Raw genomic sequence first — 288,358 nt, forward strand, 5'->3', positions numbered from 1 at the left:
CCGCCCGGCCCTCACATATATAATTCTTGTGGTGTTTGCCTACAGCATTGGAGTGTTTCAGCTCTATTTGAAAAAGTTTCTTAAATTATTATTTTTTTTTTTAAAACTTTTTCTTGCAAACTCTAAGCTTTTTACATTTGGGCGATTTCCCTTTAAATATTTGGAGGGACACATTCTGTTATTGCGTAGAGACTTCATTCATTTAGGGATTGTCTCCCTAAATTCTTCTTGATTCTTATTACTCTAAATGTTTTCTGCTGAACAAAATGTCTATAGACACGTGAGAAAGGTCTATCAAACTGACTTACCTTCACTTGTAAGGAACCATGGAATATTATATTCCACTCAGGTCATCTTTGAGTTCCTAGGATTTTGAGAATTTATGTCACACTTAGAGGAACTCAGCTGGTGACTGGGGATGTCGCTCAGTGATGGGACACTTGCTTAGCAGACTCAAGACCCTGGGCTTGGTCTCCAGCTCTGCAAAGAAGGAGAAATCGGTGGGAAGAAGAATCGACAGTGCCTCCAAATGACAGAAGTTGTTGTATTTGGGTGTGTGATGCCAGGAGCTAGTAGCATGCTTGGCTATAAAGAAATGAGAACTCTTGCAGAGTTGTGCATTTCACTGGGTTAGTTGGCCGAGTACTGATGCCCCAGGGTGGAGTCTGCTGCCCCCTGGTAGTCTTGGTGTTTTAGCATGGGGCTGTAGGATTGGTGTTCTTTCAGTGCCAGGAGACATACAAACCTGCTTTTCTCTTTCCCTCACCCCTCCTTCTTCATGAATCTGAAAGAGTTGGAGGGTATGGGAGGAGTCGGAGGGCATTGGAGGAGTCGGAGGGCATGGGAGGAGTCGGAGGGCATGGGAGGAGTTGGAGGTGGAATGATGCAAATGCGGTATTCAGGTGCGTTCAGTTGCCCTCTCCTCTGCATTGACCTTGAAGACTAATGTTAGAGGGCCTGAAAGAAAGCACCCACACTCTCTCTGAACGCTATCACCCTCATTTCCTCTTTTACTTTTCCCATTTACATTTAGTAGTATTTTGACTTGCTCTTATTTTTTTTAAAGATTTAACATTTTTAATTTTCCTCTATTCAAACTTGTTTATGCTTTTCCTATTATTTGACAGTCTTTCCCCTTTCTGTTTAGATCCCTTCTCCTTTCCTTTTCACTTCATGACCTTTTCCTCCATTCTTTTTTCTCTGTCTTTTATGTAGCCTGGCTTCTTCCCTTACTGTTTTTATTTCTTTGTCTCCTTCCTTTATCTCATTTATATACTATTCTACCTTGCCACAAGTGACTTTAACTTCATAGTACAGTTTATATCACTTTTTCTTTTTTGCTATTTTATGCTCTGTGGTCATTTCTAATATTTAGTTATATTGAGATTTTGATTAAAAATAAAAATGTTAAAAGTGAAAAAAAATCAAATAAAAAGCTCAGTGGAAAACACCAGCAATAGACTTGCTGTGGAATAGAACAGAATAGAACAGAATATCAGGGTTGGAAGGCAAGGTTGAGAAATATTACAATAGTAATATTACAATATTCAGTTATCAATAAAGAACACAGGAACAAAAAAGTGAGCAAGACTACAATGTTCAAGCGACGAAACCTAAGAATCAGGAATCAGAAAGAACTGAGATTAAAAACTAAATGAATATAGAAATCTACTCAATGAAACAGTAGGAGAAAAATTCAAAATCATGAGAAAGAAATAGATGTTCAAGTAAAAAAAGATCCAGAATATCAAATATCATGAGCTGAGAAGAACCTCTTCAGAACACATCACAATCAAGATGACAAAAGGACAAATCAAAGAAGAAATATTAAAAACATCATAGAAAAGGCTGGAAATGTGGCCCAGGGATGAAGAGCACTTGCTGCTCCTGCAGAGGTCCTGAGTTCGGTTCCCAGCACCCTCATGGCAACCTATAGTCATTTATAACTCCAATTTCAGGAAATCTGATGCCCTTTTTCGGACTCCAAAGGCTCCTGTACTCACACGCACACACACATACATATAGGCATAGCAATCCAATATATTAAATAAAAACAAATACATTGTCAAAATAATCAGAGGAAAATGCGAACTCAGTTGTAGAGGCAAATACATAAGAATGCATCTGCTCTCTCACCAGAAACTCCACAATACATACAACTATGGACTAATATATTTCAGGTCTTGAAAGTAAATAATTTTCAATTAAAATTGTTATGTCCAGCAGGGTTATCTTTTAAAATTTACAGAGACATAAGGATATTTCAAGGCAAGCAGAAACCAAAGCAATTTATGCCCTTGAAGCCAACACTGCAGAAGATAATTCAAAGAATCTTAACTGGAGAGGAGGAAGAAAGTCTCAACCAAGAGAACCTAGGAAAGAATATCATTCATGAGACAAATAAATGAACAAAGGAGAACTAAGAAATAATTCATCAAGTCTGACAGAGTAAACCCAGAAAGTCACTGATGTGAATAAGGGAGAATCCAAAGAGTAAAAAACAATTCATCAAACCTGTGGGAGTTTGAATGTAATTGGCCCCCATGTGCTTATAGGGAGCAGTGCTCTCAGGAGGTGTGGCTTTGTTGGAGTAGAAGTGGCCTTGTTAGAGGAAGTGTGTCACTATGGGAGTGGGCTTTGAGGTTTCCTATGGTCAGAATACTGCCCAATGTCTCAGTTGATCCTGTTGTCTGCAAGATGTAGGATTCTCAGCTACTTCTCTGCCTGCAAACCACCATGCTCCCCATCATGATGATAATGGACTAAACCTCTAAACTGTAGGCAAGCCAGCCCAATTAAACGTTTTCCTTTATAAGAGTTGTCATGCTCATGCTGTCTCTTCACAGCAATAGAAACGCTAACTGAGACAGAAATTTCCACCCCAAACCTACTACCAACAGCTGCAAAGTTACGAGGAATAGCAGAACTTTCTCAGCAAAATCATAAAGGCCTTTACTTTTCAAAATGAATGATACAAATTTACTAGTTGGTAAATCTAAGTATTTTTTTTTGTCCCTAAGAAACATGCTCCACTGGCAAAGACATTCATAAACCGAGGGTGGCAGAATTATTCAATTTAATACCTCACTCTTATCAAAGATAGGTCATTCAGACTAAAAGATCAATAAAGTTCTAAACAACATCTTCTCCACAGATTAAGTAAACTTTCCATATAAACCTATAGAATTTTATGTTATTTTGTTTAATAGATGCAGACTATATGTTTTTCTCAATAGTCTATGGAACCTTTTTGTTGAAATGAGTCCCATTTTGGGCATGAAATAAATCTTAACAAAAACAAAAGACGTGAAATACTTTTTGTATCTTATAAGCTTACAGTAGAATAAAACCAGAATAGCATAGAACTCAAACCACAGAAATGATACAAGTACTTGGAGAGTGGACAGTGCACTCTTGAATGATTTTCCACCATTGAATAAATCAGGAAGGAACTTTGAAAACTTACAGATGCAAATGAAAATGAACACACACCTTTTCAGATCTTTTGGGATACACTAGAGTCTATGACATTGAAATAGCAATTGAGCCTTTTTAAAAAAGCCAAGATTTACTGCTGAATTCTACCAAATCTTTAAAGATGAGTTGGTATCAATAGTCTTCCAGTGCTTCCATAAACAAGGAAGAAAAAGGCCGTTACCAAACTCATTCTAAGAAACCAGTATCATACTGATAGCAATCCCTGATAAGAACACAACGAAAGCAAGCTGTACAATATTTTCCTTGAATGAGCATATGCACAAAAATTTTCAGTAAAATACTTGCAAATAGGATACCAGCACATCAAGATCATACACCATGATCAAATTGGCTTTATGCCTGGGATGTAAGGCTGGTTTAACATACACATCAACAAATGCAATACAGCAAACTGAAGATCAGAGTGCAGAGCTAAGCCATTAGAGGCCAGGGAATGGCAGCACACACCTTTAATCCCAGGACTCAAGGCAACTCTGGGCTACACGAGATTGAATCTGTCTAAAAGAGAAATAGATCTCACACAAAGGTGTTCCCAGCACTCGGGAGTCACATGCCTTTAATCCCAGCACGAGGGAGATGGAAGCAGGAGTGATACGGCTGGATGGAGAGGAGTATACAAGGCAGGAGGAGACAAGAGCAGGGTAGTCAGGTCAGTCTGAGGCTTGGTGGTAGAGGTAAGAACTCTCTAGTGACTAGCTGTTTTGATTTTCTGTTCTTCAGCTTGAACCCCAATATCTGTCTCTGGATTTTATTAGTCATGTTACACTCGAAGACAGAAATTACACGACAAAGTTCAACATCACTTCACGATAAAAGCTCTGAAGAAACTAGGAGCAGAAAGAATACATCCCAATATAATGGCAATATACATCATGCATGCAGTCAATATTATACCACGAAAACACTTTCTCTAAATTAGTAATAAGACAGAGGTACCTGTTCAATAGATGCAGACTGTACTTTCTGTTCAATATAGTGGCTTGAAATCAAAACTGCAACAACAAAAAAACCAAGAGAAAGAAAAAAGAGATACAATCAGGAACTCAAATTATCCATATTTATAGACATCATGGTCTTATATTAAAGATCACAGGGATTATGACAGAAAACTCTTAGTCCTCATAAACACTTCCAACACAGTATCATGATACAAGATCAATATCAAGTGTCAATGTATTCCCTATATACCAATAGCAAATTTGTTGACAAACGTTTTAGGAAATGAGCCATTCACAATAGCTTCAGAAAATACCTAGAAATAAACCTGACTAAGAAGGTGAAAGTTTCTACAATTAAGCCTTTAAAATTCTGGAGAGAAATTGAATACAAAATGGAAACATGGAAAAGCCTTCCATGGTCAAGATTGACAATATTAACATTATTAAAATTACTATACTATTCAACACCATCTGAAGAGTCAATACAATTCCCACAAAAATCTCAATGACATTCTTCACCTAATATAATAAAAGATTCTAAAATTCCCATTGAAGCCCAAAATATTCAAAATAGTCAAAGCCATTCTAAGCAGAAAGCACAATGGTGGAGATTTTACCATGACTGATCTCAAATTGTACTACAGAGTCATAGTGACACAGCCCGCATGCTGTAGACACAAAGCAGATGTGTTTCCAGGCAAACCAAAGGCTACTTAGACTCTGACTCAAAAATTACAACAGCAACAACGGATATATAAACCAATAGAACAGTCTACGCTGGACAAAAGGTACACCCTTCAATCAAGTGTACTGGAGTATCTACATGTGGAAGAGAAAGACTAGATTCCTATATCTCACCCTGTACAAAAGTCAATTCAGAATGGTTAAAAGACTTTAATAAAAAACTCTGAAACTGCTACATTTATTTACTGTGGGTTTCATTTACAGATAGACACAGGGAAGGACTTTCTGAAAAAGGACTCCAGTGACCCTGGAAATAAACCCAATACTTGACAAATGGGAGTGCATGAGACTCAAAAGTGCAAAGCAAAGGAAGCAATTAACAAAATGAAGGGAGGGCTGGAGAGATGGCTCAGTGGTTAAGAGCACTGTCTGCTCTTCCAGAGGTCCTGAGTTCAATTCCCAGCAACCACATGGTGGCTCCAAACCATCTGTAATGAGATCTGGCGCCCCCTTCTGGCGTGTGGGTATACATGGAGGCAGAAAGTTGTATACATAATAAATAAATAAAATCTTAAAAAAAAAAAAACAAAAAAAAAACAAAATGAAGGGAGCCTAGGGAATGTCAGAAAACCTTTGTGATTTCTACATCTGGTAGGGACTTAATATTTTGAACTAATGTCTATATAAAACTAAAATAATTGCCACCTCATGTTGAGATTCTGTCTCACCCCAGTCAGAATGGCCATCATCAATAAAACCAACACCCAATACTGCCCAAAGTCTGGAAAAAGAGGAAGCTTAAGCTTACACACTGCTGGTGAAAATAAAATGGGTGCAGCCATGGTGGAAATCGGGGTGGAGGCTTGTCAAATGACTGCAGAGAGATCTGCCATATGATCCAGCTCTGTCTCTTCCGGTGTGATTTGGAGGAAATCTGAGTGCATAGCACAGAGATGTGTGTTCAGCTACACAGTACAGTTACCTAATACCGTTCGCAGCAGCCGCCAAGACATGGACCCAGCATAGATGCCCATTAACACATGGACTGGCAAAGAAAACAGGGCACATGTTCACGTGTTCACAATGGGATTTTATTCTGAGAAGGATGAGATTTTTGTCATTTACAGGAAAATGGATGGAACTGGAGTTTTTCATGTGAGGTGAAATACTTGCAACTCTAAAGGCTAATACTGTATGTTTCCTCGTGTATGTGTGTGTGTGTGTGTGGTGTGTGATAAAAGCAGAACCTAGTGTAAGGAAGGCTGAGAGAGAGGAAGGGGTCCAAAGGGAGGAGCAAGAGAAGGTGGTAAGGCAAACAAGACAAAATTCCATGTTTTATTTTATGTGGACTGCAGTTTGAAGCACCCACATACACATTCACATGTTATCTATGATATTTATGTCAAATATATGATATGAAAGATAAAGAGGACTGTTTGGAGGAGAAAGGGGATCAGGGAGCTATGGGAAGGAGGGTGGGGGTAAGGAACAAGGTAGAGAACAAAGAACAATACTCTCTCTCTTTATCCATTCGTTTATTTACACACATATGAAAATGTTCTAATGAAGCCCTTGTTTTGCAAGCCAACTAACATCAATTAAAAAGACACCTCTCTTCTTACAGATAAAAATGGTTAGTATAGTCATCCTTAATGTCTGTGTAGCATTTAATATAACTTTATAAACTTTTAACTTAAATGGATATTAGTTTTTGCTGGCATTTCCCTAGGGTCTTCACCTGTTTATCCTATAATAGTAAGGAGAAGGTCCAGAATGCAGATTTTTCTAAGCAACTTTTAAAATCTTTTGATATTTCGTCCAACTTGTTTATTCGTTTTAGAGCTTTGGTGATCTCACACATATATGCAATGTGTTCGGATTACATTAATCTCACATTTAAACATGACATAGGCCTAAGGATGGTAGCATTTGTGATGATCCTAGTCCACAGGAATCAGAGGCAAGGGTGCTGCAAGTTCAGGGCCAGCCTGAGCTAATCAACAAACCAAGCCACCTCCCTGCAACAAAGATAGGCACTCTTGATGCAGTTGCTTTGAAAACTTGTACTGAGTCTCCAAAGGGAGCTCTGCTGAGATGTGTGTTCTGAATACACCACACCCACCTGCTAAATCAGAGGAGAACTGACTCGTCCTCATCCCTGAACATGGTATGTCATGCCGCTTGTCCAGGAATACTTAATTTTCCATTTAGGTTTTTAAATTCTGGAAAGTGGTTTGTAATTTGTTGTTTCAGGGACTATAATTTTTTTGGTACTTTTGTGTAACTATTTCTTCCTATGACACATATACATTTAAATTATTGTTATTACTACCATGTGTGCACATTGTGTGTGTGTGTATGTATGTGCATTCAAACATGTCACAGACTTGTGGAGCTCAGAGGGCTACTTTGAAGAATAGATTCTCTTCTTCAGCTTTTATGTGGGGTTTGGGGATTGAGTTCAGGTCTTGAGGCTTGCGTTGCAAGCACCTCTACTTACTGAGACTTCTCATTGATCCTCTTAAGATATTTTATAAGTGATTCTGTCTGGTGAGTGGGAAAGCTGCTATCTGGCTGTGTGTCATTTGCTGGCTATTTTTCTGAGCTAGCTTGCCTGTTTTAAGTTTAGTAGTTTCTCCTTTGTTGAGGAAACCAGGGAGTTACACAAGCCACTCAACTTTTCTTTTACCTATTTTCCCAATGTATTGTACGGACCACAAATCCCAAAACAAAACTGAAAAATAGTGGTGAGTTTATGGCCATTTTCTCCTTAGTTTAGAAGAAGAGAGGTCCTCACTGGTGCCCATGAACTTCCTTCTAAGTACAGTAGGGTTGTTTAAACAGGAATGCTTTTGAGTCTCCTGTCCATCCTTCACAAGAGTTCCCGCCCACTAATCTATCACTTAGATCATATGAATGACTTTATAGTGTTAGACTGTCTTTTCCCATCTGAAAGTAGCTCAGGTTGCTCAGGGCGATATTCTTGTGCCAGTGACTCTTAACATCCATATTTAGTTGGATTTTGTATTCAAGTATCAATCAATCAATTCTAGAAATACCCTTGTCAATTTTTGGTATATATGTGTAGTATATATGTGTGCATATGTTGGTGTGTGCACACATGTGTGTGTGGAGCGCAAAGGTCAGTGTGAGAGTCTTTCTCTATTCATTTCCACATTATTATTATTATTATTATTATTATTATTATTATTATTATTATTATTATTTAGTTTTTGTTTCTTCCAGACAGTATTTCTCTGTGTAGCCTTGGCTGTCTTGGCACTTGTTCTGTAGATTAGGCTGGGCTCAAAAACAGAGATCTGCCCACCTCTGCCTCCTGAGTGCTGGGATTAAAGGCCTTCATTGCCAGACCTTGCTTTCACCTTGTTGTTTTGAAATAGTGTCTCTCACTGAACCAGTTTGACAGGACTAGCTGGCTAGGGAACTCCAGGTCTCTGCCTCCCCAGCTGTGGGATTTCTGGTAAGCACCATTGTACCCTTTTCTTGTAGGGTCCGGGAGTACAAACTCAGGTCCTCAGTGTGTGTGTGACTATCACCTTTTCCCCTGGGTCCTCTTCCCAGCCCATGCTAGGTTGCAAATGTTATCATTTATGCAAATTTTATGAAATTAATTTTGAGATGCTCTTTTGAGATACCTTCTGGAGAAGTATCAAGATCTGTGTGAAAAATTTGACTCAGAAGCCTGTCCTACCCTAAAAGACATTTTGAGCAACCTAAAAAACAAAAACAATTCACCCCCATTCCAGAAAACCTACTTCTTGTCATCCCCTTGTGTTTCTGACATTTCTACCTCTTCTTGAGTCAGTTCTATTTTAAACTTACAGCATAATTTAAAAAATTTTCAAAGCTGTAAAATTTAAAACGACCACAAAGATTCGGTTTATAAATGTTTAATCTGAATAAAACCAGAACAAAGATGTCAACTCAGCCTGCTACCAATAGGTGGCGATAGCACTCACCTTATGCTTCTTTACTGTTTTTTTTTTTTCTGTGTTCAACTGTTTTCCTTTTCCCCTTTATGGAAAATCTATGTTTTCCTCACATAAAACATCCTGATTATGGTTTTTTCTTCCCTCTACTGCTCCCAACCCCTCCCCACCTGCCCCCCCATGCAGATCCACCCCTTTTTTCTCTCTTATTAGAAAACCAGCAAGCTTCTATGGGATAGTAGTAAAATAAAATAAGATAAAACTAAAACTATCACATAGGAATTGGACAAAACAAAGAAACAGAAGGAAAAGAGCCTAAGAGAAGGCACAGGAAACAGAGACCCATTCGTTCGAAAGTAAATGGCCATGGGTTGGGGATGCTGCTCAGGGCTACAGTGCTTGAGGGAGCTTGAATACGGTTCCCAGGGCTTCACATAAGTGAGTGACTGAGTAAGTGAACAAATGGACAAGACCCAGACCTTTTCAGAACAAAACCTTTCATCTTTCCTAATGTTATCCTTTCTTCCTCCTCCCTTCTCTATGGATCTCCTTTTCTTGTTTTCCCTCTTCCTCCTTTTCTCCTCTCCTCCCTCCCTCCCTCTCTCCCTTCTTTTCCTTCCTTCCTTCCTTCCTTCCTTCCTTCCTTCCTTCCTTCCTTCCTTCCTTTCTTTTTTTCTTTCCTTCTCTCTTTCCCTTCCCTGACTTAGAATGTGTTGGGACTTTTCAAATAATCAGAGCTTGAGTTTATTTTCTTGACTGATATTTATATGTTTATTTACTAATTCTTACCTTAAAATTTTCATGCCCTTTTCTAGCTTTCTGATGAACGTGAAGTGACTCTTTCAACACCAAGGCTGAGACCATTTAACCCCCTAAACTCATCATTCATGAACATCTTGTCTGTTCTCCATCATCTGTGATACTCTGAATGCTCACTGTGATTAACTTCCAGATGATCTGTCATCGCTGTTTTTACGTCTCTTCACGTGAGGTCTCATAGGACAGATTTGTTTTTCATCTCACAAAGGATTGCTCTTCAGTGTCTGATTCTCAAGAGTGGTGAAGTTTTGGAACGCAGCGAAGTTCTTATAATATAGTGTTCCCTGACATAACCATTTATGAAGTCCCTCTTTTAAAATGCCATATCTTTAGTAAGTCTTTGAGAGTTCCGCATGGTATATTTTGATCGTATTCATTCCCAGTCATCTCCCAAACTCCTCCAGAATGTGCTCCCACCTCCCTCCTCCCACCCCAACTTCATGTCTCCCCCCAACTGCTCCCTCTCTTTTAAAATAACCCATTGGGTCTGCTTAGTGCTGCTCATAAGCTCCTGGGTGTGTGGCCATCCACCGGAGTGTGCTTGACCAACCAGGGACTACACCCTTAAAGAAAACCCGGCTCTCTTTTCCCCAGAGCCATAAACTGTCAATAGCTCCTCAACTGGTGGTGTGGGGAAGCTCAGGAGCCACACAACCCCCCATGCTAGACTGCTGACTGGATTGATCTTGCGCATGTCTTTTGTGGGTAACCACAGTCTCTGTGAGTTCATGACAGTAGTGATTTTGCCACATTTAGAAGACATATTCTGTGGCGGTCCTCCCCAGTTGCTGACTCTTATAATCTTTCTGACCTCTTTTCCTTGATGTCCTACAAGTCCCCTGACCCCCCGTGTTTGTTATCGATGTCCCACGTGTGGCTGTGTGCTCGTCAGTCTCTTATTTTCTGCATTTTGACTATTTCTGAGTTTCTATGTTAGCTACCATCCACTGCATGAAGAAACTTCTCTGATGAGGTCTGAGAGCTGAATTAATCTGCAGATAGAGAGATGGGAATTTAGAACACAGTTTGATAGTTTGTGCATTGAGCACAATAATAATAGTAGGTTATGGGGCTGGGTAGATAGCTCGGTGGTTAAGAACACTTGTTCTTGCAGAGGATCTAGGTTCAACACCCACATGATGGCTCACAAATATTCATAGCTCCAGTTCTGGATGCCCCACTTTTGATTTCTTGGGTCACCAAGCCTATATGTGATGCATAGACACATATGTAGGCAAAACCACTCATATATATTTAATGAGTATATATATATAAAATTTAAATAGTAGTAGATGATGAAATGAGTTTTATCTTAAAGTTGTCTCCCTAAGATCTCTTGATGTAGTCTTGGCTGTCCTGAAATTTGCTGTTTAGACCAAGATGTCCTGGAACTCAGAGAGATCCTTCACTTGTCTCTGCCTCCTGAGTGCTGGGATTAAAGGAATGAGTCACAACACTCACTGAACAAGATCTTTTTATTGACAAAACCAGGGTCCATTTCTGTCTCTCAGGTCAAAGTCTTTCCCTAGTAACTTCTAGCTGATTATCATGTGTTTCTCTGGAGCCACATTAGGCTTGGTTAAAAAGAAAACCTGTGGACTCTATGAAGTTGATGAGTCAGAATTACTTGGAATTGTTTGGATTACTTTGACAATGAGGACCTGAAGGATTGCACCTAGCCTGTAGAAATCTACAAGAAGATACAGGAGAGCCATAGAAACCTGTATCAAGAGAAAAACACTGAGAGGGACCTCTGGGATACGACAAAGGCTTAGATTAAAAATTAAAAGGTGGTTTTATTCAAACATGAAGGAGACTGTATTATGTAACCCTTAATTTTTTCAAAACAAGGTTGCCAGAAATTAATATTTTGTCTTTTAATTTCATTAAATATGCAATAAAACAGACTTCCTTTGATAATTTTTCATTTCACTCATTGAGATGAAGTTGTATTCCAAGAAGGGGACTCAGCTTAAGAGGCTGAATCTCAGGACCCCTCCTCCTCAGGAGAAGGCTCTTCCTAATTTACACCGTTGCATTTGCCAATGTGTTTTGTGCTCACAGGTTTCCCATAATCACCAGGAAAAATGTTGAGTCTACTTCTCCATTTCAAACACTAAAATTTAAAAGGTTTATGATCTATATCCCTTATAGCTTTATTTTTTGTCTAAATGATTTGTTCTGAACAATAATTGTTTGCTTACCTGTCTCAAAAATTATAGTAGTTTTGACAATTGTTTGTATCACTAGCAATGGAAACTTTTAGATCTTTGTGTGTATAATGTATGTTTGGGTATGCATCCACTCATGCCATTGTGGGCATGCATTTGCCATGATGTGTGCGGAGGTCAGAGGACTACCTTGGGCGCCAATCCACACTTCCAACTTGCTTGAAACAGGGTCTCCTCTTGTTCACAGCTGCATTTGCAGGTTGTCTGGCCATGGGCTTTCTGTATTTATATCTCATCTCTCCAAGGAGCACCAGGGTTACAGATACATGTCGTTGCTCTTCTAACTTAAAGTATGTTCTGGGGATTCAAACTCAGGCCCTCACATCTGCACAGGTTCAGCAGATACCCTACCTACTGAACCCCCCCCCCCAAGTCCAAGCATTTAAACAATGTATTTAACTATTATAATTAACAGAACAGCTCAAAGTATATACTCCCTACTTTAATCCCAGCACTCGGGAGGCAGAGGCAGGCGGATCTCTGTGAGTTCGAGGCCAGCCTGGTCCACAGAGCTAGTTCCAGGAGAGGCTCCATAGCTACAGAGAAACCCTTTCTTGAAAAGCCAAAAAAAATTCTTTTCATAATAGTTATGATTAAAATATTCCAATGATTTCCTCCTAAACTATAAGCATTAATAAACATTTGCTGGATATTGTGGCACACCATTTTGTTCTATGGCCCCTATTTCTCTCATTCTTGTTTCTGTTAAGATTTCCTCTTCATTTGATACTCATTTGTCCCAGGTCTCTTACATCCTTTAGTTGTTTCATTTGGTTTTGGTTTTCCAGAATCTCATGTAGACTGGGTTGGCTTCAGCCTTACTCTGCGGCAGAGGGTGACCTTGCGCTTCCAAGCCTTCTGCCGCCATATCTTCCAACGGCCCGATTACAGGTGTACACCATTTTACCTAGCTTTTCTCACTTTTTTTTTTAAAATGTGCTTATGTCAGTTTTATATATTTTAGTGAAAACCAGTGCTTTTGGACCTGGCATATTTAGGGGGCCATTTAAGAGGCTTTGCCTTTCTGTGGTCACTTAGTCCTTGTGATAGGTATTCCTGTCATCGCCGCCCAGGCTTCTCTTTGCCCTCCGTTTCCTGGCTAAGGCCCTATGTGTTCAGGTGTGGTTGGAGGCTAATAGAGCATTAATATAGATTCTGTAAGGGTTGCCATTGGTGTTTCACGTTCGTTCTCTCATTTTCTTCTTTCTCTAACTGGGGAGCCAGGAGAAAAGCAGTTTTGGGGAGTGCCCAATCCGTCCTTTGTCTGAGGAGCAGTCTTAGTGTTATTTGCTTCCCTCCTGCTGCAGGTTTTGGTACCAGCTTGTTTCTATGGTGACTGTTACTTTTACTGTCACTTTCCATAAAACTGGATTTCAAACAGTATTTTAGACAAAGTATTTTGACCAGTCTTAGGGTTTATTGTTGTCTTGTTCCTGATTTAAATTTTGATTGGAGTATATAATTGAGGTTTTCTTTCTCCCCCAGGAAGGCACAGGCATCTCTGTGTTGTTGTTAATGTGAGAATTCGCTTGAACCAGTGTCTTTGGCTCATCACTGTTTTCTTCCACTATATCTTTCTGTTTTACTTCTGTTCCAATTGATGCTTCTTCCCTTGAACGGCTTAATCAGGTCTTCCCTGCTCATTCTCTCTCTTCCGTGATTACCATATTTTCTTTCCTCATGCCCATGTCTTTGTCTTTTCATTCTTAATTGTAGAGGATATTTTTGTTTTCTGTCCATATCGCACACCGCAATTTCTGTCTACCATGTGCATTTTAATTCTGTCACATCATTTTCTGATTAAAAAAATAATCTTGTGTTACTCATCAGTCTTTCCTTATTTTTCTCTCTCTTTTTTTAAATAGTTTGTGAATCTTTGTTGTTTTTTTTTGAACCCTAACTTGGTTTTCTTTTAAGCTTTTGTAATATCACACATACTTATTTGTGTGTGTGTGTGTTTGCACATACATACATGTACCTATGCACTTGCCATGATGTACATGGAGGACGGAGGACAGTTGTGTAAGTCAGTTATGTCCTTTTACCGTGTGGGGTGGGGTTCAGGAATCGAACACATGTCCTTTGGCTTGAAGCCATCTTGCTAGTCCCCACAAGTAGGTTTTGAAATGTTTCTTCTAGATTCTGGATTGGCTTATCTTAATTCAAGCTCTTTATTTTTCTTCTTTCTGGGTTTCTTGTCCTTTAGTCTCTGTGTCTTTTCTTCGATAAATTCATATCTTCCCACTTGTGAAAAACAATACTGAAACCAAAGCCTTGTAAATAGCTATATAATCAAAAAAAGTTTTAGTTGACTCATAAAGAAGAAAAAGTACTCTTTCTCTGTGTGTATTCTTCCTATAGCAATCACTCTGCATTTAATGGCCTCTTGCCCATTTTGGAGTGAAAAAAAATCATGAAAATGCTTTTGCCGCATTTTGGTATACACTCTTGCTTTCAAAGGAAATGAACTATATTTCTGAGAGTGCTTTAAAAATTTGCTGATAGACTGAGCAGGGCTTGCTGGTGCATAGCTTTAATCCTAGTGGGAGGCAAAGGTAGGTGGATCTCTGTGTGTGTCTGAGGCCAGTGTGGTCCATACAGCGAATTCCAGTACAGACAGGGCTACACAGTGAGGTCTGTCTCAAAACGTACCAACAAACTGCAAAAACAACAGAGAGGCATCCCACACGCTCCCCTCTCCTTAGAGCTAGATTACACTAGTGTGGCACACTTGGCACAATTAGTGATCAGTTTGATGCTCTAGTATTAGCTAACGCCCAGGCTTCATTCATGCCACCTTAACTATGCCCCTGTCCCTTCCCCTCCTCCAGAATCCCATCCAGGACTCCAGATGCCATCCAATCACCAAGTCTCACAATGTTCCCTTAGTGGAGACTGTTTCTCAGACCTGCTTTATTTTATTCAGATGGTCTCGATGGTTTGAAGAGTGCTGGTTGGGTTTTCAGTTCCGTTGTTGGGACTCTGAAGACAGGGTCTCATGTAAGCCCAGGTGGGTCTCCAACTGTCAAGTGTTATCTTTGAAATTCTGGTTCTCAGAACCCCTCCTTTCAAGTTCCGGGATTGCAGGTATGTACCACACCTCGGTTCCTGATTGGATGCTTCACAGAATATAGAACGCTGCTTCCTTGGGTTGTGGGTTTTGTGGAGGAAGACCACAGTTTTAATTCTGTCATGCCAAGGGCACCTACTAGCAACAAGGCTTGTCACTGTCGCCAGTGTTGACTACCCAGCTCTGGTTATGAGGGTTGGTTTGTCTTGTGTGAAGTTCCTCTTCACCTGCCTTTCCCCACTGTACCCTTGGAGGGAAGTGGCCATGAGAAGAATTACGCTGTATCCTTGAGGTTTGAGTATTTATTTGAATTATTTGGATGTCTTTTCACTCATTTATTCACTCAGCCATTCGTTGATAGATCATTAGTAACTCATGAATATTTATTTTCTACTTTGAATATAGTCCAGTACCACTTGATTTGTTTTGTTCTTGGCCAATGAGAGCTTTTTAAGTTGGCTGTGCTGACGCACTCCATCCCTGTGGGCTGATATTTGAGTACATTCCTATTTTCTGGCACCATGAGATATTCTAGGATCATCTTGCCCATTTCCTACCCCAGGCCTAGAATTAGCCATTTCCCTATTTATACTTGGTTCTGCCTATTGGAAAATGGTATGAGGAGTCAAGATCTCGGTACTAGGTGTGCTCTGCGCTACTACAGTGTTGTTGTTGTTGTTATTATTATTTTAAACTCTCACCTGACAGAGCAAGGAAACACATGAGCATGGGTTCGTATGTGAGTTAACATATCTGTGACAATTACTGACACATAATCATCTGTATCCATGTTAAACTAGACATGATCATTCTAATGTTTCCAGCCCTAATGCATGACCACACAAGTCATGGTAGCCTCTCTTTGATTCAGAACTTTGTTTCAAAAAAAAAAAAACCATTTTCTTCTAAATCAGAATGGTGGTACAATTTGTAATTTCAGCACTTTGGAGAAAAAGGCAGGAGGATCAGAACTTCAAGGTCATCTTTGGTTACATAGAAAGTTTGAGGCTAGACTGGGGTATATGAGACCCAATCTCAAATAAATAGAAAAAGGAACAAACACTCTCTAGTATTTCCTAATTCTGAAGATGTGTCCATGATTATTCATTATATATTTGTAGCAAAGTATCTAGAATATTCAACAATGTCTATGGAATAAGCCAACGTATTCTAGATTCAATAACATCTATCTATCTATCTATCTATCTATCTATCTATCTATCTATCTATCTATCTATCTATCTATCTATCTCAGGTTGACCTTGAACTTGCTGTTTTATGTAGGTAACCTTAAACTGTCAGTGTTCTTGTCTTAGCCTTTTTTGGTGCTGGGATTATAGACATGTGCCTGATTTTTAATAACTTACACCCCCATTTTACACTTTTACAAATAAAACTATGACCCCACTAGACAAACTGTTTGTAATCTCCGTTTCCTTCTCAGTTATCTATAACAAGCTGTCTCCACATTATTAACTATTCTTTTTAAAGGTCATGATTTTAATTTCTTGCAGAATATCAATCTCTAATTACAGAAATTTAAATATTAGTAATTTTTGGTATTATAAATAACTACAGCACATGCTTCTAAGCATAAGACATTATGGACACACGTGATCCTTTTATTTAGACTATTTTGAGGAAGCTAAATTGCCAGACCCTAAGTTACAAACATTTTGAGTCATATGACAAGGAATGTCAAACTTCCAAAAACCGCAGGAATAATTAAGTTTCTACCAAAATCATCTGTGAGCGAATTTCTATATATTATCAGAAATACTGAGTATTAGAATAAAAGTTTTATATAATCCTGTAGTGATATCTTGTTTATGTTTTAACAAATAAAGTTTGCCTGAAGATCAGAGTGCAGAGCTAAGCAACTAGAGGCCAGGGAATGGTGGCACACACTTTTAATCTCAGGGCTTGGAAGATAGAGGCAGACATGCATCTGTTAGTTCAAGGCCACTCTGGGCTAAGCAAGATTGAATCTGTCTAAAAGAGAAAAGCAGCTCACACAAAGGTGATCCCAGCACTTGGGATCACAGGCCGTTCATCCCAGCATTGGGGAGGTGGAGACAGGAGTGACATGGCTGGGTAGAGAGAGGAATAGAAAGCAGAAGGAGACAGGAGCTCAGTGCAGTTTGAGGTATGGTGGAGAGAGATGGAGTCTGGAGATGCAGTCTGAGGACAGGATTGCCCTTTGGTCTGAGCATTGGTAGAGGTGAAAGAATGTTAGTGGCTGTTTTCTCTGCTTCTCTAATCTTCAGCATTAACCCCTATATCTGACTCTGGGTTTTTATTATTAAGACCAACTAAAATTCGTGCTACATAATCCATTGATTAATTAAAATGACACCTTCCGGTTGTCTCATTGTATTTTTTTTTTTATTACAAGAACATTTGTGTATCCTATTTTCTAAGTTAATTGTTTCTATTTCATTATTTCCATATTGACTGGTAGTACCATTCCTAATTTTTTTCTAAGTTGAGTAGTTTTTATTTTTCCAAATAATATTCTAAGTTCAAAATAAATACATGTTTTACATAGAAAGCTAAGAAATACAGAAAATGCAAATAAATAACTGCTCATGGTCTTATCACCTATTCTTAGCTTGCTGGTCTCATTTTTGTCATGATAGAATGCTTACTCCTCCTAAAATGAATGCACTGAAATAGGAAAATGATTTCCTCACAAGGGTGAGACCCCTGTGAATGGGGTTAGTGGCCTTCTGCCACGTGGGGATGCAGTGACAGGGCACCACGCGTGGACCAGGAAGTGAACGGTTGCCTCCCACTGCCTCTGCATCTCCCAGTACTATGAAACATAAGTGTTTCTTGTGTATAACTGACCTAGACTATGGTATTCTGTCATATGAGTCCACAGGGAGAAGCATAGTGAGTCTTTTTGCACATTAGATATTATTTTAAATGTTGTCAATTAGAAAAATGGCCCATCGTATTGCTTGTTTTATAGCTCGCTCACTACTCATTCAGTGCTACACCGGCACTGTCTGCTAGGAGTCTGTGTAATGGACTCATCCGGGTTTAAAGGAAAGGCATCTTGGGAATGTGTATCCGGGCATCTTTGGGGAGGTTTTCACTCATCAGAAAGTCTGCTTCCACCCTACCAGACCCCAGGCTGGTGATCTCTAGCACCACAACGCCGTTCTCCACGCCACAGCATCCCCACCTCCTGGAAGTGTATTTGGCTATGGTCACTCTCTTAGCAAGGGGTCATGAATAGAAGGCATGGATGCTCAGCTTTCTTTCCACATCCTGTCTGCACACACAGCCTGTCTTTAAATTTTCAACAACATAACAGAGACTATGCCAGAGCCTGTATAAAGATCTTGAGCTAGAACCAGAGAAACTGGATGCAGAGAAAATACATTCACTTGCCCAGTGAATGGGTTAACCTCCAGGTCCACTGTATCCAGGCCTCTCTAGCTGGAACTGGAGGCTGGTGCTCCTTCGTAGACAGGGTGGTTCCTGTAGAGTTCACTCCAGTGGCTTTTGTACTTTTTTTTCCCTCTGATAAAACACTCCCAGCACCTGGGAAATGGAGGCTGGAGTATTAGGAGTTCAGGGTCATCCTCTGCTACACTGTGTGTTTGGGGCTAGCCTGTATTACATGACACCCTTTTAAAACAACCTAGAGAAATTAGTGTTAGTTAGATGTGGTACAGGAGTTATTGCTACATTTAAGAAAATAATTCTGGCATACTTTCATGAGATGACGTGATGTCGTGAGTTCATTTCAAATGAGCCTAGGGATGGTATGGGACATTAGAGATGAAGCCAGCGTTGTTGACCTGGGGTTTCTCTCCTGTGTAGTGGTTGCAAATGGAGTTGCTGTAGTGTTCTATTAACTTCTACATGGTTTCAAAAAAGGCAAAAAAGGAAGGAAAAAAGAAAGAGGATGAAAAAGAAGAGACTGGGAACAAGAAAGAAAAAGCCCTTTCAGGGTTTCACCAACTCTTGCTGCTCAGGGTTCAGTCAACAGCTCACGGTGAGTGCTGCTCCCGAGTCCCTCCTGAGTGGAGGCTCCCTGGGCCAAGAGTAGGAATTCTCACCGTTGGTGACTTAGAACAAAGCAGACTGAGTCATCTAAGAAAAGAAGCATTTTAATATCTTCTCCAAAGACGCAACCACACCCTCCACAAAGACAGCTTTCTTTGTCATTCTGTTGAGTGCAGTTCATGGAGAGTGGTCCAGGCATCCTTGGGGCTCTGGAATTCTTCCAAGAATCCCAGTATCTTCCCAACAGTTCTACTGTGTTCTGGAATTTCACTCCGGGGTCCCCAACAATGAACAGAGAGAGAGGTGTTCTAGAGGCATGTGGCTATAAATAATGTTAGATATAAATAATAATGGTGTGTCTCCCCCCCCCCATTCAGATCCCAATACATTAAATATCAACCTGTATATCCCATAGGAGCAACAGCTCTTTGGAGTTCTCAGTTGTCAGTGGAACTTTTGAGAAACTCAGATGCAGGTGGCGTTTGTTGTAGCCACTTCTGGGCACAGTTCAGTCTCACAATGATGCAGCCAATGCAGTGTGTACCCACAGAAATTACACTTTGATCGTTCTGGACACAGGGACATTGAGTTTGCACACTTAAACCCAGATTCCTCCTAACGACACACACACAGACACCTAAGAAGTTGATATGTTTTGCTTCAGCATCCATTCACCTCCCATCCTAAGGTTTCAAGGACACAGGACCAATTCTTAGTCAAGGCACAGGCCAAACCTTGGGTTTTCTTTCTTTCCAGCTGCCTTTACCAGGGGAAGTTTCCCCTAAGAATAGAGAGTCTGGACCTTTGTGTGTGTGTGTGTGTGTGTGTGTGTGTGTGTGTGTGTATGATGTTGATCTCTCTGTGTGTGGTGATGGTGGTATGGGTGTCTGTGTAATGTGTAGTGTGGTGCACATGGATGAGAAAAGATGCTCTCATCTGTGCAGATGTGTGTGCACACCAGATGTTCACATAGTGCATCTTCCTTTAGAGATTTCAACCTTATTTTTTAAGATGGTCCATCATCAGATCCAGAGTTTACCGTTTGATTCAGACTAATTGGTCTCCAAGCACTGAGATCGGTTGTCTTTTCCTGCTTCGGCCCTGGAGCGTTAGGAATATGCTACCCCACTAGGCCTTTATATGGGGTCAGAGAGCCAAACTCTGGTTGCCAGGATTGTGCAGCAAGTGCTTTACCTAACGAGCTGCCTCCCCGTCCTACTTGGACCTTCATAAGGCAGCAGCCGTCGCCCCACCTATCTCTCCCACAGCACGCCCTAGCTTCTGCCTTGCATTTCTAACACAGGACCCACATGAAGAGGTACAGCAATGCTGCATGCCTAAACCCTTGAGTCCTGCCTGCAATGCCTGTAAGAGGTGACCGGTTCACCTTGTTACCAGAAATCTCAGGAGTCCAGAATTAAGGTGGAAATCTTGATTGATTTTCTGGCAGGCCCTGACTTTTTATTCTTCCTCACTTCATTCTCAGCCCATCTGCTCCCCACAATAGCTATAGTGTTTTCTATCTCCACCTTTGCCCCACCCCATCTTCTTTCTTCAAGGTCTTTAAGGCCCTAAATGTTAACCCGGTGTGGGGCAGCAGAGGTTCTTCCAGAGAGAGCATGAGGGAGGGAGAGAAGCAGGAAAGGCGTGTGAAGCAGAAGAGATGACACGCAGCTGCTGATGAGTGGCAGGCATTGTGACCAATTGAAGGGGAGGACCGTTTCATCTCATTCTAATCTTTTTTTTTCTTCTTCTACCTCTAGCAAGCCTCCCCCATTACATTCCTCATTATCTAACTTAGCTTCTCTCATTTATCCTCATTTCATACCCACAGTGAATTCTGCCATGGTCCTCTCCTTGTATTAAACCCCTGCTGCAAATCCTAGCCTTGGCTGAACCCACTACCAGCAACTTGTCCAGTCTAATGTCTGTTCATCTCTATTGTCCTGCATTCAGTGGGCCCTCGGCTCCTCCCAACCATGCCCTTATGTTATCCTAGCCAACCTCTTACAGCTGACTTCCCACGTCCTTTAATTTGTCTTCGGATAGACAGCACTAGAAAAGCCATTTATTCCTAAGTTGTCTAAATCTGGATGCCTTCAGGAGCGAACAACATCGCTATTGAGGTTTTATGGGAGCCCAGCGGACCAAGTCAGTGTCGTTCCAGGCAAATTGCATCTCCTGTCGCGTTCCTCTTCTTCTTTCTCGCTTCCATCAAATGATTTTATGGCGTATTTCACGGAGAATATCGAAATAATAAAAGACAGTGCTAACCTGCCAACTGACTTCCTCTGCAGCCTGCTGTAGACCTTCATGGTCCTCCCAGGTGGTGGTGTGTTATTGCCTGTGCCGGCCATAACAAATGACAACAAATGTGATGGCCGAAGCCAATAAAAGTTTCTTCTTTGAGTTCTGGGGGTAGGAAGGCTGAGATCAAGGTGGTGGATCATACTCCATTCCAAAGCTTCAGGGGAAGAACTCCTCTTGGTCTCTTCCTAGCATCTGGTGGCTACTGGCATTCTTCGGTTGCAGGTTGTATCCCTTCAATCTCTGCCTCTGTTGCCACATGTCTCCTGTCTATGAATCTCTATATAAGATATACGATATCTGTGTTATTTTATTAGAAGGCCACTACTAAGGGTAGCAAGACGGCTCAGTGGATAAAGGCATTTGTTGCCAAATCTGACAACCTGAGTTCAATATTCAGGATTCATATGATGTAAGAAAAAAAAAACCCAACCTCTAGAAACTGTCCTTGGACATCCACACATACACTATTGTATAGGTACACCCTATCCCCAACAAATAACTCTAATCATAATAAAAACACTAGTTATTGGGTTACCATCCTAATCCTCATGGCCCGTCTGTCTTAGTTACTGTTCTGTTGTTGTGAAAAGACACTATGACCAAGTCAGCTCTTATGAAAGAAAGCATTTAATTGCGGCCTGCTTGAGTTCCAGAGGTTTAGTCCATTGTCATTATGGCAAGGAGCATGGTGGCATGCAGGTAGGTACTATAGTAGTAGCTGAGAGCTACATCCTGAGCCACACCTCCTAATCCTTCTAATCCTTTCAAAGAGTTTTACTCCCTGGCGATTAAGAATTCAAATATAAGAGCCTGCTTCTTTTCCTTATAGATCTGTATAAGACTGGCCACTAATACCACATTCCAAAAAAGGAGGAACGGGACATAGTAAGCAAATACTGGACTGAAGCAAGACTGCAAACCATCAGTGTAAACTCCAAATCCTGCATCTCCTTGTCTGATGTTGAAGTATTCTTCAGATCTCCAACTCCTTTCAGCTTTGTTGACTGCAATACACTTCTCTCTTTTGGACTGGTTCTGCTCCCTGTTAACAGCTGTCCCTGGCTGTTATCCCATGACTCTGTCCTCAACATCTTGGGGTCTCCAACACAATCCAGGCTTCACCTTCACAGCTCCACATAATGGCATCTCCAGGCCTCCACGCAGGGACACTCTTGACTTATGCCTGATCTCAATGACTTTTCTTAGGTGTGGAGGGAGATTCCACACCCCCTTTCTTATATTATTGATTCTAAATCCAGAACCAAATGACCGAAGCTGCCAAGCTCTGCTGTTTGCTAAGACTGGAACATGGACCCCTTATTCAGTTACATTAACCTCAGCTTTGTGTTGTTTTTGGTCTCCTTCAATGCTTAAGCGGCTCTTTAACTCAGTGTCACAAGTTGGAAGTTTAACTGGGTGGAGTATTTCCTTAAGGTCACCACTCCCTTTATTCCATTTAGCATCAGGCTTTTCTTTTTTTTTAAACTAATTTTTTAAAATCTCCTCGAGCATACTGACTTTTTGGGAACCTATTCTCTTTGGATGTATACCTTGCTCAGCCTAGATACAGTAGGGAGGGCCTTGGACCTTCCACAAAGCAATGTGTCTTACCCTTTTTGAGGGTTGGAGGGAAATGGGATAGGAGGGTATGGTAAGAGAAAGGGGAGGAGGGGGGAGTGGGAACTTGGATTGGTATTTTTAAAAAATCTAATAAATTAAAAGACATCTCCTCGAGAACTAGATTTAGCTCCATTCCTCTTCCTAGTGCTCCTTTTCTCCTCAAACTGTACATTTTGTATTTTTCCTTGCTCAGCCTGCTCCTTTTCCTTACAGATCTGTATAAGACTGGCCGCTAATACCACACAACACAGTTAATACTATGCTATCTTAAAATCTCATCTGCTAACATTGTTAGTCTAAAACTTTTTAATTTAGCCTCAGGTAGATTTCCAGGACAAAGGCAAAAAGCAGTCACATTCTTTGCCAAAATATCACAAGAATGGTTTCTAGGCTGCTTACTAATATTCTTGAGCCAGGTCATCATAATTTATATTACTCTCAGAACAACTGTCTTCTGTGTTCCTACTAGTATGTTCCAGTAAGCCTAATTTAAAGTCATCAACTGCTTTCCTAATTCAGAGTCCCAAAGTCCATATTCTACCAACAAGCAGCATGGGCAGGCATGTCCCAGCAATATCCTGCTCCCTGGTGCCAACCTCTGTCTTAGTTACTCTTCTATTTCTGTGAAGAGACACTATCTCCAAGGCAAATATTATGAAAGGAAACATTTAATTGGGGCTGGTTTACTGTTTTAGAGGGTTAATCCAATTATCATCATGACAGGGAGCATGGTACCATACAGGCAGCTGGGTTCTCAAGCAACAGCTGAGAGTTACATTCTGCTTCATAAGTGGAGAGAAGTAGAGGGAGGGAGAGAGAAAGAGGTGGGAGGGGGGGAGGGAGAGCCTAGGCCTGGCATGAACTTTCAAAATCGCAAAGCCCATGCCCAGTGATACACTCTCTTCAACAAGGCCCTCCTTCCTCATCCTTATAATCCTTTTTAAAGAGTTTCACTTCCTGGTGACTACACGTTCAAATACATGAGCCTGTGGGAGCCATTCTTTTTCAAACAGCCACACTATCTCAACTAATTTAATCTGACCAGGAGGTTGTGTTCTGGGGTTCTAGGTGGATGTGAATTCTTGTAGGACATAGTTCAACACCGTGCAGAGGGATGGTGGGGTTCCTCACTCTGCCCACACCAGTCTTCTGAGCCTGATCTTGATTGAAAAACTAAAAAGCCGTGTCCCTGTAATTTCCTTCTCTCATGTGCTCATTTTCTCACACTCACTACTTCATGTTCACTACTGTACGAACAGCCTGCAATGACTTCTGCATTAAAACCCTTCCCCACATCCCATGCACCCACTGCCTGCTGACCCACTTCCCTGCTTGTTGACACTCAAGGACTTGAATGAATCACTGTGCTTGCCACCCGCCTGTCCTTATTGCCAAGGCTTGCTTTCTCAACCCGTTCCATTCTGGCTTCCAGCTTACCTGGGCTGTGTTGTCAGGTCCCACAGACTTCTTACACAACCTCCTACCAACTTGTAACCATTAGCACCCCCTCTCTCAGAGATCGTCAGAGATAGCAGTCTGTTGTCAAGCTCCTACCTCTGTCATTCCTTCTTAGGTTCTATTATTGCCTCCTTCTCTCTTCCTGACATCCAATGCTTGAGAGATTTAGGATTGAGCCCAAGCTCCCTTCTCCTCCAGACCCATGCCCAGTCTCTCAGTGACTGAGCTCTCTGCTCTCCTTGCATCCTTACGACTCCCGTAGAAGTTTCCACACACACAGAGTGCTTCCTCCTCCCTGCTCTGAAGTCTGCTGCTCATCTCTGCACTGCTGAGTCAGAGGCATTGCTTTCTCCTCACCTGGTTCTACCGCCACCTACCAATGATGTCCCAGTTTCCCTCCTTAGTAAACACCCCTTCTGTTTACTCAGAGGCTCGGGTCAAAGTTTTAGGACTTCCCTCCTGTCTTCATATGCCATGTCAACCATATTTCTTCATTGCTAACAGCCCTAGGACCTCATATATGCCCAGCCCTAGGACCTCATATATGTCCAGCATCACTCCTGTTATTTGGAGCGAGCAGACCAGGTCTTGTCACTTCGCCTGTTCACCTCGCATCATTGCTATCCCTCCCCCCCGACAGTCTTTGTCTTTTATTTGACCCGTTTCTTCTCTCCACACGGTTTGGTCTTCTGCTCACAGGCCACCATCTTAGTGCGGTCTTACCCATGCACCGTATCAAGACTGGTGACATCTTGTCCCTGCATACCCATCTTGGCTCCTCTCTTCTTCTTTTACCCAATCTCACTGGTCTCCTAGTTCTCATCCCTACTTAAAATAAGAGCACCTTAGCTACACTTTTTGGCTTCTTGTATTTTGATTAGCTAAGCATCACAACAGCAGGGAGTTTTGTTTAGCATTAATAATGCCTAGCACAGCGTAGGTACGGAATAAGACTGAATTCACTTCAGTTGTTATTACCTTCGTGGTGGTAAAACCTTTTAAACTTAATACTGAAAATCAAGTTTAAGTAGTAGTAAGGTTTCTTTATGTCTCGAAAACAATATTCATCTTGAAGGTCTTATTGGATTTACTACCCCCTTTTTTAAGGAATCTTGAACCTTTAGGAACATCACTGAGACATATCTCAAGCTTGAAATTAGTTAATAGTGGCTGTCACAGTAAAATAGCAGGCACTGCTAGCCAGCCCTTCTCCGTGGCAGGTGCTTTGTGAATACTAGCACCTTTAATTCACAAACCGCATCAATAGGCTGCCAGCTTCAAGTGGGTGTGGTGATTTTATAATCTGCAAGTTTTTGGATACTTCCCCTTCAAAAGGTAGAGCCCACTCTACTTCTCTTGTGTTTGGGTTGACTTGGAGACCAAGTTCTAAAGAGCGACATACAATGGAAGTGGCAGTGTGGTGACCACGGTGAGAACTTCAAAGCTTTGGGTCTTCCTCCCTGGACTCCTGCATTGGCCAGCCTGACTCTTACTTTCTGCATTCTTGAGATAACAGCTGGCCATATCTCTGATAGTATGGACAGTTGCTCAGTTGGCCCATGCCAGTCATTTCAGTAGCTTCAAATCAGGTAGGCTTCCTAACGTTGTCAGGGACGTCAGGTGCGTTACTCTCCCATGCTCTGAATGTTGTCCTGGATTTGGGACTGTCTTTGTTACTTCTCTGGTTGCTGTGATAAAATAGTTCAACAACATCAGGTTAAGGGGAAGGAGGTTTACTTTATCTCCCAGTTCAAGCAACAGTCCATCATGGACGGGACGCTAAGGCAACAGGCGCTCGAAACAGGTGGTTATTGTGTTCCTAACAGGAGAGACAAATGGATGTGTGAATGTTAGTTCTTAGCTCTCTCAACACTTTATACATTCCGGAATACCTTGCCTAGGGAATGGGTCCACCCATGATTAAAATGGGTCTTTCCACATCAATGAACACAATCAAGCTTATTCCCCATTGACACATCTAGAGGCCCATCTTCCAGGTGACTCCAGATTCTATCAAGTTGACAATTAACACAAATGATCACAGGGACAAAGATGAGAATGATGTCAAGCAGCCACGGGGAGGAACCTGTGGTTCGAAAGTTTCAGCTTCCTGCCAGCAGCCATGTGGGAGAGCATCTTAGAGGCAGGTGCTCCAGCCCCATTCAAGCCTTCGTGATGGCAGAACTACTAAACTTTTTGACTGGCATCTCCTAGATCTGAGCCAGAACCACGAATCAGGCTGCCACAGTTTATGCCACAAAACTGAGTTCACAGATGCATCTCGTGTTGCACCATTAGAGTTGGGGATTATTTAGTACACTGGAATACACTTACCTACAGAGGACATCTAGATATGGACACAGGGATATGAGCTCGCTTCAGAACCCTAGTAAACAGTGATGATCTAAGAGTCAGAAAGCCAGTGCGCAGAAGAGTTCCCAGGCTCAACCACTGTATAGTAACAGAAGGCAACACGACATCTCCCATTAGAAAGACAGTGTTGCCTCTGTCAGGGCAGTGGGGCTAATCTCTCCTCGGCTAGTAAACTGACTGATTTAGCTTTATTGTAAGGTCATGCTGGGTAGCTACCTCTTTCTCTTTCAACTTCCCATTTAGTCCCAGATTTGTTCCAGCACACAGTGAGTATCAGTCTCTCCATCCATCTTCCCATTGTATCTCTGCCATTTCTTTGCACTCATCCTCATTTTCAATCATGTTATTTTGATTGAACTGCCAATCATCCTATCCCGCTACCTCCCAGGCGGTCTTGTGACTTATGTCTGGCCAATCATAGTGTACTGTCTCTAACAACTGTGAATTGGGTTAAGAGCCAACCAGAGACATCCCTTGGGGTTTATAAATACCCTGTGAGGCGAGGGGAGTTGCCAGGTAGCAAGCAGAAAGCTTATTTTCAACAAGTGAAAAGCAGCCCGCAGAAAGTAGCGGAGAGAGGTAGAAGCCACCTCCTATCCCTTGTGGCCTTGATGCCAGCCAGTCTTGAAAGTGACTCCATCCTCTCTGAATCTGCATGAGTCAAGTCAGGAGGCTCTTCCTGTAAGTGGGGTTCGCTCGAGTTTTCTGCCTCTCGACCTTGAGCAGTATACGGCTAGCTGGAAGGATCTACCCTAGTTTGTGTGAGCGGGTGGCACTCCACCACTTTCCACGTGTCGTCTGAAGAATTAGGAACAGCGCCGTCCAAAGGGTGAGGACCCTTCCACTTTCAAGCCCAGGAAGCATCTGTCTTTCCTGGAAGCCAGCGTGGTCTGGGGAAATAAACTCGAAATAAAATCGTGTAGCGATGGGTGGGTGGCTCAGCCACAGTTCCAAACCTTAGTCATCTGTGTATCCTTTCTTTCCTTAGCTGCTCACCCCTCCCCCAGTTCTTGATTCTCACACATCCTGTTAGTCACCAGGTTCTGTTGATCTGGATCAAATGCTTGGTGGAAAGTAGGTGGAGCAGCCCTAATGTAAGTTAGGTGACTTCTTCTTGGGGGCATCTGGCAAGTCCAGTTTTACATCTTTATTTTATTGCTGTCAGGGAGGACCACCATAACTGTCTCTCACCTCCATCACCTGGTGGGTCTCTCATAGTTCTTGTCTATGAGTTTTTTCTCATTGTCACATACTTATGACTGATGCAACTTGGTTTTGGTCCCTTGTCCTGTTACATGGCAGACTCCTTGGCTTAGTGTTTAAGACCTTCCCTGAGCTAACTGGCATTCACCATCAAGGTCACCGTTGAGTCTTCTATTTCTCCTAGTGTAGAACTGCCTGCCATCTGCCATACCTCCTTCCCCGAATGGAAGCCCAGCTCCCTCCTTTGTGAGTTCTCAAGCTTCTTGTCCTTATCTCCATAAAATACTCCGAGCATGCTGCTGCTCTGTGGGTGTCTACTTCCTTAAACCCCGAATGCCACTCTAAACGAGGGATTCCCATACCTCATTCCCAAGGAGAATCTGAGCATAACACTCCGGTTGTGGGTATGTGCTCCTGATTATGTTCATGAGTCTGACTTAGCATAGCATGTCAAATACAGTTTCTTTCTTGCTGGCCCTTTCCAAATGACATTCTCAGATGATGGTGGCAATACCTATTTTTACCCGACAGTGGAGGCTCATTCAGGTTTGTTTTGCTACCTACCAACTGAGAGGTGGTTATTATTAATTGCGTTATTTAAAACAGTGGCCATTGGGGTAGTACCAGTTATGGAGAGCGAATGAACCTAAGGGCTACGTCAATTCCCGCAGTTTCTAACCAGCTGCATGTTTGTATTTATTCCCCTGCCTTCACCATTTTCTTCTCACTACTTTAATACTGAATTTTCACTTGCAATCGGAGACAATTTGCTTTTTTGACAGACTCCGACAAGCAACGGTTCTGGGTCACTCTCCACCAGCGACTGTGATAGAAGTTTGCGATCTCAGACAAGCCCTTGTCATGCCCCTCTCCAGGAGAGACCAGGGTTCAGATGAAGACATAACTCAGCTTTCTCGAGTTCCCTGGAGATGGACGGGCCACAACGCCACAGGTACATGATCTTTCATGGTGCTGGTACATGGGTACTCATTTAGAAAGGGCAGCAGATAATCTTCCCACCGTGCTGTATACAGCAAATGACCCAAGGAGGATATAGCTTCTTAGAGCCATCAGGTATCTGGATCAGAAAAAGACAAGGTGGACGTTGGAGTTTGTGTGAAGACCTTGTGTTCCCCCTCTAATTTCAGAACACTCTCTCCAGGTTCTGAGATAGTTGTGTTAGTACATAAGGAGAAGCCTTTCAACTCAAGGGTGGCCATATATATATATATATATATATATATATATATATATATATATATATATATATATATATAAAGGATGTTTTCAAAAACAGAGATAACTTCCCGTGTCCCTCTGTACCCCAGCACTAGTGGCAGCTCTTCTTCCCTGCGTCACCTCTTCTCTTTCCTCTGGGATTCAAAGTCCATTGCGGGCAGGGTATCACTGGTAGCCATAGACACTTGCAGTTGGATGGAATTTGGGAAATGTTTGTTGATTAACTGATGAGCGACTGGATAGTGGGGCCTGAGGGCTGAAGAGGAAAGGCCACGCTTGGTGGGAAAGGCCACTGTGTACCTGGCTGGCTCTCCATGGAGCCTGTGAATGGGGCACTTCACCTCTCCTTTTCTAGAAAAACCCATCCTGGAAACAAGGGCCCCTTTAGTTCCGAGGGGCCAGGTCTCCTAAGACCGTGTCCAGTCTCCTCCCCGGGAAAGAGAAGAGTCGGGTACTTCTGGAGCAAGGAGTGCGACCGAAGAGGGGCTCCCTCCCCTGCGACGTGCAGGTAGAGACCTGCCTCCAAGCCTCCTCTTCGCAGCCCGGCCAGGTCATGCGGGTTGGGCACCTGGCCGGGTACTTTGGGGGCCCTCGCGGCCGCGCGCGCTCGCGGTCCGGCTCGGGAACGGTCCCCGGGCTCGGCCGGCGGTGGCCGCCGCCCCCTCCGCCCCGGGGGCCGGGCCGGGCTCCGGGGAGGCGGGGACTCGCTCTGTGGCAGCAGCGTCCGGGCGGGCGGCGGGCGCGGGGCGTCTTCCTGCAGGCGGCGCCGGGGCGAGCCGAGCGCTGCAGTCACCGGCCTTGGGACGCGGGGGGCCCGGGCGCTCGGGGGACCGCGTCCGAGGCTTGGGGCGCGCTGCGCAGCCGTCGGTCGCCGCTGCCCGCGCTCGTGTGTCGCTGCAATCGCCGCGGCCGCGGCCGGTTACGCCAGCCCCGTCGCCGCCCGCTCCGATTCTGCGCACAGGCGGCCCCCAAGCCTGTCATTCTGCAAAAACACAGTTTACTCAACACGCCGCACACACTCGCGCGCACACATACACACACACACAGACACGCGCGCGCGCGCACACACACACATACACGCACGCACACACGCGCTCACGCGCGCGCGTAGCCCGGGCCCCCCGCGCGCACACGCACGGGAGCGCGCGAGCGAGCAAGACGCGCACACCCGGCGAGCCAAGTTCCGCAGCCTGGCATGGCTTCTGGGGACCTTTACGAGGTACGGGGACGCCGGGGCGCGGGCGGCGCCGGGGAACGGGGCCGGGCCGAGCCGGGTGCGAGCGGAGTCCTGAGCCCTCGGGTGGCGGCGCCGGGGAACGGAGGGCGGCGGGGGGACCCGAGGGTGTCGGCGGACCCGAGGGTGGCGACGAGGACCGGAGGGTGGCGGGGGCCCGGCGCGCCTCCCGCCGCCGCCTCCCGCGGCGCCCGCTCCCTCTTTCTCTTTCTCTCGCGCACACACTCTCTTACTCCATCTACTTTGCGGCCTTGGAGAGGGGAAGGAGGAAGCCGGGCGGAGCCGGGGCGGAGGGAGGGAAGGTAGCGGTCCCGGGGAGGTGCTTGCTCAGCCTCGACGAGCCGCCCCAAGTGTGCAGAAAAGTACAGGTAAAAAAAGAAAGAAAAAAAAAAAAAAAGGAAAAAAAAGTCGCCGCCGGACGTGCGAGGGAATGCGGGGGGCCTCGTTGCGGACGGCCCAATTTAGGGGTGCCGAGCCCCTGGGGGTGCGCGGGTCTGAACTGGGTGGGGAGGAGAAGGTGGGTGATTTCAGGGAAGCCAGGCTCCAGGGGAGGGGAATGCAAAGGAGACGAGTGCTGGGGCGTAGTGGGGGCGTGCTCAAGGGACACTACTCTTGCCTCCACAGGGGCCACTGAGTGCCTGCCCCCTCCCCCCACCTGCTGCCTAGTGCCCCCCTTCTCCGGGCTCTGGAGCTCTCCTTGCAGGGTCTTGGGGGCGGCCTCTGCTGTTGTCATGCTTCTCAGGATGAAAGGGGAGCTGCAGAGGGACCCCCCAGGTGGAACGTGGAAGTTGTATGTGGGTGGTCAGACTTGTCAGGGGACATGGGTGTGAATCCTGTTCCCAGCACTCGCTAGCACACTCAGGGGCTAATACTTGTCTCCAAGGCCACACAGGTAGTAGTGGGCACTGGAGATTTTGAAATCGGTTCAAAATGTTGAAAGAAGACATCCATCTGTCATCTTCTGAACAATAGAGAAATACCCATGGTCTCTGGGGAGAGAGGGCTTAGCTAGCTTTGGGACCACAACTGTTCTTGCGTGGGATTTGGACCATTGGACAAACAAGAATCCACCACCAATCCCAAGGGAGGATGCCCTGAGAAGGTGTTCCTTCTCAAGAGACGGTTCTGAATAAAGATACCAAAGGGACTGGCCACCCTCTACCAGGAGGCCTGTAGATACTGAAAGGAATCAGTGTTAAGGGTCACTTTGGGCCTTCCACCCCACCCTCCGGTTGAATCCTTCACAGTGGTTGTCTTTCTTCAGGCTGTCGTCTAAATTTCCATACAGTCCTAGAACAGGTTGGGTTAACCTTTTGGGTAAGAGACTGCAGTGGTGATCCACTGTTAGCTTGGTCCCTGGGCTCTCCAAGAAGCCCAAGCTTCCCAGATGGTAGTTTTGCTGACTGGTGTGAGAGTGGAAGACAGGCCATTAGGCATCTTGGCTTCCTGTAAATCCAGAGCCTTTGGGATGATTCTGGGCTTGGTGAGGCCCAGTGATGGATTACTGGCCATCAGGGTCAGGTGGGACCCATGTTAAAAAATAAGTTGGTCTCTCTTTTACTCCATGGCTTTCCTTATACTTGATGATAGAGAAGCCAAGGTTGACTAGAAACCTGGTGAGACACTGACAGATGGGGCCAGCGAGCCATCCAAAGAGCCGTTGACCTTTTTCAAGATGGTGGGGGCAGTTTCGGAAACCAAAAGTCAAAACCCAGCGGAATGCAAGCGTTTGACCAAACTCCCCGAACTATAACCAGCACTACCAGAACACCGGCAGAAAGTGGATGCCCTTTAGGGAAAAAAAAAAAAACCCCAAAACTGACCTTGTTGGGGTCATGAAATTTTCTCATCCGATGGTGAGTTGTCTTAGAGCCGCTGACTTTGCCTGGGTCACAAGTGGCCTTGTGAAGACAGGAAGTGGACGTCACAGGAGACATAAGTGCTTCCCATTTGAAGTCTGAAACTTACGAACCTTCTGGGGGATAATTTCTTGTTTAATGTCCATCTGAAAGTGCCGTTCTTAACCTTGCTAATTATAGTCACCAGATGAGTCTGTGAGGATGGGAGTTTCCACAGTGGCCTTGAACCATCTCAGCAACTCAGGAGTGCTTATTGTAGTTCAATAAGCAGGACAATAATAACAATTACTTCTGTGGTGGTGGGTAATTGTATACGATATAAAATGGTTTTCCCGTGGCTGATTATTTGCGCAGCCATTACTAGAAGGGCTAAATTGCATTATGAGACTATAACCAATGTCAAGGCTTTTATTGCCTGTGCCTCCATTGCATAACATAGACTGAGGGATTTAATTGGTTGTTCAAATTTAACTTAAAAGCAAGAAGTGCCAAATGTGCCCCAGTAATATATTTCTAGCTGTAAAGTTGTATACATTAGAAGTAGCCTGTTGATTAAGAAAAATAATCTGGGAATATTCAGTGTAGGTCCTGACCTTAAAGGAAATAAAAACAACATCTTATTCTGTATGCTGGTATTTTCTTATTTAAATATTATACTTGAGAGTATGTAAAATGTCTTATCATAACTTTTAACCAATAAACCATATTTTAAGTGGGCTAGGAGTGATGATCTTTGAAATACATAGTTCATCTGGGTGCCTGCTGACATTACCTTTGACTTTTTATGGTGAGGATGATGCTTGAATGGCAGAGATTGACCTTCTCTTGGGTGATTTTAGAGACCTCAGTTTTGAAGAGCAAGCCTTCCCCAGAGGGCTCTGTTAAGGGGTTGTGTGCTGGATTTAAAGACAGCAGAAATTGAGTTCTGTTTATGTGATGATGCTCTTCAGTCTTGGTGAGGAAATCTGGAGCAAGAGAAGATGGTTTGCTCTGTTTTATTTCTCTGATACCAGAGCCCTCACCCTCTTTCAATGCATTCTAGCTATCATGTATATGAAGGTTGTTTCCAGTATTGATTGATGTCTTAGAGCACTGGTTCTCAACCTTCCTAACTCTGCAACCCTTGAATATAATCCCTCATGTTGTGGTGACCTCCAACCATAAAATTATTTTCATTGGTACTTTGTAACTATGGATTTATCTCAGCAACAGAGACAAAACCAGGATATGATGTTATCACCAAGAGATCAGGGGAAGAAAAGGGACATAAGAAGGCCAGTGATCTCTGTGTGCTCTCTGTTTACTGCGCCCAGTTTTCTGTTCCCTGACAAGAGTCATGAGTATGAGGAAATGAATTTGTGAGGAGTTAGGGAGCAAGAAAAAGACAAGATAATTGGCTTCCTTGCGTCACAGATGATGTGTTCTTGATACCCAATCACCTTGGCAAATGATTGACTCTGCCAGGGATGGAAAATTCTAATATCGTCTAGATCCAGATTTATAGTGTAAAGATGGGGGAGGGGACATGAGTGCTTCTGTATAGGGAGCATTGTGGGAAAAGACAAACTAAAAATCTTCTGCTCCATCTGAAGGTATTCAATGACACTTTTCATACCTAGCAACGAGACAACACACACACACACACACAAACACACACATGTGTGAGTGAGGAAAGATACACTTCCACATTACACAATCCATCTTTGTGAGAAAAGCCAGTGCAGGATTTCAAAGCAGGAACCGCAGGGCAGGAACTGAAGCAGAGACACAGAGGAATGCTACTTACTGACTTGCTCCCTATGGCTTGATCAGCATTAGCCTTCTTTCTTATTTAGTGCAGTTACTGACCATAAAAGTTACCAGTTATGAAAAAGATATCTCTTTCTACATGATAGTGTTTTCTTAAATATTATAATAGACTGTATATAAAATAACATAATCTTTAACCAATAAACCACATTTTGCATGGGCTAGGAGTAATGACCTGCTTCTTATACAACCCAAGACTATTATTATCTGTCCATGAGTGGAACAACCCACATTGGGCGTGGCCCTCCCACATCAAGAAAATACCTCACAGGCATGCGCACAAGCCAGTCTGATGTAGGCAGTCCATCAGTTGAAGTTCCCTTTTCCCAGGTGTCTTTAGTTTCTGCTGAGACTGATGAAATCGACACAGCACACACCATGAATAGGTGGCTCAGTTCTTTCTCTAGAAGTGTGTCTGGGTGCCTTTAAGAGAGGCCAGCTATCTTCCCCTGAAAGGGTAAGCTGTATTTAAACCTCCACCATGTGGTTTTCCTTGCTGTTGAGTGATGTTTTACACTTCTTACCCTTGACTAGTTAAATGAAGGACATGAAGGACAAAATGTTCAAAGAGGATGCTTTTGTGTGTGTGTGCATTGGCTGAGATGATGCTTATTGTGCCAGACTCTGTTGATGCTTTTTCCTAAAGCTCTATCTCCAAAAAAATGACTGTATCTTTTTTGGGTGAAGGGTGGTGTGACATATATTTCTCCTTCCTTATGTTCAGAGCTATATGTGTACAATTTTATGTGTGTTTGTACAGTGTATGTAATGGTTTTTTTTATTCCAAATAAAAACTACTGAATATTTCCCCTTTGCATTGACTTTAGTTGCGTATGAACTCTACAGTAGTCTTGAGCACAGGTCTCTGCCTTGTGGTAGGGTGTGTGCAACCTGTGTTATACAAAGTCACACATTAGAAGTATCAGAACTTGGCCGGGTGGTGGTGGCGCACGCCTTTAATCCCAGCACTTGGGAGGCAGAGGCAGGCGGATCTCTGTGAGTTGGAGACCAGCCTGGTCTACAGAGTTAGTTCCAGGACAGGCTCCAAAACCACAGAGAAACCCTGTCTCGAAAAACCAAAAAAAAAAAAAAAAAAAAAAAATAGAAGTATCAGAACTTGCAGACGAGACAACACTGGAGCAGACATGGAAAATGTATGCAACTTTGCACTCATAACATTGACTAAGCTCCAAATAAATCTAGTAGGAATATATTGGCTGGTGGGTCCCTCATTAAGTCCAGCAGTCCTTTACAGTGTTCTGGTAGAGCAAACAATTCCTTGGTTCTCTGTAGATTGCCCAGAGCATTCACTTCTTGTTGAAGGAGCTATGGGCTGTGTTCCACCGTCTGGCTCCTAGCCACCTGGCTAGCTTATGCCCCAAAATAACGACACACAAACTGTATTCTTTTAAACACTGCTTGGCCCATTATATTTAGCCTCTTCTTGGCTAATTCTCACATCTTAATCCTGCCACCCAGCTCCCGGCCGCCTGGCTAGCTCATGCCCCAAAATAACACACAAACTGTATTTTTTTAAACACTGCTTGGCCCATTATATCTAGCCTCTTCTTGGCTAATTCTCACATATTAATTTAGCCCATTTCTAATAATCTGTGCAGCACCCCATGGTGCGCTTACCAGGAAGATTCTAGCCTATGTCCATCTTAGGTCAAAGCTTCATCACGTCTGCTCTGGAGAAGAGCGGCATCGCGTCTGAGTTCACTTCCTCTTCCTCCCAGCATTCTGTTCTGTTTACTCCACCTATCTAAATTCTAACCTATGAGGGCCAAGCAGTTTCTTTATTAATTAACCAATGACCTTCCTCCATCAACTTCTAATAAACACGATTTCTGATAAAGTTAAGTCTGGTCCATTGCTTTATTCATTCACTCAAGTGGAGACCAGTGTTTTCAGATCCTCTTCATGGGTTCCTCCAGCTTCACTATACAACACAGCATGGTGGTGGTGCCACTGTATGAGCTAGCACTCATGTGTGACTGAGCATATTTCCCACTTTATGCTAGTGTTTCCATCCATTGTTGAGTTTCTTTTCTTGTGAGAGAGCTTACCCATGAGTACTACAAGTATTAATATTAACAAGTGGAAGAAATGGCATCTCAACCTACACAACTTTCTTGTGATGCTGATGTCATTCACCTAATTAATTAATCCCATCTAAGGACCTTCTTGTCAAAGATAGGAATTCTTAAATCTCTACACACATGTCTTTCAAGGATGATAGACCAGTTGAGTTGGAATCTTGGGATCATAGTACAATAGTACATAGTCCAGTGAACGTGGACTAGGTATTTGATTCTCCAGTGGAGATTCATTGGCTTATTTTTAAGCAGAGTTTTATGTTATTCTTTGCTGCATAAGGTGATTTCTTCAAGACCTTAAGCTGTCCTTGAAGGGAGATAAAAAGGACTCTTGTAGCCTGACCAAATTTTAAAAACAGCTCAGGTTGGGTGATTATAGAAAGGCTTAATATTAGAGACATGTGATTAGATTCAAAACCTCTCTTGGACAGTGAAAGGAAGTCTAGGCTGGCTGAATTTGTAGCACTATCATTCATTTATTTTTTCATATTTATAAACCAATAAATATATGCCTGGAACAAGGGAAATGATGGTGGTGTCCTCTAAAAGCCTATGGTCTAGTAGGGGAAAGTCAGTGGTGAAAGTATTCTGTGGGGAAGATGAGCCATTCAGGATGATGTTGAGGGATATATGTGATTCAGGCTGGGGAAATGAGAGAAAGTTTCCCAGAGGAGACTCAGCTAGGAAATGGATGTGGACAGATCTTCGGGACCTAAACTGAAAGGTCAGTTTTCTCCTGAATATATTACATTTTTGGTAACCAATCTCTATTATGGGGCATCTACATTGTTTCTATTTGTAAGACATTATGTACTTCTGTTATGAATGTCCAAAACCATCATTCTTTATATGTATAGAACTGTTTTACCTATTATTGTGAGATTATGAGAAATGATATGAAGGACAGAGTGATGCCTGCAAGACATGGGAGGAAGGATCAGCCATCTCCATTCCTCTAGTTCTACATCTGCTTGGAATGTTTTGCATAGCCAGTGATCATGGTGTTAACTTCTATTGATCCCTTACATTCTTACTTGTGACTTTCCATAAGTCTTATGAACCCCCTGATGTTGTACATGATGTCTTCTGTAATTAAAAAAATATGTTATTTATGTATGTGTATGTGTGAGTGTGCGTGTAATCACACATATGAGTACATGTGCCCACAGAGGCCAGAAGGGTGTGCTAGAGTCCCTGGAGATGGAGATAGAGGCTGTTGTGAGCTTCCTGATGTAGGTGCTGGGAACCAAACTCAGGTCCCCTGAAGGAAAAGTGAGTGCTCCTAACACTGAGAAACCTCTCCAGTTTCAGCTTCAGTAATTTTAACAGCAGAAAGGTAGAACACACATTATATAGTCACCCAGAGCCTTTCTCATAAGTAAAATTGGCTCAAGGAAAAGGCCAAAGTCAAGGACTTGGAAATGAAGCTCTTCACTGCCTGCTTTACCTCAACAACATTTGTCTGAGAGAAGGGACTGAGCGGCTAGTCCTGTTGACAAATGTATGTGATGCTATGTTATGGAATAATCTTCTTGTACACTCTGAAGATGTGTCTTTGCCAGGGCACCTTCTGATTGTTTTAATAAAGGGCTGAATTGTAATGCAAATTGTAATTGATCTTAATAATAAAAATCCCAGAGCCAGATAATCAGGGTAGATGCTGGAAGATCAGAGAAGTAAAGGAGCAGCCACTAGAGAGACTTTCTCTCTCTCTCTGTCTCTCTGTCTCTCTCTGTCTCTCTGTCTCTCTGTCTGTCTCTGTCTCTCTCTCTGTCTCTCTCTGTCTGTCTCTGTCTCTGTCTCTCTCTCTCTCTCTTTCTTTTCTCAAACTAGAAAAGAGCAAGATCCTGTCTCCAGAATTCAGGCAAGATCCTGAATCCTTAGACTGAATGGTCTGAGCTCTGGTCTCCTCCCACCTTGTATTCTCCTCTCCCTCAGCCATATCCCTTCCTGTCTCCACCTCCCTAGTGCTGGGATTAAAGACATGTGACTCCCAAGTACTGAGATTAAAGGTGTGAGCTACCATTGCCTGGCTCTGTTTCTCTTTTAGACTGGATTAATTTCACGTACCCTAGGGTGGCCTTGAACTCAAAGAGATCTGTCTGCCTCTGCCTCCAGAGTGCTGGGATTAAAGGTGTGTGCCATCACTGCCTGTTCTCTTTGGCTAACTAGTGTCTGGCTCCACACTCTGATCTTCAGGAAAGCTTTACTTTTAGATCACAAACAAAATATTGCCACACCAAATGGCTAATAGCTAGGTAGGAAGGTGGGACTTCCAGGGAGGGAGGGGGAGAGAGAGAGAGAGAGAGAGAGAGAGAGAGAGAGAGAGAGAGAGAGAGAGAGAGAGAGAGAGAGTTGAGATGAATCTAGGCATGGGAGAGATACCAGAGGACAGAGAGAAGAAACAGGAGGTACAAGATGGAAGAGAAGTAAAAAGCCACAAGGCAAAATGTAAGTTAATATAAAGGGGGTAATTTAAGTTATAGTGTCACACACCTAAGCTATAGGCCAAGCTTTCATAATTAATAATAAGTCTCTGTGTCTTTTTTTTTTAACTGCAGCCCAAAGAAAAATCCATCTACAATGCTCAGTTTAAGATGATAGCTTGCTTGTCTAGCTTAAGTTCTCAGTTTTTGGGTAGGTTTTGCATTTGAGGTCTTTCATGCATATGGTTAAAAGTTCCTAACCAGCTGACTTTAAGAGAAGTTACTGCGGCCAAAGCTTATGGACTTGAATCAGTCAGTGGACATGCCTTAACACTATGACAGGCTTCTAGAAGAACTGGAAATCCTACCTTTGACCATCAGTTTAAACTGTGTCCTAGGGTTCTAGTTTCCTTTCCTGATGACCTTATGTCCCATGAATTGTTTTATATTTTGTCTCACTAGCTCTACATTGGGCAAGCCAGGTTCTTCCAGTAACCTCCTTGGTGTGTGCCCAAGTGGCTCTGCTTCTCCTCACTCTGCCACCTGATAATGGTGGGCAGCTAGATGCGCCTGTTCACCTCTGATCCTTGGTGACCACCATTATAAATGGAGACAGGCCACTTAGAATTTTGATAATGTTCCTTCTGTTTGAGTAGATTGCTTTGAGACAGAAGTTCCTGTTCTGCCTGGTCTGGCAGCCATTCAGTACAAAAGAAGCACGCAGAGGCTTGTGTTAATGATAGACTGTTTGGCCTCTTAGCTCAGTCTTATTATTAACTAGCTTTTACAACTTAAATTAACCCATAATTCTTATCTATGTTTAGTCACGTGGCTTGGTACCTTCTCTCAGTAAGGCATTTCATCTTGCTTTCTCTGTGTCTAGGTGGTGACTGTGTTTCTCTGCCCTTCCTCTTCCCAGAATTCTCTTAGTCTGATTGCCCCACCTATACTTCCTGCCTGGCTACTGTCCAATAAGCATTTTATTAAACCAGTGCAAGTCACAAATCTTTACAGTGTACAAAAGCATTATACCACAGCAAAATGCCTTGTTCAGTGTGTGTGTGTGTGTGTGTGTGTGTGTGTGTGTGTATGTATGTGTGTGTTCCACAACAGCCATGAGGTATTGCACTTCAGCACAGGTAGGTCTTGGGTCTGAGAATCAGAGATGTTGAGTCAGTTGTTGAAGGTGGAGATTGTCCATAGTTCTTTTCACCCTTGTCCACATGGTCTTATTTCTTGAGCTTATTGTCAGCCCCCTACATTGTCCCATTTTCCTTAACTAGTGAGTGGATGCCTGATCTCCAGTGGTTACCACTCCAGTGAAAGGCCCACCTATTAACCACTCCTGTGTTGAGCAACAGGCTCCTGACAAGCCTTGTCATTTTATGACCAGTGTCTCTTTTAAATGGGCCCATTTAGACTTCACTTTCCACACCTATCCTAGAATCTCTGTGTCAATTCATCCTCAGTTGCTTAACGAACAACTCAGGGAACTATCAGCTTGGGCACTGGACCGAGGCTCTGGACCACTCACGGCCCTATCAGGATTTCCCCTACTGAGGAGCCACCACCCCTTTCTTAGATTCTTCATCAGGAAATTCTCCTCTTTGATTTCGGTTTCCTTGTCATTTAGCCCAGTGCTTTAAAAACTGCCTAAGGGGTTTTAATAACAAGCTATAGAAATTATCCAAATTGTAGAGTTGGATTTAATTTAAAAATAGTCATCGAGGGCTGGAGAGATGGCTCAGTGGTTAAGAGTTCTGGATAAGAACTCAGGTAGGATTTCCAGCACCTTCATTGTGCCTCACAACCAAAATGTAGCTTCAGTTTTAGGGGATCTGATGCCCTCTTCTGACCTTCATGGTACCAAATATGCCTGTGGCACACAGACATAAATGCAGGCAAAATACCAATACACATAAAAAAATTGTTATTGTTGAATAATCCACCAGCTAAATAGTATGTTAGCTATGTGCCTATAACTATGCAGGGTACAGATTCTGTAGCCATTAGTATCTTTTAAATTCTTTTTTTTGGAATGAGTAATTAAAATTTCAACGGCCAATTTAATCATTATTAGCATTTTTGAGAGCTTGTATTTTTAGGTGGAGTTTTCCTGTGCTGGCAGCCACTCTCAAATAACCACTCAGAATCTTAATATTAATTGTAAGTGCTTGGTCAATAGTTCAAGCTTATTACTAGCTAACTGTTAGATTTTAAATGAACCCATTTCTATTAATTTTTGTATTGCCACATGACTCATAATTTTACCTATCCTCCAGCATGTTTTCTTCCCTCTGAGTCTCTTGGAAAGTCCTCTGACTCTTTCTTTCTTCACCCCAGCATTCTGTCTGTCTCAATCTGTCTCACCCAATCTCTCCCTGCATAGCTATCAGCCAATCAGCTTTTTATTGCAATGAGAGCAATACATATTTACAGTATACAAAATGATTATTCCATAGCATTTCCCTCTTTTTATCTAATTAAAAAGGAAGGTTTAACCTTAACATGGTAAAATTATATACAACAAAAACAGCAAGAAAGAATCATAGTCACAATATCCAGTCTATTTGCACTTGGCAAGTATGAGAAAATACTCCATTATCTTTCCTATTTTTGTGAGTCCAAAGTTTTATACATAATTTGTTTCCTATCATAATTAAGGAAAGCTATAAGTTTAACTATTTAGTCTTTAACTTCATCAAAGACCCCAGAAGGATGAAATGTTACCTAATGACAGGGACATCTTGCTTTCTGAACAGTTATCCAAAGTTCCTCTGTAATGTTGGAGCATCCAACTCTGCCTGCAGGCCTAGCATATCTCACAGACTTCCTTGTGAAGCAGGGGATTTTGAAGTACTGTCTTACTTTGACTTGGCAGAGTTTTGCAGTTGCCTCTCTTGTATCCTGCTGATCTGGTTTGGACAGTATCTGTCAGCAATTGAGGCAAGGGCAGTTTCTTTGCCTACATGGCTAACTTTTACCATAAAGAAAAAAAAACTCCATATAGAGTTTTTTTTATACCCATCATCTATATAACTTTACTACTTACTATATAACAATCTACTTTTGAAGTAGATTGGTGCTGCCAGGAGCAGATATAGTTCATGAAAAGTCTTAGGTTATTAAGCATATTAAATGCCATAAGAGATTATAGAATTATGGGGGCCAATTACATTCAAACTACCACATTTCACTAACTGACCCCTATAAACTTGTAAAAGTATAATAATGAAAAATGCATTTTGCCCAACTTCAAGTCTCTGTCATCTATCACAGTCTCAACAATGTTTACAAGTCCAAAGTCTCTTCTGACACACATGAAAATCTCTTAACTGTCATCATTTGTAAAAAAAAAAAAAAATCAAACTTGAAAAGCAGATCATATACTTTCAACATATAATGGCACAGGATATTCCTTACCATTCCAAAATGCAGGGATGGGAGCATAATGAGCAAGTGCTGGACCAAAGCAAGAGTGAATACCAAATGGGCAAACTCCAAACTCTGCAGCTCCATGTCTTATGTCAAAATGCTCTCTGCATATCCAATTCTATTCAGCTTTGTTGACTGCAACATACTTCTTTCTTTTGGACTGATTTTACTCCTTGTTAGCAACTCTTTTTAGCAAGCATCCCATGACCTTGCTATCTTGGGTAATTACAAAATTTCAACTGTCCAATTTCTGGGATCCACTCATGATCTTCTACCCTCTGCGATACACACAGCTAGAAGACGTTCTAGGCTCTGGCTGGCACCATTCCACCACTCCTGCCATTCTTCGTGGTCATCCCATGGTATTGGCATCTCCAAAACATTGGAGTCTTCTCCTGCAACAGAGCTGCACTTTCACCAATAGCCTCCTATAGGCTCTCCTCATGGTGCCAAGCCTCAACATTTTGCATTACCACTTTAGTTCTGGGCCTTCAACTGCCACTGAGGCTGTACCTTTACCAATGAATGACCTTTTCTGGCTTCTTCCAGTGCCAGGCCTCAGCTGCTCTCCATGACCCCTTCATGCCCTCAAAACCAGTACCACCTGGGAGACATGTACACATTACCAAGTCTGGCTGCCAGTATGAGGTACAACCTTGGCTGCCTCTGAAGTACAGCTTCTCTGTGCTCTCAGGTAACATTTCCCAGAAGATTTCATCTCAGTGATGCTGGTCTCTTCTTCATCACGGCTAATTTCTTAACTCCAGCCAATCAGCATTAAGTATTTCAGCAAGAAAAAAAAATTTTTAGTGGTTATGGTAACTTGTTAATCACAGCCAGTTCTTCAGCCCTGTCTAGTCAGAACCACAGGATCTTAAGTCCTTCCTTCCATCCTTAACTCTAAATCCAGAACCATGTGACCAAAATTGCCAAGTTCTGCTGCTTGCTGGGGCTGGAACATGGCTCCCTTGTTTAATCACATCTCCACCAGCTTTCTGTCTTTCACTACCCAAGCTTGGCTGTCCTGACACTTGCTCTGTAGACCAGGCTGGCCCCAAACTCAGAGTTCTACCAGCCTCTGCCTACGGAATGCTAGAATTAAAGATGTGTGCCACTGTCACTGGAGGTCACCACTTCCTTAATTACATTTCTTAATCCATTCAGTTCCTCGGACAAAGGATTTAGCTCCATTTCATTTTCTGGTGCCCCCTTTCTCCTCAAATATTTTTCTTTTCTCAACTTGCTCCTTTCATTATATATCTTAATTAGAGTTACCACTAATACCCACATGACAGAGTCTATACTAGGCTGTTTTGAGAGTTCTGCTATCAGAATTAATCCAAAATTCTTCACTTTAGCCTTAGGCAGACTCTTTAGACAAGGGTAAAAGGCAACTACTACCTTCACCAAAATATCACAAGAATGATTTTCAGTCAGCATACTAAAATTCTTCTCTGAAACCTCTTGAACCGGCTCCCAACATTTCAAATTATTATCAACACCATTGCCTTCCATGCTTCTACTAGTATACCCCATTAAGCAGTACTTAAAGCATTATACTGCTTTCATAACCTAAAGTACCAAAGTACAAAATACTCCAAACAGAAAACATGGTCAGGCCTATTATAACAAAACCCCACTCCTAGTACCAACTTCTGTTTTAGTTTGGGTTTTTATTGCTGTGAAGACACACCATGATCATAGAAGCACTTATAAAGAAAACATTTGAGGGGCTTTCTTAAGGTATCAGAGGTTTTTGGAGGCTGCTTGTTTGCTTTTGGACCCAAAATGACCACACAGAAACTGTATTAATTAAAACACTGCCTGGCCTACTAGCTTATACATATTTCTAGCTAGCCCTTACATCTTAAATTAGCCCATTTCTATTAAATCTGTGTATCACCACATGGTTGTGGCTGGCCGGTAAGTTTCCATCTGATGTCTGTCTCCTGTGGTGGCTACATGGCATCTCCCTGACTCTGCCTACTCTCTCCTCCTCTATCTGATTGGAATTCTCACCTTGTCCTATTTTGTGCTACAATAGACCTCAAGAAGATTCCTTATTAACCAATGGTATTCACAGCATACAGAGGGGAATCCTATATCACCTCCTCTTTTCTTTCTAAATAAAAAGGGAGGTTTTAACTTTAGCATAGTAAATTTACATACAAGAAAACAGTTATCAAACAAGAATTACGGTTACAATATTTATATCTACTTTATCTTTTATCATAACTAAGTAAAACTATAATTATAATTATCTATTTTTCATCTCCATCAGAGACTCCAGAAGGATATGATATTGCCTAAGTAAACAGAAGTGCATTGTAAACAACTTCAAAATTTCTAGAATTGACAGAGACAGCTCACTGCCTGGACAGTCATCCAGAGTTTTTCTGTAACATTGGGGCATCCATATTCAGCCTATAGGCCCATAGTATCTGGCAGACTTTTCCATGAAGCAGGAAATTTTAAGACCACCTATATTGACAGTTTGTCAGTAACTTTCTTCTGTATCCTGCAGAATGTCTGGCAGACTCTTTCATGAAGCAGGAACCCCAAAAGACCATCTCACCTTTAGGAAAGTTCAGCAGTCATTTTTCTGTGGATCCTGCATGTCCATTTCATACAGCATAACATAAAGCAGTCCATGCAAGAGTATTTTCTTGCCTAAATGGCTAGCAAACTCCATAATGAACATCTTCAATGCCCATCTTACTCTTGAAGTAAATTGATGCTGCCAGGAGCAGATGTGTCTCATTATCATGAAAAGTCCTAAGCTTTTAAAACATTTTAAATGCCCTATTCTTTTAGTCTTTGAAAGGTTTGAAGAATGCCTGTCTAACTGAAATATATCTCTATTTATCTAGAAAACCTAACTACATCATGTCTATAAGCTTGACTATTATAAATGATTATCTATTAACCTATATTTCTTATTATGAATTACATTTTTAAATGAGCTGCACAATACCTTAATCAAGAGCAGAAATATACATAAAACAAAGTTGATCTTAAATTTGTATCAATAAACCAAGATTCATACCAATGCAAAGTGTTCATTTCTATATCATATCTTCCTTTAAATGCAAACAAATATTTGTTAACAATATTTGGGAATTTGGACATAGTTCTCTCCAAACTGCTTCCTGCTTTTTGTTGCATGAAGTAATTTTGGGGCATTCATGGAGACCTTTCAGGGAGTCTTAGTCCATCAAACCATATAAGTCTGAAAGGAATCCACAGGTTGTAATCCTCTGTGGAAACAAATGCAGAACCTTTTTTCCAAAGCAACATATCCTTAGACTCATATTTTGAAGTTAAGATACCTTTAAAATATATATGTTGGTTTAGCTTAGTGACCTGTACAATGAAATGTTTCACTGTACTTAGCTCATTCACAGTCAAAAAATTTAAAGAAAATGCAATAATATACATAATCTAGACTCTGTGTATATTCCATCTTTACGTGGTTTATTTTTCTTTCTCTTTTTCTAAAAGTTTAATATTTTATTATCTTTACTCTTTTAATTTATGATTGTCTATCCTCTTTTATATTATAACTGTCTATACTCCCTCTCTCTCAAGTCTATGTATATTTGTTCAACACTGTGACCAATTTAGAGGTCTTTTCCATCTGGATTTGTCTTTATTGCATGTGTATCTGTATTTATTTTTTGACCAGGAGCACTTATTTTTTTTTTTAAAATGCTAACCGGGCATGGCTAGGACCAACTCCATGGTCCTGCCTGTTGGCTACACCCAGTCCAACATGGCCTCTGAGAGCCATGAACACTGCTGTAGTTCCTAGTATGCAGGGGGTCTATGTCAAGCCATTAAGCAGTTTGTAACATGCCCATTTTACTGCTCGGCCTCCCGAAAGAGCCAGAGCTTTCTTGCAACTAGTGTTAACTAGGAAGCCTTCCCCTAAAGAAGCTATGCGGTTTTGCTGCTACCGCTGAGTCAGGAAGACTATCTTAAAGGAGCCGCAGTGCCCATACTCACCGCCAGTAAACAGAGTCCCCCCCCAAAATGCCAGCTAACAAAAAGCCATTCTTAACTCTGTTCTTTTGTGTCTAGAATTCTTTTTCAAGCGTTCTCAGGTTTTATGTGGATGTAGTCAGCCCCACGTTGGCACGCCAAGAGGTTCAGTCATTTATCATTGTGGCAGGGAACATGGCAGCATACAGGCAGAAGTGGTGCTGGAGTTGATTCTGCTGTATCTTGCAGGCAACAGGAAATCAACTAACACTGGGCACCATCCTCAGTCTATGAAACTTTAAAGTCCACTCTCACAGTGACACACTTCCTCCAACAAGGCCATAGCCACTCCAACAAAGCCACATCTTCTAATAGTGCCACTCCCTATGAGATTATGGGATTATGGGGGCAAGTTACATTCAAACTACCACAATGTGCTTTTTGATTTTTTTTTAAAGCAACATTTTAGGTATGCACCGGTCTCAAAACAGTTCCTACCCGTGTCTTCTCATGTAAAGTAGAACAGGGAAATACTCTTTGTAGCACACATCTGCCACTCAGATGGCACTCAAGGATGAGGTGGTAGTGGTTGACGTATGTTCTAATGTGCAATAAGTGTGTGATGACAGTGGGGCCTATTAAACTTTTGTATTGTTGGGCTTATTGATACATCTAAGTCCTCTGCCTTGATTATTTGAGAGAAGGAAGGGCTGAGATCTGTGGTTAGGTGTTAGAAATCTATCTTTGAAACAGACACGTACAAATCAATTTCCATTCTCAAAGACTTGGGGTTCAGTGAACATAACCATACCTTGAGATTGCAAGACCACACTGTCAAAGCAACTTAAAGTAAACCTAGCCTGATACGGCTCACAGGTACTTTTAATAGAAAATTCAAGGTCATTTTTTTTTTCATGAACCAGCAAATCAAACACAGGAAGAAATTGATGGATCACCGACTGCTGCAGAAGGCAGGTAATATTATGAGGTTTCATAGAAAGCTTTTTCTATTAAACTAGATTTTACTCAGTTAACCTAGTCAGTGGTAAGAAAACTAACTAGTCAGTTAAACTAAGAAAAGACATCTACACCAAAGTTGGCCACATGTTCATTCTGTCTGGCAAAGTGCTCCATGGTTGAGTTCCACTGTTTCCTGCTGGGTACCAGGCTCATTGGCAGAAAGACTGTGGCTAAACCGTTTGTGCTTGTAGTCTCAGGTTGTGGGACCTTGCTGGTTACACAGCGGCCTTAAGTCACCACTCAGTGAATGGAATGAATGAAAATATTGAAAGCCTGTGCTTCCAGCCTACCTTATGCTTGTCATCCTTTACCTGTGTGTGGCATAGCCATCCCTCTCCTGAGAAGAGTGCTTTAGATGGTCTTGGAAATTGAAGTTATCATTTTTCCTGCCACTGCATCCTGAATAGACTTAGGTAGCAGAAGTTCCTCCATTCAAATCAAAATCTTCAAACCATCATTCATCGGTGTGGACAACAACTGCATAGAGAGTAGCCAGTCTTCATCGACTGCGTGTGGCAGAGCTGCTTCATACTGAGCACACACAAAGGGCACACAAAGGGCACCCAGTGCTCTGCTGCCTCTGCCCTTAGCATCTCTGCTGCTACACTCTAGCCTTAGTGGATTGGTCCCATTTGATATACACTATGCATTCTAGATTGGTTTGCCTGAAGACAATCTAATATAAAAACTTATATCTAGAGGGAATCTAGGAGACTGTCAGGAAATAGGCCTGGAAAGATATTGGGGAGGCAGGATTAGACAGGTGGTGATGTACAGCAAGATGACAGCTAAATCTCTGCTGATCTTAGAAAAGTGGGCCTTCAGAAGCATCCCCAGTTGAGGCAAGGGGATGAAGCTCTTAGACCCCTGTATTGTGTCGATTATTCAGTGCTGAAGGTTGCTCTGTGGGGTGGGGCAGGGTAGCTCCCTTGAGACGTCTGTGAGGTTTTTGTCAGCAGAGAGTCTCCTTGCAGCTGTTGGATGGGTTTATTCATCCCCAAAGAAGCCCTGCACTGAGTGCCACATCCTTGTATTGACATCATCTCTTGCTATTTACTGATGGGCAAGTCTTTCTTCTCTGGGTCCCTTTGGACTCACATCTGCCACACTGATGCCTCTCTTGAAGATATCATTTGTCAGTTGCTACCTTTTGGGGACTCATAGCTGGCTCTGAGTACTGACATGTTAGCCACATATCAAGCTTGTGATAGGATTCCAACTGCTCATGTGACATGAACCACACACAGGGTATCACTCCTCTTGAGCACCCCACCTCATTCTTGGAGCATCTTCCACTGCTTGGTCGTCTCTGTGTCCTCTCTTTTTGCTATTTGTATCCTAAACCTGGTGGCTTACAAAATGATGAATAGTCTATCCCAGACTTTCTCTGACTTCACGTACCATACCAGATCACTGATTTTGAAGTCTCTGACACTTGCCTGGATCCTTCTTCTGAGCTCTAGAACTATCTAAAAACTAAAGTTGGGCCCTTTAAGCTCAATATACAAAAGGCATCTTCCTTCTAGCCCCCATCTGTCCATTCCTAAGCTAGAAATATGGAGTCTTTTGTTCTGTTCAGACATGGTGTGTGCTCTGTTGAATCACACCTGTATATTTCTGGAATCCATCTTTAGTATTTTTCATTCTCATCACTGTAGTTCATGGAATACCTTCCATCGTTTGAGTCATTCTGGTACCTCTCAGGTGTTCATGCCAGCTTTCCTCTGGGATGTCCTCATCATGATCTGGAAAAAATTTAGGTGTGCTATCTTCTGGCAGTTTATCTTTAGGAGGCACGTCAGCTCTGTGTGGTTTGTCCCCCTTTCTTCCTGCTGTTACTCTGTGCAGTGTGCTCTACCCAGAGAGCTGCTTTTCACTCTTTAGTATCCCATTATTCATGATCCATCTCCTACAACATTCTTCTATACAGTGGACCAGCTTCAATTGTCAACCGTGCTCCATCCCTGGGAGCTTAGTTTCAACTCCTCCTCCCGGTTTTGCTTAGGTGCCACACTTGGCAAAGCCTTGTTGCCTAAAGGCTCAGCAAAGGATGCTAGAGGAGCTAAGCATTGCCTTGGTCTTGGTGAAGTCTCTGGGTGATGGTGAATAAGGTTACACCTGTACTTTCAGTGCCATCACAGCCCTGAACATTATGTAGAATCCTGACACCCAAGTTCTTCCTGGAATTTAAACACCTGTTGAAAGTCAAGCTATATAATGGAACTTAAAGCTTTATTCATTTTCTTTGGGTTCCTACAGAACCCCATTCTTTTGGCATTCTAAAACTTGCCTGCATGTACTCTAAATGTTTCAACTTATTTTCAAAATTTCTCATTAGATTGTGAGCTTTGGATCTGTCTCATGTCTTCCGTCTTTAGCACTTGGCACAGGACGAGACTAAAAGTCCATTCAATGGAAGAATTAATATGCTCTTGTCCTTTGTGTGCACGAGAGCTGTGGTTGTCTCAGATGTCTCTATAGATTCGTTGGCACAAGGCTGAAAGGAATACCCAACCTTTTTGTTCTGCTTACCTCTAGAGCATCTTTGTTGGTCACTTGGTGGACAATCATTTTCCTGTTAAGTCAGTCTTAATGGGAGCATTGCATTGTCAATAAGACAACACAGTCCGGTTTTCAGAGGATCACTAAGTCTTGGAGCTGGACGAGAGTTCCAATGTCATGCTTACTCTTTCCTGGGCATCTTTAGCTGGTGATAAAAAGTGAGAGCCTCTTTGTTGAAGGAGACAAGTGTCTAAGATACAGTTGGCTGCTTGCATTGTTGACTTCTGTGTGTGTTATACATGGGGTAGAAGCAGTGTCTTCCTGTGTTCCTCGGGGGAGTTGCCTTGAAAATCTTGACGACGTTATTGTGTTCTTGTGCAAGATTTAATGAAGGAGTCCAGGGCAGCTTAGTGTGGGCTTGGGTCCTGAGAAAGTCTCTTACTGATGATGAGTCTGACCTTTCCCCCTGACTGACATCCAGGTTGTGATGTTATGAGGAACCCTGAGAGCTGAATTTTCCTAGAAATACCAATTCACATGTCAACTGTTGGAAGTCAAACCAAGTAGTAGAGTCCCAAATCCATGCTTTTATAAAGAGGAAAGGGAGAATTTGGTTGTCTTGATATCTACATCACTTTATCTATTTGTGTGTGTTGAAACTTAAAGTCTACTTGGAAGAACAAGATATATGTGGAGACCGTGAGGCAGACTGTGGCTAATAGACAGAGGAAGGGAGCCATAGAGCTACTGCCTGTAGAATGTGCAGAGCTTTCCTTAAACAGTAGACCCAGCTTTCTGAGTGGATGTGTGTTCTGCTGCTGTGGGGGCTCCTTGGGACATTTTCTCATCTTCTGTACCGTGCATGGCAGAGATAGGAAGATAAGAATGTTGAGAACCATGCAGATGATGGAGGTCTGGTTTGAGAAGTTTCAGAGGGATGTTTGAGAGTCCTTTAGTGATTTTATTCATGGCCATTCGCTATTTGGGGGTAAGAATATGTGGTTTTGGTTAGCTGAGGCTAAAGAATCAGCTGTGATCAGCAAGACGCCAGAACTACTGAAGTCATCTTTTTGATTTACTGGGACAATGGATGCTGGTTAATGAGAAATCAGCATCATCGAGGTGAAATCTTCTGGGAAGTCTTTCCTTAGATTCAATACATGAAAGCTGTGTTCAGAGGTGACCAAGGTTGCACCTTGTGCTGGTAGCCAAACTTGGCAGTGTAAGAGTCACCCAGGTAGTACTTGTTTTGAAGGCATGAAGGAGTCATGGAGAGCAGCTGAGACTTGGTATTGTGTGACAGGACTTGAGTCCCCAAAGAGAGTTGAAGAGTCTAGGAGAGGCTGTTGGTGAAAGTAAAAACTGGTTTCAGCAAGAGGCCCCAGCATTTTGGAGATGCCAGTACCATAGGATGGCCACCAAAATCATCAGCAGGTGTGTAGTAGAGCCAGGGTGACCTGGAAGACAAGCAGTGTGTGCTGCAGAGGGCAGAGCTGGCAAAGTGACTCAAGCCCCTTCGAGGAGCCCAGGAGATCATGAGCGGATCCCAGATATTGGACACTGAGTTATATTTTATACTATTGGAGTTTTTTTGACTTCGTTGAGATTTTGACTGTGCCCTGGTTCTTCCCTCTTGAAGTAAGACAGTATCTATTTTTGGTTTTACAGTAGCCCACAGTTGAGAGACTGAATTTTAAAAGAGATTTTTAGATTTAAAAAGAGATTTTGGATTTTTAAATACACTGAATTTTCAACTGTTTGAATTTATAAAGACTGTGGGACCTTTTAAATTTGTGAAGTGTTTTGTATTGTAATATGTATATTGATGTGTGATATTGGGGATGAACAAGAAAGGGGAGGATGTGGTTTAACAGTGACATATTTGTGTATCATGTTGACAAGGGGTCAGTTGTGCTTCCTAGTTCTATGTCAACTTAACACAAATTGGAATCATCAGAAAAAAACAAGCCTCAATTGAGAATGCTTCTATAAGACTGGGCTGCAGACAGGCCTGTAAGACATCTTCTTAATTAGAGATTTATGGAGGAGAACCTGGTCCTGTGGGTGGTGATATCTCTGGGATGGTGGCCCCGGGGTTTTTTATAAGAAAATAGGTTGAGCAAGTCAGGAAGTAACACCTCTCCATGGATTCTGCGGCAGCTCCTGCTTCCAGGTTCCTGCCCTGTTTGAGTTCCTGTCCTGACTTCCTTCAGTGATTAATAGTGATGCAGAAGTATAAGCAAAATAAATCCTTTCCTCTTCAAGTTGCTCTCTTCATGGTGTTTCAGCACAACAATAGCAACCTTAACTAGGGCAGAGGTCTGTCTAGTACAAGGTTCCTATTATTCTTTTTAAAGTCAATTTTTATAACTTGTGCATTTCTAGAAATACCTCTAGTTCATGCAGTTTGTTGGTGTGCAGTTGTTCATAGTGTCCTCCTTTAAAAGATTTATTTCATTTTATTATTCCTTATATCCTTTGAGATTATAATATAGTTACCTCATTTCCCTTCCCTTTACTCTCCCACACCCTTCCACACAAACCTCCTCGCTCTCTGACGTTCATTGTCTCTTTTTCCACTGATTGTTGTTACATGCATGTATATTCAAATATAACCCGCTCAGTCTGTATAATGTTACCTGTATGTAAGTTGTCAGGGCTAACCACTTGGTATTGGATAACCAGTTAGTGTGTTCTTCCCTGGAGAAGAATATTTCTCCAAGAATTCCTTAATTACTCATAGTTCTTTGTACAGGGCTAGTGATCTTTATATTGTCTGCTTTGGCATGTCTCGTGTTGCCATTGTTAGTTCATGTGTAGACAGTAATGTCTGTGAGACTTTACAGTTACAGCTTCTGATGCTGTGAGGGGACACAGTCTCACAGCAAGCTCCTTGATCTTCAGGCTCTTACAGTCTTCCTTCCTTCTCTTCTGCAATTTTCCCTGAGCTTTAGTGCAGGTATTGTTTTCTACATGTATGCATTGGGACTGGACTCCAGAACTCTGAATCTTGATTGGTTGTGGTTTTCTGTAATGGTCTCTGTATGTGGCCAAGAAAAGTTTCCCTGATGAGGGATGAAGATTACACTTACCTGTGTGCATAAGGACTGTCTTAGTGCTGTGAAGAGACACCTTGACGATGGTAACTTAGAAATAAAAGCATTTAATTGGGGCTGGCTTACAGTTTCAGAGGTTTTTGTTCATTGTCATCATGCAGGAAGATGTGACGCTGGACAGGTAGCTTACTGTCCTACATTTGGATCCATAGGCAGGAGAGAGAGAGAGAGAGAGAGAGAGAGAGAGAGAGAGAGAGAGAGAGAGAGAGAGAGAGAGAAAGAGAGAGAAGTCTAGCTTGGGCTTTTGAAACATCAAAGCCTACCCCCAGTGGCATACTTCCTCCAAAAAGGCCACACCTACTTGAAGAAATCCATACCCCCTAATCCTCAAGTGGTGGCACTCCTTGATGATTAAGCATTCAGATATATCAACCTATGGAGCCATTCTTATTCAAACCACCACAAATACAAAAGTTTGGAATGTTGTTAGGAATTATTCTGGTTTTGTAAAGTGGTAGTCACAGGTTCTCCTCCAAGATCTGTGACTTTACTAACCCGGTCTAGTTGACTAAGTTTCCAGTACCAGGAATGGTTTCCCCCTTGTTGAATAGATCTTAAGTCCAATTATGGAGTTATTGGTTACCACCAAGGTATGACTGCCTTTAATTCCCCGTAAGGGTTATTGTCCCATGCTGGTCCTTGTTATGGTTCCTAGGCATTAAATCTGGGCAGGACTGTTGGTTGCTTCCCTTTCGTAGAAGCTTTCATGGTGCCTTCTGGAAGTTAGTCCTCAGGAAGGATGCATTCAGGTGTTACAACTCAGGGGCCTATGTGCCCTCTGTCTAAAGCGCATGATGTCTTCATTAATACTTAACTTCCTACCTCTGGGGCCAGCTGAAGACATAGCAGTAGCCGGCAGTGTTTTGGGAGTCTATTGGACAATCAGACTTACAACTTAAAAAAGGACTTCATATGTATGGTCTTGGCATTTTTGTAAGATTGATTGTCTTTGGTTCTTGGAAGAAGCATTGTCAACCCTGATGAGAAAATTCCGTTTATATGTTTATTCACACACAGACTTTGTGTTCTACAGGTTTTTAGGTAGGTAGGTAATAGTATGACTTCTTATGACTTTTTTGGACACTTTTACTGTTATTTTACTGTCCCCTCTTCTTTTTCTATTTATGTCTCTCCCTTATCCCTAATGGGAGCCTCATTTACCCAACTAGATCATTTGTACCCTCCTATTTCTCTGTTGTTTCCTTTTCTGCCCATGATGGCAATAGTCCATTTTTACTCCCCTGATTTCTACAGTTACTCCAGGCTATGTATTTATATCTAAAGATTGGAAGGTGAGCACTTCCAGTGGAAGTGAACATACAGCGTTTGTCTCTCTGGGTCACCACACTCAGCATGACCTTTTCTAGTTCCATTCATTGACCTGCAAAGCTCATGGTTTCATTTTTCCTTACAGCTGACTAGCACTCCATGTAATGTGGTGACATGTACCACGTTTTTGCTATCCATTTGTCAGTTTTAAGGATATTTAGGTGGCTTCCATTTCCTAGCTGTTGTAAACAGAGCAGCAGTAGACATGGCTGATCAAGATGTTGATTTCTGTAGGTGTATGCCAAAGAGTGGTATAGCTGGGTAATAGGGTAGATTTAATTTTAGCATTTTGAGATTTTTCTACACTGATTTCTAAAATGAGTGTACCAGTTTGAAGTCCCACCAACAGTGAATGAGACTTCCCTTTTCCCCACACCCTCTCCAGTATTTATTGTTGCCTCCTTTGTTGATCTTTGCTATTATGACTGGGATAGATGAAATCTCAAAGTTCTTTTATTTGTATTCTCTTAATTACTGGAGAAGATGGACTTTTTTGAGATATTTCTTATTATGTTTTCTTTGTTTTGAGAATCCTTTGTTCAGGTCCCAGGCCCATTGTTTTTAAATGGGTCATTATTTTGTTTCTTGCTTCTGTATTTTTGCGTACTTTATATAGTTTGGATATTAATCCTCTTTCAGACACATAGCTGGCAAAGATTCTTTCCCATTCTCTGGGCTTCCTCGTTATTTGGTGTTATTTTTTTTTACCTGTGCAGTTTTAGTTTTATGAAGTCTCTCTTGTCAATTGTTGGCCTTAATTTTGGGGAAAATGGAGTCTTAATTAGAAAGTTCTTTCCTCCACCTCTACCATGTAGGGTACTGACTACTTTTTCTTCTAATGGTTTCATGTTTTATGATTTAATGGCCCTGATGTACTTGGAGTTAGTTTTTTTTTTTTTGTGTGTGTGTGCAAAGTGATATACATGGGGCTAATTTTATTCTTCTGCATGTGGACATTTAGTTTTCCCTATACTGTTTGATGAAGGAACTTTATTTTATTTTGCTTATGTTTTGCTATTTTTGTCAAATATTAAGTGGTCAAAGCTATGTATATTCTTGTTTGGGTCTTCAATTTTGTTCCATCGATCTACATGTCTATTTTAGTGCCAGTAGCGCATTGGTTTTCTTACCATGGCTTTGCAATATAGCCCAAGATCTGATCTGGAATGGTGATTCCTCCAGCATTGCTCTTTTTCAGGATTGTTTTGGCTTATCCAGGTTCCTTAGTGATTTCATATAAGTATGAAGTTGAGTATAGGTTTTTCTATTTCTGTAAAAAATAAGACAGGAATTTTGATTGGGATTACATTGGATCTGTGAGTAGCTTTTGGTAAAATGTTCATTTTCATAATATTAATTCTACCAATCCATGAAATTGGGATGCTTTTGCATTTTCTAGTGTCCTTCCCTGTTTTTCTTCAGAGGTTTAACGTTTTCATGGTTGAGGTCCTTCACTTCCTTGGTTAGGCTTATTCCTAGATTTTCTTCTTTGAGGCTTGTGGATGGGAGTCCTTCCATGACCTGTTTCTCCGTATGTTTATTGTTGGTGTGTAGGAAAACTATTGACCGGTACAAGTTGATTCTGTAACTTGCCACACTGTTAAATTTATCATTTCTATAAATTTTCTGGTAGTATTTATGGGACCTTTAATGTATAGTATAATGTCATCTGCAAATGAATTACTGTTCCAGATTCTGTTTGGAGCACATCATTGAAAATGAGTGGGCATAGTGGACATCCCTGTCTGGTTCTTTACTTTAGTGGTATTCTTAAAGCTTTTCTTCATTTAGGATAATGTTGGCTGTGGGTTTTTCATATGTCGATTTTCTTATGTTTAGGTATGCTCCTACATCCTCTATAAGCTTTATCATAAAGGTTGTTGGATTTTATCAAAGACTTTTTCTGTGTCTATTGAAATGATTGTGTGCTTTTTGTCTTTAATTTTTTTTATTACATTTATTGACTTGAGTATATTGAACCATACTTGCATTTTAGGGGTAAATCCAACTTGGTCATGACGGGCAATCTTTTCAAAATATGTCTCTATTTTGATTGCAAGTGTTTTATTGAACATTTTTGTCTCTTTTCATCAGGGATATTGGCCTGTTGTTTTCTTTCTTTGTTGTTATGTCTTTGCCTAGTTTTGATATGTGACTTGCACTGGGCTTTGTAGAGGAGCTTGCGAGTGCTCCTTCTGTGTCTATTTTTTGTTATTTTTTTGGATAATTTGAGAAGGATTTAGTGTAGTATTCTTTGAAAGTCTGGGAAAATTCTATTGTGGATACATCTGGCTCTGGAATGCTTTTTCTTAAGCTGGAAAGCTTTTTATTACTATTTCAATCTCCTCATTTGTTATGGGTTTGTTTAGGTTTTTGTCTTCTTGGTTTGACTGAACCTAGATATTCATCTTTTTCGTTTAGGTTTTGCTTAACAGAGTATAGTTTAAAAAATACCTTATAATATTCTAAATTTCTTTCTGATCTGTTGTAATTTTTTTGTTCATTTGTTATTCTGTTAATTTGGGCTCTCTCTTTTCTTTCTTTCTTCCTCCCTCCCTCCCTCCTTTCCCCTTCCTTCCCTCCCTCCCTCCTTCCCTCCCTCCCTCCCTCCCTCCCTCCCTCCCTCCCTCCCTCCCTCCCTCCCTCCCTCCCTTCCTTCCTTCCTGTTCATTGGGCCAAGGGTTTGTCCATTTTATTTTCTTAATCAGCTCTTAGATTCATTGATTCTTTGCATTATCTTCATTGTTTCTATTCCATTGATTTCCATCTGATTTCATTATTTCTTGCCATTGACTGAGTTTAGATTCGTCTTGTTCTTGTTTTTCCAATATTTTTGAATTGTATCATTAGGCAATTTATTTGTGCTCTTTCTGAAATATAAAATGTAGGCACTTAGAGCCATACATTTTCCCCTTAGCACTGCTTTCAGTCTGTCTCAGAGGTTTTATTGTGTTGTGTTTTCATTTTCATTTACTTCTAGGAAACATTTAAAATTTCTTTCTTGACCCCATTCATCATTCAGTAATGGGTTGTTTAATCTCAATAATTTTTTGTATTCACTAGATATTTTGGGGGGTCAATTTTAAGTCTTATTTAATCTTGTTGAGTTCTGTAAAGTTTTGTTTTGTGTCTTAAGATGTGTCCTGTGTTAGGAAAGCTTTTGTGTGCTGCTAAACAGAATGTAAATTTATGGTATTTGGGTGAAAGATTTTGTAGACATTTGTTAAGTCCATTTGATGTATGATATCAACTTATTCTGATATTTCTTCATTGATTTTTTTTGTTCAGATGACATGTTTATTGGAAAAAGTGGGGTATTGAAATCACCCACTATTAATGGATTAATATTAATTAATGTCTTTTAATCCAGTAGTTCATTTTTTTGTGTGTGAAATTGGGTGTACCAAAGTTTGTTGTATGTATGTTTAGGGTAGTAATATCTTCTTTGTTAACTGTTCCCTTGGTTAGAATGAAGTGTTCCTCTTTATATCTTTTGATAAGTTTTAGTTTGAAGAATATTTTGTCAGATATTAGGATAGTGACTCCTGCTTGCTTCCTGGTCCCATTTTATTGGAGTCCTTTTTGGCCATTTTCCTTACTCTAATGCAGTGCCTGTTTGTAAAAGTAAGAAGTGTTTCTTTTAGACAACACAAAGATGGATTTTTTGACCCATTCAATCAACTTATATCTTTTGATTGGAGTATTGAGACCATTGAAATGCGTGTGTTAATTGCAGCCTTTGTGTTATTTATTTTTGGTGTTGTATTCTCAGTGATACTTTATGTTATAATAATTATGACTTCATGTTTCTTTTCACTGTCTCTCTGATATGCTCATTATTCTCTTCAGTTAAAACATATTGCTTACTATGTTTTCTTTAGGGTTGATTTGTTGGATATAAAAAACTTAGGCTGTTTATATCATGGAAATTTTTTCCTCCTCCTTCCATTATGACAGATAGTTTTGTTGGGTCTATTAGTCTAATCTGGCTAGCATAGTCTATAAGCATTTGGAATCAATTGCTCCAGTTCTTCTGGATTTTAAAATTTCCACTGAGAAATCAGCTGTTATTCTGATTGATTCATTATCCTCTATATGTGACTTGAGGCTTTTTCCTTGTAGCTCTTAATACACTTTTTTTGTTATGTACAAGATCTAGTTCCAGGACAGGCTCCAAAGCTACAGAGAAACGATGTCTCAAAAAAAGAAAAAAAAAAAAAACCACCAAAATACCATTAAATTTTAAAAGCTAAAATTGTATATGTACTCTTTCTCGTCTCTCTCCCAAGCCTGTGTGTATTTTTAAACACACTGTCACCTGTTTAGAGTTGTTTTTTTCTTAATCTGTTTTTACTGTGTATCTGTAATCTTTTTTTTTTTTTTTCTGAATGTATGAGTCTTTGAACTAGTAAGTGGCATGGCTAGGACCTCTGTTTTGGTGGCTCACTCTGCCCTCCTTGTTTTCTGAGAGCTGAGCTTAATGGAGTAGGTACTAGGGAGAACCACATTTACTGCCCTAACTCTGGAGAGTTTTGGGGCCCATGCTGTCATCAAGTAGCATGTCACCCACTGCTCATAAACTCCATCAAAGTGTTTGGTAGCATGACCTCTCAAAAGAGCCATGCCCATTTTTGCAGCTATACCTGAGCCAGGGAGCCATCTCTTAAAAAAGTCGTGTCTCTGCTTGTTGCTAGCAAACAGTCTACCAGAGAAAATATGGTTACCAAGAAGCTGCTTTTGACTCCATGTTTGCATTTTTAGAATACTTTTCTAAGGCTTTGTCAGGTGTTATGGGTAAGAGTTTCCCTGTTCCCACTGCCTACAAGTAACCACTCAGAGGCTTCTATTAATTATAAGTGCTTCACCAATAGCTCAGACTTATTACTAGCTAACTCTTACATTTTAAATTAATCCATATTTTTATCTATGCTTTACTACATGAGTTGGTACCTTTTCTCAGTACAGCTTATCTATCTTGTTTTTCTCTGCATCTGCTGGTGACTTCAGACTCTGCCCTTCTTCTTTCCCACATTATCAGTTTGTCTGTCCCACCAAACTTTATCGTATTCAGCTATTGGTCAGTTAACTTCTTTATTAAACCAATCAGAGTAAAACATATTCACATTGTACAGATTTATTCCAATGTCCTGTAGTTTTGGTATTTTACATTTTTACCTTCATTCATTTCAAGATACTTTAGAATTTCCTTCCTTAACCCTTTGGTTATTTAAGAGAAGGCTGTTTAACTTCTCTATATTTTTGAGCTTTACAGTTTTCTATTAATAGCTTCTAACTTATTCCATTTTGGTCAGAAAACATACTTTTGTGATTGAAATTTTTCAGTTTTAAAATATGAATATTTTTATTTTCTGTTTGAAAACATCAGATATATCTACAGTGATTTTTGGTCTTTTCCACCCTGAACTACTCTCCAGTTCCTCCTAGGATATGCCAGTATGTCTCCCTTTTAACTTCATGTCCTTTAAAAAATTATTATTGTTATTAATAGCTCTCTGAGTCCAATTAATGCTGACTGTGGAAAGGGTGTGGTGCCATCCACAGGGGTATGTGCAACCTGTCAGCAGCTGTATCCCCACAGAAAAGTCTCTCTCTTCCTCAGTAGGTGCCAACTGTCAGTAGTGCTTCTGCTGGTCGTGGTGCCTCATGAGCTCCTCCCCATCTATGCTGTCATTTTGGTTGGCTTGATCTTGTTCAGGTCTTGTACAGGTAACCAGAGCTGCTGTGAATTTATGTGTGCATCAACCATGTTGTGTCCAGAAATGAGCTTTTCACAGCTTGTGTTTCTGTCCCCTCTTCTGCATACTTTTTGTCTACAGTATTTCTTAAGCCTTAGAAGAGAGGATGTGGATGTAGATGACTTACCTATGGCTGAACACTCATGGTTCCTTGTTCTCAGCCCTTTGGTCAGTTTTGCCATTAGCCACTATTCACTGCAAAAAGAAGCTTCTTTGGCCAAGATCTGGAACACCACAAATCTATAGGTATAATAAACATATAGTTGGTTTTCATTTTTAAAACATTAGAGAAGTTTAGTTTGTCACCCAGTATGTGGTTTGTCTATCTTGGAGAACGTTCCATGTATGCTTGAGAAGAACATACATTCTGCATTACTGGGTGTGGAGTATAGACTTATGATATACCTGTTGGTTTCCAATACCTGTTGGTTTCCAATTTTTCACATCATCTGATTCCTTGATTTGCATATCTGTTCTGTTCATTATTAGTTATGGGATGCTCAAGTCTCTATTGTAGAACTGTTTTTTCTTTATATTTTGTCAATGTTTTCTTTATGTATTTTGTTGGTTCTGTTGTTAGGTGCACACATATTTATGGCTGTCATGTATTCTTGGAGGATCAAACACAGTAAATATTTTGATACTTTAACCATGTGAATTTGGATGTCAGTTACAGCTTCCCTGATCTACAGGTTTCTCTATAAACGATTTCTATAATGGACTAGCGTCTGCCATGCGACAGTCCTTTCTTTCTGTGTTCTAACTCAAACTTGTGCGGTATAATGATTCCTGTTGGGCTTTATCTTGCTGCTCTTTCTGACTGTATGCTGTGCATAGGATATGTTGGTATCTTATTTCCATGGTTTGACCTAGGTAGCCTAGCAGAGGATATTGAACAAGTGAATGTCAAGCATGATATAGAAACTCAAAGCATGACTCATGTTTTTTTTAAGTTTGGCCATATTTTTAAAATTAGATTAACATATCCAGATCGCTAGCTGAGAGCTTTTGGTTAATTAGCAGAGACCTGGAAAGGTGGATGCTAGTGTGTTTGTCAGTGTTCTCATTGCTTTCATGGAGGAGACGCTATTTGTGAGTCTTCACTTTGCGATTCCTTCTGAGGTTCCTCTTGTGTGAGTGATCCTTCACAGTCTTATTCTAAACAGCATGGAAGATTCTGTCACACTGCCACTTTCCCCATGTTCACCCCCTGAGATCCAGATAGAGGGGGAAATGCAATCACTGGGAATGACTTCATTCTATTTCCGTATTTCATACTTTCATAGAAACTGAAGATGATCTTAAAATTCATTTTAGGCTGGTTTACATCCCCACCAGCAGTATCTAAGGGGAGTACTCACATCATAATCAGAATCGCTTCCTTGGTTGCTCCCATTCTGAGAGGTGAGATGGGATCTCAGTGAATTGTAGTTTGATCTTTCTGATGACTGGTAAGATTGGACATTTCCGTCCGCAAAAAAAAAAAAAAAAAAAAAAAAAAGGATTGGACATTTCCATACATTTATTGGCCACTTGTGTTTAATTTTTTTCAGAAACATCTGTTCATCTAATTAGCCTCTTAGCCTCTTTATTGATTGGATTGTTTGATTGCTTGCTTATTTTTGAGTCTTTTGTATATTCTATATTTCTCAATATTAATCCTCCATCAGATGGATACTTTGCAAAGGTTTTCTCCATTCTGTAAGCTGCCTCTTCATTCAGTTCACTTTTTCGTGGGCTGGGCAGAAGAGTTTTCATTTGTCAGTTGTTATCAGGTTTTCTTAGCGCCTGGACTTCTGCTTAGTCCTTCCTACAGTCCTTACCTGTGCCTGCATTTTAAGTGTTTCCCGTACTTTTCTTCTCACAGTTTCAGAGTTTCGGGTCTCATATGAAGGTCTTTGATCCCCTTGGAGTTGATTTTTGTCCTGGGTGAGATAGAGAAATCTATGGAGTTGACTTTTGTACAGGGTGAGACTGAGGGATTCATGGAGTTGATTTTTGTACAGGGTGAGAGAGAGGGATCTAGTTTCATTCTTCCCCATGTGGACATGTAGTTTTCCCCACACCATTTGTTGGAGAGGCTGTCTTTCTCCAATGTATATTTTTGTAAAAAAAAAATCAGATGGTTGTTGCTCCATGGGTTTATATCTGGATCTTCTATTCTCATCCACTAATCTAGGTGCCTGTTTTGGTGCCAGTATCATGTTTGCATTACTATAGCTCTGTAGTATAACTTAAAATCAGGGATGGTGATGCCTTCAACATTGGTCTTTCTGCTCAGGATTATTGTGACTATGCAGAGTCTTTGTTTTTTCATATGAATTTAAAGACCTTTTATTTTTGCCTTTCATCAAAGAGTTGGAATTCTGATGGAAATTGCATTGCCTCCATAGATTCCTTTGGATGGTATGGACATTTACACAATGTTAATTCTTTCAATACCTAAGTCTTTCTGATGTCCTCTTCAATTTCTTTATTCCACTATAAACATACATAAACATAAACAACAGCATAAAACAAAACACAAAACACAAACAACAACAAATACCAAGCAAAAGGTTTACCATATGACCTAGCTGTACCACTCACTGCTGGGTTTTCCACTAAAGTCTTCCAAGTCAATACATTACAAGAATCAGTTACTCTACCAATGCTCAGACCAGAGAGGTGATCCTGTCTCTAGGAATCCTCAGACTGAATCTGCAGACTGAATGCTCTCTCTATGAAACCTCAGACTGATTCCTGAGCTCTTGTCTCCTCCTGTCTTATATTCCTTTCTCTGCCCAGTTATATCACTTCCTGTCTCCACCTCTCTAGTGCTGGGATTAAATGTGTGAGCCACCATTGATCGACTCTGTTTCTTTTTTAGACTGAGTCAATCTCATGTAGCCCAGAGTGGCTTTGAACTCACAAAAACCCATCTGCCTCTGTCTCCTGAGTGCTGGGATTAAAGGTAGGTGCCATCATTGCCTGGCCTCTATAGCTAACTAGTGTGGCTAAATCTACATTCTGATTTTTCAGGCTTTATTTGTTACAGCACAGACAAAAGTACCACCCCAGATATATGCATTCAATTTAATAATAAAGAATTCCTTTTTGCCATGTGTTTGAATTTCTTTTGACTTAATATAAGATTTTATATATTTTATATATTTTATTGATACTTGAGAAAAATAGCCACTTGAAAGCATAAAATTCTATACCAGTTTTACATAAATTATTAATATTGATAACTGAGATATTAAATAAATCATCAATTGTATTAGACAAACTGCTTAGATCTTGCTAGGTTAGCCTATGATAAGACTTATTTGTAGTCCTAAGTTCTTGTAATATATGTGGTAAGTTTCCATGTTAATGCATAGAGAAAAGTATTATAAATACTGATATATTTGAAATTTATATTATTTCAGCTTATAGTTTTAGTTAATCATGATTTTTTTCTTTTGGTTTGACTATTTGTACAATTTTTATTTCTGCTAGCGTAATTTTTTTGAGTAGTTTTGCTCTAGTGTTGTAACAGTTTTCTGTCTTAGATCTGGCTTTCATTTCATTCATTTATGTTTTGGGCATACATTGCTGGGTACAATATGATTTGTATGACCTTCAGGCCACAGTTCTGAGTTTTATATCAATCATATTTTCATGTTTTTAGCCGAGAATCAGGATGCTTCTCTATCAGTTGTTGAGAGGAGGGCACTAATGTTTCTGTTCTGAATAGGGTATGCCTGTTTTTCCTTATAAATTTGCTAGCTTTTATATTGTTTATTTTACTATAGTTTTCCAGTGTTTGCCCTAATAAATTTTAAAATTTGAGTGTGTGATATTAGGTACATACAAATTTGTAACTTGTCTTTACCCCTTAGGATACTGGTCTATTTGGCAATATAAAATATGTATTCTTAGCTTGTTTAGACGCTCACCTTCCTGGACGTAGATAGAAGACCTTCGTCTTCCCGCAGGGCAGGGAATTTGGACTGCTCTTCAGTATCGAGAGGGAGGGGGAATGGTGTGGGGGGAGGAGAAGAGAAGTGGGGATAGGGGGAGGGGAGTAGGGGGAGGGGGCAATATTTGGGAGGAGGGGAGGGAAATGGGAAACGTGGAGCAGGTGGAAATTTCAATTAAAAAAGAATAAAAATTAAAAAAAAATATGTATTCTTTTTAATCATAAAAATTATTTTTGTACTTCTCTCCCTCTCTCTCCCCAAGCCTCTCCCTCCCTCCCTCTCTCCCTCCCTCTCCCTCCCCCTCTCTCATTTAAGACAGGGTCTTACTATGCAGTCCTGACTTGGAACTGGGCATGTAGAATAGGTTGGCCTTGAACTCACAGAAATATTCCTACCCCTGCCTCCTGAGTACTGGGATTAAAGGTGTGCACCACCATACTTGGCAAAGTTATGTCTCTGTTTCTGTGATTAGTATAGTCATATCATGTTCTTTTAGTGCTTGCATGATGTACATTCCCTCATTTTACACCTACCTTTTCTGTACCCAGATGTGTTAGCTGTATTTTTGTAAATGGGATGTAATTAGACCTTTGGCATTCCTGAGAGCCCTTATATTTTATTTAGAATATTTAGATCATTTATGCTTAGTATAATTGTGTATATATTTGGATTTAATAGAACCATTGTACTGTATACCCGTCCTTCCTTCCTTCCTTCCTTCCTTCCTTCCTTCCTTCCTTCCTTCCTTCCTTCCTTCCTTCCTTTCTTTTTTTCTCCTTCATAATTAAAAAATACATTTATTAATATGGTTTTATAACATGAAAAATACGCAATTATCCTGGCAGTTAACGCTCAAGTAGTGTAGTGCCTACATGCTGTTTCAGTTGAGTTCCTTGTTGAGCAAGTGTAGTGCAGTGAATGGGAGCATGATTAATATGAATTGGTTGAGTGTCTTTGCTACTAATGCAATAGTCTGGAGAATTCTTCTGTTTCAGATCTATGCTCCTTCACACTTTTGCTTTATATAGTCTTTCCCATTTCTCCCAGCCTGTATGTTTTTGCATAACAACCGAGTGATTCTGTCCTAGGTAGCTGGGCATATTATATAAAAAAGAATCCTATTCCTCTTCTCTTCTTTTTTTTTTTGACTTTCCTTATATCATTCCAGTCTCTACCTTGAAATATCCCATTTGCCTTATTAACCTCTCCCTCCTTCTCTTTCTTTCTTTCTTTCTTTCTTTCTTTCTTTCTTTCTTTCTTTCTTTCTTTCTTTCTTTCTTTTTTTCTTTCTTTCTCTCTCTCTCTTTCTTTCTTCCCTTTCTTTCTCTCTCTCTCTCTTTCTTTCTTTCTTTTTCTCTCTTTCTCTCTCTCTTTCTTCTTTCTGTCCTTTCTTTCTTTTTTCTTTCCTTCCTTCCTTCCTTCCTTCCTTCCTTCCTTCCTTCCTTCCTTCCTTCCTTCTTTTCTAACATTTACAGCAGGAAACTAAATTCATTCTTGCTGATATTTTACCCTCTTCTTGTCAATGGAGAGACCTCAGAGCTCTTCTGTTCCTACAAAAGAGTTTCTACAGGACTTTGTATTTCTTTGATGTCCTTGCGATTCTCATTTTTGTGTGTGACTTTTTGGTTATTCTCTATCTCCATCCTTGCACCTGAAGTCATTTTCTGAGCATCCTTTGTTTTCCTTTAGTGAATTTTCCTTCATCTTGCTTATCCTAAGTACACATTCATTGTTACAGTTTATTTATTTATGTAAATGTGTGCATGTGTGTGATGGCCATGTGTGGAGGGACCACTTGTAGGAATTGGTTCTCCTCTTTTACCATGTGGGTTCCATGCATCAAACTCAGATTGCAAGGCTAGACAGCAAACACCCTTATCCACTGGACCATCTCTTCAGCCCCCAGTTTATTATTATTTTTTTACATGTTAACTTTATTTTTTGAGATAGAGTCTTACTACGTAACTGGTCTGGAACTCACTATGTAGATTCAGTTAGCTTGGAATTCCCAGAGGTTTTCTTGCCTCTGCCTCCTGAGTGCTGGAAGTAAAGGTGTGTACAACCATGCCTGGTGCCCACATTCATTCTTAAAGGGTATTTTTTTCATTGAGTAGAGAGTTATCAGATTGCAAGTATTTCCTCCAGTGAATTGAAGATTCCCCTCCAGTGTCTTTGAACCACCATGGCATCTGCTGGTGTTTGGTGGACTGATTGATGGGGCGATTTTTCCCCAGCATCCCAGGAAGTCCTCAGGTACCTCACCTTTCTCCTTATTTGTCTTTCTTTCTTTTACTGCATTTTGAAATCCAAGTTTGTACACTTTGTTTATTAATTATTTTTTTCTGTTTCTTTTTCTATTTCACCCACATTTCAGTTTCCAAATTCTTCAAATATTTGTGTGGATCTTAAATTTTTCCTTTGTGTAGTTTTTAGTGCCCATTTTTTTTTTTGTTAAAGATTTTCATGTTGTCTTTTAGCTCCCAATTATGTAAAACCTGTATCTGGTATTTTCCCACCAGGAGCCCCTGAGGGCCTGTACTGTCTGATATTTCTCCTGGATCTTATGAACACTGTCTTCTCTCCTCATGTGTCTGGGTATCTGAGACTGAGTTCTTGGCATTTTGATTTGGAAAAGGATTTTTTGTGGACCTAAACTGAGGGCTGGAATAAATTTACTTTTCTCTAGATTGATTTTTTTTTTCATTCACTTTTGTAAGAATCTTTTAAGTACAGGATCATCTCAAGTCATTTATAGGGATGAGTGACAGGGGAGATTTTCTAGACCTTTCTGATGAATCCAAGGTAGGCAGTGTCCTTTGTGAGGCTAATGTTCTCACCACCTTTCCTTACCCCCGTGTAGTAACCAATGCCCAGGGCAGACTCCCATTGGGTTGACTTTGTCATCTTCTTAGTTGACTCTTCTGGTCTACAAAATATACAATTCTGTATTTGCCTCCCGGTTTTCCATTTTCTTCCAAATCTTTATTGCTTAAGTGTACAATTGCTTCCCACCATGTTTTCATGTGTGTGTGGTGTGAAGATGTTGTCTGAACGTGAGTATAGGCACGTGCATGTTGGTGCATGTGCAGTGTGTACATGTGCACTTGGAGGCCTAATGTTAGTATGGGAATCATTCTCCAGTGATCTTCCTTCCACCTTATTCAGTGAGGCAAGTCCCCTCAATCAAACCCAGAGCTTGCCGATGTGACTAGTCTCGCTAGCCAGCTTGTTCTGGGGAATTCCCTATCTCCTCTCTCCAAGGCTAGAATAGTACCTGTGATTCCACACCCTCTCAGTATTTTCTTGGGTTCTGGGGCCCTGACTCCAGTCCTCATGCTTGTGTGGCGAGTGCTGCAACCCGAGCCATCTCATCAGCTCTGCACTCTGGAGTCTCCCATTTCTCCATTTTATCTTGTCAGGACTCAGTCAGTTTTGAGAGTGGCTTGTTACATATGACCTTTGCCCTGATTTTTGTTAACACTTGGAGACTTTCTATTTTGCTACAAATTTTCAAATGGTCTCTCTTATTTAAAAAAGATATCTTTCCTATAACCACACCGAGAAGGATTAGACATCAGATTACTCTGTTTTTTATGGCACATGTGCCCCATTTCTGAATTTGTTATTTGATTCACTTTGCAGTGGATGCTATGAATTTTTATTTTTTTGTGCAGCAAAAATATATGGGTAATACAGTTCTGGGCTCTTGAAAATATGAAATAGAAAAAAAAATGGTGCTTTTACATCAACTCCGTATCTGGTTGTGTTGGTTGCAGTATGTGTTTTTCCCTTTGAAAAGCACAATGTGTTGGGGCTGCAGAGATGGCTCAGTTGTTAAGGGTACTTGCTGTTCCTGCAGAGGGTACGGGTTTGGCTCCCAGCACTGATGTGGCAGTTCAGAATCTGAAGCCCCAGCTCTGGGGGATTTGCTGCCCTGTCATGGCCTCTGCATGCTGTGTGCACATGCAGCGCACATAAATAGATGAACACACACACTCAGATTAATTAGAAGATTTTTAATTTTTGTTTCAATTTAATAAATTTCAGAGATCCGCCTGTGTCTGCCTCCCAAGTGCTTGGATTAAAGGCATGCCCCACCACTGCCTGGCCAGTGTCTTTTTTTCATTAACTTTTTAAAAATATTGATTCACTAGGGATTTCATATGCTTCTCAATCCTGCTCGTTTCCCAGTCCCTCCATATCTGCCCTTCTCCCTTGTAGTGCTCCTCCCAAAAGAAAACTAAAAAAGAAATAACAAAAATAAGATAAAAAACAAAAAATAAAAATGTAACAAAGAATATTCACTAAAAAAAAAATCTAATGTAAAACAAAAACAAACACAAAAAAAAAAATTGAAAAAAACCCACTTCGCTTCTCTGTCTTTATCGCCTCTCCATCAGCTCTTCGTTTGTCTTGGGTGGCACTGGGAGCTGCTGTGTGTCCTGCAGTCTGTCTTTTTGTCCACACATCTTCACTGGTTCGCCTGTGTCTCAATCCTGGACTTCCCATCCCTTATCCCTGCTGTCAGTAACTCATCCAGCCTGTCTTATAGTGTTCTAACAGTCAGAACCAACTGAGATGCCTGGGTACCAGTTTGTGCAGTAGGAAATACACGAGACATTCACATTGGGAGTAATGGCAAATGACCAAGTTCAAGGCCTGGTTGGGCAAGGGGAGGGGGAATAAAATGGAAATTCCTGGGATACTGTCAAGGTATGCAGTGTACTTTGTGTCTCTCTTCGTGGGCACGGTGTGACTGTTTGTGTTGGTGGAAGGCCTGAGCTGTGTAATTCAGCCAAGACTCAGCTCCTAGGCTCAGGACTCTGAGTGGAAGAGGAGGAGGCAGCATTCAGAAGAGCCAGAGATGATGGATAATTCCAAGGAAGCAGTGTCTTTCCGACACAACGGCAGTGATGTACATATGCACTCACAGAACGTGGCAGTCTATCCAGGTTCATGCTACACAGGGTCCCAGCATTGAGAGGGGACGTGGACATGGATCTCCACCTGTAACCATGGTGTTGTCTGCTATCGATGCCCACTCACAAAGGAAAAATTAGTTTTTCTCTAATGAAGTCTCACTGGGCTCATAAGTCACACTTCAGGGTAGGCCCCATGCCCAAAAGTGGTTGGATAAGACAAAACAAATTCCATTTTTTTGTGAACGTTTGTTTCATTTTTTTTTTTTTTTACTGGATTTTTGTTTCCTTGTTCAAGTTTTGTTTTGGTGGATTTTAGCTTTTGTTTGTTTATGGTTTTGAATTTTCTTTTAAGAAGAACATAAAATTGGGAGGTGGGAAGGATATGGAGGAATTAGCGGAGGATAAAACACTGAATATACATTGCATATTCAAATATATCGAATGTGTGTTTCAATAACAACAATAACAACAACAATAATAATAATAATAATTTTTAAAAAGATCAGCCTACATAGTGAGTTTCAGGCTAGACAGATCTGCCCAGTGAGACGCCTCAAAAAAAAAAAAAAAACAAGGGCTGGAGAGATGGCTCAGCGGTTAAGAGCACTGACTGCTCTTCCAAAGGTCTTGAGTTCAATTCCCAGCAACCACATGGTGGCTCACAACCATCTGTAATGAGGTCTGGTGCCCTCTTCTGGCCTGCAGGCACACACACAGACAGAATATTGTATACATAATAAATAAATAAATATTTAAAAAAAAAACAAACTTCAAAAAACTCTTTGGGCTGGGCAGTGATGGCAGACACCTTTAATCCCAGCACTCAGGAGGCAGAGGCAAGCAGATTTTTGCGAGTTTGAGGACACCCTGGTCTACAGGGTGAGTTCCAAGACAGATAGGACTCTTACATAGAGAAACGCTGTCTTAAAAAACCAAAACCAACCAACCAAACAAAAAATCCTTCAAAGTTTTTTTTTGGTTGTTTTTGTTTGTTTTTTGTTGCTTTGCTTTGTTTTTAAAGACCCAGCTCCTGTGGTTCGTGGTGGGGTGAATGTTTTTTTGTGCTCTGGGGTCTGGTGTCATGTGTGTTTGTTACTTTTCTTTTGGTTGTTCTTTCCTCTCCATCCACGGGATCTTGGGCATCATTTGCTCTATTTCCTCAGCTTAGCAGGCAGAGTTGGGATGAGAAATAGGGCTGGACTGTAAACCCCAGGCTGTCCAGAGCCATGCATGCCCTCCAGCTGGACTCCATCTCCCTAAGGTTTCACCGTCTACCAAACAGCAGCACTGTCTTCAGATCAAGGGTGGGAAAACACATTGCATTCAGATTTCAGTACCACACATGAAATAGGAAGAGCAGACATGATCTAACAGGATAGATAGGAAGACTGACTGGGTAATTGCGTGAAGTGCTTAGTGGTCACAAAACCCTGAGACTTGGAGGACTCCAGAGAAGGGAGCCACTCTTTAATAATTGTAGTGTGACCAGAAGCCATTGACACTCCACAGTAAACATGGGATAACTGTTGGTGACCTCCATGGCAGCTCCTTTCCCTATCATTTGTCATTGTTGTTAATAACATATTTTATTTATTCTTTGATAACTTCATAGATGTAAAAATGAATCTTGATCATATCTAAGCCCCATTTCCCCTTCTTTTCCACCAGGCAACCCCAGTGTGTCTCTTTTCCTGATTTCATGTCCTCTCCCTTTCTTTATAACCTTCTGAGTCCAGTTAGTGCTGCCTGTTGGTAGTGTTGGCTGATTTGGTTGGCTTGATCTTGTGTGGGTCTTATGCAGGTAACCATAGCATCCGTGGTGCATTCCTGGGTATAGTGGCTGTGCTGTCTCCAGAAGACAGCGTTTCTCCATACTCTTCTCATTCTCTGACTCTTCCATTCTTCCCATCTTCTTTTCTGCATGTTCCCTGAGCCTTAGCGTGTAGGGCATTGACGTAAATATCCCCTTTAAAGCTGGCCACTCGATGGTCACATCGTCTCAGCCCTTTGACCAGTTGTGATGCTCTGTAATGGCTGATCACAGAAGAGAGAAGCTTCTCTGGCCAGGGTTGAAGGCAGCCCTAATCTGTGGGTATAAACGTAAATATTTAGAAGGCAGATTGATAACATGTCCACTTAGCAAGACAGCCATAATAGGTTTCCCCTTAGGTCCTCTGACTTCTGGATCTAGGTAGGGACTTTTGATGAGTACAGTACAAGGCATAAATTAGCTCCCATGGAACAGGCCTCAGCTCCAATCCAAAAACAGATGCTTTCCTAAATTTTAGAAAAAGGCTAAGTTGTTTGGAACCTATCTTGTGGTGGGTACTCTATGAATACTGGTGGCTTGAATAATCTGGAGCCAGCCGGCATTTCTGGCGGGTAGATTCTCTGGCATCCTGTGACTGTATCCATACAGGCTGACGGTGCTGTGGACGAGCCGTGGGTGTCCCATCTCGCATGCCTTCTCTGTCGTGACCATTGCTTTAAAGTCCTTGAGGATGCCTTGGGCACAAAAGAAAAACTAATTATGCACCAAATTATTTTCCATTAGGCGTTCGTGTTTTATGGCCACCTGGTGGCCCTTCATTTAGGCTGTTCTGTTTTTCCGGTAACGAAGCCGAATGAAGGAGTTGATATGCAGCAGGAGCCCCATCCTGCAATAAATGGCTGCAGGTGTTCTCAGCACTGCATTAAACACCTGTTAAAAGTCATAAATAAAATTAAGCTTTCCTTCCTCGAGACACGCGGCTTAATATAGTTAGTGTCTTCCAAGTAATGTATGCTCAGAGGATCTTTCGAGAGTGATGTGCAAAATGTAGCAGGCTGCTCTGTGGTGTGGCGTGGTAATTGGGGCAACAGGAAAAGATTCATCTCTGTGTTTGCTGTGTACTTGGGTGTAAGGTCTACTGTCTAGGAAGTCGATTGTTTTGCTGTGTTTTCTGAGGGAGTTTGAGGAGCCATTCTGTCTGTCTGTCAGTCTCTCTCTCTGTCTCTGTCTCTCTCTGTCTCTCTCTGTCTCTCTCTCTCTCTCTGTCTCTGTCTCTGTCTCTGTCTCTCTCTCTGTGTCTGTCTCTCTCTCTCTCGTGTGTGTGATGTTCAGATTCTGGGGATGCATCCGAGAGCTGCCTAGACCAACTCTCTCATGAAGTAGCTGAGCAATGGTTGGAAAACTTTACTTTTACTCTTTTGAGACAGCTCTGGGTAGCCTGGAACTCACTATGTAGCTCTGGGTAGCCTGGAACTCACTATGTAGATCAGGCTGGTCTTGAATTCACAGAACTCTGAACACTTTTTGTTTTAAAGCATATTAGCAACCACCACTTGTATCAATAGAATATCATCATCATCATCATCATCATCATCATCATCATCATCATCATCATCTTTTTCTCCTCTTCCTCCTCCTCCTTCTCCTCCTCTTCTTCTTCTCTTTCTTTAGAACCTGTATACTCACTAGCTGTTGCTCTGTTTCCCATCATGCCCTTCCTAACCCATAGCAACCACAATTTGCTTTCTGTCCCTGTGGATTTGCCTATTCTGGACGTTCCTTATAAATACATTATTCATACAATGTATTATCACCTGTTATTAGTTCCTGCTTTAAGATTTATTTTTATTACCTTTAAACTATATATGTGTGTGCATGTGTGTATGCGTGTGTGTGTGTGTGGGGGTACATGTACATGAGTATGGTTGCCTGCTGAATCCAGAATGGGGTGTCAGATCCCATAGAACTGGGGTTATAGGTCATTATGAGCGGCTGGATGAGGGTGCTGGGAGCCCAACCTGGGTTCTCTGTAAAAGCAGTATGTACCTTTAACCACTGAGCCATCTCTCCAGTCTGTTTTTTACCAGTCCTTCCAAAAGCGAGGCTGTGCTGTAACAGCATGCATCAGCACATCCATCCTCTTGTTGATGGGTATTGCACCCTGTGGATAGAGTATACTTTGCTGATCATTTATCAGCTAACAGACATTTGGATTGCTCTCACCTTTGGCTTCTGTGAATAATGCTGCCACTAAAGGTGTGTGCAGACTTTCGTGTGGGTGGATATTTTCTGTTCTCCTTGATATATGCCTAGAAATGGCTGAGTTATACAGTAACTCTGCGTTCTCCTCTCTAAGCAACACCTCAACTCTTCCCACACGATAGCAATTACTTTGTAACTGGGATTGAAGTATTATTCTTATGGACTCACTGGCTTTTTATTGTCGTGATTTTAGATCTTGTCAGGTTTGTGGAAGACGTTCAGTCTCTGCTCTACATCCATGACTTTTATGGAGTTGTATCTGCTGCCTTTGCCTCTTGTCGTTTTCCCCATTACTTGTTAGCTTCCCAGTCTTCGGACACCGCGAGACTGGTTAAATACTTGTCATAGGATCTGGGCTAGCTCAGGTTGAAGGACTGTTGATTGCAGACTTGGTGTGGATGAACTTATTCAGGGACACCTGGTCTACCTCATGGACCATTGATCTTTTCTGAGACAGGGTCTTTCACTGGTCTGGAACTCGTCAAATGAGACCCCGGGTTCCACCTGTCTCTGTCTCTACCTCCCCAGAGCTGGGATTAGAAGCCTATGCCACTACACCTTTGAAAGGTGGGGTCTGGATTATAATCAGATCCTTGTGTTTAGGAGGAAAGTATTTTGTCAAAGGAGCCATCTCCTTTGTTTTCATTGAAGAATTTGTCAGAATTAAGTTGATTCCATAGGGTATCCTCGAAACAGAAGAGTGCCAAAACCAACGCAGTCTCTGATGGCCCTCAAGTTTTAGACAGATTCCCTCTGTCCCTCACTGCCCCCAGTCCATGCAGTCCTCTCCCTACGAAGCAGCTGGTATTTCCCTAGCCTCTGACTTGCGAATTTGGGATGACTTCTTAAAGTCTAAATAGGAAGCCAGTGTTGGACTTGTTATTGGGTTCTTCTCAGGGGAAGTCAAAGCGCTCTTCTCACCATGACAGAACTGGCTCTTTTTTACTGGACATGTAAGCAGAACTTTACTATTACCCTAAGTGTAGATAGCTTACAGAAAGAAGTGCTTGGTAAGCGTCCATGGGTTGACGTCAAGCGGCTTTAGCTCTGCCTCCATAGTACGATGCCTGCCAAGCTGGAGGTCCATAACAGGCCATTAAGGCGATACTCATGCAGGTTTTCCCCAAGGCTTCAGAATTCAGAAATAAGTATGATGTGAGGAATTGGTTCATCCTCTTTCGTATTCCTAATCATCTGGGCCAGCTCCATTTATTTATAAAAAGTCCTTTCCCACAACAGAGCTGACTGCCAGAGTGTGCTAATTCTGGTGCCTTCTTGCAGTGCATATGAACATTTGACCTCTGTGTTCTTTCTGTGTGTGTGCGCGCGCATGTGCCGCCACATAGTGTGGAGGTCAGAGGACAGCTTTTGGGGGTTGGTCTCCTTCTTCCATGTGGGTCCCACAGAATGAACTCAGGCCACCAGTCTTGGTGGCAAGTGTCTTATCCGCTGAGCTATCTTGCCGGCCTCTAACACCTACCACCTTTAAAGGCTGTTCTTTTTTCTTTACAGTCATCCAAGAGGACTCAGTTCTGGCGCTTTATAGTACAGTAGGGTGACTGTAGATAACCAGACTATTTTTATTGACCTTTCTGGTATTTATAACTCTTGTTTCTTTTATTTCCACAGTGCTTTCCCTATGTACCCTCTTCATTTCCAGTGCCGGTCTCCCCTTATTAGGCCATCCACTTTCTAGTCTTTCCCCTCAGTTCTTTATATGCCATATGTTAACCTGATGCATATCTGTGGTCTCCCAGTTGATGGAATCTCTCTGGGGAGGGATTTTCATCTGTCTGTGCCATCATACCTTTGGAAAGAGTCCCTGGTGTTGGCCAGTCAGCAGAGTGGGGTCCTTGTGTTCTAGAAGATGGAAACGGTGGGCTGGCGAGGATGAGCTCTTCCAGTGCTGGCAGTCCTGGGCTCTTGAGTACCCAGGGGCCTTTATTGACAAATCCAGAAGCTTACAGCTCTTGGCCTCAGTAGTTGAGGGTTCAGTGCTTTAGAAGGCAGAGATCTGTGCCTTTTAACCACTAGTAACTCTGGCACTTGGCAGCTAGTAGACACCATAGCTTCCTGGAACAGTGAGTAATGTCAACCAAAAGCAGCAGGCAGTGCCTTCTAGTTGTAGCTTAGGAGCTGGGACCCTCAGCCTGTGGCAGAAGTGCTCTAGGTCTTGGATTTCGACGCAGGCGCAGGCATACAGATGACTAACCCACATCCCCCTCCTCCTCCCTATTCTGTTAATTGTCACCATGCATCTTGATTCTACATTGATATTTTTTCAAAAAAGAAATTACTTATTTTCATTTTCCTTGCATGGTGTCCATGTGCTACATGTGTGTGTCTTGCTCATAGAGGCAGAAGAGGGTGTTGGATCCTCTGTAGCTGAAGTTATGGATGACTGTGAGCCACCATGTAGGTGCTGGGAATCAAACTCGGGTCCTCTAGAAGAGCGACCAGTGCTCTTAACCATTGAGCTCCCTCTTGGTTGATTTTGAAGGCCTCATGCACTGTTCATTGTGCTGTGATTAAGTATTAATTTGGATTCAGTCATATCTATATTCTTTGTGGCCTTCATTCTGTCCTGCATGTTCACCTTCCAGTATGAGAGAATTTTCCTTCTTCCCAAAGCATTCTCTCTGGGTCGACTAGTGGTACCTGTATGCCACGGCCAGTGTCTCTCTGAACTCGTCACCTGGTACTGTTATGTTGGTCACTTAAGCAGCCAGGGAGGGGCTGTTTACAATGCAGAAACCAGAAGATACTTTTAGGCGTCAAGGACTTTCTCTTTAGTTAAACACGTACCAGTCCACCCTGGCCTAGTGCACATCCTTGTTCTGCACATCTCAAAGTATCTTTATTTTAGCCTATTCCAGACAGGATATTTCCATAAATACTTTTATTTTCTTTCAGTAATTATAAATTGTTACTGGGATCTGAGTCGTTCCCTTGTTGCCACCCCACTGTCCCGTATAAGATAATGCAACTTCCTTTCTCCCCCTTTTTATTTAATCTGCTTGAGATCTTTGTGACTTCATGATCTATTTTTAAGAAGTTCTTGTTAATTATCCCTTTATATTGCTTCTTCATTGTTCTTTCTTTCTTCTTCTGGGGCTCTATAGTAGGTGTATGTTTTTTGAAATCATTTCCTTGTACCTCTTGCATTCTGGCCACCTGTGGTGATTTTTTTTCTTTTACCAAGGGTGCTGTGATCTTCTTTTGTACACTTAACAGCCCATTTGTCTGGATTCAGAATTACCTGGGAGACACATCTCTCAGTGTGCCGGTGAGGGTGTTTCCTGATGAAGGAAAACTCAGCCTGAACATGACATCACCATCTCATGGGCTGGTGATCCAGACTTCATTAAAAGGGCAGAACAAGAATATCAGATAAACCAATGTCACCTCCCCACCCTTTCTTCCTAATCCATCTAGATGTGAGTAAGCCGCTCGCCCCTGCCATTCCTTGCCTGTCATGATTGACTGTAGTCCCGTCCACCATGAGTCAGAATTAATCTTTCTTTATTGAAGTTGCTTTGGTTATAGAAATGAGGAATGCAGTTGATAAATTAGGTATTTTTTAAAAATTGCTTTGCACACAGAAAATAGCTGGGTCGTTTCCGGTGTTTGGTATTTATTGTGTCTCAGGGAGGAGGGCTGCCACAAGCCACACAAACATTCCAGGGCCTTTTTAATGGCTGGGTTTTGTGTTCCTTATTGTGCAGAGTTGACTCCTGCAATCTGCCAATTCTTTCTCTCATTTCCAATGATTTATATATGCGCTATCAGTTTTAAAAGTCGTCACCTGTCCTAACTAAAACACCACTAGGCGTGGGCGGTGGTGGCGCACGCCTTTAATCCCAGCACTCGGGAGGCAGAGGCAGAGGCAGGCGGATCTCTGTGAGTTCGAGACCAGCCTGGTCTACAAGAGCTCGTTCCAGGACAGGCTCCAAACCCACAGAGGAACCCTGTCTCGAAAAAAACAAAAAAAAAACCAAACAAACAAAAAATGGATTTTGCCGGGCGATGGTGGCGCATGCCTTTAATCCCAGCACTCGGGAGGCAGAGGCAGGTGGATCTCTGTGAGTTCGAGACCAGCCTGGTCTACAGAGCTAGTTCCAGGACAGGCTCCAAAGCCACAGAGAAACCCTGTCTCGAAAAACCAAAAAAAAAAAAAAAAAAACTTTAAAATACCACTAGGCGTTTAGTAGAGTGTCCTTATTTTGTATTCATGAGGCAGACGACTAGAGAAAAGATTGACAAAGAAAGTAGAAGTGATAGCAAACCCAGAACCACCATCATTATTGTCTGCCGCGATCAGCTTCCACGGTTGTGTTGGCTGTATGTTAGTTAGGTACCGTGGAAGCCATGCAGTACATGAGGATTTACATCTACTTTACATCTTAAGTGTGTCAGTGCCAGACTTGGACCGTGTTCATTTATTTTAAATGTTCTTTATGGCAATATTGTACTGCACACAGAACATACAGTTGGCCCCTTGTATGACGTCCCCCTCTTTGATGGATGTGTTTATAACAAGGTGAGCTAACTTGGAACCCTCCTTCAATCTCTTAATTAGATACCCTTACCTTAGAGTTGAAAGTTAGGGGATAGGCTCCGGCGTCATTTCAAGGTCAAAGACTACAAGGTGATACAGAGTTGGCATCCTGGCTCAGTGGCGGAGTGCTTTCCTAGTGCGTTAAAGGCCCTGAGCTTCATGGTCAAGGCCCAGCGCTGCAAAGGAAAAAAATTGGAGATGAAGATTGGGACAGATAAGAGTGTTGACAATAAATGTGCCGAGTGATTTTTCCTATTGCTATGTTTTTTTACCGACCCCTCTCTCTGTACTTAATAACCATATGTGTGATTTGTGTAAACCAAGGCTTTGGAAGTTACAGGGACTCCAGTTTGGTGATCCCCCAGTGTTAAACAGTAGGAACTTGGGAACTATGTCCTACTGGCTTTCTTTTGAACCTGATGAGCATGCTGGGATATCCAGCTAGCATGAAGGGACTCCTGGTGGTTAAACTTGACTTTCCTGTGTGCCACCTGCTGCATTCTGTGCTGAGGGCTGGGATCCTATGGCTCCCTGGGACCTGCTTTCAAAGGGCCCCTGCTGCCGTAGAGATGAAGAAACACAGTGTTTGGGTTTGGGCACCTTGCCTAAAGACTCAGGAAGAGCTCGTGGTTCTCCTGGCTGATCAAAGCCTGCAGGTGTAAATTAGGGCTTCCAGATGGTCAGGAGTAGGAAGGCTGGATACCCAGGTGTGTGTTCAGGAGAGGATGAGACCTAGTAGGGGTGTATGAGGCTTCAGGGCCGAGTGATGAAGGCTCCTGATTATGTTCTGGAAGGGTTTGTGGCAATGGCGCTTGTCACTTTAGCTCCTTACTGTACTGTGCATTTCTCTTACCTCAGATATTGGGAGGGGACAGGGATCCAATCCTGATGCTGGAAGGAATATTCTAGAAGACAAATGACTAAACACTATGGCCACTGCAACTTCTGATGTTGCTGGTAACAATGGCTGCAGACATCCAGTGAGTACTTAGTAGGCCCCAGCCCAGGACCAAATCTTTTCATGAGGCGAATTTAAAATCCTCTCCCAGACCCCATGAAGCACAGGTGTTATTCTCTCTCTGAGGTGCAGAGAGAGTTGAGGCCATACCCATGGATGTAAAGTTAAGTCGTTGAGCCTAGATCTGAACCCAGACCTCCCTGAATGTCTCTTGAACAAGGGCTGTGGGGTTAGCCAGAGTGCAGATGAGGAGATGAGGAGGATTGTGGATCTCCCCCTAATTTTCTTGAAATGTGACCTTTTTGTTAGATTCCTTTGTTTTTGGGCACCAGAGATTTTTCTGTGTTTGTGGTGGTTTGAATAAGAATGGTCCCTACAGATTTGTATTTGAATCCTTATGGAGTGGCATTAGGAGTGTGACCTTGTGGGAGTAGGTATGGCCTTGTTGGAGAAAGTGTGCCACTGTCGGGGCAGTCTGAGGTTTCAGATGTCTAAGCCTGGCCCGGTGGCTCTCTCTCTTCCTGCTGCCTGTGGATTCAGATGTAGAACTCTCAGCTCCTTCTCCAGCACCGTGTCCGCCTGTGTGTTACTATGCTTCCCATCATGATGATAATGGATTCTGGACCTGTAAGCCAGACCCAATTAAATGTTCTTCCTTTATAAGAGTTGCCATGGTCATGGTGTCTCTCACAGCAGTAGAAACCCTGACTAAGACAATGCTGTAAGAAAACTAATAGCATGCTTGGGACAATAAGTGGCCCACAGTTGCAGGTTGTGTTGGAGGCAGTGTTCTGTGAGCAACGTCTATGTTGAGTCCTCCTGCCAGGACACCTGTTGGCACTGTTTCAGGTGGTGTGGTTCGTCCCTTGTATGTCTGGAGGCTTTTGCCTGGGCTGCCGGGTCACATATTGCTGTATCTGGGTGCAGTAGGCACTGTGGGCATGTATCTGGGTGCAGTGGGCACTGTGGGCATGCAGCTGTTGGGAAGTCATTTTGCCATGGACCTAAGGGAAGATGGAAAGTCTTGGAAACAGATCTGGTCTTTGTGAGGCTTATGCATTCTGCGTTCTTCAGCCGCTTACAGCAGGCTTGCCCATCCATGAACACTAGGTGTGCATTATCGGGTGGGGGTTGCATGGAGCTTGTTTTGCACCGACAACAAATCGTGTCCTTGCCCATCCCTCACTTCTGAATTGGAGGGACAGCGTGAGGTTACTCTGGTGTGAAATTCCCGTCAGGGTAGGCATTCTTCTCCTCAGGCCTCCCAGGGTGATGGATACTTCAGCCATGTGTCTTCTTCTGGAAATCTAAATCTGAGGCCAAGCTCACCTCTTTTAGGTTGATGACTTGTTTGTGGTCCTATCTCTGTTATCCCAGACTCTAGATAGGGATGGTTGTAGTAACAGTTACAGGTGACATTTGCTGAATGACTACACAGATGCCTTCTGGGGGCACTTTGTAGCTCTTATCTCATCTGACGCTCATGCCAAATCTATGAAGGGGCTTCTGTTTTTATCTTTCCTTTGTAACCTAGGAACTCAAGCACAGAAAGGTGAAGTAGCTTTCTCTAAGCCGCACAGCTGGCTAGCAGGCAGCCTGGGTTTCTGCCTCCCTTTCTATGTTGGGTTTCATTTGACTTCTGGTCATGGGGTCACTGGTTGCCAAAGGGAGCAGGCATTGGGTTTCCAGGTTCTTTCTTGATACAGAAGCCATGTCTGGTGTTGTAGAGGGACCATGGAGAGATTCTTGCCTAGAACCTCCCAGACCCCCACATGTTGTCTGTGGGACCCCCAAGAGGGTGTATTGGGTATTTCATCTGGGTTACTCTGCTTAGCAGACAGGGAGCTATCTGTCGGTGCCTCCTGAGAGTGGTCACATGGCACCACCCTGTGAGGACTCTTGTTAGCTGGGATCTGGGATTTTAACACAGGGACTTTTAATCTTACATCAGTGTCTTCCCCAAAGTCAGGGGTTTTGTACATTTGTGGTACAAGAGAGACAGTTGAGTACCTGTTTGCCAGGGCTTCTGACTGGGGTAGTGTGGTGACCAGTGTCGTTAATCCAGACTACTAGGGTTGTGGCTCAGAGAAAGAGGGTTGAGCGGGGTGGGGCATCCCAGTCCCTCTCCCAAGCAGGAAGAAGTATGCTGCTATCACAAAGATAAAGCTATTCCCTTGGTATCTTGTCAGCCTGTCATTGGGGAAGACAGCCTGCCAGAGCTTGTAGAACCAGCCAGCCAGTCCTTGGCTATGTTGACACACAGATGTAATATGCCTGATAATGGTGTGTTCCGTTTTTTGATTATTGGGATACCACCTTGCTATCCTCTGAGATCAGAGTTTGGAAGGAGGGTTTTTGGAAGAAAGATCATGGTAGTAAGTATGATCAAGGACTCAGCGTGTGACAGGGAAAAAGAGTCCCCAGAAACTTTGTACCAGCCAAGGAGGTAGAAAAGTAAAGGCCAGAAAGAGAGGAAGAAACTCTGGGTCCATCCCATCCTGTTCCTGCCCTGACTGCCCAGCAGGTGCTGCTCAAGTTTGTGGTTGGGTTTTTAAACTTCAAATCTCCTCACAGGTGTGCCTGGCAGCGTGTCTCTTAGTGGACTCCAGACCCAGGCAAGCTGACGACCAAGATTACCTGTCACATTTTACAAAGGGGTCAAGTAATGGTTAACTCCCAGGAGTACAAAATGAGTGACTAAGTGAGTTGGGGGGTATTGGGGTACACTCAACTTGACTGTTCAGTTTTCCCTCTGGAGTGTCTGCAGAGGTAGTGATGGTAGTATAATCTCATTGCCATGGCAACTGATAACTGCAATCGCTTAACCTCTGACCAGGCGCCGAGCCTGTGCTCAGAAGCAACGTGTCTTCTGGTCACCAGGGTGTGGCCTTCCTTCACTTGTCGGTTGGCTTCGCTCTTAATCAGATTTTCAAAGTTAAATAAAAAAGCATGGTGATGTGTGTCTGTAATCCTAGTACTTGGGAGGATTGTAATTTTAAGGCCGTCCTAGGATACACAATGGGATTCTGTCTCAAAAATAGCTGTTACAAACTAATGTATTGTAGAAAATGATTTTACTTGGTTTAAAATGATGACAGATAACACAGAGTTCACAATGTCACACAGTTTTGGGGTTTGGGGATGTGACTCATTCTGAATGCTCCATGCCTCTTACGTTCTCCAGTCCATACAGGGCAAAGCCTTCAGTGAGTGTCTCACGCCTACAGTTGGTGGCCTTTTGGTACGTGGTTTCTCGAGGAGTTTCATACTTCATGCCTTCTGGGCTCGATTTTATGAAGCAGAGAGGTTTTAAGGACTGGAGAAGATACTAGCTTCTGGTTCAAGGAATGAGCTCACAGTCCCTGAGCTTCCCACTTAAGGTTCTACTTCTGGAAGGGGAATTGGGCTTTGCTGCTTGTTCCTGCTTGTGTTCATAAGCATTTAAACTAATGCCTGGAACTTGACCCACTACAAAGTTAATATCTAGAATATGTGAGTGGAAGCCAAAATAGTGACATAATTCAAATGAATGTTTGTAATTTGGGTCTTCGTCCACCTATCCATTCACTCACCCATCTGTATTTTAATCCAGTTACTCGTCCATCTGTCTACTCATCTGCGTGTCCACCCATCCATCCACCCACCCATCCACCCACCCATCCATCTACCCATCCATTCATCCATGTACTCATCTACTTGTCCAATCATCCACCCATCCACCCATCTAACCACCCACCCACCCATCCACCCATCCACCCACCCATCCACCCACCCACCCATTCATCCATCCATCCATCCATCCATCCATCCATCCATCCATCCATCCACGTACTCATCTACTTGTCCAATCATCCACCCACCCACCCACCCACCCACTCATCCATTCAGCCATCCATATGTCCATCCATCCACCCACCAATTCTTCCATCACCCAGACATCAATCCATCTAATCATCCACACACTTACTTACCTGTCTTTCCATCCAGCTATCCATCTACCTAGATTATCTGTCCATCCATCTGTGCAGCCATCTATCTGTCCAGCTGCACACTCATCCATCCCATCATCCACTTGTACTCTGTTAACTTTATTGTGCTATGCCAGAGCTTTTGCCCTTGGGGCTGATGCTTCCTTAGTGGCATCTTAAAACTTAAGAGTCTAGTTTGACAGACATACATACTTCTTGTGTTGGGATACTGGCTCTACCCTGCAAATACATAGTTGTGTGACTTTGGGTGACTTTCTTGACCTCTCCATTCCTCAGATTCCTTATCTGCAAAGAATCTGTTTTAAAGGGCCAAGTGATACAATCCATTTGAAGTGCAGAACTGAGTGTGCCCGTTGTGAGTGTGTGTAACATGTGGTGGTTTGGAGCTTTTACATATAGGCTGTTTTCTGACAGTGGAATTACTGACCAAAAGATGTGACCACCTCAAAGGTCTTGACCTGGGCTTTGCCAAATCTCTCTTCCTAAATGTTGTAAATGAGTCAAGTGATATCTTTTTAGCATAGATAGAGGGCTAGGCACCTGTCACTGCTGGCCACTCATCCAAATTCCTGCTGACTCATTGTTTTAGTTGTCCATACTTATAATACTGGTGCACTGAAATAGCTTTTGTTTGTTCACTGGTCATTTCATGTTTATTTTTTATCCCTAATACTCCCAAATGTTTCTCTTAGTGTGTTTCTCACTAAAGTATAAAATTCATTTAAATATTTAAAATTACTTTATGTATTGTTTAGGTTGCAAGGATTTTTCTCATTTTAAAAATCTAGTTTGTGATACTTTGATATCTAGAGATTTGAAACTTTATTTCATAAAAACTTTTGAGTTTTTCTGTAAGTATAAAAAAGGTCATTTTCTGTTGTGCAGTTTACTTAATATGTGCATTTATTTATTTTTACATTTAATTCTTGGGTTAAACTGGGTTCATATTTGTAGATGATAACAGATCAGAGTCCCACAATTTCTTTTATTTAATCAGTTGTCCACATACTTTCCTGAATATAGAATCTAAAAATATTATTTTACTGTATATGAAAATCTGTTATATATATGTTTGCCTACTGCATAGCATACAGGATGTATCCATAGGTATGTCCTGGTGCTTTTCATGTGACTCCAGTTTCTACCTGTGCTTGTAGTAAAGCTACCTTACAGCAACTTTCTGTTCTGACAAATATTACTACAAATGCTAAATTCAGGGTTTCTTTGTTGTTTAAAAATTTCCTGGGCTATTTCTGCTTCTTATTTACTGAGAATAAATTTGTCAAGTTTAAAAAATTCCAGATGGGATTTTGATTAAAATTGCTTGAAGTTTGAAGTTGAGTTTGAGGAAAAATTAACGTGTTTCCAGTAATGAACTTCCCATCCACAAATATAGTAGTGTCTCCATTTAGTATAAATGCCGTTTAAAAGCCGTATTGCTGTTTTGCAGATTTCTTTATCGAATCCTGCACTTTTTTGTTGTTGTTGTTAAATTTTATTCCCAGGCATTTTATATTTTCGTTGCTTCTCTAAACAGGGTTGTTTTTCCTACTCTGTTTCCTTACCAGTTATTGCTGGTTGTTGATTAGATTTCTATTTGGTAACCAGACAGATTTCTGAAGTGGCTTCTTTATTCTCTACCCTTCCCCTTTATTCTTTCTGGGCTGTGAAGCTTTTGGATTGTATAACTGTGTCCTATCTTTTTGATTCTTTCATAGACAGTTGTTGCTATCCTTGCTTTTTTCTTATTGCACTGCTTAGCAGTTCTAAGACAGCATTAAAATGAACGCCCTGCAGTTATTGTGGTGGGATTCACAAGCTGTAGAACCGTGATGGGGAGGCGGACCTTGTCCTTGTGTATGATGGCTTCCAATGCTTCTCCTGTGCCTCTCTCTGTCTGGTTGGCTGTTGCTGTGTCTCCTCCCCACTCTCTAACCTTGCAGAAGGGAGAGATACAGAGTGGGGATGGACCTCTGGGGAACCGTGGGCCATGAGACACGTTATGCAACCCTCTGGCTTTGCTGTATCTTCTGGGTAGGGTCCATCTGTGGACCATAACTAGAGTATCAGCTGGGGCTGCTTCACTGAGCATCTTAGCTTTGTAAACTTTGGTCCTGCCTAGTTAGTCAGATTTTTTCTCCCTCCCTCCCTCCGTCCCTCCGTCCCTCCCTCCCTCCCTCCCTCCCTCCCTCCCTCCCTCCCTCCCTCCCTCCCTCCCTCCCTCCCTCCCTCCCTCTCCTTCCCTTCTTTCCCTCTTCCCCCCATCCCTTCTTCCCTCCTCCTTCTTCCTTCCCTCCCTCCTCCCCTCCCTCCCTCCTTCCTTCCTTTTTTCCTTCTTCCCTCACTTCCTTTCTTCTTTTCTTCTCATTTTTTTAGGACAGTGTCTCATATATCCCAGACTGACCTTGGACTTTGAACTCATTATGTAGCTGAGGAGAAACCATGATCCTCCTGCCTCTGCTTCCCCCGTGCAGGGATTATGGGTGTCCACCATCATGCCTAGTTTAGGTGATGCTGGGAATGGAATCTGGGGCTTCCCAAATGCTAGGTGAACACTCTGTCAACTGCGTGAAATCCTCAGCCCTTGCCTGCATTTTTGACTAGTTTTTCTGAGCACTTCTTGGGCCCTCTCCTCACCTCACCTGCCTTCCCTACCTCCTGCACCTGTCACTCTACGGAGCTACTCATGGGACACTGGCAAAGAGAGGGAATTGTGTCTTTGGATCCTGAGGGTCCTCTTGTCTCCGTTTGGCATTTGGTTCTTGACTGCCTATGCTGCCTTTGATGGTGAACCAGAATGTGCATTTTTGGTAACTGTGTAGACAGAGGTTGCAGGTGTGGGGCAGGGATGAGGCAGGGCCTGTTCTCTGTCAGAAGGCAGAGCTGTGTGACTCAGTGACTCACTCTGCTCCCGCCCCCTGAGTTCTGAGCTGGTACTGCTTGTTTCAGGGCTGCTGTGGGTGGCAGTGTGGCTGGCGGGGTGTGGGTGAGGCCAGCACACTCCAGAAGGCAGTGATGTGTCGGGTGCTGCCCTGAGCCTGCTGGGGCCGAGCTATTCCATGGGCCTGTCCTGCTAGGACTTCGGTTCTTGGTCTTTTTTCCTATGAATTCTTCACAGTTTCCCCTTCCTTTCCACTGTTTCTTTCTTCACCTCCTGGGTCCCTCCTGCCTCTCTATTTTAATTGTGATAAAGTTCATATGCCATTTGTCATCTTAAGCATTTTTAGAGCATATCCAGAGGCATGAAGAACATTTACAATGATGCATGGCTCTCACCATGACCCATCCGCGTCTCTTTTCGTGCAAAGTTGAGGCAGTCTATTAAGCTCATGCCCCATTCTCCTCCCCCAGCCCCTGGAATCTATTGTTCTAGTCTCTGTCGAAGATGTTCATTGCTCCAGACACTTCATGTAAGTGGAATCATGTAGGAGTTTGGAAATGGGCTTTCTTTCCTTAGTATACCATTCCCAAGGTTCACACATGTCCCAGCACGTGTCAGTCTCTCCTGTCTGTGAAGGCTGAGTAATCTTCCAGTGTATGCATGTTTGCATTTCATTCTGTTGCTGGGAGGGAAAATGCCCTGACCGCCTGGCAAGAGAGGGTTATTTGACTGCAGTTCTGAGTAACAGCATATCATTGAGGAAAGTCAGGAACTCAAGGGGAAACTAAAGCAGAAACCATGGAGCCCTGGCCCTCAACCTTCCTAACACCGCGACCCTTTAATACAGCTCCTCATCATGTAGTGACTCCCAACCGTAAAGTTATGTCATTACCACTTCATAGCTGTAATCTTGCTACCGTTATGAATTGTAATCTGATATGCAGCCCCCAAAGGGAGTGTGGCCCACAGGTTGAGAACTGCTGCTGTAGAGGAATGACCACTACTTGCTGGGTTGCTCTCAGGCTCACGTTTATCTAGGTTTCTTAGAGCCCAGGACCACTTGCCCAGGGAATGGTACTGCCTGCAGTGTGTTTTTAAGCTGCCAAGACTGTAGCACATTTCAGGCCTCATTTCCTGTTCTCCCCCAAAGTTGATTTCTTAGCCCACGATGTCTGAATCCATGGTCCCAGTGTTCGCACAAGGCTGACTTGCCTTCCCTGTCACGTGCTCTATAGATGAGTTCTAGCCCGGTTGCTTTATCTTCTGGCCTCCTCCTCCTCCTCCCTGCATGGAGAGTTGGGGTGAGGAAAGTGGAAACAAGTGACTTGAGGAGGATGAAGAGATTTCCCATGGGGTAAGAGGTAATGATGCTCTTCCAGAGGACCCGAGTTTGATTCCCAGCACCTGCGGCAGGTACGTCCCATAGCTCCCACTCCAGGGAGATTCGATGCCTCTGGCCTCTGCAGTCATCCGTTCTCCTGTGCACACAACCACTCATACATAGATACACATAATTAGAAACAAATCTTTTTAAAAATTAGTAACTTAATAAATTGTAGCGGTCCAGGGAGATAGCACCTTGATAAAATACTCGCCCTACAACCAGGAGAGCATGAGTTGTATGAAAAAGCCAGATGTAGTGGCTTGTACTTGTATTGGTGAGGTGGAGGCAGGAGAATGCCTGAGGTTGCTGGCCTGACAGCTTAGCTCAATCAGCAAGCCCCAGGTCCAGTGAGAGGCACAGTTTCAAAAACCAAGGTGGAAAAACAGGAGAGTTGACTCAGCAGTTAAGAGTACTTACTGTTCTTGGGGATGATCTGGGTTCCATTGCCAGCACCTCCATGGTTGCTCACAACCATCTATAACTCCAGTTCCTGGGGTTCCAATGCCCTCTTCTGGCCTCTGAGAGCATCAGGCACATACTTGGTGTGCATATGTACATACATACACGCAAAACACTCTTACACATAAAATAATCAAACCTTAAATATCCCAGAGTGAATGATTCTTGAGGGACAACACCTGAGGCTGACCTTTGGCCTCCGCTCATGCTTTCTTGCGATTGCACACACCCACACCCATCTACCCACAACTGGCCCACACGACTCACTCACATGTGTGTAATATGTTTTGAATGATGTTTCAAACCACCCTCGTGGGAGTGGCTGTTTGTGCCACTGCTCTGTGGGTGATGGTTCTGGATCAGGTTTTGTCTGGAAATGAGAACGGACAGATGAGACAAGCTTGGTGAAAGGGCTTCGGAAGTGCTGTGAATTGTGACCATATTGATGGTGGGGGTGGGGTACAGCTAGCTTCAGGAACTGACAAATGAATGCTCCTAAGACGGAAGCCTATCCACAAGCATACCCAGGCCCAGGCCCAGTAGCGACACCTGTGTTGCAGTCATGACCCTATGAAGTAAGGGCAGGTGACTCAGGCAAGATGACCAGATATGGTGTGTGGAGTGTCCATTGACCCATGACCCTGGGGAGCACTGGCCCTGGACATCATTGTTCCAAGGCCCTACTTTTCTCCCACTTGCGTGGAGAGGCTATCTGGAGCCTGGTAAGACTGGCCTGGGAACTCTCTGATTAGCTGAGGGCTGTTTGGAAGACAAGTTGCTCTCATGCTTGAATCCTACCTCCCAGCTGTTGGTGCTGTGGTAGATGGCTGTGGAACTGTAGGGGCTGGAACTCCAATGGAGGAAGCAGGTCACTGGAGCTGGCCTTCCAGTCTTATAGTCTGACCCCACTTCCCGTCTGTACTCTGCTTCCTGTTATACCAAGATAGGAGGAAATGAGAAGTCTCGGCTGTGCACTCCTCCTGCTCTGGAGGTCCTTGCCACTGTTCCCTTCCCCCCATGATGGAGCATCACCCTCAAAACTGTGAGCCAAAAAACAAAACAAAAAACAAACCCTTCCTTCTTTAAGTTGATTTTGGGATAACTACAAGAGAGTTAGCCAATACATCTCCCCCCCCCCCCCAGTTTCCTTTTGAGTTAGGATACGGTTGTGTAGCCTAGGTTGTTTTGGAACTCACTGTGTCGCCCCAGCTGGTTTAAAGCTTATCATCCTGGTCCAGCTTGCTCACATGCTGGGACTACCTATGTGTGACACACTCCCAGCGTTCACTTCCAGTTCTTCTGAAGAATTCTTGCCCTGGCTGGTGGATCGATGTGAGTCTCAGAAGGTCTTCAACAGACTCTGGTAGACATGGGGAGAGGCCATCTTTGTGTGTGAGTTGATAGGAGTTTCTAGGACTCTCCGTGTGTTTGGATCACTGGTTTGTGCAACCACACCCCGCTTTTATCTCTGGTTCTTCTGAAGAGTTTCTTGCCTGGGATGGTGGGCAGAGATGAGCAGGTGGCATGGCTGGAGGAATCAATCAGGATGTCAAGAAAGCTAAGTGGCAAATGCCAGTTTTGTGGTGGCCGGAGGCAAAAGCACCCTAGTGGACTGGTGTGAAAAACAGAGGAGGAAGCTTAGGGCCCAGGGATCACTGGGAAGCCTGTGCCTGGAGGGCCTTTGCCTGGACGGCCTCAGGAATGTTGCAGCCCAGGAGACTTCTGAAATTGACAAATACGCTGGTCCATACTCGGTGGCAGGTCTCTCATGACCTTCCAGCTTTACACTGCAGAAACAGAACCAAGTTACAAAATTGGGAACAAGCTCTCAGGGAAAGTGTGCATGGCGATGATCTTCCCAACACTCCTTTTTCTTGAAATACATTCTTAAACTGCAGGGAGTCTATCTGTACTCCAGAACCCAGCTAAGTGCCATTTAGGTATGTCAGCTTATGCAACAAACCTTGTTGAATGGATACACTTAAGACCCCTTGCCGTTAACTGCCAAGTAGCCTGACTTCCTAGGAGAAGAGCTCGCTCTTATCTGCCACCCCAAGCCTACTTAATTATTCGGTCCCTCTCTGCTTGTTCTCTGCCTTGCTGTCCTGTGGCTCTGCTGTCCTTTATCCCCCTCGATGTCTCCATCTCTAGCATTCTCTTGTCTTGGTGGGTCACGTTATAACTGAGTCAGAGCCTGGGCCTTGGCAGCCCTCACAAATCAGGTTCAGTCATTGGTGCTCAGTTGGCCAATGCAAGAGACAAGTCAGGGAACAGCAGCAAGAAGAAATTAATTCAGTTTGGGCCCATTGGGAAGAGGATCAGAGAGATGCAGTTACTCCTCCCCAAGTCCATCATTGGGGTCCAGATGTTCAGTTCGTAAGGAAGGCAAGGGGCATGCATATCTAAGCAGTCCTGGGCAAGTGTGTTCCCACTAATCATCGTCCATGCCCCAATCTGTCCTACAAGATGGGCTGAGAAATTGTCAGAACTGTGAAATCTTTTTCAGAGAGGCAAGCTCTCCTGGCTGGGATCAGCGCCCCAACCATTTTCTTCTCCCAGTCTTCCAGTCCTGGGGAAATTCCAAATCCCTGGAAACCTTTCTTTCCACAGTCTGGAAGCCAGAAAGGGGTACCACTGTTTCTTTAGCATGCCTTTTTTTCTTGTCCAGAGGATTACACCTTAACTCGCTAACCCTAGGCTCATGTAGAATGCACCTCAAAACCAGTGTGGGGCAGATAGAGGTGCTCATGACTGTACGTCCTGCTCCATACTCCGTGGAGCCTGACTCCCATGGTTTTGAGTCCCCTTACTTTTTATAGGCTCACACATTGGCCAGATAAAGTCTTAAAGTCACCGCACTAAAAGTCTGAGCATTGCCTGATGGGTTTTCCTAACACTGTGTATTATCAGATTCCCTGCTTCGAGGTGTCCTCCCAGAATGCAGGAGTTCCGTGTCATTGAGTTCACTCAATAATTCTTCACTATCAATGGACTCATCTCTTACTTTTGTTCCTGGCAAGAATCAGTGAGCGCTGTCAATCTTCCCTCTGGAGTGATTCTGAGAAACTGTGTTTTGCCTGTAGGGACAGGCTTAAACCTCTAGGGAAGTCATTGCTGAGGATGGTAAAGACAATCAGATTATGTCATAGAAATCTCAGCCTGGCTTCTGAGGGGAGATAAGACTGGGGGAAGAGAATAAGCTTAAAGGTCCTTTGCCATCCCTGTGGCCGGACTGGCAAAAAGCCATCTTTGTATGTGATCAGATAGAAATTTATAAGACTCTTGGCAATTGGGGGGTGCATTGCTTGGTCTTCAGAGCATTTGTGATGACAACCGCTCTCTCTCCTTGAGTTGACTGACAAAGCACTTGCGGGGGGAATATGCAGCCAAGTCAAGTCATTCTATTTCTTCTTACATTGGTGGGCATTTCCATGTTGGTCTAGCAGCAAGATCCCAGGATGGCAGAGGTTTGCAAAATGTCATTTCCTGCCAGATCTGAAGCGAGGACACACATGCCTTCAAGGAGGCTGCTGTAAACCTGTCCAGGGAGCCTTGGAGAGTGTCCAGACTTTTCAGCATCTGTGGAATGCAGAAGTAGGGCAGAGCTGTTGTACAACCAGATGGCATTATAAAACTACTTAGAATGCCGCTGGCAGAAATGGAGATGCCCCCTCATTGTGCTCCTTTCCATCCTCAGCCAGATCCAGGCCCATTTGAAGTTTCAAGGTGCCTTGACATACGCACACCAGAGATCCTGGCTCATAAGAAGAGCCTTTTGTAGTAGACAGCTGGTTTCTTGGATCCTTCTTCTGCAGCCTCCTCCTGACCCTATTCTCTCAGTGTTCCATTTGAGCCCTTCCTGTAAGAGTCATCATGTACATGGGAAGCTGGGGTAGAAACGATTTTGGAAAGAACCTTTGCCCTTCATTCTTTTCTGTGTATGTCCCCAAATTTCCTTTGCCAATGACTTTGTCATCTTTTGGTATACTGAATAGGTCATGAAACCTGGGCACAGGCAACGCAATTCAGACATGTGTGTGGTATGCATGGAATGTGTGGTATATGTGTGATGTGTAAACACACGTGTGTGTTTGTGGACATCTGTGCTGTGTGTCTGTTTGTTTCTAGCATCTTCCTTAGTCACGGTCTATCTGACATTTTGAGAGAACGTCTCTCACTGAACAGGGAACTCACTGATCTGGCTAGACTAGCCAGAGAACGCCTAGGAACTGCCTGTCTTGCCTTCTAGTGCTAGAATTAGAGCTGTGCACCATCACACCCAGATTTTTATGTGGGTTCTGGGGATCTGGATTTGATGTTACTCTGACCCATGTCCCCAGCCCAACTTAGTTATCTTTTGAGAATCAATGAAATAAAGGCAGCCTTTACCCCTCTGTGATTTCTCTGTGGTCTTGCTTTCTGCTGACGCCCAGAGTCTTAGCCATCAGTATAAATGCTGCACTTTAGTTATTTGAAATACTTGAATTTGTGATTCATTTCCTGATAGTGAAGGCATGGCCATGGTAAGACTTTCTCAGAGGAGAATGGGGGAAAATGAGGACAGCTGCTTCTCTCAGTACCATCGGTTTCATGAGGTGACCCACACATACTCTGGCCCTGTGTTCTTCAGGAGCCTCTTCTCTCTGGGAGTCTACAGTTTGTCTCTGCTCACCAACTCTGGACTGTAGAAAGCTCCCACTGAGATGCTGATCCCAAGGAGCTCCAAACCCGAGTGTAGCTTCTCGCACGAGGAACATATTTTTCACAGATGCTAGGATACTGTCCATGAAAAGTGGCTTTAGCCAGGCAGTGAAGACCATGCTGCCAAAGGATGGTACTCCTCTATTTCAGAGATGTCCAAATGAGGAATGCCAGGTGCTGTCATTTGTGAAATCTGGCATGTGTGTTCTGATCATCCACACTCATACACTGTTGTTATGATGTCACAATACAAGAGATGGGTCTGTTGCTTTGCCGTATGCTTGTCTGTTTATTCTGAGAGTGGCTGTGGATGAGGAGTCTTGTATCATTCTTGGCCAAGAAAATGTCAAACCTGTGCCAATCTGGGCAGACTTTCTTCAAGGTCTAGGGCATTTCTGTTGCTGCAGGATACCCTGCCTCCTTCAGCTGTGCCCTGTCCCTTCTAGGTTGGGCTCCATGCGTAATTCTTTCTTTGCTCCCGCTATTGTTAGGGTGGAGCTGTCCCCCGCTAGATCCTTGAGAGAGCAGATTCGAGATATTAATCAAAGGTTCGCCTTTCTCAAAATGTCTTAATTCTGCTTTCCCACTCTGTCTATGGCCTAGCTGAATGTGGAATTCCAGGATGAACTGATTTTCATTGAAGCAGCTCTTTATGGTAGAGGTTCTTGACCTGTGGGTTGCAACCCCCTTGTGGGTTGAATGGCCCTTTCACAAGGGTTTCCTAAGATCGTCAGAAAACACAAATATGTATGTCGTGATTCTTAACAGTAGAAAAATTACAGTTATGAGGTAAAAAACGAAAATAATTTTATGACTGGTGGGTCACCACAGCGTGAGGAACTGCATTAAACTTTGGCAGTAGTGCACAAGAGGGTGCTGTGTGGAGAACGCAGCAGAGAAAGCCACACTCGTGTGCCCTGCCCTGTTTTCACTGCTCTAAGTTCTGTCCTGATTGCTTCCCTTAGAAATGCCGTTCCATCTTGACTTATGGAAGGATATAATCTCAGTTTCTTTTCTGTTGTCTCAATGTTATTGAGAGGGGATGGGATTCATGTGAGTTTTTGTTTGGTAGTTGTGTGTATGTGGTGTGTATGTGTGGTATGTGTACTTCTCTGTGTGGCATGTGTGTGATGTGTATGTGTGTGGTGTGTGGTATGGGTGTGGTGTGCATGTGGTGTGTGTGTATGTATGTATGGTTGTCTTCTGGGGGTTGAATGACCCTTTTTCGTAAAGGTCACATATCAGATATCCTACATATCAGGTAGTTACATTGCTATTCATAATAGTAGCAAAATTACATTAATTAGCCACAAAAATAATTTTATGTTTGGGGGGTTCACCACAACATGAGGAACTGTATTAAAGGGTCACAGCAGTAGGAAGGTTGAGAAGCACTGCCAATTGCCTCTGTTGTTCCTTGTTATCTACTGAGGAAGCTGAAGCCATTAGGATTCCTAAGGTTGTGTCATGGTGCATTGTTATGTTGGTCATTGCGCAGATACCTGATGGGCTCTTTGGACAATGTTCTGTTTTTATTCTTTCCACTGTGATAAAAAGTTCTGACAAAAACCAATTTAGAAGAGAAAGGGTTTATTTTAGTCCACGGTGCCATGTTGGCGTTCCGTCATTGTGAGGACGTCAACGTGGGCAGAAACTTAGAGTAGCCAGTCACAGCACAATCCTCAGACAAGACCACAGGGAAATGAGTGCATACACCCCGAGCAGCTCCCAAGCTCTCTCTATTCTTGTACACTCCAAGATGCCAAGAGTGAGCTGGGTCTTCCTGTCTGTCTTAGCCTGGGTAAGAAAAGTGCTCATAGGCTAAACTGATCTGGTTAGTTCCTTATTGAGACTTTCTTCTCAGATGGTCTAGATTGTGGCACATTGACAGTGAAAACTAACCACTATAGTCATGTAACATGTGCGTGTATGTGTGTGATATGGCGTGTGTGTGTGTGTGCGCATGTGTGCGTGCATGTGTGTTGTGTAAGCTGGCGTTTGATATCAGCCATCCTCAGGGCTCTCTACCTTACTTTAATTGACATAGGCTCTCTTTGAACCTGGAGCTCATAGGATTAAGCCAGACTTGTTGGCTAATGAGTCTTGTGGCTGCATCAGTGCTGAGGTTTAGGTGTGAGCCCTCATTTCCCGCTTTTACCCAGATGCCGGTGATCCTAATTTGGGTTCTCATGTTTGCAGGACAGGCGCTTTACCAACAAAGTTGTCTCCTTAGCCCCTGGTACTTGAGTTCTTGTGGAAGAAATTTTTCAGGGTTATTCGATCACTTTCTTCCCATTTAGTTTCTTTATTTTCACTTTCTTGAACTTTGGTTTTTCATACATTTCTAAAATTTTCAAAATTCTTCATGTTTTTGAACATGGTCTTAGATTCCAGAATTTCCATTTAGTTCAGTCTTTTTGCTATTCTGTTTTTGCTTTACTATTTTTAATTCCTAAGAATTTTAAAAAATTTGGTTCTGGAACTATTCCATTTTTATCGCAGCCTATTCTTATGCTGCATGCATGTTATCTTTATCTTATCTGTTGGGGGAATACTTAACAGCTTTATTGAGGTGAAATTAACCTAAATGTACTTGTGCACAAAGTATAAAATTGGACGAATTTTAGCATATGTATAACTTGTGGAACCATCACCTTTATCAGCCTACACCTATGACTTCCAGATGTTTCCTTTTGCCTCTTGTAATCCATACTGCGTCTTCCACTGCCTTCTTACCCATCAACCACTCCCTGCTTTTTAATCATACCTGCTGACCTGTTTTCCACCACTACAGGTTGTTTGCCTCTCCACATTTTTATATAAATGCATCAATACAGTAGTGTGTGGTCATCCGGGTTTTTGTATTAATAGTTCATTCCTTTTTTATTTCTAACCAGTATCTTACTGCATAGGCACATCACAGTTTAGTCTCTCAGTTCCCTTAAATTCTGGGTGTATGAATTGTTTCCGTCTCGTTACTGCCGATGAAGCTACTGCATGTATTCATGTCTAAATCTTGGTGAGATGGATAGGATCATTTACTTGGGGCAAAAGCATAAATGTGGAATGGGGGGATTCTAGACATTTTTGTTGTTAAATATGCCTAACATGCCTGTACATTCTTAACATGAACAAGAACTATGGTTTCTCTGCATCTGATTTGGTGAGGTTACTAATCTTGACAGTTTTATAGGTGCACATGACATTTCATTTGGGTTTAATTGGCATGTCCTTATAGGTTAATGATGCTGAGGATCACCTCATTCTCTCACTTGTCATTTGTATACCTTTTTTTGTGCAAGCATCTTTTTGACTCTTTTGCCAATTCAAATATCAGGTTGTTTTTTATCCTTGACTTTCATGAACTCTTTTAGGTAAAAATCTTTTATCAAATAAGTTTGACATTTTTTCATAAGCTCATGTCTTATATTTTCTTTCTCTTAAACCTTTCTTTCAGAGGGATGTTTTAGCCTATATAATCCAATTTATCTCCTGTTGTATTTCTATGAATATGCTCTTCAGTGTCCCCTCTAGAGAGCCTTTGTCCACCCCAAAGTCTGAAAGGTTTTCTTTTATCTTTTTTTTCTAGAAATTTTAAAGCTTTGGGTTTCACATTTAGATCTGTGATCATTTTGAGTAAATGTTTGGATGTGGTGTGGGGTATGGACTGGAGTTCATTGCTAGTTCCAGCACCTTTTGTACTTTACTCGACTGCTTTTGCTCCTCTATCAGAATCAGTTGTTGAGAAGCACGTGGGGCTATTATTGGATGCTTCGTTCCAGCCTTTTTGTCTCTTGATTTATTATTGCTTTGATTACTGTACTTTATAACAAGTCTTAAATCAGGAAGGTTTATTAATATCGTTTCGCTCTGGGTTTCACCGTCTCCAGCAAGTCTTAAGATCAGCATGTCAGTCCGTTAGAAAAGCCTGCTAGGATTTTGGCTGGAGTTATGTCAACCCTATGGCAGACTTTGGAGAACTGACATTGTAATACTGAGTCAGTGACTTGTACGCATGGTTCTTGTCTCTATAGATCTGAAACACTCTTTATCGGTGCATTGTGATTTTCAGTATATAAGATTTGCATAGTTTTATCCATTTTCATGTGTGTAATGCATGTTTATTATACATGTGTGTGCATATGAATGTGTATGTCCATATTTGCATGTGCTCAGGCCCATGAGTGTCTGTATGCACATTCAATATTGTGTTCACCTGTATTTTTATGTACGTGCATTTGGAGAGCTGAGAGTCCTTCTCTGTTGCTCTTCCACCGTGTTCACTGAAGCAAGGACTTTAAGTCAAACACGGAGCTTGCTGACATGGCTAGTCTCACTTGCCAGCTTGCAGTGGGGAATCTCCTGTTTCTACTTTCCAAGGCTGAAATTAGAGGCAGGCTGTCATGCCCACCTGGCATTTATGTGGGTTCTGTAGATTCAAATTCTGGTCCTCACACCTGTGGAGCAAATTTTAATGCTTGAACCATCTTTCCAGTGCATGCAAATATTTTATCAGGGTGCTTCTTAAGAATTTTGTCTGCTTTGGTGATGTTGTCGATGAAAATATTTGTCAGAAGCATCTCCAGGGAGGGAAGGATTCTTTCGGCACTGAGTTTCATTTCACCATGGCAGGGAGAATGTGGTGGAACAGGGAGTTTACATCTTGGCTGACAGGAAGCAGAGAGGAGCATAAAGAAAGGGCCCAGGTTGAGATAGTAGCTCCCAAACACATACTTCTGTAGTTCTTTTTCTTTTTATTCTTTTGGTTCTTACTCCTTGGGGGCCTGCCTCCCAGCTCCCAAATAAGTACATGGAGGTTTCTTCTTTTTTATGAATGCCTGGCCTTAGTTTAGCTTGTTTCTAGCCAGCTTTTCTTAACCTAAATTGTCCTATCTATCTTCCTCTATTCTATATTACTTTCTTTACTTCTTTCTCCGTGGCTGGCTGTGTGGCTGGCCCCTGGCGTCCTCTCTCCTTCTCTTTTTCTCACCCTTCCCTCTTCTCTCTTCTGTTTATTCTCTCTGCCTGCCGACCCCGCCTATCCTTTCTCCTGCCTGGCTATTGGCCATTTAGCTCTTTATTAGACCAGTCAAGTGTTTTAGACAACAAAGTAACACAACTTTACAGAGTTAAACAAATGCAACCCAAAAGAATGCAACACATCTCTGTGACGTGGGGTTCCCCTCTGTATGCTGTGACTATGTTTTGTTACTATTGGTTAATAAAGAAGCTGCTTTGTGCCTATGGTAGCACAGAATAGAGCAACATGGGAATTCCAAGCAGAGACAGAGGAAAAGAGAAGGCAGAGTCAGGGAGATACCATGTAGCTGCTGAAGAAGACAGATGCCCCAGAGCTTGACTGGTAAACTACAAGCCTCATGGTAAAATATAAAATAATAGAAATGGATTTATTTAAGATGTAAGAGTTAGTTAATAAGAAGCCAAGCTATTGGCTAAGCAGTGTTGTAATTAATATAGTTTCTGTGGGATTATTTCAGGTGTGGGTGGCCAGGAAGTGAATAAGCAGTCTTTGCCTGCATCTTTGCCTCATTAAACAAATGTTCCACAGCATAAACAAATGTAGCACATCTTCAATTAATATTCCATAGCATACTTCCCATGATCACTTCCTCCAAGTAGGTTGCTCCTCTTACCCTTAGGAGATGCTCAATAACACTGTTACAGTATGAATCCATCAGGGATTAATCTATTCATTAAGTTAGAGTCCTTGTTATCTAACGGTCTCTGGAAATGCTATCATCACCATCCCAGAGGCATGTCTTTACTAATCTCTCAGGTATTTCTTAATCCAATTAAATTGATAATCAAGACCAACAATCAGAAGCCCAACCTTTGTCACCTTGACACCCAACCATTTTCCTAACCTGTAACATTGCACTGTCAGTCCTTCCAAATTCCTTCCACAAACCATTTCAAAGGCATAAGAACCACATGATCAGATTCAGACATAACCACAGCCCCACCCAGTACTTCAGTATTAGTTTGGCAATGACGTGATCACAATACCTTCCAGAAACAACTTAGATTAGGTTGAATGTAGTTTGGTCAACAGCTGCAGAGGTTTCAGCCCATTCTGAAGAGGAGGCTGTTACAGACTAGAACATCTTGAAAAACAAGGAGCAGAACGGAGCACAGAGAAAGGAACCAAGGACAAAAGATAGTCACTAGGATATGCTCCTGGAGATAACTTCTTCCAGTTAGGTTCCCACCTCCTACCTGTCACAAATATCCCATAATGCCACCTGTTAAGAGCCATCAAGAGATTATTAATTAGTTCATAAGACTGGAGCCTTCATTATCTAATTGTCTCTGAAAGGGCCCTCACAGTCACACCTCGATCCATGCTTTACTAATCTCTTAAGTATTTCTCAGTCTCATCAAGTTGACAATCCAGAGCAATTATCATAGCATCTTTTAAAGTTTCTGGCTGTCTGGTATCATCTCGTGGGGATGTGATTGATGTCTCTATATCCATAGGTCATGTGGTCTTGCTGAAGTTAATTAGTCCATAGACTTTGTAAAGGAATCTTTCTGATCATCTACATTGATAAACATATCTTCTTAGAATAAAAGCAGTTTGGGTTGCTTGTTTCTAACTTGGATGCCAAACATTTTGCTGTGTCCTGATGTTGAAGAGGAGTGGCAAGAGAAGACACCGTGTATTGTTCCTAATGTAAGTGGGAAAGCATTACATGTTCACCAGTTAAGTGTGATGATAGCTGTAGAATTTTTTTGAAGACTCATTTTTATCAAGTTAATGAAATTTCCTTCTGATTCTAATTTACTGATACTTTGAAATAAAATAGTTGTTGGATTTTATACACATTTGAATTGGAGGTTTAAAAAAATTGCTTAAAGAGAAAATTTCTTTGTTTTTCTTTTGAGCGTAGGAGCAGCTTTGATTCCTGGAGATAAATTCAGCTTGGTCATGAAGTATATACAGCTTCATTTGCTGTTGGATTGGATCTGCTAAGTGTAGAGATTTGTATTCATCTGTTTGTTAGACATTGGTTTGCAACTAATTTTCATTCCTTTTAATGTCTGTATAATTTTTGTGGTAGGATATTGCCATCATAGAATAATTTGGAAAATTTTACCTTTGCCTCAGTTTGCTAGAATATTTTTTGTTCCTTTTTGGCAAATATTTATTAATGAGATTTTCTTACAGAAAGTTTGAAACTGCATATATAACTTTTTAAATAGCTACAGGCTGTTCTGGTCATCTGTTTAATAAGACAATTAGAGGAATTGTATCTTTCCAGGAATGTATTAATTTCATATATGATGTAAAATTTATTGGGAAGTAAATGTGTAATATTCTCTGTTTGTCAGCTTAGTGTTTATAGGATCTGTAGTGATATCACCTTTTTCATTCTTTGGTTTCAGATTTTTTAAACATTTTTTCAGGTCAGCCTTATTAAAATTTACTAATTTGATGGGCTTTTTGTCCTTGAATCAACCTTCAGCTTAACTGATTTTTCTCTTTAAAACATTTTTTAATTAATTTTTCTTCTGAACTTCATTATTTAGCTTATTCCATATCTTTGGGTTTAATTTTGTTACCAGTTATTTAAGATAGATTCTAAGATAATTAACTTTGCTTCTTTGATGCCTGGCAGGTTTTAGTACCATTTTATAAATTTGACATATTGTATTTAATTTCATTTAAATTTGTAGGCGAGGTTTTTCATTGGGGCCACTGGCTTCCCAATAAACTACACAGAGACTTATTAGTTATAAATGCTCAGCTCACAGCTTAGACTTGTTACTACTTAGCTCTTACAACTTAAATTAACACATATTTCTTAACTATGTAGTACTTCATGGTTCAGTACCTTTTGTCAGCACAGCAACTTCATCTCCTGCTTCCTCTGCATCTCCTGGTGACTCCACCCTCTTTCTTCACTGTGCTCTCTTTTTCCCTGTCCACAAGTCCTGTCTAACCTCTTCCTGTCTAACTATTGGCCATTAGCTGTTTATTAACCACCGATAGCAACACATCTTCACAGCATACAAAACACTAATCCATAATATCCCCCCCCTTTTGTCCAATTAAAAAGAAAGGGCTTAGCTTTAACATTGTAAAACCAAGTAAGAATTACAGTTACAACATTTAGTCCATCTGTATTTGGCACATTTAGAGAAAATATCTATTTTTGTGAGTTTAAAGTTTTATACCGAATTTACTTTTTCTCATAACTAAGGAAAGCTATAAGTCTAACTATTTAGTCTTTAACTCCATCAGAGAGTGCAGAAGGATGTAATATTAACTAATGACAGGGACATCTAACTTCCTGGACAATCACCCAAAGTTCTGCTACAACATTTGGGCATCTGTCTTTGGTCTACAGACCTAGTATAGCTGACAGACATTTCTGAGAAGCAGGGAGTTTTGAAGGACTTTCTTAATTTGTCTTTGCAAAGTTTGACAGTGCTTTATTTGTATCTTTCTTGTACAGTTTGGGACAGCATACTGTCAGGAGTCAAAGCAAAAGCAATTGCTTGCCCAAATGGCTAGCTTTTGCCATAAAGAAAGCAAACACCATACAGAGGTTCTTTAATGCCTGTTATGTTCTTTTGAAGTAAATTGGTGCTGCCAGGACCATGCCTCACTGTCATGAAAAGTCTCAGGTTATTAAACATCTTAAATGTCATATTTTGTAGGTCTTTGAAGTGTTTGAAGACCATTTATCTATCTAAACTTATGTTTAGCCTTGAAAATATACCTAATATGACTACAAGTTTGATTATTATAGATGACTAACTACTTACCTGTGTTTTTAATTGTACATTACATTTTAAATGAGCTTCCACAAACACAATAACCCGTATGAGTACATACATACAGTATAACAAAAAAAAACCCTTTAAATTTGTATCAATAAACCCAAATCCATACCAATGTAAAAATATTTTGAGATTAGTAGTTGCTTTGGGGATTAAATTAAATTCAATAATCTTTTCATTTATCTCATCATTTCTGTATTATTTCCCTCTTTTCTTTCTTTGGAAAGAGATCTTTGATTTTAACTTTTTTGTTTAGCTTTTTCCCTGACCATGACCAGTAACAACTTGTAACCAATCCCCTTTAAATGATGACAAACATCCATAACCCATCTTTTGGGAATGTGGGTGTAGTTTTCTGTAGATTGCTTCCTGTTGTCTAGGGGCACTGATATCTTTGGGGGAGCCTGAGAAAATCTAGATAATGATCAAGTCCAGGCTGGAGTAGTCTGTGAGGCTGGACCATTTCAGCAAGCAGCCTTGAAGCTGTTCTGGATGCAGAACCCTGAGGAAATTGCAACAGAGGGGCTCTTGGAGGTGTTTTTTTTTTTTTTTTTTTTTTTTTGGGTTTTTCGAGACAGGGTTTCTCTGTGGCTTTGGAGCCTGTCCTGGAACTAGCTCTTGTAGACCAGGCTGGTCTCGAACTCACAGAGATCCGCCTGCCTCTGCCTCCCAAGTGCTGGGATTAAAGGCGTGCGCCACCACCTTTTTAATCAAAAATACGTAAACTTTCAAAGGTAACACACTTATCTGTACTAATACAAGTATAGATAAGTCAGCCAAAGATTATTTTTTTTTGTTTTATTGTTTGAGCAGGTAAAATATATGTTACCTATCCTATAGGATTTTTTTTTTTAGGTTTATTCTTTTTTATGTTTGTAGCCAGGATTTTTAGGGTATCCTCCTCAATCATACTTGATCTTCTTCTTCAACCTTGAACAAATTCACAGCCTTTTGTTTTCTGTGGAAACAAAAACATAACCTCTTCCCCCAAACAACACATCTTTTGGCTTCCATTTTGAAGTCAAGACATTTTTAAAATATATAGGTTGGCTTAATTCAGCATCTTCCATAGTCCAATGTCTCTTAGCAGCTATTGTTTATTCATGAGCAATCAAAAAATTCTTCTTGGATCTGTCTCTACTGAGTATCTGTAGTGTTCTCTGATGACATGAGATGAATCTTAAACTGCTATGTCAGCTGCTGGTGTGGCTCAGCTTCGTGCATGGTACTGCCACATGGTGTTGGTATTTAGCTCCAACCGGGAGGCAGTCTCTGTATGCTGAACTCAGACCTTTTGTGGATGTAGGTGCCAGTAGTTCGGTGGCATTTCTTGGTGTTTTTTTTTTAATTTCTCTTTGATATTCTGTGTTCTGTGGGTTATTTAGAAGTACATGTCTTGATTTCCAAATGTCTAAATACCAGAGATATTTCTGGTTATTTTGATATTTTACTTTGATTTGAGAAATTCTTTGTGTGATTTTGGTCCTCTTAAACTTGCTGAGACTGGCTTTACTGTCCTGTGTATAGGTTGTATTGACTGATGCTACCTATGCATTTGAAAGGGAAGTTTATTCTGCTGCTGTTGTGTGGAGTGTGTCAAATAGGTTACTGTGATCAGTCATGGTTTTCAGATTTTCCTATGGTTTAGATTTTCTTTACAAAATGATTTTGTAAGTACTATTTTGGAAGTACTATTCTATCAAGTTTTGAGAATCATATATCTAATATCTAATATAAAAATTATGGCTGTTTTCTTCTACTGTGAAATTTTACTCTTTGTGCTTTGCATCTCTGTTATCAGGCACATAAAAGCCATGCATGACTTAATTCAGTTACTTTCCTCTTTTCAGTACTTGGAAACCAACCCAGGACCTTCTGTGTTCTGCATAGGTGATCATCACTGAGCCACATTCATGGCTGAATTTGTCTTTAAAACAAATTGACCTTTCTTTTTCTCTAGTAATAAACTGTGCTGTGAAATCTCCTTTTTCTGATATTAAAGTGATCACTCAGCTTCCTTTTAATTAGTGTTAGTATGACTTCCCTTTTTCCATTTGAGTGATTTGTGTCTCTTAATTTATGTGTTTTACTGCTAACTATCAATATTTCAAACTAGGTGTTTACATCATTTGAATTATCTATCTGCCTGGGCTTAATTTTGTGCTTGTTTTCTGTCTTCCTGTATATACTTTGTTTTTATGCCTCTCAGTTTTCTACTTTATTTCATATTAACTGAAAAACTTAAATATTACTTGGAGTATTATCTCTGTATTTTCTTATAATTTTAGTTCTACAGCAAATATTCCCCCCTATTTCCTGCAAATCTGGCGATGTCTTTAGTTTGCCTTAAATTTTAGAGGTTACCTTTTAAAAATATTATGTTATTGGTCCATTGGCTTGCTGATAAGTTCATTCAGTTGTGTATCTTGTAATTGCTTGCTTTAGGATGAGTTGAATTTTTCTTGCTTCTTGAAGGATTTTTGTCTTCATCGTTGGATTTCAGCATTTCACTGAGATGTGTCTAGCTGTGAATATTTTTGCATTCATTGTACTGGGAATTCTGTGAGCTTTCTGGGTGTGTAGATGAGGCTTTTCTTTCTTAAAATTTGTCATGTTTCCAGCCATGGTTTCTTTAGAATCTCCTCTTTCTCCTTTCTCCTCTTCTTCTGGTGCTCCCATTCTGCATGTGTTGATGTGCTGTTCCCTGATGGTCCTGTGCTTCTCAGACTGCGTAAGCACTGGTGACTTACCTCGAAGGTCACCGCTTCTTCCTTCTGACAACCTGCATATCTATTGTGTTTTGCTAGTCATTTTCTTACTTTGGTTATTGTGCGTTTCAATTCCAAGACCCGGCTTTAGTCTTGCATTCCATGCTTCAGCCTTCTCTCCAGGGGAGGTGACTTCTCTCATGGGACAAATCTCTGAACTTCAGAGCTAATCTGCTTCATGTCCGATGGAGGTCCAGATTCCATAGAAGTATTCCATGTCCATCTCAGACTCACACACACTCTTTCTCGTACATACACACTCACGCACGCACACATACTCACATGCCAATTATACATGTGCTTTGCCTACAGTGTGGGGATTGTTTTACAAAGCTTTTGTGTATTCATATACACCCTCACATTTTTCCACTCGACCCATGACACAAAATTTATGTTTCTCAGTAGGTCATCATCAAAGAAGCCGAGGGCCACAACAATCAGTCTATGAACTAGCTCTCAAGTCTTCCCGCTTTTCTTGACAACCACATTACAAACCTCTCACACAGACCTCTGCTGCAGCCTCCCACATACTCTTCCTGTTTCGTCCTGACCTCTACTCAATGCGCTCTTCACACAGGAACCAGGGGATCTTTTAGCCTAGAGAGATGTCTCTGAAGGGTCCTGTCCTCTAGTCTTTTAGAGGATTCCCATTACACTAAGAATAAAACCAGGCTTCATATCACAGCATGTTGGCATGGTCTGACCTACTCATTTGCATGCATTGTCTGTTGAGTTGGAATGTTCTCAACTGCCGTGTATACACCTATTTCCATATACATGCACACACCACATGCCTTGCCTCACTGACTCAGGTAATCCTTTACATCACAACACTGTTTTCTCTTAACTACAATATTCATGTGTCTAATGAGTGGCAGGTGTGGTGCATGGGAGCTGCCTGCTTTTGCTCTTGACCTCAGGGCATCCATGCACAGCCTACAGTAGACTGCATGGCTATTTGTCCCTGGCCCCAGTAGTTGTTTAAAAATCCTTTAATTGGAGCTGGAGAGATGGCTTAACTGTTAAGAGCCCTTACTGCTCTTGCAGAGCAGAGGACCTGGGTTCCAACTTGGCATTCACATAATGGTTCACAGCCATCTGTAACTCCAGGTCTAGGGAATCTGACACACTCTTCTGGCCTCCATAGACAACACATGCAAGTAATGCACATATATATATATATGTGTATATGTATATATATATATACACACATATATATATGTATATATATATGCAGGCAAATATATGTATACATAAAATAAATCATTTTAAGAAAAGAATTTCAATGAGTATCTAGACCTTTTATATATTTCAAATGCACATTTGGCTCCACCCCCAATTGTGGTGGTCTAATCTAGATGCAGAAGGCTCACCAGTCCACAAGAAATGCTGGCAAGAGGTTTATATGACTGACTTGAGAACTCAGCCCAGTTCCTCTCTTGTCAAGTGGTCTATTTAAGAGACCAACTGTTAAATGTTGTTTTAGACTTTATTTGAGCTTTATTCATTATGTATGTTTGAATCACAAAAGATTAGTGACATCTACTTCAAGTTCAAAATTGACTTGCTAATTTAGAGCAAAACAAAACAAAACAAAAAGCTAAGCAAACAAAAAAAAAACTAAAACAAAAAGCAAGCAAACAAACAAACCAAAACCCTATTGAGTTTATATTAAAGAAGACCAGGCATGGAGACAAACTGCTGAGGTTATGTAATGTAGTCACAGGAATTAGATGTAAAGTGCTCTTAGTTGGGACTGAGGAGATGTCTCAGTGCTTAAGAACATGTACTGCTCTTGCAGAGACCTAACTATATGTCTAGAACTTGTAGTAGGTAGCTCACAACCACCTGCAACTCAAAGGCCCATTTGATGCCTCCTTGGGCACCTGTACACACACACACACACACACACACACATAACTAAAAATAGCATAAATCATTAAGGAAAAAGATGCTTTTCTGTTTTATGTTTGTGTGAAATTTTCCTTATAAAAATTGAAAATTTATTTAACATTTAGTCCCTCAAATCAACACTCATCCATATGTCTTCTACCAATAAAAAGAATTTTGCTTATTTGTAAAAGGATTGAAACAACTGTATGATCCTACTTTAAGCAGTAACTATAACTTTAAAATACCATTACATTATGAATGGATTCCTAACTACTGTGAGTTTTAAAAGCTGAAATTCTCTTTAGAGTCAATTTTAATTAGCTCTTTGAGGATAGTCCACTATTTTGATCATAATTTTCTGTTCCCCCAACTCCTCTTAGTTCTACTCCCTAACTCTCCCCACCTACCCAATTTTGTATTCTCATTTTTTTCAAGCAAAATGAAATAACTAAAAACATGACTCCTCACCCAAGTACAGAAGGTGGCTTTTAGTACTTAAGAAAGATCAGCTATGCATTTGTTTTAACAAGTATACTGCAAGTACTTCTTAGCTCAAGCAGTATGCGTGTGTACATGATTTTGTATGTTTATATGTATGTATGCATATATACATAATCTGTATATCTCTGTGTATATAATATACATAAACACATAGCTTAAGTTCACATCTTGGTTCTATTTTCATTCTGCCATTAAAAAATGGCCTCTGAAAACCATAGCAAATTCTACCAAGGCATCATGGGATGCACATAAGAAGTCTGAAGCCCCTTATAATGCTAGAAACCAAGGAAGTTATCAGAAATGCCCAGGAGGATGGAGTGATGGCCAACCTGAAAGAACTCTCAATGACCAGATGCTGGATCAACATGAGTGGCAAAACAAATAATGTATTACTGGATTAAAGCCCAAAATATAAAATGAATATCCTCAAGTCTAATTATATAAATGGTCGGTTAGCTAATTAATGGAAGGCTTAATCTTCCATACTAAAGAATTTCAAGTACATTATATAGCTATCCACCACCCCCATCCTGGAGGAGGCAGAGTGGGCTTTTCATTCAAGAATGAAGATTGAGTCTTGTGGTCCACAAGAAAGGACCAAGTTGGGGGGGGAGGTTACAGTGGAGATGCAGGACAGGCACCATCTCAGCCAGGTGATCCAGGTCAGCAACATCAGTGATGAGCCGTGTCGGTAGTGTGTGCCCTTGATAATCACGATGTGATGAAGATGGATGTGACAGCTTGTATCTTCTTCTCCATGCCAGCTCTAACCATGAGCAGAACATCAGACACACCCAAATTCTCCATAGTACCCGCCCAGCCTCCCTCCCCAAGTTGCAACCACCTTGCTCTTCCGAGTTCCCTGACCAAGAGACTCCTTCCTTCCTAGTGTGTCTCCCTCCCTCCCTCCCTCCCTCCCTCCCTCCCTCCTTCCCTCCCTCCTTATCTTCCTGTCTCTGTCTCTGTCTCTGTCTCTCTCTGTCTCTCTCTCTGTGTGTTTGAGGTGGACATGAAATACTCCAGGTACCCCAGATCTTTATGAACCATTTTAAGGAATCTGCACCCACATCTTGCATGCAGCAGACTAGCTCTAAAGTTTAGAGATTTGTCCCATGAGAGAGAGAATGATGGTGACATAGAAAAAGGTCTGGGTGACAAATATTAACTTGAGATAACCACTCTTGATTTTTCTCTCCTCCTTCTTTATCTTCTGTCCTTTTCTGCCGTGGTTGACTAGCATTTTCTGACAAGGGCCAGTGAGTGCATCTTTTCCGTGGTTTTTGGCTTCTGCACTCTGTCCTGGCACCCAGTTATGTGGTATAAAGTAAATGTGGTGATATGTACTCTGTTAATAAAGAGATATGGCTGTGTTATCAATAAAATTTTATTCAAAGAAGCAGCTGGTAGCTGGAACTGGCTTGTAGGTTTGCTGTCCAGTTCTAAGGAGCTGAAGGGATGAAGTCAGTGGCGGATAAGATTCCTCTGTTGGTCAAGACCATAGCCCCAGGCTGTGTTGACCCTTGGGAAAGCCTGATACATAGGGCACTTGTATTTGGGGAGCATGGGATTCCACTGAGATAGATAAGAGTTAAAGTCCTTAAGTTTGAAGTGTCTCGTCTTGTGGCCGTAGATGCAACCACAGAATACAAACTGTAAATTGAGTGTTTGGCTCAGTTTCTCAGTGCTGCAAGGCCAGCGCTGGACTTGGTACTTGGCCAGGGATTAATTACTACAACTCCTCTGGGCACAGCTCCCTGCTGCAGGGACCACACACACACATAGAGTGCAGCCTTTGTGCCCAAGAGGAGGCAGTGGCTAGCTGGAGATGGCTTCTTGTTGAGTGTCCCTCTAGGAATTCCTGGGCCTAAATGCCCCTGCAGACATTTAGGTTGGCCTAAGCAGGTGGCTAGAATGGATATGGGATACCCAGGGGCCACAGAGGAGAGGCAGCAAGTGTACACACTGGGTGTGATGGTTACAAGGTCTTCATCCTGCAACAGGATAGGCTGGTGGACCCTTATTTCCCCGCCTGCCCTTATATACAGCCTTGGTTTCTCCTTTGTTGTATGTGGATACTTCCCTCCGAAGCTTCTCTTCTAGGGAGAGCCCTCCCTTCCTTCTTCCATCCATTCACTTCCTTCTTTCTTTTTATTGACATTAAAACAAAAAACAAGCCCCCAGGTGTTCCTAATATTGTATTCATAATTAAGATCCATGATAAAATAAATACCACCGTGATAGCTCAATGCTTACTTATTGCTGGGGACCTTTAGTTCCATTGATTTCTAGAGCCCTTTAGCTTCTAAATGGTCTCCCCACTCATTTCTTTACTGATGCGGCTTTTACAGACTCCAGAAGCGGGCACACACAGGATTTCTTCCCTTCCTGCCTGGGCTACCATTCCTGAATTTCAGTTGTGGTGGATCTTGGACACAGATTCAGTGAGTAGGAGAGGTGGACAGGGAAGAAAAAACTGAGGCCCCAACACCCCCGGCAGGAAGGAGGTATAACTGTGGCCTCTGCTCAGCTGTCTTCCTGAGCAGTAGGTGCCTGGTGGGCCATAGTGAGCCTCCCTGGGTTCATCCCTGATTGCAGAGGTGGCAGGGTGGAAACCACAGGGCAAGATGGGTCAGGCTGCATGACAACCTGCACAAAGGGATGTGGTCAGCAGTGGCTTAGTTGAGCTAGATGTGCAGGAGCTTGTGGTTACTGTAGGGGACAAGGAAGGAACCACATTTCCAGAAGCAGTCACAGCCAATAGGTCTTCAAATAGCCATGAACTGAAGGGCATTGCTATTGGTCAACATGTCCCTGCCCAGCCTTACTCACGCAAACCCTGGGAAAGAGGCCACAGCCTTGAGAATCACTTTGTGACCTTGAACCCAGACCCCAGTGTGTGTTGGCTACAATGGCATCGAGCCCAAAGTTAATCATTTGGAGCCTCAGTGTTCTCCCCTGTCAGCTAGACATGATAAAAGTAGCCATCTCAGGACTCCTCCAAATCAAAGTAACTGCCTGAAGTGTACAGCTTGTTCCCAGTGTCCAGGCAGCAGGCAGCTGCTAGCAGCATTACCTTGTCTGCTCAAGTTCATCAGAATCTGCTTCGTGGTTCAGCCAGCCTCCAGGCATCCTGAGAAGGAAGCCCTCAGCCTCTTTGGAAAAGGCGGCATTTTCTTAATGTCTTAGTAGAAATGGATTGTGTTGAGAGGGTCCATCCAAAGTGGGGCTTAATTTTCTGCTGGGAGCCATTTCCCTGAAATGAATGGGCGTGGGCTCTCTCTGGTTATTTTAGTCTGCCCTCTTATTCAAGATGTTACCCCACTTGTGTCTCTAAAGAAAGCCGCTCAGCAGCCACACATGTTCAGTTTCTGAAGCGGCCAGGCTCTCCACATTTATTTTTAAACCAGAACCATTGCAAGTGGTAGCCGGGTCCCCAGACCAGGCTGCTGAGGTCCCTGGTTGCTAATTCGATGGATGAATTATATTGATGAGAGCAGCACCGAGCAACCAGCTGCCCAGAGGGGCATCCAGCCCCAGGAGGAAATGCCAGGGACTTGATTTTCTCAGCAGGAACAGGTCTTTCAAAAATCACGTTGAAGGGCATGGGGTAGATTGTCGTGGACCACACATCCTGTTTTTTCTTTTTAAAAATTTATTTGTTCATTATTTTTCAATTTTATTTGTGTGTGTATGATGTTCGTGTGCTGGCTGGCATGTGCCACAGTGCCCATGTAGAGATCCGAGGACAATTTTGGATGTGCGTCTTCTTCCATTTTTAGACAGAGTCTTATTGTTGCTCACCATCAGGTTGTTGAGTAACTGGCCCCACGGCTTCTGGGGATTCTCCTGTCTCTGCTTCGTGTCTCACTGAGTCCTTGGATTGTAGACCTGCAACCATTTCTAGCTTTACTTGAGTTCTGGGTACTAAACTCAGTCTTCCCACAGTAACTATTTACCCACTGAGCCTCTTCCCCAGGCTGGAGACCTTACAGCATCAAGGAATGTGTGAGGGGACAGTGCTAGGAAAGAATGTGGGTATTGGGAATGCCATGATGGTCTTGAAACTCTTCTGGTGTGAGCAGGGTGTGGGAGCATCAGTGCCAGGGGAGGGAGAGAGTGTGGCAGACCCCACAAGTGTCCTTTCCCCTCCTACTGTCACCCCCACACCAACAGACAAGCTGTAAGCCAGATGCTTCCCTCACAATGTGTGAAACTTGGTCATCATGGCCTCTCTGTATCCTGTTGCTGTGTCAGGGTTCCCAGAAGAGATAGCAGCACTCGAGGGTTCAGAATTGGGATTTGGGGTGACCTTGTTTCCCCCAGATAGTCCAAGGTACAGACACATGCTTGTGTGGAGTTTAAGGTGTGAATTAGTCTCCATGTTGGAAAATGAGACCTGCCCACAGAGCTAAATGCAGTCTAGGGATATACTCAAGACCTAGTATCTGAGAAGATGAAGTCTTGCTTCAAACGAAGCCCTGTTCTCACATGACAGTGCAGAACATGAAATGAAGATCACGCACTCCTGACTTGTGTTTAGGTCATCTTCTCTGGTGGTTTTATCTTTTCTGTGGGGTGTGTGTGCATGTGCATGTTCATGTGGGTGCACATATGTATTATGATTCAACTTGGGGGTCACAGCCTGTGCCTCAGTTAGATATGGCCACTCATCCTCAATAAATCCATTAAAGGAGCCAAATTAAAAGTGGAAAGCAGAAAAAAGGAGGTTTATTCACTATGGCCACATTGTGAAGATTTAGAGAACCCCTTAAGTTTGTCTTGATGTCCTGAAGTAAAATGATGTAGAAATGGAGGGTCAAAGATATACACATCAAAGCAGTCCTGGTCAAGGTGTGGTCCTGCCCACCACTGACTCATCTCTGTCTGGGCTTCAGTCTCATCCTATAAGGCAGTCTGACAAGTGTTAGAACTCTGAAGTCTCTGGAGACAGGTTTCCCCTCTGACTGGAGCCTTTCCTTTCTTTCAGCATGAGAGTCCTGGGGAAATTCCTGTCTTTGAGGTCCATTGTTATAACAGTCACATGGAATGGTGTATCTCTAGAACATTTTTGTTTCTGCCAAACCAGTTACTTTTTTTTTTTTTTTTTTTTTTTTTTTTTGCTGTGGCTTGAACCTAGGTCTCTCTGCAGCACGTCCCTGACTGAGCTATCTCTCTTTTGAGCCTCCTGTCCTGATCTTTGAGGACAGTGGCTGTGGTTCATTCCTGTTTCTATTCCCAATGATCAGTGGGGAAGCCAAGACATTGAGAAGTAACAGGGCTTCCATAAGTCCCAGGCAGACTTCTCTTTCCTCAGGGGAGTCCCAGTCTGCAGTGTGTGCAATGGTGCATCGGGTAGGGGCAGTGTCTCTCTTGCTCAGAGTATTCTGTCTCCAAGGCTCAGTAAGAGTCAGGTTTGTTGCAGGTGCTTCGTGCGCACTGGCTGCATGAGCTTCGTTCTCAGAATAGGTGCCCCTTGGGAACGTTAGCCGTCCTTGCCCAGTGCCCAGGGGCACGTTAAGTCTTTAGTCTAGAACTCACTTTCCTTCAGATGATTTTGTTGGCAGGAACAGCTCTGTCCAGCTTCTGCCTCAAGGATCTCTGCATTGTCCCAGACTTCTTAGGGGGGTCTTGCTGTTTCTCTGAACTCCAGGCTATCTATCTCTTGCATTTCTCAATAGCCTTCTTAGGCTATTGTGTCTTCAGGACAGCTGTGGTTGCTGGATCCATCTCATCTGGGCAGACTTTTCCTATGCTGCCCTCTGGCCCGTGGTTCTGGATTCTTTCCGACATGAACTGTGTGTCTTTTGGGACATCCCCTGTCACTGCTGCTGTAATCTTGAGTCTCTGGTTACACTTGTTAGACAGGACATTCAGCCTTACTTTTATGCTGCAGTCTTTCCCTTGTGTGGCTAGAACTGGCTCTTGATCCTGGACTTCACAAGCCATGTGGGAGATCTGCCCTACGCACCATATTCTGAAAGTCGGGCAATATCCTTTCTGTATTGGGGATCTTCCCATCAGTACTCACCTGTGCGTGTTGGTGTAGATAGAATTTTCTTTGGGCCACCAGCTCACAAATAACGGCATGGAGACTTATTATTAATTATGAAAGCTTGACCTATAGCTTAGGCTTATTCTTAACTAACCCTTATAACTTAAATTAACTGATTTATATTAATCGACATTTTTTAACCTTTTTTCATTCTGTCTAACTCCCTCCGTGTCTCATTACTGTCTCCTGCATGCCTTCCTTATCTCCTCCTACTTCCTCTCTTTGTCCAGAAGTTCTGCCTATACCTCCTGCTTAGCTATTGGCCATTCAGATTTTTATTAAACAAATCACAGCAATGTATCTTCACACAGTGTACAAATATCCCATAGCATTTCCTTCTTTTTGTCTAAATAAAAAGAAAAGGTTTTAAGTCACACATAGTAATACTATATATAATAAAAACAATCATCACATAAGAAGTACGTTCACAATGTCCAGTCCAGTGTGTTTGGCAAATTCAGAGAAAGAACTCCATTATCTATTCTATCTTGATGAATCTAACATTTAATAGCTAAACCAATTATTATAATTTGTATTATCATACTAAAAATATTCTTTTAGACCTTAAAACATTTCTTAGACAAACCACTTAAGCTTTTATGTTTCTCAACCTTATAAATTTTATATCACTTATGTAAGTTTATTTTCTGAATTTGGTAACTGGGAGAACTCTAACTATAAGGATCTCATCTTCAATTCAACCAGAGACCAGAGAAGGATATAATATTACCTGAGTGATTAGAAAGTATAGACAAACAACTTCCAAAACTATAGATATGACAGAAACATCTGGTTACCTGGACAGTCACCCAAATTTCCTTTACAACATTGGGGCATCCATCTTTGGCCTACAGGCCTAGAATATTTGACAGACTTTTCTGTAAAGCAGGAATTTTGAAGGATTGTCCTACTTTGTCTTGGCAAAGTTTGGCAGTCACTTTCTTTTGTGTTTGCTTGTCCAGTTTGGATAGCATTCTGTAAGCAGTTGAGGCAAAGGAAGTTTTTTGCCCAAATGGCTAGCTTTATACATCGAAAGCAAGTTCCATATGGAGGTTCTTTGATGCCCACCCACATTTTTAAAGTAAATTGGTTCTGCCAGGAGCAGACATTTCTCGTCATGAAAAGCTTTCTGTTATTAAAAAGTTTTTAATTCCATATCTTGTAGGTCTCTGAAGTGTTTGAAGACCATTTGTCTATTTAAAATATGTCTCTATTTGACCTTGAAAGCATACTAAACTTGGTCACAAATTTGATTGTTAAATGATTAACTACTAACTTGTTTTTCTTAATTATCCTAAGTAGATTTTAATGACTAAAACTTTATATTACATTTTTGAATGATCTACATAGGTACAATTCCTTAAACAAGAGTAGAAACATGTATACAATATAACAAATAACCTTAAATTTGTATCAGTATATAAAAATCCATACCAATATAGAATATTTGAGACTAGTGATTTTTCAAAAGTAGACTCAACAATCCTCCCTTTTATCCCATCATTTCTGTACTATATCTGCCCTTCCCCCCCTCAGAATGAGATCCCTAAATCTAATCTCCTTTGCTTAGCTTTTTTCCCTGACCATTACCAATAATGACTTATAACCACCCCCACAAATGATGACAAACATTTATAACCTACCTTAAGCATAACCAGAAATGTTCAGAAACCACACACCCACTTCTTGGGAATCTGAGTGTTCTCTAGACTGCATCTTTAGGGGACCCTGAGAAAATTGGGATAATGGCCAAGTCCTGGGAGAGCTAGCTGTATTATTTTTTTCGTCTCTGGGTAATGAGAAAGTGCAGGGTTTATCTGAAGTCCTGGCTGGAGTTGTGTGTGAGGCTGGGCCGTCTTCGCTAGCAGCTTTGAAGTTGTTCTGGGTGCAGAATTTTGAGGAAACTGCAACAGAGACATTTTAAGGCTGGATAACCTGGGCTACTTGTTTTCATTGGTGTCTTGTCCTTTTTTTCCCCTGGAAATACAATTTTAAAGGTAACTCATATATCAGCTTTAACACAAGTAAGGAATGTGCATTGTCCACAAGTCCATTAAATATTTTTTTTTAATTTTTTTTTTATTTTTGAGACGGGGTTTCTCCGTAGCTTTTTGGTTCCTGTCCCGGAACTAGCTCTTCTAGACCAGGCTGGCCTCGCACTCACAGAGATCCGCCTGCCTCTGTCTCCCGAGTGCTGGGATTAAAGGCGTGCGCCACCACTGCCTCACTTAAATATGATTTTTTAGTATGTGTTTGAGCAGGTAAAAGGCATCCGTCAACTCTATAAGTTTGTTTGGACTTTACAACCAAACCTCTATCCATGCATATGAAAGGATGGCATGTAATAATAAGTCATGAGGATTCTGTAGCCAACAGGGATTATCATGTCTCATCCAGTCTTAACGCTGTTTCTATGTAGAGGAATCACCATATATGCCACCTGTCCTGTGGTGTTTTTCGGTTTCTTTTATGTTTGTTGCCAAGATTTTCAGGAGGTCTTCCCCAATAAAATCTGATTTTTATTCATTTAAAAGAGAGCCATAACTTTTTGTGTCCTATGGAAACAAAGTTATAAACTCTCCCCCAATGTAACACATTTCCTGACTTCCATTCTGAAGCCTAGACATCTCTAAAGTATACAGGTTGGTTTAATTCAAGAGTCCCTTCCATAATCCAGTATCTCTCAGCAGCTGCAATTCTCTCACCAGATTTTAAAAATTCAAAGTCCAAAAAGCACCATAAAGGATCCAGATGCCCTCTGTATTTCCCATCCTTATGTGGCTTATTTTTTATATTATTTTACTCTTTCTTTAAAGACTTTATTATTTTTAAATTAATTTTTTCTATATCCATTTTTTTTTTACTGTATCTGTTTAAAGGTTTTTTCAGTCTGGATTGCTTTACTGCATGTCTGCAGCCTTCTCTGACTGTCCGAGTCAAGTCTCAAACCCATGCCATGGCTCTGCACAAGGTGCTGGCTGGTTCAAGCCCATAGGTAGTGACCTGGGGATTTGTGTCTGTATGCCAAGCCCACCTGAGAGACTGTGGGACTAGGAAGCCATGCTTGGCTCTGTGTTTCTGTGTTTGAGTCTTTTAAAAAGCTTTCTCAGGTCCTATGTGGAAATATGTTCCCCACATTGGATGCCATATGTAGATGGAATTTTCTTTGGGCTGCCAACTCACAAATAATGTCACAGAGATTATTATTAATTATGAAAGCTCAGCCTATAGCTTAGGATTGTTCCTAACTAGCTTTTATAGCTTAAATTAACCTATTTCTATTAATCTACATTTTACCATGTGGCTTTTTCCCTTTTTTTCATTATGTATGTCCAGCTCCCCCTGTGTCTTGTTGGCATCTTCTGCATGCCTCAGTTATCTTTTCCTACTTCCTCTCTTTGCCTGGAAGTCCCACCTCTGCTTCCTGACTAGCTATTGGCCATTTGATGTGGGAGTTCCCTCTGTGTGTTACTTGTATGGTTAACGAATAAAGAAACTGCCTTGGCCTGATAGGGCAGAACTTAGGTAGGCCAAGAAGACGGAACTGAATTCTGGGAGGAAGAAAGTAGAGTCAGAGAGATGCCATGGATCTGCTGGTGTTGGGAATTTTACCTCTAGGTTTCGTCCCTGTTTGAGTTCCTACCCTGATTTCCCTTTTATGATGGACAGTGATATGGAAGTAAGCAAAATAAACCCTTTCCTCCCTAAGTCGCTTTTGGTCATGACATTTCATCACAGCAACAGTATCCCTAATTAGAAGACTTAGCACGCAACTCTTAAGGCTGTGACAAGGTCAATTTGACATTGGGTGGTGAAGACTGCCAAGGTCATGGTCTTTTCAATATGACCCAGACTCATCAAATGTTCAAAGGGATCTTCTGAAGTCTGGATTGAGCTTCAGTGTCCAAATGGAACCACCATGGCCATGGCTACCAGTTTAGCTCGGTGATCATCTGATTTAATACCACAAGATGATTTCAGCCTTCTGGAAGTTTGTCTACAAACAGCACATGACACTCCCATCAAACACTTGACTCTCCATTGTGCTCATAGCCCTTCAGCTTGTCTCAGAATTTATCCATATATTTCTCTACCCACACACCTAGTGCCTAGGAAGTGACTTCTGGGTGCCAGGCATTGTATGGAACATTACAAGCATGAACAGATGCAGGAGAAGCCATTGGCCTCAGTACATCACAGGCCATAGCCGCAAAGGACATGGTGTCTGAAGAGATACGTTTGTTTAGGTAACTAGAGCCACTGAGGCCAGGGATTAACACTGAACCTGCCAGTAAACTCTTCTCTTTTGAGCAATCTAAAAAGAGACTGGGGAGGTGGCTGTGCAAACTTGAAAACTTGAGTTCAAGCCCCAGAGCCCATGTAGAAAACCTCAGAGCTATAGAGGAGAAGACAGGAGGATCCCTGAGGCTTGCCTGCCAGCTTTCCTGGCTGATCGGTTCAGTGAAATGTCCTGCCTAAAAACAGTAAGGTGGAGAGCAATTGAGGAAGACACGGGACATCAACCTCTGTTTGACCTCTACTGACACATACGCATGAAACACACACCAGAGAGAGAGAAAAATATGGAATTCATATGGTTTCTGATACTCACAGGGCTCTCCTCTTCCCTGTATTGACAAAAAGTGTCTATCTGCCACCAAGGAAGCCAGTGTCCCTTTAGAATTGGGTGCTCCTGAGTTTGTGATACCCAGTGTATAGAAAATTGAGACCTGTCTTGCCTCTTACTGGATTTGGATGAAGGCAAACAGACATGTCAAGTGGGACATGATCATTTCTGTTGACTCCATTTCCCATCCACCCTCAGACTATGCATTGTGACTTATGACTGCTGTTGTCACATGCACCTTTTACAGACCCTCAGATTTTTCTTTTCTAGTTCCTTGCTAAGAACATCGGAGTCCCTTTTCTTGTCTGTTTACAGCCGCCCACCTTCTGTGTGGTAGAGGGATGTAGCTGCCCAGGGCTGCTGCTTCTGGAGATGGACTTGCTTGTGCCTCTGGCATGTCTATAAACGTTCAGTTTTCTGCTTTAGTGATGAGAGTCAGCAGGGGCCCTGTGACATGTGCAGGAACCAACACCATTGAGGCACTGGCAGAAGAACCAGAGGGACTGAGGAAGGTACACAGAGAACACAGGGAAGGGATGGTTCACAGCAGAGGCTCCAGGCTGTTTCTAGGTGATCAAGTGATTGTTTTTGAGGACTGTGTGGACATTATTTTGAAACATATATTTTATTGTATTTCATGGATCACAGGGGAAAGTGCTTTGGAGTTTTTTGAAGGGTAGAGTGAATGATTCTTACAACTCATTGTCCCCATTACCTCCTAACTTCACTATCTTTATATTTGTGGATCGGTTGGTGGGTTGGATGAAACTGGTTGTCCTTAACCCACTGTTGGTTGAATAATGGCTGATTCAGGATGCTTTAGGGGTCTCTCTTTCTCAGCGCAATATTGAATATGGTCAACTAAGATGTATGTCTTTTTGGGGACATTGGGCAAGGGGCCAAATTTGGCAATATAGGTTGCAATAGCTAGTTTTAACTGTCAGCTGGACACAACTTAGAATAACCTGGAGGGGTTATGTAGATCAGGTTGACCTGTGGGGGTTATGTTGATTGTTCGTTGATGTAGGAAGAGTCAGTCCACTGTGGGTCTATGACTGTGTGATGAGGGAGAAAGCCAGAGAAACGCAAGCAAGTGAATCCTTGTTTATTATCTCTCTGCTCTTGAGTATGGACACGATGCTTTAAGTTCCTGCCTTGACTTCTCCTCAGTAGTGGACTGTGGCCTGGGATTGTAAGCCAAATAAACCCTTTTTTCCCTAAGTTGCTTTTAGAGAGGTATTAATTTCAGCAACAGAAATGACACTGGGACCCAAGTGTACGGTGGCTCGGGAAACCCTTGTAAGTTCAGTGAATAAGTAGTGTCTAGCTTCTGCCTTTTAAGCATCTGATTTTCAGAATAACAATCTGGGGGTGCTCTGACGTGAAAAGGGAAAGGAGGCCCAGAGAGGCGCATAACTTTGCCAAGCAGGTAGTGTTAATGAAACGCTAGGCGACAGGACCCAAAGCTCAAGATTTCCCTCCCTCTCCATCCCCGGTGCTCAGAGGAGGAGAACACTTTTACACATGGGAAAGCCCAGCTCTTTTATTAACGTGAAATGTTAATAAAAACAGGACTTCCAGGTAAGCACTCAAGAATTCCTTCCTTGCTGGCTCCCAGGTGTGTCTCCAGGCATGCCCGCCCACCCTCAGCCTCTGCATGAGCTGTCAATGTCTTCTTCCTCACAGGGGAGTGTAGGCAGAGTTGGAGATTCTGGCAGAATGGTTCAGGATCGGGACTTCCTACTTCCCAGGAAGAATTTTGGCTGACTCCATTGAATTTGTGTGGAAGTTCCCATTTCCAGTCAGCTCTCTGGCTTATTCAAGAAATTGTCCTCTTGGTAGCTGCCCTGCCTGTCAACTGCCCCTCCCACTAGCTTTGTGCCCATTGCCCCAGGTGCCGTCCAGAGCCGTGCCTTTCTGTGGGTGTGTTGTGCCCTTGGGTTTGCATGCTATAAAGGGGCCTTAGTCTCCACACTCGCAGCCATGCCCCAGTGTTGCAGATGAGCCTTAGAGACAGACTGAGCTACCCAGCTGTCTGTAGTCAGGGTTCACATTTGGACCATGACCAAAACATGTACGCATGAGACCAAAATTCCAAATTGTTTCTTTCATGTCTCAAAATATCACGCTGGGTCTAGGGCATGTAGTGAGAGATTATTACTAATTTTTAGCCAAATTGGAAGTTAGCATATTCTGAGTTCTCCCTGGTGACTTAGATCTTTATAAACCTTAAAACATCGAGGCTGGAGAGATGCCTCCAGTGTTAACGATGTGGATGGCTCTTGCAGAAGATCTGAGTTCAGGTTCCAGCACCCACAGCAGACAGCTCACAATTGTTATCATGCCCTCAGGGTCTCTTTCTGGAATGGGATTACTTGATCCAAATGCATAGGTATATCTTGGCAAATGTCACCATATGATGACCAGAGAGTCTGTTCCAATTGATAATGCCGTATTTTCCCTTTATTAATCAAATAAACCAAGAAGGACACACAGCAGTAGCTCTCTGTTGTAATGTGGCTTGGGTGCTCTGAGAAATCACCTTAATGTCAGAATCATTGAACAAACAATTATAAGGTTCATGGGGAAAGAACAGGCAGGCCACAGAAAACCTTTTTCTAGTCACACAGAAAAAAAAAAAGGTGGCATACTTTTGCACATAGTAAACAGGAAACCTTTGAAAAGGACTCAGTGATGTCCTGTGGAAATGTGTGACCATGGATGGCTACAAGGTGGCAAAGATGAGACACCATGACCAGGTATGGCAGGCTGAGGCAACTTGTAGGTGTGATAAGCATGTGTGAGTGTTTTGTGTGTTCCCACGTGGCTTGTTTCGTCTGGCTGGGACTTTCTACACTTTCTACACTGTCTCCCAACAAAATCAGACACAAGCAAGTGGAAAACTCACCAGAGCACAGCTTGTTCCCTAATCTGTCAATCACATCGAAACAAATTTGCGGTTCAAAGCGAGTTTAAGTGGTCCCGGTGTACTTTTTCTGGTTGGATTTCCTCTTGTTTGGTTGGTGCCTGGCATTTCCTTTCAGTTTGCAAACAGGAGCTGGGTTTCCAGCAGGCTTTTCTTTTTATTTTAAAAGGGAATGTAGACAGGTAATTGCCTTGTTTTGCTTCGTAGCCAGTGCGTTTTTGTTTGCTAGGATATTTTCATGAGGATGGCATCCACTAAGATTCCATTATTGCTAGATGAGTGCCTCTCTGTCCTCATCTCACGAATCACAAACAACTTGAACCTCCAGATGAGCCTCTCGCTCACTGCATCCATTAAAAAGGTCCATACTTTCTGTTCAACCACATTAAAGGGAAGTCTGGCCTCTAGCTAACTGTCATTGATTGCCTGGTGGGTCCCGTGATGCCTTTTGCTATCTGGAGGATTAAACTGGGTTTTCTATTGGGTGAGATACTGAGCCTCACCCCCTGGGTGAGATGTCATTGGCCCTCTCCCAAGGCAGTAGTGGGGCTGTACCACAGAAATAGTGGTGACATTCCTTTTTTTTTTTTTTTTGTCATTGACATGTGTTCCTTGTGCACAGTACTGGGTTTCATGGAAATATTTTCCATAGAGGATATGATACGGGTTGATCATGTTTTCCCCACAGATTCTTCTTCCCTCTGACTTCTGTCTTCTCCCTACCACTAGTCCCCTTAACTCCCCCATGTTGTTTTGCTTCTGTGATATCATGTATGCATGTGTATGTATGTATGTATGTATGTATGTATGTATGTATGTATGTATGTGTGATTTGTCTTGTCGTTGTGATAAAATACCATTGCAAAAAGAGCTGAATGGAGAAGGGTGTTATTTTGGCCCACAGTTCAAGGGTTTAGTCCACCTTGGCAGGGAAGTTCTGGAGCTTGAAGCAGCTGCTCACACCGTATGGTCAGGAAGCAGAGAGAGTTGAACACTGGGGCTCATCTCACTTCTTTCTTTTCATTAAATCAGGATGCTGTTCCCCACAGTTAAGATAGGTCTTCGCCATCAGTTAGTTATCCCCATCTAGACAATCACCGTGTGTGTGTGTGTGTGTGTGTGTGTGTGCATGCACATACCTGTGGAGGGCAGTGGTTGACACTGGATGTCTTTGCCAGTCTTCTCCACCTTGTGTTTTGAGACAGCGTCTCTCACTGAACCTGGTGCTCACTGATTCAGTTAGCCAGTGAGCTCCGGGAATCCTTTTCGTCTTCCTTTTCCCAAAGCTTGACATAGAAGCAGGTGCTCCAGGCCCTCCCTTTTAAAACATGGGTTCTGGGGTATCCAAGCCATACTCTTAGCATATTAGTATACCAAACACTTTCTGGACTGAGCTCTCGCCCAAACCCTCACCTGGTAAATATTTATGAGACTGTGGTATCTTATGTGACAGTCTCATGAAGTATTCTTCAACCTGTGTTGAGGGGCCAGAAAAGCTGCGTTTCCTGAGCTCCCTGGGGCTGCCTCTCTGCCACCTGGATTTGGTGATTTGGTTAAAACAGGTACTTTTTGTGTGCACACAAAACTCCTGCTAAAGACAAGGAAGGGACCATGGTTTCAGCCTCGAGTCTCTGTACCTTAGATGACACTGTCACACCATCCAGAGGTTGGTGAAGACGACCTAAGCAAGCATCCTGTGCTGGACCATTTGATGCTGCTGCCTTGCCTAGGGCATTAAAAGTCATCAAACTAGAAGGACTTGTGAACAAGGATCATCTTGTTTAAGATTTTTTTCCCCCATACTTACTTTTGTTGTATAAAAATGTTTTATTCTAGCCTGAGTGTTGTTGTTAGGCAGAACCTCCAAGCTCCTACCTAGTCTGTGTGAGGTGGCCCTGGGGCATGGAATGGGTCATGGGAATTCATCGGCTCCTGTGCACCGTGTGAGTCCCGGTTCTACCTCCATCAATTCCTCTGTCTTCTCAGAACACAGCTGAGACACCCTGCTTGTGCTCAGACCTCCATTTCACGGCTAGGAGAGACGCCTAGGACAGAGTCATCTGAGCCCCTTTGTCTGCCCTTGCAGCTTTACAGGAGGCCTTTCTTCTGCCTTACTCTGATGCGATGACTTGATTGTCCGTACTTGAAAAGGCGCGGCTCCAAACCCATTCCTCCCCCGCTCTTCAGTTTCTTGCCGTCTCCCTCATTGCAGCTGATCCTTCACTGAACCCCCGTGCTGTACACTTTCTGCACAATGCTTGCTTGGTATTCGTGAGTTCTCACCAAACACTATTCCATCTGACCCCTGAAATAAGCAGTGATTCAGTCCCAGGAGAACTGGGGCTCAGGAAGGTGAAACTGGATGCTTTGGGTCTTTTTATGTGTCACAGAGTAGTAGAGCCTGGACTCAGGCTCAGGTTAATCTGTCTAGAGCCTTGAAGCACCTAGTTTGAGCACCTGGATCCAACTTTGCCTCCTAAATTCTGAGCTCATGAGCTCGTAGGAGTGTTGAGAAAAATGTGCTTTTTACAGATGTTTGATGTTTGTTGATATGCTGTTGTGGAGCAGCTAGTGGGAATAATTGATTTGTGTTTCTTAAAATAATTGTGTGTGTGTGCACGCGCATGTGTATGGTGTATGCTCACATGCACACACAGGCCAGGACACAACTTTGTGGAGACAGGCTTTTCTCCTTGCTCTTTTCTGTGGGTTTTGGTGTGGAACTCAGGGCATCAGGCTTGTACAGCAAGCATCTTCACCTTCTGAGCCCTTGTGCCAGCCCCACGTGCTCTAAGGAGTGTTCAGTCCCTCAGCAGTTGGGTTTTATGTCTTCCTGAAAGATACACAGGAGAGAAGAGTGAGCACCTTCTCATCGGTCTCCCCAAGGGCACTAAGTTCCCTAACGTCCTAGACCACTCCTTGGATGTTCAGTCTTCATCCCTCTGAAGTCTTAGCACTCTGTCCAGCATACAGTAGACACACAATACATGCCTTCCCCAGAAAATAAACCAGGTAAGGTGGGGGAAGATAGTTTTGATATTTATTATTAAGACAAGAGGGACTAGATAGGTCCTAACAGAGGTGCCCAGGTATGGCTATGGGCTGGGTTGACTGCCTGTTTTTTATGAGCAGTGTTTGATTGGAACACATCAATAGCCATCTACCTGTTGCCTATTTCTGGTTGTCTCTTTGCTTCAAGGCTGTAGTCAAGGGGTTGTGACATAGACTGTATGGCCTACCAAGTCTAAAGTATTTGCCATCTCTGCTTTCCCAGAGCAAGTTTGCTGAGCACTGGGTGGGAATCGTTTGCTGGACGCAGTCTGGCTTAGTGGTTGATGGGGAATCTGGGCAGAGGTGTGGGTTAGCAGGAATCTGGACCTGATTCTGGGGGAGCAATGGGCTCATAGTTCTCCATGTTTGCTCATTCATGGCGTGCCTGTTATTTCCGTCTTTTGTTATAGGCATTAGGGTTATCAACTGGAATTAGTGTCCTGCTGCAGAGGGTCCACCATCTAGCTGGGGAGATAAAACTGTAATTTTTAATGTGTGAGCCTCTATTTGTGTGTCTGTGGAGAGAAGGACCCCTTGTAAGTACAGGAAAGTAGAGGACAACAATTATTATCCTACTCTTCAGAGAGCATTCTTGTAACACCCTTGGCTTTCTGTTTTGCCCGTGTGTGTGTGTGTGTGATAATTTTATAAGTAAGTTTTTATATTCCAGTTAATATTTCCTCTTATCCTTTTTCTGTAGAGGTGTATGTGTTTATATTTAACATGACCGACATAATATAAAATTTAAATTTTATAGTATAGTGTATCAGTGATAGATTTATTGCATCAAGACAATGGCAGGTGCTTGTCCCTCATGATTAGCTGTGAGTTGACTGGTTTCTCTGCTGGCCTAATCTGGGCTCACTCAAGCAGTAGGGATGGAAGGTTCCATAGCATGACAGACTGGTTGCGGGTTGGGTCTTGTGTCCTCTGTCGTGCTAGAATGGCATTCTCCAATGGTGGCCTTAGGTCAGCAAATGAGGAGTTAAGAGCAGAAAGCTGCCGCAGGGCCAGTTGTTTCCCAGCTTGTGAGTGTCCACCATGCCTATCACATTCCATTTGTTAAGGCAAGGCCCAAGAGCAGTCCGTAGTCAAGGACCGGAAAGTACAGCCCATCCCCTGGTGGGAAGGGATGCAACACGGAGTTACCAAGGGGTGTAGGTGTCCAAAGGATGTTTTACCATGAACATAGTGTTCCATTTGATGGGTTTATGTGTGTGACATGAAAGAGAGAGAGAGAGAGAGAGAGAGAGAGAGAAAGAGAGACAGTGGTGTGTGTGTGTTTAGGTATTCTGACTCTTGAAACTGGAAGCAAACTTTAAAGGCCACACTATTTCCTCCACTGTGAAATAAGTGTATTTCCCTTCTACTCCCATTTATCCATCCCAGTACACCTTCCCAAACCCTTCCATCCGATAGGGAGCCGGATGTTCCTCTTCTATGAATTACATCCCCTAATTCTCTCAGGGACATTCCCAGGCTTGTGTTCTCTCTCGGTTGATCTATTTTTCCTGCCCTAGTGCTACCCTCACGATGCTGGTGGTTTTTTTACAGTCGTGCTTAATTATGTAATTGGGGAACTGCTTTCCCGCTACGCTTTTTCAAAGACTTCTTGTCTATTTTTGCTTAATTCTCCCAGTGGTTCCCAAGAATCATTCTGTAGTATTCTGGAAATGGACTCACTGGGATTCTGACTGTAATTGCATTATATTTATTGATCAATTTGTCGCGAACTGGCAGCATTAATATATTACGACTTTCTACCCAGCAGCACCATGGGATCACCCCCATTCATGTAAGCTTCAGAAAGATCACTGAGTAGAGTCTCGTGGTTTACCCGCTTAGTTTCCCAATATTTCCTGTGAGATAGAGGAATTATGTCCCTCTTCCTGAAGGATGGGGAACCAGCCCCTCTCTATTAGATCAGCTCAGGAGTTAAACGTGTTGGAAGAGACTCTTTAAAGGTATGTGCACTTCCTGGTTCTCCAGGAGCTTTCTCCGCTACAGATAGCAGTGCTCTCTTGGTGAGTTTGGCTTTTCTCCTTCTTCTTTTAAGAATATTTTAGAATTATTGCTGTGTTTGTGAGTGTGCATAGTGTGTGTAAGAGTGTGTGTGTGTGAGTGTGAGGGTGTGAGAGTGTGTGTGTGAGTGCATGGTGTGTGTGAGAGTGTGCATGACGTGTGTGTGAGGGTGTGAGAGTATGTGTGTGATGCATGGTGTGTTTGTGAGTGTATGGTGTGTGAGTGTGCATGACGTGTGTGTGAGGGTGTGAGAGTGTGTGTGTGCTGCATGGTGTGTTTGTGAGTGTATGGTGTGTGAGTGTGCATGACGTGTGTGTGAGGGTGTGAGAGTGTGTGTGTGCTGCATGGTGTGTGTATGAAAAGTGTAAGAGTATATGTGCATGTTTGTGTGTGTACGGTGGTGCACACATGGATGAGGGGAACCAGCTTGTGGCATTAGTTCTCTTCTCCTTTTACGTGGGTGCTGGAAATCAAGCTCACATCCCCAGGCTGGGCGACACATTCTTTAACTGGCTGAACCACCTCTTTGCTCTTTGATCTTCTTTTTAAAAAAACTTTTATTATTTGGCATTATTCTAAAAAGAATATTTCTCCTTCTGTCACCTTGTTCGTTCATTCTAGACCTTTCTATAATGGCGTTGTGAATGGTTTTGGATTTTCATGCTGCTCAGTCTCTGTCATGGCAGCTCACCCCTGTGCTTGTAGTATGGACCACAGGTATTGCATATAGGAAGGGGCATGGGTGTGTGCCAATGAAATCTTATCTCTCTAAACCAACATTGAGCCATATCCAGGCCATACTCTGCCAGCTACAGATTATTTATTTGTGCTAGACACCTAGAGACATTTACTGTGCTTTGAGGTCATAATGGATGACCCATGGTAGTTGTTCTTGAAAGTGTCCTAGCTCTGGGCATGGGCAGCTGCTCCTTCATTCTCCCATCATTGTGGGCATCACAGGACTCTGCTCCAGGTTCATTTTGTGCACAGCCTGTCTGGGGATTCTCTGGGGGACACTGGTTCCTTCTGTTGGAGAATCATGGATATACTGAGTGTGTTTACAGCTGCTGGGTGTCTCTGCTTCTAGCCCTTCTCAGAATTCGGGTGTAGGAGACACACAACCCACGGCACCGGTAAGCATGTTTATGTATTTATAGGTGTTATATATGACTTCATCGACTGTGGAGAACCTGACTCCTAAAGCCTCCGGTTTATTCACTCATTATGTGTGTTTATAGGTATGTGAACATATACTAACACATATATAACATATATGTGTCATAGACACACATTAATGTATCCCCATCTTTTTTGTATCTGTATGAGAAGCAAATTTACCAACTAGAGGATGTTGTTTGTATCAAATCCTGTGTATGGTCCTTGCCTGTATTTTACAGTTAAAATGCTTTATTTTCTTGAAATTATGTGGGCAGCTCCGTTCCCCTCTCCCCTTCATTCAGATGCCATCACATCTTTGTGCCACTGTGAGGGTTGTCACAGGCATCGTTCCGTCCTAGGTCCCCTGGCATTCTGACTGATTTGTGTGTGCAGGCAGGGCTCAGTGGCAGGTGCTTGCCTCTATCATGTTTCTCCTTATATTTTTGAGACAGGATCTCTCAGTGAACCTAGAGCCGACTGACGTTTGGCTAGACCGGCAGGCCAGCAAGCCCCTGTCTCCACCTCCCCAGCTCACTGTGTATGGGTTTATGTGGATTCTAGGAATGCAAGGTTAGGTCCTTAAACTTGTGTGGCAAACATGTCAACTAATTATCTTCACAGCCCACCCTCAGCTATTTTTTTCAAAATATGTATATTAAAGGTCACTTTGTGGTCTATACATAGTTGTGTTGGCTTTGACACCTGCGTAGAGTCACACGATCACTGCCACCGTCCTGTAAGGCATTTCCATCACATAAAAAACCCCCTTGTGTAGCTTTGTGCAATCATCCCTCCACAGTGGCTTCTGACACCCACAGATCTCCCCATCTCTGTGGTTTTCGTTTCTCCCAGGATGTCATACAAATGGAACTACATAATAGTCATAGCCCTTTGAGTCCATCTTCTACCATTGTGTACAATGAATTTAAGATTGACTCTGGCTGCTGTGAGACTCAGTGGCTTGCTGCCTTTCATTTCTGAGTGGCGGTTAGTTCTATGAATTCCCTTCAATTTGTGTATCTGCTTCCTTGCTGAAGGATTGCTGCTAATTCGAGATCGGGGCAGTTATAAACAATGCCATCATAAGTATGTACATACAGGTTTGATTATTTTTGGTGGGCGTTATATTTAATCTCATTTCTCCTTTTTTTTTTTTTTTTTAACTTTTCTCCCCTGGCTCCTATTTCTTAATGTTATTTTGCTTTTAAGGTTGTTTTTGTACCATTTGTATTATTTGATTTAAGATGCCTATTTCCTCTTTCCACATCTGTGGGTCTTCACCTTCAGGAAACCTGTTTTAACTGTTAGAGTGACTGACAGGTGTCTGTCTCACCACTGTGCTTAAATTGGAGACTCTTTCTATATCTCAGAAACTTATCTGGTGGCTCTTGTCCCTGCCTCTGTCGTGCTCTTCCACCTGCCCCACTCTGTCCTCACTGAGACTTTGGTCCCAGGGCTGAGTTTTACCTGGTACCCAGTCTCTCAGGTGTGCCTCTCGGAATCAGTGTACCGCCTTTGCACATGCTCCGAGAACCTGCGCTTCTCAATTTTCTTGTCTTTGCGAAGTGTCCCCTGCGTGGATATAATACCATTTATTCACTTTCAAAAGTATTTCCTTGTTCAGTTTTCTGTCTGCTCCAGAGAAAAATACTATGATTGTTCTCGTCATTTTGGGGATATATTTGTTTTTCCTGAAGGCAGAGACCCCCTGTTTTTTTTTTTTTCAAAATATTTGCAAGCTTATTAGGCTGCATTCTAGAGTCTTACTGAATCTTCTTGTTTCTCACCAGCCCACATATATGTATGTATATCTCCTGTGCTGTGCGTTTTTCTCAACACAACACAAACAAATCTTTGGGGAAGAGGGATCCTCAGTTGAGGAAGTGCCTCTATCAGATTGCCTGTTACAAGTCTATGGGGTCAGTTCTTTGGTTAATGATTGATCTGGATGGGTCCAGCCTACTGTTATCGGGGGAGGTGGTACTGTAAGCCATGGTGAGCAATCTAGTGAGTAGCATTTCTCTATGACCTTAGTTCCTGCCTTCAGCTCCAGGCTCCTGCCTTTAGTTCCTGCCCTGAAGTCTCTCAGCGGATTGCAACCTGGGAGTTCTAAAATGAAATAAACCCTTTCTTTCTCTAGGTTGATATTGGTCATGGTGTTTATCACAGCAAGAGAGCACAGGAGGACATTTCCTTACTGTACCTTCTTGAGGTGTGTGTGTGTCTGTGTGTGTGTCTGTGTGTGTGTGTGTGTGTGTGTATACATGGAGATCAGAGGACAACTTGCAGAAGTCAGTTCTCTCCTCTTATGTGGGTTCCAGGGATTGAGCTCAAGTCATTTGCCTTGGCTTGGTCTTGCTGCCCCTCCCGACCTTGTGAAGTTGTAAGATTTCACAATCTTACAACTGTAAGTCAGTTTTTGAAGCATAAGTTTGAGCCATGATTTTGAAAGTGGGTAATTTGTACTTTGCTCCCTAAAACAGGAGACAAGATTCTCCCTCTTTGCCTCAGAAGACTCCTCAGTCAGTAGTTAAGAGTATTACAGTTCACAGTGTTGGTTTCCATCTGTGCAGGTGCCTGTGTCTGTGTGTGTGTGTGCTTGTACATGTGTGTGTGAGTGTGTACACATGAGTATGGTTGCCAGAGATCGATGCTGACTGTCTTTGTACATGACTCTTCACCCCCCATTTTTTTTGGAGACATGTTCTCTCACTGAACCTGGAGCTTATCCTTTTGGCTCAACAGGTTATGCAGCGAGCCCTGGGATTCCTCTGCCTCTCCCCCTTTACCTCATAGAACTGGGGTTACAGGTGTGTTCCATCACACCTGGAAACTGGCTTTATATCAGTGCTGGGAATCCAAAGCCATATCCTTGAGCTGCATAACAAATGCTTTGTCTACTGAGATATCTCCTGTAACAGGCTTTTTTTATTTTGGACCATCAGCTTCCAAATCATGACACAGAGACTTATTATCAATTATAAAAGCTCAGCCTATGGCTTAGGCTTGTTTCTAACAACTTACAACTTAGCCCATTTCTATTCATCTGTGTGCTGTCACGTGACCTGTGGCTTTTACCTCTCCTCCCGCACGTCTTGCTCCCTCCCCAGCTAGCAACTCCTCCTTTCTTCTTCCCTAAGACCTCCCTGTCCCCAAAAGTCCTGCCTAAACTCTTCTGCCTGTCTGTTAGCCGTGCATCTCTTTATTAAACCAGCCACAGTGACACATCTCCACACAGTGTAAAGGAATATTCGGCAGCAATCTCCATGGCCTGGTATTTGTTTCTTCATTGTATATTGTATTTTAATATTTCCCGAAGTTGCTCTTCTGGATGGAGGAGGATTGTCGTGTGTCAGAACAGGATTTAACTTTTGAAACGATGTTTAGTGAGGTGAGAAACAGTCTTTACATTTCTCCCCCACCCTTTCCACCACCACTGAGCACATTTATCGACTTGTAGACTCTGACACAGAGATTTTTTTCCCTCCTATGCTTTGATTAGCATTTCTGTCCCATTTACCCCCACTAATGTTGGTTGGACCTCTGTAACCTCTTCTGGATGCCTATCCCCATTTTCATTGATACTTCCTTTAAAAATCAGTGACTGTCCCCACTGCCATCCTGGGGAGACAGGTGAGGCTGCGGCCGATGCCGTCCATTGGTTTACTGCTTGATTCTGGTCCTTCCTGGCTCCTGTGAGATTATCTACCTTCTCTGGCTTTTCCCATCCAAGTCACCCACCTCTTTGTTCATGTAAGTGGCTCTTCCTTCGTGTCACTTTCCTTCTCAGTCTGTCATCTTCATGTTATCATCTGCTCCTTTTGAATACAGGGGTCTTATTTTCTACAGTAATGGAAGCACCGCCCATACCCCCTGAAAGCATACAGTGGGATGTCTCATTAATGTAGCTTTCTGGAGGGTTTGGATAGTGCCCATGTTCATGTTGTAGACATTTCTATGGCTTTGTGTGTTCCTGGTCAAAGTCAGGCTTCTGTAGGGGTGGGGTTCCTGTAGGCGATTGTGGAGACCCCTCTTGATCACCTTTATCACTTGGTTGCCCCAAAATTCCCAGGTCAGACCTCACCTGGAAACAAGTTTGATTTACTTGGATCTGGGTCAAGTGTCTTGACCTAGCAGCCATCTCCCCAAGGTGGTGTTGCTGGACAGACCACATTCTTCTTGCCTTTCTCTCTACCTGGGATACCTGACACACCAAGGTGGGCAGTTGCTTCCAGAACTTTCCATGTCCTTTCTTAACTGAAAAGCTTTGTACCCCGAGGGAGCTAGCTGTCTCAGAATATTGACAGGATTCAAAAAGAGAGGTCCATGCTGGGAAAGAGGAGCTCTTAATCACTGCTGGCAGGATGGCGAATTATTATAGCCATATGGAAATCAGTATGAAGATTTCTCAAGAAAATAAAATAAACATATGACCCACCTATGCCACTCCTAAGCACATCACCAGAGGACTCAACATCCTACTACACGACACTTACACATCCATGTTTATTGCTCCTATGTTCATAAGAGATAGGAAATGGTTATTAACATATGTATTAGCAGATGGATGGGTAATGACAGTGTGGTCCGTGTATGTGATGGAGTATTATGCAGCTGTAAAGAAAAGCAAATAAAGAACTTTGCTGGAGAACGTATGGCTCTGGTAAGAGTAATATTGAGCTGAGCTGACTGTTACTAAGCCAGACAATACCAGCATATTTTTCACCGTATGGAAACCCTAGCCTATAGCATATCCATACTTCTATGTCATCATGGGTAAGGGTGGGTAAATCCCAAATGTCTGGAAAGCAGACAGAGATGGAGTGATAAGGAAGTGTGGGAGTGGACAGAGGGACATGTGGGACACAGAAGAGGGAAAAGAGTCGGGAATGGGGCTCCAGCAGGGGTGGGGTACAGAGGTTAGGAGACCCTCAAAAGCACTTTGTTTAAAAATAGCATAATGGTCTCTAACGTATTTAAATGTGATTTAAAAATACAAAAATGCAAAAGAGAGAACCAAGGGATTCTCCACTTGTGGGATCGAGGGAATGAGCTATAATTTTATCCAGGGATGGCTACGCTGGTGATGTCCCTTAGGCAGGGACGCCACCCTTTATTCTTTTGTCAACCCTGTGCTTTGCTCTCAGAGGCCAAGGCCAATCCCGAGCACAGGAAAGCAATGGCGTCAAGAGTCTGGGAAGTCTTTGGTAGGGGATCCTGCGAACCAGAGATATTATACTTTTCTCTTCTGCTTTCTCTGGGGGTCTAGGGTTGAACGGAAAACTTAGGATGGGGAAAGTGATTGAGGGTTAGGAAGAGCGGACGACAGGGCGTGCTGGAAATTCCCAGGAGTGTCAAGATTGGGAGGCTAATGTAACCATACAAAGGTGCTGCAGGTGTGTGGGTAACCTTGGCATGCACGAATCTAACCATGCAAAGGTGCTGCAGGTGTGTGGGTAACCTTGGAATGCATGAATCTAACCATGTAAAGGTGCTGTAGGTGTGTGGGTAACTTTGGCACGCATAGAAAGAAGGGCTCTGAGGGTGCAGACACCCCCTCTGTTGGCCTTGTCAGGTGGGGCCCACCACACACAGTGGGGGTTGTGTATAAGGCATCCATTGAAAAGATGGAGCCTGAAGCCAAGGTACTGTGGGTCATTTCTGAGCTCTCTGATGCTCGTCAGAGGTGGGGCCTGTGCATGGTCCTTAATCTCCAGGAGATTCATTTTGTCGTCTATAAAAGAGAAAATAAAATGATCTCACCGGGCCGTTTTGAAGATGAACTGAGTTAATACATTGAGGTCGTGTACAATAGTGGCTGACTAAACAAATATCAGACATTGTTCCTATTGTGTTTGTCTGCCAGGAGGAGGCTGGGAAGCAGGGGGCATGGCCACTTGTGGGCGTCGCCTGGATCTGAATTCTCTCTTCCCTTTCAGCATCTTTTAGCCCTGTCTAACTCCTTCTTCCCAGAAACTCATCTGAGGAAGCTTCGCCTCTCTGCCTTTGTCTGTCCCGGGCCTCTTACCTTCCTCCCCAGGGCACATCCCTTGCTCTATCTTACACATCACCTAGCACTCACTTCTCTGTGCCCTGTGGTTTTCTGCTGGACATGGTGTGTCTCTGTTCACAGTGGTCTATCCAGTGAATCTTATCTGTGAAGCGATTTCCTTTTCATACCTCCCCCTGAATATTGATGGCCCACAGAGTTGATGCCTGTCTGATAGTTTCCTGCTGGTCATGTGTGGTTATGGAATCCAGTGATCTTGAATTCAAATATTTTTTTATTAAGAATTTTTTAATATGATCTTTTCTCATTTTACATAGCTAACCCCATTCCCATTCCCTCCCCTCCTCCTGTCCCACCCTTCTCTCCACACCCCCCATCCACTCCTCAGAAGGGGTAAGGCTTCCCATGGGAAGTCAACAAAGCCTGACACTTCACTCTGAGGCAAATCTTGACCCCCACCTGTTGGATATGTGGTGCAAAGAAGTCACCATCTTCCCTGAGCCTCAGTCTCCCCACTTGGCAAGTGGTGAGAATGATGCCCTGCTGAAAGAGTGGGCACCGAAATGAGACTGAATACTTTATTCGTGATTAACATAATTCCTGGGACTGCCATCATTATTATTCCTAATGGGACAGTCATCCTGGGGTCACCGTGACACAGGTAATGATTGCATGAGGACCTCCCTGTCCCCACCTGCAGTAGCGTCATCTCGAGTTAGTTGAGTTCATCCACCCATGCATCCATCTATTTGCCCTTCTATCCATCATCCATTCATTTAATCATGCTTTCCCATTCATCATCTATCCAACCACCCATCATTTACCCCAGCTCCCCATCCATCTATGCATTCATTCACCCTTGCATCTATCTGTTTATCTATTTGTCCATCATCTGTCATGATCCTCTTATCATCCATCAACCCACACACCTGCATATCCACCCACCGTGTAACGTTGTCTTCTGCTTTATCTGGGGGAGGACTCCCTTCACTACAGGAGTTAAGCCCATACTTTCTAGAGCAGAGACCTCCATTCTGTTAAACACCCCTTAGCTCCCAAGAGCTGTGTATTTGCTAGTGACAGTCTAGGCGGGTGTCATTGGGCATGCTGCCATTCCAGACACTGCCAAGCTGCTTATTCCCTTTTCCTATTCTGTCAACTGCACAGAGTCTCTCCCCACAATGTCCTCAAAGGAAACAAACCTGCAGGCTCTCAGCTTCCTGAGGTGTTATTATGATTGACAGGCTGCACCTTTAACCCCGCAGGTTGGGGGCAGGATGAATTGGTCCCAGGTGTATTTTAAAATAGAAGAACTGTTATTGAGTTTGCGTGATTTATGCAATGCATCTAAAACAGTCTTGTAAGGGAGGAAATTGTAATAGAAAGAGGTGAATTCAAGTAGAGATGAGTCAATTAAGGAGTCAGTTAAAATTGTCCGAGAGGCAGTATTATGACGAGGAGGTGTGACCTAGCTAGATCCGGATTTATTAAGGCGGAGCAGTAAAAGTCACCTCGTTACTTTCCATAGCCCCTGTTATATGTTCACCACCCAGGGAGATGACCACCATTCACAAAACTTCAACCTGTAAACATGCAAAGTCACAGGGCCCCTTGTATCTCGTACTTTACAACCATTATCACGCTCCCTGCACCCCCTCTCCCTCTGTATTCTCTTTCCTAAGTTTCAGGAGTACTTGTCTTTGCTTGTAATTCAGTGCCAGTGGATCGGACTTTCATCCTGGAATGAATTGTGTGGACACTGATGTATGGGTGAAGAGTAGGGGCGTGGCTGCATGAGAGGGCGCTAACTTAGCCTTCACGAGGTCCTGGGTCCTGAGTCCAGTCTTCAGTAGCACCAAAGGAAGCAACAACAACAAAAGAAATATGTTTGAATGTAGTGTTTTAAAATTTCTCATGAAAATTGAGTGCCTGGGGGCTGAAGGACAGAGCTCCTTATATAGAATAAGCCAGCCTCAAATCCACAGATCTGCCCATCTCAACTTCCCAAGGGCTGGGGCTCGAGGCATGCACCAGCACATTTTAAAAATGATATATACTTTTATTATTTCTTGTTTTTTTTTGTTTTTTTTGTTTTTTGTTTTTTTTTGTTTTTCGAGACAGGGTTTCTCTGCGGTTTTGGAGCCTGTCCTGGAACTAGCTCTTGTAGACCAGGCTGGCCACGAACTCCCAGAGATCCGCCTGCCTCTGCCTCCCGAGTGCTGGGATTAAAGGTGTGAGCCACCACCGCCCGGCTTATTATTTCTTGAAAATTTCATACAATCATAAGATATATTTTGAACACCCCTGATTCTCCCCCTAAGTCCTCCAAGATCTACCTCCCATTTTCCATCCTTCCCAACTTTGTACTCTTTTGCTCTCTGTTTTAGAACCTACTGAGTCCGGTTTGTGCTACCTATATATAAACGGGTGTGGGCCTTCCATTAGAGTTGGGTCAACCTACCAGGGGTCACACCCTTGCGGAAAACCAGCTCCCTTCCCCAGAAGCTGTCAACTGTCAACAGCCCCTCATTTGGGGATGCTTGTGACCCCTCCTCTGTCTCCATGCTGGAGTATCGACTGACTTGATTTTGTGTGGGCGGTCACAGTTGCTACGCATTCATGAGCTCGGTGGTTCCGTCATGTTGTGTGGGAGGTCCTTCTGTCTACATGTTGATTATATTGGTCAATGAATAAAGAAAACTGCTTTGGCCCATAGCATGAGAAGAGGAAGGTGGAGTTAGAGGAAGCCATGGATCTGCTGCCTGAGATAGATGCTGGGAACTTTAGCTGGTGAGCCACAGCCACGTGGCGATATACAGAATAATAGAAGTGGGTTCAGTTTAGCCAGAAATATGCTTAAGTTATTGGCCAAACAGTATTGCAAATAATATGGTTTCTGAGTGGTTATTTTGTGGCTGGGTGGCCAGAACAAACAAACAACCCTTCCCCCAATAGTCGTGTCCAGGGGACTTTATTTCTCTCAAGTTCTCCTCCAGTCTCTGGCTCTTAACTTCTCCCCCCCTCTTCCATGATGACACTTGAGCCTTAGGGGGAGGAAGTATGATACAGGAGTCTCATTTAGAGCCGAGTACTCTGTAGACACCCATTCTTTGCACCTTGACCAGCTGCCACTGACAAATCCAAATTCAAGTGGATAATGAGGTTGAAAGGATAGTAAATGAGCTCAAAAAGTACCCCTGGCTTATGTCCCTTGAGATGACTCAGCAGGCAAAGGCACTTGCCACCAAATCTGATGACTCAACTTTGAGTCCCTGGATCCCACGTGGTGGAAGAAGAATTAATCCCTGCAGGCTACCTTCTGATCGCCACATGTGCAGAGTGGCGTACACGCCCCACATAATAAATAAATAAATAAATAAATAAATAAATGTTCGAATTTTTTAATAAAAACAACCCTTCACTTTAAAGCACATGTAATGCTCTTGCAGAGGACCTGAGTTTGGTTCTTTTTTTTTTTGTTTTGTTTTTTTTTCTTTTTTTTTATTATTAATTAATTTATTTAATTATTAAAGATTTCTGCCTCTTCCCCGCCACCACCTCCCATTCCCTCCCCCTCCCCCAATCAAGTCTTCCTTCCTCCTCAGCCCAAAGAGCAAGCAGGTTTCTCTGCCCTGTGGGAGGTCCAAGGACCACCCACCTCCATCCAGGTCTATTAAGGTGAGCATCCAAACTACCTGGGCTCCCACAAAGCCATTACGTGCAATAGGATCAAGAACCCATTGCCATTGTTCTTCAGTTCTCAGTAGTCCTCATTGGTTCTTAACACCTAGGTTTGGTTTGCTCACTCCTACCTGTGATTTCAGCTCCAGCCACACCTCCGCTAGCCTCTGCATGTACTCCACACATGCACTACCCCCACACATATGTATAAATAAAAAAATCTTTTAAAAAAGATTTATTATATAAAAATAGCAATGAAATCACAAAGATAAATTAATATGATGCCATATGTATTATTGCTCAATTAATATTACTTATTTTTTAAGAGTAGAAATCCTCATCAGATGGATCTTTCAAAGTCTGCTTTGCAACCCCGAAAACAAGAATCTCTAGGCAAACCCCATAGTGCTATCTCAACAAAAGGGAGTGAGGGCTGATGCAGGATGCTACCTGTGGGGTATAGCCTGAAGAGGCACCATGGAACATCATGACTGTGATGCTTTAGTTATGAGTAGGAGGGTCAGGGCTATGGAGTCCAACCCAGGGCCTCTTGTCTGCATGGCAGGTGTTCTGCAGCTAGACTAAACCCCCAGCCTTTCAGCCACGTTCTCAAACAAGCCAGCTCTCTCCCTAGCATTTGATGCCTGGGATTGACTGGATCGAAGACCCTTACTCAAAATAGCAAGTACCGGAGCCTCAGAGAGCAAAGGCTGTGCAGTTTGTTTTATGACTTTGTAAGGTTGATAGCCACCCAGATAAAGTGTAAGTGTTTTTCACAGTGCATGGGACAGTTTTTTCTATAAACCTGAACCCAAGGCTCTCATTGAAAGCCAAGTCATCTGGGAGGTCCAATATTGCATGTCACGTGCCACATCCAATTTCTCAACCAAAGCTCCACACGGCTTCATTTCTACATTTGCATCCTTGTCTGTCTTAAAGCTTCTCCAGTGCATGGCCTTGACATGTGTGCAGAGGATCAGGCAAGCTTTACTGTTAATAATTTTCCACTCTAAAAGCTCTAGCGTGGGTGTTGGGGGGCTCTTCCAGCCGATGTTCGCGGGGACTCAGTGTCTGCCTGTCCATCTGTAGCTGGACCTAAGATGGCCTGAGGCACTTTGGAACAAGGATGGCGATGTCCTGCTTCTCACTCTCTTGTCTTGCCTTCTCAGGTCGAAAGGATTGTGGACAAGAGGAAGAACAAGAAGGGGAAATGGGAATATCTCATCCGATGGAAAGGCTACGGCAGCTCCGAGGACACTTGGGAGCCAGAGCATCACCTCCTGCACTGCGAGGAGTTTATTGACGAGTTCAATGGGCTGCATGTGTCCAAGGACAAGAAAGTGAAGTCAGGAAAGCAGGCTGCAGCCTCCAAGCTCCTGCGTGACACCCGCAGCCCACCCGTGGAGAGGCTCCCCCACAGGCCCCTGGAGCCCGGGAAAAGCAAATCAGCTTCCCACAAGCGGAAACGTATCAACTCTCCCCTGTCCAGGCCCAAGAAGGGGTCTTCAGGGAAGGCCCCTGGGGCCACTAAGTCTGTGTCCTATAGGACTACTCCCAGTGGCTTGCAAATCATGCCCATGAAGAAGGCTCATAATGGCTTGGAGAATGGAGACGCTGGCTCTGAGAAGGAGGAGGTGCACTTTGGAAATGGGTCCCATCAGCTGGATTTGGATTTGAGTGACCAGGTTGGAGAACAGGATGCCAGTGACTGTGATGGGACCCACTCTGCGCTGGTGGAGAACGGAGTCGGTTTGTGGCTTTTCTCTCTCTTGGGGTTGGCTTTGGCTGTCGCCAGCAGTTTTGTTGTTGTCTGAAATAGGATCTTAGGTAGCCCAGGTTGGCCTCAAACTCACTAAGTATTCTAGAATGGCCTTAACCTCCCTATCTCCCGCCTCTACCTCCTGAGTTTTGGCGCTACAGGCAGACACTGTTATATCTTGGCTTAGGTAGAGGCGGAACACAGGGCATTATTGCATGTTAAGTAAGCACTCTACCAACCAAGCTACCTCTCTAGTCCCTTGGTCTGATTTTTCTTTCAACCTAGGGAAACGCATAATTCACACCTCCTGTCTTTGACTCTTAGCAACTGTTAATACTACCTTTGTCTCTCACATCAGGGCCGTGTAAACTTGACCTCACACCCATGTCTGTTATTAGATACCTTTTCATTTGGGAATATCCAGCCACAGATGCTCAGGTGGGGCCTGTGATGGCTTACAAAGGCCTAACTACAGCTAGGCCTGCCATCCTAGCCACATGGGATGCTGAAGAAGGAAGCTTGCAAGTTTAAGGTAGCTCTGGGCTACAGATTGAGTTCATGGCCAGCCTGAGCCACTTAGTAGGAGATCCTGTAATGTAAAGAGGGCTGGGGGCATCAAATCCCCTGTGCTGTTATATACAGAAAGAGAGAAAGAGAATCCCTTATACACTGCCAGACACCCACAGCCGTGGCCACCACACCAGATCTACATCCCGGAAGGCAGCTCAAGAATTCTCACATCCTGGAACACGGGGGTCGTCCCCAGAGGACCAGCACCTCCCGTGGGTCTCACTCACAGCCTTGCTTGTGATCTTATAGTGACCAGAGAGGGGGCCACCTGGGGGTTCCTCTTCCTTCCAGATTTCCAGGTGAAGCTCGCCACCCCAATACATGATGGGAGATGCCTACCCTGCTGGTGTCTCTCACATAAGTGATGGACTTCATTTCTTCATCGTGTCCTGCTTCAGTGTAGTCAGGATGCTGTCACAAAATGACCGAGACTAGGTCACCATGGAAACCTAATTTTCACAGTTCTAGGGACTGGAAAGTCCAAGATGGAGCAGGCAACAGCTGGGACTGCTGAGGGATGTTCCTTGTAGATGGAGTATGGCTTCTAGCTGTGTGCTTATTTGGTGGTTATGATAGCCTACCTCCTTTCATGCTTCTATGTTTAATTTCTTTATAAAGTCTCTATGTTTAGACCAGGCTTGCCTTGGATTCACACTGTTGCCCAGACTAGCCTGGAGCTTCTCTTATAAAGTCATTAATCCCATTCAGGATAGTAGAGTTCTCACGACTGTATCCTCTCCTACAGACTCTGCCTCTTGATACTGCTGCATGGGGAATTAGGCTTCAAGATACGACTTTTAGGGGAGGAGGAACCACAACACCCAGACCTTAGTGGGTCCCTAAATGCAGTTACAGCCCCATCCTGTGCCTGCTCCTTTCTTCTCTGTTTGGGAAGCAATGCAGACTGTGCGGCTCACGTTAGATGGTCGATTTCCTCTCTCCTACAGTCTCCGGAAGCAGAATTAAAGGAGGAGGCCGTGACCTGGGTGACTTCAGCTTCCCATGCTGAGACTTCCTCAGTGGCCAGATGGCTCCTTAGCAGAGACCTCAGTGGCCTGTGTCCTTGGGCAAGCTGTGTGTTCCCGTTCCATGCCTCCTGTTTTCTCAAACACCTTTGTATATACCTGCAGACAGCATCTTCATCTTTGGGGGATCAGATTCCCAAGCCTCAGGGGCTTCAGGAAATACTTTCTGAGCACACAGCAATCTGTGCCCAATGTGTAGGTCCCTCAGATGGCCCTAATGGGGCATGAGTGTGTGTGTGCACGTGTGAACAGGGCTGCTGGGATGCGGGTGATGCAGGAGCTGGCTGGACCATGAGGCAAGTTCATCAGGGATGATGCTAAGTGTGGGGTCTGGACCATTCTGAGCATGCTCCATCGGGATTCCTCCTGCTCCAGAGAGGAATTTCACCCTAACACGATTTATTTAGGCGTCTGCCCCAGCCTGACTCATGTTTCCGTCTGGGGATCCCCAGTGCTGCTTGTGCTGTGCCTCAAGCATATGGAAGTGCTGTTTGTTTGAAACATTCATCTCTGGGGGGAGAAGAAGCTTGTGTAAATGAGGCTTGGCATAAACACCCGCGTTTGATGTTCCCGTGACAGCTGCCAGCAGTTGCAGGATCCCCTGTCGATGCGGGAAGGGAGGCAACGGGAAACCTTTTAGGCTCTCCGGGAGCAGGCACAGGAGCCTGGGTGGGAACCCAGCAGCTGAGCCACTGATACCCTCTACCAGGCCTGCAGCTTCCCCAAGAGCAAGGAGGGGCAAGAGGGAGGACTGACTGACTGCCAGACAGCAGTGTGAAGCACAGAGGGAGTCTCTCCCGCCTTGTGCTGCCTTCTCCAGTGGAGTGGAACCACTAGCCATTTGCTCTGGGTTGAGCTTCCTTGAATGATGACCGGCTAACAGGGCCCGGCACTCCATCATCTGGGAAACTAGCGTGGCCTACCTTCTGAAGTCTCTGGGCGTTTGCAGCTATTCTGGACCATCCTCCTCCTTGGTCCCTTATCTCTCTACCTTCCTCGGATAGTGTACATCCACACATCCAAGGGCCCCAGCTGGAACAGAGGGGAAGAAGCCGCCCACCTCTATTGTGTTTGCGGCTGTTCCAAACCCTTTTGCTTAATTATATCCTTTTGTGTTGGTGCCCCCAAGCTCCCATGAGGAGAAGGCTGTTGGTCTCATATTTCCTATGTGTAATATCCCCTGGGTACCTGCGACAAATGCAGGCAGAACCCACAATATCTGAGGTCCTGAGTCTCGGATGGAGTCCAGAAGACCAGATCTTACCAGGCGCCTTGGTGACTTCTGTGATTCAGACATCGTACCAGGATGAGAGGGTGATGTCGTTTCCTATCAGGCACCAGCACTTCTTAATTCAGCTCTGATTCTTGGAGCATCTGTTCAGGATCAGTGCCCTGCTGGGTGCTAGAGTAGAGAGAAGTAGACGATTCAGGGGTTCGTCTTTTGTGACTTACAATCTACCCTCTGCTCCACTGGTGGCCTCTGGCTGTGAGTTGATCTGAGCTAACTCCATAAACAGTCGTGTGTAGGACATGGAGTGGCTTTGCCATATTTACATACAAGTTTTCCGTCGTCACGAGTATGAGAAATGCCCCAGACACAATTACCCTTTAATACTTTTGTTACAACTAGCTTATTATCTGGGTTTGTCAAGAACTTGGGAAAGGGGAGGCAGAACCCTTGCAAAGAGGGCAGTCTGAGATTCGTAGACAAGACCCCATACACGAAGTGTTGTCATTCTGGGTCTTTCCAGCAAGGAGTTAGAGGTGGAGTGAGACCCAGCATCTCCATTCATATGTCTGGCCAGAGGGAAGCCTTCCTGAGGGCTACAGCTACATCTAGGTCGGATATTGGCTATTTCCCTTCTGGGCCTTCACACCAAGGACCTGTGCCCTATAGCCGGTGGGCTGCAGCACCAGGAGTCTCCCCTTTACCCTGCAGAAAGGGTCAGAGGGCTCCTGGCCGCACCTCACGGCAATGCTTTGGGATGGGGTGTTGATTCTTATATGGTTCTTACTTATAAGTGACAAGTTCTACTTAGAAAAAAGTAGCTTATATAATACACTTCCCATTGACTGTGGACTTCCTTATGCTATAGGGACAAACCAAAACCAGGGCCTCAGTGGGTGGCACATGTTGGTTTCACACCACGCCTCTCCCTGCTGAAGGTTGTGATGTATATGCCGTGGCTCAGTGCCCCGTCTCTATTCTGATTCTTCTCCTGTAGTGACAAATGACTTTGTGGTTCAGGGACCATCTGCCTCAGTGTCCCTTTGGGAGCTTGTTAGAATGAGCTCCGCCCCATCTGATGAATGGGGACCGGGGACAGGTGTGAGTCACTCCTGTTAAACCATGAGTTTTAATAGCTGAGTGTGGATGGCCGCCCCCGCGGACATGTGTGGTTGTGAGCGATGGCTCATAGGTCCCTCGCTGCTAGATCTGGAGCTGTTCTTCACATTTTAAACTTGTAACAGCGTGGCTTTATAAAGGTCTCTTCCTTGCCTGTGCACTTCCGACAAGGATTCTCTCTCTCTCTCTCTCTCTCTCTCTCTCTCTCTCTCTCTCTCTCTCTCTCTCTCTTTGACTTTCTCTGGCCCTCCCTCCTCTTTCTTAAGAAAGACAGGCTTTAGTTGTGACTAGAAGCTGGCTGCTTAGGGAGCCCCCCTCTCCTGCTATGCCCAGGAGAATTCCTTTGTCTTTGATTGTCCACAAAAGTCAGCCTGGTTCTTTGATAGACCAACTTGTGCTTTAACCTTCGGGGACATTCCCTGTCAGGCACCCTCATTCCCTTTGAGCCCTTGGGCAAAGCATAACTACTCATCACTCTTCAAGTGCTCAGGGACCCTCAGTTCCCATGCCCACCATTCTTTGATCGCCACGGATCCTTTCCCCCATGTCTTGATGGCTGTCTGTCACCCAAGCCTTGCATGATTCACTGTTCCCAGTTTCGTCCCTGCCCTCGCATGTCCTCCTCCACAGAGGGGCATCATTTGCCATTTTTCTTCTCATTGATGGTTTGAAGGGATCCCAGCCTTCTCATCTAGAATGCTCATTTCAGCCTACACACTCTCCACTGTGGTTATTGCTTTCTTTTCTGTGGAGCAGAACTGAGATGCATACAAATTTTTTTTTTTTTCAAAAGCAATTCACACTGAGTGTCAGCTTGGGGAGAACTTGGGACCTCTCAAAGGCAGGGCCAGACTTAGCACCCTGGAGGGCGGGTCAGAGCCTGGGGTAGGCTGGAGCCAGAACATAGACGTTTCCGACAAGTTCCAGGTGGTACTGTTGACGCAAGAATCCCACTTTGGGAACCACCACCATTGACCAATCAGCTGTGGGTGGTCAGATGAAACTATAGGTGGTTGTGGAAGCCAGTGGCCTCCCTGGAGAGTAGGCATGCTTACCCTTGGAAAATTTCCTTTTACCTTTGTGAAGCATTAAAGTGTGAGATGAGAACTTGGTACGGGAGATGTAGGATAAAGGGACTCTCCTGAGACATGGCATTTACAAAGGATGTTTTGGGATCCTCATGGCAGTCCTGAGAGGCAGCTGGTGTACCCGTCCTATTAAAGTGCAGATGGAGGTTATAAGTGCACAGTTTGGGATCAGGAGTCAGACCCAGGCAACTGGACCTCAGAGCTGATCCCTCAAGCACTTCCCATTTGACTTTGGTGTGGAGAAAGCAATTTGTAAGCCCTGGTTACCCACAAACATACTCTGACCAGGGTCGGAGAGGGGTGAGATCTACTTCTCTGACTCACATTTGCAAACCTTGATAAAGTGATTAACTTTATTAAAAAAAATACAACTTAAGGCCAGTTCTTAGAGTGCATTCCTGGCATGCATGAAGTCTTGAGTTAGAGCCTCCGCAAACGTGGCAGTGCCTGCCCGTAATTGTAGTGCTCTGAAGGTAGAGAAAGGTGGTCAGGAATTCAAGATCATCTTTGACAAGCTCAGGGCCAGCCTGAGATACACGAGTCTCTCTGTACATCTGTCCATCTGTCCCTCCCCCTTTCACATATACACACAAACTAAAACAAATACAACTTACCAGGACTGAACTCACTCTTAGAAAGCCCTCAGAAGAATCCGGTGGGAACACAAGGCCAATATAGTTGTGTCATCTTTATTTCTAGAATGAGTACTGTAAGCGAGGCTTCTAGAGTGGGCTGCCCCTCGCTCATGCAGAGAATTGGAAAAGAGAACACACTCCAGGCTTCTCTGATGAGTCTCAGACAGTGTGGATTTCCAAACCAGGCAGGGAGATGGGAAAGGAAAATTATAAGTTGATCTCACTTGGAGCATAGTAGTCAGCATCCTGAGTAACCCTTTGGCTTCTCTCAGTTCCCCCAACACTTCCTCGAAACTGATCTAGACACTTCTCTTTGTTCTGATCTTGAACTCTGGTTCTCTCAGCTACTATTACTTCCCAGAGCGGGGGACTTGTCTTGAAAGAGGCATAGGGGCATCTGATGCAGGATGACTCTGAGCATCTTCAGCGATGGTCCTCGACTTCCCTGTGATACCTGGTCCACAGTTGTTCTTTTTACATTTGTCCAGTACCAGCTACACATGTGAAACTAGCCTTGACCGATCTTTTTGGTGTTCAGAGGGGGAGAATTTTCAATCCTGGTAATCTGAAAGATTAAGGGGTTTATGTTTACCCTTCACTGTATGGCAAGTAGCTGGTGCTAATGGATGCATTTTAGCCCTTTATGTGGTGAAGCTAAATCCTGGTCCAAGTTGGCTACTACACCCCACAGAGGGCACCAGGCTGAAATGAAAAATCTAAAGCTCCAACTAGGAGCAACCTAACCACTGGCAAGTCCAGGAGGCAAACTGACTTTCTCCAGGGAAACATGACCTAGAATTTTTTTTTTTTTAAAAAACAGTTCGTTTATTTTAATTGCTTCTCTCTCTCTCTCTCTCTCTCTCTCTCTCTCTCTCTCTCTCTCTCTCTCTCTCTCCTCTTTCTCTGTGGGTGTGTGTTTGTGTGCATGCACGCCTGCTCAGGTATGCTATGGCATACTTCTGAGGGATCAGAGAACACCTTGCAGGAGGGACTTGATTCTCTTTTTCCATAATGTGAGTCCTGAGGATTGAACTCAGGTCGTAAGTCTTGGCAGCACAGCAGACACCTTTACCTGCTGAGCCTTCTCACTGTCCCTGCATTTCTGTTTTTTTTTTTTTAAATAATCTTTTACTATACTTACAGAGTCACGGTAACTCCAAGTGAGGGAAGAAATGAGTTGTCCAGTGTGGCACAGATAAGTCCTTGTAGTATGTTTTTCTTTCTTTCCTTCCCCCCTCCCCTTTCTTTTTATTTTTTAAGTTACAAAAATAATACATGTGTTATAAAACATTCCAAGTCCATATCTCCCTCTTATTCCTCCTCAAATTTTATTTAGAGGTAGTTGGTATTAATGTTCCTTTATCATGATTTCTGAACTATTCTCTAGGTTTATTATTCATTATTTTATGCAGTTTATACACATATATGTAATAGTTATTAAGTAGCTACTCCGTTGTTGATTGATTGAGTCATGAGAATAGATAATAACATTTTTTACTTATCACCTATTGATTGGTAATTCATGAATTGTTTCTATCATTGGGCATATACTGCCCATCTACTTTCTTTCTATCTAGCATCTGTCAATTCATCTTTCTCTCATTACTTTTCATCTACCCATCATCAATGTATTTGTCTATATACTGTATGCTGAGGCTGCTTGTTCGTTTCCTGACCACCCAGACCTGAAATAATAACACAGAAACCGCCTGGCCTATTACCTCATGCTTCTTATTGCCTAGGTCTTATATCTTAAATTAGCCCATTTCTATTATTTTGTATTTTACCACGAGGATTGTGGCCTACTGGTAAGGTTCTGGCTGGAGGCTCACGTCTTTCTCCTTTGGCAGCCGCATGCCTTCCGTCTGACTCTACCTACTCTCCCTGTACATCTCAGTTTGGATTTTCTGTTTGGCTTTATTCTGTTAAGCCATTGGTTGAAAGCAGTTTCTTTATTAACCAATGGCAATAAAACATATTGACAGCATACAGAGGGGAATCCCACATCAATATACCATCTATCTCTCCTTCCTTCCTTCCTTCCTTCCTTCCTTCCTTCCTTCCTTCCTTCCTTCCTTCCTTCCTTCCTTCTCTCTCTCTGTCTGTCTGTCTACCCCCTTTCTTTCTCCCTGGCTATTGTCTCTTTACCGTCTGTCATAGTTACCTTCAACTGCCAGCTTGACACAAACCTGGAATCATCTGAGAAGAGGGAGCCCCAACTGAAGAATTGCCTGGATCAGATTAGCCCTCAGCTAGGTCTGTGGGGCATTTTCCTTAATTGCTAACTGATGTAGGCCCAGACCACTATGGGTAGTACCATCCCTTGGCAGGTGGGCCGGGGCTGTATAGGAAAGTTAGTTAAGCAAGACGTGGGAACCATGCCAGTGAGCAGCATTTCTCCATGATCTCTACCTCAACTCCTCTCTCTAGGTTCCTCAAGTTCTTATCCTGACTTCCCTCGATGACTGACTCTGACATGTAAGCCAAATAAACCCTTTCTTCCCAAGTTGTTGTTGGTCAGCATTTTATCACAGCAACTAGGAAGCAGAGCCCGACTCTATCGCTCCATCCATCCATCCATCCATCCATCCATCCATTCACCCACCCATTCACCGTCCATCCATCCATCCATCCATCCATCCATCCATCCATCCATCCATCCATCCGTCATCACCATCTTCAAGGCCTTCCTGAGGTGACATCTGAGTAGTGGCATTTGTGCCTTGTTCTATCACAAGCTGCCTCCTCAACTCTGAGCCAGTCCTGTCCCCCTTTTTGGGCAAGGACATGTAGAACTACTCTCTTCCTTTTAGCCATGGAGCTTTTTTTTTTTTTTTTTTTACACTGCGCAGGGACTTAATTGTCCCTCTCTTTGATGACACTCATGCTGATGCAAAGGTACACACTCTTGCCAACCCTGGCCACTGCCAGTCTCCGTAATGCTCTTCCAAGCTCAGTTGTTTAATTTTAGGTTCTTAGCCCCAGAGTGTATTTTTCACGCCCTCATGTCTCTGGCCCCAGGAGCTGCCCAGGCATAGGCATCAGCCAGCACACACTATGCTGGGCAGTCAGCCATCCACTTGCTACCTCAGATAGATTGCCTTGCTTCTCTGGGCCCACTGATGAAATGCTTCATAAGTTGGGGCAAAAAGATTAATTGAATTAATTTATAGAAAGCTGTTAGACTATCACCTGCCATGTGACAGAGGTTTGTTGATGGCTAACTCTTTTTGTCACTATTCTAATTTTTTATAATTTGATCTTTGCATCTTCCTCTTTGTTTTAAAATTATTTTATGTATTGTGCATACTAATTCCTACATGTATTAAGCTAACACATTTATACCAAGTGCCCGCTATCTAACAGGTTAAACACACAGAGGTGGTACCTTCCTTCCTCATTAAGGGGAACATGGGCAAGAAACTGTGGGAGCTGCGGGAAGGGACATTAAACCCAGCTTAGGGGACGAGGCTTCTTGGAGGAGATTATATGTGAGCTGAAGCTGATTGAATGAGCAAGGAAAAGGGCAAGGATGGCTAGAATCCTGGCAATGTGACAAGGGCTCAGACCAAGAGAGAGTGTGTGGTTGCATGGGGGAGTCATGCAGTCAGCACTGGCTTAAGAACTGTTTGTAGACCTGCCCATCTTTGTGTTCTGCATGTATGGTTCCTCCAGGCCTTCCCTGTGCCAGCCCCTGTTTTGCATAGTGGCTGCCTCTCATCCTGCATGTCTCCCTCGGAGCGACTCCCATGGGAACCTCCCTGACTGTCTGTCATTTCAGTTCTCATTTATCTACGCATAGAAACCTCAGGTTCTTCATTGACAACATGTACCTCATTTTGCAATGCCCATAACTTGATTATTTATATGCTAATTACTTTTATGTCAGTGGGCCCAAATGCATGAGAACAGTCACTTAATGGAGGAGGGATGTATTTTTGACTCGTGACTGCAGAAAGTTCAGTTTGTGGATGAGTGGCCCAATGTACGTGGATGAAAACATCATCAATAGCAATAGGAGCATATGGCAGACAGGGAGTTTTCGCCTCCTGATGGACGGGAAGCTGCAAAAGGAAAGAAGGGACTGGGGGACCGGGAATAGCCTTGAGGACTATGCCCTCAGTGGCCCACTTCCTTCAACTAGTCTTCACCTCCTAAGGTCTCAGGAACCTTCCAGAAGAGTGGCAGCAGCTTGGCACCACTCAACACAGCAGACTGTTGGGGGAATTTCATAGTTAAGCCCAAACTGCTTGTGTGATTGTATAATTCCATGCTCAGTAATAACCCCTGTTAGATCAGGGTGGTCTGCCATTTGACTTACGACTGGATCTCCAGCACCTAGCACTGCTCCCCACTTAGGAGGTGTTTAAGAAACACAGCAGACAGCTAATAAGAAGGGAAGGATCTAGCAGATCAGAGAAACCCCGAAGTCCTTTCTGCTTCACATGTGGGCCTGGGAGTCACTCTACAGTAAGCCATGTTAGCATCTGCCAAAACTTACCTGCCCTTGTCCCCACATCCTCTATTCTTGAGTGTCCTGCATGATCACGTGGTTCTTCCCGTCCATGGTATCATATCACAGAGAGCTAATATTTTGTGGCGGGTCTTACAACAACTGAATGTTCCCTTTCCTTTGTCCAATGAGTTTCAAAGGGTCATTGTCAACATTGAACATTTTAGGGAATATTCTGCCGTGGGCCCAACTTCTGGCACAGTGGTGCTTATGGAGACAGCATTGCCTTGGTGGTTTGATATGGGAGAAGTTATTTGACCTGTAGATGCAGTTTTTTTTGCGGAGGGGAGGGGAGGAGCTGGAGCTGGAAAACCCCTCTAATGGCTCCACCTTCCACACCATACTGTGGTATCAGGCTTTTTCATCGGGCTGTTTGCATTTTGGATTCATGCTTTGCTGGCTGGGTAAGGCGTTTAGACACCAGATAGTAAACATTGCACAATGCATATAATCATCACTCCTGGCAGTTCTAAACCATCTTGAGCCTCAAGTTCCTCAAAATCCACTGTAGATTTTCTTAGGGCATGGTTACAGTGTGACAGAGGATGGTAGGTGCGACAGAGAGTTTGCACATGGGAACCGTTAGTAGCTGGTATAGCGAGCAGCAGTAAGATTGTGGTGCAAGTGCAGGCCTGCGGGTGCACACAGAGCTCTCCAGCCCTGCATCCAGAACTCCCCTGATATGGTGGGTGGAGCCCTCAGAGGGGTTTTCCAGCTCCAGCTCTGGCTCCTCCCTTCCCCTCCCATCTTCTCCTTCCCCCTTCTCCCCCCTGCCCTACTCTGAGGTAGAAACTGCTCAGCCTGCTCTGTGTTCTGATGTGTTTTCAGAACACGATCAGGACCCGACTTTACTCCACTGTCCTTCTCTTCCACAACACCTCAGCACAGCCCACTGTACACAACAGGCCTCCTAAGGGCCAGCCACAGACCTGGAAATGCTCTCCCTTGTAACTTGCACTTGATTTTACTGAGAACTGCAGCTAGAAATATCTGGCCACCTCCATCTCCAGGGTGGTGGCTTTGGTCAGCTATGGGACCACATGGGTCTCTTGTGTTTCAAACTGTATTTTCTCCATCCCACATCACCCCAGTTCATCAGCAAAGATGCTCAGATTGTAGCTACCCTGGGTCTGGTGCTCTCTCCTCTCTATGGATTGCATCTGTTTCCTGAGGTGATGATGGAAGAAGAACGGTAGGAAGGAGCAAGCCTGGTGCTGGCATCTTTATATGTGGCCATAGGAGACACATTACAAGTAGTTCCAGTCTCTCACTCATGCTCTTGTGTTCTCTGCTTCCTTTATATGTGTATGTATGGGTGTGCATGCATGTGGAGGCTAGAAGTGAGCATCAGGAATTTCCTCAGTCATTCAAGGCCTCTCACTGAACCTGGAACTGAGCTGCTCATCTAGACTGACTGGCCAACAGGACCCAGGGCTGCTACTGTTTCTGCAGCCCCAGTGCTGGGGTAGCAGGCATGCACCTCCATACCCAGCTCTTTAAGTGGGTGCTGCGGATTGGAACTCAGATCCTCATGTATGCTAGGCAGGCACTTTACCAATTAGCCATCTCATTGACCTTTCCCTCTTTTGTGAGATAGGAGCTTCCACTCCCCCCCCCACTATACTCCAAAATTAGTTTATTTATTAGACAAATATTTGTATCCTTCTCTGTTCTTGACTCTGCTGGTTCTGAAAACATGGGTTAAAACATGGGTAGTTCTTGCCTTTGGGACATCACCTGCGGGACAAGTGGGCAGTCAGACATTCAAAATAGCTATGCCAAGGTATGGTCAATGTGCATGGCGATTATACCTCAGTGTTACTCTTGGTCTGTCCAGTAGGGTAGCTACCAGATACAAGTGTCTTGAGATTCACTTAATTAGAATTAACAAATTTAATTCTTTTCAATGAACTGCTGGCCAGCAGCTACCTATAAAACAGCTTGGGTAGTTGCATCATTACAGGGGGGCCCTGCTGGACAGAACTGAATCTGACTGCAGGGTCCAGAGGGCGGTTTCCCATCTGCCCCAACATTATCAGTGCACTCCAGGTGCCAAGGACACTGTAGGTTCTTACTGTGTGTGTGTGCTGAATAGTCAGAGGACGATGTAGCTGGGAAAGCAGGGTGGATGAACTGCTGAGAGAATAGGAGACGTCACCGTGGAGCCCCATTGAAAATGAGACCTCTAACGCGAGCAGGAGGGAGATGTGCATTCCACCTGTGGTGAGAATGAGCCTGTTCTTCACCCTCTTCCTGGCTTCATTCTGTGTTGCCATGGCTGGAGCCCCACAGTGTGCTACTATCATCTCCACGACGGAAGGACAATGAATAGCATCCAAAACACACCGTGTTCTCTCTTTGGATATCTAGGAGAGGTGAGATCTCACTTGACTTGTGGGAAGCAGGGCCAGGTGTAGCTTATGTGGAAGGGAGTGAGCAGGGTGAGGAATCTACCTGGTGGTGAAAAACACATTTCCATTTCGACATTTGGAAATGAGCCTTGTGTTTCATGGGACTGGGCTTTGCCATCAGCGAGGGAGGCAGACGCGGTATGTGGCCATCAGGAATGATGTTGCTTTATGAATTTGGCCCATGGTGGTCTTTGGGGGGAATTGCTTGAGTTGGTTTTCTGGACTTACTGGCTTGCTCAGTCATAAATTTGGTGAATACTGCTGACCATGTGGCCTCTTCTAGGCTCTGCACTCAGCATTACAGTCAAGCTGAGTAATCCTCAGGTTTGCCGCTGAAGATCCCACGGTGGAGAGGAGTAGCAGCACGCTAGAACATGTAGAACAAAGCCCGAGCAATCAGCCGGAAAAGTAGCATATCCCTTGGAGCCCACCCCAGCAGGAGCATCCAGAATAGGTTTCATATAAGCCTGTCTTCCCGTTTGGTTTGAATCTTGATGCTTGACACCTTGCAGTGGTATGGCCTTGGTGAGATAGTTTTATCAACTTGACACAACCTATAATAACCAGGGAAGAGGGCTTCAGTGAGTATGTCTGTTGGCGATTGTTTAATTAACTTAATTAACTCTAACATGGAAAGACTCAGCCCACTCTGGGTAGCACCATTCCCTAGGCAGGTGGCTTCCAACTGTATAAGAGTAGAGACATCTAGTTGAGCACAGGAAGCAAGTGAGCACATGTGTATTTACATCTCTCTGCTCATGCTTGTGAATGTGATGTGAATGGCTATTTGAAGCCCCTGCCTTGACTGCCTTACAATGATGGACTGTAACCTGGATTTGTAATATGAAATGCACTTTCTCCATTTAGCTGCTCTTTGTCTAAGTATTTTATCACAGCAGCAGAAATGAAACTGGGACACTTGGCTGTTACTTTCTCTTCTGTAAACTGAAGGTGAGAAAGCATTGTCCATGGTTGATGAGGATTGAATGGGACAGGTTATAAAGATCACACAATAAATCCTCAGGATCTCAGGAGTATTCTGTTGTAGTGAACAACTGAGCAAAATCTCAAAATGACATAAATTTCTGTTTTGGTTTATCCTGAATAAATTGCTCCTGGTTCAGCTACCATAACCATCAAATACTGCCCTAGAACCCAAGGGTGTCTGTGTTAGTAATGGGGCTGGCATGGCCCATTCATCTATCTCTTGAAAGTAGAATCTCTTGGTGATGTTTAAACTTGTCCTTCCTCCCTGTCCAGAAGGATATGGGTGCTCTTCTATACCTGGAACTTGGTGGGATTTTGGTGGAGCACTTGAGCCCAATCCCAAGTCCTGCCAGGAGTGGCCAAATTCCTGAGAGTTGATGTTGCCTGTTGGAAGCCTGTTACGTCCTCTTCCCCTGGCCAATGCCCTCAACCCAGTACTTTCTGTCCTCCCTGACAGCTTGTCCCTAGACCCCGGGGAGATGTCCTCTTGTCTGTCATATGCCAAGTTTTTGTCTGTTTGGGGGAGTGTTACCTACCCTTTGACAGCAAGGCCTTGCTTCTTTTAGCGTTCTCCATACATTGAGCAGCACACCTTCCATTAGGAGCTGAGCTGAGCTTCCTTTCTGTATCTTTCCGAGTCTCTCCCTGGAGAATATTCAATACTCAGTTGTTCTTTTGTCGCATCTGATGGTCTCTGTCTTAATATGAGTTAATCTGTTCACAGATTTGTGTAATTGTTTCTATATTGGGTTATTTTTCTTATTTTATTTCGCACTTAATTTTAAAATCATTTTATATACTCTCTCTCTCCCACTCTTATCCCCTGGTGAATGATTTCTATTGCACAGATACATTTCCACTGTAATTCCTACTCCTGGGGCTGATTTGGAAAGTAGCTGTGAATTGTATTTAGTGCATGTACTTCATTACAACCTTTCCCCGCTATGACTTAGCAAGACACTTCTACTTATCTTTAGATTGCCATTGAGCTTACCCTTCCCACATTTTGTTACTGCTTTATATACTCAATATTGTTAAACACTAAAGTTTACTTTTATAGCCAATAATTACATTTAATGAAAATATTTTAATCTTGTTTCCTTTTATTCCCATGTCTTCTTATCTGCTGACCTTTTGATTTTCTGAAGTTTTTCTGAATATTTCTTATAGAGTCTATGTTAGACAGTATCTCTTAGTGTGGGGAATATCTGAAAATGTTCATATACTTGGTACTTTAAGTGCTATTTTAGCTGGGTATAAAATTCCAGATTGGCATGTAGTCTTAGCATTTTGATAATAACAGATTATTTCCTTCAGTCCTCTATTATTGATACTAGTTTATTAGTCTGCCTTGACAATGTTCTTTTTTTTAATAAACTATATTTTAAGAATTCTTTTATATTGCATTCTTTAGTTTCTTATTATTATCTGTTTATCCTTCTTGATGCTCAGAGTGCTTTGTCAAAGAAAGATTTTTTTTTTCTAGAAAATAGGAGTCTTAGGACTATTCCTTTCTTAGAGTCATTCCTTGTATAAGGTTTTAATTTCTTATGTATAGAATAGTTATGTTTAAAAACACATTTAGCTTTATTTTGAGATGATTTAAAACCTAGAGAAAATATTAAGGACCCTCTTCAGATTCACCACTTTCAGCATTTTGACATGGTTACTTTCCTTCTGTACACATGTGTACATTCATGTGTACCTTCCCTGTACCACTCTCCATCTGTCAGTCATCCTGGTATCACTTACAGACTCTTCTTATTTTGTGCTGTGGATTAGTTTGATGTTCACATTGTGCCAAGTTTGAAGTCTCTTCATATATCCTCTTATGACCTTTTGATATGTATAGATATTTAATTAATTAATTTTTTAGTACTGCTTTATTTCTGGTATGGTAAGATTCTTCTAGCCCATTTATATTTATATATCTCATCTGGCCAAGTCTCAGAAACAGCCCTCTCTCCAGACACACAGGATATATCTTAGTAGGAGTTAGTACTTAGGAACCAGCATGTCAAACTTAGGCATGTTCACTGATATATTTTAATTTAATTTGCTTTAAGTCCTTGGAACTACCAGAGTTAGGAAGAACATGTAGTCTTTTTTTAAATGAAACTTTAAAAATTATGGTTCTGTTTTATGTATGCAGATGCTTCGTCTGCATGTATGTATGTACCACATGCCTGCCTGGTACCCTCCAAGGTCAGAAGAGGACATCAGAGTATCTGAGACTGAAGTTATGGGTAGTTGTGCTCTGCCATGTGGATGCTGGCCAGTGAACCCAGGTCCTCTGCAAATATGAGTGCTCTTAAGTGCTGAGCCATCTTTCCAGCCCTTGATCACCTATCGTTTTAGAAGTTGTTTTATGCAGAATCCTCCAGTCTGTTCTCACTTAGCTGTGTTCTTCCTTGTCTGCCCCATTCCATAGTGGTCTTCCCTGGTTTCTGTTCCTATACAACATCATATGCTGTCTTTTTCTCAGCCTGGACTCTTCATTCAATAATTGTAAGGGGTGAGCCATTCTGATCACTGTGCAGAGCAAACCCATGAAGAATCAAAGAGGAACTGAAGGGGACAGAGTCAGTGTTGGGTTCAAATCCCATTTTTGTTTGGTCTCTCATTCTGTAATGCTCATATGAAATACCACGCAGCTCCTTTTTTTTATATTTCTATTTAGTTTATTTGTCTTATTATTGGTGGATTTTATTTTGTACCTTAATGTGCTTTAGCATGCATCCAAAGTTGAACAAAAAAACTCAGAGCAGGACCACTCCTTACCACCTCCTTTTGCTGCCAGCTGTGCATGAGTAGCCAATTCTTTTGTTCTCTGGTGTATAACTCCTGCATTTCATTTTACAGAAATAAGCAAATTCCTCAATTTCTTTTTAGTTATGACTTTATTTTTGAGATTTTCACAAGGTACATACTAAAATACGATTACATCTACCCCTCTCTTTCTCACTCCCCTCAGAGTCCCCCATGTGCCCCTCCCAATTTCACGTTTTCTTTTGTTTGATAACCCACTGGGTCAAGTGGGTTTGATAACTCACATGTGCGCGGGTGTGGGGCCAGCTGCCAGAGCATGGAAAACCTTCCCGTGGAAATACTGTCATGGAAGAGTGACTCCCCCTCCCCAGCCACCATCAACTGCTGCTTGCTCCCCAGTGAGGGAGGTGCCAGATTTACCTTTATTTTTCTTCATTCTTATACTAAAGTTAACTTTTGAGCCTTCGTTCAGCTGAGATTTTTTTTTTAAAGAATAACTTTATATGTTTATACAGACGATAGTCTTGTTTTCTGTAGCTGCCGCATGGTATTCTTCATGTAGGTGTGCTTCTCCCACTATGGATATCAGTCACTCAAAGAGAGGGAGAGGGAGGGAGAGAGAGAGAGAGAGAGAGAGAGAGAGAGAGGAGAGAGAGGAAGGAGGAGGAGGAGGAGGAGGAGGAGGAGGAGGAGGAGGAGGAGGAGGAGGAGAGAGGAGAGAGGAGGAGAGAGACGAGAGAGAGAGAGCTTCTCTTTCCCAGCTGTATGATATGATATTCCATCATGTGAATGCTCTTGACTTGGATTCACAAGCTCATGTGTCGTTTTGGTGGCTGTTGTTATTCCCAAGAATAAATGCTGTTGTAAAGAATAACCTTATACACGTGTACTTTGTTCCATTGGAGGTACCGTGCCAAGTCAAGTTTCTAGAAGTAGAATTGAGAGCGGGTACCAAACCTGTTTTGTCAGAGGACGAAATTCCCTTTGATAATGATGATCCCTCCTTTATTCCCTCCCTACGACGAGAAATCCCACGCCCATCTTTGAGACAGATTATACTAGCCGTGTGGTGAGCTTTCACCAAGCTAAGGGGCACCAAGAGAATGATATTTCAATGCAGGTTTAATTTTCACTTCAAATTTTATGAATTTTAATTTGTCTTATTCTTCAGAGTGAAGTTGAAGTCCTCTCCTACTTAAAAGCTACCCTAATGTAATATTTGTAGAGTGTGTGTCTTTTATTAATTTTGTTCCAGAGGCTGTTTTGTTTCCTTTATCCTCAGTGTTTCAAAGCTCTTTACAACTTGGAGGTATTAATCCTTTATCTGTGATGCACAAATATTTGACACTTGCTTTTTAATTAGCTCATTATTCTGCTTATTGCACTGTCCTTGTTTCTTCTGCTTTTGTGTGAAGTTTCCTAAATTATATTAAATGTATTTTTTTTCTGTATCTCTCACTAGGCGCCTTTGAAATACTACTCTCTTAAAATCCTTGTCAGATTGTCTCATGATAATGATTTTATATTTGGCATTATTCATGTTTCCAGCCCGAACTCTTTGGAATTTTGGTGGGCTCACTAATTTGGGCAGGGAAGGTTGTATTTGATTTTTCTTTGCTTTTTCTCTGACCCCCCACCTCTTCAATCATTTTGTATTTTCCCCCAACTATATACTTTGGACTATATGTTTTGTATCATGGACCACAATGAAAATTTTTTCCTTTAAGTTGCTTTTGTATGTAGGAATGGAGGTGCACATGAATGTGTGTTCATGTACAAATGGAGGACAGAGGGCACCCTTGGGTGTCTTTCTTCGGGAGCTATTTACCTTGTTTCCTGAGATAGGATCTCTCACTGGGGACCTGGAGCTTACTGAGTAGCTAACGTGTGCTCCTGGGATTGAACTTAGGTCCTTGTGTTCATGGGAGAAGCAGGCCTTTGGTTATAGGAAGGAGAAAGATAACAAGCATGGTGTCCCACGGTTACTGCAAGGGAAGAGCTTAGAAGCTTAGACTGTCTTAGGCACTTTGGTGTATGCTCCTTAATTTACAGTTGAGAACAACCCTCAAAAATATGTACACTGATCTGGGGAATAGGAGCTGGGTGCTCCTATAGGATTGCACCCAATTAGCAGACTGAGGGTTGATATGTCCCTGTCATCTAACTTCGTAGCCCAGTGCTTCTGTGCATCCCAAGCCTCTTTCCCTGCCAGATGGTTGTCATCCCTCTGGAGGGCATTGCGGTGTCTCAGAGGAAGAAAGCCTTGCAAACAGTTCCTTGAGATGCAGAGCGGAAGACTAGAACGAGAAAGCAGCTTCCTGCTTCTTCTCCTGAGATCGGGGGAGACTTGGAAAAAGTGATGTAGCCACAGCGATGTGTACCAGGTGCTCACAGAGGCGCCTGTGGTTTTTTGGTTCAACAGTGCTGTGTCTTCCCAAGTCGGCATCAGTTACGTGCACCCAGCATCATGCTAGATTGGTCAGAGCTATCTCTCTCTAGGCTCCCATAGGGAGGCATGGCCTTGGAGCCCAGAGATGTCTGCCTCGTCCGTTGTCACATTTCCCGTTACCTTTTGGTCTGCACTCACTACAGGTATTAGTTATCACGTTAGCTTTTTATTGCCCTCATTGTAGTCCAAAAGCGGGAGCTTGACTCCTCTAGTTTGGAACTCTGTCACCTCCTCCAATGGTTAGCCTATCCTCAGATTCAAAAGGAATGAGTGAAATAAAATGAGAGACAGCTGGCTCCAAACCTGCTTCCATTATGTAAAATCCATGTGGCACCTGACACGTTACACACTTTTCCTTTATCTGGAAGATGGACCTCTCCTCTTCCCGCTCCACAGAACTGTGGAGTGTGTTAGAACTGCTCAGATCAGGGCCGTAGGTTGCTGGGAAATAGGAGTGTGCCATTCCACCCATGCTGTCCTGGAAGCATGGGCACACTCCCATCCTCACTGTCTACCTTGTGTTTGGGTGGGAGCTGGGGCCCACTGGATGCAGCACCTGCAGCCCTGGTTACTAGACTGGTGCACGATGAATGGATGAGTGGGTGTTTTCTTGCAGGCAGTGTCACCATCGCAGTTGTCAGGTATTCGGGGTTAACTCTGGAGAAACAGCTCCCTCGGCACCAGCCTTTTAATTAAATACTCGTGTATACTTTCTGAAGTTCATTAAGTGATCCTGCTGGGCGACGGGAGCTGCATCTTGATATCTGACAATGCCAGGTTGCTTTGAGTAATAGATAATTAGCAAACGAGGTGGCGTTAACAGAAGCTGTGGGATGATATGGGCGCTTTGCCAGGCAGTACTGGTACCCACAGCATCCCCTGTGCCCACAGTCCACCTCTTGGGCTATGAAGAGCAATTCTGAGTCCCTACCCTTGGCTTCCGGCTTGAGATTCCAAAAATTAAGGTTTTGCTGAAGGGTCTGAGCCATGTTGCTTCTCAGGCCTTTTGGCTGGAGTCAAATGGGAAGTCTGATATCCAGAGATGGACTTGGAGCTCTGGGTGCTGATGAACAAGTCTTGACTGCTTTAGGGATATGATCTGTACTACAGAGATAGGATGCTGAGCCTGCCTTGCTGTCCTTCGATAGAACTCAGTGGCAATATTGTCAGAAAGTTTTAGTGCTGAGTTAGACTGTGATGATTTATTATTTTGAATTGCATGTATGTCTATATGTGAGTATGTGCATGTGCGAGTGCAGATGCTCATGGAGTCCAGAAGGGGGCACCAGATTCGCTGGAGCTAGAGTTACTGGCAGTGGTGAGCTCCCTGTGATAGGTGCTGGCAACCAATTCCAGATCCTCTATAAGAGCAGTAAATGTTCTTAACTGTTGATCCACCTCTCCAGACTAATATAGACTCTTTAAAATAAGCTCCACCTTTGGCTTGGATGTGGTGGTTTGGATGAAAATGGTGCCCATAGACTCATAGGGTGTGGAATTATTGGAGCTGTGGCGTTCTTGGAGGAATTGTGTCACAGGGGATGGGCTTTGAGGTTTTAGAAGCTCAAGCCAGGCCCAATGTCATTCTTCCTTCCTGCTGTCTGATGATCTGGATGTAGAACTCTCAGTTAACTCTTCAGCTCAATGTCTGTGTGTATGCCACCATGCTTCCCACCATAATTATATTGGACTAAACCTCTTAACTCTAAACCAGCCCCAATTAAATGTTTTTCCATTATAAGAGTTGCTGTGGTCATGATATCTCTTCACAGCGATAGAAACCCTAACTAAGACAAAGGATAAAGATTTGGAATGTAGTAAGGAATTACGCTCGTCTTACGAAGTAGAAGTAGTAGATTCTCTTCTAAGGTTCATGGCAGACTATTTTTATAGGTTTTTTTTTTTTTTTTTTTTTTTTTTTTTTTGGTTTTTCGAGACAGGGTTTCTCTGTGGTTTTGGAGCCTGTCCTGGAACTAGCTCTTGTAGACCAGGCTGGTCTCGAACTCACAGAGATCCGCCTGCCTCTGCCTCCCGAGTGCTGGGATTAAAGGCGTGCGCCACCACCGCCCGGCTATTTTTATAGGTTTTATAGGTTTATAGGTTTTTAATTGTGTGTGTATATATATGCATAGGTATGTGCATGTGAGTGCAGTGCCCATGGAGGCCAGAAGAGAGTGTCATCCCATGTAACTGGAGTTACAGACTGTGGTGAGCCACCATGTGGCTGGGAACTTAGACTTCTGTTTCTGTCAGCCACTGATCCACTTCTATAGTCCTGAGCAGGTTGGAGCATTTCCACTAAATATTTGGAATTCTTCATGGGAGGTGTATCAGTTCTGTTTTTGTCTATTTCTTCTGTCATTTATTTACAGCAATATCTATTCATAGAAGGTTATTATTTTTGTTATAACCCCAAACTATTTGTTGTTCATATTATTGCAACTTTGGGCATGCAACTTTTGGTTCATATATTCTTCTAGACAAGCCCTGTCATTGTTGGGGCCATTTTATTTGAGTACTTCTTTGCATTTTGGCCCTGTAAACTTATCTTGCATAATTCTTGGTGCAGTACTGGATGGTCTTGCTGCAGCCCTAGAATTCTTGGAAATCAAGATTTGGGCTTCAGGGGTGCTCCTTGCTGTTAGGATGCCATTAATTCCTGCTTCCCTTAGTCACAGTGAACGAAACACACCTGCACACACATTTCCACTAACCTATGTCTGTAGACCTGTGCACAGACTCTTCTGTAGGCAGCATCCATCTTTGCTGGCAGTGCTTCCAAATCTGAGCTATCACCCTTGTAGAACACTAGCCTCTTGGCCTTGCTAGTCTATGAATTCCCTCTCCTGCCGCTCCCACCTTCCACCCCATTACCAAGTCACTCCATTCTGGTTGTGTGTGTGTACACAGCAGACGCGTCGGGCCTTCCCTGGAGGGGGTGTCAGCTGCTTCTGAGGGTAGGCAGCCTTCATCTTCTTCCTTCAGTTTTCAGGTTCTTCACATTTCCGAGCTTGCCGGGGTCTCCTCCACCTTCAGCGAGGTGATTTCTTCCATATTTAACATTTTCAGATCCACTCTGACATTCTGTGTTTCATCTTGGGATCCTAGCACCTCTTACCTGATTTTGCATATTTAAGCCTGTCTGTGCTGTGAAGTTCTTTTGGTTTTGCACAAGGGCTTAATGTCTTCCCTCCTCCATTGCAGTCCCATACTGAGTCAGTTGAAAGCCAGTCTCTGCTTCACCTTTGCCACCTCCCTCCTGTTAGGATCCCTTGGAAACCACTGATCTTTTACTGCTTTATCCCTTCCTCTTCTCTAGAATGTCATTTAATTGGAATCACCTAATATACCAGTTGCTCACAGTGGCTTCTCTTTTACTTAGTAATGTGTATTTAAAATCTACTCATGTAACTCTGGAGCTAGTTAGTTTCACTTGTAAGCTTGATTCAACCTAGAATTACCCATGAAGAAATCTTCAATTAGAGTACTGTTTAGCTCACATTGGTCCATGTCTGCTGGGGACTGTCTCGATCGTTAACTGATGGAAGAACACATAGCTCACTGTGGGCAGCACCATCCCTGGGTTTGTACCCTGGAGTGTGTAAGAGTAGAAAGGCAAGCAAACAAGGGTCCTTGCATTTATTCTCTTGCTGCTCTTGACCGTGGACATGAAGCTTTAAGTTCCTACCTTAATTATAGACTATAACCTGGAATTGTAAGCCAACTAAACCCTTTCTTCTCTAAGTTGCTTTTGGTAAGGGATATTTGCCATAGCAATGGAAATGAAATGAGACCAGCAGCTACTTTACCTTTCTCACTGAATAATATTCCATTCTGTGGTTGTGCCATTTCGTTTATCCATCCACCCGTGAAAGGACATGATGGTTGTTGCTTCTGGGGGCGTTTGGCAAAAAGCCACGGTATTTTGCTCTTTTTGTATTATTTGCAGCTGTAAGATTTCCAGATAGACTTGGCTTATAAATACCTAGAGATGGAAAGTCTTTACATGCTATGTTTAGCTTTTTAAGGAAAGACAATAGATGAGGGAGATGCTCTCCAGGATCCTCTCCCTATTGAGGAGCTATTGCTGGATGCTAAGGACTATTGGCAGGTGCTAGCTGCCAGGAGAGGGAGAATCCTGCTCCTCTCCTCTGTTCTTCCTTCCCCTCCCCTCTTCTGTCCTCTCCTCTCTTCCCCTTCCCTCTTCTCTTTCCTTCTTTTCCTCTCTCCCCATTTCTCTCTTTTGTATCACGATGGGATTTAACAGTAGAAACTTGGGGAAGAGAGCAGGTGTGGAAGCTCTTTCTGCTTTGCCACACTGAAGCTACTCATCAAACCTGTGAAAACAAACTGTAACAAGACAATCCCGTTACAGCAAAGTCGTTCCCTAGGTAGCTAAGTATTTAACAGGTCCAACTCAAGGCACTGGGAGACACCAAAGACAGTTAGGATTAGGTATGCTCTTACCAGATGTCTGTAGAGGCTCTAACATTTGTCCTGGTAGAGGTAGGAGGAAGGACTTCTGGAGGCTGCTGTGTCTTGGTTTTTCTTTTTTAAGTCATTATAGAAAATGTAGGAAGTTTCTCTTTACTTCTTCTCAATTGCCTTAGATCAGAATAAAACCTTGACTTTGTCTCTGGTGACATACGGTTGGCAGCATATTGTGGTCTTCTGCAGTGTTCCTCCTGTGACAGTTAATTCTTTCATGATCTTATTATTCCACATTCAGGACATAGTTCATTATCTTCTATTTCTGAGCATGTTGAGAAAGTACAGAGTGGTAACAGACGAGAGTGAAGTCATCCTCTAGGGGAAGTCGAGGACCCAAGTCTGACTTCCATGAAACTCCAGGCCAGTCAGGCCTGTCATGTTTGCAGAGGTTAGTCTACCACCTCTTGATACCAGAGGGCTATAGCAAAATGTGCTCCCTAGAAGTAGGAAGAGGACAACTATTCACAGGTCCAGGCTAAAGGGCTCTTGCAATAATTCTTCCCCAAGTGTCAACCAAAGGTGCATGGGCTGAAGTTACAACTTCAATATTAGTTTCCTCTCTCATCCACCTGTTACTACTTTCTCGAAGCTTCGGTCCCCTGCCCAGACTCTTGCATTGCTTGGAACTCAGCTTCAGTCTGACCTCCTGTGATGTGTTATGAGTAGCATATAGCTGTCAAGAGTACACCTGTCTCTTGGGTCCCAAATACACCTCTATTTTCTTCTCATCTGCACTAAAGTTAAATTGTTGACACCAGCCCCACAGAGTGTTCCAGGATTATCTATCTATCTATCTATCTATCTATCTATCTATCTATCTATCTATCTATCTATCTATGTATCTATCTATGTATCTATCTATGTATCTATCTATGTATCTATGTATGTATGTATGTATGTATGTATGTATGTATGTATCTATCTATCTATCTATCTATCTATCTATCTATCTATCTATCTATCTATCCATCCATTTATTTTACATGTATTATCTGCATTTTATTTCACAAAAGAGAAGAAATTATTTGGATATTTTTAAAAACTTATTTTACATGCTAACCACAGTTTCCCCTCTTTCTTCTCCTCTCGTTCCTTCCCCCCACCTCCTTTCTTCCCTCCCCATCCACTCCTCAGAAAGGGGCAGGCCTCCCATGGGAGACAACAAAGCCTAGCATATCAAGTTGAGGCAGGACCAAGCTCCTCCCTCCTGCTTCAAGGCTGAGCGAGGCATCCCATCATAGGGAATAGGTTCAACAAAGCCAGATCATGCTCCAGGGATAGATCCTGGTCCCACTGCTAGGAGCCCCACAAACAGACCAAGCTACACTGCTGTCACCCACATGCAGAGGGCCTAGGTCAGTCCGATGCAGGCTTCTTAGCTGTTAGTCGAGTCCGTGAGTTCCCATGAGCTCGGGTCAGCTGTCTCTGTGGGTTTCCGCATTATGATCTTGACCCCCCCCCCCCTTGCATATAATACCTCTTCTCTTTCTTCCACTAGACTCCCAAAGCTTGGCCCAGTGTTTGGTTGTGGATCTCTGCATCTGCTTCCATCTGTTACTGGATGAAGATTCTATTATGACAATTAGGGAAGTCATCAATCTGATTACAAGAGAAGGCCAATTCAGGCACCCTCTTCACTATTGCTAGGAGTCTTAGCGGGGGGTCATCCTTGTGAATTCCTGGGAAATATCATTCATTCATTCATTCATTTATTTATTTAAGATTTCTGCCTCCTCCCCGCCACCGCCTCCCTTTTTCCTCCCTCTCCCCCGATCAAGTCTCCCTCCCTCGTCAGCCCAAAGAGCAATCAGGGTTCCCTGCCCTGTGCGAAGACCAAGCCTGGGAAATATCTTTGGCACCAGGTTTCTCCCTAACCCCACACAAACATGAGGGTTTGGGATGGTTGAGTTGGGGGAGGGATGGAGAGGGAGAGCAATGACAGAGATATTTTGATAGAAGGGGCCAGGCCACATTATTAATAAGAGGCAGGCTGGCCAACAGGGATGGTTTGCTCTCTTATGATTGGGTTTTTGGGAAGGTTTGATTAGCTTGCAGTTGGCAGGGAGTGGACTGGATATTTATTGAAGGAGTGTTTGAATCCATTAGATGTCCTGTGACAGGCTCCTCTATGCTTGGGACCAGCGTTAAAATCACTTTTCCCTCATCCTATTCCCAGTTAAGTTAATTCTCGTGTAGTGAGTGCAGTCTGCCATTTTCTAGGCTCACCCATGAGAACACAAAGGCAGCAGAGATGAGATTGTCTTCTCTTTCGATGGTGCGGCTATTGGTAGGTTTCCCATGCTCTAGTGGGTGACTGTACATTCTGGCAGGACTGAGTGGACTCAGTGGGCATTTAAAAGCCACAGGGAAGGAAAAAGTGGTAGGGAATAGGTGAGCAATTAGAGAGGAGGGGATAGGGTGGGAACCTATCAAAACATATTACACGCATGTATGAAATTCTGTTGGTCATTTTTACTCTTTTTGCTTTTTGGGGAGGAGGTGCCACTCAGCTCCCAAATAAATTATACACTGAGACTTATTAATTATAAATGCCCAGCCTTAGATTGGCTTGTTTCTTGCTAGCTTTTTAATTTAAATTGTCCCATCTATCTTTTGCCTCTGGGATTTTTCCTTTTCTTATTTCTGTATATCTTACTTTCCCTCTTACTCCATGGCTTGCTGGCCCCTGATGTTGTCCTCTCTCTTTCTTATTGCTTTTCCTCACTCTTTTCAGATTTCTCCTCCTATTTGTTCTCCCTGAGTGACAGCCTCACCTATCCTTTCTCCTGCCTAACTATTGGTCATTCAGCTTCTTATTAGACCAATCAGGTGTTTTAGACTGGCAAAGTAACACAGCTTCACAGAATTAAACAAATGCAACACATCTTTGCACCATTAAACAAATGTTCCACAGTGTAAACAAATGCAAAACATCTTAAACTAATATTCCACAACAAAACTCTCAAACAATGAGAAAGCAAAAGTAACTTTAAAAGGGAGAGGAGACAAGACGGGGAATGTTGCAGGGTTGTTGGAGGAGATGGAGGGTGGAATACTTGATGGATATGACCATATTTCATTGCATCTGTATATGGCATTCTCAAGAATAAAGATGTTTAAGGAAAATAAAGAGATTTATTTAGAGGAGAAAGAGAAGAGAAGCCCAAACCCATTACCATAGTGCTGTGTGTGTCTGTCAACAGTGAAAATGACCGTGCACACTCTGTGTGTGTGTCCTGTCAATAGTGATCATGGCCATGCACACACACACTGTGTGTGTACTGTCAACACCACGGCCACGCAGAGTCTCTGTGTGCACTGTCAACAGTGAGCATGGCTGTGCACACTCTGTGTGTGTGTGTGTGTGCTGTCAACAGTGAGCAAGGCCATGCACTCTCAGTCTTCACCAGCGATGCCTCTGTCTCATTGCTGTTGTGTGCACGAATGGATTCACCCTGTGTGCCCTGGAATCTCTTTGATTTTCCCTCTCAGGGAAAAGGCATGATTTGGCTCTTTAGATCTCCTGCCCACTTTTAAGTTGGGTTGTTTATTTTCTTACTGCAGCTCTGTGTATTTTGAATACAAAATCTCTCAGATATATATTTGGCAAACTGTTTTCATGCTGAGTGTAGCTTGTCTCTCAATTCTCTCAATGATGCCCTCCAGGGAACAGAGTTTCTAATTTTTATAATGTTCAGCTTGCCCATTTTTTTTTAATATCAAGGAACCTGGTTTTCTTGATGCCGAATATAGAAATTTATTGTCAAGCCCAGTATCTCTAGAGCTTTGTCTAGTTGCCTTTTAGACATATTACCATTTTGTGTTAGGTCTGTGATCCATTCTGAGAGAAATTGCATGTGCCTATGCACGTACATCTCTGGGGGGCTAGAGAGGGGGAGAGAAAGAGAGGGAGAGTTTGTAAGATGTCCTAATTTGGTTTCTCTTGCTGTGATAAACACCATAACTGAAAGGAAATTTGAGAAAAGAAGGTTTATATTTCATCTTATTGGTAACAGCCTATCATTGAGGGATCTTCGGGCAGGAAAGTGCAGTGGAAACTCCAGAGGATCACCACTTACTGGCTTCCCCAGATCATTTTCTTATTCAGCCAAGTTCCATCTGCCTAAGGGTGGTATTGCCCACAGTGGACCTGGACTCCTATATCAGTCATCAACCATATCAAGACTAAATGTCTCTTAGACCTGACCACAGGCCAGTGCGTTCTGGGCAGTTCTCCAGTGGAGATTCCCTCTTCCCCTGTAACTACAGCTGTGTATCAAGTGCACAGCTAGTCATGGCAGATGGGATGTCTCCAGGTTCATGTTTTCTTTCTGCCAATGGATTACTGTTTGTTTTGGTAGCACTTGTTGGAAAAGGAAGTCTTTTCCCCCACTGAACTGTCATGGCACTGTATATGTGAGCATCTGCTTATAATTCTCTCTTGTGATCCATTGGTCTGTTTCTGTACATTGGATCACTGTGGCTTTTTATTCAGGCTTTGTTGTGAGAGAACCCACTCTTCTTATCTTGAATCATTGTTTTTGGCTGTTCTATATCTTTTCCCTTGCTAAGAACAAGTTCAGAGTTAGTTTGACACTGGGCACAAAATAACTTGCTGGGATTTTGCCTGGGGTTACATTGAACTCATAGATCAACTGGGAAGAGTTGACCTCTTATGTATTTTAAGCATAAATCTGATTCATGAACATGGCAGACTTCTTGTATTAGTTACTTTTTGTCCCTGAGATGAAATTCCAAGACCAAAGCCAACTTACAGAAGGATGAATTTATTTTGGCTTAAGGTTCCAGAGAGAGGAATTGGTAAGGAAGTCATGGCAACAGGCACTGGAGCAGGCCTGATAGATCACACGTCATCATTACAAGAGGCTGAGATAGCCAACTCAAAGTGGTTTGAGGCTATAAATCCTGCAAGCCCACCCTTAGTGGTGTGTGTCCTCCAGCAAGGCCCCATCTCCTAACAGTTCCACCTACCCAAACAGTGCTACCAACTGGGGACCAAGTGTTCAAACACGTGAGCCTATAGAGGATATTTCTTCCTGAAGCCACAGTATTTCTTTGTTTTAGTTAGAATTGCTTCAGCGTCTTTTGTCAGGGTTTTGTAGTTTCCTATCTACAGATCCCATACATATTTTTTATTAGAACTGCGTTATGGTTCATATATAGGGTGCCGTTTTTTAAATGTCAAATTCTATTTGTTCATTACCGGTATGTTGGACAGTAATTCGCAGGTGTATTAATTTTGTGTTTTGAAGCCTTGCTGAATTTGCTCACTAGTTCCACGAATGGTTGATTTCTTTGGCCTTTAGTTCTCCAATGCTTTCTACACATACAGACTTGGCATCAGTAAATAGTCTTTTTTCTCTTCTTCTTCTCTCTTTTTTAATGATTTATTTATTTTTATTTTATGTGCATTGGCATTTTGCCTGTTTGTGTGTCTGTTTGAGGGTGTTGGAGCCCATGGAATTGGAGCTCTAGACAGGTGTGAACTGCCATGTGGTTGCTGGGACTTGAACCTGAGTTCCCTGGAAGAACAGTCAGTGCTTTTAACTACTGAGCCATCTCTCTAGCCCCTCTCTTCTCTCTCAGTGTCTATAACTTTTATTGTCTTTTCTTTTCTTGACTTGTCTTGCCTTTCTTTTTCTTTTCTTCTCTTCATACACTAGTTAGGTCTTCTAGGATGTGGTTGACCAGGAGAAAGAGTGCCCTTTAGTGACTTTGGGTGTTATTAGGGAGAAATCCAGTTTTTCCCAATTGAAGATGATGTAAGTGGTAGATGTTTTGTTGATGTCCCTGTCAAGGGGGACATGCAGCTCTCTGTGAGATTTTGTCAGATGGTTTTCATGTGTTGATGACTGTGATGTTTCGTTGTTACACTTCCTGTGTGGTTGGCTATACCAACTGATTTTCAGATACTGAACCAGCTCCCCTCACCTGTTCACAGCATAGAATTCTCATTGTATTGCATGAAGTAATTAGCTCATATTTCATCAAAGCCTTTAGTTTTTCAGACAGGGTCTCACTATGCCGTCCTAGTTGGTCTGGAACTCACAGATACTGTCCCTGCCTCCCAAGTGCTGGGATTAAAGGCATGTGCCACCATGCCTGACCCTTGTCAGACTTTTGTATCCACATTAATGGAGTATGGCCAGAGTTGTAAACCCTTTCTTCCCCAAATTGCTTTGGTCATGGTGTCTTTATTAAAGCAATAGAAAGCAAATTAAAGCAATTTCTTTTTAGTGAGGGCAGTCTGTGGTCATTTATGAACACTAATATAGAAGACACAAACACGGGAGAAGAGAGGTGGGAACATGAGGTCTCTGCCTGTTTGGGGCATCATGATCAGAAGTTAAGCACTGGGCACTCAGATCCCTACTTCTAGCTTCCACATTAAATGGGACAATGTACCTGTAGTGTTGGAGCATTGTGCTTAGCACGTGGTGCCTGTGGGTACCGGCTGGATCCAGTGGCTAGTACTGCTTTTACTAAGGATTCTCTGTCAGTCACGTGTGTCCACCAGTGGACAGGACTGCCTCTCTAAGGGTCAGTAGGTTCCTGGTTGTCAAGAATCCTAATATAAGCAGACTGCTCACCGACAGATGTGCTCTGCGCTGGGATCAGGCCCTCAAACCAGTCCTTTGCAAAAAGTCCCCAGTTTATTTTCTGAATTTGAAGATACATCATTTATGTCCTGGACTTTTCCCCTCCAAAGCAGAGCAGAGGGGGGCCTGGGAACCTTGGACTTTTCCCCTGGAAATCCAGACTTTCTCCAGTTGACTTGTGTGGCTGCATAATGCAGGCCAGTTTCTCACTTTGCTTTTCTGATTTGGAAGGCCCTGCTCTGACCAACGGAGGCCTGAACCTGCACAGCCCCGTGAAGAGGAAGCTGGAGACAGAGAAGGACTACGTCTTTGACAAGAGGCTCAGGTACAGCGTCCGCCAGAATGAAAGCAACTGTCGGTTTCGTGACATCGTGGTGCGGAAGGAAGAGGGCTTCACGCACATTCTTCTGTCCAGCCAGACTTCAGATAACAATGCCCTGACCCCTGAGGTAAGAGCTTTGGGGAGATGGGTGATTTCAGACCTCCTCCTTGGCCTTGGAACACCCTGCACTTGCTTGTCCATAATGTCTATGGAAGCACGGGCACTCTCTAGGGTAGCAGTTCTCAAACTTGCTATGCTGTGACCCTTTAATACAGTTCCTCATGCTGTGCTGACCCCCAGCCATAAGATTATTTTCATTGCTATTTCATAATTTTACTACTGTTATGAATCATAATAAACCTGTGTTTTCAGATGGTCTTGGATGACCCCTGTGAGAAGGTCATTCATTACCCCAAAGGGGCCTTGACGCACAGGTTGAGAGCTGCCACTCTAGAGGAACCGCTCTTTCAGGCTGGCATTGATAGGATGGCCTGTATCCTCTGGTACATCTGACACCCTCTGGAATGCCCATGAAGTGGTGGAGGGGTGCCCTGTCCTTGAACTTGTGATCACATGTCTTATATGATTTACACAGCTGATGGAGTTGTGGGTGCTACAGTCCAGAATGATTGACAGACTGTGAGAGTAGAGCTGGCAGGTGCCTTTGGGGTTTGTGAGGCTGATAGTGTTGCCTCTCCTCTAAGCATGGAGTTTGGGGGGGGGGGCATCCTCACTTACCATTAGCAGAAGCATCCAGGGGTTCTCTGTAGGTAGGATCTAGAGATGTGTATGTGGGCTCCCTGGTGGGCAACTCCTCATAGGCACATATACCTGGAACCCATGTTTTAAGCTTATCATGGCACATCCACACAAGACCGATCCTTCCTGCATTTTTTCCTACTCTACTATATTTTAAAAGCTTTTAAAAGGCGCATCATTTTCCTTCTATAAATGGAATCATTGTGCCACCTCTCAGTTCATTCTGCCTCATTGGGACAGCTTTGTGTGGTAATGGGTGCCCACTCATCCTGGATGCTACACTGTGTTCCACTAATCTGAGGTACCCGTGGGCCCTACCTACCAAGCTGTGGCCTTGGTTTATGATGATGGGCACCAGTCAGTTACAAGAATGAGTGATTTCAGTGGGTTGGACGAGTCAGGCAAGCTGGCACACTGGTTACAGTGGTCTCTAAAGTGGATCCAAGAAGAGGTGCTGGAGGAGGAATGTTTTAGATTTGGGAGTCTAGCAACCTGCGTTCCAACCTGCCCCCACTTCTGTTGCCATTTCTGTTACCAGGCGAAATTACTCCACCTGTGCACCCCCTGTTTCTAGAAAAGGCACCACGTCTTCCTTGTGAGATTACAGACAGCACCTGTAGGCGCCCAGGAGCGTCTGGTGCCCAGGCTGGCCTATATAGGCTCTTGCTGTTACTAAGAAGAAGCCAAAGCCGGGCAGTGGTGGCGCACACCTTTAATCCCAGCACTCGGGAGGCAGAGGGGCAGGCGGATCTCTGTGAGTTCAAGACCAGCCTGGTCTACAAGAGCTAGTTCCAGGACAGGCTCCAAAACCACAGAGAAACCCTGTCTCGAAAAACCAAAAAAAAAAAAAAAAAAAAAAAAAAAAAAAAAAAAAAAAAAGAAGAAGAAGCCAAGGCTGCTTAGGGTCACCAGCCAGTCCACCTTGCTCGTTAGTGAACAGCCTGGAAGGAACCCTTTCATGGTGGCTGTTGAATTTCTTCTCTTAGCTGTGCGTGTGGCATTGGGTGGGTTGACAATACAAGGGAAAAATCCACTCATGACCAGATGCATTGACTCAGTTCCGAGATCAGAAAGATGATGTTGTCTTGTTAGCACCGGAGTGGAACAAGGCCCTCTGGAACAAGGCTTCGCCATTCAAAGCTTGTCCACTTTCCTTCTCAGTGAGGGGCCGGTGCCTGCCTCTAGCCTCTGGTTCTTCCAGTGCTCCTGGCCTCAACCAGCACCACCAGCAGCAGCCACAGCATTTGAAGCTTAGCTTGCTTTCTGTTGTCCTGACTAAATACTTAAACCCAAAACAATTTAGTGGAAGAAAGGGGGAGACTTCATCTTACACTCTGGGTCTGTCATTGAGAGAACTCAGGGCTGGAGCTCAAGGCAGGAACCTAGTAGCGGAAATCACAGAAGATGCTGCTTTTTGACCTGCTCGGCTTGCTCTCTGGCTCACGTCTGGCTGGCTTTCTTATATGGCCCATAACCACTCACCTTAGGAATGGTGCTGCCCACAGTGTGCTGTGCCCTCCCACATCATGACAGTTCCCCTGCCAATCATGCCGACAGCTGATTTAGACAATTCATCAACTGAGCCTTCTCCTCTCAGATGACTCTATGCTGGGTCAAGTTGGCAACTGATGCTAACAGGGACACACGGGAACAGGCCAGCCACACAGGTGTGTCTCCCACACCCTGTTGTTGCATCTGGCCATTCGGACTTCCCTCAAAGCTTGTCTTTTTTCCCTCTGTCTGCTGTGCATCTGTCTCGCTCACACTGAGTTTCTTCTAGTTTATCTGTGTTTTTCTTTCTGAATACACTTTTCCTCTGCTTGAGGTCCATGCCTTTGTCATCATGTTCTTTGAGAGTCTTAGAATGATAAACTCCCTTGTGCTGAAAAGACCCAGGTTTTAGCTTTGCCTTTGAATGGCCAGTTATATTGGTGAAGAATTTGTTCTATAGATGTTTCTCTCAGCACGTTGAACACTAGATCCCATTACCTTCCTCTAGTGCTTGCTAGTCTTCTTTAGAACTATACTCTGGTCAAAGGTTCATCTTTGAGGTAAGCTTTCTTTTGCCTCTGTATACTTAAAGATTTACCTTTGGTTTACATTGGCCTTTTGTGTTGTCTCGAATTCAGGCATGTATTAAACAGACTTAAAGCATTTCCCCCAAGATGCTCTGGTCCTGATCCCAGAACCTAAGATAATGCTAACTTACATGCCTGGGCATGAAAATTTCTGGAGGAATGAAGGCTGCTCCTCAGCTGACTTTGAGAGGAAGAGATTATTTTGGAAGGAAAGGTCTCCATGGTCTTGGCATCATCACAGGATCTAAGGTGCAGAGTAGGAAGAGAGAAGAGTCAGCATCAGAGAGAGGCAGAGGGAGCAGAGAGTAGACTCGTCTGGCCATCACTGCCTTGGAAGATGGAGAGTGGGGACAGGAGCTAGGGAACGTGCAGGAAGCGTGTTCTCCCTTATGGTGTCCAGGTTGGAATGCGGTTCACTGCCTACATTCTCAGTCTCTACCACAGACAGACTCTGCCCGTTCTCCGTGACATCTGAAAATGGCTCCTTCAGCACCTCTTGGCTTGCATTTACTGTTACCCTCTTAGTGTGTTTTCTGTCTGTTTCTCTGATCTGCGAGCAGTGAAACTTCTCCAGGTCTTCCAGTTTGCTTATTCTCCCTCCAGCTCTGTTGAGTCTGCTAATCTAAGCAGCAATCATGACTTTGCTGTCCTGTCCGTGTGATATGTTCTCTTCCCCTAAGCCCTTTCATTTCATTCTCTCCTAGTCATCATTGTTTCCCTGCCCTTTCCCCCTCCTTGACTATTTTAAACATATTTTAAACTGTTCTAGTCTTTTAGAGTAATATTACTTAACATTGCTGTGTCCCTCCCATCTGTATGTCTGTTCATATTTCTCAAATGCTTTGTGTCTTTTTGTTGGGAGCTCATCTACAGTGCAGATTATTTCCCTGTGATGTGGTCATGTGGCTTAGGTGTCAGTCTCTCTCAAAAGCACTGCTGTGTTCATTTTTATGAGATGCTCCAGAAATGCTGCTAGCTTGTATCCAGTTTCCATATCAATCAGTTCATCAATTTTTAAAAGATAGTGCTTTTTATTTTCATACACACACACACACACACGCACACACACATGTCTAGGTGTGGTTTTGTACATATGATTGTAGTACTTCCAGTATACTCCTGGAGCTTGGTGTTAAGCACTCAGGAGCCTCCTGATGTGGCCTCAGGAACCCAACTTGGCGCTTTGCAAGAACAATGCGTGCTCTTAACTGCCGAGCCGTCTCCACAGTCCCTCCTCTTTTAATTTGAAGATTTCTCTTTCATGTGGTATTACACCTCAGAACTTTGTGTTGGGGTTTTAAGTTCTCATGGGAGATTTTTACCTACAGAAGTAGTTCAAGCTGCTTGTTCTGACTAGGATGTAGAGGACGTGTGGTGGAGAGACCGAAGGAAGGGCTCGACTAGTTCACTTTAGATTACAATGCAGGTTTCCTGACCAGGAAGTCATCCTGAATGCCCGGGTTCCCAAGAGAAATTGTGTAGGCAGCGTGGACATGATTCACGACAGGGCTGTGAGGGGCATGAGTCAGAGTGGGGAAGCCACAGGTGTGACAGTGACCAACAGTCATGTCATGGCTCTATTTTGAATGTCTATACCAGGCACTGTGGTAGCCTCAAGAATACAGCAGGGGCTAAGAAAGACAGCATTCTGAACATTGTTCAAACCATGGTCTAACTGGGGCAACAAGTGAAGTTTCCCCTGTGGTGCATGAAGGGAGAACAAGGTGCTCTTAATCCCGAATTTCCTCTCCCTCCCAGGCACCCTGCCATTTATTCCTTTCCTGGAAAGAATTCTAGGCGATAAGACCAGAAAATCCCCAATCTTGTGGGTAATACATGACAGACCATGAGCTTGGCCGTGTTGCAAATACTAAAACTTGCTAAGCGAGGCCACCTCTAACCCCTTGTGCAAGGGTCTAGGGAGATTGAACAAGAGAAGAAAATGTAACTGAGCATCTAGAGGCTAAACTCACCAAAGCTGTACAAAGGACAGTTTCCCCACACTCTGTAAGGGCTTCAGTCAGCAAACCCCAGAAGTGGGTCTGCAAAAGTTCATAGAAACTGAGCAAGTTCATGCCGGGCTCCCAGGTCTGGACCAGTGACCCCTAACTTCCAAGTTGATCCTTCTGCTTACACTGTGCATGGTGCCAGAAAGCTTTGGTTTGGTCGAGTTCCTTTCCTGGGTCTGGCCTGTGTTTTCGTTCAGCGGAGGCTCTCGGGTATTCAGAGATCTGCACACTCGCCTCTGCCCACAGATCATGAAGGAGGTCCGGCGAGCACTGTGCAACGCAGCCACAGACGACAGCAAGCTACTGCTGCTCAGTGCAGTGGGCAGCGTGTTCTGCAGCGGCCTGGACTATTCTTACCTGATCGGCCGGCTGTCCAGTGACCGGAGGAAGGAGAGCACTCGTATCGCAGAAGCCATCAGGTAAGCTCAGCTTCTCTTTGAGCGAACATTTTGGGAGCTTGCCAGTGATGACCAGGCTTAGCAAATGGAAGTACAAAGCTGTTCAGTTAAATTTAAATTTCAGACAATGTGAGATTTTTATTTTAGTGTAAGTATATCCTTGACAACATTTAGGATATCAGCCATGCCTATATCTTACAGTTATTTTTGATGTATCTGAAATTTGATTCTCTTTCAATGCCAGGGATCAAACTCAGGGCCTTGTACATGCTGGACACATGCTCTGTCATTCAGTTTAATTTCTGTCTTTGAGCTGTGGACCTAAGCTGGGCAGCCTGCGTTTTGTCCATGACCCCAATGGCATGCTTTGCCCTCTGGGCTGCATTCTACTTCCTACCCCCAACCCCCCCCTTTTTTTTTGTTTAAGAAAAACACACTTACATTTTCTCATTAAGGCCTGCGTTGGCAATGCCATGAAGCATTCTTCTCCTGCTTTTGTTCTGCTGGTGGGGTTTTTGGTTGTGTTGGTATTCCTCTGTCCTCGACCTGTTGTGAATCAAGTATAGGAAGAGGGTGAAGAACTTAGGGCTGTTGAACATTGGTAGATATTGTGGGTAGGGCTGCCGTGCATTGTGTGGGTGGGAATATTGCCCCCTCTCAAAGTCTGTGGGTGTCTCAATGGTGACCCACAGGGGTAACTGTTAGTAATCTTTTCAGGACACAGGATAATTATCTCCCCATTTATTTAGATGTTGTTCATTTTCTGTGTGTGCACATGTGAATGTGTGTGGGTGCATGTATATATGTGTGGGTCCACGTGTGTGCATGTGGAGGCCAGGGGTCAACCTCAGATATGTTATTCCTCAGGCACTGTCCCCTTGTTGTTTACAACAGAGTTGCTCACTGGCCTGGTACTTGCCAAGTAGGATAAGCGGGCTGGCCAGCGAGTCCCAGGCTGCTTGTCTGTACCTCCCCAGCTGGATGCCATCAATCAATACATTAACCCATGGGTTCTGAGCATCAAGTTTGGGTCTTCATGCTTGCAAAGCTAGCGCTTTCCCTCCTGAGCTGTCTGCCTAACCCATCCCAATTATTTATAACAAAAGCAAATGAATGAACCCTCCAGTCAGGTCACTCTGCTGCTTAACAGCTGTCACTTAGTGAGTCACTCCAGGAAAGACCTACTTGCTGGTGTACCTTGCTCAGGGAAACAGAGAGGCGCCACAGCCTTAAGACCAGGAACATTTGCTCCATGTGGGGTCTTGGATCTCAGGCTGCACACTGGAGAGTCTTCAGGGTCTCCAGTCTCACTGACCTGTGGTTGAATCACAGCAGAGGAGAATTCCCATGTCGTCACCAGGGATTTGGGAGGATGCGGACTGTAACATGAAGATCCCCTTTGTGTGGATTCCAGGTCCAACTTTGAGTGAAGTGTTGCTCAGGAATGCCTGTGTGCTTCCACATGCAGGATCCTCCCTAGGAAGGGACTGTGAAGCCAGGACCTAGTTCCTGAAGAGGAACTGTGGTGTTGATGTCACTCCCCATTTCCAGGGTGCAACTGAGCCCTGGCCATGGCCTGGCGGTTTGTGCTCTACTTGATCTCAGCTGCATCTTCTCACTGCTGGCTTTGCATGAGTTGAAGGATCAGCAAAGTCACTAGAGTGATTCCCTCTTCATAGACGGGGCCACCAGAGCACACCCCAGGTACCAAAGAGCCTTGCTCACAGTCTGCACCTGGCTTATTAATCTCGGTGGAGGTGCTTGTGGGATTTCCAGCCCAGGAAAATCTTTAAGATATGGCACAGGCTCCCATTCATGCAGGCAAAGCTAATTAGAACTTAACCCTCTTGTCCCATGCCCCTCACACACACACAAATACAGGAACTTCCTAATCTATTCAGCCTCCAAAGGTAAATTAATTTGGAAAAAGAGTCTTAATGTAATGGAGTTCAGAGTCCTGAGATCCTAGATTCGAATGGGCTCTAAATGTCATGAGCGCTGCCCTTGAGATTGAGAAAGGCGATGGTGTGGGGCTTAGGCATGAAAATAGAGAAAAGAGATGTGATGTCAAGACAAGAAACTGGAGTGAGGAAGAGCACCTGAGAAAGCTGGCAGAATCAACAGGTGGATGAGGTCTGGCTCCTGCCTCAGGGCTCCAGAGGGCACCAACACATGGACTTTGGATTTCTTGTCTCCAGGACACTACAGAATACATTTCTGTTGTCTTGAGCCATAGTTTGTGGTCACTGTCCTAGCGGTACTCAGAATTCCCCATCTTCCTGGATTCTTTTCTCAGGCTCGGTCCATCCCATCCCTCATCATAACATCCTTAGAGCCATCTCTCTGGACAGGTGATTAGCAATGTCTGCTGGGTGAGGACTGTGAACCTTTGCCTCTGACAGCTTCTAGTAAGGTTAGGCTTAGTGGAATGAAGTTCGGCCAGGTCACTAGACTAAAGGACTTGTAGCTGAGTCACCGTGGGAGGGGATCTGACAGGGAATCCCTATGTCATGGTATACTCTTACAGGTTTTCACGACTCACCTCTCTATGAGAGTAGCATCTTTCTGGCCTGGCCCCATCTTTATGGTTTAGATCTTTTAAAGCTAAGGGTCAAGAACATTTCTGCTCATCATCTACCTATCCCCCTGACCTGCTGGGGTCATAAGAGTGACAGTCCATTCTCTCTAGAGTCTTGAAGACCAAGTCCAGAGAGAGATTTTAGGGTCAGATGGTGATGAAAACATTGGCCGTAACGAAGCTGGAGCAGAAATGTGGCTGGAATCTGGGGCCTTTCACTCACTCAGTTTCCTGGCTGAGCAAGCTAAAGAACCCCAGTGATGAAAGTGTCAGAGCCACCTCTGGAGACATGTGGAGTTCAGACGTGTACCTTGTCGGGATGGTGCGCACAGACAGAACAGAGGGACTTCTTTAAGAGGCCATGGAGGGAGTAGAATTTCCTAATTTATGGTCTGGAAGAGGCAGACCTAGGAGAGAGAAAGGAGGTATCCTTTGCATCCCTGATTCTCAGACCATGATTCTCAGCGTGGAGAGAAAGGAGGGAGGGAGCATTTCCAAAGCTCAGATGCCCCCAACAAGGTCTGAAAACTCTTCTGTATTAGGGTCGCATCTCTACAGGCACAAGGTCACTCATGGTTTCTTCACGTGGCCAGGGCAGAGAACACCTAACTTGGGTCAACCAGGAAGTTTCTCCCTGGTGTGGACTGATAAACCCAGAGAAAACCGTATTATTACCCACAAGAGACGAGGTGGTTAGAAGAGAGTGGGGCAAGGATCAAGATGTCAGAAGGCTGGAGTTCAAAGGAGGGTAGGCAGTGGCACAGACGACATGCTACCCAGAGATGGGTGTCCTTGGGTCAAAGAGAGACCAGGGCTAATCATCACACCTGGAGGATACTTCTGCTTCTTCAACTTTGGATTGTTCCCTTGTAACCCATGTTTCACATGCATGACCAGGCAGCAATGCATTGTTCACAGAGTCTTCTGTGGTCTTCCAGAGGGTACCTGAGCAAACTGCACTATTGGGTGTTTGCTTCATGCAGGATTCCCATCTCTACTCCTGTGGACTCCCCAGGTGCATTAATAAATCCATGAGCTCAGCCATCTCTTATGAAAGCGCCCTTCTCATAATCCACCAGGGATGAGCTAGCCTTTGGACCCAGAGCCATCTCTGATCTCCATGTTACCTCCAGGCATCCCTGGCCATGGTTTCCCAGGTGACCACCTGGTCTAAGCAATACTCCCACACCCTCCTCTACTTTTGTAAAGAATACACACGCATGTAGGGATGGTGATCCAGTTCCTTCATGCGGATGTCAGATGAGGGGGCTAGCAGATGTGGCGAGAGCTCAGAATGTTCATCAGCCTGCATCAGGACCACCCTGAGGTATAGGCAGCCTCACTTGTGCTATATACAGGAGACACAATGGCACGTGCACCATGGTATCTGGGAAGGGTCACACCTCCCTCTACACTGACTAGCAGTGCAGCCTCAGAGACACAGCTCCTCTCACTAAGCCTATAGATTGATCTAGAAAATGGGAGTCATCTGCATTCCAGTTCTAGCCTCTCTGATGGGTTGTTAGAATGGAAGATGCTCATATACAACCCGCGTGGGGTACTCATGGGACACATCAAGTGCTTAGAATAGCTGTTAACAATTGCTACCTTTGTGGACTAGAGAGGTAGCTCAGTCGGTAAAGTGCTTGCCCATATTTTTTTTTTTTTTAAAGCATGGTGTGATGATGTGTGTGTACTTGGGTCGGGGTGGGGCAGAGACTGGTAGATCCCTAGAGCTTGCTGGCCAGCTAGCCTAGCCTACTTGGTGAATTCCAGGCCAGTGTGACAATAGAGTATACTACTAGAGATCCCTCTGTGACCTTAGAGGACAGTTGCCGTGTGTGTCTATGGTGCTCACAGACCCTGGAGTACCTGACATGGCTCTGGCTGTCCTGACTCTGGTTAAAGGGAATGGGCACTTGGGTCTCAAGGGAAATGGCAGTTGCTCTAGGTAAAGCAAAGACTTCCTTGGTGGCAGCATTTTGCGTGAGTCTCCTCTGGGCGAGTAGAGTGGACCACAGACCACCATGAATTGGATGAGAGCTATATATGGAAACACAGGCCTGATCATAACAGTCTGATCCATTATTCCTCATGTGCTGGGCACATGCTACTCTTGTATAATTCTCATTTAGCTCCGTGGTTGCCCAGCATTGGCCTTCCCATTTTATAGAGCAGAAAGTCTGTTAGTGATAAGCAGAGTTGGGATTTGACCTCAAAACAGTCTCCTTTGATGCTCCATGCCACATCGGGCAACATTTGCCTGGTCAGGCTCTAGGCACAGGGCTTGGGCTGAGCACAGGGATGTGCAAAGGGCCAGAGTCAGTCTCAGGGTATTGGATACTGAAGAAAATAGAAAGCAGCCCTCTGAGCCCAGCCCTGCCACTGAGGTGCGATCAGATATCCGATCGGCAGGTCTGTAATGCAATATCCTGTTTGCTGTTCGGCGTCTGCATCCATGGTGCCCCTGAAATAGAGATCTTGTGCCTGAGGTGAGAGAAAAAGGATGGGAGGGTCCCACATGGTGCATTTATATACGGGGAAAGAAACTGGAGCGGCTGGTGATGGGAGGCCGGGGCTGTATGCGCTTCAAACCCATCACTTCCTCCAGGGTTCCTCCTAGCCTTGCACAGAGCAGAAGTCTCTGGGTGCTGAAATAAAAACCTCTGGAAGGGGTGAAAGTTTCAGTAGCTTCCCGAATTGTCGTCATGTGAGGTATGACAGCATCAGCAATGCCTACCCAAGGCCCACAACATAGAGGCTAACCTAATAGTCACGGACTCGGTGTAGCTGAGAACATCTAACAGATGTATGGCTGTGTATCAGGAGGGCTGTGCTGATGTCCTCAGTATCTTCAGATAAGCACCATAGAGCCAACCTTGATGACTCTGGTATCCCTGCCGGTAATTCAGAGCTAGACCATGCCAGGATTGAAAAAAATCATAGGTGTCCCTAGGCCCCACCCACGTCCACCCTCTGAAGTTTGAATCCCATCTTCAGCATCACTCAAAGTGATCATCCAGCTAAAGCCAGAATTCCTCTAGTGAAGGAATTCCCCACCAGTCATCACGTCTTGGTCAGTGATGTTAGAACATTTGCTCTCCCTGGAGATGGACTTGCCCTTGAGGGGTACTTCTGAAGGACACTTCCCCTTTGGCTCTTGTTTAGAACTGCAGTTTAGCTTATCTTTAAGTATACAACCTTGTCAGTATTTAGGATGCCTGTAGAATTTACTGCCCAGGCCATGGTTTTTGAAAATAGACGGGAGGTGAAGAAACCTGAAAGCTTATCAGGCACAGCTAGGCCACCAGGGTGCTTACCCACGCCATTCCTCCCTTCTGAGAACCTGACAGTCCCATGGGTTTGCATGTAGTCTGTGTGGCCTCTTGCTGGCCTTCGCTTGCTTCTTAGGACCAGGAATTATGTCACAGCATCTGAGAGAGTCAGAGGTATCCCGAAGCCAGCAAATGCAAGTCATGAGTTACAGAGGCTCTTCTTTTTCCAGAGACTTCGTGAAAGCCTTTATCCAGTTTAAGAAGCCCATCGTGGTAGCCATCAATGGGCCGGCATTGGGCCTGGGAGCATCCATTCTACCCCTCTGTGACATCGTATGGGCCAGTGAGAAGGCCTGGTTTCAGACACCATATGCTACTATCCGCCTCACACCTGCTGGCTGTTCCTCCTACACCTTCCCCCAGATCCTGGGTGTGGCACTGGTAAGCCTCCTGTTTCCTATGTACATCCTCAAATCTGGGATGCATGGGCCTGGGTCGTAGCAGGACCCTTTTACTGGGGTTAGAATATGGCAGTGTCCTAGGGGTGAAAGTCTGGTACCCGTTAGGCCTGAGCAACCTGCTCTGGCACCCTTTGCTGTCCTGGAATTGCTGTGACTGAAGCCAGGCTGATCTCATGCCAGACCAACAGGTCTTCGAGCTCTCAGTGTCTGACGGAGTAGCTGAGCCGAGATGATAATGATGATGTCATCTACTGGGTGCCCAGCAACATGCACAGCGTCCCTTTTCTTCCTCACTAGACTCTGGTGAACCTGTGTCTTTGGGGGAGCTGAGTGCTGTAATGAACAGCCACAGTTCTCAGAGTCTGAGCAACAGCTTCCCCTTCTTTCTCTAGAATAGTCTGGCAAATGTGCAAATACAGTCCACATTAGTTAGCTTCTGTGCAGCAGATCTTTCCCTTCCCAATGATGTAGAAACAATCACCCCAGAGGGTCTTCTAGGCCAGACTCATTGAGAGTATCCCCAGTTCATTACTGGCCAGGATTCCACCACATGGCCACACCCCCTTGTAAGGGAGGCAGGAAGTGCAGTTCAACCATGTATCTATGAGAGAACGAAAGACCTTGAGTGATGGCAAAGCTGCCTCCACCCCTGTGAAAATGGGGAGATTTCCATATTGCAGATGGAACAGTGATATCAGATACATGAAGGAATTGTCAAATGACTAGGTTGGGAAGCCATGGAGTCCACCCGAGGTGATAGCAGGACAAGTCTAGGCAGGACACACAGTAGGGGCAACAAGACATAGAAAGCATTCACTGTTGGGGCCATACACAGCCCCGTGAGGAGGACAGTTGCTATTCACTGACAGTTTTCACTGGGTTCACTGACACCAGTGAACATGTGTGATGGACCACGGCTCTGATGGGTCTGGGAGGACCTGAAGCTACAATGGGCTGTGGGGTTTGCTCTGTTCGTCCAAGGCTTGCCACACGAACATGAGGACACGAGTTCAATTCCAAGAACCGACATAAAAAATCTGGGCATGGTGGCAGATGCTTGTCATCCCAGCACAAGGAAGAAAGGCATATGTAGATAAATCCCTGTGGCTTGCTGCTCAAGCTAGCCAAGACTTCCTGGTGGGAGACACCACTGTGAGACACCCGTCTTAAAACCTCTGACCTCTAGAACCCATGTGCGCTTGTGTGCGCGCGCACGCGCACACACACACTAAAATAGTCATGTGGTACAATGGTGGCTCTAGGGTTTGGATCCCCATGGTTCACTGCACAGTTTGAGCTCTCAGCCCGGCATGTCATAAAGCAAAACTACAAATGAGTGAGTCTTAGGTGAGTACAGTCAGGACCAGAGCTGGGGCTTCCGAAAGGGCAGCTAGCCCAGACAGGTTGTTAGAGGTGACCTTCCCATGCAAGGTGGTAGGAAGAAGGTGGCACTGGTGGACAAGCTGACCAAGACCATGCTCTGCATCTATCAGGGAAGATGCTGGGACTTCAGCTGTCATGCAGGTTTCAGTGAGTCCTACTTAGTGACTACAGGGGGCACCCTACTAGCAGGTGCTGTAGGCCATGGGAGAGCCCACACTGTTGGGGCAGTATGACCTGAGTGACAAGGACAGTCCTAAAGCTCGAGAGCTGAGAGTACACTATCCAGTGCTCCACCACTTGGGGCTCTTGCTAACTGTTTCAGTTTGGAAACAGACTCTGGGGTACTTGTTGAATACATGTATTAATCAGCCACCTTTAAGTAAACCCTGGTTGCCCCAAGGTAGTCTGCACACTAGAGAATTCTGATGGCTCCCCACCATCCAGGTGCTCTGTGGAGTCCCTGGGCAGAGGAAGAGCAAAGAGCTTTGCAATTTCTGAATTTCTTCTCTCTTTCTCTTTTTGTGTCCCATCTCCTGTCAATTCCATAGTGTGGAGGGGTCCCTGCCTGCCTTCGTCTCCTTGAAAACCTGCCTTGGTCACCACAGTGAAAGCCTGTCTAACAGCATCCCTTCTGCATTATCCGTGTTTTTCCTTGCTCCTTTCAAAATTGATCAGCCCAGCAGTAATTGAAAATAGTGTTCCTTCATCACCTCCACACCACAGACCAGGTGCTGGAACAGTCCTGTCTCTATTAGTCCATCCGTAGTTGGAAGCCCAGAACCACAGACTGTCAAATGCCTCTGGGATGGAGGAGAGGTTAAGTGACTTGCCCAGAGTCTGAATAGGGACCAGACATTGTGTTGATATTTTCATAGCTCTAGCATGTGTCCTTTGTTCGTACTGGTCTTTATCCATGGCTCCCTGGCCTCAGCAGCTGTCTTGGGCTCCTGGCTAACACTCACGTTTCTTTTCAAAGAGAACACCGGAAGAAAACTATTGGAGGTGCCTGGGAGGCCCCATGTATTCAGAGGCCTATGTGCCCCATGTCTACCACAATGTAGGTACAGGCAAGTGTGCATCCTTGTTCATTGCCAGACACTATATTTTTTTTTACCAGCTTCTTTTGAGGACATGGAAGATGGTCAATCTGTTCCCAGTGAGCTCATATTTCTAAGCCCGTCCTGATGTAGGCATCACTTCTTGTATGGGGTAGGCCAACAGGTGGGACATAGAAGTCATTTGGATTCAGGCACTGTTCCATGCCTCAGGTGACTCTCTGCCTCACTGGTTGTGACACAGAGCTGGGAGGTGAACACTGTCATTGACATCAGCCACAGGCTCCTACTCATGTAGGTTTCTCCCCAGGCAGTCCCTTGTTGTTACAGCCGTGAACAAGAGGCCGTGGCTAAACTGTCTGGCCGCATCTCTGCCCTCCCAACCTCAGTCTTTTTTATACCTCCAAACTGAAGGCTGTGTGTTCTCAACTGAGTTCTGTGTGGTTCCTTTTGTTCTGTCTCGGGGACAGAGAGTGATGGAGACACACCAGGGTCCCTTCGAGTGTACATTTTGCTTCCAGTGACCTAAACGATCTGCCCAGTGCCCCATTTCATAAAGGTTCACCACTTTCCTCAAAGAGTCAAGCCAAGAACCAATCCTTAAACATTCAGAGCTTTGGGGAACACTTACGCCCTATAGCACCGTGTATGACAGCCACGCATGTCAAAGCAGAGAAAACCATGTCACTTTGAGGCGTGGGATGCAGAGGCAGCCCAGCCAAGTTGGGAGTGTTCCATCGCTCACAACTGCATAGTGTCTGTGTCCCAAGCCACTGGATGCTCTTGCTCTACCTTGGTGGTCTCATCTTTGGGTCCTTAATGCTGTAGAGAGTTTTGATTGACTTCATTTTTTAAAGCTTAGTGATTCTTCTGAGATTTTTACTCTCTCTCACCCCATCTCCTTTTCATCCCTCTCTGTCTTCATCCCTTCCTTCTCCCCTCAGAATTTATCAATCTCTCTTCTGAGAGGATGAACTTGACTCAGTGTTCTAGTTAGAAAGTGTTAGCCTGTAGTAGACCCCCTCCTTCCTAGACTAGGGCCAGGCAGTCAGCACTGAAAGGAACCTCAAAGGCTGTGCAAACCCACCCAGGGGTCGATGACTGGAGGGGAGGACTGTTGGGTTCACAGAGCTTCGCTAGATCCGTTGACTTCTCTTGACACTTTAATGAGAGCAATGGCAGATGTTTGTAAACATTCCACACTGTGTAGCCGACCCTAGGTTGTGACTCCTGCCTCAGGGAGCAGAGAGGCGCTCATGCCCAGATGTTCCAGGCTTCCCTAAGGGACACGGGTAGAGCTCTGTGCCCTCAGCTTTCTCCTGCCTTTCTTCTTCCAGGCCAATGAAATGCTGTTCTGCGGGCGAAAACTCACGGCCCAGGAGGCGTGCAGCCGGGGCCTTGTCTCACAGGTCTTCTGGCCCACGACCTTCAGCCAGGAGGTCATGCTGCGGGTGAAGGAGATGGCATCCTGCAGTGCGGTGGTGAGTCCCCATGTCACTCATGTACCCACCTTGTGAGTGGACCATTGTGTGTACATGCATGCGGAGTCTCTTCCCATGTCATCTCTACCTTAATTTTTTTGAGACAAGCCCTCTCACCAAACCCAAAGCTTGCCAATTTGGCTAGACGGTGACCAGTAAGCACTTCCTGTCTCCACATCCCCACTTCTAGGATTGTTAAGTGTGCACTACTATACCCAGCATTTTACATGGGTTCTGGGGGAATCAGACTCAGGTCCTCATGTGACAACTGAGCCCTTCCCATAGTTCCCCAGAGAACCTGCAGAATCGGTGAGAGGTTTTCTACAGTGTGGGATATACTGCCTCTTGGTACAGAATGTCAAAATTATTAGAGGAAGATGTCCAGGATATTGCATATTCTTATCCACGCCCAATTGAAAGAGGCTCATGGGAGATATTTATAGTTGATAAGCAAGCATTGTATTAAGAAAAAGCCCTGAACACCCACAAAAGCACCCAGCTAAAGTCTCAGAAAGGGAAGGCCCAGGGCACTACAGGTCAAGGGACAGAGACCAGTGCGTGCTGCCACTGTTTTATTTCTTCCGTTCAGCCTAGTGTCTGACACATCTAAAGGTCGCTCTTCGACTCCAGGGATGCACTAAAGAAGGGGTGAACCACACCTCCACGGAGGTGCAAGGTTTTAGTTAAATGTTGGTTTTGACTTTGTGATGGACACTCTGAGCATTGGAGGGAACTCAAGCCTCAGGGCCGGTTCCTGAGCGGGACATGACGCTGAAGGATAAGGTCTATAGTCTTGTTCTTAAGAAACGGAGTGCTGGGCTGGGTCTGTGAGCCACATCCCTGCATCCCATGCCTTCTGCCCCCACAAGCATCCCACCCACATGTCCAGCTGACATGGGCATACTCAGCCTCTTCTTGTTAGCTGTTTATTTACTGGACACCTGCTGTGCCTGCGCACTCTCACGGTAGTGCGGCTCATGACGGTTGTGGTGATCTCCATATTGGAATATGGACCACGTGCCTTACTGGTTTTATGTGAATTCTCTTTGAACTGGTGACTGGGATTATTTTTTACCCCCTTTTCCTGAGATTCTCCCCCTTTCAGCTCTGAAAGAATCTCGTCAAGAAACCTTACACTTCCAAGTAAACGGGCATGTTTAATCACCGGAGGGCCAGCTTCACAGAGAGGCGAGGGGAGAGCTCAAGCAGGGGAAACAGCAAGGGTTTCGGAGGCGGGAGGCAGGAGGCAGGAAAGCAGGAAGGTCGTATGCATCTCAGCGTTGACTGTAGCCAGTTTGCCCAGGGGATGCAGGAGGCAGGCATGATTTACAGTGGGGTGTGGGCCACACTCTGGGCAAGGGGAGGCCCCCAGATGAAGTATCTGTTGAAAGGATACCTGAGGGGACCATTAGGAGACACCCACACAGTAGAAACCTCTACAGCAGCACTGCAGAGGACCCAGGAACTTTAGGTGACTTCCTGAGAAAAGACTATGCAGCAAGGTGAAGCCTGCAGCCTCTGGAAGGTGGAGCTATCAGGAGAAAAAGATTCCAGGATGAGAGGCGCTCAGGGTCCCCACTCTGTTCCTTTCGCCATTCCGGAGTGTAAGGTCCTTTCAGACAGCTGGCACTTGGGAGTCTGCCCCTCGCTTTGTCTGTTTCATAGTGCTTAGAACAGTGAGTACCTGAGCCTTGACCCTTGTGGAGGCAACATCATGGTCTAGGGATCAGCCTGATTGAGATTCCTTGTTGTACCGCTGTTGAATGATCCCGCCCTGGGCCATATTACCTTCTCAAGGTCCTTCATCTACAATGGGGGTAAGATGTGAACTACCTGCAATTGAGAGACGTGAAACTGGCAAAATAAATAAATACTTCATGGAGCCTGGTCATCATGGTATGGTTACTAAAGATACAATTATTATTGCTCAGTACTGCAATTGCCGCTCATTACTCTAGTGTTAGTGTGATTGTTGGCATTGCCTCTCATTCCTGTCTTACTGTATCATTGCTGGTTGGTCCTATATGTATTATGTTGATTACTATGGTTATTATTGATCATTACCACGACTATTACTGTGCTTGTTGAAAATTATTTCTACAGTTTATGCCGTTATTATTCACTGTCATGACTATTACAAATTGCAACCATTATTATGGCTGTAGTTCATGGAGATGACAGTTGTAGTTCTTGTTACCCAATACTGCAATGTTACCCAATACTACTGTTGTTGCTACTGCGCCTAAAAGAGGCATGTCTGGCCAGTGCATCCCGAAGATACTCTGTCAACCATCCCCTCATTCTCTGTTCACTGTGACCCTTGGGCTGGGTGTTCTTTTCCCTGACAGGTCATACAAATGACTCCATTCATGACATGGGGTGGGTTAAAACAATGCTTTGTGAACTTCGTCAAAAACTCATAAAAAAAACACAGCTCCATGGGTACAGTGCTTGCTGTGCATGCATGGAGACCTGTGATTGCTACTCCAGAAACTATATGTGTATGTACATGTATGTGTAGTGTGTGTCTATGTAGTGTATGTATATGCATGTATATACAGATGCACCGGTGCTGGGGAGGCAAAGAAAGGCAGATTCTTGATCTCATCATCTCGCCAGTCTCTCCAGTCTGCACACACTAGATCCAGTGAGAGATTCTGTCTAAAATAAGAGAAGACCAGTTGAGGAAGGTGTTGATCTAAGGCCTTCTCATATATCCTCACCACACCACATACCACACACACACATACAGAGAGAGAGAGAGAGAGAGAGAGAGAGAGAGAGAGAGAGAGAGAGAGAGAGAGAGAGAGAGAGAACACTGATTATATGTCACCTTTGGATAAAAGGCAAGACTCCTAAGGCCTGAGCACCATGCCTCTCTGCCCAAGTCATCCCATGAGTAGAGGGCTCAACACCTTGACCACTTGGAAGTCATTCAGGACGGTGCTAATAACAGACCCAATGATCCAGACTCAAGGTAAACCCCCTTCTTGGCTGCTGTGGACACTGCAAGGCTACAGAGACAGAACTCAGTCCCAGGCTGGCTGACCCCACATGTGTGTGTTTCCTTCCAGGTTTTGGAGGAGTCCAAATGCTTGGTCCGGAGCTTCCTGAAGTCAGTGTTGGAAGACGTGAATGAGAAGGAGTGTGTCATGTTGAAGCAGCTCTGGAGCTCCTCCAAAGGCTTGGACTCCCTCTTCAGCTACCTGCAGGACAAAATCTATGAAGTCTGAAGGGCCCCAGCTTGTGAGCCTCGCTGCTCTAGGGTACCTGACTTCCAGCTGGGCCCTGTGTTTCTGCCATCGGAGCCCAGGGTCCGCCCCTAGCCAAGAGTTTGTCAGGGTGTGTCTTCACACCTAGGGTTGTGTCCATTCCTCGTGTCCTTTGGTTGTTCCTCATTGGTTTGATTTTGATGTAATGGTGGGAAACGCAGTACCCTTGGCCTCCCCGTGTCCCTATCCTAGCCCGGCCATAGAGCTTTCCAGGGTTACACGTTTTCAGGGCTCTGCCAGGCACTGCTTCCCTTTCCCCACTAGCTGAAACGCTCCACCGCCATGGTCCAGAAGGGGATGATCAACCTCCCCCATCCTCCTGACTCAGGCTGTGTCTACACAGTGCCTCCAACTTGGAGATGAGGCCATCATGGGTCTCTGATTAAATGATCTGGGACCAGGGGACAATCATCTTAGGGAATTCGCAGACCAACAAGCACGTGACTCTGTTGGCCCATAGGCCTGGCTTCAGGCTCCTCTCCAATGCAGCTCGGTGTGATTCTTAGGGCTTGGTCTCAAAACCCAACTGAGTGATTTACAAACCCAGATATTGTACATTTAGAAATGTTTTGTTAAATATATATTTTTAAAACAATGTAAGTGGAAATTCTGATAATTTATGTGTATTATATGTAAAGCTAGTTTTGCAAAAAACATGAATTACTAGGAAAATTTTTTCTTTATTCGGATTTATTTTATTTATTTATTTTTGTTTATATATTATGAAGTCTATTGTTCACACAGATCTTATTTTCATACTACCCTGGACCAAATACGATTCAAGGTTCACGCCGTTTGGTGCACGCTCACAACGAGCCATGTGGGAAGTTCAGAGATGAGAATGGGAGGATTTTTTGTGGATTTAAAATGAACAACGCTGTGTCAGGTCCTCTCCAAGTCACTCTCATAACATGATGCCAGTTCTCTAGTCTTGTTTTTATGATAAGTCATGGTGACATTTTCTCTGTCACTCACTGTCATTAAGGAGAACCTAGGACTCTTGTGATCCCAAATGGTCTCAGAGCAAGACCCAATCCTTAGATGAGTGGCATTAAGGAAGGATGGGGGTGCGGTCCTGTTTCAGGATGAAAAATTGCCTAGGGTGAGGTGTTCTTTTGCTCTGGGATAGATAAATGAACTTGGATTTCCAAGACCTTTCCTCTCATGGAAGTTAATGTCTTAGCTGGCCTTCTGGGAGTGTTGAGAAAGAAAACCCAGTCTCTGGAGTTTTTCAAGGGTCCAAACCATTTTGCTTCCAGAAGTCGGAACAATGAATCTTCTTTTTTTTTCTAGCTGTGAGAATACAAGGGAGCAGTATCCAGCATGGAGGTCTCCTTGCCTCAATGGCTGTGGGCTACCGGAGGCCTCCAGTAGCTGTGTTCATGTAATCCAACTAAAGTCCCTGGATCTGCATGGTAGGGGAGTTTGGGTTTGAGTTGATAAAGAAACAGAAAATAGAAGGAAGAGAGGCTCCATTGTGCCTGGAACCTCAAACCTCTGAGATCATGTGCCCAGAGAAAATTAGACCATCAGGGTGCCTGGATAGTTCTAGATGTGTTCCAGATCTTGACCTCTGTTCTTTCTATTCCTTTCCCTGTGAGTTTCCAGCCTTTCTTAGCCCTGCCTTGGAGATAGTGGGGTACAGCACTGAGCTGGCACAGCTTGTTGGGGGCTGGGGGGTGGGGAGGTGGGCTGCAAAGAAGGAGAGTTGGTTCTCTGCCTGCTCTCAAACGGGACTAGCTACCCCAGTCCCAGGTGGAAGAATGACACAGGTGGTTGAATGTTCACATGAGAACAAGTGAAGGGGCCCGACTCTACACCTGGGAGACGGAGGCAGGAGGATTGCTGCAATTTCAAGTCCCTAGTCCGGGCTATGTAAGACTCTGTCTCCAGCCAGGCCATGGTAGCCTTTAATCCCAGCACTCAGAGGCTCCCACGTGTGCTTGGCCTCAGGATGACCTTGCTTCCCTCTATGGAAAGCATTAGGGGTCAGAAGGGTTCAAGAGGGTCGGAGTTTCACTTCTCCATTCTCTTTCAGCCTGTGCCACTTGGGAGACTGAAGGGACAGCCACGTCGGCTGTGTTCAGTCACAGGGAAACAGAATCGAATCCTGTAGTTCCCTGGTGTGCCAGCAGAACACTGTAGGAGCTATAGGCTGGGGAGTAGAGAGTTAATAGAGGAGCGCTCTGGATTCTACCAGGTGTCTGTTGTTGAACCTTCCCTATTAGATGAGTTCCATGTGCTTCATCCAAACCCTTAAGATGGCCCTTGTTCTTGTGTATGTCTCCAAGCCTCTTCACAACTGCTGCTTCCTCTATGGGTCCCAACCCTCGTGCTTTCTGATTAAGCCGGGTTTGTCCATAGGGAGGCAAGGGGTCAGGATTCTTCCTGGAAATGGGAAGGGATGTTTAGAAATTCCTGTTATCAGTGTCCGTCTCTGATTCCTGCTGATATAATCAGAGTTTTAACTTTGGGTCCATGATGAGAACCAAACCTCTGAATGTATCAAGGGTCTGTGATGACCGAGATAGACATGGAATTCTTTCTAAAGTGGAATTCATATGGCTCGTTTTAAGTCCTTTCAATAAGGTAGTTCTGCCACATGGACACAAGTCCTTTAGTCAGTCTGCCGCAGGGCTGGCTAAACCACTGGAATGACTATTTTCAGGGTTGCTCTGGGGGTAGTGTGTCGTTGAAAGGCAGCTGACCTCCAGCATACTGAACAGGGATGGAAAATGCCAGCCTTTGGTTGTATTCAGATTACCCTAAGAGCTTTATTGAGGCAGGGTGCTGGCTTCCATCTTCTATCTTGTACCCCAGTGTCCTCTCTGCTCCCATGAGGTCCTTCTGCTTGTCCCTTTACCTTCCTTGTTCCTTTCCCATGTCATCCTTTCCTAGAGCCTAAGTAAATCTTTGAGGAATTGCGTAGATGGTCCTAGAAGGCCCAACTCAAGAGTTCCTTTGAGTTTGGAAGGACAGCTATGGGTGAGAAGTAGAGAGTGCCTGTTCTGAGTCAACGTCCCTTCTAGCAAGCCACTCAGGATGCCCCCTGTCTGCCACGACCTTGGCGACGGCAACTTCCAGCGTGAGGATATGATGCGGTTGGGGTTAGATGCTTTGATCCTGGAGACTTTTGAAGAGTTATGGTTGCGATGGCCAGACCACCACAGCACATGGAGGCCACTCTGTAATGTGGGTGTTCTTTTATTTAGGTGGCCCTTTCCTGTTTTGAAATAAAGTCTGAGGGGAAACACGTTATACTGAGAAGGAAGTAAAGACTTAAAAGCTTATTCTTTGGCATAGGTCAAACTGGGAATTGTCCTCTCGGAAGCGTGAAAAGCTGAAATTCAATATGAGGACGGGAAAATAACCACAGCAGACTTTGAACAATGCAATTTTATCTTTAACTCTCCTTTACAAATCGCCTCTGCCGAATGCTGAATTGTATCCCCCACTCCTAACTCCTGGTTTCAAAATCTCTTTAGAAGTTTGTAATTTTTTTTTAAATTTGAAATTTAGTCCCACTCCACACATTTTCTGTAGAAGTTTTTTTTTTTTAAATAATAATAATAAAAATCCCCCAAATCTTCCTATGGGAACATTTAGAAGAAAGGCCCGCTTCTCTTGTGTTTTTGTTGTATATATGAGACAAGATGCCCTCACTAATAGACACAGTATTTAAGACTCCAAATGAGATTTCTTAAGTATTTTACTTTATTCTCTGTAAATGGTTTTGTAAAATCTCGAAAATCTCCACTTTGCCTTTGTAGATACATCTTCGGGGGCTTGTCTTGCATGTGTGTTTTTTGTTGTTATTGTAGCTAAGTGCCACTTAGTTCTTTCTGCGGGTTTTGGTTGAAATGCTTATAGACTTTAATACAGTATATATATTTTCAGAATATAAACTTTTATATTTCTGTGGTAAATTAGGACATGCGTTTTAGGCAATCTTTTCCATGAATATCACTTCTTCCTTCAAAAAAGAAATAGATCGTATACTGGTTTGGTGCCAATTTTTTTCTTTTTTATCAAATAGTCTTACATTAAGAAATCAAGTCAATTTTCTTTTTTTTCTAGAAGTCATTGCGTTTGAAATCTAATTTGAACACGTGTTGAATTTGTGGAATAAGCCTTACCATTAGGTTCAATAATCCTTCTGACCTTCAAAACTACGTGTGTAGTTCAAGCCCCCCCCCACCCGCCCCGCATAAATTCTCACTGTGTGGCAGTTGATGGAGCTGTGAACAGAGCCTTAAGGTTGTTGCAAAAAATAAATAAATAAATAAGTAAGTAAATAAATAAAAGGATAATACGGGTTGTTTCCTCCATGTAAGCCATGTTGGTGGGCTCAATGCAGTCTGTAGCTCGTGGCTAACCGGAAGAGAGTGGTGGAGTCAATGGCGGCAGGGACCAGATGGATTTCTTGATGAATGTCTTTGGCCATAATATGGCCAAGGACAGGCTTTCTGAACCACTGTCATTCTAGTCACATGGTTTGGAGATGGTAACCGGAAGGGCTGCGATTCATCATCTGTTCTAAACAAATGACAGTTCCTGCTCCTGACCCCGGTGGGGACTCCAGGTTCCTTGTGGGTGACCTGCAAATGTCCAGGGTAGCTAAAGTCGGCAGTCTCTGAGAGATGCTAACAAAGTTTACATAAAAGTCTTACTATGTAGACAATCTGGAGTTGGTTTTTGTTCTGTCATTGGCATTGCCATGCGTCCTTGGTGTTTCTGTGAGGAATTGTGTGTCGAGCCATGCTAGACTGGAGTTCGGCAGGATGAGCATACTGTAGACACAGAGCATGCACAGCAAGCGAGCTGGTTTAGCCAGGGTTTTTTCAGTGGCACAGAAATCCCAGATTTTATCAGCAGTGGGCATGGTGTATCTTGGAATCTTAAATTAAATCCCATTTTTGGTAGGTGGCACTCTGGCCATTACCAGCTGATTCTCCTTATCAACCTTTGGAATAGGAGCATGAGTTCAGGGCCGTGTGGTTAAGCATGGGATCCCTCTTTAGGCAGTGTCCAAAGTCGCCTTTTCAGCATTAGGGTTGAGATTGGCGTGTACTTGTGTGTCAATCAGAAGACCTGATGTCTAGAGTTAGCTTCTGCCTTGCATCTCTGGGTTGGCTTCACCTCTTTGTCTCAACATCTAGTCTTCCGCTGGAGCATGTTAAATTGACTCTGGGAAGTTCAGAGGGTGTAGAGTTTTCCACCTAGTATTTAATTTGCCATTATGCCATTAGTTCCAGCTTGAAGTTATTTTCTAATGGCTACATTGACAAGGCTGTGAAAATAATGGCCTTTCATAAAACCAAGGACCAAAGAATTTTATTATTCCAACCAAGCATGAGTTTCATAGCCTGTAGGCTCACATGTGTGAGCTTCATGGCACAGAGGAAGCCTTGGTTCCCCCAAACTCATGCTCCCCTAACTGGCCATGCAGAGAAGTTGACTATCTCGTTGAAAGGCTCTGAAGGAGAGTTTCTGCAATTGGAACTTAGTATCTCAGGTGGGTGTTTCTGCGTGAGGTCTCAGGCTTCTATTTATCCCATTACAAAGTGGAACTCTGGGATCCCGCCAGGTTGTCTGAACACTGTAGACTCTTCCATTTGTGTGTGGGCCTCCGGCTGAAGTTTTGCAGCTAGGTCTCCAGGGATGCATCCTGTGACTGCCAGATGTCCATCTCTTTAGTTCCTCATCAAGCCATTCCACTTCCTGCTTAGTAGAGCAGGAATTTTCCTCAGCGCCCCCACCAGGGGATGCCCCCATTCTCATTCTCATTCTTGATGATGTCACTGACTTCTTTACTAATCCAGAGATGACTGATGTTAAAGAAGTGCTATTCTATTGGTAAGGCTTATTACCAAACTTCTGATAATGAAGCAGGCTACCAAAAACGTGTCCAGCTCACTCTAGGAGTGTTTGGGTTTGATCATGGATGTAGTGTACACACCAAAATCCATGGATACCTTTACAGGTTAGGTTACTCGTTTTCTTTTGCCAGATTTTCACTGGAGAGTCCTTAGTTTTGGATACTTGTAAGTATGAGTCCTTCATAGAGTTATATGCAGGTATAGCTGGCCCATTTTCCACATTGTAAATATTTTTCCCAAACTGGGTGCAGTACTGAGGGTAATAATCTTCTGATTTATCAAATGCTGACTGTCTGGAGCAAATCGTCCACTCTTTGTGAATGGTCCTGTAACGTATATGAACATATTTCTGGGTGCCTTAGAAGTTGTATTTTTCATGTGTGCTAATATGCAGTATTTATACATCGTGAGAAGCTGCTTTGAATAAAAAGATTGAAACTTCGTCTCCATCTGTTTGTGTCCCTTCCACCCACCTCTACCCCTTTTGTGATCCATCTTAAAGGTCACAAACTGGTTATGTGCTTTCAAAATTGAGAAGTTTCTGGGGCCTTGGAGGTTGTTCCAAGGTTCCTGGCAGACTGACAGCTCCATCCAGGCATGACCTGAAGTTTCTAGTGTTTTGAGGCTGTCACTTGGGTAGAGGGGCAACAGCTGGATGCAGAGGACTTTAGAACGGAGAGGGCAGATTTTCAGGGAGTGGATGTATCGTTTATCCCTTCCTTGACATGTGCACTATGCTCTAGAATATTATGGCCCCTATCCTTAGTAGGCAAACCTCCACAGAGATCAATCTTGTATAGTTCAAGCTGCCTTGCATGGGCAAAATTGATGTCTATCACTATGGATAGAGTCTTTCCATACACATAATCTTATTGCTTTATTTGTCACAGCACAAAGAGACAAATGGAAGAGGACCCTTTAGAACATGGCCACACACTGGGGAAGGGTGCAGAAAAGAGGCAGTATCGGAAGCCTTCAATGGTTTTGTGCTAATAAATTCCAGGAAAGGGATTTATATAAGACCATCTATCTGTCCATTCATTCATGCACCCACTCTCCCAGTAGTTCACCCATTTACCCACCCACCCATCCTTCCACTTTGAATCTACCTGTCCGTCCGTCCGTCCGTCCATCCGTCCATCCATCCATCCATTCATCCATCCATCCATCCATCCTCCCATCCTCCCATCTCCCTATCTTCCCTTCCATCCATGCACCCACCCTTCCATCTGTCTATCTGTCCTTTCACCTACTCTTCTGTCTGTCAGTTCATCCACTTCCCCTCCTGTCCATTCTACTGTCCACCTGTCTGCCATTCATTAATCTTTCAGTCAGCTTTCGTCTCAGCACTCTAGACAGAGCCTCCCCCACCATGTCTGGGAAGCTACACAAGTTCTTTGATACCTAGATGGCTCAACTCTTCTCTAAAGGAAATTGGAGTCTAGGGATGTGAGAAAGGCAAGAGACCCTCTGCTGTCCTGGAACAGCACAGGGCTAGCAAAGGCCCTGTTCTTACAGCATCACAAACATACTCGGGGCTGCGAAGTAACTTTCCATGTGGGTAGGTCAGCCGGTCTGGGGTTCTGAAGTCACTGTTGCTTTGTGTGCCTCTTTTCTCTCAAGTCTTGATACTATCTAAGATACAGAAGAGGTCAAGACCAAACCTGGAGAGTCTTGCGCTTTCAGATTTCTGTGTTTCCTCTGGAAGACGGAGTGAGACCTTGGGGAAGTTTTGTCAGAATCCTTGGCCACTCAGCCTGTCTCTTGGGTCACTTTGATATGGTGTTTTATGGAAAGAGCTGCTTGCCCTAACAGGATAAGAGAATAGTGGGACTGTATCTTTCTCCACAGCCATAAATAGTAACTAGAAGATGGCCAGCATATAAATAAGCAGAGATGAGACACAAGTATAAAAGCCCCTCTCTTCTTTTGAGATAAGGTCTCATGTATCCCAGGCAGGCTTCATACATGCTGTATAGGCAAGGATGACCTTGTCCTTCTACCTCCCTAGTGCTGACATTACAGGCCTGCACCATCATGCCTGCTTATTCAGTGCTGGGGATCGAACCCAGGGTGTCCTGTATGCAAAGCAAACAGTCTACTGTCTGAGCTATATCTTCTGCCCCTATAAAAGCAACTTTTATTGACTCCGGGTTCCTTTAGGTCTGCTTAATGAGGGGGCAGTCCCCTGGTCCTTGATGAAATCCTGATGGGTTTCAGCCCTTTCATGTCTCGTGGGTAATAGTTCTCCCAGTCACAAACACAGACTCAGCTGTCATCAGAGATAAGCATGATGTGTTTTAGGTGCATTGTTTCCAACTCATTCAAAACTTCTCCTGCTATCACCGGCTGGCCCCTGACTTGTCTAGTTGAATGGAGAGAACAGGAAAGGTCTTGCATGCTAATGTGGCAGTGTGCTTGGATAGGGGTTTTTAGTCTCTGAGCCTTAGAGATATTTATGTCTTATTCTCTCAGGGAATTTTATGGGGTTTTAGACTGGACAGTCCCCTGGAATTGCCAGGTTGCTTTATATCAACCCCCTATTCCTCATCAGCCCCCGCTACAAACTTTTCCATTTGGGTATCCTCCAAGTTCTAGAGATGATGTTTAATCCCTTCACAAAATGAGAGGGAAGGCTTTTCCTTTTCCTATTCTCTGTCTCTCCCTCCCCCTTCCTCCCTCCCTCTTCCTCTTCCTCCCTCTCTCTGTCTCTTTCTGTATCTACTTCTTCCCCTCCTTCCCCCTCTGTGTGTATATGTCTGTGTGTCTCTGTGTGTCTGGGTGTTCTGTGTTTCTTAGAGAAATCCTCTTAGCTCCTCTTCTAAAGATGTTGGCTACACAGGCCACAGCCAGAACACAACTAGAATCCATCAGGCTCTGTGGCAGTGATTTCTGTGTGGGGTAGGTCTCTGATGAGAGGCACCTTGGAGGACTTTGGAGATTAATGAGGACTTGAACTTTCCCTTCAAGTGAGTCATGAGCCCAGGAAGGCTTGGCCTGGGCTGGCTTGTGGTTTCCCAGATTTTCTCCCTTTCAAAAGTAGGACTAGAAGAGCAGAAGCAAGGGCAACACTAGGAGGGTTGGGGCAGCCTTCCTGCACCCCTTGGTGGGGGGAGGGAGGTTGGGCGGGTTGGTTGTGGAGTCATAGAAAGAGGTCACGGTCAGGGGTTTCAGGGCTGAGTTTGAGCAATGATCAGCTAGTACAGCCTTTGATGAGACAGGGAATGCTCTAGGAATTGAGGGGGGGGGGGTCAGGCCTGTGGGTAGACCTAAGTGGGGTTGCCAGGAGCTCAGCTAAGCCTGGCCTCACAGGCATCAGGTAAGGTGATCCTGCTTAGCCTAAGGGCAGCAATGCTGCTGCTGCTGCTGCTGCTGCTAGGAAGTTAAGGGACAGAAATACAGACAGATACGCACATGCATATTCACGCACATACACCTAAAGGCACATGCCCACAGAATGCACAGGTATGCATATCTGTGCCTGTGATATGCATGTATTTAAATATATGTGACATTAACATGTGAAACTAGATTTTTTATAATATATGAAATAGCTGTTGATATATAGTCATCTTAAATAATTAAATGCAATTTAAGTAGGAGAGCCATACATAAATGACGACAAATATATTCAGAACAGTTGCTAATATCTGGCTACTATTTAATGATTTAATGAGGTTTTCATATAGGAGTATATATTTTAGATCTTATCTATATACCACATGTAAATTTGGTTTTATGTCATTATATACAATTTTGTAACAGTTATTAGTATAGTCACTAGGTAATGACTTAGTGTGACTTACATATACATATATGTGTGTGTGTGTATGTGAGGGCTTATGTATATGAGATTTATGCAAATTTATGTAAGATCTATTTAAATGAGCTATGTGCATATACACATGAAATTTCATCTATATATAAAACACTTGTTGGCACATGGTCACTCTTTGGAGATTAAGTGAGCTTTACATATATGCATATATTAGATTATTTAAAATAAAATAGCAGTGGGTAAAAACATAGGTGTGCACACACACACACACCACATATAAATGCACATGTATTTGGACAGTTGGCATTACACTTACAATTAATTATTTATGCTGGCAAGTGTCTGGGGCAGGGTTGGGGCCTGTAGTTTAGAACTTTGCAAAAGTGTTTTTGTGGACCACGTGAAAGTCTTCAGCACAGCTTAGAGAGCCCTGGGCATTGGCAAAGTCTTCCTGACTTCCCAGAGAAGACTCTGCTTGCATCTTCTGAGCACTATTCCCCAGACAAGCTCCCTATCTGTGCAGCTGGGACCATCTTGCCTTATTTTGGGGTCTCCAGGTCTCCCTCATCTGTATGCAGGGCTCTCAGTCTCTTTCTCAGGATGCCTTCATTGGTGAGTGTGTGTGCCCTGGTGTATCTTCCCTAAGAGTCTCCATAAAGCATCCTGTCCAGAATATTTCAGATGCTGAGATTCCAAACAGATTTGATATTTTTTCCCTCCGCTTCCTAGGGGCTCTGGGTAACGATGGTCTAGGCATGTTCCTAAACTAGACCCAGAGCCGAGTCCAAAAGTGAGGATCCAATAGTCTGATCTGGAGCAGTTATCCAAGAACCAGAATCCAGGAACCAAGTGGACAGGGAGCAAAGGTTACCATGGGTTCAACAGCCCAGATAGGAGGCCCAGTCTAAAGACTAGAATGGGCCAGTGCTAGTATGCTCAAGGGTGGGGATGGGAGGCCCTTGGGACCAAGTTTGCAGAAGAGTCTACGTACACACAAATCAATGATGTGTCAGCCCTCAGAGCTGTTGATTTGCAGCAACTGTGGGGAGATACAGCTAAGACAGGCAGCTAGAAAGCACAGAGCCCAGACTGTTCGAGTCTTGGGTTTTATTGGAAAGGGCATCTCTTGGTATAAGACAGTCTGGTATGTAAGATCTCTAATTTGGTTTTGTCTGATGTTGCTAGTGAGGCTGGAGAGATGACTCAGAGGTTACAAGCCTGTACTGCCCTTGCAGAGGATCCAAGTTTAATTCTCAACACCAACATCGGGAAGCTCACTTAAATGCCAACTCTAGCTGATGGCCTCCAAGGCACCTGCGCTCGTGTATGCGTACCTACACACAGGCACACGTGCATATGTTTAATTAAAAATATATAATAAAAGCAACACCATCTAGAATATGTCATTTAACTTCAGCAACCTGCATCATGGGCACAAGCTTCCTGGTAATGCAGCTAGGACCAGAGCCCCACTATATCTTCCACAGATAACTGTGAAGCTCATTTGAGCCAGTGTGGAAGATGCTTAGAAGCGCCTGACTCATAGGAAGTGTTCCCCCATGTCTTACCTCCCTGACATTCACTATTTTCTCTTTTTCATAAAAGCAATGGAAAAGTGGCTGAGGAGTGAGGATATGAGGGTTGGGGGAGAGCTGAGAGGCAGGGAGTTTCTGGCAATTGTGTCTTGAGGGACTGACATCCAAGTTGATGTAACTCAAGAGTGTCAGGAGACCCAAACCGCAGGGAAATCCTCCAGACAGATGGCGACTTGTGTGGGGTGTAACTTAATAGCCTCTCAGATTAAGGAGCAAATCATTAGAAATGACTATGCAGTGGTAAAATAAATAGCTGGGATCTGTATATACAGACAGACAGACAGACACACACACACATGTATTGCCACTAACAGAGCACTGACCGCTGGGAAAGAGGAGGGAAGCCTGGTGCTTGTCTCTGTGCTTCTGTTGTGGGACATGGATCCTCAGGCTTTGCCTGGACAGATGGCAAGTACATTTTGTCAAGGCGACAGGGGACCTGATGAGTTCTGGCTTTGTGGCATGTTTGGTGTCCCAGGTGCCACCTGTGCAGACACACTTGTTTACACTGTCGTTTGCAAAGAAAGACACAAGGGCTAGCTGATCTCCCAGCCATTTTGGTGGTAACAAGCAATGCTTTACAAAGAGGTGAAATTCAGACAGGAAATAGATGTTTAGTTTATCTTTCCTTCCTCCCTTTTTCCTCTTCTTCATCTTCTTCATCTTCAGTCTCTCTCTCTCTCTCTCTCTCTCTCTCTCTCTCTCTCTCTCTCTCTCTCTCTCTCTCTCCAGTATTAACTAAGAAGCCATCACTTAAAGGAGCTGTGCCTCTGCTTGTGGCCAGCAAACAGAGCCTATCTGAAAAAAAAAATGCGGCTACCAAGAAATTTAGTTTTCCTGCCTCACTCTATCCTGTTCTGCCATAGGCCCAAGCAGCTTCTTTACTAACCAATGGTAATAAAACATATTCATAGCATACAGAGGGGAATCCCACATAAAAACACCACCTTTCAGTTTTAAATAATTTCAAATATAGACATACATATATACATATACACACACATTCTGCAAAATGGTGCCTCATCCTCCAAATTCTGCACGCATTGTCTTAGTCAATGTTCTGTTGCCGTGAAGAGACGCTATGAGCACAGCAACACTTATGAAAGAAATCATTTCATTGGTGCTTGCTTATAGTTTCAGAGGTTTAGTCCATTTTATCATCTTGGCAGGAAACGCGGCAGCACACAGGCAGACACAGTGCTGGAGAAGAGCCGAGAGTTCTGTATCCACATCTGCAGTCAGCAAGAACAGAGAGAGAACTACTAGGCCTGGCTTGGGCTTTTGGAAACCTCAAAGCCCACCCCCAGTGACACACTTCCTCTAATAAGCTCACACGTATCCAACAAATAGTGTGACTCCCTAAGCAATGAAATACATAATCCTATGGGGGCTGTTTTTATTCAAGCTACCACGTATGCTTTACTCAAATCAATTTCATAAGCATGATCTATGGCATGGGGGCTCAAGCTGATTCTCTCAGATACTTATTCAACACAACAAGGAAAGACAATTAAGCAGCAGAGTCTTGGTCTACAGACGCAGCAGAACCTGGTAAATTCTGAGGTCTGCAGGGCTGGTGGTGAGTGCTCTTCTAAGGGAGCAAACCTCAGCAGCAGCAGCTAGAAGGATGAACAAGACAGAGGGCGGATGCCTGCATGGCTGTTCTCTCTCTGTGGCAGCATACTAGCGCCCCCAGGAAGAACTTCCAAATTTCAGATCCATGCCCCTAATGTCAATTATCAAGGTAATATATCACCCTTACAGGCCAATCTGATCAAGGCAATTCCTCTCTCAGATGACTCAGGCTGTGCCAAGTTGACGATCAAAGGGCAGCGCTTCAATCCTGGGTTGGCACTGAGGTTGAGTGGTGTTGGGACTGGGGGTTGGCAGTTAGAGGGCATTAGAACTGGACGTTTGAACTCAAAGGAAAGTAGTTCACTGATCTGGTTGGTCCTGGTATGAGCTTCATTTGTAAGGAGTAGGAGCTGGAGAGGAGCATTTCTGCTGAGAGTCTAAGCATGGTTGTCTCAGAATGATACTCATGAGCAGGACAAGCCGAGAAGTCACCAGGTGCTTTCTGATTGGTATCTTCCTACTGTTTAGGACAAAACTAGAGAACCCCAGAGAACTGATTTGCTCATGTCATTCCTGGTGCACACACAGCAGGGCTTGGCATTGAAGAGAGGGAAACTTCTACCTGGCTACAGCTCACCTCCATGCCTTCCTGGCTACCGGCCCAGTCGTTCTTTTGTTCGTTTTGCTTTTAGTTTCTATTTGACCCTGTCTTTCTTAGTGTGGATAGTCACCAAGCCACAAGAGAAATATGCAATTCGGGAGATTTTAAGTTGGGCCTGCAGCATGATCCAGGGTGAGACCTTTTCAATGTCACTCCCTATAGACAGTTTTAAAAAAAATCAAGAAACAGCTCTGTGTCAGGCAAGAAAATACTAGAGCCTGCCTGATTAAGACCGAAACTGCGGATGTCACCAAATTTCCAGACACGTGCAATTACTTGGTGAGTAACCAGGGCAGCTGACTCACCCCGCTAGGGGCCAGGCAGCCCCAGTTGTTTCTTGCAAGAACATCTCATCTGTCCACTGCCATCTTGGCACTGCTGCGTGGCCAGACTGTCTTCATGGTTTGCCATGCTGGCCCCCACTACGAATAAGCTGCTTTTGAAGCATGTGCAGAGAAAGCTCCAGCACCTCGGGCTTTCATTTCCTGTTTGGTTTCCCACAACCTTATCCTCGGGCAAGGGCTTAGCTGACTGCCCCGAAAAGTTCAGAGACCTCTCTGGTCTCTTTCTCCAAGCACTGGGGTTACAGATACACACCACCAGGCTTGACTTTTACAGGGATGCTTACAGAGGATCAAACTCAGATCCTTCAGATACTTCATCAATGAGCCATCTCCCTAGCTGAGCATCGTTTTGTTGTTTTAACTTTTCTTGGTCACTGGGGATCAAACTCGCTGGGTTATCTTTTACCTAACTTGACCAAAGAGTCGCCTGAGAATTGAGATCCTCAGTGGAGGAATAACCTACATCATATCGGTCAGTGAGCATGTCTATTGGACATTTATGAAAAATTAATAACGAATATTGAAGGGACCAGCCCTCTGTGGGAAGTGACACCCTTGGACAGGTGGTTCTAGGTTGTGTAGCTTGAGGAGAAAAAGAGCACCAGGAAGTGCAATGGAGTTCATTGTTCACAGATATTTTTTTGATAAAGTCTAAAGAAAAACTTGATGCTAAATGAAATAAAGCTTCAAACTTGTGAAAAGGAATTAAAGAAGAGTTAAAATTAAGCAGTGAAGGAAGCCATTGAACACAGAAAGCTCATTTTTTTAAAAAAATGTATGTGAACTAGGGGGTCAAGTTCCAGTCCCACCAAGCAGGGGAACGTGTCAACTTCAGCCACATGGCTCTGGCTTTAGAATCAAGGGTACAAGAAAAGAGTTGTATCCTTGTATTCCCCAGTGAAGGAAAGCCACTGAGGCCAGGTGTGTGGCAGGGGAGCCCCTGCATGGAGGACTCAAGAGACCATTATGTGATGTTGGAAAGGTCAAGCCTGGATTGCCTTGGAAACCCCAAGAGGTTGGAGGTGCCAGCATTATGGGATGCCTGCCAAGGAAAACTGCAGGCCAAGTGTAGGGCCTGACTAACAGAGGGGCTGTGTTGTGGGCAACAAGGCTGAAGGGAGATGGAGAACTCAAGAGTGCTTTGACGTCAGATGTGGAGATGCAGAATTTGGAGTTTGCCCTGCTGGTTTTCAGTCTTGCTTTACTTGTGTTTCCTCACTATGCCCTCTTGCCTCCCTTTTGGAATGATAATATATTACGTGTTGTTGTATGTTGGAAGTATGTGATCTTGATTTTATAGAGGCTTATACGTAAAAGCGTGTCTTGATCTTGATTTTATAGAGGCTTACACTTGAGAGAGTGCCTTGAGTCTCAGTCTCTTCTGAGCCTGAACTTAGGACTTAAACCATGTTGAGACTGTGATAGACTGAAGATGGACAAACCGGACTATTGATGTTGGACTAAATGTGTATTTTGCATTATGATATGACTATAAACCTATTGGGGCCAGGGATGATGTATGGTGGTTTGGATAAGAATAGGTTCATATATTTGAATGCTTCGTCGCCATTTGAAAGGTAGGAGGTGTGATACTGTTGGACTAGGTATGATTTTGTTGGAGGAAGTGTATCACTGGGGGTGGACTTTGAGATTTCAAAAGCCTGTGCCAAGCTCAGTTAGTCTCTCTCTCTCTCTCTCTGAAGGTGTAGCACTCAGCTACTGTTCCAGCACCATGCGTGCCACTGTGCTCTCTGCCATGCTAATAACGGGCTAAGCATATGGAACCGCAAACAAGCCCTCAGTTAAATGCTTTCTTGTATTAGAGTTGCCGTGGCCACGGTGTCTCTTGGCAGCAGCAGGACGGTGACTAAGACACTCCACTGGGTGATTTCAGTTGTGGCATTGACCACAGCAATAGAAGCAAACTAGGATGCAGAGTGAACGCTTCGTCCACTGAGCTATATCCGGAGTTCGTTTTCTAAACGTTATCCTTCTGATTTTCTCCCCATCTCTCTGCTGCCTTTGCTACTCAACTCTTCCTATATCTGTTTACATACTGGCTGTTTGTCATGTAAAAATTCACATTTTGTAGAGTGTATCTAAATATCTATGCAGTGTATACACATATAATTTTGAAAGCGTAGCTATTATAATTCTCCTGTATTTGACGTGAAATATTCTCAACCGTCTCCATGGTGCACATACCATGTATTGTGAAGCACTGAACCTGCTCTTGTCTGTGCAGCAGGACCCGCCTTCAAACCTGTTTATTTGAACCTGGCTGTGCCTTCATAGCCATTGCAGTAGACCCGGCTTGTGACTCTTCCTGGGTCTGAGAACCAGCTTTGCTTTCTGACCTGGGCATTCCTTAGTAATATCCTGTGTTGTCGCTCTAGTTTGCAACCAGGCTGTTGCTGTCTGAGGCTGCTGAAAACCACACTGGCCGAGACAGTCCTCTCCCTGCCTCGAGACTGTGCGGTCTGCCTTCTTCTGTCTGGGAGTTTCCTTTCGACTGTGGGTCCAAGGCATTGTATGGCCTATCTGCTGTCCATGCTTGTTGAATGTCTTCAAGCAGGTAGTGGAAGCCGATATCCCGTGGATTGAATGTTGACCAGTGAATGACAGTAGTGCTTAGACAGAGGGTTCAGAAGTGTAGCCCTGCGCATTGCCTCTTCAGGGATGCCCCCGGGGACGCTGAGCAGACCACCTTGTCTCTAGGTACAATGACTTCTTCTCTGTGCTCGCTTTACTTCCCCATCTCTTCTCTCTTTGTCCTGTTGTCCTAACAGAACACACTGGGTTCTCCTTTGGGTAAGTATGAAGCAAATAAACACTCTCAGAAGACAAAAGTCTTTACCTCTAGCAGGTAAGGGCAACACTGGAGCTACCACAGGGCACTGCCTTTCTTGAGCAAAGAGAGCAGGGATTTTTGTCAACAGTCCACATACTCATATAGAAAAGCACTCTGTAGACTGGTGATTCCTGATCACGCTCAGTTAAGATGCATGTGCTGAGTATGCCAGGCTTAATGGCGTAGTTCAAGAAGGGAAGATGACTGACATATCCCTGGCCATGTTCAGCTCAAAGTAATGGTGTGCCTTTTTGCAAAGTTAACAGGGGACGGAGAATGCTCCTGGGTATGCTGAGTTTGTGCACTGAGATTGCAGGCAGGGGCACTAACGGATATATTGACCTGCTTTTCCCTAGAAGGCGTTTGCTGAAACCAAAGGAAGCAGCACTGAAAATCCCTTGGAGAACACACACACACATTGGGGAAGGTTCCATGCAGCACCTAAGATGGCTGTGTTATAGTTGGTTTTTGTTGATTTGACAGAAACCTAGACATTGTTGGGGATAAGGAATCACAACTGAGGAATTGCCTCCATCAGTCTTGCCGGGTCTGCGGAGCATTTTCTTTATTGTTGATTGATGTGGAAGGGCCCAGCTCACTGTGGGCAGGCCATATCTGGGCAGGTAATTCTGAACTGTGTAAGAAAGACAGCTGAGCAAGCCAGGGGAAGCAAGTCAATAGGCAGCATTCCCCCATGGTCTCTGCTTCAGTTCTGGCCTTCAGATTCCTGCCTTGAGTTTATTGCCTTCGCTGGGTGCGGTGGTGCACACCTGTAGTTCCAGCTACTCTAGAGGCTGAGACAGGAGGATTGCTTGAGTCCAGGAGTTCTGGGCTGTAGTGTGCTATGCCAATCAGGTGTCTGCACTAAGTTCAACATCAATATGGTGACCTCCCGGGAGCGGGGAACCACCAGGTTGCCTAAGGAGGGGTGAACTAGCCTAGGTCGGAGTTTATTGTCTTAGCTTCCTCCGATGTTGCACTGAGTCCTTTCCTCCTCCAGGCTGTTTTTGGTTCTGGAGCTTGTCATAGTAACAGAAAGGTAGCTGGAACAGTATGCATTCTTGAGTGTGTGTACAATACCTTCTGTGGCTTCAAGTAAAGCAACTTCTCTGACTTGTCAGAGACGGGCAGCGTTGGTGTTTAGACAGTCGCCTTCTATTTTTTCTTGGTGGGGGTAGACTGTGGGGATGAGTGTTTATGTGTGTGTGGGGGTACGTGTGTGGGGTATGTACATATTCACATGGGTGCATGCACATGTGTGTGTTAAAGTGCATGTATGTACCGATAGTATGCACCAGTGTATCTAGAGGCCAGGGATCAATAACAGACATCTTCCCAGAGCATGCCTCACTTCATATTTTGAGGCAGGGTTTCTCAAAGATGGTTTAGTGATAATGGCAGGGGTTCGGTATTTCTGGCTCTCAAGGAGAGCCCTAAGTCTGGCCAAGAGAAGAGATGACTGCAGGGTGAACTGGAGAACTGGTTGGACACGAGTGTGTTAGTCTGTCTTACTAGCATGACCAAATACCATAACTTGGTAATCTGCACATCACCAAGGCTCTTTTTTTCCTCTCACAATTCTTGAAACTGGAAAGTTTACAATGGTAGACAGATTTGGTATTTATTGAGCAACAACCTTCCGGTGGATGGCTTAGGATCTTTACAACAGAAGGGATGAGGGAGTTCTCTGGGGGTGACTTGGAGATCTGCCTCCATGCGATCATTACCTCCTCCAAAGCCTTACCTCCTAAGACTTTCTTGGTTAGGTTTTCACACATGCTTTGGAGGGGAATAGAAATGTTTAGAATCAGAGACAGAGAAAAGTCTTTTGCTTATCATATCCTGGACACTTTTTAATGCAAAGATTAATGTAGGACCTGGGGACACAAAGCTAGTACTGAAATTAGTGTGTTGTACTTAGACAAACGAAAGGAAAGACTCAGTGTTGATACCTGCAGTTTCATGCTCCCATTCCTGTTTGGCGTACATGAGTTGGGGACCATACCAGAGCCATATCTTGCTGTGGCATTTTTCTGAATTCCGAATTTCCCCTTCAAATGCGGGGGGAAACCGAGGCTCATAAACTGCTGTGGTCTTTTGAAGAGATGATGAGATGAAGTTTCTTCCACATTCTACAGATGAATTGATCCATACGTGGAAAGCTCAAGATACTAATGTGAGGTTTTAGGTTGATGAGAGCCCACAGGCAGGGACAACATTTGAACATCTGACTCATTCCCACTGCATATACTGTCTCAGATGTGAGGGGGACCCCGAGGATGGGATGAGAGTCAAAACAGAGACAAAGCCAGGCTTGGGTCTGGACTTCCTTGTATCCCTGGCTCTCAAGAAATGTCCCAAGTGTAGCCAAGAGGAGAGATGCCTGCAGGGTGAACCAGAGAACTAGTTTGGCTGAATGCTCTAAATTTAGTCAGCACTTGGACGCACCCTGCCTGGCTTTTGACTCCAGCCCAAGGCTGAAGCATGTTGGTGTTTTTCTCTTGGCTTCCCTGCAGGGCAGGAAAGCTGCTGCCCTCTTAGGTTCCTGAGGGCCTTAGCGTCGGCGCCAGGTTTATAAATACCCCATCCTTCCCCCTTGCACCTCCCACTCTAGGTGATCACCAGTTAATTCTGGATTTCTCGTGGATTTTCTGGCCCTGTCCTCACCGGGGTGATAATGAAGGGTGATGTGTCCCTCTACCTGGGGAGAGTCTGCAGCAGAGTGTGATGCTCCCCAGTTTCCTCTGACCTTATAGGGACCCTGTTGAGCAGTCAAAAAGTCACATTGAGAAGATGATGTACTTCTCAGTCCCACCCAGGTAAAGAAATTTGAGATTTGAGCCATATGTCATTTAGGGGTGACGGAACAGAGAAAATGCCATATGGGAAGTATTTATTGAATACTGGTACTAGATTGTGCCAGGCCTGTGCTGCACTGTTGCTTGCCAGTCAGACGTAAGCAAACAGTGAGAGTCCGCTGTGTACCAGCACCATATCAGGATTCCCATGGGTATGTACTTCCTGGCCCACAATATCCCATGTAATTGGCGTAGTAATCTAGGGACAGAAATGTTCCTAATTTATGGAGAGGCACTGGGGACTCTGAGAAGAGAAATGGCCTGTCTGAATTGCGTGACAGACCAAAATATTCTCTCCTCACAAGGCCACGTTGGAGCCCTTGCCTCCGACTTGTGGCTGATGAGGCAAAGGAAGCAAAGATGTGACACTTTGATGACAGGATTCAGGTCACAGCACTGCCCCTGGCTTTGAGGACGTGGTCACCTCCTTGAGGCGAAACCTCGGGCTTCTTGTGTATCGAAGAGGGAAGAGACTAGTGTCAGCATGCAGAATCACCAGTCTTGGTAATCTTGCCTAATTAACTAGTTTCCACTACTAGAAACTACTAGAGGAAGAAAGCTAGCTAGTATTTATACAATCCTTTCCGAATGCCAGCTTGTTATGCCCATTGCGTATTTTATTGACACTCCCAGCTGCCTTAAGAGAGATGCTTCCATTCCTTAATTTTGAAAAGAGAAGTCTGATGGTCAGAGGGCTGAGTCACTTGCCCATGGTCTCACTCATATGTGATGGGATGTGGTTCTGAATCTAGAGAGCTCAAATCTAAGGTCATATATACTGCTTTTGTCCTCATCTCACTGTTATCATTACTGTCACCATCATTTCAATTTGAATATTACAATCGTCACTACAATCACAATACAGAACATTTCTATCATCAGGAAGTTCTGTTATTCCGGGCTGTTCTAGAGGCTACTAATAGTCAGTTTCATTGTGCACAACTGTGCTATGGAATAATCTTTTGAACACTGTGAGTATTGGCTAATAAAGAGCTGACTGGCCAATAGCTAGGTAGGAAAAGTTTAGGCAGGACTTGCAGACAAAAAGAGAGTGTACAGAGAAGAGGGTGGAGTTCTCAGGAGTTGCATGTGGTAAAGTCTAGATAAGGAATATAGGTTAATCTAAGATGTAAGAGCTAGTTAGTGATAAGCCCAAACTATTGGCTGGGCATTTATAATTAATAAGTCTCTGTATGATTATTTGGGAGCTGGCAGTCCTGATGAAAAACTGCCTACACTATTGAGTATTTTTTTTTTTTTTTTGGTTTTTCGAGACAGGGTTTCTCTGTGGTTTTGGAGCCTGTCCTGGAACTAGCTCTTGTAGACCAGGCTGGTCTCGAACTCACAGAGATCCGCCCGCCTCTGCCTCCCAAGTGCTGGGATTAAAGGCGTGCACCACCACCGCCGGGCTTGAGTATGTTCTATATAAACATTAGGACAGGAGACTTGTCTGGGCTTGGGGCCTATGATCATGGTAGCCAAAACAAACAAAAGAAAAACAATTCAAAGCAACAACAACAAGAAGAAGAGCAAAAACCTGTAGTAATAGAAGGGGGACAGAGAGAGACACTTCCGGCTGCACACCACTCTTAGTGGCCTGCTGAGCAGTGGTGAAGTAGTTGAAGATATCCATAGTAGAGTGCAGCCATTTCTCAGATGTGGGCAAACTGGGCAAACATAGTAAAAAAAAAAAAAAAATCACGAGGCCTCAGTCCTCCAAATATGACATGGGTGTCCTATGACTTCAGGGGATATTAAGCAAACTGCATCCGAAGTGCCCTGTGCTTGCCATGGTCAGTCTCTGTGAGCTCGTAGAAGTCGCTCTCAGTTGACTCAGTGGACCATGTTCACTTGGTATCCCCCATCACCTCTGACTCCTACATTCTTTCCTCCCCCTCTTCCTTGGGGTTCCCTGATTCCATGGGAGGGACCTGATGGATACCTCCACTTTAGACTCTCTCTCTGCATAGTGCCTGCCTGTGAGTCTCTGGACCCACTCCCATCTGCTTCAGGAGGAAGTCTCTCTGATGCTGACTTGACAAGGCATACTCATAAAGTACAACAGAATATTATTAGGAAGCATTTCATTGACTTATTATTCTTATTAGCCAGTTTTGTTTGGTTCTACTTTGGGTCTTTGGGTTAGCCAGTCTCTAGTTCCTGACCATCCAGGCAGTGTAGGGCATAGGCTCCCTCTTGTGACCTGGACCTCGTGTTATATCAGACCTTGGTTGGCCACTGCCACAAGTACTACACCACCAATGTCCCAGCACATCTTTGTAGGCAGGACAGATTGTATGTAGACTTTATGTCTACTATGGTGTCCATGTTTCTCTTTCTATAGCTTGCAGAGTACCTTCTCACACCAAAGAGACAAAGCCTAGGCACCAATTCGACCTTTCTATGTTTGGTGAGCAGAGAGGATTTTGTCCTTGGCTATGGGGCTCCACTGTCAGTTTGTAGAGAGCGATCAGTCTTTGGGTTGTTTGTAGGTCAATATGGGTTTTCCCTGGTAAACGAAGCATGCAAAACTTTCCTCAAACAGGAGAGCTACGTGCCAAGGTCTTGCAGTCACAGGAATGAGCACCCTCTCACCCCTCTCATCCACTTCCCTCCTCTCCCTCCCTCCTAGGTCCTGGTTCCGCTCCTTTCCTTCTACCCTGTCCTGTTTCCTTGTTGAAATCAGCTCTTGAGTTTTGAACTCAGAAGCAGAGATCAGAGTCATAGATCCATTGCTGGTGTCCTTGAGACCCTGGATATGCTAGACCCATGTAAAAGAGCTCACACACAGTTTCATATCTGTCCTCTGGTGGACTGCACTGGGGGCCCAGATGAGAAAAATAAAGACTCTTGGATGTTTACTAACATGCTCCAGGTTTTGTGGCAGGTAAAAATAGCAGAGCAGGATATTGAATTCAGGTTTACAGGAAGTTAAAGCCTAGGATTCCCCATCCTTCCACAATCCTGTAGGGTCTAGAGATCCTCACAGGGTTCTGAGCCCTTGGAACCATAACTCTGTCCATGCTTTTTGCCAGGCAGGTTCTCTTTGCTGGGTGTTTTAGGAGTTACCAGCATCCCTGGCTCCTTCCCACTAAATGCCAATGTCTGTGGAATTGCCAAACACCCCACCCCTGTCCCTGCCGCTGCCACAGGATGAATTGAGTTTTCCCCGTCGAAAACTCACTCTTAGACACACTACAAAGTTTACACAGGCTATGTGCCATTGCTGCTCCTTTCCTGAGCAGCAAAGCCTGGGAGGCCTTCAGGGTGGGCAGGACCGCTGGCTGCCAGGGCAGCTGGCTGCCTAGGCCGACTGGCACCCAGCTTTTCACAGCTTCAGCTGGCAATTATCTGAACAGACGTGCTGTAATTGCCTGAGGATCGGGTTTCCTCCAGGGGTCATTTTGTTCAAGGTTCCTGTTGGTGTGTATTTATATTCATCCCGATACAAAGCGTGGGCTCGGCTGAGTGGCGTATTAATGAAGGTAGGGTTGCTCCAGACGGCATCCTGGGAGTTGCCTGTAAAGCCACCCTCTAGCACTCCCTCCCTCATGGGCTTAGCCCCCATGCAGTACTCTGGGGTGTGTGTAGGGGGGTGGGGGGTGTTAGTGTGTGTGTGTGTGCACGTGCGCACGTGTGCATGCATGTGTGTCCCTGCACAGAGAAGTGGGCCCTTGTCGCCTGTCTGGTTTGTGCTTGAAATAATCCACATAGATGAAGAGGTAGTTTGACCTGAGAGTCAGGCCATGAGACCTGGCTCTGGCAACTCAGACTTCCTGTATGCATCCCAGGGGCTTCCAGCGTGACATCTGGAGGGTGCTGAGCCCCAGAGAAACCCTAGCTGACTCTACCACCCCTAGAGTGTAGCTAATGAAATTAATGAGGATGCTGTACACATGTGCAGAACTTTGTTTGTGGACCTATGTTTTTCTCAGACAGAATGCTGAGAAAACTTATTTAATATTACCCTTATTGGAAATGGGTGTGACTGGGAGGTTTCACATGCCAAAGCCATGTGATGTGATAAGACACTTTATGAGCGTTGTGTTGTCTGCTGGACGGAGATAGGATCCCAGAACTAAGAGGCACCCTGTGGAGAGCACAGACTGCCTGAGAGGCAAAGGCAGTGAGAGAGCCACTGAATTTCTGCCCCTACAGTCACAGCTTACATGTTCCGTGGCTCTAAAGACACATATATACTGTAGCCTATGGGTTTGTAGGTTACAAGTCTAACAAGGATCTTGGGGGTGCGGGGCGAAACCAAAGTAGGGTACTGTTCCCTCCGGAGGCTGGGATGTTTGAGAGCTTGTTTCCTTACTTTCCCAGGTTCTGGTATCACCTGCATCTGTTGACAGCTCGCTCTCTCTCTCTCTCTCTCTCTCTCTCTCTCTCTCTCTCTCTCTCTCTCTCTCTCTCTCTCTCTCTCTCTCTCCCTCCCCTCTCCCCCTCCCCTCTCTCTCCCTCCCTTCACCCCCTCCCCTCCCCCTCCTCCCTCTCTGCCACAGTCCTCTTTGTCCCAGGGCACCATCTAGATGACTAGGAGGATACCCTGTCCCAGCTTCCCCATCTTTATCTCATCTACAGTGTCCCATTGGTTGATGAGCGCACAGTCCTGGTAATCACAGACCAAGGTCCAACAGCAGGTGGCTGGTGGTCATTGTTCGTTACTTCTCTATTCCTCTGAGTACAGAGGATGTAGCTGGTGGGAGACCGTGCGGGGTCAGAGGAAGGGCCTTGAATCTAGAGGGGCCCTCAGTGAGATGGAGAATGTAGGCTTGTGGTGAGCATCTGGGAAGAAGGTGAGGTGGTTATGTTCACTTTAAAATGCCCCCAAGACAGCCTAAGGGGTCCAGGGAGCAGGCAGGCAGATGGACAATTCTAGAGTTAGGGCGAAGACCAGGATTGGAGATACTAGCTTGGGGTCAAAGGTCTAGAGAGAAAATTGAGCCAGAAAACCAAATAAAATTATTGGGAATGTCAGACAGAGGGGAGGCTTTTGAAGGCAGAGTTGGGCGAGAGGAACTAGCCAAATAATTCTACTATTGGAACTCAACTCCGACCAGGTGGCCCAATCAATGAGTATCTGCATGTAGGAACAAAGATGGTGCCTAAGTCCACCCAGTGACCATTTATGTCAACAGAGTGCTGAGGGCCTTATGCACAGTGTCCTGTTCACTCTCCTCATAGTCTCTACCCCTCCTCTCATTCCTCCCCTTCCTCATCTTCTCCCTCATTCTTTTCTTCCTTCTTTCTTTCCCCCCTCCCTCCCCCCCTCCTCCTACCCTCCCTCCCTTCCTTGGAAAATTCTAGAATCCACCCCCGGCCCCCGCCCCCTGCCACCCCTCCCCATGGTGCCTGAGTGCAGGCCTGCAGATAGAGCTGTGGCATAGCAGCACACAGACTTGAGGCAGCTGAACTGAGACTGAACTCACTGCTGCGTGATACCAGACAAGCCACTTTATCCTGGGCATGGGGCCACCTTTCTTAACCACTAATACTGAGATCCCCGTTCCTGACCTCCCTCCCAGATTTCCTGACCAGCTTCGCTAACCCGAACCCATGAACCCCGTATGCAGGCATTCCACCTGCAGCCTGCGGCATGGGTGGGAATGTAGGCAAGACAGCTCTTGCTTAAAACCCTCTGCGCTTTCTCTTTGATCTCAGGGTAAAGATGAAGCTGCTCTTGCTGACCAAGACAACGATCCTGAGTGCCCCTGCTCCTGCCCAACAGTTCCAGCCTAGCCCGTTTACCCATCCTCCTTCACTCACCAGGTCTCTTGGCTCCAGTCACACTAGTTCCTTCTGGGAACCTCGTCCCTGTCCTCAACAAGCTTACTCCTATCCCCAGAGAGGGAAAAATAGACGGATGGAGGAAGGGAGGGAGGGGGAACGAGGAAGGGCGAAATAAAATCTTAACTCACTGCATGAAGGTGAGGGTCACTTGTCTACAGATGAAAGTTCAAGACCGTGGTATCAACTTCTGAAACTGCACGGTTGCTCTGAGAGGCTCTTGCTTTCCCCTTCTGGCCCCCTCATCCTCTGATTCTGAGTTCTTTGCCGCGAGTCACTTCCCTCCATTCTGCCATACACCAACCAGTTTCTGAGGGCACAGCGCTGCAGTGGTGGGAGGCTGGCAGAGGGGTCTGACTGTGACCTCAGCAGCTCTGGTGAGGGTTTCAGGGGAATGAGAAGGAAGTGTGAGTCCCCGTGAGCACTGACTGCCTCAGGCGACTCCTGTGATGTTCAGAGAACAACCCCAGCTTGGCCAGCCTCACCCCCATCCTGGCATTACTGACTGCAGGACAGAAGTGGGACCTCTGAGAAAAGGCTGGTAGTTCCTCAATGCAAGCCCTTGCTACCACAGGCAGCCAGTTACCAGCCAGGCTTTTCTTGGTCCCCGAGGAAGAGCATACACTACTCTCTGGAGAAGAAACTAGACACCCTAAGAACAGAGAGGAGCTGCTCATGTTGTCTCCATGACATGTCTCCACTTCCCTGGTCCCACAGAACGTCATAGCCTGCCTCGATATCTGTCAGCTTTCTGATGTGTGGCAAAGCGACCAAGAAAATCAGCTTATAGGAAGACGGGGCTTTTATAACTCGAGGCTTTCAGGCCTTGTTTCTGACTTGTGGCAAGGCAGAAGTTCATAGTAACGAGCATGTGGGAATCAAAGATGCCCACTTCGTGGTGATCAGGGCAGGGTGGGAAGCAAGAGGGAGAATGAAAGGGAGAAGGAGAGTAAGTTAACTATTCCCCTCAAAGGCGCACCCCAACGATCTAACTTCCTCCCATTAGGGCCCACTTCCTAAAACACCCAGGACCTTCTGATTGTCCCACAGTCCTTCAAATGGTGACCTTTGATGACATTCCAAATCCAAACCCAGCACGGGAGAGAGAGATGTGGAGTTGGGCCAACGCAGCCCTCTGGAATTGATATCGAGTCCACTGATGTCTTGCTTTACAGTCTAAGTCAGTTTCTTCATTTTCATACCCCTGCTGTATGTGTTTCTTTTTTCATTGCTCTAACAGAGTGCCAAAAAGAAGCCATGGAAGGATTTATTTGGCTCGTAGGTTGAGAAGATCCGATCCATCAGGGCAGATTTCATAGCTGCTCACGGGTGGGATGGTGGGAGCCCGTGGCTACTTGTTTACATCTTATTGGGTCAGTAAATAGGTCAGCATAGAAGTGAGACTGTGATAGACATTCTAAGGCCCACCCCCTCCAATGGTCTACTTCCTCCAGCTCAGGCCCATGCACTAGATGTTCCGTTACCTTCTAAAATAGCTCCCCCTGCTGGGGAACACATGTTCAAACACAGGACCCTATGGGGGCGCTTGCGGGCTCACACCTTCCCCTAACTCTGATGTATTCTTTGAGTTGGGGCCTTATTATGGAGCTCAGTCTGGTTTTAAACTCAGAGTTATCCCCCTGTCTCAGCCTCCTGATCACAGGTGTGTATTACCATGCCCAGTTGAAAAAATCACTTTAAAAAGAATTATTTATTTTTAAAATTATGTGTGTGTGTGTGTTTGACTGTGTTTGGGTATGTACAAGTGAGAATGGATTCCAGAGGAGGCCAGGGGCATTGGATCACCCTGGAGCTAGTGTTGCATGTCTGGAAATAAGAAGATAACTTGTGGGAGTTGGTTGGTTGTCTCCTTCCACTGAGTGGGTTTTCACCGATCAAATGTGAGTAGCAAAATTTGTGAACAAGTGTATTTATTTGCTAAGCCAGCATTTGCCTCCCATCTCTCTCTCTCTTCTATCACTCTTTCTCTATCTATCTATCTATCTATCTATCTATCTATCTATCTATCTATCTATCTATCTGTATAGGGATGGGTGTGGGTATTTGTGTGTTCACATGTGTGGTGGTCAGAGGAAGACATTGGGTATGTCTCTGTCCACTTTAACTTTCATGACAGGTTTTCATTGAGCCTGGAACTTCTTGATTTGATGAGACTCGTCCACTGAAGCCCATGCTTCTATGCTCACCTTCCCAGCTCTGGGACTGCAGGTGCAGGCCACCACACATGTCTTTTTACATGGGTGCTGGGGTCTGTGCTCAGGTCCAAACAGGTCCCCGTGTTTGCACAGTAAGGATTTTTAACATCGTCATCATCTCCCCCGCTCCCACAAGAGGACTTTCAACCTCAATGTCACATTTAGAGCTGGCCTCTGTAAGGAAGTCCCCCTCTCTCAATCTGAGCTCTGTGCTTTCATTCCTGCCAGCGTGACTCCAAATAGAAAACTTCCCTTCTTTTATCAGCCTGTCAACTGCCTTCTGCCAAAAAAAAAAAAAAAAAAAAGAAAGAAAAAGTAGTAACAACCTTACATACTCAAGCCCTTTGTTTAGACAACCGTGCTGGCTAAATGCTTGAGAGGGCAATTTCCCAAAAGTAAAGATTAGAAGTGAATTGCCCTTGTCCTTAAAAGTCACTTGTCACAATGAATCCATTATTTTATACGGCTAGTATGTGCTAATCAAAAAGGCACTTGGTCTCTTCTGTAGTTACCTCCTCTTTCCCGTGACCTGTGCTTTCTCTCTCCCACCCACAACCTCCTCAGCTGCTCCCTAGGGATAATTATCCAGCCCGGAGGTGGTGAAGATCAAGGGTTAGGAAGTCACTCTGCCTACCGCCAATCATGGTTCTTTCGTGTATCCCTTCCCTTATTTGTGAAAGGGAGTTGAATCAGAGCCAGGGGATTGGGGAGATGGATGGCTTAATTTACCAGGTAAGAGCCCTTGATGTACAAACTCAAGAAACTCAAGTTTGAAGCCCCGGGAATTACATAAAAAGCTGGGCATTGCGGTAATCCTAAGCACCATGTTGGCGGCCACAGAGACAGGAAGATTATTGAAATTTGGTGGCTGCCACCTTAGTTCCAGGTTGGTGAGAGACCCTGCGTCAAGAGGGAGAGTAACAGAGCAGGGCACAGGGCCCTTGACATCCTCCTCAGGGTCACTCCTACTTGTGTGCACAGGTATACGACTGTGTGTGTGTGTGTGTGTGTGTGTGTGTTATAGTGATCAGGGCTAAGTTCACAAACATACCTTATGCATACCACTCTCTCCTCTCTTTCTCTGTCTCCCTCCCTTCCTCCACCTCTCTACCACCTCCATACACAAACAACAAGAGAAAAGAAAAACAAAACCAAATAAAAAGAAGCAGGGGTGGGATGCACAGGGGTTGCTCTTTGTAGGATAATCTACGTTCTCAGTTGCTCCCCAGCTCTGTGCTCCCTGCCTGCGCCTCCTGTCACCCGCAAAGAAGTTCAGCCTGTTTGAAAGGGTACCGTTAGGGAGAAGACCACTAACTCCATGGCTCCAACTGCTCTTCACTGAAGTAGCAGGGACATTATTTGTCTTCGCTGTAGCCCAATGAGCACAGAGATGGCGAGTCTTAAAGCAAGTGGGAGGCTTGGCGTCACTGGGAGGTTGTGGATCACTAGGTTCCATCCTTCCCCCAGCATATATTCATCAAATTCTGTTATGATTACAGGGGAGTGGTGGGGTATGTACTTGATGACAAAGGACCCCCTCCCCCTTTCTCCTGCAGACTTCAGGACTGGGAATCTCCCTGTGGGATCACTTTTTCTTTCTTGTTGAAACATAGTTCTGACTTAACAGGCTCTAGAGTCACCTACAACACGAACCTCTAGGCGTGTCTGGATTGAGTTAATTGAGAAGACCCATGATGAGTGTGGGTGACACCATTTCACAGGCTGGGGTTCTAGGTGAATAAGAAGGATAAAATGAGTTGAACGCCAGCACTCTCTGTTTCTTGGGCTGCAGACCCAGTGTGACCAGCTGCCTCAGGCTCCTGTTGCCATGCCTTCCCCATCATAATGGAATGGTCTCTCAAACAATGAGCCAAAATAAACCCTTCCTTCCTTAAAAACAAATTGAGAATTAATGTATCATAAGATACACTTTTAAGGTATACTGCACAGTTCTTTTAATATATCCATAGTTAAGTAACCGTGTCCAGTAATTCCAGAAAAATTTCATCTCTTAAAAAAAAGGCCCTGGACTGTGAGCCACAAATCCCTATTCTCCCATCTGCAGCCTGTGGTAACACCTGATCTGAACGCCTTTATGGTTCCTAGGGAAGTTCTAGAGTCAGCCTTGGAAGCCACCAACTCTTTCTAAATAGTTTTGATCCCCCCCGCCCCCCCCCCCACACACACATGAGCGTGCTTCTGCATCTAACCTTACTTCCTGGATGAGCAGACTGGATCTCCCCTGAGAGGCCTTTGACGTTGCTTCTCCTACATTGCAACTTCCTTCTTTAGTGTTTGTTGTCTGGTAGGAGGTAGTGGCTATTTCTCTCTACAAAAGCTGGACTACTTAGACCTGCTTTCCTTACTCCTTTGTGGCTAGTTCTTACTTAGATGGTGATCTGGGCTAAGGTCAGTCAACGACTTTGAATCTGGAGCCTGTAGGCTTAAAGTTAGGGATAGTGAAGTGTCTCAGTCCCAAGTGACAGTCCTACTCAATCCCAAGGCCTGTGGTGGGTCAGTCACGGTGCCTGTCTATGGTCCTGTCCACCGCATATACACCAGTCTGTTGATGTTTCTCTCCACCTCCAGCCTTCCTAGCTACTGTAAGGGATGGAGTCAATGTTAAAAAGAGATTCTGCTGCAACTAGAACCACCTAGGCTTTCCAGGTTTGTCACTAAGAACTCTCTCTGAGAGAAGTTTTTTTTTTTTTTTTTTTTTTTTTTTTTTTTTTTTTTTTTTTTTAACAAGACTTAGTCTTAACCCCAGGCAGCTTTTATCTGTCTTTGCACCGGAACCTTGTAGGGTATCTTTGACTTTACATGGCTGCAAGAACACTGGATTTTTGCTCGCCTTTGTCTGCTCGCTGCATGAACTCCCAATCCTACTCCTCCCTAAGTGAGTTACAGGTTTGTTCAGGACATCCAAAGATGGCAGAGACAAAAGCCTCCAAAGGCAGCCAGACAGAGAGAAATGGGCTGAAGGATCCAAAGAGAACGAGACAGGATCTATCCATGTCTACCTCAGGAAGTTAAGAAGATCTCCATTTTAAAGACCGAGGCACAATGGCAGAACATTGCTGCTGTACCAGAGACCCCACTGGTAGGGATCCCCAGCACACCCTCCCCTCAGCTCCGTATCCCACCCCAGAACTCCAGCAGAAGATTCTGACCCTATAGGAGGCCATGTCAGCACAGGAAGCTCCAGACACCTGGAACCCAAGAGTCCATGCCAGTTCCCAGAATCCCAGAAGCCCAGAGGTAACTTGAGCACCCCAAATCCCAGAGATCATGCAGGCCACCAAAACCCCAGCAGAGACACAATGCTGGATCTGAAGATTCGCCAGTCCCTACAACCACTCAGATCATAAGACCAGAGGGGAAACAGAGAGCAAGGGAAAAGACATCCAGAAAAATCTACCCAACAAAGATGAACTCAGAAACCGGCACCTAAATCTTAAAGCAGGAGGAAAGGAGGATGGAGGTGAACCACACTCAAGGACAGCAGCGTTTGTAGAATCAGTTTTCATCGCATGGTTCTACCATCCTAGGACTGGTGCTGCTGTCTGAGGACCAACAGCCCACACCATTGACTTCTCTCCTTTCTTTTCTCCCATTAAGTCATTCATGTTTGCAATCCCAGCAATCAGACTGTAGGACAATCAGGGACAATTCAAAGCCTGCCTGGATATTCTGTGTAGTAAGTTCCAGACTGATAAGGGTTAGATATAGAAACCCTGCCTCATAAAAAGTGTTCCCTTTGCTTTAAAAAGTAATAAATTTTTATAAGAAGGAGTAATAAACTCTTTATCTACATTATGGGTAAACAATGATGGTTGAAAGAAGCTGGATTCCATTCATTCCACACGTCAGGTGTGGTAGTGTAAGCCTGTGACTGTGGAGGTGCAGGTGTGAGGACCAGAAACTCAAGGTCAGGGCTGGACGAATGGCAGAGTGCTTGAATGCACTTGCTGCTCTTCCAGAGGACCAGGGTTCAGTTTTCAGTACTGGTATCAGACAGCTCACAACTGCCTGTAATTCCAGTGCCAGGGGATCTGATGTCCCCTTTTGGCCTCCGTGAGCACCAAGTACACACCAGATACACAGATGCGTATGTAGGCGAAACACCCATATCCATTAAATCTTTTTTTAAAGGGAAAAAAACTTAAGGTCATTCTTGACTATATAAACAGTTCAAGATTAGCCTAAAATCTTATGGGATCTCTCTCTCTCTCTCCCTCCCTCCTTCTCTTTCTCTCTCTCTCACACACACACACACACACACACACACACACACACACACACACCTTGTCCTGCAGACATGAAGAGAGATGGAAACGAACACACTGAACGACTTGGCAGGAGGTACCCAATCCTTCCGAAGGACGAAGGAAGCCATCCAACTTGACCATGGCAACGAAAGCTTCCGAGGCTTTCACAGTTCTGGAGTCTGGACTGCTCAGCTCAATGGCACCCTGAACCTACTTGGCTCATCCACAGGACATCCCTTTGAGGACCACTGTGTGTAAACATGAGGTGCCAATTGTCAGAAGAAGCTGATGGGATGAGGGCGGGACCCCATCGTGCTTCCTGCAGCAGCCTGCTGGATGCTCCTCCAAGGTTCTCTGTGAGCCTGTGCTGTTACCTTTGAAACAAGGTCTCGAAAGTGTTGACCTAGCTTTGCAGTTCCTTTTGACAGAGACACTCTTCATGCATCCTATACTAATTGCTACCCAGCCTCGATTTCTCCAGCTCAGGTGTGTCTGCTGAAAGTGCCACTATGTGCAGGGTGAGGCCGTCAAGCACACATGTGCTCCTGTGCTACCCTGCCCCCAGCATCCTCTGCTGCTGTCACTTTACGGTTTTAGAAATGTAGGTCGCTGCATGCTATCCCCATTGTTCCTCCAGGAGCTCTTTGGAGGTAGAGATGATATCATCACCTGCCTCTGCTCCTGGGCACAGACAATGTCCGACATAAAGTGACTTCTGGTTGCATGCTTGCAGAATGGGGTGCCACCTGATTCCGAAGCACACCTCTTTGCCTTTGAATCCTCAGCCAGAGCTAGCTCCTTTTATTAATTCAAGATCTCATAAATGGCTAATACTCTCTGCTTGCCTTTCCCGGAAATTGCTGGCCTTGGCAGGAGCAGGTAAACATGTGCGGATAACATCTCCCCTCCCACCCTCCTGCCCTCCCTGGTGCCTATTGCTATTCATTTTCTTCCTGGAGACACTAGACAACAACTTTCCCCCACTCCCCTCGAGAGATGATGACATCCTAAAGCAAAGGCTTCAGAGTTGGCCAACAATTTAAAGTTCACTCCGGATAAAGAATCTGGCGGATGGCACCATTTGGGGCATTACCAAGTGATGAAACTGGCGCCAGGCCATTCCCTGGAGGTCTGGATGTGCTGCTACAGGCCTTGCATACACTCTCTGCACAGGGTGCAGTTGAGAATACCAGAAGCTCTGGTGAGGAGCTGGGCCTTCCATTCACTTAGCATTGCTCAGGAGGCCCCAGGTAACTGCAGGTTCAGCTGCGCCGGGAGGCCCGTGGGAGTCAGTGTAGCTTTCATTCTATTCTGTGATCTAAATAGAACACCCTAGGTTTGGAAGGTCAAAATCCAGTCTTGTGTATGCTTAAAGGGTTTGGCTGACAAAGCTTACTTTAGGGGTTCTCATTAGCATGGTGGATCCCCATGATCCACCCAACCCCGTGATCCAGGGAACAGTGCATCTATGAGAGGTTGACCTGTTAGATACTAAGCATGTCTCCTATCAGGCCCTCTTCCCAGGTGCTGGAGTGAGAACCATCCATGGAAGGCTGACTGATATCTTGTTGACCATGTGGAGTGTTGATTGCCAGGACTTGAGAGGCTTTGGTGGAAAGGTCAGGAGTAACTACTACCCTACGGGGTGAGCCTTGTGGAATGTTGTCAAATATAAACGTGGTGACACCGGTCTCACTTATGGCTATAACTCACAATCCACCACTGGACTGGCTCCCCAGGTGTGAGTGGCAACATTGTAGTAGCAAGACCAACTGCCAAACATCTACAACCTGCCAGGTGCTTTTTTACTTTCATCCCATAACCGCCAGGCATATGGGAATTATGGTCTATGTTTTAGAGCTCAGGATTCTGAAGATGCAGGGAGCAATCTCCTTGCTATGTATTTAATGGATAGGCAGGGTAAAGGGGGTTGGGGGAGGTGCTAGAGTCACGTAGCAGTGTTTAGATGCCTCCTCTGATGTGAGAAAGCTCTTCTCCAATCCCTCTTCTCCTCTGTGTATTCTAAGAATCCAACATGAGCACTCCACAGCAGATGGTGGTTAGAGTCTGGGGCTGCTTCTCTTCTTCCTGTTTCTTAATCTCATTTTTATTATTGAGGGCAAGGCTGGGAAGCAAAGGTAGACCTCTTTGGCTACCCGGCAGCAATCTTTCTTCTGTACCATAGTGCCTTGTGGGGACCAGAAGACAGGAGGAAGCCAAGAGAGTCTGCCTTCTGTTTCTCTAGCTGTTTGTCTTCCACGTGTCTCTCCCTCACTCCCAGTGCCCTTGACAATGACTTGCCTTGTTGATATCAAATACTTTCAAAAGACCTTTGTGTCTGCCAAGAGTATTTGGAGTCTACGGCATTTAATGAGCAAGTCTTGAGGTTCTATATGCTGAAGGAAAAAAGAATGGATGTTTCCAGAGGTACGAAGTCGAAGGGAGGCGCTCAGCTTTCTTTTCTTTGGGGTCAAGGAACATCTGGGCACATGGACATTTCTCTATGTCCAATCTTTCTAGTCAATGATGGAGGCACAGGTTACTTGATAAGTAAAAATGAAGCCTGTTTCCCAATGAGAGCCACATATCAGTCCCTCCTTATCTCTAGAGTTCTGTCTCCTGAGGGTCCATCAGCACCCCACTCCTGTCTAGCAAAGCCACAGGATATGTTCGGGAGCAAGGGAGAAGGTGAGCACACTCCATCTGTTCAGGTCTCTGATTAATGCATACATCTTAAGGAGCTACTAGGCTCAACCCGCTACCTTGGCTGTGTGCGAATGAAGCAGCTGGAGGTGACCCAGATATAGCACTGGTGTGTTAGTTAAAAGTTCTTCTGGTTTTGGGTCACAGAAATCCATTCCAGAAATGTACCTCACCCGGGGAGGACGTCTTACATAAAGCTTTAGGGCCACCTTATGACATCAAAGGGTCCAAGGGCATCTGAGAAGCTGGAAAATGGGAAGCCCCAGGGTGAGCCCTTCACCTTTCTGCTTTGCTCTGCTTTCCTCCTGAGAACCAGCGCTCCCTGCCACACCTTTTGGAAACACAGCTGTCCTCAACACGTGCTCATGGGCCAGCTCAGCCATCAGGAACATTCCTGAATGTATATATCAGGAATCAATCCATCCTCTCCTTGGCCTCATCTGGGCAGAATCCGTACTCCGGATCATATGCAAGAAATTGCACTTAGATATTTTAAGAATCAGAATAAATCCTAGGTAAGCACATGGAGATGCATATTAAACCCCAAGCAAAGGAGTTGTATAAAATCATATTCTTAATAACATTAGAGGCTTATGATTATGTCTATGGCTGAAGAGGAGCAGTGAGGCTGTAGGGTGTGAGCTTATTATGGTAAACAAGTTTTTAATTGCTGATAGTAAGAATTATTACTATAATAAAAATAGACATCTGTACTATGTCAGAAACCAGGACCACTATGGATGTACATTCTTTATGCTAATAATTGGCATTTATACCATATCAGAATTCAAGGCTACAGTAGGTGGACATTCTCATTTTTGCGGTCAAGAAATTGATATAAAAGGAGCTTTTATTTTCTCTAGTAAGTGGTAGGGTAAGACTTCCAGGCCACACTGTGTCAACCCTGCTGTGTCCCATGTTGTAAAGGTGACCAAAGAGGAAGAATTTAAAAATTCTGCACGTGGCTAAGGTTCAGGATTCCGAACATCTGCCAAGAGACCTCTGAAGTCATGTATTCTGAAAGGAAACAGCGACTCAGTGCCTCCCTAGGTCTGAACCCAGAAGGAAGTGCGAAGGCTTCGTCCTCTTTCCTCTGAGTTCAAGGATGGTTGGTGCAGCTGTGTGTAGAATGCGGTCCTCCCAACCTAACAGCTGTTATCATCTCCGTTAGAGCTTCCGCTAGTCCTGGCTGGAGACTCCAGAAGCATGCCTGCCGACTGTTTAATGTGTGTCCAGCGGTATCATCACCCTGAGACTGCGTCCACTCCCTTTCTTATTTCCCTGCCATCTGTGCCGCTCTGCCCAAGCTGCACATGGTTTCATGTTCTGGGGGTTGCTAGATACGGAGTGTAGAGAGCTGAGGGAGTGAGTCGGTCTATGCAGCTGTGAGGAGTTGTCATCCATACTGAGGTGAGACTTTGATGATCTGGGGTCCATCCACACTACTATTAAGTAACCCCTCACCATGTTCTAAAGTTACACCTCACTTCTGCTCTGTAAGGAATCTTCACCCCTGCTCTGTAAGGAACCCTCACCCCTGCTCTGTAAGGAATCCCTCACCCCTGCTTTGTAAGAAACCCCCATCTTGCTCTGTAAGGAACCCCCACCCTGCTCTGTAAGGAACCCCTCAGCCATGATCTGTAAGGAACCCTCACCCCTGCTCTCTGAGAAACCCCTATGAACTCCTTGGTTCCCCACTTTGGACTTTGGTAGGATTGCTCTCTGTTCTGTCAGTGTTGCTCTATCTGGGAAAGCAGGTGTTTGTCTTTATTTCCTCAGGGAGAAGTTCATGACACATGGGTCAACTCATGTCCATGAGAGTGTTGCCAGCAATGAATGTCCCAAATTTTCCAGAAACCTCTGAGCTTCAATTAGCAGAGGTGACTGTGCAATGGAAGGCTGGAGACCCCTCCCTGACTCTCAGGACATGAGCCACAGCCTTGTTCTTACTAAATCCTTACTTGGAGAGCCCACCAACTAGAAATTCTTCCGGTCCCAAACATCATCTACTTTTTCTCATTATCAATATGGGCAAATATTGAATGAATACAATCAGTTTATCTGCCCATGCTCTTGTCCCCATCTCAGGGACATTGCATGATTTTCTAATGGGGGATGGGTAGCGAGGATATTTTACTTTGTGCCAAACATGTATTGGAGATAACTTTAATTTTTTGAGAGCCGCAGAAAGAGGATGGAGAGATATATCAGGGGTTAAGAGTTCTTACTGCTTTAGCAGAGGACCCAGGTTTGGTTTCCAGTACCTATGCAGAGTAGCTCACAACCCCCTGTAACTTAAGCTCTAGGAGATCTGCTGGCCTCTGCTGGCCTCTACAGTCATCTGCATTCATGTACACACACACACACACACACACACACACACACACCCAGTGGTAACTTTGGCTTTAGAAGAAGATGACAGTCTCATATTAGAGCTCTGGATAGATCCCCCAAAGCCTCCAACGGAATGGCTCTGCTCCTCAGAGAGGAAGATGGGAAGTGCGTGGTGCTAACGATGTGTAGATATGCTTTCGGCTGGTTCATTAAACTTGACTTTGAGGCTTATTACTGTTAATATTTACGGCTAGGAATCTGTCCCTCCAGAGACTCTGCAAACAGCTCCCCCGTTGTTCAGGTAAATTTTACAGCTAGCTGGATTAAAAGGAGACACAGCATGAGCTCAGGCTTGCATTTCTCAGTGGGAAAAGAAAATCCACCAATGGCTTTGCATGAGTCTGGATCGTTAGTCTGGATGTGCAGTCATCTTTGAAATATAGCTCGTGTGTTATGAATCTATGCTGTTGTGAATCCCAGAGGGAATAGGGGGCCCATGCGCTGAAACAGATATGGTACAAATTCCACAAGACAACATCCATTTTGGTTGCTACTGGCTCTGATAAGTTCTTTGACTTGCTGTTCTTTGAGTCTCTGCCCTCAACAGAGTTAACTCTGGGTGCGCACCTAGGAAGGCTTCTGGGAGTTACCTGCCCAGTGGGGGAAGAGGCCGTCCTCCCCGAAGGAGCCCATATGGAGCCCTGGCATTTACAGCGGTGCAGTCTGCACTTGCCAGAGATTTCACACCACTCTGTCTCAAATGGGGCTTGAAATTTTTGACTTGGCCTGACAGAAGGATGTGGCTTTACTATTCAGTCATGCATCTTGCTCATGAGCTCTGGGTGGGCTGGGAAGCTAAGGGGTGATGACAGATTTAGGATTGAACTGTTACTTCTGTGTATTTTAAAACAGCATGCATTGCTGTATCCTCTGAAAGCATTTCAGGAGGATGTGGAAGGATCTCGCATGAGCCCCTAATAAGGGCATGTATGCCAATTCCACGGGCATACCCAGACCACGTGAAACTCATATCCCTGATGTCTTGAGGACACCTGGACCGAGCTCAGGTGAAATATTTACCTGCTGAACCAAGGACTTGGGCAAGTGAACTCTCTAGTGCGTTCTAGCTCTGAAATTTTGCAAATCTTAAGTGGAACAGGATCACCCTCCTCCTTAATGTATCCTTTGTTTTTTGGATTCTAAAAAGATCTCGTTTATACTGAATTATCAGAAGACACTGAATCTTCCCAGGAATGGACTGTATGATTGTACCTGGACTTTATTGAGATGATAGGAGAGGAAATCCCTTTACCCATGACGATCTCAGCTGAGGAACCTGTAATATAGAATGCATCAAGATAGGATTTGTGAGTCTGAGGAGCTGAGTCAGGAAGTAAGAGCACATTCAGCACAGCCTGAGGACCAGAGTTTGAATCCCCATCACCCATGTAAAAAGCCAGGCACAGCTCTATACATCTGTAACCTCAGCACTGTGATATGAATAGGGGAAAGGAGGATGTCTGGGATTTGCTGGGCCACAACCTAGTTCCAGAGTCAAGGGATTAACATGGGGAATGACAGAGCAGGTCACTGGCACCTTCTGGCCTGTGCACACACAAGTGTACACATGCACACACACACACACATACACACACACAGAGAGAGAGAGAGAGAGAGAGAGAGAGAGAGAGAGAGAGAGAGAGAGAGAGAGAGAGAGAGAGAGATGGGGCAATGGCTCCTCCGTTAGACATACAATTCCTTTTTGTTGTGAGTGTTCATTCCCAGGGCTAAGTTGCTGCAGGAGCTCCTTGATACCAGCCCACTTGGGCGTGGTCTCTGCTACTTTTTAAAACAGCAGTAGCCCTGTGTGCTCACTCTCTTGCTTCGTACTCGCTTCCAGCTACTAGACTCCTTTCCTGGTAGTGCAGAGGGCTGTTGTCTAGGATGGTGATCTGTAAGTTTTTCCTTTAAATAAATAACCCTTTTATTAATCATAATTCCAAACTGGTGTGGGATTGTTTTGTGACTTGCGCCTTCACTGAGTTCCAGATCCTTTTATACCACAGACTCTCCTCGTTTGTCTCCTCTCTGAAGGCAGAGCTGGCATTCGGGCTTGAAACTGTGCTGACCTGTGTGTGATGGGAGGGCCTCAGCGTAGTCACTGGGGCTTGCTTCTGTGTCCTGGCTACTTCTCTCAACCATTCCACTGAGGGCCGCTGATGAGAAGCAGCCAAGAAATCAACATTAGCCCAGGTCTTGCTTCGTCTGCACTGGCTCAGCTGATTTCCAGAAACAGGGAACTTGGGTTTTCTGATCCTCCCATTTTACAGATGAGGCTCCGAGGTTCCCGATGATCACACATAAAAGGACTAGATTGGGAAGAATCTTAAACCAGTGGCTCCCAAACTTTGAGTCCTGACAACTGTGGAGTGGGTCTCAGCCTGGGGCTCAGTTTGTTACTTGCAGAACATTATAAAAATATTCATGGATGGTCTACACTCTCAGGAGCGCCCAGCTATGCTGTAGGGCTCAAGCGTCATTGGATGGGTTCCTCTATTAGGCTGCAGAATCCATTGTTACTTTGGCATTTGGTATGATCTGTTTTGGACCTGTCTCTGCCGAAGATCACTTGGAGACTGAGCCAATTTAACCTTAGGGATTTGTCTCATGCCCTCCTCCCTGCGTGTGTCTCCCAGGATGCAAGTGGGGGTCATGGATGTGGGTGAACTGACACACTTACTGTGCACCATCCTCACACTCAGCTTGATTTGGAAGAGTAGCAGAAACACAGGTGAGGTGCTTGTGGGCCAAGCTGTGACATCTGGCAAGAGGCTGTGTATCTGCCTTGTAATTTTTTTATTTATTTATTAATTTTTTTTGCATGAATATCAAAAAAATTATGCTGAGTGAAAAGGCTGCCCTGAAAGCTTACCTACAGTATTGTTCCATTTACATCACTTTCTTGATAGGATAAAAATCTAAAAATGGGGTCAGATTCATACCGCCATGGATCAGGGACTGAGGCAGGGCACAGCAGACAGCTTCGGAATCAAGACAAGTATGCATTGTTTTCTTTCTTGATCGAATGATGTCAGTTTCCTGGTCGTGTTGCTGTCTTAGAGTTCTGGAAGACATTACCCCAAGGAGAACCTGAAGGAAGGAGCATCGTCGGCCATCTCTGGTTTTTACCTTCTTACAGGAGTTTACAGTTATCTCAGAATTAAAAGTTGAACAAAAAGGGAGGAGGGTATAAAACACACATAGCAAAATGTAACTATTTGTTCAGTGAGGGTTTGAGGGCGTACGGGAACCTATTGTATTTATTACATTTCCCAAATGTTTTCAATATTTAGTAAAAGCAAAATTCTCTAGAGTTATCCTCAGTCTTGTGTGCACACAACTTTACCCAAGATCTACTACTGCTGGTCCCCTTAGTTTGGTGTGACAGAGGCAGCAGTGAAGGGGTCTTGTGAAGGACAAAGGTGTTGAGCTGTACTGATGACCTGAAAACCACTCTTTGATCCTCCGTTCTTTTCTACCTGGGAGCACCTAGAGCTGTGGGCAGGGGAATTCCTCAGCTCTCTGAACTTCTTTACTGCTCCTTTGAGAATGTGTGGGGTGTCATGGAAACAGAAGAGTTCTAGCTTCAGGACAGCAGTTTCAGAGGGACCTTAAGTGTGGTGTTTTGAATGAGAACAGTTCCCTATAGGCCCATGTATTTGAACGCATGGTCCCTGTTGGTGGCGCCCTTTGGGAGGTTTGGGGAACCTTTAGGATGTGGAGCCTTGTTGGAAGAAGTCTGGCACTGTAGGTGAGCTTGGGAGATGTCTAACCTCATCTTGCTTTTGGGTTCACTCTGCTTTCCGGGTGTGGATGAAAACCACCCCCTCAGCTGCCTGTTCTGTCCCCTCTCAGCTGCCATGCCTCCACTGTCCCTATGGATTCTCCTTTAGTTTTGATTATTTTAGGTGTGTGTGTGTGTGTGTGTTACTTAAAAGCAGATTCATAGATGACAGAAATTATTTATTATACAGCAAAAGCACAAGACCACAGTATGGTCAAAAGGGACTAAGGGAGACATGTAGAGTGTTTCATTTTCAAAACAGGAGAGCATGTCTCCAGACTCAGTTAGGGTCAATTTTACGGACTGGAGGAGTGAAGGGCTTCCAGGTGTCATCACGAGAATCGGGTGGGCTGCAGCAGGTCTACTCACAGGGGTTCTGGATGACAATCAGAAGATACTCCTTATCTAGGGAGAAACATGAATCAAGTTAATTTGCATCTAACCCATGAACATTTCAGCTAGCCTGCTCTCTTCTGAACACCACAAGGACATCGTGGGGACAATGGCTGCACATCAGAATTACCAAGGCGCACTGGAAAAGTTGAGAGCGCACAGACTTGGTCCCGCATTAATAATTTCACTTATTTGCTGTTCCCGGCATGGCTAATTTTAATAAATATCCTACAAGTGGTATTTGTGTGCAACAGTAGATAAAGCTTTATCTACTTATCTGATGTGCTCCTGTGCAGGATGCTAGGTTTGTGCCCATAACACAATTACTCAGAAACTCGGTGAACGTAATTCCTTCAAGGAAGTGACTCTGTGGCCATGTCTCCCAGTTGACCAGCTGGTCACACGTGCCTCACAGGGAGGCAACACGCAACTTGCTTCGGATGCACCTCTTACTTTATTCCCAGATGGGTCACTTCTGCCACCATTCTGAGAGTCTGTGTGCTATTCTGCCATTTATGTACCTGTTTTTAAATAACACGCATGCACACGTGCACACGCGCGCATACACGCTTAAAAAAATAAAAACTAAAGGAGAGGCCATAATGACAGTTGAGGCATGGCAGCTGAGGGGGCCAGAGCAGGCAGCTAAGAGAGCATTTTCCAACCACCCTCAGGAAGCAGAGCGAACTGAAAACCAGATGAGAGTGGGGAATCCCCAAGCCCGTCTCCAGTGATGTCCTAGTCCATGCACTGGTTATTTTGACAAATAGGAAGCATAAATTGGTAAAATTTAGCTTGTGCAACGGCTAAATTATTTGCTAATTTCATACAATATTTGAGTTTGGCTCTTCAGAATGGAACATCTTTGTTTTTGTAATGAAAGAGCTTGCTGCCTCCCCTTGCATATTGCAATCTGTGCCCTCGCCAAGACTCTATAATCCCTCAGTCTTCGAAGCAAGGTTTAAACCAGTAAAGTAGAAAAGCATTTGAAGTATGAAACAGCATGTCCAGTTACCTGGAGCTACCATGATTTCATGTTTCTTCGATCTGATCCTGAGGAAAGTCAGATCGTTCTGGGGGTCAATGTCCCGGACCGTGCTCTTGGCCTTCATGGTCAGCTGATGGAGAAGACCCGCGTACTGAACCGTTGTCGAGTTGTCCAGGGTAGTTCGGATTGGAATGCCTGTGATGAGATGTAATTTGGAGTTACGTTTCTCCGGATTGTAAGGGAGATGCATACATTGTAAAATCTACTGGAGATCACTTATCCTTACAGATGGAGAAAAGCTGATGGTGGGGGGGGTATTACTAGCTGGCACCAATTTTAGCTGTCTGTCTGTTTTACCACATTTTTGTCTCCATTTAGAGTTTTAAATAGAGATGAGTCAAGAGCTGTTTACAAGTTTGACTGTGGCTTTCTCAGCGTTGAAGTCAGAACCCACAAGCTTCCCTTGCTAATAATGTTATTCCCATTACTGTTCATCTCTGCATGCTTTTATTTTATGGATATGCTGTAATGGGATCAATATATTGTTTGTTCATTTGGTAGCTTACATTTTTAACAGTGAATGTGTTGTGAATATTTTGTGCATAAATCATCTGGAAGCTGTTAATTGATTGTTTTAATCTTAATCATGTGTATACATATATATGATTTAATTCTAATCACATATATATGCATTATCAAGGCATATCACTTATGAAATATGTGGTTTATAATGTGACATTTGTCTGTTTCCCTGAAACAAGAGACACAAAGGGCCAGCATTACTTAAGCCAGGGAGTCTATTCAGCAGGAGCACTGCAAATTTTCTAACTCTTCCCACAGTGCTTTGCAAGCAAATTTTAGGTTAGAGAATTATGGTAACAAGGAGACTGACTTTTCTGGGTGAGTGTCCCTGGTTTGTGTTTATTTTCTACTGAAGCATTATTAAATTTGGCCTCTTGTTCACTCTTTTGGTGTATTAGATGAGATTAAAACAGATTAAATCTACTGATTTAATTAAAAAATTCTAGCCAGACAAATTTGCAAGTCTGAGTCAATGCAGTTCAAAGCTATGGAGCCCCAGTTGGGCCACGCAGCACCCAGTGTGCATTATGCGGCAGGCACCAAGTTAGGTGCTCCATCCCCATTATATCTGATCAGAGATAACCTTTATATTGAGAACTGCAAGACAGGAATAAACATTTCAAAGTGTGCTCTCACTTCAGGGGGACACATAACAAGAGTCTGTCTGGGATCACTGTCAAATCTCTTAAGCATTTGTAAAAAGGACAGTCAACAAAAGTCCAAAGCCTCTCTTGGGTTTTCTTTCACAAAACATAGCTCCAGAAACTAACGCCAAAAAGGAGCATTTTGCAGCGTCAAATGATTACTATCTTAGAATTTTATCAAGTCTTCATGCATCTGTGGGAGACTGTCAGTTTTGACTTTGAAACCAACAAAACTTCCTTTTCCGATAACACTGTCTCCAGAACACTAACAAAAGGTTGTCCAGTATTCACAGCGTGACCCATTCTGTAGATGAGGTATCATATAAAACCATTCATTTCCATAATGTCTTGGCCACTTTCTTCCCAAGGGAAATCTGTTGTCTTTCATAGCCAAGAAGTCACAAGTCATGGTTCTGTAGACAGCGGGAAACAGTGGGGTAGCAGGCACCCGACTTCTAGAGATGCTTTTGGACAGACAGTTTTGTTTCATATCTTAAACACTGACAATCACTGACATCTGAATTGCTCAGTGTCAGGATAAGAAATAGAACCAGAATAAATTCTTCAAAGTGTAGATGACAAGGCTTGGGCTGCTGAAGCTGTCTGTCCGTAATCCAGGCCAATAAATAAAAGAGGCCAGCTCTCTGAAGAACACATGCAAACTGTGGTAGCAGGATGTTTTCAGTCTCAGACACTTGAAAACAGACAACCAAGAGGTCAGGGTTGGGGGTTTAGCTCAATGACAAAGTGCTTGCTCAATAAATGCAAGGCCCTGGGTTTTGCTCCCCCGCCCCTGGTTCCCCAGAACAACCGAAACAACCAGTTGGGAAGGATTTAGTGAGTTCTTGCTTTGTACCAGTTAAAGTCAATTTATTAAGAAGTAATTTTTAGGCTGGGTGTGGGAGTGAATGCCTTTAACACCAGTGCTTTAGAGACGCAGACAGGAAAATGGCTGTGAGTTTGAGGCCAGCTCTTTCATAGAAACAAAGCCAAAAATAATTTCAGTACGTGGCATAAAGTTCAATCACTTGCTTTGGGGTGTGTGTGTGTGTGTGTGTGTATGTGTGTGTGTATGCGTCTGCACGTAGGCCAAAGGCCAACCACAGGTGTTAGGTGTTATCCTCAGGGATGTTGTGTATCTCCTGTGGGACAGAGTATTTCACTGGCTTGGAACTCGCCAGTTAGGGTCTATCAGCTGCAGCTGGCCAATGAACCCAGCAATCCTCCTGTCTGCATCTCTGGTGCTGGGATTATAAGTGGCCACTACCTCACCCACTGGCAATAGAACTCAGGTCCTGTGCTTTCAGGGTGAGCTCTTTACTGACTGAGTCATCTCTCCAGCCTCAGCCACCTCCTGTCTGAGAAGCAATCACAGGTCCTAGTTTCCTCCAATCCCATCCAGAAATACACTAAAGGTGGTTGAGAATCGCCTTGATTTATCACTCATGTGATTGCTATAGTCTATGCCTAGGTTAGTCCTCCCCTCCCGTCCTCTTCCTTCCTTCCTTCCTTCCTTCCTTCCTTCCTTCCTTCCTTCCTTCCTCCCTCCCTCCCTCCCTCCCTCCCTCCCTCCCTCCCTCCCTCTCTCCCTCCCTTCCTCCCTCATCTCTTTCTGTGGTACTGGGGATCAGAATTCATAGCCTCACGTTTATGAAGTGAGCCCTCTACCAGTTGGGCTATATCCTTCACCTCGCCCTCTGTCTTTCTCATATTTGAGTGTATTCATGTACCTGACTATGTAAACAGTTAGAAAATACTGACTACTGCTTTTCATTCTAGTTTTTCAGATAATGACAAGCAAGTCACCACCATTCTTCAAGAATATGTATTTGTGTGTATAGTTTCTATTTTAGAAATAGAATATTTAGAAATACCCTAATATTTTCATTTAATCACTTCAGGAAATTTTTGATAGGACACATAAGGCTAAACTATTTAACAGGCAATCTAATGTCTGCTTTGTAATGTGTAGCTTACCTCCTGACAGGCATTTAGACTGTTCTCAATCTATGACTTCTATCAACAAGGCTGCATAACCTATCATTGCACATTTATTTGGGTAGGAGACGTTTTCAAAACGGAGCCCCCTGAACAAAACATATGAACATTTTAAAATCTGATATTGTGGATTTATGGCAGCGCTCTGGAATATGACTGCCTGTGATCCCAAGAAGCTGGGAGTCATTATTTCAGCTTGCCATCTGCAGCTGCGCATTTGTGCTTTGGCGAGTCGATTGTATTTCAGAAGCAAAGGAGCCAACCGGCTGAATGGCTGATAAAATCTAATGATATTCAAATGATGAATTATTGGACGTGTCAAGAATATTTAAAGTCAAAAGCCTATATAAACTGGGCTTATCCATAAAAGACTATATGAGAACTTTGCATACTTGGGAGGTAGATGTTTGCGTATTGGTCTCATGATGAGTGTTTTTATAAATGGGAAACTAAAATGAATAAAAGAGCCACTGTCGTCAAAACCTAGACCACTCAGACACAGCAATCGCGTCTTCTTTCTTGTCTTGAGTGGGAAATCTGTGTCTTAGAAACAAGGCAAAGACTCACTATGCAACCTGGCATGTGATGTCATCTAAATGGATAAAGAAAGTGAACCAGGCAAGCTGACAATGATGTTAACACATCGTCTATGAGTCGCCTGAGCCACAACCACTGGCAGAACAAGAGAGTGGCGATAGTGTCCTGGGGACCTGCCTTTAGTACCAAATGCCTAGGACTTCTGAAGGCTGTGAAGCTGAACTGGGGGCCTCCAGCAACACTTGAGAAGGCTGTGAAGATTGTTTTGTTACAGTCAGGTCACATGGCTTATACCGTACGCCATTAGGAAACAGGCCTGACACTCTGGTCATTAACTACCCAGCCAGAAAAGTTAGCTGGGGAACAGGTTAATTTGAAGTCAGGTAAAAATCAAGTTTCCGCAACCTTTACAAATGCCCTGATTCCTGACATGGTATTATTCTAGTGGCAGTTGGGGAATGTGGATGGTATTAAAAAATAACATTTTTGTTGATTTCATCAAGAAATTGAGAAAAACTTTCCCTCAAAACCTTACTTCTCATTCCACTACTTGGGGAGAATCACTCTGATATCTGAACCTTTCCTTCCTCACTCTTTATTTGGTTTTGGGGTTTTTTTGGGGGGGGGAGATGGGGTGCCACAAAGCTTAGGTTGGCCTCAAACTGACTGAGGGTGACCTTGAACTCCTTCACTGCCCCAGTTCTGGAATCATATGCCTTTCCCACCAAGTCCTATTTCTTCAGTGAAACCCAAGGCCTTATGCAGGTTAGGCAGGTCCTCTATCAACTGAGCCACATCCCCAGCCCCCAGTGTTTACTTGAAATATGCATGTGCACCTGGCTGTTTAAAGGATCCCAAAAGGCTTCCTGTTGCTTCATTCCCTTTTGTTCTCGGATCCAAATCTTTTCTCCACCACGCTTTGGTGTGGTATCCTTCAGGCATCTGATGTGCCTCACCAGGACTGGACGCTTCAGATTAAGGCATTCCGGTGAAACACTTTAGAAGCATTGGCCTGGGTGCCACGGGAGCCTGCACCTATACCGGGTTAAAGTGTTCTCCCAAACTTAAGTCCACCTGACACTTCAGAAGACAGCCTTGTTTGGAAAGAGCTTCCCCATAGATGCAATCAGTTAAAACGAAGTCATACTGGCTGGGGCAGACTGTGGGGCCACTGGCAGCGGCACCAGGATTTGTTCCTGCTGCTTGTACTGACTTTTTGGAACCCATTCTTTTTGGATGGATACCTTGCTCAACCTGGATATAGAGGGAGGGCCTTGGTCCTTCCTTGGAGTAATGTGCCTTGCCCTCTCTGGGGAGTGGATGGGAGTCGGGGGGGGGGGGGGGGGGAAGGTGGAGGGAATGGGAGGAGGGGAGGGAGTGGGAACTGGGATTGGTAAGTAAAATGAAAAAAGATTGTTTTCTTTTTTTAACAAATACAATTTTTTAAAAAGTAAGGGGAAAAAATGAAGCCATACTGAATTAGGGTAGGCCATCATAGTTATAGACTGGGGAAACCTGTCTGTAGGCCAAGCAACACCGATGGCTGACCACCATCGTGCAAGAGGTCAGGAAGCTGGTCCAGTCATACAGTCCTCAGAAAGACCATGACCCAGGGGCATGCTAGCTTCACCGATTTGTGTGTGTGTGTGGTGCATAGGCACGCATATGCATGCATGTGTGTGTGTGTGTGTGTGTGTACATGGCTTCATGTGCAGGTCAGATGCTGACATTGGGAGTCTTTCTCATCAGTTTTATCTTACTTTTACTGGAACAGGGTCTCTCACAGAACTTGGAACTTACTGATTCATTAGGCTGCCTGGCCAGGGAGCTGTGGGGATACCCTTGTCTCCTCTTCCCCAAATACTGGTGTTCCAGGAGCACAGTTGTTGCGTCTACCTTTTCACATGGTTGCCGGGGATCCGAACTCAGGTCCTCATGCTTGTGCAGCTAGCACTTCACTGAGGGATCCATCGCCCCAGCACCCATTTCTGCTCTTCAAAGACAATGAGCACGTGTGTGGTATTTGTTGCCACAGCCAAAGCAAACTCGCAAGGCATCTCTGCTAAATCACACAGGTGGCTCATGCAAGTTGGGGTGGGAGACCCTGTAGCAGATACTTGGAAGCAGAATCGGTTTGACCAGAGCCACACCAAGAGCTGACCACTTCCTGGAAATAGATGGCCCAGCTTTTCACTTCCTGTACGAACAATCCTAACTCCTTCTTCCTCATTCCCCAGGCTCAGTGAATTTATCACTACATGCATTTGGCGGAGTTATTTTTTATTTTATCCAACAAACCAAATGTTACCTCTGCAAATCTCAACTAAATAAAAGTTCTCAAAAGTTCTTTAATTAGAATTCTATTAACGGTTGGCAATTAAACTGGACCCTTGATAGTCCTCTCATCTAGCTGCCGCAACCACCAGGAACTCAGGTTGTGTTCCATCCTTAATGACAAGGAACCAGAGTTCTGAATTTCAAGTCTTTTAGCTGGTGATTGCACAATAGCATTTACTGATGGATTACACCAGAACACCCGAGGTGGGGATCAGCCAATTCTATGGTTGTACCCACTGCAGATTATTAGAAGAGGCTACTCTTATTTCAAAGAATTCTCTGGAGCAGTGTTGGCACCCCTCACTCTTACAAATGCCAGAATTAGCAGTGGGGCAAGCAGGGACTTTTAAGAGGCAGAACATGGAGCCATGAGCCAGGAAACATGCAACATAGAATCTTCTAATTTTGGGGTGGGGGTGGGTACTTGCGTATGTGGGCACACCTACACATGTGCATATGTGGAAATCAGAGGACAAGTTGTTGGAGTCACTCATTTCTTTCCACCACGTGGGTGCTGGTGATAGAACTCAGATCTCCAGGCTTGCCCGCAAGCACCTCTGCCCACTGAGCCACCTTGCAGGTTCACTATGCAGATTCTTGTTGTGGATGACTCAGAGACAATGAGTCCCAGGCGAGTGTCCACATTTCCTAGCTGGGAATGCGTTATTCCTTCCTGCCTGCTATTTACAAGACTATTGCAGAAATGCAATTAAATGAATTCTTGTGTTGGAGGGTCCTGGTGAGATTTGAAGGGGGCAGTGGGGAAGAGGGATGACTAAGATACATTATATACTCATATGAAAAATATCTGCATAAAACTTCCAAACAATAAATTAAAATCATTATAAAAATGAATAAAAATTAATTGTAAATTTTTTACCTAATATGATAAAAAGAAAATTTTAATTTTAAATGAAGATGGAAGCTCTGTCCTGTAGCCTTTATACATTAATCTGAAAACAAACTGCCAATCACATAATTTTCCCTCTCTTCAATAAGAGAGCTTTGCTGGGTCCTCCTGAAGGGATGTGAATGACCAGAGTTTCTGAAGAAGACACCGTGTAGTGTTTCTTAGGAATACGTAGGCATTGTAGGCAAAGTCTCTTAGATGGATGATTGGTATGTACTAAGTATCAATAGGTGTCTGATGAATTACTGCTAGGGCCGGGACAGACAAAACGTGATTTCAGTTCAGACTCTAAGGTAAGTGTCTCCACTCTTGACACAGTAAATGAGTCACCAGTTAGCATCTGTGTCAGGCTCAGTCAGTCTGTGGCAAGAAGTTACCTTCTGCATTGACCACCATCGTTCCAATGACCCCTTTGTGGCTCTGGATTCTCTTGAGGGTTTCCTCCACCTCTGTCTGCAAGAGATGAGGGCCACTATTAACCAGAAGGGCCTCTGTGGTGACATCAACTCTACAGAGAACAACTAGGAAGTTACTCAGTCCCCTATTTCTTTAACTGAGGACTGGACTCTATGTGCTCGGCTGTGTAAGAGGAGAGCTTAGAGCTGGCTGTTCATCTCATGTGGGAACTGTGTAAGAAGCCTCCACTTGCATAGAACCTAGACAGACAGGCTTCAGTCCTAATAGAGACAGAGAAGGGTCCTCATTGGCTAGAAAAGCTGTGCTTGTTTTGCTTGTTTTTATATTGCCCAGAAAGCTACTATAGGTTCATCTTTTAGTAGCTTCCATTTCTGTTCTTACAAAAACTTCTTTTGTGTGTCTTAGTCCTTGAGCTTTACTGATCAACACTGTATCCTCCGAGTGTCCAAAAGCTGTCCTCAGTGAGACACCTTAGTTTCTTTTGACACCTCCACTTGGGATTCATACTGGTGATTACTTACAAAGGGCATCCTCTGGGGGCAGCATATTGCACGATACTGGGGTCTCCTGACTACAGTGGTTTGTGTCTTGGTTTAAGCTGAATGTTTAGCTGTGAATGACTGGGACCCCACAGATGTTTTATGTTCACCTTTATGAGCTCACTACCCATAAACCACTGTGCCCCTTGTGCTGCCATTTTGTTTTCAACAGCACATTGAGAGTCTTGATATTTCTTTGTAAAATATATTTTATTATTTTATGTGTATGGGTGTTGCCTTCATGTATGTCTGTGCACCAAGTGCATGCCTGATGCCAGTGGGGGCCAGAAGACAGTGTCACCTAGAGCTAGAGTCACAGACAGTTGTGAGCTACTCTGTTGTGCTGGGGATTCAACTTGGGTCCTCTGTAAGAGTAGCTAGTGTTCTGAGCCACCAAGCCATCTCTCTAACCTCATGAAGATTCATTTGTGAGGTTTTCCCTCTGAAACAGAGTTTGACACTATGTAGTTCAGGTTTTTTCTTGAATTTGCAGCAATCCTCCTGCCTCAGCCTCCTGAGCGCTGGGGCTGCAGACAGGCATTCCCATGCCCCACTTGGCCTGGAAACCATTTGATGAGAATTTAGTCCTATTTTTTCCCTCAGCATCTCCCAAATGAACACTAAGTTATTTCATTCAAACATCAGTTTTCTTTTGCACCCAGCGTAGATGTGAGAGAACACTTATGAGTCTTTCCCATCTCAAGAGAGCAGGGGTTTCTGAATTTGATGAAATGGCATGGCTTTCCCCACTACTAATACTATTAATATTTGATTAGCATGTTCTTTAAATTACATCATGGCCCTAAGCTTAAAGAACTGCATCTGTAGAGCAGACTATTCATTGCTCCCACAGGTTAAAAGCTGCCTCCCTGTCACAAATAGAAACAATGGTAAAAACAAGGAAGAAAGTGTGTTTTTATATTTCACTGTCTCGAGAGTCCTGAGCCTGAGATGTCCTCTGAAAATGAAAATAAGACATTACCAGCGACAGTCATATCAAGGACATGATAGTGCCGGGGACTTGTTTTGTCCCATACACAGCCTTGGACAAAAGGAAGGAAGGAAGAAAGGAAGGAAAGAAGGAAGGAAGGGAAGGGAAGGAAGGAAAGAAGGAAGGAAGGGAAGGGAAGGGAGGAAAGGAAGGGAGGAAGAAAGAACGAAAGAAAGAAAAAGGAGATGTTTTTCATGGGGTGAATCACTGAAACTTGGCATTTCTTAATCTTCTTTCTGGCTCAGAAAATCCCCAAACTACCAACGTTCTGACTATTTTAGGAGATTGTCTACAGCTGCCTCAAAGTCACCGACTCCCCTTCCCCCCCTCCATTGCTCCTCTCTACTCCTTGCTCCTCCTTATGATTCCCTCTCCTCCAGGGTGCTTCTCTTCTGACTTCCAGAGGCCTCTAGTGCCCCACCTCTTTCCCCCTTCTCCTTTCCCCTTCCCTCTCTTCCCTTCCCTTTGCTTTCTTCTTTTATTCTTATTTCTTTCCTCCTCCCCTTCCCCTCCTTCTCCCCTCCTCCTCATTCTTCTCCTTCTTCCCCTCTATTTCTTTCTCCTTTCCTCCTTTTCTTCCTCTCTCCATTCCTCCTCTCTCCCTCCCGCCCTCCCTCCCTCCCTCCCTCCTTTCCCTCCTTCCCTCCCTCCCTCCTTCCCTCCTTTTCTCCCTCCCTCCTGATTTTCCTTTCTTCCCTCGTTGTCTCTTGCTCCCCTCCCTTCCCCTTCTCTTGTTCTACTGGTCCCAGTGTTTCTACTGTTCTTTGCAAACTTTCCTGGCTCATACATTCACCTCAGCTCCTCCCCTGTCTCAATAGCTCCCTTTCCAGCTGTCATCCCGTAAATAGTGAAGCCCTCCCAAGACAGCTGTGCCTATGGGTATCGCCCACCCCTGCCCTTCCAGACACGGACCCAGCCAGATTTACCATTGCGCCTGTGGGACAGCTCCACTCTCAAGCCTGAGCTGCAGTTTCTGTGGTTGTCAACAACGCTTACTCCGTTGCTAGGAAACCAGGCAGGAAGTGGCTTCCAGAAAGCTGTGGGGCTGCGCTTGCGCAACCTTCAGGCTTGCGCAACCTTCAGGCTGTTTCAGAAGCGGGGTTTCCTCACTGCCTCTGGCAGGCTGCTTCCCAGTCTAGCGAAAGGTTCTAGAAGGCAGGCAGAGGGAATTCCTTCCAGATATATCTCAAGGCAATGGGGTCGCGGTGGGAAGGGAACTCCTATGTCTTGCGTGGGTCCGATTTCTCCCCCTTTGCATGTTTTCTGGAGATGTGGCAACCACTTACTTGTCCCTGGAACCAGGGAAGTGCAGCCAACCACTCTACCTCTCGAGGCGAGGTATCTGATACCCACGTGGGTGCATCATAATACCCACTTGAGATGCAGTACTGTCTACTTGGGAAACCATAATACACTATGGATATGGTAGCACGCAGTGAGGGTGCTCATGTATGAACTAACTGGTTCCACTTATCACTGAGTATTTGATTCTAGAACTGAGGCAATCGAGAAAGGGTTGTAGGATGGTCTAGAGTCATTTCTGTTGCCGTGATAAAATAACCGTGACAACGAGCAACTTAGGAGAAAGGTTCCGGTTTAGCTTACAGTTCCAGGTTGCAATCATCATTGTGGGGGAGTCAGGCAGGGACTTGAAGCAGCTAGTTAGATCCAGTCTCAGCAGAGAAAGAAAGACAGGAAGAAAAAGGGGGTTGAGAAAGAGGAAAGGAGGGAGGAGAGGGAGGGAGGGAGGGAGATAGGGAGAGAGGAGAGAATGAGTGGATGCCTATGCTGGATTCGTTTTTTCCCTAGTCCTTATACAATTCAGTGCTTAGTTTAGGGAATGGTGCCTCTACTTTTAGGCTGGGTCTTTCCCCATCATTTAACATAAGATAACCTCCATAGACATTTCCACAAACTGACCTGATCCAGACAATCTTTCCCTAAGACTTTTCCTCTGTGAATCTACATCGTGTCATGTTGACAATTAAAACTGACAATCACATAGTAGAAGAGTGAATCGGAGGTGTGTGTGTGCGCACACATACTCGTGTGTATTGTCTCAGCTGATTGTATTGTTCTGTAGGAATAAAAATGTGGGTCTTGGCAGCAACTCTGGTTGAATTGTGTAAAGTCTTGGCTTTTTGCCTCCCTCCCTCCTCGGGTTTCTGATCAAGGAGATTTCCACTTGAATCTACATTTGTTTTTCTTACAAAGCTCTGACTGTACATCCGATCCGTTATGTCAATCAACCTTAATGAAGGAAGGAACTGCGTAGGCATGGGGGAGAGCTCCCTCATTTCTGGAGTCAGGGTGTCAAACTCCTTCCCTAGCTGACAGTCGTGATTAGAGGCGAGCAGGACTACTCCAGCAGGAAAGACCCTGGCAGGAGAGCCCAATGGCGCAGAAAGCAATGAGAAGGGGCCCAGCTGACGTTGGAGTCTGTGCATAGGAAATCAATGAGGAGAATATGAGCCATTTTCTCCTTATCGACTTTGCGCTCTAATTAATTCCTTGGTTTAATTTTTATGCCTTTTCTTTGGGGGTGGGAATATAATGAATATCCAAGGTTGTGCTGTCTAAAATTCCTTGGAGGGATCTGGCCTGCCTTGTGCCCCGTCCTAGGTACTGGGCATTCCTTCCACCCTCTCTGCTGCCTCCCATCTCCGCCCCTTTCTTTTTAACTCACGCTAAAGGCTAGATATCCTTCAACATCAGTAAAACTGTTAGTGGCTAAAATGTGCGAGCCCTCGGAAAATCAAAAGTGCAGGCAGACTCGATGCGTCCTCATGCTTAACTGTCAAAGCGAGAGGCTTTCTTTCTGACAGGAGGGGCCTCTCTTGTTCTTGACTGCCTCCCATTTCGGGTTAGCCTCATGGGATAGAGGGGATGTGAGTGACCCTGAATTTCCTCTTGGAATTGTCTTCACCATTCTGTGGAGCGTAGACACTCAGCTGGCCACCCCTGAGTCGGGCTGCACTATCTATAACATGTTTTATATTCCTCCTGAGATTTTGCGTTGTCAACTTAAACAGGATTTATAGTGCTCTACAGCAGGGAATCTTAAGCGTTAGTCAGGTACAACCTCTTTTCCCTGACAAGTTTTTTATTTATTTATTTATTATCTATTTAATGTGTATGGGTGCTTTGCCTACTTGTCCATCTTTGCATCATGTGTGTGCATAGTGACTACAGAGGCCAGAAGAGAATGACATAGCCCCTGGAACTTGAGTTACAGACAGTTGTGAACTGCCCTGTGGGTGCTGGCAATTGAGCCCAGGTCTTCTACAGGAGTAGCCAGCACTCCTAACCTCTGAGCCATCTCTCCAGCCCTCCCTGACAAAATTCTTTCTGGCCCTGTGTGTATGAAAGTGGGTATAGAAACCGAACTTTTACTGACAAATCATAAAGAAATTTATTTGGATGCAATTCTTTGGTCTACAGATAATCTTACCATTTGTTAAAGAGGAACACAGTTTACATGCTAATAAATACGAGGCACTTGTCTGTCTAACGTCTAAAACAAGCCAGTTCAAGGATAGTATGATACTTATTTGCTGCGGAATGGTGGCTGGAGAAACCTTTGTTTTCTGTAATTAAATATTAGTTTCTGTACGGATGGAAAACTTCCTGTTCAAAGCACCGCTGCAACCCTTAGCACCAGTCTTAAATTTGAGCGGGGGTGTTTCAGACGCCGTTTGTCGGCTTTGCATGGTGTGAGAGCATGCGCAATGCCGAGTGCACTGGATGTCTGTTCGGAAACGCTGGGTCCAGTCTTACAGAGGCCAGAACCCCCTGCCTAGGGAATGGTGCCGCCCACAGTGGGCTGACCTTCTCATTCCAATTGATATAGCGAAGATAATATACATACATGCCCACAGGAAAATATTATCGAGACTAGAGAGTCTCTCCCTGAGACTCCCTTCCCAGGTGACTCCAGAGGGTGTCAAGCTTGTGTGAGAACTGACTACCACATATGGCAGCCTGCAGGCCCCGCTTGGCTCCTCTCTCCTACACGCTTGCTTTCTTGCATTTATACCATTTGCTGTGACACAACCAGGAAGTCCGCATTAGATGCTGATACCTTGACATTGAGCTTCCTGACGTCCGGAACTGTAAGGAATAATTTATGTTTTTATAACTTAGTAAGCATGTTGAATTTTGTTACAGTGTTACAAAGCAGACTCAGCCATTTACTAAAAGACTCCATTTCTCCACTGTTCTCTGTGTTGTTACACACGAAAATGTATATTTGTTGTTGGGGGGGCTGCCTATCATATTCTAGTTTGTGGGTATAATTGTCCTAATGGGATGCAGACTTACAATATGTTAGTATTTAGTAGCATGTCACTCTTTATTATTTCCCTTCTAATCGTGTGGCTTTTCTTTACATGTTTTGTATAGTATTTAAGTAGGATTATTCATTTCCTCAAAACTACTTTTGGAATTTTGACTGGAAAGGAAATCTGTAGACCTGTTAGTGGTATTGGAATATGTACAGCAAGTGTTCTGATTCATGATTTTTATGTCTTGCCATCCGTAAAGATTTATTCAAGATAATAATTCTTTCAACACTGTACAGGTTTTTGCGTGAATGACTCACACATTTGAAAAATCCTGTTTAGTCACGTGCCTATTGTTTTTCTGTCACTGTAGCAAACAAACTTGGCAAAATCTGGGGCTGGAGAGATGACTCAGCAGTTAAGAGCACTTGTTGCTTTTGCAGAGGACCAGAGTTGAGTTCCCAGTGCCCATATGGGGCACACCTGTAACTCCAGCTCCAGATAATCTGATGCCCTCCAGATAATTTTAGCCTCTCACAGTACGGCAAGCACGAGGGTGCATACACCTACAAACAGGCGAACACTCATGCTCGTAAAATAAAAACAAATAAGTCTTCAAAATAAACTTGGCTAAATCAATCCTAAAGGAAGAAAGCTTCGTTTGGTTCACAGTTCTAAGAGGTTTCTGCCTGTGGTCAGGTAGCTTTTTGCTTTGGGTACAAGACAAGGCAAACTGTCCTGGTAGAGACCGCATGGTGGGATGGATTTCATGCTGGAAAGGATGCTCAGAGAGTGGAGAAGAGGCTGGTGGTGAGGTTATCTTTCCAGGGCATGCCTCCAGTGACCCGCTTCTTCCAATTTGGCCTCGTGTCCTAATGTTCCCAGCCCTTCTTCTGCAATAGTGTATGATTACGCATCTATCACTAGAAGAATTAATTGCTGAGGTCAGAGCCCCAAGCACCTGTAGTGTCACCTTTTAAACCTTCTGCACTGGAGAGTAAAAACCTCAGCAGATGGGATGCTGGGGGAGAAATGTAACATCCAAATCATTATAATAACATGATTAGTATCATTGGACTTGCAACACTGTCTTTGCTTACTAGTTGCTGATAGTGTATGTATCAATCAGTTATTAACATAGGTTATCTATTTGGAAAACCTGCTAAGATCACCCATCCCTAATGCTATCCTTTATTCATATGCTTATTGTGTGTGTGTGTGTATATATTTATAAAACAGCTAAACTCAATTATTATATATTTAAATGTCCATTTTATATTCTTATAGATACATTATCAAATAACGACAAGTCAGATAACCACTGTATACAGTAGAATAGGAATGAATACTTACTAACTCGTTTCGTGGGGTCAGAATAATTTTGAGAAAAAAAAAAAAACAACCTGAGAAGAGCATCATAAGGGCGGAAAATACAAACTTCAAATGTATGCACATGGATACAAAGTCCTAAATAGGAATTGGCAATACTTCACATACAAGCCATACCGCTAAGAGATGAGTTTACTTGAGAACTAGAACTTTGTATAATGACGTCGTTTGCTCTGGTGCGTCTCTTAGTGAGGAAATGGATGGCAGATGACAGCTGTGGGTAAAATCGAGGGAGCACGCTCCTCCAACTCTCCCTCTAGCCGCATAGGCACAGAACCTGTGCATGAAAAGCAGAGAGGCTGCCTGAGGACCCTGGAATGCCCTGCACAAGGTGGAGAGACCAGCAATGGTCAAGCTCAGGAAGGTAATGTCCACTGTGGCGTGGTCGTGACTCCTCCCACCTTCTGCTGCCTGAAAAAGCTAAGTGGGTAGTGGGGGCTCTCATCCCTAGTGCATGTTCAGTAGTGGTCCCGGCACTCCGAGGGTCTGTAGAGGCTGACAGCCACCCTCGCTTTGGTCGTGGGGATTAGTTTTAATTGTCAAATTGATAAAATCTGGAATGTCCTGGGAAGGGACTCTCAAGGAGGAGGGACTGCCCAGATCAGGTTGGCCTGTGGGGATTTTCTAAATTGGGTTAGCTGCTCTGCAAAGCCCCATCCTGATGTAGGCGGCACTGTTTTCTGGGCTGGGCAGGAAACTGAGTAAGAGTGAATGAAAGTGGGCTGACCAAGTGAGCAGGCCTGTGTCGGTTCTCGCCAGGCTTGACTGTGGTTGTGATGGAACCGGCTGTTTCAAGTTCAGCTTGACTTTTCTGCTTTCATGGACTGTTCTCTGGAACTCTTTCTCACCTAAGGTGCTTTTGTCAGTGTATTGTATCACAGAAACGTAAGTGAGATCGCGACATTAGCCTCTCAATGAATATTCTAAGTGGTCTAACTATGTGAATAAAAAAATGCTGATGTGCATCTTTAAAAATGCTTTATTATTTATCGGGAAGTGACTTTGGGTAGAGGCTTTTTTTTTTTTTCTTTCTTTCGAGACAGGGTTTCTCTCTGTAGCTTTGGAGCCTGTCCTGGAACTAGCTCTTGTAGACCAGGCTGGCCTCAAACTCACAAAGATCTGCCTGCATCTGCCTCCTGAGTGTTGGGATTAAAGGCGTGTGCCACCACTGTCCAGCTTGGGTAGAGGCAATTTTAAAATCAACGTATGAAAACATAGACCATGATGACATTAACCCAAAGAAGTATCAGAAGAATAGACTACAGAGCAAAGAAAATTATCGAAGAGGAACATTACAAAATGATAAAATGGTCAAGCAGCCACCATACCACACAGAATCTGAAAATAAAAACACACCCTGACAACGACAGAGCTGAAAAATACACGAGAGAAAAACTGGTAGAGTTGGAATAGCCCATGGTCAGTGACAGTGGAGATATTCACATTCTCGCTGGACAGTTAGCAGAAAAGCCAGGCAGAAAGCTGCTAAGCACAGAAACTCTAAAGTCTTCAACCAACAGGTTTGAGCTGACATGAGCAGAGCATCCCAGCCAGTATCAGTGACTACATAGCCTTTGAGGTGCCCACAAAACATCTCCCCACATAGACTGTGTCCTGAGCTGTAAAACAATCTCCAACAAACATAAAAGATGAACATCAGACAGAGTGTATTTTCTGATTACAGAGATTCAACCCAAAAGCCAATTACAATGATGGAAAAATATTAAGAAAATGTGTAAGTAATGGAAAATTACCTAATACATTGCTAAATAATCCATTGGTCAAAAAAAATGTAAGGGAGATAAATTAGATAATTAGAACATATTAAGTTTGTGAGCACAGTCAATACAATGAACAGTTCTAGGTGCCTCCTTAGCATGAAAATCTTAGTCTGGACTCTCAAAAAGCTAGGATAAAAAGACAATATAAATCTAATTTGTAATTTTAAAACTCCATGTTATGGTTTACATTTGAGTCTAAAATCCAGCAGTCTGGCTTGGGTGCTGTGTGGTTGGTCTGGAATCGGAGGTGTTACTTTGAAGGCTGTGAGACCTTTAAGGGGGTGGGGCCTGGGAGGCAGAAGTGGATGAGTTGGCTCAACACAGTGAAGTACCTGCACCTGACTTTGCCCTGATCTCTGTGTTTCCTGGTCTGCCACCAGCTGGCTAGATCGAGCAACCCACTCCCACCACCACGGATGGGAACCTCTCTGCCATACCTTCCTCACCATGATGGCCTACAACCCTCTGAAGCCATGAGCCAAAATAAATGTCCCCTTCTTTTTATTGGTTGGGTAGTTTTATCCCAGGGACATAAAAGTAACTGATACGTTCTCCAAAAGGAATACTTGCAAGAAATCCACTAGAAAATTCCACCAAATGTTTGAGGTAGAATTAGTGCCATTTCCACACAATCTGAACACAGAAGGGGGAATTCCCCTGTTCATTTCAAGAATGTCTTCATGTTATAATTATTCCAGTACCAAATCTAAACACCAAGAAGTAGTATAAGGGTAGGGTAGGAAGACCCAAAGGCAGGAAGGGAGGGAGGAAGGAGGAGAAGGAGGGAGGGAGGGAGGGAGAGAGAGAGAAAAGCAGAAAGGGAGACAGGAAAATAAAATCTATGGACAGCATTTTCAGGAATACATGTGAAACCCTTCACAGAATGTTACATTATATCATCCAGCAAAACTTTCAAAAGAATTATACAGCATTACAAACCAGAACTTATCCCAGTGATGCAAAGATTCAGGGTAAAAAAAGAAAACAAAAACCACACAATCCTGTCAGTCAATGCAACAAACGCATTGGAAGAGTTCAATACTTGTTCATGATGAAACAAACAAACAAAAAAAGTAGGGTAGTGGTGGCCTATGTCCTTAATCCCAGTACTCATGAGCCGAAGGTAGGTGGATGTCTGTCAGTTTGAGGCCAGCCTGGGCTACACAGTGAGTTCTAGGCCAAGACTACATAGTGAGGTCCCAGCTCTAAACCACCAGCACCTCCTCTTCCACCTCCACCACCAGCACCACCACTTCCTCCTCCTGCTCCGCTACCAGCACCAGCACCACCTCCACCCACAGCAACCCTGCAAAAACACAAACAAAATCCCCTTATCCTTAGTGGTTAAGACTAAGGCATAAATTAAAAATGGATTTTCTGTGCACTCAGAAGGAGTATCTGCACAAATTACAGATTGACACCCTTAAGGTGGGAGGCTGAATACTCTTTTCCTAAAACTGAAAGAAAAAATGAGGATGCCTCTGACTGCTCAAAACTGGAATTGGTATGTAAAATAAAAAAAGATTGTTTTAAAAAATAAAAAAATTCGGTTCTTTGGGAGTTTCATACAATGTGACTGATCGTATTCCCCACCTCCTCCCCAGCCATTTCCAGATCCACCTCCTTCATCAGCCACCCAATTTTGTGTCCTTTTTCTTTTCTTTTTAAACCTTCAAGATAAACTTGTGCTGCCCGAAACAGTCTTGGATATGTGGTCTTCCACTGGAGCATGGTTGAAATACCAGGGGTTGAGTTACATGTAGAAAACCTGCCCTTCCTTTCCCAGCAGCTAACAACCGCCAAGTCCTCCCAACACAGGGATGTGATTGGGTACCCACCTCCCCTCTCCATGCTGGGATCTGGTCTAGCTTGAGCATGCCCAGGTTTCGTGCATGTTGTCGCAACCACTCTGGGTTCATATGTGCATCTGTCTTGCTGTGTCCAGAGGATGTTTTCTGGTAGTCATCTACCGTCTCTGGTTCTTATACTCTTTCTGTCCCCTCTTGTGTAGCGATCCCTGAGCCTTGGGAGATGTGTATGTGAGAGAGGTATATATTTCCTTTAGGGCTGAGCATTCTGCAGTCTCTAATTCTGTGTAGTGTGGGCAGTTGTGGGTCTCTGTGTTAGTTATTGTCTACAGCAAATAGGAGAGCTCTGAGTAAGGGTCTCTAGCAGGGTCTTGTCACCCAGCTACAGGTTTTAGGGTAACTGTTTCCTTGCCTTCGCTCTTAATTCAACACGGTGCCTGAACTTTTAGGAAACACAAGGAGAACAAGAATTATTAGGATAGAACAAAGAACGGTGTGAATGGTCACATGTGGCATGAACGTGGAAAGGCTCCTGAGGGTGGAGAGAGAGGGAGGTAGGGAGATCCGGAAGATGAAGGGGAGGGCAGAGATGTTATAAAAACAAAACAAATTTTGTTTAAAGATGCCACAATTAAATATCATTCTTCTGAAAATTAGTAGTGAATTTTTAAATTGTTTTTATTGAATCACACATTTTTCTTTGCTCCCTTCCCTTCCTCCTCTACACTTCTACCCTCCACGCTTCCAGTTTACTTAGGAGATCTTGTCTTTTTCTCCTTCCTATGTAGAGAGTCATATAGGTCTCTCTTAGGGTCCTCTTTGTTGTCTAGGTTCTCTGGAGTTGAGGACTATAAGCTGGTTTTCCTTTGCTTTATGGCTAAAGGCCACTTATGAGTGAGTACATATGATTTTTGTCTGTCTGGGTCTGGATTACCTCAATCAATATAGGTTTTTTTTTTTATCTTAAATATATCCATTTGCCTGCAAAATTCAAGATGCCATTTTTTTTTCTGATGTGTAGTACTCCACTGTGTAAATGTACCACATTTTCCTTATCTGTTCTTCAGTTAAGGGGCATCTAGGTTGTTTCCAGGTTCTGGCTATGACGAATAATGCTACTATGAACATAGTTGAGCATATGTCCTTGTGGGATGATCGAGCGACTTTTGAGTATATACCCAAAAGTAGTATTGCTGGGTAGATTGTTTCCTAATTTTCTGAGAAATCACCATACTGATTTCCAAAGCAGCTGTATAAGTTTGCACTCCTACCAACAATGGAGGAGTGTTCCTCTTACCCGAAATCCTCTCCAGCATAAGCTGTCGCCATTGTTTTTGATCTTGGTCATTCTTACAGGTATGTTTTGATTTGCATTTCCCTGATGACTAAGGATTTTGAGCATTTTCTTAAGTGTCTTTCAGCCATTTTCGATTCCTCTGTTGAGAGTTCTCTGTTTAGATCTGTACTCCATTTTTTATTGGATTATTTGTTCTGTTGGTATCAAGTTTCTTGAGTTCTTTGTATATTTTGGAGATCAGCCCTCTGTCCAGTGTGGGGTTGGTGAAGATCTTTTCCCATTCTGTAAGCTGCCGTTTTGTCTTATTGAACGTGTCCTTTGCCTTACAGAAGCTTCTCAGCTTCAGGAGGTCCCATTTATTAATTCTTTCTCTCGGTATCTGTGCTACTGGGGTTCTGTTTAGGAAGTGGTCTCCTGTGCCAATGCGTTCAAGTGTACTTCCCACTTTCTCTTCTATGAGGTCCAGTGTGGTTAAACCTAATTATTCATAAGCATTTTTTTTAAAAAAACTTTTCTATTTTGTAATATCCTCGAGATACAAGGAGATATGTTAGAAGAATGACTCAGTCTCTGAAGGGCAGCAAAATACTTTTTTCAAGAGGGCAAACTGTGGAAATAAGGCTGCGTTGCTTTTCAAATCCGCTAGATGGTGCTGCTGTGACAGCTATTGGCTGGGCGCCTTTTAGGTTTTTTTTTTAGTTTTTTTTTTCTCTCTTAACCACGAAACAAACATTTAACTTTTTAAGTATCTTATATCTATGGTTAATTGTGAATACGATACTATTGATAATTTGTACATCAAATTTTCATTGGCACTTCCTATATGCAAGATACACACAGAGCAAATCTAAGACTTGGGAAACAGTCTGTGGCTGACATTTAATAAAGTTAAAGACGTCTTGTGTGGCTAAAGGTTTCTCCACACATACAAACTCCTCGTCTCATTCTTATTGTATTTACGCGGAGTAAATTGGTGCTTTCTACAGAGCGGTACCAAATTAACACTTGTCAAAGGAGCCGTTCTTTTCTGTTTTCTTTTCAAACTACTTTTGGGGATTAAGTAAGTAAAGAGATTAAGCTTTGAATAAATCCTGGTCAGATCTCTCTGCTTATCTTTGCTAATAAGAAAGATCAGGAGGTCATTTCTTTATTCCCGAAAATGGCCCAGGGTACACGCACAGAAAAACCCCTTCTTTATACTAAAAGCAAATTGGTTTTCGAGGTCGGAGCCATTGGGATGCCGCAGTGGTCTGAAAAATTGTGTTTGATAATTGCTCGAATCTTAATCAAGATTTTATTAAAATCAATATTTGATATGCTGCCCGATTTAATTAAATTAAACCGCAGAGAAATGAGCAATAAATGAATCTGAAAATCAATCCCAGGATAAGGTATGTTTCTCTTAATTAGAGGAGCATTTGAAACCTTGGTCCAAGCAGCTGCTGGTCTTGAAAGATAGAGGCAGAGAAGAACCCGTGTCTGTGCAGAGTCTAAATGCACAATCCAGGGAAGAACCTGTGTCTGTGCAGAGTCTAAACACATACTCCAGAGAAGAACCCACATCTGTGCGGGGTCTAAACGCACACTCCAGAGAAGAACCCGCGTCTGTGCCCAGTCTATAATGCACACTCTTGGGGCTGGGCATTGGCTCCGTTCCTTCCTTCTCTTCCAAATGCAGTTCTTGGAGCTCTGTCTTCTGAAGTGTGGGAATCAGGTCCACACGCATTTGAGGATGACAGATGCTAAATTGCAGGTGTGGACTTTGGGTCAATAACCTGCTACCCCAGACTGCTTAGAAACTGGAAGGAAAACAGGAGATAGCTCATTTTAGAGAAGATTATTGGCCAAAAATAATTTCCTTGCCTAAGAAACAGGGAGCCTTCCTCGACAAGTGGGCAAACTAGGGTCAGAAAACATGTGAGCTGATGTAGGCAGTCTGAGTCCCAAAGACAGACACACAACTTATTTATTTACCACAAAGTTTATGCTGCTCAAGCCTGTGTTGCCTCTAAATCTTCTGAGTCATCCAGAGAGTCCGCTCTAGGAAATGAAGGCAAAACACTGTTGGCAACAAGAAGGGGCATAAGGTCCCCAGGGCATCCACCCTCAAGTTAGCCAATGTTTGTTTGGGGGTCAAACTGAAAAGTCTATGCCACTCACAACCACACAACTGAGAATTCTCTCTCCAAACATTTTCTTCCAAATTTAGTATTCTCCCATCTCTATATACTCCTGGTGTTCCTTTAAACTTTTTCTTTAAGAGCTGCTGAGATGGTTCAGTGGCTAATGGCAGTTGCTGCCAAGCCTGAGGACCTGAGTTCCACTACCTGAACACGTGGGACGGAAGGAGAGATTTGACTCAAGTTGTCCCTCTGGCCTCCTGCTCCTCCCACCCTGCAAAAACATGCAATACAAATTCTCCTTGAAGATGACACGCTTTAAGGATTTATTTTTATTTTTACTGTGTGTATGTGTTGCGTACATCTGTGTGTCTATCACATGTTTGTAGGCACCTGAGGGCACCACAAGAGGGCACTGGATGACCTGGAGCTGTTATAGGCAACTGTGCGCTGCCACCCAGGGTAGGTATTGGGACCTGAGCCCAGGTCTTCTGGAAGTGTGCTTTACTACTGAAGACGGCTCAGTTACAAACAAACAGACCCCCCCCAAACCCACTTGGTTTTTTTTTTTTTTTAGAGAAATATTTGTTTTGCAATTTTAAGAGGGGAATCAGGGTTGTTTGCCCTCAGAAGGGTATGTGTTGTGTGCAAAAACACACAGGGAAGTGTCAGCCAGTGTCGGTGAATTTTAGCTCCAGGTAGTGTACTGAAGACTCAAGACATATCTGCACCAGGCTGAGATGTCCTTGATCATAGTGGAGCAATTGAACAACACCTGAAGGAGGACTGAAGTTCTCATTTAGTGAATCAGTTTTATCCAATGAACTTGACAATGGCCCATGGGCCTTAATTTGCTGCTCCAGTGACTCCTTCACACCTCCCCTTGTGTTTGTGTGTGAGCATGTGTGTGTGTGTGTGTGCGCGCACATGCGTGGGCATATGTGTCCTTACATGCACCCACAGCCACTGCTCTGTCACTATTCTTTACTTCCTGAGATAGGGAGACAGGGTCCTTTACGGATCTTGGAGCTAGGGATAAATCCTGCATCCACCGCTACTCAGGAGATCTTATCTATTTCCCCTTTCCCGGGGTGGGGAGGATCCATGCATGTCCTTTTTTATATAATATTCACTTTTGAGTGAGTACATACTGTGTTTGTCTTTCTAGGTCTGGGTTACCTCACTCAGGATTTTTTTCCTAGTTTCATCCATTTGCCAGCAAATTTCAAGACGTCATTTTTGTTGTTGTTGTTGTTATTTATTTTATACCACTAAGTGATACTCCATTGTATAAATATCCCACATTTTCTCTTTTTTTAATTTTAATTTTTATTACTTTATAAATAATACCAATCAAAAATTTCACTTCCTCACCTGCTCCCACTTCCCTCCTGCTCCTCCACTTACCATTTCCCCTCCACCTCAAGTCCTAAGAGAGGACAGGGTACTCTGTCCTGTGGGAGGTCCGATTCAGGTACCCTCTCCTCCACTGCCCAGGGTCTAGCTGGGGTCATCCCTGTGGACTCCTAGGAACCCCTCCAGAGTCAAGCCTCCTGCCAACCCCAAAATGACTCCCTCAATTAAGATACTTCCTTCCCTGCTCCCATATTCGTTCTTCCTCCATCTCAACCATCCCACTCCCTCAAGCTCTCCACAACCCTCCCTTTCTCCCTTCTCTCTCTCCCTCCCCTTCCCCCCCACCACACCCCCACTCTCATGCTCCCAACTTTTGCCTGGTGATCTTGTGTGCTTCCAATTTCCAGGAGGATCTATATATGTTTTTCTTTGGGTTCACCTTATTACTTAGCTTCTCTAGGATCGTGAACTATAGGCTCAATGTCCTTTGTTTATGGCTAGAATTCACTAATAAGTGAATACATACCATATTCATAGTTTTGGGTCTGGGTTATTTCACTCAGGATAGTGTTTTCTATTTCCATCCATTTGCATGCAAAATTCAAGATGTCATTGTTTTTACTGCTGAGTAGTACTCTAATGTGTAGATGTGCCACACTTTATCCATTCTTCCATTGAGGGGCATCTAGGGTGTTTCCAGGTTCTGGCTATTACAAATAATGCTGCTATGAACATAGTTGAACAAATGCCTTTGTAGTGCATCCTTTGGGTATATGTCCAAGAGTGGTCTTGAGGAAGGTTGTTTTCTAATTTTCTGTGAAACTGTCATATTGATTTCCAAAGCAGCTGTAGAAGTTTGCACTCCCACCAACAATGGAGGAATGTTCCCCTTACTCCACATCCTCTCCAGCAGAAGCTGTCATCAGTGATTTTGATCTTAGCCATTCTGACAGCTATGAGATGGTATCTCAGAGTTGTTTTGATTTGCATTTCTCTGATGGTTAAGGATGTTGAGCATTTCCTTAAGTGTCTTTCAATCATTTGAGTTTCTTCTGTTGAGAATTCTCTGTTTAGATCTGTATTCCATTTTTAAATTGGATTATTTGGCATTCAATGTCTAGTTTCTTGAGTTCTTTGTGTATTTTGGAGATCAGCCTCTTGTCCTATGGTGAGGATCTTTTCCCATTCTGCAGGCTACCATTTTATCTTGTTGATAATGTCCTTTGCCTTAAAGAAGCTTCTCAGTTTTATGAGGTCCCATTTGTTAACTGTTGCTCTCAGTGTCTGTGCTCCTGGTATTATATTTAGGAAGTGGTCTCCTCTGCCAATGTATTCAAGGCTATTTTCCACTTTCTCTTCTATCATGTTCAGTGTAGCTGGATTTATATTGAAGTCTTTGATACATTTGGACTTGAGTTTTGGGCATGGGGATAGATATGGATCTATTTGCATTCTTCTACATGTTGATATCCAGTTATGCCAGCACCGTTTGTTAAAGATGCTTTTTAAAAATGTATTTTATAATTTTAGCTTCTTTGCATAAAAAATCAGGTGTTCAGAGGTGACAAATCCATATAATTTTAAGATAGACTTTTAAGAAATGTTTATTATTATTATTATTGTTATATTTATGTGCAAGTATGTGTATGTGTGTTGTGTGTCTAGGAACACTTCATTAGTGTGGAGTTCAGAAGTTGTTAGATCTCCTGTGGTCTGAAGCTGGAGTTATAGGCTGTTGTGAACCACATAAATTGGGTGCTAAGCATTGAACTCTGCAGGAGCAGTAAGTGCATCTTTCTAGCCACAGTTTGTTCATATCCTGGTGGATCAGGAAGGAAGCCAGTGAGTAGTGGGACAAGCAGCCAGACCAGTCTATAGCGCTCAAGGCTGCCATCTAGTGCTCAAAGCCTGCCAACTAGACACAAACTCCCAAACATCCCCACAAGATAAGGACCACGCACCCAAACACTGGAGTCTGTGGGGATGGTTCCAGTTCAAGCACAGACCTTTGGCGTCTCATATATTTGAATCACATTTATTTCCCACAGTTTTGGAGGACCAAGTTGTTGGCATCTAACTTAGACTCACATTTAAGCTCTTCTTCTATTGCTTACAATGGGAAGCTGAGAGGGCCATTCTTTTGTAGATCAGGTGAGATGTATTGGGAGGCTGTCTTTCTCCCGCTTCTGTTGTTACCTTCAGCATTGGAGATCGTTAGCTGCATGTATGCATATCTAATTCTCTCAGCTAGGGCTCTCTCTTATTATCATGCACAAGGTGGTGTTAGATGCTCAGCTTTGAGAAGAACTGGATTTCCAGTGGTGTTTTTCACCCTTGGGAGTAGATGTGGAGAGCCCTGTGCTATATAGTAACGAGAACTTTCACGACTTGCTTTGAATGGTATGGGGGGTGTGTGGGAGAATGTTGGATAAGCTCCACCCTACGTGTATTCTATTCTTTAATACTCAGGAGTCTTTCCACCGGAGACACAGGCTAAAATGAAAGGAGCCAAACATCCATCTACACTGACTCAATGTTCTTCTTGCTTCTGCTCCCCTGCTCCCGAAGCACCCACCCTTAACTCTGAACTCACCAAGGGTTCCAGGATTTGATTCTCCCTAAGAGCCATTTTGTAAGGAAAATTAGACTAAAAATCCTACTTTAAATGATCAGCTCCTTGTATGGACTTGATGATCTCAGCACACACACACACACACACACACACACACACACACTGCTTCACAAACATGCTGGAGGGAGCTCCCCCTGAATTACTTTCTTCCTTTGTCCAAGGTAGCACACTCTTGGGCTGCCTCCAAAATCCTACCCAAATGTCACTCCCTTGTTTGCCTTGCTGGACTTCCCAGGAAGTTTGCCCACTTCTCTGTCCTGCCACTCTTCCTTCTACAGATCTCTATAAAATGCATACTCAATGGGCTATTGTCACTCAAGGGGGTAAAAAATTAGCAATGGAGAGACAAAAAAAATCCCTTATGTAAGAAGCATAAAGTTTGTGATGGGAAGAGGTTAGGAAAACTTCATCTTCAAATGTTCTGTTCTAGGTTGGCACATTAGGTTTTGTTTTCTCCCCACTGCTGTGGTAATGGAGCATGACCAAGGCAATGTACAGAAGAAGGAATTGATTTGAGCTTATGGTTCCAGAGGGAGAGTCCATCATGGTGGTGCAGGCATGGTCAGGAGCGGGAAGCTGAGAGACTGTACCCTTTCCTGCAAACACAAAGCAGGAGGACTGATGCGGAAGTGAGGCGACTCTGTGAACCCTCAAAGCCCGATTCCCCATGACGTACTGCTCCAACAACGCTGCACCTCACTTTAATATCCACAAACATCTCCACCTTGGGGACCAAGTCTTCAAACGCTCTCATCCAAGCCACCACAGATGCCTATAACAAAAAAGTGCATGGGGGACACTGTTCCATCATTACTTTGTCTCCCGCACAGTGATAATTACATTGCCTTAGTCTGTGTCTCTCTTAGGAGGTTGAAAGTCAAGATTTCCAAGCTCTGCTTCCTAGAAGGGTACTTAGCAGATCTCCTCACACGCTCGTTATCTCCTAAAAGAGCTGGATAACCCATCCCTGCTTATCTCCAAACACAATTGTGTCGTGCCAGAAACTTCGCCCCAAATACATCCTAATATTAACTTCTAAGAACTACTTCTGGAAAATTGCTTTGATGGGTCTGGAGTAGGATCTGGACAGATACATAGTGGAATGTTTCCAGGCTGTAGAGACATCTTGGTTGTTAGGGGTGTTACAGCTAGTTCAGGCAACCCAGGTTCAGCTCCTGACACCCACTTAAGGAAGCTTGCCACTCCCTGAACACCAGTGCCAGGGATCTGATGCCCTCTACTGACTCCACAGACACCCGCACACGGGTGACATTGCTCACACGCACATACCCATAAAGAAAAACAAATCCTTGGGAAGTGTTTCTCAGGCGGCTGTGTTTGGGAACCATTACTCAAGCTTCAGACTTCCTTTTCTTCAGCATCTGTCCCCATTTACCAAAGCGAAAAGCCCATCTGTAGACTGGACTCACCTGCCGGTGATCCCCACCCTGCCTGGACCACAGAACCTTGGTTTTTCACTCAGTATTTCATCTTCTAAGGGAAATGTTTGCAGGTCTGCTCATCTCCAGAAAAGTTCAGTGTCTCAAAGCCTGTTTGGTGAGCATGTTAGAGAAGAGGATTATTTGGGTGTGGCAGTGGGACAGTCACACTCAACCCCAGAGAGGCCTTGGGAAGGAATTCCTAGGCGAAACATACAGACATGAACGATTTGGTTTGGGGACTGAGGGAATGCCAGCATGTTAGTTAATGGAGACATAGAGGGGATGCTAGGGGCGTGACCCCAACTCTTCAGCTTTATCCTGGAAAAGGAACGGCTGCAGAGATTGAATGACATGGTGGGAGGTGCACTCAGTGAACTGGTGGGGGAGCAGGTTGATGGGAAGGCACCAACAGCTTGATGAAATTGCATCAAGCTACCTCAGGAGTGCAGTCATTTCTAACAGAATTCAAGAATCTGAGTGTGTTCTATGACTAGTGGGTTTAGATGATCATAGGGTCATCAAGGCACTTAGGTCTTCCTGTGATGACTTTCCCAGGTGGCACCAGTGCTTCTCATAGTTGCAAGATGTTTCTTCTTCCTGTTTATCAAAGATCTTTTCTTCCCTCTGGCTTCATTGGACCAAAATACCACGACATACGCAATACTGCATTTGATTTTGCTATTAGAGATGATAAGAAAGTGGGAATAGATTTTGAGGGGACAGCTAACATGAAAGGGTGGCATCAAACCAAATCATAGGCACTGCATAGGAGGCAGTTTTAACCACTGAGCCACCTCTCTGGCCCCCTTCCTTGCAGCAGCTCCTCCAGCCTTCCCCTGCTTCGGTCTTTGCTTTACAGATGAGCAGTAAACAAGGCTGGAAGAGAAGAGGTGCTAAGTTGTAGACTTGTGAGTGGCAGAACTGGGATCCATGTGAGGATTCAGCTTCAGAGATCCCAACCTACACATTGTCTACTATTACCTATGGACCATTTGGGGGACTCTCTGTCCCGGTCTTACAAGGCATTCAAATGTCTTCCCAAGTTCCTGTGATGCCACCAGGGCAGCCCTCTGACCTAGAAAAGTCTGTGTTTGACATGGCGTGGCATTTCTTTCCAGCTTCTGTCCTTATCGTGGATGTTTGAAATTCTTTTTGCAAGAAATGAGCTTTTTTTTTTCTTCCAGTTCATTTTTATGGATTTATATCTTCTTCCATTCTTGCCTGATCCTGTCTCTCTGGGAAATCTGGATCCCTTTTCCCCAGGGGAACAATTTCCTTGTCTCCACGTTTCAGTCCTGCCCCCACTTACGACTTTACTTTAGTCTCTGTCTAGAGGGTGTAAGGGCAGAAGAAGACAACCAACGAGACGATGAACTTACGTCTTTGACCTGGGAAATGATCAGCACATCCTTAGGGCATTCTTACACTCTTGCCATACTCCCCAAAGTCCTGAAGGATGCAGACTTTCGTGGCTCTCTGGACAGTTCCCTAGCACATAGACACTTAGTAAGAAGCGGTGGGACTCTTGGCCAAAAGAACTGCAGTCCACCACTGCTGTGCAGGAGAAAACTCATTAGGGCGCTAGAATACTCCTCCACGTAGAGCACTTACCATATCTGACAATGACCACGTACCTACCAGGAGCCATACATGATGTCCCGTTTCTTTTCTGTCCTGTTGAGTGAATCATTTTATCTCCCACAGTAAACACGGAGGGATATTGTTATTCCCATTCTTTGGATGAGCACATCGAGGCTTCCAGAGGTGAAGTCTTTTCCAGGTCAGGGGTGAGTTTAAAAAAAACTCAAGCCCAAGCTGTCTGACTCCACTGCCAATACTTGACACACAGTCAGCTTGGGAACAGACATCAGATATTTCATTCAGAAGCCGAAATTTGTCCTTTTTTCTTAATCACGACCAATGCCATGCAGGAAACCCACAGTGAGTTTGAGACTCTGGCCCCGGTGACATAGCGCACAACCTTATCCACATACAACATGGACACACATGCTCAGACATGATGATAGCACTACAGTCCGAGAGGTACCAACGGGCAGCGTGCAGCGAGTTGTCACAGAAATGGCACTGGCAGTCAGGTGGCAAACCAGCGTTACAAGGTAAAAATAATAATAATTCAGAGAAAAAAAATGTAAGACGCAAGATGCCAGCTGTAATTTCAAGAAAGTCTTGATTGCGGGCTCCAGGAACTATCCATAAAGCCTTGCTCCAGTACAGATTTTTCCCTTGTAAGGTAGCATGAAAAAAGAGAGAGAGGGGGTTTTTTATTTTTACTTGGTGTTTATTGTTTCCTCCTTGGCAGCTGTGCCGATGCCGTGTTCATTATGCAGAGGAGAATTATTCTGATTATTGACAGTTAGCATTCTTCCCATAATTTGTGGTTCTTCATCTCCAGATTGTCTCCTCACCTCCTCTCCTGTCTGTGCATGAATGAGGCTCGAAAACTCGCTCACTGCTTACCCAGCTGCTGGGAGGAACAGAGTTGAAAGTTCAGTTGCAACTGATGCTAAATCCTTCCTTATGATTTGCTTTATTTTAAACTTACATCCTTAATTACATTATTTATTTATTATTGTGTGTGTGTGTGTGTGAGAGAGAGAGAGAGAGAGAGAGAGAGAGAGAGAGAGAATATGCATATGGAGGTCAGAGGACACCTTGTGGGAGTCAAGTCTGCCCTTCCATCATGTGGGGTCTGGGAATCAAACTCAGGCTGTCGGGTTTGGCAGCAGATCTTGATGAGCCGTTTTGCCCGCATCGCCTTTCTCTGAGCATCCCTTTCCCTGAACTCACATGGTTTGTTCTCAGAGCATGAAAAAAAGGAGTCAGATTCTTCCTCGTAGCTTGCCTGTCCAGTAACTATGGGAGTACAGGATGTCCCAGTCCCTCCCAGGCAGTTCCCCCAGAAGTGTATATCAGTGATTGAAAAGAATGGTAGAATGGTTTGTGTTCTTTCTTGTTTTTTTTCCCCTTAGAAAAAGCAGTATTAAAAAAATAAACAAACAAAATAATGACCTCAAGATCTCCCCTTTATGCAACTTCCAGTAGTGTAGAGACAGATTCCTTTGGTGTCCTTCCTGGCTTGATTTCAGCTGCAGGTCACAAGCCACAGTGAAGCAAGCCCACCTCAAGCTCTCCCTGTAGGGGAAGAAACATAATGTGGGTGGGGGACCCCCACAAAGTTGGGGCAGAAGCTAGCAGAGAGTTGGCTGCCACTGTGGCTTTGGTGGTCAGTTGTGAAGGCACCTGGCAGTCTCGAGGACAGCTAGAACAATCCTGGCTTTCTCAGTGCTGCCTCAAATATGTTTCCTGGTCTTGACTCTTCCTCCTTTCTTGGGTCACCTTCCAGATGACATCCAGACCGGTGGTAGCTTGGCTTTGGGAAAATGCAAAATTAAATGGGCAGGTGGAGGGAGGGGAGAAAAGAGGGGGAAGAGAGAGAGAGAGAGAGAGAGAGAGAGAGAGAGAGAGAGAGAGAGAGAGATATTGGGATTTTTCCCTTAATTTTTTTCTCTTTCCAGATTTTGCTTTTTATTGTTTTGGATTAAAATTTATTCTCTAAATTTTGGGAGCAATATAAGTAACTCAGATAGATGTATGTTCACAGGTTCTATATTAAAAATAAAAACATCAAGAGCTCTATTTATTTATCTATCTATATGTTTATTTAATATTTACTTATTTACAGTGCAAAAAAACAGCTCTTTGTGAAGACAGCCACTGGGGCAGAACTCAGTCTTGAGTGAGTCAGACCCAGGGTTCAGGTAAGACTCTGAAACTTTTACTCTCAGGCCTTTAAACACCTCTTTGAAGAAGAATGCTTTCTCTGAGTTATGGTACGCATCGGCTGGGGCTGTAGCATGTCATCACAGTGCTAGGCATTTAGCAAGCACTTGCTGTATGCCAGTGATCATTATGTAAGAAATTCCCTAAAACTACATAGACTAATGTACTTGCCTACTCCCTGTGGCAAGGGACGTAGACAGCCACTGAGTCCACTGGGGATTTGTCCAGAACTTTTTCTGTGTTTATACAAACATTCTTTAAAATTGCAAGTGTCGGGATAGGGAGATGGCTAACTGGGTAAAGGTCCTCCTGCAAGGGCATGAGAACCTGTGTGTGTGTGTGTGTGTGTGTGTATGTATGTGCGTGCATATGCGCATGTGCCCTCACGTATGTGTACAGGTGGAAGTCAGAGGTCAGCTTTGGAGCATCAGTTCTCTCCTTCCACTGGGGTCCGGGGACTGAACTCGGGTTGTCAGGGTTGTATAACAAGCTCTTTTACTTGCTGAGTCCCTTTACTAGCCTGTCCTACAGCTTAGGACACAGAGAATCATGTGTGCTGTCACGATCACTCTAATGACCACATCACCGCAATCCTCTGAGCTGAAATTCTGGATTCTGTATTGTAACTGGTCCTTAGCATTTTCCTTCTACAAATTTGGATTTTATCAAGTGGGCTATGAGAAGGATAAACTTAAGGCAAGGACTGCTGGTGAGATAGATGCCTGTGGTCCTAAGATGTAGGTTCTCATAATCCCTTAGAGAACTTCCTTTTCCCATCAGCTCCTTTAAATAGATCAGCCTACTTGGGCTCAACCTCCCTCTTTGAGTTCCAGGCTCATAATCTATCATCTCAAGATAAGGCCTCCAAGGAGGCTGTGGTTTGTAGACCAACATATCTCCTGGGAGCTGGCCTTGCCTCCAGAGTTGGCCTGGGGTGCGATCAGAAAAATGTTCATTGCCAAGTGCCTAGGCCTTCTTTGAAGAGATTAGTCAACTATCAGGCAGTATCTGGGCTTTTCGTTGTGGTGCTTCTACAGACAGTGCACGGAATAAGCAAAACCCCAGCTCTGTATGAGATCTCACTTCAAAGACCACATCCTGCTAATTCTCCTGTGCAGCATCTGCAGGAGACCTGAGTAAGCATGGGTGGATCTGCTCAGCTCCAAGGAAGGCAGATCTTGGTGGGAAACAGCTTTACTCCTCTGATGAACGCTATAGGTCCTTTGCTGCTTGGAAGAACTGCATGACCCTGGTGCCAGATACTCTGAACTGGGGGCCTTTAAGATACAGATGGCTTTTCACCTCTGTGGTGATCTGCAGAGACTAGAGTCAGCTGAGCGTTCAGACACATGTTTTCACTGAGAACTCTGAGTACGGAGACAATACACTGAAGCAGATCAGACGCCAGGCATTTGTTCTCTTCTGTGCTTCTTTGTCCCTTTATTCAAGTTTTTACCAAGTTCTGTGGTATCCTATCTAATTAGTGGACATTGTGTTCTGTGCTATCTCACTATGTTTGAACTCAGAGACTTTCACTTTATGTTGTTCTGATCTAGTCTACCCCATCCCATCCCATCCCACCCCATCCTATCCCATCCCACCTCATCCCATCCCATCCCATCCCACCCCACCCATCTATTCTGTCTCATCCCATACCACCTTATCCTTCTGTGTTCCATTAAATTACTGTAGAGTAATTCTATGAGACAGAGTCTAGTCTCATAGAAGCCCAGATTGACCTCAAACACCATGGATGACATTGAATTTCTGATCATTCCATTTCTACCTCCCAAGTGCTGCTATTAGTAGACATTCTCCACCATATTTGGGTGTCACAAACTTTTCAAGATGGCACAAAGTTCCTATATGTACATGTGCATGTATTTCAAGGGGGTGATTTTTAAAATTGTTTAAAATTCTGCCTATTTTCTTCGTTTTTCTGTGATTGTTAGACATGTGTGTAAATATGTTTATGCACATGTGTGTAGGTGCTCACTCTTGCGCATGCACATGTAGATGAAAGAAGCTGATGTTAGGTGAATTTCTCAAGTGCTCCCCACTTTAGTATCAGGAAGGAGAGAGTTTGACAGAGGTGGGAAGGAGACAAGAGGAGGTGGGCTGTGTGAAAGTAATGAGAATGGACCATGTATGTCTATGGAATTATCAAAAGAATAAATTTTATTAATAAGAGGAGTTCAAAAGTAAAAAGCAAAGTGAAACAAGCAAGCAAGCAAGCAAACAAACAAACAAACACACAAAAGCCAAACTAATCATGTTGCCGTCCCTCACCATTGTTCCATTCTGGTGGCTCGGGACCCTTTGCAGAAGAGCACACATAGAAAGAAACCCAATCACAGTGGCTGTGAAGATGAGTGACAGGTCATGGCCTGTCTCAGATGCAGACGGGACCTGGGCCCAGCCCCTAGTCATTCGCTAGCCAACCTGGTGTGATGCTCTCCCAGCCCCCAACCTGAAGAAGCAGTAAAGAATTTATCTTCCTCGGAGTGCATTCCTAACTCTCTCTCTTCCTGGCCAGTGAATGATGCATTTCCAAACATGGAACATTATTCTGTTTGCTCAAGAGTCAAGGAGTTCTGTCTTTCTACGCTCTTGATCGCAAACAACAGAAACTTGTGTCCAGAGACTCAATTGCCAGAAGAGCACTGGGTAGAATTTCCAAAAAGGTCAGACAACTGGACAGAAATGTGAGCAGCCGGGATCATAGTAATCCTACCCCAGGACTAAGTTCTGACCGTCATTGATTACCCTGCGTCTGAGCTCAGAGCTACAGTTTGCCCTCTGCTTCCATTGGATGTGGTCCTTGAATCCTTCTACCGTTGACAGAGCTCTTGCTGGTTCAGGAGACCAGTATGGATAGGGCTTGTCTGTCAATCAAAATCCATCACTCGATCTCCCTAGCCTCAGCTCTGGGTTAAAATTCTAGTGAAGACACATTTCATTGCCTGATCCTTGGTCACACAACTACAGATACAAAGGAATTAGGGAAAGCAAATACCTGCGAGAGAAGGGCCCACAACTCAGGGAAATCTTTACTCATAGCATTGGAGTACAGAGTCTCCCAGTGCCGCGGTGGCCGGAAACGTTTGGAATGATAGCGCCTAGGCTCAAAAGTTTGGGTAGAGCTGGGACTCTGAATGCCAAAGAAGCTGAGCTACCAGCTGCTCAGAAGCAGCTTTGAGGAAGCTAACAAGTGCAAAAGAAAAGCGAAAATGTCTTACTTATGATATCAACCCAGTGCTGTTTGAGAGTCTCAGGGGGAGACTGACCCAGATGCAACACACAGTTTGTTTTAGAAAAGCATCATATGCTGTAACAGAGAAAGAGTCAAGAAGTGGGTTCCTATCCAGTGGCTTCTTATCCTGGCATTGCCATTCTTTTTCCTAACTACTTTGGGATATATTATCCAATGCCTTTCCGGGAATGTACTGAAAAGGGATGTTTTTCGACTTAAGCAAATAAAAATATTGGACATTCAGTTCAATTTGAATTCCAGATATGCAAAATTTTATTTTTAGCATAAGTGTATCCAAATTGTGCATGACAAATACACATACCGATGATTTTTCTTTTTCGCTATTTATCTGCAATTCAAACCCAGCTGTGCATCCTATGTAAGTTTTGGCAGCTTTTCTTGGGGATATTTTCACTCCAAGCTGTTGAGGGACCCCAGGACCTAGAAGCTTTTTGAATCTCAGTAAACACCGAATGTTCTGGAATTGATTTTCATGGGTTACTTGTAGCTGATGGGCAGGCAACTGTACTGCTGAAGAATAATGGGGAGTCCACAGGCGATGTAGAGGTGGGGAGGAGAGGTGCCGGGAAGTCTTCAAACCATTGACTGCTACCGGAAGCAAATTTAACTCATGCCTTCTCAGATCTATTATAGAGCTCCAGTTGCCTGCTTCACATTTTTGGCGTCTTTTTTTTGTGTATTGTGAATAGTTTGCATTAGTTTTTATGTAAAGTATTGCACTGTAGCAATTACCTTGATCACCCGACTTTCTTCTGGGGCCTCTCACTTTTGGGCCTTTGGTTCTGGTCCTACTTGTTGACCCTAATAGGGCTCTTACTCTGCCAGGGTGTATACTCACTGTTGGCTGTTGGGAGGATGTTCCACCAGCAACCAGCCTTTCTGTGGAGTCTTCCCCCGTTAGTGTCCACCTTAATGAAACAGCTGAAAAAAAGATGTTTTTATCCTGGCCGTCGTCTTGTCTCTTGTAATTACACCCGCTGGTGTTTATACTTGGACACATCAGTTCAATATGTGTTCCACTGTGATGATGGTCCACCTCCTCATCCTCATTTTCCTTATGAGTAATGTAAGAAGACATGTAGTTCTACAGGTGTTAGTTGTAAGAGTTTAATGGGATCACTACCCAAAGCATGTAATCCCTATACCTGGTAAACTGGAAACGACCATTAAATGATACAGTCTTACCAATCAAAATATTCATTGTGATCTGGGAAAAGGGATACTTTTGAGTTGGGAAACATTTTGAGCATTAAGGGAGATTCTTGCGAAGCATTTTGGTCACTGCCTGACATAGCACCAACGCTCAATAAATACTCATGAGATCGCTGCTCCTACGTGTTATTTGTAAATGGTGGATAATGTAAGTGACTTAGTGAGTGGCAAAGATTCATTGAGATCAAGTGTGTGCAGCATTTAGTGTGGCGCTATCTTAGTCTTGCTGCTGTTGCTACGATGATTAAACATCCTGCGAACACGCGAGTTTGAGGAGGAGGAGCTTAGGCTGCTTACAGTCCCAGCATAGCCCAACACAGCAGAGTGGGTACACGGGTGCAGGCTCAGAGTACTTGATAACCCTGCAGTCACCAGCAGAGAGAAATCAATCCGTGCATGTTGTTCTTTTGCTTGTATTCAGTTTGATATCTCCACTACAGTTCAGGACCACCTTCCCAGGGAGTGGTGCTACCCACAGTGGGCTGGGTCGTCCCACATCCGTTAATTTAATTAAGACAATCCCTACAGAAATGCCTGTAGGCCAACCCAATGTAGACAGTGCCTTACCGAGAATCTCTGCTCAAGTGATTCTAGACTGTGTTATGTTGAAATGGAAGGCATTTGTCACAGGCATCCAGGATGGAGGAAGAAGTAAGTGCGTACTTCTTAAAACCAATTGTTCTTGCATAACCTTCTATTCCCGGCATCGGGTAATTAATAAGTCTTTTTAAATAAACAAACGAATGAATACCTTTATTATTAATTAGATCCTATTCCACCACAAATGAAAAAGAAATCTTGGTAGAAAAAGTTCTGGTCCCTTTTAGAATTTGATGATGCATTAAAAGTGAGAAAATCACATAAACCCAGGAAGACAGGATGTCCTCAACCTGCTAGACCATTGTCGTGGCCCCCACATTACAAAGGTCTTTATGGCTCACAAAGAACTTCATAACCATTATGTCCCCCAGCATAAAAAAACAAAATAAAATGAAAAGAAAGGCAAGGAAGGTCCTTAGGGTGAGCCTGTATGCCGAGCTCCATCTCCTATAAACGATTTAAAACCTGCGCTGTCTCGCTGTGGATATTGCTGATAGAGAAGTTCAGACACAAAATGCTACCCAGCTTGATTTAGCTTAAAGAAACCTTGTGTGACCCTTATAAACAAACACAGCCCAGTGGGAGCCCAAGTGGGATTTCAGAGTTCGGAAGATGAGCTGGGAGAATTTGCTCAGAAATTGGACATATTAAAACCATCTCCACTAAAGGGGTGAGAACAATAAAGAGACGAGAACAAAGGGGCCGGCGCCACTCGTTGGTGGGTGGCGAGTGCCTTGCTCATTATAACTGTCGGCTGTGCAGCAATAATGTTTAGGAACACTGCAATCTCAAGAGCAGGCTTCTGATGACACTCATCTGCTCCCGGGGATGGCAGGCCTTATGTAAACTCTAGCTGCTCTCAGAAAGAGCTTTTTACCCTTAAACTCCACTACCAAACTGGGCCAGTTCATGAGCATAAATATCAGATTTTAAATGGCCATCCTCAGATACAGTAGTGCTTGTGCGTGTGTTAGGGAATGTGTATTGATTGACCTCTGTTGGGAGTGAGATGCTAGGCCAGCTGACTAACTGAGCTATTGAGACACTAGAGAAATGATGGGTACAGAGCTCAAGGTCCCAGCAAGAATCAGAGGTCCAAATGGAAGTCCAAAGGGTTTCAAACAGAAGGGTGTCACTGTCTGAGGTACAGGAAGTGTCATGAAGATGCCCAGTGGATGGTGAGTGAGTTCCCCAGGAGGCGATTAATATAAAAAAGCTACTTACAGCCCCCAGGATAAGGCTGGGGAGGTAAAAGGCCAGCTGTGCAAGCCTGACACCCGAGTTTGATGCCTGGGACTCACATAAGAAAAGGGTCCAAGGTGGTGACATGCATGTATACTCCTAACGCTCCCTCGGTGACATGGGAGACAGAGATAGGAAAATAGGCCAGAAACTCATGGGAATGAAAAGAAGAAGAAAAGGGAGACTTCATGTGTGCCCTGATTAGGGTGTGGGGGAACCACAGAAGCAGAGCATCCTGTGTCACTGAATGGTCAGTATGCTGGGTAGTTTTAACTGGCAATACTGTCTAGAATCATCTGATAAGAGAGTCTTATTGAGGAGTTGCCTAGATCAGGTTGGCCTGTGGACATGTCTGTGAGGGATTGTCTTGAATGTTGACTGATGAAGGAAGACCCAGTGCACGTGGGCAGCACCATCTCTTAGATGGGGAGGGTCTTGCATAGTATAAGGGAGGAGGAAGCCAGATGAGCGCAAACAAGCAAACCTCCTTGCACGTATTTGTTTAGTGCTTTTGACTGTGGACGTGATGCTTTAAGTTGCTACCCAGCCTTTACCATAAGAATGGATTGTAACCTGGAATTGTAAACCAGCCATGCCTGTATTTCCATGAGTAACTTTCTGTCGGGATTTTATCACACCAGCAGAGAGGAAACAAGAGTAATAGCACACATCTGGCTTTCTTTGGTTTATCTTGAGTTGGAAGTAGAGACAAAAATCATGAGCTCTGGATGCAAGTCCTGTCTCTTTGTGGTGTCAGACCCTGAAAGGTGATCTTTCATTGTCACATGTGAGGTGGCCATTACACATGTTCACGTAAGCCTCTTTGGCCGTATAGTTTATTACTGACTCTTCCTTGGCTCTACCACTTCCTGGATGGCACTAAGGCAGAAAGAACACTCTAGAAGCCTTCTCTCTATGAGGTCGTTATACTATTTCCAGGTTCATGCTTCCATCCATGCAGCCGTGCCAGTGTAGAAAACAAGCCAGTCCAAATGAGTCTGGAGCTGCCGGGTGGTCGGATACCGACTTGACTCATGTCACCAGGAGAGACCTTCTCTGATTCTCAACTCAACCTTAAGTAATCACCTCCCCCTTTGTATAAATCCCAGCCTTCTTTAATGACCCACAGAGCCTCACCAGACCCCTTCTGGATGACCTCGGGAAGTGACCACACACCAGTTAACATTTACTTGATTGCATGAGTTTTTTTTTTTTTTTTTTTTTTTTTTTATAGTTTTTTCCACTTAAAAATGAATCCTGGTATCACTTGTCTGTTGTTTGGCTTTTCAAGTTTTTTTTGTTTTTTTTTTTGTTGTTGTTACTGGAATTTGCTATTATGAAACAGAAAGTTACAGAAAAGGAATTCCTGAGTGTTAACTTGCATACTGTCCTGAGCAGGGGAATAGAACCTTGTGGCATCCCACTCTGAGCCAGGGGGACTTGACTCATCACCACTTTGCCCAGCACACCCACACCCCATCTGTTATCTACGCAAGTAGTCACTCAGTAGCGATTTTGTTTTCAGATGGACTGGCGCGGAACCCAGGGCTGTGTTCAAGTAACCCTTATCTCTCACTGATGGTCTCACCATGCAAGCACATTCTAGATTCCTCTCTTACGTGTGTTAAAAAGGTTATAAAGTGATAGCAAGTCTATCTTCTTCTACCCGACAGGGTTCACTTTTCTCGGGCTGGTGTTAAACGGATTGCTCACATTCCCCTGAATCTGTTCGGGCACCCTTTTATCTGGAACTAATAGCTAATAACTAATATCTGGAACTTCATTTCTGATCAGTGCTCCTCTGAACACAAACTACCCTTCCTGAGGCAGAACAGCCCACAGGTTATCATTTTGACGCATGTGTTTGCTCACCTGTGTGGAGAGATAAAATCGCTTTCCAAGATTTGCAGATCCCCAAAGGGGGAAGGGGATCTCTGAGGTTAGGAAGGCTAAAACTCTTCAGATTGGTATGTAGTCCACTGGGAGTATGCAAGACAATGTCTGCTAAGCATTTTAAGAGATTGTAGTTGTTATGTGTTTACTTTAATCTTCTTAGGAAAATAAAACTCATACATTAAACTGCATGTACTCATAAATATTATTGTCTAAGATGGGGCTGGAGCAGATGGTGCCTTGGGAATCTATTATATTTAGTGTGAATGAGTTATGGGTTTTGTCAGGTAATACCTGGATAAGACGATGATTATGAAAATAGCAGTTTTGGAAGCCTGCATCTATTCCAGTCTCCCCGTGCTGTACATGACAGTATGAAGCCCCAAGAAAGGAAGAGATGCTTGTTCAAACCTCTACCTCTATAGAAGCAAGGCTAGACACAGGTCAAGCCAGATTTGATAGACCTTTGATGTTCTCATTTGTTCCCAGACACCCACATTTAGATTAATGCTGAATGCATTGATCTATTTTCTGTTGCTATAACTGAACACCCGAGGCCAGGTACTTTATAAAGCTCAGGAGGCTGGTGGCCAGAGGGTCTGCACAACATGGTATCTCTACATTCTCGTGAGACCCTTCTGGTTCTAAATCAGCATAGGAGAGTTAGGAAAAGGAGCCTGGAAGCAAACATGAAAACCAAACCCACGGAGTGGTCTCACCCTCTAACAACCCGGCCATGCTAACTTTCCCCAGGGAGATGCAATCAAATGCCCACTCACCCCAGATGGGCATCAGTGGCAGACAAAAGAACAAATTCACTAACATTCAATGTGACAATGCCAGTGATTTTACTGAGCTTTCTTAAGGACCGTGGGCAATGAGTTATCAGGGAACATAGGTGACTCTCAGACACCTGCATTGCTTCCACGCCCCACCCCAGCATGATTGGAACCTGCAGCATGTGAATTCAACCCAAGAGGACACTGTCCTCAAGTCCTCAGAAGACCCCTAGGGCATGAATGTCCTGAAGCTTCAGCAGTTGGATGAAAGTCTATTCTCAGTACAAGGTTGAGTGTGAAGGAGCCTCCAGAGGCTCCTATGTTTGAACCTATGAATTCTCGGTTCCCTTGTGCTGGCACTGGCATGGGTGTAGAGCTTTTAAGTAGTGGAGACTGAGTGCCGCCTCTGAGGCTTTAGAGTTGAGCCTCACTTCCTGTTAACTATCTGATTCTTGACTGCTGGTCCCATGGGACCTGCCAGCTTCATGCTTCTGCCACCATCTTTCCCTCCTGCTGCTGTGACTTTCCCCACCATGGAGGGCTGTACCCTCAAACTGTGAATCAAAAGAAACCCTTGCAACCTTAAGTTTTCCAAGTATTTTGTCTCAGCCACTCAGTAACTAATACCATGGCGAATTACCAGAATGAGTCCAAGAACTTCACATTCTACAACACAAAACCAGTCACTTATTGGATTCCCTAACTACTGGACAGCCATTGTATAACAAGGTAAAGGGATGCATTACCCTGCTTACCAAGGCGAAGGCCTGCGAGCTTCCGAGTGCTCTCAGTAATGGGAGGTTCTGAAGGCAGTTGATGGGTTAGTATAGTTTTTATTGTAAAAGCAAACTAAATTAAACTGATAGTTTTAATTAAATTTGAATTGGTTGTGATTTTACTCAGTTTTAAAGGCCACTTGAGACGCCAGTGTTGCACTTAAAGCCTAGGGTTGTAATTAGTGACATCTACATTTATTATAATGGTTACTGCACTTTATTGAATTGGTCCAGGAGTAAACGAAAGCTCAGCATCTTCAGAAGGGGGCATCTCAGGACAGGGTGGCCTTGGGAACCTGTTGTATCTCTGTCAGAATGTTAGGTGACTATGTGGGCCATGAATAGGAAGCTTGGTGATTTTGTAGTCCAGCTATCAGCTAGGAGCTTGATCTTTCTTAAGCAAGAATTGTTTTTACACGTGCTGATTTGGTTTGCTGAACTCTTTTTTTTTTTTTTTTTTTTGGTTTTTTTTTCGAGACAGGGTTTCTCTGTGGTTTTGGAGCCTGTCCTGGAACTAGCTCTGTAGACCAGGCTGGTCTCGAACTCACAGAGATCCACCTGCCTCTGCCTCCCAAGTGCTGGGATTAAAGGTGTGTGCCACCACCGCCCGGCTTTGCTGAACTCTTAACTCTGCAGAGTTCAAATTCCAGGCATGTGTAAGCTTTGCCCAGTCTTCTAACCCATCTGGAAATCAGGTCTGTGTTCAGTGGGCTGGCACAGCCGTTGGGTCTCTGGGAGGTGAGGATTGGGTTTGAAGGAGGACACGAAGGTGGAGCTCCCATGGTGGGATTAATTCGTGCCCTTAGAAGGGAAGATTACAGCTGCTGTCTCTCTCATGTGGGGGTGCGGCTAGAAGGTGTTCATCTCCCAGCCAGGAGGGTGGCTTCCCTGGGAACAATGCAGCTGTGGCTTATCCTCCCAGCCCTCAGAACATCAAGAACTCATCTTCTGCCGTGGAAGCAATCCAGCCGCCCAGAGCCTTTCATTTTAGATTTGAATTATCAAGCATCTACTAAGATGCTATGAAAATACATGAAGCCAGGTAGCTGCTCCAATAGATATTGATGAGCAGTGCTGCTGTCTCCCTGGGGAGGATGCTGTCTCCCAGACCCAGTACTATCTAGCCCAGGCAAGATCAGACTCTAAACTGTGGGTAGCATGGACAGGGCTTGGTTTGGAGTCTTCTAACTTTAGGTGTTCAGTACTCCAGCAGAGGCTACCCTCGCGTCCCATGATCTAGTTCAGTTCTGTCGTTACCTATCTTGAGTTAGCGTAATCTTGAATTAGCATAGGATCGTACAGGTCAAGGACGGTTGAGTATCATAAGACTGCCCCTACTTTAGAAACTTCCAGAACTTCTGACTAATTATCTATTTATTAAGGATTCCCATGACTCCCTTCTCAGGTTAGAGTGTTTGATAGGGTAACTCATAGAACTCAGAAGAAATTTTACTTATATGCACTAATTTATTAAAAAGTATATAAATAAATGATCAGACAAAGGATAGATACAGATCATGGTGTGGGGGATGGGCTTCCATGTCTGCTCTGAGGGTACCTCCTTCACATCCTTTTTGTGATCAACATTTGGGAATCTCTCTGAACCTCACAGATGAGGGATTTATGGAGGCCTCATCTCTAAGACATGGTTGATTCTTAATTCTCTCTCCATCCTCATCCTCAGGAGGGTGAGGGCTGAGGCTGAGACTTTCCTTTCTGGCGTAGTCTTTCTCGTGGTCCACTCCCAGAAAGGATCCCACTGAGAGCCCCCTCAGCAGAACACAAAGCAGTCCTAGCTCCTGAAAGTCCCAAGGGACCCTGGAAGTCTGTGCCACAAACCAGATTTAGCATCATAGAAGAGAATGAAAGGTTCGATTAGCAATTTTAGATTCCGGTGTGAGGAACTGGGGCAGAGACCAGCTGTATGCTTCTTGTTATATTCTAATTCCAAAGAGAGACTTAGGCAAAACTTCACCATGAGAAGCTGTGGCTCGAATCAGTTCAGTCTAAGGGAATTTTCAGAAAGATCCACCGAAGGGAGAAAGGGGCATGAGTCCTTGGAGGGTCACCATTGTGCTCTGCATCCCGAGGGTAGGTTCATTTGATGTCATGTTCCAAGTAAATTGTTTGATGAGAGTGAAATTATAGTATGGATTAAATTTATCCTCATCAAATGTTCAGAATTATGTAACAAAAAAGGAATTTCATTTTGTCCGTTTAATGGACTCCCCAGAGGCAACTCTTTCAGCATCTGGGCAGTCATCCTTCCAGATCCTTTTTATTTATGAGCATAGATGTAACATAGATGTCCTTCCCTAGTGAATCCTTCCCCTGCTGGCTATTTTGTTCTAAGTTCTAAAAAGATTTTCTCCACCTTTGTTTGTTTATGTTCTTAAGTTATCCATGTTTTGTAACATCCAATTCCTGTTTCAAAGTCACAAGCAGCTTGCTAGTATCTTAAAAGATAATGAGTTACTTGTCTATTTATTCATCTTTTTCTATAGTCTCTTTTTCTGTCTTATCATGTCTCATTGCTTACATTGCTTTTCTCTGGCAAGCTATGGGATTTCCCAAATGCACGTGAGTCTCCTTCCATAGGCAGAAGCAAGGTTAGAGGAAGGCTGAGTGGGGTCATTGTCACTTGGGAGGTGGGCTTCTGGCTGTGCCTGTGGGGGATTATCTGATTAACTGAGGTGAGAAAGACTGTCCACTGTGGGGGGCACCATTCCCTGGGCTGGGATCTGGATTGTATAGAAAGGAGAAAGCGGGTTGAGCACAAGCAGTCCCCATTTTCCTTTTTTGACTGTGGATGTAAGGTGGCCAGCCGCTCCTACCATGTTGGACTGGGATCTTCAACTGGGAGCCAGAGCAAGAGCTAAGCTGCCTTTTCAAATATTCTGTCACAAAAGTGAGGAAAGATATCACTTTTCTTCTGGGGACAGCAGGCAAAGGCATTTTGTTTTGGAAGCCCCCAACCCAACTCTACACCGTGTTATGGAGGGATGTCTACATCCAGATTTTCTCTGGCAGCTCCAATTTTCACCACTTTTCATTCTTTTATATAGGCAGAGCCTTTGCAGATGTTGCTTCTCTTATGGTTTTTTTTTTTTTTTAAATTCAGGTAGATGTCTACCTCTAGAACATTCTGGACACACAGGAAGGGAGCTGACTATTTTATGTGAAGAGTTTCATTTGTCTTATTTACTACATTCATGTGCTGGAATTCACAAGGGCCACAAGTAACAAATGTCATTCACCCTTTGAAGAGAAAGTGCTTACAACTTAGACATCTTCAGGAGGGTGATGCGTGTTCTCACCAAACATAGCGAAATTTAAACATGTCAACCATTAACACATAACAAACCCCAAGAAAACAAACTTGGTTATGCCAGCAGTAACCGAGACTTGAGACCCTGATACAATGTTCAGGTGGAATTTAGGATTGAATATGAAGAAACCATCAGTATTGAACCCTGAACTTTGATCAAATCAAACCAGCCTCAGGTATTTGGTTCTAACTCTGTCATTTCAAATGTATTGATGTGGAAGCTATAGAACCTGAGCCTACTTAATACCAATCAATCAAACAATCAAACAAGCAGCACAGATGGACCTCGAGTTCAATGAACATGGAACCAACAGGAAAAAGTCGTCTGCTTTCTTTTCAATCGATTTAAATCTAATTACTCTTATTCCTCATGTCAACTGGACTATGGAACACACAGAACACCAATGTCAGAATTTTAGATTTTTACTCACAAAAGCTTTAACAGTCAAACGTAGTTATGTAAAAATATATTGATAGGGTCTTGTAGCTATACTGGGGCAATTCTTAATTATAGGAAAAGGTAGAGACTATAGCCGGAGAAGAAAAGCTGTGAGTTTGGGTAGGACCTTCATCCTCATCCCTCCTGGCCTTGAGGTGATGTTGCTACCTCTGTTCATGGTCAGTTGCAGCTGTGTGGCTCCATTAGCCCTGCAAGAGAGTTTGAGATCCTCATGTTGTCATTCTATCTGAACACGTAAGATTCTTTTTGTTTTGATTATTGAATCAGTTATCGGCAGAACTGGGACTAGAAAGAAGATAAGAGATCGAAGACCCTGTCCACAGCAGTCTTCTGCTCGTCACACAGTGAGACAGGTTGAGCAGATTTCTCAAGATGTAGGCTAAATGAAGCCCAGGACTTGGGGCTTTCTCTGCTGAGCCACCTGAAGCCTCTGGTCTCCTGGAGAAGACAGGAGAAGACATTTCACACTCGTTCCTGTGACATTCTTCCTCCAAATTACTGAATTGTTTATTGTCACCTAGAATGAGGAAGTCTCTCAGTGAAATGTATGAGCATGTAAATTTTATGATAATTAGAAGCGTTTCCTCCTGAGCTACAATAGAACATCTGGAAGCATAAAAATGCACATGGAAATGACTGGAGACCTCCCCCACCCACGTAATTAAAGCTTGGTGGCAGATATTTGTGCTAAGATGAGGAAATGCCTTTTCAAGTTCCATGATGGTAAAGTCTTGTCAAAGGATGAAGGTGTTCTCATGTGTGGAGGCCTTAACGAGAGTGCCATGCTCCTTGGCTTTCCCTTGCAGTGACACCACCTCAGAGAGGTTAAGAGAGTTATTTGGACTCATGTTTATGTAGACTTCGTTACATGGTCCCGAGGTCCTTTGGTCCTGAGGTGAGGTTGAACATCATCTGGGAAGGGTATATTGGAGCGATGTTGCTTACCTCGTAGTGTCTGGAGGAAGACAGATAGTGGGAAAGAGAGAGAGAGACAGAGACAGAGACATAGAGACAGAGATACAGAGAGACAGAAACAGAAACACACACACATACAGACTCACAGAACACAGAGATAAGTTATACCACTACTCCCTTCTAGGAAATGCAGGAAGAAGGAGGCAGGTGTCTTCCTTTGACAGCTAGAGTTCCTACCACCAGTGATATCACCAGACGAGGATCAAGGCTCAGCTTAAGAGCTCTGGAGGGCCGTTCAGACACAGACCACAGCGGGTGCTCTTCTAGAACTCAGATTCTGAACTATGGATTTTTGATACAAATTAAGTGAAGTAGGTGTCTGGTAGCTGACCACAGTTTCTCTGATACACTTCCTGCTGAAGGGTGGGGTCTCTGAGAGGACAAAATATCCAGGGGTTCCAGGTCAACGCAGCAGTGACAGTGTGTAGCAGATTCTAGCCTAGACTAAGGTGGTTTCTGTTTCCGTCTCTTGAATCAAGTGTTCCAGGAGCTCACGTCTCCCCAGCACAGTCCCAAGACCCCGGGAAAAGAGGTGTCCAATGTGTCCACCCTTCCAGACACTCTCCAGACATGACAGTGAAGAGGACCTTTGGGCAGTAGATCTTCAAACCCCAGCTGCCTCACCAAAGGTCATGCACAGCATATACAAACTGCCTAGCTGAGCCCTTTCTGATTTTTAGTCAAACAAAACTTCAAAGCAGAATGACTATCTTAGTCTCTGGATTGTTTGGGGGTATTTTGTTACACAGCAGTTTCTAACTGAAACATCTGTCACAGATGGGTCCTCTCTGGCTGCAAGTGTGAGCTCTGACACCGGACTTCCTGGGTTTGAATCCTTCTCCTCGATGACTTAGAAGTCATTTGACTTCTTGCAAAATACTTAAAATCCCTCTAAATATTGTGCAAGGCAGTGGGAAAAACTAAGTGCGTTGATGTAGGTAATAGGGAGAGTCCTTCAATCAGCTCTCAGTAAGTGCCCACTAAGTATTCTAAACAAGGATGCTTGAAGGCCTACTGTGTGCCAAGTACAGGCCTCCGGAGACATGTCTATATTATTGGCAAAACAAGCCTTCTTCTCACTGGGTTTCCTTTCCAACCATTCTCTCCATGTATTCATTTTGATTGGTTTAAATTCTCATCTAAGAATGTATGTGTGTGAGTATAGGTACCCATAAAGTCTAAGATAGTATGTACATTGCCCCTTCCCCCCCTCCCCGGAGATAGAGATACAGGAGGTTGTGAGCTACTGGACATGGGTGCAGTGTGCACTCTTACCATGGAGACCCCTCAGGGTATATTTTAAAAACAGATAAAAAATGGAATTCCAGTTCTAATGGAATCAAGGATCTTCTTAGACTCTGAAAGTTTTTCCTCATGGATCTCTCTCTCTCTCTCTCTCTCTCTCTCTCTCTCTGTGTGTGTGTGTGTGTGTGTATAAATTTTTAGAGTGCTAAAAACTGAACCACAGTACATTTTTTTCCACTGGTTTGGGCTCTCTTGACGGTCAGTTTTCAACCCTGTGTTCCATGCAGCAGTCTCTGTGTCGCTGACAGAAGGTGACTTCCTCTCCTGTTGGTAGGGTCTGCAGCACTGTGACTTTTGAACTGAAATGAGAGAACGTACATGTTCGTGCTATTATTTATTCCAGGAAATAGCAACAGGGACAAAAAGAAAAATCTCCCAAATATGTCCCAAATGTGCTACCAATAAATATTCCTGAGTGGAAACATTTCCTTTTGAAATGGTGCCAAAATTTCTTTTATTTTTCTTTGGAGTGCCACGTTAATTAGCACCCCATAGGACCTTGCTGTAGCTCAGAATGGCTTTCAGTGTGCGGATGACTTAACCATAATGCACTGGGCCTCACACCCTGCTGTAGGATGTAAGTTGACAGGGAACATGTTTCAATTGCTTAGTGCCCGTAATAAGGTGGATTCTTTACCTCAGAGCAAATAACCAACATATTTTCTTAGTAGGTTAAGAAAATAGAGAGTTCTAGAATATAAAACTGCCTGGAGATGCTGTCCTTCTTTTGGAAATCAGGGGCTGCTGTTGAAGAGGACTCAAGGGCACATGCTGGGTGACTTTTCCTAGGGCATTGCGAACGAATGTCCGTTCAGCTCAGAGAGAACATAAATGATACATTTAAAGAAAAAAAAAAGGTTCCCCCAGGGTCCACGTTGGTGAGACGATGGTTTTCCCGGGCTACTTTCAGAAGTGGGTGACGCACTACATTTGTTCCCAGCTATCTCTTACCAAGGGCTTCTGTCTGCCAATCAAGCCGAGGTTATGCCATGTTGGTCTGAGGGATGGTGTGCTATGTGCACAGAAGTCTCTTCTCCGGCTTGCACAGGTTTGCACTCTTTGTTCCTGGGATATCTTCCTGTTAGAACATCTGAAGAAATCATTGGGTCTGGCGTCACCCTCAGAGAATGACCCCAGAATCCCATCCGTCTGCCGTCAGCAGTCCCGGCCACCGAAGCAGCTCTCGCAGTCTGCATGCACAGCCAGCACGCTCACACATGCTCTATGAACCCCCAGTGTGGCCTGAGGTGATCAGCCTCTCCGTCTGCATGCAACAGCAAAGCCAATAAACCAAATCAGGTCAACAACAGTCGCAAAGAACAGGTCAGGGCTTTAGACTGCCGGCAAGGATTGGGTTGGGTGGAACTAAAAGATTAGAATTTCTTGGAAGACTCAGGTTTGGAGACGGAGAACTGAGGTTTCCAGGAGCACAATGGTGGCAAAAAGCAACAGCTTCAACAACACATGTGTGTGAAAAAGCCTACAAGGTTGATTAACTAATGAGAACTTCCTGGTTGGAGAGTTGGAAGGTTGCAGAGCCAATTACCTCAGGCTATCTTTAACCACCTTAACATCCATTTGCTGTTCACCTCTCTGTATGATCTAACATCCTTATGTCTATCTTTTGGGGGTGTGCACAAACTTCCAACAACCCCCCAAACTAAGAATCCTATCAGGAAGCCTCCAAGGCCTGTCACAGAGACATTCCCCACTGTTGCAACCTGTAGTTTCCACGGATGTTTTTGACAAGTGTCTTGACTTATGATTTTATTTGTTCTGTTATGATAAAAACTGGGGCTGGAGAGATGGCTCAGTGCTCTGGAGCAGTTGCTGCTCTTGCAGGGGACCCTGATTCCCACCACCTGCATGGTGTCTCACAATCACTAAAACTCAAGTTCCAGTGGATCTGATGCCCTCTTCTGGCCTCTGCAGGCGCCAAGCACACACATGGTGCACAGATACACGTGTGGGCATACACATGCACACATGAAAATGGAACAAAAAACAAACCCAAATTTGTGAAGCTGTCACCTTGTTGGAACATGATATTCGGGATACACCTGGGCCACTGTCACTCACATTTGGTGCCAGAGTAAATAATCTTATTCCTTGGAGATGAGAGTTGTTCTTGGCATCAGCATTCAGGACAAGAGACAGTGGCTAACACAAGTCTCAAGTTGGCAGCCCGAGGAGGCCCTGGGGTATTGGGCAACAATGTTGGCAGTCTGCCTGAGCCTGGTTTTAAAGGTGCCAAGAGTACAAAGACCCGGGGCCCCGTGGTGACGTACAGGGCAATCTTCTCAATTTCAGTCGGCGCTGTTGACCTAGGTTCCATTTCCCCTCATAGCATAGAGTTCCATGCCCCTCAACTCCTTCACCCCTCACCCTCCAGAACATGTTTCTCTTTCGACCAATTTGAAATGGCTTTAGGTGATCTTTTCATCCCGTCCCTGCTGCATCTCCCCTGAGAAAAAACGCTTTGAGGACTTGGTGCACAAGTTTTCCTCACTGGGTGCATAGGGTGTTGCTCTCCCTAGAGTCTCACCCCATTCCGACCTCAGGGGACAGAAGTGAGCAGCTCTGTTCCTGCACAGGGATCCTGTCGCAAAAGGAGCAGATGTGAACCTTCTTCTCTCTCTATGTCCAGCTCTGTGGATTCGATACTTTTCTTGTTGATAAGATGAATATACAAGAGGAACAACTGGAGGAGGAAGGAGTTAGCGTGGTAGGATGTAGTCCATCCGGCAGGGAAGGTGTGGTGGCTGATCATGTCACAGCTGCAGATAGGAAGTAGAGAGCTTTCACTGGGTGTGGGACTGGTGGAAGCCCACTAAGACAATGCTCTAGGAACCCACACCCACCAGCTAGGCTCCACCTCCTAACAGCACCACAACTTCCGAGTATACACAACCGGTTGGGAAGTCACACGTTCAAACATGTGAGCCTGTGGGGACATTTCAAGAGCTGAATCCTAAGGGACACTATTCATTTGTCTGTCTGTCTGTCTGTCTGTCTGTCTGTCTGTCTGTCTGTCTATCTTGTGGGCAGAGTCCTCTATATTCCAGGCTAGTATCAAACTCACTATGTGACCGAGGATGGCCTTGAGCTTCTGGTCCTCTTACCTCCGTTGCTGAAGTGCTGGAATTACAGACCTGTGCCAGTATACACCATGTTTATATGGAGCTAAGGCAAGCACTCTACCAACTGAACTATGCTGCTGGGCTCAAGAGAGACTTTGTAAGCCTCTGAGTGTCTTAAAGACACGGTGTTTTTCACCTGAAGGAGCTCTTAACTCTTACCCAATGGGTAGCTCTGCTGGTGTCTGCAGCCCCAAACCCGGAGACAACACATGTGTCTGGAGCTGCTGGCTAAAGCCACTAAGTGACTGAGAAGGTTAACAGAATCTCCAGGTCGCCCCACTCTACTGACCATGCTGTCCAGCCTGATGGCTTTTTCCCATTAGAATAGATCGGAGACAATGATATCGCGCCCCTAATTAAATTCTCTTTGTCGCCCAAGTGGTTGGAAGGGCGACTGCCTTCAACCTTTGAACTTGGTTTGTAGTACAAAACTCCAATTAGATAAAGGACAATAATTAGCAGATCTTTTATCTTTGGGTATAATTAAATCTTTACGAAGGGACGTTTTAATCAATGAGTTGTAATGACAAGTTCATAAATTAATTAATCCCACCAATGGAGGCTTGGCAGTAATCAATGGATCTTTAAAGAGGCCTAGGGTGAGGGAATAGAGCTGGGGGAACACAGTGGCTCCGTTTAGTTCGGTGTGAAGATTCTCATTTATTAAGGATTAGCTCGTTCAAAAGATGATCTCTTTATTTAAGGGAAAATCATTTAAAATATTAACTTTTAATGGGAGGAAAAGCCTTCCTGCAAGTTTTTGCTCTCAAACTTTCTTCTTAAGACTTCTCAACTCAGGTGTCAGTGTATCATTCCATCACTGTCCTGTGCTGCCTGACCATGTATGCTTCTGTGATTGCTAGATTGTGTTAGCAAAGGAACAAAATTGACGTGGTCTACTGTGAAATAGTTCAAGGTTTTTGTCTTATAAAGTGGAGTTGGTAATACCAACTCCATATCTGGCCCCTGCTTATGTTTTATAAATAATGCTTTATTGAAACACAGGCATGTCCATCTGTTTCTGTACTGTCAGTCATTATGTCATATTACAAAAAAAGAACTGAATAGTTGTCTCAGAGACTAAATGAACCTGTGGAGTCCTAAATAACCTGCAAATGTATACTTGACTTTTCTTATTTAAAAGCTTTTAGCCCTTTATTCTAAGACATTGTGGTCTGTTTCAAACATGAAGATTTTGAGGTAATTTAAACTCAGTTCAGAATTATCTCAATGACATTTATCAGAAGACTCTAGCGTAACTGTTTTAGGTAGGAGATTTGGGTATGTTGTCCTCCTAAGCAGGTTTATGGCAGTGGGTTTTATTTCATCTAGTGTGAGACAAGGGAACAAGAAAAGGTGACTTGGATGGTGGGTGAAGGGGAAAAGCCCCCCCCCCAAAGAAACCCACCTTGGCCCTGAAACCAGAGTTAGTGAAAGAAATGCCCAAAACCCAGAACCAAAAAAAAAAAAAAAAAAAAAAAAATCACCCTGACTCTGAAACCAGTGCCAAAGGAACACACTTTGCCCCTAGAATCAGAGTCAGTGAAAGAACTATGCCCTATTCTCAAAACCAGAGCCAAAAAAATTTACAAAGGCCAGTGAAAGCAATACAGTTTGGCCCTGAAATCAGCCATCTCTGCCCCTGACCAACTATACTAATCAATCCCTGAGCAGGGAAAACTAACCAACCCTTCTCCCTGGGAAAACTCTGCACCTAAGTAGTCCTATCTGTGGAAGCCCTGGGCCTATTCAGTTTGCGGCTGCTCTTCTTATACCCCGGCATAGCCAGCCATTCTTCTGGGTCTTCCCTTCTAATAAATCTCTTGGACAAGGTTTGTTCTTTTGCTGGAGCGGAGACGGAGCACTGTTAACACTTTTGTTGGGAAAACTTTCCCCTACCAGAGCAGAGTTGCTACACTCTGGAGCCCCAGAATCGAGTTGTAACAATTTCATTAGGGAGCCCTCTCTTGCCAAGCATAGCTTTCGCTTTGGGGAAGCCTTCCCTAGAGCAGGGCTGTAATCTGTTACACTTACTGTGGTCTGTGCTATTCCCTGCCTCCCAACCGCCAGAGCCCCCTTCCACCGGAGCTGTAACACTTGATAATCCCCGGCTCCTGGCTGCTAGGATCCCTTTCCTTCTGAGCTATGGCACCTCCATTTTGGTGTTGGAACACCTCCTGTGGGTGTGGGTGGAACTGGTACATATAAAGGTCCCATAGCAGTGGGCACTGAGTTCCTTCCAAGGGAAGTCTGAAGTTCTTCAGGGCTTAGATAGCAGGGTGAAGGGGTAGGTTGTGTGTTGAGGTTAAAAGTCAGACATATCATTAAGGGTTGAAAGTATCATGATCTTAGCTTACACAAATCATTCTTTAATCAAGAACCTTCAAGGATTTTATATTTCTTTAGGATAAAATTCTCAGTTTTAGGGGTGGGCCCTTAGTAATATCTGCAAATGGCCAAGTTTCCAAAGATGAACTCTCTCCATAGATGTCCATGCTCAACTTCACTGTCATCTTGATGAGATTTGCAGTCACCATGGAAGCACTCTGGGTGAGACGGTGAGGGTGTTTCCTGAAAGGCTTGACTGAGGAGGGAGGTCTGCCCTGACTGTGGACAGCACCATGCCTCAGCCTGGGCTTCCAGACCGAATAAAATGGAGACAGCAAGCTGCGTACCAGCATTCGCGTCTCCTGACTGTGGATGTGTGCGACCAGTCCAGGCACGCTCCTGCCACCACGTCTTCCCTAATACAGTGGGCCGCACCCTCAAACTGGACACCAAAATCAAATTTTCATTTCTTAAGTTGCTTTTGTAAGGTGTTTAGTCATGGCAATTAGGGGAAACTGACTAATACAACAGATATTGAGAGGAAAGGAACGGGTGCATTCCTGAGGACAACTTGAGCTGTTTTTGGATTTTTGTCACTGCTTGCAGCCTTCCTGAAGGAGACTGGACCAAAGAGACATGAACTTGAGATCAGGGGTACCAACTGAGAGGCTGTTGTAAGTTTCCAGATATAAAAAGTAACCATGGCTCTCCAAACATGGCGACCCTGAGATAGACAAGGACTGGAGGGGTGGGAGTCACTGCACTGTGGGGTCCACCTGCTTTCTAAAAGAGGCAAACCAAGGAGGTTCCTCTAAAAAGGCAGCTCAAGGATTTCTACCTCCCTCTGAGAGGGTATGGAAAGGGCTGAAGAAACTCAAGGGAGGGGAAAGGGTGAGAGCCTGTGGATGAAGTGGGTTCTGTGGGCACAGCATGGGGACCTGGATTGGAATCCTCACCACCCAGTGAGAGTCACCTATAGTGTGTGTGTGTGTGTGTGTGTGTCTGTAACCCCAGCTGTGGAGGCAGAGACACAAGGATCCAAGACATAACTGAGATGGTGAGTGACTGGGGAAGACATCTGATATCAACCTCTGGCCTCCAAACACATCCACACAAGGGAAGAGGGAGGGGAAGAGAACAAGGGCAACACACACACACTACACACAGAGAGCATACCACACACACACATACATACCACACACACATCACACACACTACACGCACTACATACACATACCACATACACACTGCATACACACACCACACATACACACCACACATACACACACCACACATACACATACCCCTCCCACATCCACACACACACCACACACACACTGCATACACATCACACACACACAACACACACATCACATACACCACATACACACTGCATATACACACCACACATACACACCACACATACATATGCCCCCACACACATCCACACACACACCGCACACATACTGCATACACACCACACACACACAACACATACACATACCCCCCCCACATCCACACACACCCACACTTACAACACACACAGCACACCCCACACATACACCATACACACACACACACACAGAGGTAGGGGAAGAGGAGGAGGAGGCAAGGAAGTAGGAGGAGGAGTGGGAGAGAACTCCTGTGGAAGATGCCCTGTGGCCCCTCCACATCTGGTGGTGGAGTAAATAGGAGCCGAGGACAATTCTTTGGGACGTCTTTTCTGAATGTGAGTTTGCTTGGGGTGAGCATGCGGGTCTCCCTTTCTCAAGATGTTCTTAAAAATAACAATACTCATTTGAATGGGGCTCAGAGTCCCTGGCAGGGAGACATTGGACTCTTGGAAATATTACTATTATTTCTAGAGCCAAATTTAGCGAGGACGGCCCTGCCTTTAATTACTGGTTGATGCTGAGCTGTACAGGCAAGTGATTACACGCACAATTAGTTGTTCCCACAAGTAGCCAATTATGCGAACGATTATTTAAGAAAATTGTGGTTCCTGCTAAGGGAACTTTTACATCGTAGCCTCAGAATACATTTCTGTATAAAAATTCCTTTTATTGCATGTATTATTACTTTTTCCTGTCTCCTGGGCTGCTGGAGACACAGCCCTGGTGGCTGCTTTTGTGGAGAGAGAGGAATTTTCTGTGTGAAAATCCAGACCTTTGGGGCACTGTGAGGCTTGGCAAAGAGTGGGCTTGATAGTCAGAAGCTCTCATAGGATGAATCTTGCTCTAGAGACCCTGGCTTCGCCCCATAGATAGAGCCCTACTGGAAAACTTTGGATTCTGAGCAGTTGATGAGGGACTCAGTTGGAGGCATGTGAGTTTTGGGGTATAACGATGTGTCATGATTAGGTCTTTATGCCTATCGATAGTTCTCTGGGCTTCTCAGCAAACACACTGCTTTTATTTTACTTCAGCATCCATGCGAATGTTCACACATATAGAGGCCGGAGTACAAGCTTGGGTATTCATTTTGCTATTTTATTTTTGTGAGTGTGCTTGTGAGACCAGGTCCCTCCTGGTCCGAAACTAGCCATCAAGGCCCAGGAATCCCCATTTCCCACCCTCCCAGCAGTGGAGGTAAAAATAGAAGGGGCCACAAGCAGAGCACCATGGGTTGTTTAGAAGCTAGAAAAGGGAAGTCAGTGGCCTGCCTTTCAAACCTCAGTAAGGAGTAGGACTTTGATATTGCTTTGATCTCGCCCCACTAAGATCTCGTTTGCATTTCTGACCTTCAGAGCATTAGCGACACAGAAAGGTGTCCTTTGAGACACTTGTCACAACAACCAGATGACACTGATGTACCTCCTCAGAGTTCACTGAAAGCCTGCCTCTGCAAACTTTCAATCAAGTTCCTGGGCAGGAAAAAAACTTTCTGCTGTGGTCCGACCTCATTGAAATATTTGCTCATGTAACTTACGTGTATGCGTGTATCTGCATGAGTTTATTATGTATAGTGTGTGTACGGGTGACTCTGGAGGCTGGAGGGCATTAGATTCCCCGGACCAGGAGTTCCAGCTTGCTGTGAGCCACCTGACGTGGATGCTGGGAACTGAACTTGGGTTCTCTCTAAGAGCAGGAAATGTTCTTAACTTTCGAGCCATCTTTCCAGCTCCCTCATTTGACCCAATTTTAAATAACATTTCTGTTGACTGGGATTTATCTTCAAGTGTTTTTTTTTGAAGATCAATACATTAATGTGCTTGTTTCTGAGAACATCTTGTTCATCTTACAATAAAGCAACAGCATTTTCATCCTTTTTCCTCAAAGCTGGTACACATTCTTCTTTCCAGATATTTCGTACCTGAGAGGCAAAGTCTGGCACTTGTTTTAAATTTCTATTCCATTGTAAAACTAAACAACAACAACAACAACAACAAAACCACATCAACAAGCAAAGCATCCTTCCCACCCATGCTTGGATTTCTATATGCCTGCCTTATCCGTGTGTTTATTGGCACATTTTCCAAGATGACGCGGATTGAAGACTCTGGATGATACTGTGGGAGTGACGGGGGACTTTACCGAGGACAAAGGGCACACCACTCCCTGTACTACTGCTAGCCAGGCAAGCTCGAAGGGAGACTCAGATAACACGGTTTCTTATTCTTGCCATTCTTGGTTCTTTGGTAGGAAGTCATGGTTTGTGAATTGTATCTCTGTATTTTCTCGTCTCTCCTTTTCTAGTTGTTCTGCAGCTTCTTCCCCAGCAGCAGAAGGACCAACTTTAGTAACGCTGCTTTCAGGGAGAGCTGTAGCCGTTCTGCTTTGTAGCAGCCGCCGTCTTATGAGTCATGTGTCATCTGCAGTATTCCCAGGGCTTGTCCTGAAATCATGTGTCTGGCTCTCACAGTGTCTCTCTCTCTCTGCTTAAAGAAGGTAAGCGTTGAGCTGGAGCAGAGAGCTGCCCACCCCATAGCTGCCAAAGCAGCCTGCTTACGATTGGTTGAGGGCTTGGCAAGTTGATCGTAGGCATTGGCATTTGGTTGACTTCCTTTTGCAAGATTAGGATATTGCATCGTGCCTCTGTGAGGGTGTAAGAAAGAAGGTGAGAAAAGCTCAACCTGGACTTTCCAGAAAGATCTTACATTTCTCCTATCAGATGTCTGCAAATGTATCATTCATTACCTTTTGAACTGAAGAGGTCTGTGCTTTAGCACGCAGAAACAAAGTTCAGAGACATAAAATAAATTGTCCAGAGTTAAAAAGCATATAGCATAGCACTGTTGGGGTTTAATGTGAATGTGTGTGTGTGTGTGTGTATGCCTGTGTGTGCACACACCCATGCTGGTAGAGTCCAGAAGAAGGTATCAGATCTCTGGGAGCTGGAGTTACAGATGTTTGTGAGCCCTCAGTGTGGGTGAAGGGAAGCAAACCAAAGTTGGGTTTGAAGAACAGCACATACTCACAACCACTGAGCCGTCTCCCCAGCCCTTCATTCATTTTTCTTGATGTGGCTCTTTGCACAGCTTCCTCTGTGCCCCTCCTGTCTTCCTCTCTGACTGCTAGCTTGCTAATTGTTCCCCCTCTTACTTATGTTTCATGTTTAACATTCTTTATCTTAACATCCATGGTCAGCAAATGTTGCAAAACTATTCCATAGAATTCTGTAGTCTTCACCCATCTTCAGAATGCTAACTCCATACATAAACATACTATGGGCCTCAAATCCACATGTTAGTAAGTTATCGCCTGATCTGCAGGTCATAGTCACATGTCTACAAGTGACCAATCAGATCTCTTCTCTCTTCCAGCCTCCAATCAGGATGTCAGATTGTTTTCAGCCACTTTGCCTTCTTAGGATTTTCAAATTCTTCCATGTTTCTTTGTCTTTTGTGACTTTGACAGACAAGCAGCATCTCAGGGGGCCCAGGAGAGTCATATGCCTTGCTGCTGTGAATTAATTTTTTTAAATATGGTTGCATTATTTATTTATTTTTTCCCTTTCATTAAACATAGATTCTTTTCTCATCTTCTGAATATAGTTTCCCTTCCCAGTTCCTCCCCACCTCCTCTCGCATCTGGATTCACTTCCTTTCTTCTGTCTCTCATTAGGTTTCTAAGAGATAACAACAAAACACAGCAAAATAAAATACAATAAGATAAAACAAAATCTATCATATCGAAGTTGGACAAGCCAGGCCAATTGAAAAATAAAAGAGAGTCTCAAGGAAAGAAACAAGAATCAGAGAACCACTTGTTCACACAATCAGGAGTCCCATAAAAGTTCTAAACTGAAATCTACAGTATATAATGCAGAGGACCAGATGCAGACCCATGTAGGCCCTGTGATTGCTGCTTCTGTCTCTGTGAGTCCATATGAACTTGTTCCCTTGTTCTAGAGGGCCTTGTGACCTGGTGCCCATGCTGTGATGGTAGTACTTACTGCTGGGTTAGGGAGGCTTCAGCTGTCTGTCAAGTTCAGGCTTACCCCTTCCCCTTTATAATGAATAATTATCCCAAGGAAAGAGTCTGGGAATGTTGGCATCATATAGAACCATTGTATAGTTTTGCAATTATGCAAATATCACTTTTTGCCTCATACTGTCCCGTACTAATTTCGGCATCTGTTATTGATTCTCCACTTGCCTTTTAAACCAGAATGCTCCCCAGGACTTGACTCTTGCCAGTCTCCAGGGGAGCTTTGCACATTGTATCTTTCGGGTACCATCTGAAACCTGTGGACTTGTGAAGTTACCTTTCTCTCCCAGCTTTCCATTCTGAGGACTCCCCATAAGAGCATCGCTGGCCCTTCATGTGACCATCCTGATTGAATTTCCTTGGTACTAGTAACCTGGTGGATGGGGTTAAGCCATCTCCCAGATCATGCTGCACCCTCTAGTTTCTTTCTCTCAATACTTATAGGCTGGGCTGGCTATCTCATGATGAGGAGAATCTGATGAAATGTCAATCAATTTTCTCCCATCCCCCTCTCCCTCTGATGATTCCTTCCCTCTCTCCCTCCCTCCCTCCCTCCCTCCCTCCCTCCCTCCCTCCCTCCCTCCCTCCCTCCCTCCCTTTTTTCTTCCCTTCTTCCATCCCTCCCTCCCTCCCTCCCTCCTTCCCTCCCTCCCTTCCTCCCTCCCTCACCTTTTTCCCTCCCTTTCTTTTCACAGTGCTGGGGTTGAACCCAGGTTCCTCTAATTGTCTCTCTGTCAACCCTATATATTTCTGTTACTTCTCTCCCGTGTCCTTGCTGAGCCGAGCTCTCTAAGCCACAGCGGATGGCTGTGTGCAGGCTCGGTCACCCTGGCAGCCTTTGCTTTATTATCTGCTGAACCAAAGTCAGAGTTCTCTAGCCCCAGACCTCACAGGGCAGCCGCAGCCACCAGATGGGATCGTGAACTCCAGAGTTCTGTGGACTGTGAAGTCTTCGGCCAGGCAGAGCTTCCCCACATTGACACCAGCTGTCACCTCTGCTCTCAGAAGTCCTCCTCATGAATCGTTAGTGCTGTAGGAAGGAGGCCCGGCCATTCTTAGATATGGAAGAAAAGCGACTCCAGCATACATCACTTTGATGACATAAAGAGGCTCTTAGGATTGGCCAGCGGAGGGCTCTCTTGCTCTGCCTGGACAGAAGCCCTGGGTGTGTGGAAGCTCTTCAGTTGTGTTTTCTTTGGTGTCTGACAGCAGCAAGTGAAGGCAGTAGGCAGATAGGAGCAGCCGTCTCTAATATTGTATAGTCCCTATGCTTGCCTGTGGTGTCTGAATTTGTAGGCTTTGACAATGGCTGATGTTAAGGAGTTCAACACGGGATCTGAGACACTTGACCCTGAAGACTTGACAGGTCTCTGGAGCCTTCTGGTAACCAGAGCTTGTGGGTCCCTCTCTCTGCCTCCACAGAAACTCCCACCAACTCTCTGTTCTCTCCTCTTCTGTTTCTGCTTCCCTTCCTCCTATCTAGGCTGCTCTTAAACTGTCCAGTAGTTTCTTCCGTTGTTACCATCTGCTGTGGAACAAGTCAGGGTACCCATCTCTGTCACAGCAGCTCGTTCAGAGGGCCATCTAGGATCTGGGCACTGGACAACACTTGGTCCACTGAGATGCAGGTATCCCCTCTCACTGGTTCCTGACATGTTTAGGGGACCCTTTGGTGTGATCAGTGGTAGGAAGAGTGACATGGTCCATTCAAGCCCGTGGTTGCTAAAGATGGCTTTGAAGTCTCCACAGTCAGGCAGCCTGTTCCTCACCAGGACTTTTCACCTGTAGCTTTTCAGTTGCTAGGCAGCCCTTGTGTATAAGGCTGGAATAGGGACGAGGAGCTGAGCGACTGTAACCAGCAAGGCTGTTCCAGAAGCCAGCATTGTAATCTGACTGGGACTGGTTCTTCTGTGGCCACTGGACCTTCTTAGCTGTCAAACAGTGGAGAGTAGTTTGAGGCTAGGAAGCCTGGGACTCAGGAAGGCCTACCAGACTATCCTGGTAGCTAGGATAGTATAGGCAGAGGGATAATGTCAGGAGAAGTCAGAATCTGGGATGTTTCTAGCTGCTGTTGGCATTCACAGGGTGGAGGTTAGGTTGGTTGAGCTGTCAAGGCCAGGTGTTGCCTGGTTCCTGGGAGATCTTCTAGGTAGGTGGCTACAGGCCTTTCTCTCCTGCTTTGTAGTTTGAACTCAGCCTGTACCGACAGTTCCAGTACAGAGGAGAGGACACACTGCTGTAGCTAAGTCTACCGGGCAAGATGTCACAGCTCCGGGCAGCTTAGCCCCTCAGGCTGCTAATCACTCCACACCACCTTGCCTCTAGCATCAATCACAGTCATGAAGGCTTGTGTTTTGGACCAATCACAGCATTGCCTCTGATCCTAGCAGTTCCTTCTGTCAGAGGCCTGTGATTCTAAGACCCTAGTACCACCTGGTTCAAACCCATGCTTTCAACAACCCGGAGCAATTAGCCAGTCTTGTGAATAACTGTGGCATTAAGATGACTGGGGCAGGCTTGAGGATGGTTGGGAGGGCTAACTGACCAATTTTCCTGGTGCTCAAAGTTTTCCGGGTGGTACAGAGTCTGGTAGCTGCTAAGTAGGGACTCTGATTTCCTTGTCGCCACGTCTTTGC

General features: G+C 44.2%; 2 protein-coding genes across 2 annotated transcripts; one reads left to right on the plus strand and one right to left on the minus strand.

Annotated features, from left to right (window-relative positions):
- The first annotated feature begins 30,487 nt into the window (after positions 1-30,487).
- On the plus strand, positions 30,488-187,699 carry Cdyl2 (chromodomain Y like 2). Its single transcript, XM_057754109.1, has 7 exons — positions 30,488-30,632; positions 136,478-137,057; positions 167,204-167,421; positions 172,387-172,559; positions 178,622-178,832; positions 182,628-182,771; positions 185,846-187,699. The coding sequence occupies exons 1-7, from the start codon at positions 30,609-30,611 to the stop codon at positions 186,002-186,004; spliced, it is 1,509 nt and encodes a 502-aa protein (XP_057610092.1). The 5' UTR covers positions 30,488-30,608; the 3' UTR covers positions 186,005-187,699.
- Positions 187,700-226,908: 39,209 nt separating this feature from the next.
- On the minus strand, positions 226,909-238,065 carry Dynlrb2 (dynein light chain roadblock-type 2). The gene is made up of 4 exons (XM_057754149.1): positions 238,002-238,065; positions 235,506-235,581; positions 228,148-228,315; positions 226,909-227,144 (listed from the first exon to the last, which is right to left on the minus strand). Exons 1-4 carry the CDS (start codon positions 238,002-238,004, stop codon positions 227,101-227,103), a joined length of 291 nt encoding a protein of 96 aa, XP_057610132.1. The 5' UTR covers positions 238,005-238,065; the 3' UTR covers positions 226,909-227,100.
- Between the last annotated feature and the right edge of the window lie 50,293 nt (positions 238,066-288,358).

The sequence above is a fragment of the Chionomys nivalis genome, chromosome 21, assembly GCF_950005125.1.
Source record: "Chionomys nivalis chromosome 21, mChiNiv1.1, whole genome shotgun sequence".
Lineage (NCBI taxonomy): Eukaryota > Metazoa > Chordata > Mammalia > Rodentia > Cricetidae > Chionomys > Chionomys nivalis.

What these genes read in the sequence shown, in the direction of transcription:
- Dynlrb2 (XM_057754149.1), bottom strand. An exon ending in GATGGTGGTCAATGCAGAAG is followed by an intron (nt 228,316 to 235,505) that starts GTAACTTCTTGC and finishes ATCTCATCACAG; the next exon opens with GCATTCCAATCCGAACTACC. An exon ending in TGAAATCATGGTAGCTCCAG is followed by an intron (nt 227,145 to 228,147) that starts GTAACTGGACAT and finishes GTTTCTCCCTAG; the next exon opens with ATAAGGAGTATCTTCTGATT.
- Cdyl2 (XM_057754109.1), top strand. Translation starts at nt 30,609, where the DNA reads ATGGCTTCTGGGGACCTTTACGAG. An exon ending in GCTGGTGGAGAACGGAGTCG is followed by an intron (nt 137,058 to 167,203) that starts GTTTGTGGCTTT and finishes CTGATTTGGAAG; the next exon opens with GCCCTGCTCTGACCAACGGA. An exon ending in ACAATGCCCTGACCCCTGAG is followed by an intron (nt 167,422 to 172,386) that starts GTAAGAGCTTTG and finishes CTCTGCCCACAG; the next exon opens with ATCATGAAGGAGGTCCGGCG.